Source organism: Pseudophryne corroboree, chromosome 4 (assembly GCF_028390025.1).
Source record: "Pseudophryne corroboree isolate aPseCor3 chromosome 4, aPseCor3.hap2, whole genome shotgun sequence".
In the NCBI taxonomy this organism is placed as follows: domain Eukaryota; kingdom Metazoa; phylum Chordata; class Amphibia; order Anura; family Myobatrachidae; genus Pseudophryne; species Pseudophryne corroboree.
This window is the reverse complement of record NC_086447.1, coordinates 394,206,714-394,495,071: the sequence shown is the minus strand read 5'-3', so window position 1 is coordinate 394,495,071 and position 288,358 is coordinate 394,206,714. Positions and strand designations below refer to the sequence as shown.

The 288,358-nt window shown below is 42.6% G+C and overlaps 2 protein-coding genes and 2 pseudogenes across 4 annotated transcripts in view; 2 read left to right on the top strand and 2 right to left on the bottom strand.

Moving 5' to 3' along the window:
- Positions 1 to 58,542, top strand: part of HMGCLL1 (3-hydroxy-3-methylglutaryl-CoA lyase like 1) — a 241,844-nt gene extending 183,302 nt beyond the window's left edge. For all 3 annotated transcript variants that reach the window (XM_063916724.1, XM_063916723.1, XM_063916725.1), the window contains one exon: positions 56,995 to 58,542. In XM_063916724.1, coding sequence (XP_063772794.1) covers positions 56,995 to 57,096 — 102 coding nt within the window. In that variant the 3' untranslated portion in view covers positions 57,097 to 58,542. The remainder of the gene's footprint in view (positions 1 to 56,994) is intronic.
- A 36,824-nt stretch (positions 58,543 to 95,366) lies between these two features.
- Positions 95,367 to 216,959, bottom strand: GFRAL (GDNF family receptor alpha like). Its single transcript, XM_063919654.1, has 10 exons — positions 216,887 to 216,959; positions 202,818 to 202,952; positions 172,699 to 172,851; positions 155,628 to 156,047; positions 143,561 to 143,617; positions 135,623 to 135,953; positions 133,971 to 134,221; positions 120,290 to 120,379; positions 107,795 to 107,876; positions 95,367 to 97,021 (listed from the first exon to the last, which is right to left on the bottom strand). The coding sequence occupies exons 1-10, from the start codon at positions 216,906 to 216,908 to the stop codon at positions 96,952 to 96,954; spliced, it is 1,611 nt and encodes a 536-aa protein (XP_063775724.1). The 5' UTR covers positions 216,909 to 216,959; the 3' UTR covers positions 95,367 to 96,951.
- Positions 216,960 to 255,117: 38,158 nt separating this feature from the next.
- LOC134913815 (5S ribosomal RNA) lies at positions 255,118 to 255,236 on the bottom strand (annotated as a pseudogene).
- Positions 255,237 to 256,723: 1,487 nt separating this feature from the next.
- On the top strand, positions 256,724 to 256,842 carry LOC134912418 (5S ribosomal RNA; annotated as a pseudogene).
- The last annotated feature ends 31,516 nt before the right edge of the window (positions 256,843 to 288,358 follow it).

The window sequence follows — 288,358 nt, the reverse complement described above, 5'->3', positions numbered from 1 at the left end:
TAGCCTGACGACAAGCTCACAGAAATCTGGAGATCAGAACAAAATGCCCTCCAGAATTTGGCCACAAACTGGGATCCACGGTCAGAGACCACATCAAGTGGCAACCCGTGGAGGCGCACAACATGCTGCATAAATAACTCAGACAGGCGTCATGCCGATGGCAACCCAACCAGTGGAACGAAATGCGCCATCTTCGAAAACCTGTCAACGACAACCCAAATGGCTGTCATCCCCGAGGATTTGGGCAAGTCCACCACAAAATCCATGGAAATGTGGGTCCATGGCTTAGACGGAATAGAGAGTGGATGTAATGGGCCGACAGGAACCCCTCTAGGAGTTTTATTTTGGGCACAAACGTCACATGCCCGAACCCACTGATCCACATCCCTAGCCACCGAGGGCCACCACACCGCCCTAGACAGCAACTCCCGAGTTCTGGCAATACCCGGATGCCCTGCCGACCTCTTGGCATGGAATTCCAGGAACACTCGCTGTCTTAACCTAGGAGGCACAAACAAGAGACCTACCGGAAGGCCTGGAGGAGCCTGCTCCTGTGCTCTAAGGACTAATGACAAGAGGTCCTGGGTAATGCCCACTTTAATACATGATGGGGACACAATGGGCAATGGCTCCTCGGTGGTCTCTTGAACTGGAGCAAAACTCCGCGAGAGCGCATCAGCCTTGATGTTTTTTGACCCAGGGCGATATGTTATCAAAAAATTAAAGCGAGCAAAAAACAAAGCCCATCGTGCCTGCCTGGCATTGAGCCGCTTCGCTGACTCTAAATATGCCAGATTCTTATGGTCGGTGAGAATTGAGACAACAAACTTAGCCTCCTCAAGCCAGTGTCTCCACTCCCCGAGTGCATCCTTTATAGCCAACAATTCCCGGTTACCCACATCATAATTAATCTCGGCAGACTAAAATTTATGGGAAAAGTAAGCACAGGGATGAAGGCGATTATCAGACACCCCCATCTGAGAGAGCAATGCCCCAATACCTATCTCAGAGGCATCCACTTCTACCACAAAAGGACGCTCTGGATCTGGGTGTCGCAGTACCTTGGCCGAGACAAATGCCCTTTTGAGACGGGCAAAGGCCGCTTTGGCCTCACAAGACCAGTGAGCAACATCTGCCCCTTTCTTAGTGAGTGCCACCAAGGGGGCCACTATAGACGAAAATCCAGCGATAAACCGTCTATAAAAATTCGCAAAGCCCAGAAAACGCTGAAGCGCCTTCAAACTAGTGGGCTGCACCCAATCCAGGACTGCCTGTACCTTAGAACCCTCCATTTGGAAACCTTCTGAGGAGATAATATACCCTAGAAATGCGATTTGCTGGACTTCAAACTCACACTTCTCCAGCTTCGCCCCAAGCTGGTGGTCTCTGAGTTTCTGGAGGACTAAGCGTACATGCTTCCGATGTTCCTCCAGGGAATGAGAGAATAATAGGATGTCATCTAGATAAACAACTAAGAATCTATCCAAATATTCCCTGAGCACATCGTTCATTAATTCCTGAAAGACTGCCGGGGCATTAGAGAACCCAAAAGGCATCACCAAATATTCATAATGCCCTGAGTGGGTATTAAAGGCAGTCTTCCATTCATCCCCCTCTCTTATTCGGATTAGATTGTAAGCACTGTGTAGGTCAATCTTAGAAAAAATGGTGGCAGTACGAAGCTGGTCAAACAAAACCGAAATGAGAGGCAGTGGGTACGAGTTTTTAATCGTGATACGGTTCAATTCCCTGAAGTCGATGCAGGGTCGCAACGAACCGTCCTTTTTACCCACGAAAAAGAACCCCGACCCAACTGGGGACTGTAAGTGTCTGATAAATCCCTTAGCCAAGTTCTCCTGAATGTACTCTGCCATAGCCTGAGTCTCAGGACGTGACAGGGAGTACAACCTGCTCTTGGGAAGCTTAGCATCTGGCAACAAATCAATGGCACAGTCATAGGGGCGATGGGGAGGTAGTACCTCCGCAACTTTTTTGGAGAACACATCCGCAAAATCTGCATAACATCCTGGCAATCCTGGGAAACTTAGCTGCGAGAGCCTGACTGGTAGGCTCAAGCAACTCCTGAAACAATCACTACCCCAACTAAGAATCTCCCCAGAGACCCAGTCAAATTGAGGGTTATGGGCCCTTAACCAGGGTAACCCCAAAACCAATGGGGCAAAAGAACAGACAGTCACATAAAAAGACAATTTTTCAGAGTGTGTGGCTCCAATAAACAAAGGAATTTGGCTGGTGCAGGAGGTAATTTTACCCTCGGACAATGGTTCCCCGTTTAACCCACAGATCTCAATCTCTGATGCCAAAGGTATTGAGGGAACAGAGTGTTCCAGGGCGAATTGACGGTCCATGAAAACCCCATCGGCCCCACTGTCAACAAAGGCCTCAGTCTTGACAGTTTGACCGAGGATCTCCAAAGTCACCGGAATGAGAAAAGTCTTTTTGGGAAATTCTGACTTCTGGCCTGACAGGATATTTCCTATCACCCTCAAGCCCTGAAGTTTTCTGGTTTTTCTGGGCATGATACTACAACATGACCTTTATTCCCACAGTACAAACACAAACCCTGCTGTCTCCTCCGCATCTTCTCACGCGAGGAGAGGCGGGTAGCCCCAATCTGCATAGGCTCCTCTGAATATTCCTCAGAGTCTGAGGTTCCCTTGGGAAAAAAGGAAACTGCGGTCTCCCTTTCAAGCCTTCGCTCTCTCAGCCGTCTATCCACCCGGATGGATAACTGCATGAGCTGATCTAAGCTATCAGGCGAGGGATATTGTACCAGTTGGTCCTTTATCTGGTCAGAAAGGCCCCTTCGGTACTGGTTTCTCAGGGCTGGGTCATTCCACTGGGTATCATGAGCCAACCTCCGAAACTCCGTACTATAGACCTCAGCTTGCCGTCGCCCTTGCTTAAGAACCGTAATCTGAGCCTCGGCTGAAGCCATCTTGTCAGGGTCATCATACAAAATGCCCAGTGCCGTAAAAAAAGCATCAACACTTTTAAGCGACGGACAGTCAGGCTGTAACCCATATGCCCAGACCTGTGGGTCTCCTTGTAGCAAGGAAATCACCATGCCCACCCGCTGAATCTCCGACCCAGAAGACTGGGGCCTAAGCCTGAAATATAGCTTACAGCTCTCCTTGAAACAAAAGAACTGCGAGCGATCTCCAGAAAAACGATCCGGGAGATTTACTTTCGGCTCCTTAACCCCTGAACTTGCCGCTGCTGCTGCGGGAGCTCCGCTAGCGGCCTGCGGGGTGTTCATATTAATGGACATCTCATTAAATTGTCGAGTCAGGACCTGCACCTGATCGACCACCTGTTGCAAAGTATTTTGAGGGGTATGCTCCATATTCCCACAAAATTTCAACAGGAGAAAGGCTGCTGAATATGTTACGCACACCAGTGCTAACAGGAGTATACTGGTGTATGAACAGAGAGGGAAGCGAAGCAAACGAACTCACAGACAGTATAACATAACACACACAGGAGGTGATGGAATAACTAATAAACACAAAGTGAACGGAGAAGCCCAAAGGCTCAGGAATTGGGTGTCTCCCTAGTGTCAGGAATGCTCAGATGGAATAGAGCGGACAATGAAGCGATGTGTAGTGATTTAACATGTGGAGCACCTGAAATGATGTTGCTAAGAGCAACAGAAAAAACCCCAAAGGGTTACCAACGGGTGTGGGAATAAACTCCTTGGTCAGAGATAGAAATATAGACACAAGGAGAGTATCCACAATCCTAACCCCCACTTGCAGGGCACAGGTTCAGCTTACTGCCACTAAACTGACACCTGGACGCCCTGCACAGTGAGGGAGGATTAAGCAAGCAGGTCTGAGAGTACAGCCGCAAACCTGCTGGGTTCACAGAATAGCAAAAGAACCCCAGCAGGTCAAACAACTGACTCCAGTCTTACTGCTAGGTCCGGATTGGCAGAATGAAGTACCGAATCCCAAGGCCTATTCGCAGTAAGCAACAAGTAAATACAAAGTCACACAGTACTAGCTAACTCTCTGGAACTGACTAACAAACAAAGATTCAGCAGCATTTGCCTAGCCTGAGAGGATGGTTTATATAGCAGGTGCTGTCCACGCCCCACTCAGACCTCACAGACTGTGAGCACAAAACCAGCGCCGGATTCCCTGCCGTGCACAGAGCCTGTAATCACTACACAGTAAAAACCCGGACCGGAGTATCAGCTGCGCTCAGGTTACTTCGCTAACACTTGCCTCCCGGTTGCCATGGCGACGTGGCAGCACAGAGCAGGAGATCCTAACATCATGTGATTACATGGCTTGTATAATCTCCCAGGACATGCCTTCTCAATCCAACCCCAGGACTACAAATTCCATGATGCACTGGGGTGGTATTAGCAGTGAAAATACATGTGAATAGAAGAACATTGCTGTTATTATTATTTGTATTATTTCCCTTATTATATTAGTTTATTATTTTAGATGTGATGTGGCACAGATTTAGGCTAAACACTATGCTAAAATCCTAGGGAGATGTCTCTCAATTATTACTACATTCCCCATGATATTTTGTATTACTATCACACTTGCTTAGTGTGTGATAGGATGATTTCTGTGCCTGTTATGTTTTTGCTCTTTGATTGGCTGCTTCTGGATATGATGCAGTCAGAGCTCCGATCATGTGACCTTCAGTCACATGATCGAAGCCCCGGACAATTTGAAACTTATATTGTTTGTTTAATCACCTGGGAGATGTTTTCTTTATCTAACCCCAGGACTATAAATTCCATGATACATTGGAGCAGCATTGGCGGTGAAAATATTTGTGAACACAAGAACGCCATTACCTGTATTACTTTCCCTTATTATATCAGTTAGGACTACATTTCCCATGATGCTTTGCAATAGCATCACACATGTTTAGTGTGTGATAGGAATATCTGTATGCTTGTAATATCTCTATCTTCCGATTGGCTGCCCCTGTGTATAATGCAGCCTTAGCTCCGATCATGTGACCTTATTAGTCACATGATCAGAGCAACGGGAAATTTCGAAATAAGATTATCATCGTTTTTATTATAATGACTGATCATTTTTTATTAATTAATAAATAACATACTATGTTTGGGACCGAATAAGATTCTCTCAGATATGAAATTTCAGTGTTTTGATGAACGGCTTGTATATATATTTTGATTACCTTAATTGACCTAGACAGGTGAAATGAATTTGAACACCCAATAGGGTATAAAAGGAGACCTTGATGGTCATTTGATATCTGCTCCTGAGGAAGCTGGTCACACTATACCGGTGAAATGCGTTGAGCCTACCCACCACTGTGCCCTGCCATCTGGATCTCCTACTTGTAAGCTGGCAATATTTGGGCCCTCTTTTTTTTTTCATACTGGGATTTCAAGCACCTTTTTCTAGACATTATTAGTGTAAACCACTAGTGGGCTTATCACTAAAAGAAAGGCTTAGTGTGTGGCGCACTCTTTTGAAATATTGATACAGTATTAAAACATAACTTTTATTCAATCTTTTAAAATAAATCTCTATAACCAGGCAAAGCAAATCATCTGATAGCCTGAGAGTGCAGAATAATGAAATTATTGCCCTGAAATCCGAATACCAAGATGAAATATGATTCTACAATATGGTTAGGGCAAGAGAAATAAGAAAATACAAATATAAAAAAAAATAAAAAAAAATAAAAAAAGTAATAGAAAAAACAAAAAAAAATTTGTTTAAGCTAAGTGCATTATTACTTCAAAACTATTGTTGCTGTTAGGCTATTAATTCAAGGAAATTTTATTAAGGAGACTTAGTACATTAGTAGTCTTTATGATTCTTAGGACACTAATTGCTCTCAAACGGGGCTTGCGCAACTATGTATCATCAACCCTCAGTATACATATAGGGTAACAATTTTAATAAGATTTTACTTACTGGTAAATCTATTTCTCGTAGTCCGTAGTGGATGCTGGGGACTCCGTAAGGACCATGGGGAATAGACGGGCTCCGCAGGAGACATGGGCACTTTAAGAAATAATTTAGATTCTGGTGTGCTCTGGCTCCTCCCTCTATGTACCTCCTCCAGACTTCAGTTAGAGAAACTGTGCCCGGAAGAGCTAACAGTACAAGGAAAGGATTTTGGGAATCCAGGGTAAGACTCATACCAGCGACACCAATCACACCGTATAACTTGTAATAACTTTACCCAGTTAACAGTATGAACAATCACAGAGCATCAGATAAACTCTGATGCAACTATAACATAACCCTTATTTAAGCAATAACTATATACAAGCATTGCAGAAGAAGTCCGCACTTGGGACGGGCGCCCAGCATCCACTACGGACTACGAGAAATAGATTTACCGGTAAGTAAAATCTTATTTTCTCTAACGTCCTAGTGGATGCTGGGGACTCCGTAAGGACCATGGGGATTATACCAAAGCTCCCAAACAGGCGGGAGAGTGCGGATGACTCTGCAGCACCGAATGAGCAAACACAAAGTCCTCCTCAGCCAGGGTATCAAACTTGTAGAACTTTGCAAAGGTGTTTGAACCTGACCAAGTAGCCGCTCGGCAAAGCTGTAATGCCGAGACCCCTCGGGCAGCCGCCCAAGAAGAGCCCACCTTCCTTGTGGAATGGGCCTTAACTGATTTAGGCAGCGGCAACCCAGCCGCAGAATGAGCCTGCTTAATCGTGCTACAGATCCAGCGAGCAATAGTTTGCTTTGAATCAGGCGCCCCAAGCTTGTTGGAAGCATACAGGATAAACAAAGATTCTGTTTTCCTGACCTTAGCCGTTCTGGCTACATAAACCTTCAAAGCCCCGACTACATCCAGTGACTCGGAATCCTGACCACAATAGGTTGGTTTATATGAAAGGATGAAACCACTTTCGGCAGAAATTGTGGGCGGGTCTGCAATTCTGCTCTATCCGCATGGAAAACCAGATAAGGGCTTTTATGTGACAAAGCCGCCAATTCTGACACACGCCTAGCAGAAGCCAAGGCTAATAGCATGACCACCTTCCACGTGAGATATTTTACTTCCACCGTTTTGAGTGGTTCAAACCAGTGTGATTTCAGGAAACTCAACACCACGTTAAGATCCCAAGGTGCCACTGGAGGCACAAAAGGGGGCTGAATATGCAGCACTCCCTTTACAAACGTCTGAACTTCAGGCAGAGAAGCCAGTTCTTTTTGAAAGAAAATGGATAAGGCCGAAATCTGAACCGTAATGGAACCCAATTTAAGGCCCAAAGTCACTCCCGACTGTAGGAAGTGAAGAAAACGGCCCAGCCGGAATTCCTCCGTAGGGGCATTCCTGGCCTCACACCAAGCCACATATTTTCGCCATATACGGTGATAATGTTGAGCCGTCACATCCTTCCTAGCCTCTATCAGCGTAGGAATGACCTCATCCGGAATTCCTTTTTCTGCTAGGATCCGGCATTCAACCGCCATGCCGTCAAACGCAGCTGCGGTAAGTCTTGGAACAGACAGGGCCCCTGTTGCACAAGTCCTGTCTTAGAGGCAGAGGCCACGGGTCCTCTGTGAGCATTTCTTGCAGATCTGGATACCAAGTCCTTCTTGGCCAATCCGGAACAATGAGTATTGTTCTCACTCCTCTTTTTCTTATGATTCTCAGCACCTTGGGTATGAGAGGAAGAGGAGGAAATACATAGACCGACTGGAACACCCACTGTGCCACCAGTGCGTCCACAGCTATCGCCTGAGGGTCTCTTGACCTGGCGCAATATCTCTGCAGCTTTTTGTTGAGGCGGGATGCCATCATGTCCACCTGTGGCAGTTCCCACCAACTTGCAATCTGCGTGAAGACTTCTTGATGAAGTCCCCACTCTCCCGGGTGGAGGTCGTGCCTGCTGAGGAAGTCTGCTTCCCAGTTGTCCACTCCCGGAATGAACACTGCTGACAGTGCGCTTACGTGATTCTCCGCCCAGCGAAGAATTCTGGTGGCTTCTACCATCGCCACCCTGCTCCTTGTGCCGCCTTGGCGGTTTACATGAGCCACTGCGGTGATGTTGTCTGACTGAATCAGAACCGGTTGGTCGCGAAGCAGGGACTCCGCTTGATGTAGGACGTTGTATATGGCCCTTAGTTCCAGGATGTTGATGTGAAGGCAAGTCTCCTGACTTGACCACAACCCTTGGAAATTTCTTCCCTGTGTGACTGCCCCCCATCCTCGGAGGCTTGCATCCGTGGTCACCAGGACCCAGTCCTGAATGCCGAATCTGCGACCTTCGAGAAGGTGAGCACTCTGCAGCCACCACAGGAGAGACACCCTGGCCCTGGGGGATAGGGTGATTAACCGATGCATCTGAAGATGTGATCCAGACCACTTGTCCAGTAAGTCCCATTGGAAGGTCCTCGGTATGATGCCACCCTCCTTCCCAGGACTCGAGTGCAGTGATGCACTGACACCTGTTTTGGTTTTATTAGATTCCTGACCAGTGTCATGAGCTCCTGAGCTCTCTCTATCGGGAGATAAACCCTTTTCTGGTCTGTGTCTAGGATCATGCCTAGGAGAGGCAGATGAGCTGTAGGAACCAACTGCGACTTCGGAATATATAGAATCCAGCCGTGTTGCCGTTACACTTCCAGAGAAAGTGATACGCTGTTCAGCAACTGCTCTCTTGATCTCGCTTTTATGAGGAGATCGTCCAAGTACGGGATAATAGTGACACCTTGCTTCCGCAGGAGCACCATCATTTCCGCCATTACCTTGGTGAATATTCTCGGGGCCGTGGAGAGACCAAACGGCAGCGTCTGAAATTGGTAATGACAATCCCGTACCGCAATTCTGAGGTACGCCTGATGAGGTGGATAAATGGGGACATGAAGGTATGCATCCTTTATGTCCAGAATCACCATAAAATCTCCCCCTTTCAGGCTTGCAATGACCGCTCTTAGCGATTCCATCTTGAACTTGAACCTTTTCAGGTATATGTTCAGGGATTTTAAATTCAATATGGGTTTGACCGAACCGTCCGGTTTCGGGACTACAACATGGTCGAATAATAACCCCCTCCTTGTTGAAGGAGGGGAACCTTGACCACCACCTGTTGAAGATACAATTTGTGAATTGCAGTTAACACTGTTTCCCTCTCGTGGGGGGAAGCCAGCAGGGCCGTCGGTGAGGGGGCATCTCCTCAAAGTCCAGCCTGTGTCCCTGAGACACAATATCTATTGCCCAGGGATCTAACAGGGAGTGAACCCACTTGTGGCTGAACTTACGAAGGCGTGCCCCCACCGAGCCTAGCTCCGCCTGTGGAGCCCCAGCGACATGCGGTGGATTTTGTAGAGGCCGGGGAGGACTTCTGTTCCTGGGAACTAGCTGTGTTGTGCAGCTTCTTTCCTCTGCCTCTGGCAAGAAAGGACGCACCTCGGACTTTCTTGTTTCTTTGTTCGAAAGGCTGCATTTGATAATGTCGTGCTTTCCTAGGCTGTGCAGGAATATAAGGCAAACTATCAGAATTACCAGCTATAGCTGTGGAGACCAGGTCCGAGAACCCTTCTCCACACAATCCTCAGCCTTCCATATGCCTCTTAAGCCGGCATCATCTGTCCATTGCATATTCTACAGGACACGTCAAGCAGAAATCGACATAGCTTTGACTCTAGGACCCAGTAGACTCATGTCTCTTTGGGCATGTTTTATATATATATATCTCTTAAGACAGCATCTTTAATATATATATATCTCTATATATACATATATATATATATATATACATACTAGGGTCTCAATATCTGCTGATAAGGTACCTGTCCACGCTGCCACAGCGCTATAAACCCATGCCGACACAATCGCCGGTCTGAGTAGTGTACCAGAATGTGCACGCTATCTGCAGGATCCCTGAGGATAGCTGTTACGTCAGGGCTACCTTTTTGGCAAACGTGACACCCTAGGGGAAGATTCCCATCGTATCCAGGCCCTAGTAGGGAAAGGATACTCCCTGAGAATTCTATGTGGGAAACTGCAGTCTCTTGTCTGGAGATTCCCGCTCTTTTTCATCATGAGAGGAGGGAAATTTATCTCCGCTTTCTTCCCCTTAAACATGTGTACCCTTGTGTCAGGGACAGATGAGTCATCAGTGATATGCAAATCATCTTTTATTACAATAATCGTATATTGAATACTTTTCTGCCATTTTGGCTGTAACTTTGCATTATCGTAGTCGACACTGGAGTCAGAGTCCGTGTCGATATCAGTGTTTATTATTTTGGATAGTGATCATTGAGAGACTCTGAAGGTCTCTGCGACATAGGGACAGACATGGGTAGATTCCCTGTCTGTTCTCTAATCTTTTGTGCAATAAATTCACCTTGGCACTTAATTACACATATCCAAACAGGTGTCGGCGTTGTCGATGGAGACACCCTCTCACACACATATTTGCTCCATCTCCTCCTTAGGGGAGCCTTTTACCTCAGACATGTCGACACACACGTACCGACACACTACACACTCAGGGAATGCTCATCTGAAGACAATTCCCCCATAAGGCCCTTTGGAGAGACAGAGAGAGAGTATGCCAGCACACACCCCAGCGCTATTAACCCAGGAATAACACAGTAACTTAATGTTAACCCAGTAGCTGCTGTTTATATTTATTTTTGCGCCTAATTATGTGCCCCCCTCTCTTTTTACCCTCTTCTACCGTGTAACTGCAGGGGAGAGGCTGGGGAGCTTCCTCTCAGCGGTGCTGTGGAGAAAAAACATGGCGCAGGTGAGTGCTGAGGAAGAAGCCCCGCCCCCTCGATGGCGAGCTTCTGTCCCGCTTTCATGTACAATTTTTGGCGGGGGCTCATACATATATACAGTGCCCAACTGTATACATGCAAACTTTTGCCAAAGAGGTCTCTAATTGCTGCCCATGGTGCCCCCCCCCCTGCGCCCTGCACCCTTACAGTGACCGGAGTATGTGGGTGTAGTGTGGGAGCAATGGCGCACAGCTGCAGTGCTGTGCGCTACCTCAGTGAAGACTGGAGTCTTCTGCCGCCGATTTCGAAGTCTTCTTGCTTCTTTCACCCAGCTTCTGTCTTCCGGCTCTGTGAGGGGGACGGCGGCGCGGCTCCGGGATCGGACGACGAGGATGAGATCCTGTGTACGATCCCTCTGGAGCTAATGGTGTCCAGTAGCCTAAGAAGCAGGACCTATCTGCAGAGAGTAGGGCTGCTTCTCTCCCCTCAGTCCCACGATGCAGGGAGTCTGTTGCCCGCAGAGCTCCCTGAAAATAAAAAAACCTAACAAAATACTTTCTCACAGCAAGCTCAGGAGAGCTCACTAAACAGCACCCAGCTCGTCCGGGCACAGATTCAAACTGAGGTCTGGAGGAGGGACATAGAGGGAGGAGCCAGAGCACACCAGAATCTAAATTCTTTCTTAAAGTGCCCATGTCTCCTGCGGAGCCCGTCTATTCCCCATGGTCCTTACGGAGTCCCCAGCATCCACTAGGACGTTAGAGAAAACATAGTTTCAAAACATTGAGGGAGAAAAGGAAAAAAATGGGAAAAAACCCTGCTAATTAGGTAATGTTCTTGGTCCTAGATTGTACCTAAGAGGATAGTGTGAAAGTATTGTAACATAAAGCCATCTTTTACACCAGTCTACTGTTCAAGACTGCAGTAACAGTGCAGATGTAAGTTGATACAAAGTTATGTCGACCAACTCGCAACAAATATATGGCTGACACAATAATTCATACAAGAGATCAGATAATAGATACACTGTCTCTTGTGATTACATTCATGAAAACTGTAAGTGAGAGAAAATTGCGGACGAAATAATAATAATTTCAAATAGTTATTACTGCTGTAAACCATGTATACAGAATCACAAATAGAATTAATTTATTGGGTATAGGTGGACACAGTTGACTGATCTCACTCCTCTAAAAAGGAGGAATCGATATATGCTTAATTAGTAAGCGAAAGATAACTGATACTCCACTCCGTAATGATTAAATTTCTACAACATTTGAGTTAGAAACTTATCTCATAAAAATACATTGTGTATAAACATAGGTACAAATAACCCCAGTGCATAAGATAACCATAGATTATCAAGACATACATAGACCTCTTTTGTTGTCCTAAAAACCAGAACTATTCGACACAGATACACCCAAGGAAGGTATGGCCAATCAAATTTCCAAGAAGATATAATTAGACCCCTGTCAGGCTATCAGATCCCCACATTTATAGCCACTCTATGGGCTGGATTCATTTATGTGGTGATATATGATATTAATCAATAGCTATACAATTGTGATTTTCTTGTAGCTAACTCATATAATTATTACAGCTGACTGTTATAAATTTCATCTGACACATAAAAATTAATAACATTTTGGAAATGCACCAGATGGGAGATAGAGAGTAAAAAGAGTCCCTGGTGTGTGGAAACAGATTCCCTTTCTACTGTTGCCCCATATGCCACGGTGGGTATTGATGGGTACAATGAGAGCGGGGAAGAGCCGTCCACCAAGGACTGAAAGGACAGAGTAGTGCGAGCTGCTTCTTCTTTCCACGTTCTATGTCCCCCCTCCCCTGTTGCATATGGGCATAGCAGGGGGGCCGCAGACAAAAAAACAATGGATGAGAGGGCTGCTCTGAGTACCTTACTGATATCCCGCCTGGTGTGTCTGTGAGAGAGCAAGGTGAGATCTCCGTTAGTTATATATAGCTGCTGCAGTGATGGAGTGCCAGGTTGGATATAACTCTCCGTCGGTTTAAGGAAAGCCACTGCAGTGATAGCACGCCGGATCGGGTGTAATTCCCCGTCAGTTGTAGAGAGCCGCTGCCGTGACAGAGCGTCGGGTCGGGTTTAATTTCCACACCCCGTATACTGAGTGCGCCCTGCGCCCAGAGCAGACACAGGTCTCTATCCTTGCAGGGAGCCGACAGGTCTCCGTCCTTGCAGGGAGCCGTTACGGGAGACGGACGCCGGGTCGGGTATAATTCCCGCACCTCCGTGAGCAGTACACGCCCACGTCCCGCTGATGACGTACGTTTCACAAGTAGCTTGTTCACATCAGTGACGCTATGAGGGCAAAGGCCGTATTTAAAGCACACTGATTGAACGGCCATTGATTCATACCATTTAGACAATTAATGTTATAATAGTTGCTATAAATCGGAAGGCACATTTTATACCATCATCATAGATGTAATTAATTCCTGCTAGCATTTTAGGGGTGAGAGGTAGTTATTAAATAACAGATGAGCTCCTAATTTTTATCTTTGACGGTTAAGCCTAAGAGATGGATCTGAATGGAACAATTTCGTTGAGAAAATGGGCTGCAACCTGATCTCTATTGATCTAATTATATGTGTCTAATAATTGGTACAGAAACATAATGAGATAACATAATGAGTTCAAAAAGATTTTTTTATAAAAGAAAAAAATATAATTTTTCACAAGTCAAATGACTAATATATGTGCCCAAAAAGTTTTTCAACTTATTTAATATAAATAAAAAATATATAGAATGGAGGTTATAGTAGATGCAGTGGGAATCGGTGCCTCAAAATCATGACACTAAATAACATTATTAATTACTTAGATACATCCATGTACTGGGTTCATATTATATGTAAGCAATGATGATCCTGAAACAGAAGGAAACATAAATTGTGCTCCAGCAGATATGTTCCATATAAAGAGAGCCTTAATCTGAGATATCACAATATAGTAATGGTAGGCTGCTATAACTTGTATATATATGCTGTAGTTTGGCATATGTTATATATATAAAAAGGGAAGCTGGTGGTGATATGAGAGGCATAAAAAAAGTGATGTGATATGTGATAGTGTAATATATGAGAACAATAATGCATACGTGCCCAGATATTGAGAGTATTGGTTAATTACGTGTTAATAAAGCAAAATGTGAAAGAATTATTATTAAATGTGATCAAAAAGATATAAATATAACTAGATTTATATGGTTACCAAATATGACTAGTGATGTAGTATGAAGCGCAATGACATACAAGTAGAAAATTATAATAATTGTAGTGCAACGTTGGTGTAGATTAGAAGTTATTAAAACAAGTGTATAATGAAAGGTAGGGAATATGTGATTGATAATAAAATGTATGAAAATATTGTGGTATATATTGTACTTACACGAACATAGGTCCAAACATAGACCGAAATGCGTCAACAGGAGGAGTGTGGACAGCCAATTTTTCCACCTTTACCTTTTATGGACTTTGTATAAGGTACAAACTTTGTTTTTAATTTTTTATGTTTTTTATTCAGAAGATTTTGGCCCCTTTTGGGCTTTTTATGTACTTTGTTGGTCTTTTTGAACATTGTCGTTTGGCCCACTTTCATGTGGAGAGTGGTGTGAAATAAAATACAAGTATTTTTTATCTTATCATGGATTTCTCAAATTTATGGAACTATACATGCATGATTGGAGGTTATCCAGAGGAGCTTTATGACAGAGGATAAAAAGAAACCTTGATGCGCATGGCTAGAACCAGCTAGATTGTGAGTGGGGTACGCTTGTTGGAATACTTCCATTTTCACTTTATACAAAGAAACTGCTATGTGTACATTACTTCACCTACTTTGTGTAAGTAGGGTACGTCCATTCTAATCCAATCTCAGTTTATACACTGGGTCTATTCTCAAAGCCATATATCACATATATATATATATATATATATATATATAAATAGGGTACGTTCCTATACTGTGGGATATATCATATTTACACACACCTTTATAACGGGATATTTTTTATTAATAATTAAACCCCTTTTCACAATACATTCCTCTCAAACATTTGGTGAGAGGCTTTCACATATATATATATATATATATATATATATTTTGCACTTATTTATTAGTCCAGTCTACACATTGGTTTTTTAATTTTTTTCACATATCTGGACCTGAATCCTTGGGGGAGACCGAGAGGAAAATTCAAGCCACCCTTACCAGGAAAACCAAGGAAAAAAGAAACCTTGATACACATGTGATTACTTTCAACCCTGTAAGTAGGGTACGCATTTGGATATATTATTGAAGATAAAGATACCTTTATGAGCTTTCTCCTCTCTACAAATTAGTGAGTGGGGTACGCCAATCTAAACACAGTACAATTGGTGGTCTGGTGGTGGCAAAAAGATACCTTTATATACATAGCTTCACGTTGAATTGTGTGAGTCGGTGTACGCCCATATCACGTTTCATTTATTCATCTGAAGGATACTGTATGGTGCTTAAAAAAGAGACTTTCTTGAGAAATTGAGACTGTTCTACACATATATTATTTTTATTTTTTGCATATGATTCATATCACTGGGATATAACACTGGATGAACATTGAAAGAAGAAAATAAATCACTTGGGGATCCATTCAGAGGAACGTATTGTGTAAAGTTTAATATATGTGTACATGTAAAGTGTTGAATATCGCGATATAGCGCCGAGAGCCATATCCTTTCCATTCTTTTGTCTGTATTGTTTACTCAAGATGCTCCATAGTTGGGAAGCACTGCAGGGAAAATCTTGGAGGAGGGAGGGATCGGTGTAATCTGAGGGGTGGTGCAGTATACCTGTAGGTCAGAGGCAAACTAGGAAGGTTAAGCTGTGGTACATTTTGTGATGAGGTCTGCATAGCAAGAATGCAGAGTTTCAGGTGCGGGCTTTATAGGTGAGGGTGAGCTGCTTAATTAAATTATGGAAGCAATTGTTAACAAGAGTACTCATTTTCAGAGCGGAGTAGTAAATAAGTGACAACAGAAAATAAAGATTAATTTTACTGTTGCATTCAGGATGATTTATAGAGGCTGATTTTTGGAATATGACCACTTTCTCTATAGAGGTGTATTTATGTAATTGAAGATCCGATACATTATCTTAACCAATAGGGAAACAGCCCCCAACCCATGGTGCATTATATGGTAATATAAAAGACATATATATGGGAGTCATTATATACAAATACGTACGCAATACATAAAACAAATACACAGTAAGGCACAAGGTTTTAATTATCACTTTATTTCACATCACTTTTTGTATGTATGTTTTACTTCACAAATTTTTTAACCAAATGTAATAAAAGTTATATTCCATACATCTTCTCTAGTGCACCAGCAAAAAAGACAACTCTTTACTTACTGTTTGCTTGCTATTGTGAGTTGTATGTTGTCTTGGGCACTACCCCTGTTATAATATAACAGACAGACTATAATAAGTCTATATAAATAATTGGGGTTACCTAAACAGATAAGAAAAAAATACTTACTGGTGAAAATAAATTTCCCCATCCCCAATACCTTTTGTTTTTTATCTTGATTTATAGAGGGGAGAGATAGGTGAGGGCCATGCCAGATACGTATAGGGTGCAGTAATAAAGATGGGAGATAATGAAAAAAAGTTCAAGGGCTTTGGTTATGTCATGGATTAGAAAAGAATAGGGTATATCATACCCAGCGCCATAGAGAACTGGGTCAAGCCCCAGTACTTTTTGGAGGTGTGGCCTAATTTTAGGAAGCATGGCAATGCCTCCTTTGGGGAAAAAATGAAAAAAAAAGTATTTTCAATGCCAGCACACTGAACAGGGTGGGCGACATGAGCCTCTCAGGGGCTAATCTGGAGGGAAGGCAATTCACATGATCACTCCCCCCCCCCACCACACACACACACACACACACACACACACAAACAGGCAGAGGAGACTACTTTTGACAGCGGACTCAGACCCCTCCAACAAGACCATGCCCGGATAATTAGTACTCCCCCCCTTTGGCAGCCCTGGTTATACCAATGTTTGTTGTAAAGGACTTTTGATGTGTGGAGTGAAGTTAAGGGCGAGTTAATGATGGCTTTAAAGGGGTAAATGCAGAATTGATACTAGTTAGTTCTGCAGATGAATCTTGCATGTTTCCACACTGCACATTCTCTAAAGCTGAGTGTTACATAAACTATACAGTAGGTGAGGCTCAATTCTAAGCAATTCAGTTATATCACCACTTGTAGTTAAAGGGGTGTAGCTGGGTTTTAATGGGGTGTTCCACATGTAGGCTATGTGTAGCGAGGGTTTGCCAAGAGCATGTCTTTGGAGTTTCAGTCTATGCAGAGTGGTGCTTATGTGAAGTTATGCTTGTTTTCAGATGAAGAATCTCTTGCACCAGTGATAGCACCAGTGCAAGTATGCACTGATAATGATAATGTCTACGAAAGCAAGCATATGAATAGGGTTGGTGCTGTTGTAAGTCTGCAGCCATAGCTGCCAAATCCTTATACAGATGTTGCCACGCTCATCATTGCTGCGATGCGTACGCATGGACATACATATTGCGGCAAGGTGTGTACGTGCCACACTGTGACTAAGTGCATCTGGCGATCGCACCATAGAAGTCTGGGACATGTGCATGCCTACACACACTCGCATAATAGACATAGACGCAGGAGCACTAATCATGCCTTCGCTGCCACAAAACTCAACTATGAGTGTGGCTACATCTGTATTTTGGAAGTAGTTTGATGTAGTAGGATAACTGTCAGGTGCAAGAAGTTGGACTCACTAGAGTTACATCTATACAGAGACACAGCTCAGGACACTATCTTGAGTACACTGATTGATAAGGCTACAGGTAGTTGCATATGGAAACTGTCCGGGATAGCTGGAACCACTCCCTGTAGTATATTTTACAGGTGAAGGTTCTGCTTGAAATCATTTAGACATCCTATGCTTTATTAAAAGACTAATTTTCGTCTGACTTACTGTAGAGTAGACTTCATACTGTAACTCACACTGCCATTCTGTACAGGGTCAAACCATGCTTCTTTTTTCCACTGTCAGTTTACTCTGCGCATTTTAACAGAACATCAAGGACCAAACCACCATTCATCTCAAAATGCCATCCTATTCTTCACAATTTCATTTCTAAAGAACAATTGTAGTTATCGGTAAGCAATACTAAATCCTTAGCTTAAAGGGGCAATTTCTTGATGTGTGGCAACTGTGGGCCTCCTTCACTACCATTTGCAAATGTCAGATTGCATGCACTGATCGATTATCGGCAGACTGTGCATGCGCAGCAAACATATTTTGCGTGCACAAAGGGCAAAATGCGATCACCTTGTGTATGCAACCTAATTGTAAAGAGAACGCATTTTGATTGACAGGAAGTGACCGTTTGTGGGTGGTAACATGACGTTTGTGGGGAGTAGTTGGGAAAACGCAGGCGTGTCATTGCTGTTTTCAGGGTGTGTATCTGACGCCATCTGTGATCGTTGAGTTCAAAAACATGGCGCCTGGTGCAACTGCATTCTCATTGATTTGAGTATGCTGGAGTCAGCCGCATGCCGATGGTGCTCATTTTTTGGCATATTGCGATTCTACTAATGCATACACAGATTTGTGAATGCATCGGTGGGCGTCTTTTATCCTTTCTGGGCAGCTCTTCACATGTGACTTTTAGCAGTAGCAGATTTGTGAACATCTCTTTTTCAGCCTCAATAGCGATCCATAGAGAATTAGGCCCAGTGAAATGACCGATAATTACAGCAGAGCAGCATCCTTTTCCTGGTCCACCCTATATTGGTTTGAAATAAAAGGAGCAATGTTGTGCTGTTACATAGATCTCTGCACTATGATGACTACCTCTTGAATTTAGTCTATTAACTGTCTTCCCTGCAATGTCCATTTCAGTTGTGATTATAATTTCAGGTGATAAGCAGTACAAGTTGTATATTGTCCTTGGAAACCTAGTACTTTATGTGCAGGACAATTTAAGCGTGAAATGCATCAAGTCTGGAAGTGCCTGTTCATGCCTGATTATGCATGCTATCTAAGTTTATCTGTACTATATAAAATATACATCCTATAGTGTATTTGATGATTTTCCCTGAGAGTAATAGTCATTCTGCTCAAAACTCATCTGACCAATTTACATATTTGTTTTGCAATTATAAGCGTAGCTCTCTCTCCACCTGGTAATGTGCAGTGAGTAAATAGCACTTATCTATCTTGTCCAATGTTCACTATAGCTTATGCTCCCTGGTCACAAAATAAATATTATGAACTGCTGGGTACAGCACGTGCTCTGCAATCTGGTAAGAATTAATCTATAAAAATATCAGAATTTAATCTCAAAAGAAGATCACATTACTGTATACCAGTTGCCTAGCATTGCTTATAACACTTACATATTGAGTGGTCTCATTTGGTATATATGCCATTCTGATTAAGAGATACATAAGAATGCATATTTTCAATTAATTTGTGTATTATTATCAAGTTTCCTCTCAGATAGCGAATGGAGAATTTATCCATGATAATATAAAATGAAATTAGGTGTTTGCTGCAAAGACTGAAAATATGCAAGGCAGTAAAAACCTGTTAGTTTTCATCTTTTTTGTGGTAAAAAAATTTTTTTAAATTGAAAATAATAATGAAAAAGTGGAATTATGGCTTTTTCAGATAGAGGTTCATTTTATAACACAGTCATCCTTAACAGCGTGCTAAGGAATTGTACACTACAATATGCCGGTGCTCGGAATCCCGGCGCCCAGCATACCAGTGCCGGGATCCCGACCACCAGTATATCGCTGCACTTGCCACGCTGTGGGCATGGTGGCGCGCTACGCGCACCACGCTATTTATTCTCCCTTCAAGGGTGTCATGGACACCCCAAGAGGGAGAATTGTTGTTGGTATCCCGGCAGACGGGATCCAGACAGCCGCGATATCGAGTGCCTCCTGGAATTTACATCAGTATTCTAGGCTTTTGGTAATGTTAGACACTTACATTGTATATGTACTCTCCCGTATCACTTCAAACTTGCCTTAAAAACATAGGTGGTCATTCCGAGTTGATCGCTCGTTATTTTTTTTCCGCAACGGAGCGATTAGTCGCTAATGCGCATGCGCAATGTCTGCAGTCAGAGCCGGATTAAGACCATGGGGGGCCCGGGGCACTTAAGAGAGTGGGGCCCCTAATAGAGAAGGCAGAATATATATATATATATATATATATATATATTTGCCTCCCCAAGCAGCACACGGCGGACCTCCTGCCCTGCACTCCTGTCCCCTCTGCAGCAGCGGGCGCACAGACAGGACAGCTGAGCTGAGCGACGGCTCAGCTGTCCAATAAAGTATGAATGAAGCAGCCTGCTGCTCAGTCATTGGCTGGGCACGCAGGCTGTTTCATTGATACATTATTGGACAGCTGAGCCAGGGGCAAACGCAGGATTTTTGCAGGGGGGTTTCCAAAATAATAATACATTTTTTTTATATATATATATATATATATATATATATATATATATATATATAAATATATATAATGTGTGTGTGTACCCTGAAGAAGGGTGTTAATCGATGGATGATTCACAGACAGAGGAGTGCCATCATTGATTTTTTATATACAGTATATATATATATATATATATATATATATATATATATATATATAAAATACATGGGGGTATATGGGTCGCAAATACAGCTATATAGATATGGCACACATGTATGTCTGACACACACGCATACAGCTGTATATTTAGCACACATGTATGTTATAAACACACACACAGCAATATATGGCACAAATGTATGTCACACACACACACACACACACACACACACACCACAGTTACAGTATATAGCACACATGTATGACACACACACAACGCAGTTACAGTATATAGCACACATGTATGTCAAACACACACACCACAGTCACAGTATATAGCACACATGCATGTCTCACACACACACACACACACACACACACACACACACACACACACACACTATATAGCACACATGCATGTCTCACTCACACTCACAAACACACACACACACACACACACACACACACACACACACACAGTTACAGTATATAGCACATTTACACTGTCAGACACACACCTTTTTCACAATAAAATAAAACAGCCATGTAAAGCAAGAAAATAGTAAATAAGCACCCATTATTTATAAAAGCCCCCCCCCATATACCCAGGAATGCGAGTCAGAGTCAGACACACTCCTGCAGATGGGATTACTGAGTACTGACCCAGCCAACATCAAAGTCACCCACACATCACTCTCCCAGCCTGGCTCCCCCGAAAGAGACACAAACCTTTTGGCTTCTGCAGTCCGTGCCACTCCGTGGAGCCTCACATCCGTACATCCTAACCAGCTCTCCCCAAGGGAACTTCCTGAGAGGACCTCCCTCTACTGGTCATTCAGGCAGCCTCCAGCGCTCAGAAAATATGTGGACACAGCTGCCGCGTTCTACACACACCCTGCGGAGCTCCTCCATCTCCATAAAAAACAAACAAATGTATCGGTAAGTTGTGCGATAGATCGGTGGGCTGGGGGGGTTCCAGGTATTCTGAAACCCCCTCTGCGTGCACGTATGAGCTGAGCCGTCGCTCAGCTCAGCTGTCCTGTCTGTGCGCAGCTGCTGCAGTGAGGACGGGAGCCGGGGAGCATAGCACCGCAGATCGGATCGGAAGAGAGATCTGATCTGCGGTGTGGCAGGGGGCCCTTTTGGAAAGGGGGGCCCGGGTACGTATCCCCCGGGCCCCCCCTTTAATCCGGCTCTGTCTGCAGTGGGACTGCGCCAAGTAAATTTGCTATGCAGTTAGGTATTTTACTCACGGCATTTCGAGGTTTTTTCTGCGTTCTGGTGATCGTAATGTGATTGACAGGAAGTGGGTGTTTCTGGGCGGAAACTGGCCGTTTTATGGGAGTGTGTGAAAAAACGCTACTGTTTCTGGGAAAAACGCAGGAGTGGCTGGAGAAACGGGGGAGTGTCTGGGCGAACGCTGGGTGTGTTTGTGACGTCAAACCAGGAACGACAAGCACTGAACTGATCGCACTGGAAGAGTAAGTCTCGAGCTACTCAGAAACTGCACAGAGAATCTTTCGTTCGCAATTTTGCTAAGCTAAGATTCACTCCCAGTAGGCGGCGGCTTAGCGTGTGCAATGCTGCTAAAAGCAGCTTGCGAGCGAACAACTCGGAATGAGGGCCATAGTTGCTTAACCTCCCACATTCTGCTGGAGACTCCCTGAAATAGTAGCAATCTCCCTCAGTCCCTGAATAGACCAGCAATCTACCTGATTGCACCTTACCCCCATTATGTAGCTTTTACATTCTTGGGGATAAAAAAAGAAATCAGAGATACATACATTCAAATGGGATCATCAGTGCCATTTCCCTGTATTGATTACAGTGGCGGATTTAGCTGGGGGTGATTAGGGTGAACGCCCCCCGTACACATACCGGCGCCGGGATGGACGGCCGGGTCCCGCCGCGCAGATTATCTGCGCAGCTGCAGCCAGGCAGCACATCCGGTCGTACAGTACTTCCACCCAGCGCCCGGCCCGACGATCAGCTGCGGCAGCCGCAGCCAGCACTGTGGTGAAGCCTGGCTGCAGCTAGCCGGCTACTGCAGGTCTGCAGATGACCAGGACCCAGCGTCACCCCCTCACCCTGGACATCCCGGCGCGGACCGCGCACCATGAACATCACCAGGTGCTGTGGGCCTTCAAGCTGGCTGCGGCCAAGTGGCTGGTGTGGCCGGAAGAGAAGAGCATGGCTGGCTCTCAGGATGGCGGGGAAAGCCAAGGCCCAACCTTCTAGCAGCACAGAGATGCCCGTGACACACTCTCCCCCATCTCACCCATTGTTGCTGGGTGACTGATCCGTGTCTGCCCCCCTCCTCATTCTAGCTCCTCATCATCACCTCTTCCAGAAACGACATTCCAGCTATAAGGAGCACCCTTTCCCCGCTGCAGCCTCATCCATCACAGGATGGGGAAGGACCAAGAGCTGCTCCAGGCTGCGGACCTCAGCATTTTTTTAAGTGGGAGGGGCATAAATAAGTGGGAAGAGTAAGAGTAGAGAGGGTAGGAGTCAGTATTCATTTTTAATCTGCCCCCCCCCAAAAAAAAAAAAAACGAAAGTCTAGATCCACCACTGATTGATTATAAGGCACAATGATCTCTATGGCTAATAGGCTACATGCATTTTAAATAAGGTTTATCGTGGCCACTTACAGTATATGGAACCTCTTATAAAACACAATACACTAACAAATCCTTAAAAATATCAGTGTCTTTTCTTCAACAAGTAGACCTTACTAACTCTGGGGCTCATTTACATTTGGATGTAAGTCATTTTTATGACACGCCTCTCAGATGTAGCAGCACATGTCCACACTGATAGGTGTTACTTTCACAATCTCCCTGAAATGCTTTTTCAAAAGTAGGCAAGTATACTTAAAATGGATATTGAGGAATAGGCTGACAGTATGTGCTGCTGTTGTCATTCTCTGTTGGCTTCATATTATAAAGAATAACAAACATTGCTCAGTCACTAGAAAAATGATATGTCTAATCAAAAAATATATATATTGCACATTTCTTAGACACTGAGAGCTTTTCAGGCAAGTTTCAAATCAGGATTCTATTCGGCAGAAATAATGAAAGAACAAAACCAGTATCTTTATCATCTGTATATTGTATATACAATTGTCAATCATATAGACATAAAAGTGTAATTTTCTTAAAAACACTAAAATTGCATATGTTTATAAATGATCCCTGTTATATAATGTGTGTGGGTGTACGGTGGATGGAGGTGAGTGGGTTGCGGTGGGGGGTTTGGGAAAAGTGTCCTGTTTTTGCAATAAAAGCTATAATCATCTGTCGGTAACGAAATCAGAAAAATATAAGTCTTCAAGGGTCATTTATTTTGCTTGATTAAAAGTTCTAGGTAACATGGAAATAGCTAGTATTACCAACTTCTGCTGCTTTATTAGTACAGTGTGGGGTTATGATGTATAACACAAATCAAAGTTACATTAGTTACAGCTAATTTGAGTGTAATTAATATACTGTAAGGTATGTTGTGTAGCATTCACCCAAATTAGGCCTACAATTGCACAATATGCCTTCATCACTGCTTTACTGAACTAAACAAAACAAAAAAATCAGAAATTTAAAACTGCATGTTCAGTGAATAAAATACATTTAATTTAATATTAACTATGTTGTTTTACGTCCAGTGAAATCGGCAGCCGTGCATGACATACCTTATACTGCATTCCCCAATATGAGACATTTACAATAAATGGGCAATATGCTTACTGTCTCCAACACTACATTACTGAACTTGCTAATAATTATCTGGACTGTATCTACAGCAAATAAAATATATTACATTTAGTATTAGTTTATTTTTGTTTTTATGTTTTAAGAATAATCTAAAAATGGAAAAACTGTATGATCGGAATATATTTTATTTCCCCAAAATGTATCTTATTTCCAGAAGAGAGAAAATATATTTTCAATGTATTTTAAATAAAGGGTTATTCGTATACAGTACCTTCCTCTGATCAGAGTACTGTGCATTAAATTCCCTCATTTAGTCAGTAATGCAGGCACTTAGGACAGATGGTATCTGTAACTTTCGGAACAAGATTGACACTTTTATTCATGAGATTCAAAAGTTCTCTCAGCCCTGATTTAAGTGCGTTGCTTTCTCCGGCCTGTACAACCTCTTACTGTATGTACTATGTAACACTGGCAATGAGGATGAAGTGAGCATCACTCCTCATCACATACTATAACCTATCTGTGTGATTCGACATTGCTGTAGCTTGTTTTAATTCTTAATTTCCTCTTAAATCCATTCTTGTTGAGTCGAGAAGCCATCATGTCTATCTGTGGGCAGCCCCACTGGTCGATGATCTGCTGAAACACCTGATGGTGAAGCCCTCACTCTCCCGGGCAGAGATTGTGATGACTCAGGAAGTCCAATTCCCAGTTGTCCACTCCCGGAATGAAGATTGCTGACATTGCTCTTGCATTTCTTTCTGCCCAGAGGAGTATTTTTGACACCTCTCGCATGCAGGCCATGCTTTTTGTCCCTCCTTGCTGATTTATGTATGCCACTGCTGTGGCGTCGTCCGACTGTACCTGGATCGCGTGATCCCTGAGTAGAGCAGAGGCCTTTGTAGATTGTAGAAGCAGAGCATTGTAGATCACCCCAAGTTCCAGAATGTTGAGCCCCTTGGGTGACAGCTCCCCATCCTCTCAGACTCGCATCTGTCGTGAGGAGGATCCAATCCGGAATTTCAAAACTATGGCATTCCAGGAGATTGGAAGACTGCAGCCGCCACAGGAGGGAAATCCTGGCCTGAGGTGACAGCGGTATCATCTGGTGCATCTGAAGATGTGATCTGGACCACTTGCTCAGGAGATACAATTGAAATGTTCTGGCATCAAACCTCCCATATTTGATTGCCTCATATGAGGCAACCATCTTCTGTAACAATATTATGCAAAGATGGATGGATATTTGAGCAGCTCGGAGAGCTATGTGGATCATCTCCTGAAGTGTTCTTGCCTTGTCCTCTGGGAGGAACACCTTCTGGGCCACAGTATCCAGAAACATCCCCAGGAACAGGAGCCACTGAGGTGGCTCCAGGTGTGATTTCTGTAAATGGAGAATCCACCCATGGTGTGACAGAAGTTGGATAGTGTGATCGATATGGAGCAATAAAAGCTCCCTGGATCTTGCTTTTATCAGAAGATCATCCAGGTAAAGGACAACATTGAACCCCTGGACCCGGAGCTGGAACATCATCTCCACCATTACCTTCATGAACTTCCCCAGAGCTGTGGACATGCTGAAGGGCAGTGCCTGGAACTGGTAGTGATCATCCAGTAGGGCAAGCCTCAGATAAGCCTGATGAGGTGGCCAAATTGGAATATGAAGAGAGGCATCCTGGGCGTCCTTGACATCCAGGGAGACCATGAATTCCTGTTCTTCCTGGCCCAGAATCACTGCTCTCAAGGATTCCATTTTGAAATTGAAAACCTTTAGGTAAAGGTTCAAGGATTTTAGATTCAAAATGGGCCTTCCCGAACTGTACGGCTTCAGTACCACAAACAGGTTGGAGTAGTAACCCTTTCCCTGTTGTTGCAGTGGCAGTGGAACAATGACATGGGACTGGACCAATTTTAGGATGGCCTGTTGTAGCATAACACAAGTATCCTCCAAATCTGGTAAGTTTGATTTGAAAAATCATTGGGGAGGAGCACCGTCAAAATTCAGCTTGTAGCCCTGAGAAATGAGGTCCTTGACCCAGGTATCCTGGAAGGAACTTTCCCAGATGTGGCTAAAGTGACACAGCCAAGCTCCCACCTTGAGATTCCTTCGGGGATCAGCAGGCACTATCATGCTGAGGACTTAGCGGAAGCAGAACTGGTGCTCTGTTCCTGAGAACCAGTGTTTGTAGGTTTTCTGGTCTTATCTCTGGTGCCTCTAGCTGCATTGGAGGCACCTCTGGCCCTAGATCGAAATCTGTTAGACTGAAAAGACTGAACAGACAGCCCTGGGTTGGAACACCTAGCCGGTGAGGACCTAAAAGGGAGAAACAGGGATTTCCCCGCAGTAACCTTAGAAATCCACATATCCAACTCAACCCTGAAGAGCCGTTCCCAAGAAAATGGGAGAGATTCCACACTGTGCTTGGACTCAGCATCCGATATCCATTGATGCAACCACAAGGCCCTGCGTGCCGACACTGCCATGACAGAGTACCTAGCATTAATATTGCCCATCTCCTTGAACGAGTCACACAGGATGCGTGCAGTGTCCTGAATGTGCTTCAGGAAAGTACTGTAGTGACCAGAGGCATATCCCCAGAGAGGCCCTCCTGAATTTGAGTAGCCCATGTATGAATGGCATGGGTCATCCAGCAACCCACTATGACCGGCCTTTGCGATACTCCTGCTGCTGTGTATATAGACTTTAGTGTAGTCTCTATTTTACTGTCCCCACTGTCCTTTATGGTAAAGAATCCCGGGGTCGGCAGCACCGCCTTTTTAGACAGTCGAGAGACTGATACGTCAACCCCCGGGGGTTCTTCCCAGAATTTCCTACCTTCAGGAGCAAATGGGAAAGTGTGCAAAAATCTTTTTGACAATTGGTATTTTTTGTCTGGATTTTTCAAGGCTAACTTAAATAGGTCATCTAACTCTGCAGAATCAGGGAAAGTGACATTAGGCTTGTTATGTGTAAAGAAAAATGACTGCTGTGACGCATTGTCCTCTAGAGTTATTTTTAACATCCCGTATAGCCAGAATGAGGGGATCAATACCCTGAGCAGAAGTGGAATCCCCACTAACAGAGTCCAAATCATCTCCATCCTCCTGTATTTCTTCATCTGAATCAGAGAGTAAGGCAGGTAAACCACACTTTTGTGGTCCTGAGTGATAGAGGGGGGGCTGTGTAACATCTGCCCTGGCAGCTAAGTCTGCAACAGCCTGTTCTAGTAGCTGAGTTTTCTGAACATTAGCAGTGAGTTGTGATGACATATCAGACATCATATTCTTAAGGGCCCCTAGCCGGGAAGGCTCTTGACCCTCTCCCCCAGCCCCCTCACTGAAATGTGAAGATTGGCTGCATTGTTCACATGAAACAGAATTAGATGATAAGGGAGAGAATGTGGTGTGGCATACACTGCATAGTTTGTGTTTAGCCATGTTCACAGTAAATCACAAGGACATACAAATAGACAGTAATACTTATCAAGCCTCCCCTTACTGTATCTGAGAGGAGATACAGAAAGAGGAGACAAGCTTATTATATCACAGTGAAACACCTATGATTTCTGTCCTGTATAGGACACAGATTGTGTACATTAGCGGCTCTCCCCCTTTGCTACACCCTGTATAAGTTTTCCAGCATGTCTTGAGTGTCAGGAGGAGCTGTGTGAGACTGCTGCTGCAGTAAGCAGAGGAAGGCGCCAAAATGCCGCTGGTCCCCTACCAATGGTGCCGGAGCTACAGAGATTTTTATACTGGCATTGTCTCCTAAAGTGCTTAAAAACATCACACAAGTGCTAGTTTAAGCTACCACTAGCCAGTTCACACTGGGTGCTCTAGCGGGTCCCCCCCAGGAGGGTCTTATATGCCGCACCCGCATTCTGCCACACCATGTACCGGGGGACCTCCCTAGCAGAGCCCCTGGTTTGTACTCACCACTGTCATCACCTTCAGGCATCTGTTAGGTCATCTAACTCTGCAGAATCAGGGAAAGTGACATTAGGCTTGTTATGTGTAAAGAAAAATGACTGCTGTGACGCATTGTCCTCTAGAGTTATTTTTAACATCCCGTATAGCCAGAATGAGGGGATCAATACCTGAGCAGAAGTGGAATCCCCACTAACAGAGTCCAAATCCTCTCCATCCTCCTGTATTTCTTCATCTGAATCAGAGAGTAAGGCAGGTAAACCACACTTTTGTGGTCCTGAGTGAGAGAGGGGGGGCTGTGTAACATCTGCCCTGGCATTCTGCCACAACATGTACCTGGGAGCCCCTGGTTTGTACTCACCACTGTCATCACCTTCGGGCATCTGTTAGGGGTGTGTGGCGTGCTGCGATTGTGACAGCTAAAGTGCAGTGCCCCGCTGAAACAACAACCTCTCAGGACGGTGGTCCGGCAGTGGGGAAGTGGCTCTAACACCTCGCAAGGCTGGTGATTGCCGCCCCTTCCCCTAACTCCCACGGTGCAGGTATGCTGTTGATCAAACAGCATACCAAAAATAACAAAGATTTAAAATAAACTGAAGAAAACTCTCTGGAGCTGCAGAGTTGTGCATCCTCTCCTGATGGCACTTTTTTCTAAACTGTCTGTCGGAGAGGGCATAGAGGGTAGGAGCCAGCACACCCAGAGAAGAAATTTAAAGTGCACCGGCTCCTTTATGGATGCTAGAGAAATAATCTTTAACATGTAGTGCAACAAAGTTGTTTATTTTCAAAGAGCATAATTCTAGTCAGAATAAATACGTTCAATCTCTGGTTAATGTGAATATTAATTATCTTTGTTACTAAAGTGCCATAAATTAAAATTAAAATTATGTACATGGAATTCTGGGACAAAATTTCTATTATACAGTTTAATACAATTGTATAATAAAAATATTTTTGTAGTATTTTATGTATTTTGCTTTTTTGTGACACTTTAGTAACAAATATAATAATTATTCATATTAACCAGAGATTGAATTTTAGTATTCTCAATAGAATTATCCTATCTGTCTGAAAATAACACAGTTCTGTTTCATTACATGCTACTGTTTAAGTCTTTATACCATTGGTATGGTGCACCTACAGAGTAACTACAATCAACATCACCATAACTCGCAAACTAGTGGTAAATTGCAGGCACCTAAACACATGCAGGAATTAAAACAGTGTCATAGGCACAACAAAACAATAATGAAGAAGAGATGTCTTCAAAAGCAACACAGTTGGTGTAATGGAAAGGGGAGGGAGTAGGAAATTAGAGAGGGTGATGTGGGTAGATTATACCTAATATTGCAAGCAGCAACATCTTATAGTGGTTGGAGTTCAACAAAACAGTAGGAGAGAATACATAAGGCAACTCTTGTGCATCAGTTATCAGCATAGCATACTGAGTGGTACTACTGTATGCTGAGTCTTAAAATCCAGCCACTTGAACCAACCCTCAAAATACTCCTAGAACCTGTGGGCTGAGGACATAATGAGATCAACCATATTGATCAACCATGTTGTAGAAAGTCTAATATAGCATACAATTTGGACTGTGGAGACCTCTGGTGAATTGTTATCACAGCCAATGCTTCACTAAGAAGGTACCTGCATTGCATCTATGAAATTTAGGTACATTTTTGGTTGAAGGCCGAGTTACTAGTATCCAGTACTATTTTTCCTGGAAAAATAGGTTCAGGAACTACAGTCTGAGAGTGGAGCTATTAAAAAAGAGATAGTTGATAGTTTTTGAAAAGTAGGTACTTCAAATGCACTTTAAAATAAAACTTATATTATGGAAAATACATTTGGCCCATGGACATGTTCAAGATCCAGTTTCTGATTATGTCTTATTAAATAAGAGGTATGGGCACTGAGTTCCTGTTGGTTCCTGCTGAAAAACAGCACTGCCAGTTTCACTGGGGCAGAACCTAATAGTGGCTTTCAACTACTTACCAACTCAGGGAACAAGCTAGTGTGATTCTGATCAGTCATCCTCCCCAAACTGCTCTCTCAATTTTTTTCTCAATACTTTGTATAATTAGAAAAAGTGGGGAATAGATTTTCTACCAGATGTTTGTATATAGCAAATGGAGAGGGCAGGATGCACCAATGCACATGGTTTCAAGAGTGTGGGAGTAAGTCTAGTTGCCTCTTAGATATCACATTCTGAGACCATCTTTGTGGTCTGCATCCCACATCATCAGCTAATGTGCCTGGGTGCTGCCTTGCCATTCTATTCACCTATAGAGAGTTTTACAGCTGAATGTTCCTTTACAATGTCATTACCAATTACTGGTTGCGACCAGAGAGACCCCCAGCCACACATGTAATGGCAGCCACGGCACTGAAGGGGTTAAGCCTCAGCTGCCAGGTGCCATTTGCACAATGGCCACTGGGTGCCATTTTAAAAAGGAACACTTGGCTTTAGGCACCATGCACTATACATGACTAAATGTATGTTTTATAATGTGTCTTAATATGTTATATTGCTGCGCTGTGCGTAGTTGGGGAATTATGGACTGCACAGTTATAGAACTACGTGGACAGAGCACTTATGAGAAAAGTACAAGTTATTTTTTGTTATTTTGTCCTTGACAATTGTTCTTGAGACACCTTTGCGTAGGAAGTCGTATGTTAATTGTCCTAGCTAAAGCAGGGTGTCAATTAGCAGGCCTTTTGGTGGGAAAACATTCTCTTTCAGGTACAAACTAAGGTTTAGAAAGAAGACTGTGCTTTCAGCATCCCCTGTGGTGTGATAAGTCAAAACTGGTTTTGCATGGAGACACAAGTGGCTGCTAAATCAGATTGTGCTTTACGAATGCAAACTACTGGGTTTCGTTTAACAACAGTTTGATGGAACATTTCTTAGACTGCATTATCTTGGATGCAGATTCATGTTTAACTTATAAGAATGTTGTCTATGTGTGAGAGGATGAATGCAGTTGAGATTCAAGTTATATTTACATTTGTGAAAGAGACAGGAACATGTTAATCAGATTGTGTTTGGGAAAGCACACTGGTTTAGTTATATATGAAAAGGAGCAGATCATTGCTTTATCTAATTCTTAACTTTTGAAATAACTTGTATTTATTTATATTTTGTGTGATAACCCGATTGGTTGGAGAAGACAGGGAGGGCTTACCCCCCTGTGGTACTGTGTGTAGAATTGAGATAAAAAGAGGAAGCCTGTGAGCCTCCAGTGTATTATACCATTTTCATTCTGCTGTAACATCTTGCTGTATTGCTGTTGCCCCTAGCAATAGGGAAGAGTCTTTCTTAAGACTATTTGGACAAATAAAAATCTTCTGCCTAAAGACGACCGCTTCATCTTGTGACCTGCAGGGCTAGACAAAACCTAGCTCCGTTCACCGGCTGTCCAGGGTGTAACCAGCATCCCCAAGCTCTGCCTTCGGCCTGCTACCGTGCTGTGCTTGGGCAAGAAATGTTTGGGGATTTGGCAACACCACACAGGTGTGGTAAGGTGGTGTGTCGACGCATGCAGAGCAGAACCATGGTTCCAGACGCCACAGCAGGTTAGGAGTCTGGTGGTGGCAGCGTAAACCCACCCACTGCGCAGTGGGTGGAGTCAGAAACAGGCGGTAACTGATGGTAAGCGGGAATCCCTTATGAGGCCAGGTCCCATGTGACCTAAACATCCATTCTGTGTACTGTAGAGGGGACGTGAAAGCGGTGAGGCTTTCGTACGGGACCGTCCGGTCACCCTGGTGAACTCTCTTGTGCAGTATTTTACCTTTGTAAAGCTGCTCCCTCAACACTCCTCAAAGAGATTGCCATTCTCAGTCTTCTTTTATTCAGTCTACAAATAGGCAATTTTTCACAGGATTCCCCTGTTTGTCATCATGAGCATATGTTGGAATGTGATTGCTGACCTACCAACTGTGATCATATTATTTTACAGCCATATATACTGTTATACTCTTATATCACTACTCATAATGTAGAGTTGAACTTTTATTGAGTGACATACTTTGCTTTACTCCAATTAGCTGCATTACTTTTGTCTTTTCTTTCTTTTTTTAACAACCAAAATATTTCTATTACCTCATTATGAATTGTGATGGGAAAATCATCTCAACCTCTCACTTCCACTCCAACTAAATTTCAGTGCCCTAAATTGGATAGGCTTAGAGGAGAACAATTGGCTGACCACACAGATACAATCAAAGCCACTAAAATGAACTGTGAATGTACTAATACTCTTGCACCACTCACACCTTCTGCAACAATGGACTCACCACCTTCTCCACTTAGCTTCAATGGGGTTGTTTGAGCAATTAAAGTAAAAATAACCGTGTAGCCCATTATGCAAACCCAGACATTGCAATATACAGTACCTTAAAAACCGATATCTCAGTCTTCATGGAAGTTGTTACTAACCAACATAGAATTTTAACATTCAAGAGCTCTCAACTAACTTGAAATTAGATAAGAAACAAACTTGATGACCTGGAGAAAGGATCAAAGTGTAATAATTTACATCTTGTAATGCTACCTGATAGTATCATAGGTCCTTCTCTTATTATTTTTCTCACATTGGATCTTCCCATGGTGTTCGGTGTTTCTAGTGAACTTTCTAACTTTGAAATAGGTTATTCCGCGACGATTAGGTCAAGGAAGGAATGGCATGGCAACCAGACTGAGTGTTGTGATCTTTAAAATATTGTGATAATTTGGTCTGCAGATAAACAGATTGGCTGAAAAACATGGATTGACAACAGTTTTATACTGTTCCAAGATTACTTTACTCTGCCAAAGTTTCCAGGGTACATAAAGAATATCTTCAGTCTCCACTAAATTGGCCTGTTTCTATGGTAATGAGAGAGGTTTATTTTTGAAAGGTTAAGGGTATTATTTTCTCTTATTAAGAGAATAAAGAATCCTTACTAATTTACTTAAGGTAAAATCAGATGTTTCCTCATTACAAGAAACATGTTTGTCTGATACTGAACATGTACATTATAACTAAATATGCCACATCAAATGCATATTATTTCTGTAATTCAAAATCCAGAGGTGTATCTGTTTAAGCCTGCAGTTTGTTCCACATCAAATCAACACAGAGTTTCAAACTGACCATTTCAGATTTTAATGAAATTTGGTATATTAATTGTTGCCTTGGGTGTGAAGATAACTTCAAAAGCTTAGGCTAATATGAACAGAACACTGGTTTTGAAGTTATATGCCTTTAAAGCTGCTATTTTTTAAATGAAAATTAGCTAATACCAGTTTTTTAAATTGTATTTGCAGCTCACCTAATTTAGCTAGAGAGTTAGATAAGGTATTTTAAAAATCTGTTTATGGGCTTTCATATGATATATAAAAGAGCAGTATGTTATAATAAAAATGATTTTTTTTTTTAGATTTTCTCAATAAGCTATATTTTTTTAAATATCGAAAAAAATCTCAATAATTGTTCATACTGTTGCTAATAAATCCCCAAAATTTTATTTAGGGATTATGATTGTATCATCTGCTACAAGAGGTTTCACTTTGGATTTTTTGTTAACATAATCAATATGAGAACTATCTAGGCCTGTTCATTACTTTTAATTTATCTCCTTAAATAATCCATTTGATGTATATTATGTACTGTACAATGATACAGTATGTTAATGCAGGTTGAGTATCCCATATCCAAATATTCCGAAATACAGAATTTTTTTGACTGAGATAGTGAAACCTTTGTTTTATGATGTACACAAACTTTGTTTAATTGTATTAAATGGCCTGTGTGTATAAGGTGTATATGAAACATAAATGAATTGTGTGTTTGTACACAAATTTCCAAAAGAAATACAAACTTAAGAAAAGTAGCAGTTAGATAGATATGAAGAGTACTGGGAAAGTACATTACATTACATGCCAAGTAAATTATATGACAGTACACCTTATAAAAAAAAAAAGTGTCATACAGTTAATAGTTATTCCTCTTGCAAAACGAGTGGTGGTGGGAGGGGGTGAAACTGTCCATGTTTTCAATAGCAGTTGTACTCATCTGTCAGTATGGTAATTAGAAGAAATAAGTATTCAGTGGTAATTTATTTTGCTTGATAAAAAGTTCTATGTAACTAGAGATGTGCAGGTTTGGATTTACCAGAATTTACCCAGATTCTCAAATACTGTATCAAAACGGTATCTATTGGCTATCCGGATGTCCAGTGTTTTGGATAGCCAATATGAAAAATCCAGATAAATCCGAATTTGCGCTAATTTGGCATCCAGAACTGAGTAAATCTGAACCCGCACATCTCTACAGGTACAGTACCAGAAATAACCAGTATTATAAATCCCTTCTGATTTAAGGTAACAGTATGGGGTTTTGCTGTATAAACTCAAATCAAGGGTAAATTCAGTGCTGGATTAACTACAGGGCAGCCAGGGGCCCACACACACACAAGGAGCCCTCACAACAATCTACTATATTTCACCAGTGAGGAGGGAAGGGGGGCGCACTATGGCATATGTGGTCTGAAGTTTTTATTGTGGCGTTATGTGAATTTCGGGCACTTCAGTGTGTTTAACACATTTTGTAGTACTGGGAGTATTAACAAGTTATATTTTTTAATAACATTTCTCTAGCATCCATAAGGGATATTGGGGACACATTAGTACGATGGGTATAGACGGGTTCCAAAGGAACCAGTGCACTTTAAATTTCTTCCACTGGGTGTGCTGGCTCCTCCCCTCTATGCCCCCTCTTACAGGCAGTTTTTTTTTTAAAGTGCCCTCGGGAGTGGTTGCACACTATGCTAGCTCTAGAGTTTTTCTTCATTTTATTTTAAACTTTTGTTCATTTCGGTATGCTGTTTGGACAACAGCATACCTGCACCGTGGGAGTTAGAGGAGGGGACGGTCACCAGCCTCGTGAGGTGCAGAGCCGCTTCCCTGCTGCAGGACCACCATCCTGAGGAGTTTTTTGTTCAGCGGGACACTGCGCCTTAGCTGTCGCAACCGTGGCAATCCGCACACCCCTAACACTGCATGAAGGTGATCGTCAGTGGTGAGTACACACCGGGGACCCCGCCAAGGGGTTCCCCCGGTTCTTGGTGTGGCGGAAGTGCAGGTGAGGCATACGGGTCCCTCCTGGGGTGGACCCGCTATAGCCCCTGCGTGAGACTGGCTAGTGATGGCTGTACCAAACATTCTTGTAAGGCTACAGCATAGTTATGAGACAGGGCCAGTATAAATATAACTATGTAACTCTGGCGCCATTACAGGGGGTGACGCTATATCAGAGCAGTCTTAGCGGCATTTTGGTGCCTTCCTCTGCATAAGCAGCAGCAACCTCACACAGCTCCTCCAGACTGTCACACGCTGGATCACTGGCACAGGGTGTTAATTAGGGGGAGAGTCGCTAATTGTGCACAGATATTATTCCTCTGAGGGAATTACATTGTATAATCAGTTCTCACTGTTATGTACAAATGCTGATAGCCTCACTGGGGCTCTGAAGCGTTGGGTGTGCTGGGTCCTCTCTTCCTCTGCATCTCCTCTCATATGCAATAGGGCAAGCTTGCATTGTAATCAGTCTGTGTTGTATGTGGGTTGTGTTTTCATAATGGTAAAACAAAAGTTATGCAGTGTATGTAATACCAGATTCTCCCCTCTTTCATCTGGTTCCGTATCATGTGAGCAGTGTAGTCAGTCCTCACAAAAAAAAGAAAAAACACACTAAGTGTGTCCTGACACTTATCAGGAAAAAAGCTCAGTAATTTAAATATTTATTTATTTAATTAATTAGTAATCTGCCTGCTGCACTCTATCAACAAATGGACCACTCAATCCTTCACATCTAAATACTATCCAAACAGAATACAGATAGCGCTGGCATTCTAATTAAAATAAATCCTTTTATTTTTATTTACAGTTTATTTTAACACTGGTTTACTCTAAAAGATAAAATTAGTATCTCTCTATAACATAGCTTGTTTTCACATAGACATGAAACAATTAGTTCCCCAATAGCACAATAATAAATACAATTAATATACACACATTAGCACAGATAAACAGACTTTTCTCAATAGATTAAACGGCACACTGCAGTTATGCTTAATTATATACTTTGTATCCACTTAAATAGGTAGCAGATGTTGATACTATAACAAATGATTGCCACAGAGTTTCCTGTAACAAATATTCAATACTTTGTTGGTACACAGAAGTCTGCATCCAGCTAGCACTATACTTCAGCAGCTGTGTTGTTGCTTTATTTTGCAGAAGTTAAATAGATTTTTTTCTGCCAAGCATCAAGGGGTTAACAGTTATAAAGAGCTCACAGCAGTTTTTTGGGGGAAACTTCTCTCTAGGAGATGCAAATACTGTGTAACATGGCAATGTTAATAGGTATAGATATATTACCATATCCTCTCTCTAGGTTTTAAAAGCGATTCCTTGTCTCCCGGCTCTGGTGCTTCAAACCTTACACTGCGTGTGTATTCAATCAGTGACTTCTTCAGTCAGTCTGACTGAGGAAGCCGCTGATTGAATACACAGGCAGTGAAATGCGTCTTTTATATAGTATCCTACTAGACCTAGCTGGTGAGCTACATAATAAAGACCTGCCTAACTACTGGGATCATTCACTAAACCTCCGGATAAGGCTCGCTTTAAGGTTCGAAGCACGCAGAGCCATATGGTTGCGTCAGTTGGATAGCAAACTGACTCCAAACGTAATGTTGAATCTCTTCCCTTTACAGGTGAATGGCTCGCATGGACCTCCAAAACTACTGCTGGGAAATCTGCGTATCTTCACTCGGGGCTCCCCCCACTAGACGTACCTACCCGGGATATGCTACTCAGTCCTTTCGGGCTACCAGATTTCGATCTAGGGCCAGAGGTGCATCAAATGCAGCTAGAGGCACCAGGAGTACACCTAATAAACCAGGCGTTGCTGGATCTCAACAACAGAGCACTAGATCAGCTTCCGCAAAGACATCAGCATGACGGTGCCCACCCACCTCGGGAGTGACGTCACTTCAGCCACATTTGAGAAAGTTCCTGCCAGGACGCCTGGGTAAGGGACCTTATTTCTCAGGGTTACAAGCTGGAGTTCGACGGTGCTCCTCCCCAATGATTTTTCAAATTAAGCTTACCAGCTATGGAAAATATGCATGTTACACTACTACAGGCCATCACAAAGTTGGTCCAGTCCCAAGTCATTGTTCCATTATCCCTGCAACAGCAAGGACAAGGCTATTACTCCAGTCTGTTCATTGTGCCAAAACCGGATGGGTCTGTGAGGCCAATTTTGAATCTGAAGTCCTTGAATCCTTACCTAAAGGTTTTCAAATTCAAGATGGAATCTTTGTGAGCAGTGATCGCAGGCCTGGAACACAAGGAATTCCTCGTGTCCCGGGATATCAAGGACGGCTACCTCCATATCCTAATTTGTCCTCCTCATCAGGCCTATCTGAGGTTCGCCCTGCTGAACGATCACTACCAGTTCCAGCATTACCCTTTGGCCTATCTACAGCTCTGAGGGTATTTATGAAGGTGATGGTGGAAATGATGTTCCAGCTCAGGGTCCAGGGGGTCAACGTGGTACCCTACCTGGATGATCTCCTGATAAAAGTGAGTTACATGGAGCTCCTACTGATCCATATAGATCACACTATACACCTTGTGTCACACCATGGGTTGATCCTCAATTTACAGAAGTCCCACCTGGAGCCATCTCAGCGACTCCTGTTTCTGGGAATGCTACTGGATACTGTAGTGCAAAAAGTATTCCTCCCAGAGGACAAAGTGAGAACTCTCCAGGAAATGGTTTGCATGGTTCTCCGACCGACTCGAGTTTCCATTCATCTTTGCATAAGATTGTTGGGAAAGATGGTAGCCTTGTTCGAGGCCATCCAGTATTGACGGTTCCATGCCAGACCCTTTCAACTGGACATCCTGAACAAGTGGACCTGTTCCCATCTTCAAATGCACCGGATGATGCAACTGTCACCCCGGGCCAGGATTTCACTCCTGTGGTGGCTGCAGTCTTCCAATCTCCAGGAAGATCGACGCTTCGGAATTCAGGATCGGATTCTTCTCACGAAGGATGCAAGTCTGAGAGGATGACGGGCTGTCACCCAAGGTATGCAGTTCCAGGGCAGGTGATCTGCCCAAGAGGCCCTACTTCCGATCAACATCCTGGAACTTTGGGCTATCTACAATGCTCTGATTCAGGCCTCACTTCTGCTCCGGGATCAAGCAATCCAGGTACAGTCAGACAACGCCACGGCTATGGTGTATATCAGTCGACAAGGAGGGACAAAAAGCATAGCCTGCATGTGAGAAGTATCAAGAATACTCCTCTGGGTGGAAATAAATGCACTAGCACTGTCTGCAATCTTCATTCTGGGAGTGGACAATTGGGAAGCAGACTTCCTGAGTCGCCACGATCTCCACCCCGGGGAGTGGGGACTACATCCTCAACTGTTTCAACAAATCATCGACCGTTGGGGTTGCCCCCAGATCGACATGATGGAATCTCGCCTCAACAAGAAACTTTGCTCCTATTGCTCATGAACCAGAGACCCTCAGGCGTGCGCAGTGGATTCACTGACGTCACCTTGGCCTTACCAGCTAGTCTACATATTTCCTCCAATTCCGTTGATCCCAAAGGTGCTCAAGAGGATCCGGCATCAAGTAGTACAAGCAATTCTGCTTGCCCGATATTGGCATCGGAGAGCGTGGCACACAGATCTTCTGGACATGTCCGTTGAAGACCCTTGGCCTCTACCACTCAGAAGGGATCTTCTTCAACAAGGCCTGTTCGTCTACCCGGACTTTTTTTTCCTGGAACACTGGGCGGACTTCTCAGTCAGGCGCCATCTCTTATGTCGTGATGGATTGCACCTGACTGAGGAGGGGGCAGCGGTGCTGGGGGGAAGGATGGTTAGAAGGTTGGAGGAGATTTTAAACTAGGAGCCTGGGGGGAGGGTTTAGCTAGAAACTACGGGTCATGCAGTGAGAATAGTGGGGATGGCGGTAGTAAACGAAATGGGGGAGAAGTTGGGGGGAGGGTAAGAGCAGGCGGTAAGGTTGCAAACATGGGTACTAAAAGAGATTTTACCAAAGCACTAACCAATGACGATTACAGGTCATCATTGCTACATAAGGTGAAAGGGAAAATACTTATCTTAGTTGTATGTATGTAAACGCCAGAAGCATTACTGGTAAAAAGGGTAAACTAAAAATACTTGCAGCAAGCAAACAGTATGATATTATAGGCATTACTGAAACTTGGTGGGATGAATCTCATGATTGGACAGTCAATCTAGAGGGCTATGCTCTGTATAGGAGAGACAGACTAAATAAAAAGGGTGGAGGGGTGTGTCTTTACGTAAAGCCGTTTTTAAAACCTGATATAAGGGAAGATATTCAGGAGGGGACTGTAGACACTGTCGAGACATTATGGGTAGAAATTGCATGCGGGGAAAAAGGAATAAAAATAAAAAAGTTAGTATTGGGTGTATGCTATAGGCCGCCTGGTATCAACGCATCTGATGAGGAATTGTTACTAAAGCAAATTGAAAGAGCAGCAGGAGTAGGAGACATAGTAGTGATGGGAGATTTTAACTATCCAGAGATAAACTGGAAAAAACGATTCATGTGATACTGCTAGGGGCAATATGTTTTTAAACACACTTAATAATAACTACTTAGTCCAACTAATTGAGGAACCAACTAGGTACAATGCAATCTTAGACCTGGTATTAACAAACAATGGGGATTTGGTATCAGGTATTATAGTAGGGGAACCCATAGGAAACAGTGACCACAATATGGTCACATTCAATATCAGTTTCCATAAACAGCCCTATACTGGCTCAACTAGGACTCTAAACTTTAGCAAAGCAAATTTTGAAAAGATGAGGGTATTTTTCAGGGATATTGAATGGGAAGGTTTGTTTTTAGGAAAAAAAAACTACGGAGAAATGGGAGGTACTAAAATTCCTGCTAGCTAAAAATACACTCAAATGTATTCCTATTAGCAGCAAAAAAAAGGAATAAAAATCATAAACCGATGTGGATTAACAAAAAGATTAAGGAACTTATGGGCAAGAAAAGGCGAGCATTTAAAAAATACAAATCTGACGGGGAAGCAGAGTCATTTCAGCACTATAAGGAATGTAACAAAATTTGCAAAAAGGAAATAAGAGCGGCTAAAGTAGAAACTGAAAAACTAGTAGCAAAGGAAAGCAAAGCGAATCCCCAAAAAATCTTTAAATACATTAATAGCAAGAGATTAAAGAAGGAGAGTATAGGCCCTTTAAAAGACAAGTTGGGAGTCTTAAGCAAAAATGATAATGACATAGCGGACACACTAAATGAGTTTTTTTCAACAGTATTCACTAGAGAGGACCCAATTCAGGGACTGACACACAATCTCAATAATGAGAATATCCCACTGATAGGTACTTATTTAAGCGAGGAAGTAGTCTGTGACCGATTAAAACATTTAAAGATTAATAAATCACCAGGGCCTGATGGTATTCACCCAAGGGTTCTAATGGAGCTTCTCTCTGAACTGGCAAAACCGCTATCTTTGATCTTTAAGGATTCAGTTATATCAGGTATGGTTCCCAAAGACTGGCGTATAGCGGAAGTAGTGCCTATATTCAAAAAGGGAAGTAAAGCTGAACCAGGTAATTATAGACCAGTTAGTCTTACATCTATAGTGGGGAAAGTATTGGAAGGTATTCTAAGAGATAGTATTCAGAAGTTCCTTGAAGTCAATAAGGTCATTAAAAGGAATCAACATGGGTTTATGAAGGACAGATCCTGTCAAACCAACTTACTTGGCTTTTATGAAACAGTAAGCGCAAACCTAGATCAGGGTAAAGACGTGGATGTAATCTTTTTAGACTTTGCCAAAGCATTCGATACTGTACCACACATGAGACTTATCTACAAGCTACAAGAATCAGGGCTAGGAAGCACAATATGCACTTGGGTCAAAAACTGGTTAGATAATAGGGAGCAGCGCGTAGTGGTTAATGGATCTTTTTCAACTTGGACTGAAGTGCTAAGTGGTGTGCCGCAAGGCTCAGTATTAGGACCGCTATTGTTCAATATTTTCATTAACGACCTAACAGAAGGTCTAGAGAGCATGGTGTCAATTTTTGCAGATGATACCAAATTGAGTAAGGCTATAAATACAGAGGAGGATGCCGAGTCTCTTCAGAACGACTTAGTTAAATTAGAAGCATGGGCAGCCAAATGGAGAATGCGCTTCAACACAGACAAGTGTAAGGTAATGCACTGTGGTAACAAGAACATTAATAACACCTACCTACTAAATGGGGTAAAATTAGGGGATTCTGTACTGGAAAAGGACTTAGGTGTCCTCATAGATAGCAAGCTAAGCAGTAGTACCCAAAGTAGGACTGCAGCAAAGAAGGCTAAAAAGATATTATCATGCATAAAACAATTATCATGCATATGCATTGATGCTAGGGACGAGAGTATTATACTCCCGTTATATAAATCACTAGTGAGGCCACACCTTGAATACTGTGTACAATTCTGGGCACTGTACTACAAAAAGGATATCCTGGAGCTAGAAAAGGTACAGAGGAGGGCGACCAAACTAATTAAGGGCATGGAGACAATGGAATACAAGGAAAGGCTTGAAAGACTAGGCATGTTTACATTGGAAAAGCGGAGACTAAGAGGGGATATGATCAACATCTACAAATATATAAGGGGACAATACACAGAGCTTGCGCGGGACCTGTTTTTGGTTAGATCAACACAGAGGACTCGTGGACACTCACTCAGGTTAGAGGAGAGGAGATTCCGCACAATACGGCGTAAAGGCTTTTTCACGGTAAGGACAATACGTGTTTGGAATTCCCTGCCCGAGGGAGTTGTAATGGCAGAATCTGTCAACACCTTTAAGAATGGGTTAGATAAATTCCTAATGGATAAGGATATCCAGGGGTATGGTGCATAGTCATGCATTATAGTTACTATAAACAGGGATAAAATGCAATGGCTGACAGCAGCATCAGTCAGAAATTTTAGTCAAATCATCATGCATAGGAGACCACAAATAGGTTGAACTCGATGGACAATTGTCTTTTTTCAACCTCAGATACTATGTTACTATGTTACTTACGGTGGCTTCGTTTGATGGCATGGAAGTTGAGCGGAACATCCTAGCTCACAAGGGACTTTCCAAAAAGGTCATTACCACTATGGTGAATGCCAGAAAACCTGTGACATCAAAATACTATCATAATATCTGAGGTTCAAATTTTGGCTCTTTCAATCTTCTTCCTAAAGAAGTTGGCTATACTGACTGCAGTTCAGGCCTTCTTGCAAGGGGTGCTTCACAACCAAACTCCGTTTGTGGCGCCTACGGCTCCTTGGGATTTGGATTTGGTATTATGATTTCTACAGTCCTCCTGGTTTGAACCTCTGATGATGGTAGAAGACATGTACCTCACGTGGAAGAGAACACCCAGTTGGGCAAGCAGTGCTGCAGAAGTCTCCACACGTTCCCGCACGTTCTGGAAGCTTTGAGACATCATAATCGTACTAATCAGTCCCCAATAACCCTTATGGATGCTAGAGAAAAAAGGATTTTGAATACCTACTGGTAAATCCTTTTCTCAAAGTCCATAAGGCATGACTTTCTGCAGGTTCTCTGTTAGATGTTACCTTTTCAGCCGTTGCAGTTTATGTTGCCAGATGTTGCTGTCCAGCTATGTTATGGTGTGCTGGTTTATAAATCTCACCACACTTCTCGTTGTTATGTTCCTTCTCTCAAGTATGTCAGTACTCCTTTGGGCACTGTTTTACCTATAACTGCCTGTAGGAGGGGCAAGGAGGGGAGGAGCCAGCACACCCAATGGAAGAAATTTAAAGTGCACTGGCTCCTTTGGACCCCATATATACCCATCGTACTAATGTTTCCACAATATCCCTTATGGACTACGAGAAAAGGATTTACCGGTAGGTATTTAAAATCCTATTTTCCAGAATATTATATTTACAATTTAATTGTTGGAGGCACCCACAAGTTACAGTAGCTGCCCTGGGGCTGCCACAAGCCTTTATTCGGCCCTGGTCACATTAGTTAGTTATTTTCCTAGTTGCATACAGGGGCAGATTGGCCATAGGGCGTACTGGGAAGATTCCTGGTAGGCTGATATGTCGGTGGGGCCTGTTTTGTGTGTTGTCATTTGGCCCAATCCCCCATGACAGGCACCCCACCGCACTCAGTACACTGCATTGTCCCCATTCACTGTTATTCCATCTTGGCAGTACAGCAACTCTGCCATCCAGTGATGCTACCATGGCTACATGGCATGTTATACCTCTTGTGCTGCCCATGTCGGACCACTTCAACATTTTACAGGGCCACTTATTATTCCCATTCCACCCCTGGTCTCAGAAACAACAAACATCTGGAGCAAAGATGCAAGGAAGGCCGCAATTGCTTACAATCAGGCCCTATGAGGAGAGCTCTGCCCCCTGAACAGGCCTCACCCCCTCATCAGACCGCACCCCCATTGCGGTTGCTGTCATAAATTTCCTGGGCTGGTTTATCACCCCAGTCCGACACTGGTTGCATGACATACCTTATATTACATGCAGTGCCGCACTGGTCCACAGGGGTGCAGGGAAAACCTCCGGTGGTCCCCACCTTCCCCTCTAGGAATCAGAATCCAGACTGTGCACTTGAATTATGCATTATAGATATGGTACCTTATACTGTACATGATTATAGTGTATTTTCTATAGTGCATTCCTGTTATTAATCTGGTACATTATCATGCATGCGCTAGCAGTATTTACTATATAAATTGATCAAGGGGCCAAGCCCATGCACTCTCTAATGGTTAGCCAAGTCTCCCTGGAGAGTGGCCACACCCCTAAACATAGGCCTCTGCTACTGCATTCCCCCGGTGGGCCTTTCATGCCCCAGGCCGGCACTGACTGCATTCCCCAATATGAGCATTTTAATTGGACAATATGCTTAGTTCCTCTAACACTACATTACTAAAATTACTAATAATTATAAGGCCTTTGAACTGTGTGTACAGTGAATGAAAATTATTACATTCAGAATGAGCTTACAGTATTTTCAGAAAAATATAAAAATGTAAAATACTGTATGATCAGAATGAATTTTATTTCCCCAAAATGTATCTTAAAAGTATAGAAAAGAGAAAATATATTTTCATTGTATTTTAAGTAAATGTATATGCATATACCTTTCCTCTCATTACACTGCATTCAGTTCCCTCCTTCACTGAGTATTTCAGACACTTAGGACTGATGATGCCTCTTACTTTAAAGACTGACAATATCATTCATGAGATTCATAAGTTCTCTCAGCACTGATTGCAGTGCCTTGCTGTCTGCGGCCTGTACAACCTCTTACTGTAAAATTCGCATAGAGCATCTCTTGAACTATGCACTAATTTTCTGATTCAGTATTTTTTTATATTTTTTTTTATTAAAAGACACATAAGTCTAGAACAGTAGAACAGTGTCAAGACAAAAATGAAGACAATATCAAAATATGGACAAATTGTATCCAATATTTACAGAATGAACAACTACAAAACAAATTAATGCAGGCACATACAGGAGGAGCAATGGAGAGGAAAGAAGGAATGGTAGTGGTGGGGTGGGAAGGGAGGGGATTTGTAGACCTCCAACAGACAGAACACACTTAAGATGAAGTACACTGAGAAGAAAAAGAAAGGCGTCTTAAAGCTTTAGGTACTTATATTTAACAGACTCTTTAAATTCTAAGCACTAAAACCAAGTGGCAGTGAATGTACTGTGGCCAGGTAGTCTGTTGTTGACAATTCAATCTCTTCCATAACTATCTACATGTCTTATCTGAGAAACCAGTTAGATCTCCATTTGTCTGATATAACCGTCTTAATGGCATTATTCATGTGTCTCATAAGTGCCGTTTTGTATTTAGAAATGGACTAGGAGATCATATAAAAGATCCAAAATTCCAGACTATATGGTACCCCTCCCCCACAGTTTTGTTGGCCTACTGAATACTTTGGTTGTACGTTACCATTTATCTGTGTATTCTCATTCTCCTGTATACCTTATCATTCTTAAACATACCTTAGTTCAGTCTGCCCACCTACTCTTACAGTTATATGCTTCCACTCTTATCTCTGTATACACTCAACTAACTTCTTTATCATGCTCATGGCTACATTTTTTACTTCTATTGATAAACTGCTGTAGAACAGCTGTGTGTCAGATTTGAGGCAACTAGCTCATAAGACTATTGTCTGAGGAGCTTTTGTGAGGCATGTGAGATTGTCAGATGGTTGGAGGTGTGGTTTAATGGCTTTTAGGAGGTTGAATAGAAAATCATTTAAATATTTATATATTAATAGCAGAATGACGACTTTTATGAGTGACATTCCTATGATGACAGTGTCTGAGCAGAGCTCATCATATACCAAATTGAAGATCTTGGTCAGTAGAATTGCAGAAACATATTGTCATTGTAATTGGTTGCTTCATTCCTGTGTAATATGACAAAACGTCAACTGTCATTTACAATGAATCACCATGGTGCTCTGGAAAATGTTACAGCTGGAGAACAGTCCCTGTGCACCTGCTGGATGACCTGGAATTTGTGACCCACTGGGTGGTCTAGAAACTGTGGGGGACATGTACTAAGCAGTGATAAAAGTGGAGAAGTGAGCCAGTGGAGAAGTTGCCCATGACAACCAATCAGCTGCTCGTATACTTTTATAGTATGCAAATTATAAATGTTACGTCAGTGCTGATTGGTTGCCATGGGCAACTTCCCCACTTGCTCACTTCTCCACTTTTGTCACTGCTTAGGACATGTGCCCTGTGTCAGTTACTGAAATCTCCCTGTTAACCTACTGGGTGATCTGGAACATGCTACCTGCTAGGTGGTTTGAAAACTGACAGTTATTTGCAGCCACATATATCAGTGCATCTTGCAGGGACCTCAATCACCGACTGCTGTGTTATTTCATTATTCACTAAAACTTAGGTGGATACCGCTGTGTTTCACTAGTCACATATTATAATATAAGTATTACTTGTACTGTAATTTAAGTCAGTGGTGTGTGGCAGTCACTTGGATACTCTATATACTGAATGGTGGTCACTGAAGCTCTGTATAATGTATGCCACTCACTGGGATGCTCTATGTATTGTATAGGCAGTCACTACAATGCTCTGTATACTGTATGTTGGTCACTTGGCTGTTCTGTGTTCTTTATACAGTCACTGGAATGCTCTCTGTAATGTATGATGGTCCCTGGAATAACTTGTTTATTCTATGGCAGCCACTGAGTTTTGTGTTGTTCTAAAATACTTTTTTAATTTAAGCAATCTGCGAAATATACAGCATGTTTTGTAGCTTAATATGAATGAATTGCAAAGTTTATGGTAAAAATCATCACTGTAGCAGAATCTTAAATTTATATTGTGGCACAAAAGGAGAACTAGGAATACTAGAGGGCTGATTCAGACCTGGACACTGCTGCGGCAGCATTCGCAGGCTGAAGCATGGTGAAGTGTGCACATGTGCACACACAGTGAGATGCGATGGCATCTCACTTGTGCGATCGCCCCCTGATCGACAGGCAGAGGTGTTAGCGGGGTGGGAGGGGGCGTCGCAGCAGTGTTAAAGGGGCATCGACTTGGCATGGGGGCGCGTTCCGGACAATGCAGGTGTGTCCGGACCGTTTGCGGGGCGGGATGAGGTGGCTATGTGACTTCACATGCAGCCACTGTAACCCAAAACATGGCGCGTAGGCATTTGCCTTAGCAGCTAGGCTGCGTAGGTAGAGGGCTACTCAAAACATGCAAAAGCATCGCCGCCGTGCAATCTTTTGCATGTCTGCAGGGGGTTTGTATCCGGCATGCGGGGAAGAATTGCCCTGTGCTGGGCTTCTCCCTGCATGTCTAAGAATTTGATCGTAGAAGTGCGTTTTTCATGCATTTACGATCAGGTCTGAATTACTCCCTAGGTTAGGAACAAGAGACGGTCACAGTAATCAATATAGAAAACATGGGCGTGCATTAATAGTTTAGTGGTTGAGTGTGAAAAACAGACAGCTTTGAATGTATCATTTAAATGAGAGGAAAATATGAAATATGGCAGCTAGACTGTGCTTTGGAAACTGACTCAGAATAGAGATTGCTGTTCTGTAAGAACATCAGAGTCACGGTGGGGGGAGAATATCAAAACTTGTTTTTGTTTGTTCAAGCTGCAGACATCAGAGAGCTATCTACAATATATTCCTGATAGACAGTTGATTTATTATTTGAACTTGTTCTAAACAGTCAAATTTAAGTTGATAAAAGAGATACAACATGAAAAGAACACAATATAAAGTAGCAATTATAGCATTATAAAGAGATCTAAAAAAATAAGCTGGCTTAGATGATAAATTAATGAAGAACCTGTAAGTAGAGGGAGTGATCAATCATGTAAACTAGAGATGAGCGGGTTCGGTTTCTCTGAATCCGAACCCGCCAGAACTTCATGTTTTTTTTCACGGGTCCGAGCGACTCGGATCTTCCCGCCTTGCTCGGTTAACCCGAGCGCGCCCGAACGTCATCATGACGCTGTCGGATTCTCGCGAGGCTCGGATTCTATCGCGAGACTCGGATTCTATATAAGGAGCCGCGCGTCGCCGCCATTTTCACACGTGCATTGAGATTGATAGGGAGAGGACGTGGCTGGCGTCCTCTCCGTTTAGAATAGATTAGAGAGACACTTGATTTACTAATTTTGGGGAGCATTAGGAGTACTCAGTACAGTGCAGAGTTTTGCTGATAGTGACCACCAGTTTTATTTATAATCCGTTCTCTGCCTGAAAAAAGCGATACACAGCACACAGTGACTCAGTCACATACCATATCTGTGTGCACTGCTCAGGCTCAGGCCAGTGTGCTGCATCATCTATTATCTATATATAATATTATATATATCTGTCTGACTGCTCAGCTCACACAGCTTATAATTGTGGGGGAGACTGGGGAGCACTACTGCAGTGCCAGTTATAGGTTATAGCAGGAGCCAGGAGTACATAATATATTATATAGTGAGTGACCACCAGACACACAGTGCAGTTTATTTAATATATCCGTTCTCTGCCTGAAAAAAGCGATACACACAGTGACTCAGTCAGTCACATACCATATCTGTGTGCACTGCTCAGGCTCAGGCCAGTGTGCTGCATCATCTATATATATTATATATCTGTCTGACTGCTCAGCTCACACAGCTTATAATTGTGGGGGAGACTGGGGAGCACTACTGCAGTGCCAGTTATAGGTTATAGCAGGAGCCAGGAGTACATAATATTATATTAAAATTAAACAGTGCACACTTTTGCTGCAGGAGTGCCACTGCCAGTGTGACTAGTGACCAGTGACCTGACCACCAGTATATATAATATTAGTAGTATACTATCTCTTTATCAACCAGTCTATATTAGCAGCAGACACAGTACAGTGCGGTAGTTCACGGCTGTGGCTACCTCTGTGTCGGCACTCGGCAGCCCGTCCATAATTGTATATACCACCTAACCGTGGTTTTTTTTTCTTTCTTTATACATACATACTAGTTACGAGTATACTATCTCTTTATCAACCAGTCTATATATTAGCAGCAGACACAGTACAGTGCGGTAGTTCACGGCTGTGGCTACCTCTGTGTCGGCACTCGGCAGCCCGTCCATAATTGTATATACCACCTAACCGTGGTTTTTTTTTCTTTCTTTATACATACATACTAGTTACGAGTATACTATCTCTTTATCAACCAGTCTATATATTAGCAGCAGACACAGTACAGTGTGGTAGTTCACGGTTGTGGCTACCTCTGTGTCGGCACTCGGCAGCCCGTCCATAATTGTATATACCACCTAACCGTGGTTTTTTTTTCTTTCTTTATACATACATACTAGTTACGAGTATACTATCTCTTTATCAACCAGTCTATATATTAGCAGCAGACACAGTACAGTGCGGTAGTTCACGGCTGTGGCTACCTCTGTGTCGGCACTCGGCAGCCCGTCCATAATTGTATATACCACCTAACCGTGGTTTTTTTTTCTTTCTTTATACATACATACTAGTTACGAGTATACTATCTCTTTATCAACCAGTCTATATATTGGCAGCAGACACAGTACAGTGCGGTAGTTCACGGCTGTGGCTACCTCTGTGTCGGCACTCGGCAGCCCGTCCATAATTGTATATACCACCTAACCGTGGTTTTTTTTTCTTTCTTTATACATACATACTAGTTACGAGTATACTATCTCTTTATCAACCAGTCTATATTAGCAGCAGACACAGTACAGTGCGGTAGTTCACGGCTGTGGCTACCTCTGTGTCGGCACTCGGCAGCCCGTCCATAATTGTATATACCACCTAACCGTGGTTTTTTTTTCTTTCTTTATACATACATACTAGTTACGAGTATACTATCTCTTTATCAACCAGTCTATATATTAGCAGCAGACACAGTACAGTGCGGTAGTTCACGGCTGTGGCTACCTCTGTGTCGGCACTCGGCAGCCCGTCCATAATTGTATATACCACCTAACCGTGGTTTTTTTTTCTTTCTTTATACATACATACTAGTTACGAGTATACTATCTCTTTATCAACCAGTCTATATATTAGCAGCAGACACAGTACAGTGCGGTAGTTCACGGCTGTGGCTACCTCTGTGTCGGCACTCGGCAGCCCGTCCATAATTGTATACTAGTATCCAATCCATCCATCTCCATTGTTTACCTGAGGTGCCTTTTAGTTGTGCCTATTAAAATATGGAGAACAAAAATGTTGAGGTTCCAAAATTAGGGAAAGATCAAGATCCACTTCCACCTCGTGCTGAAGCTGCTGCCACTAGTCATGGCCGAGACGATGAAATGCCAGCAACGTCGTCTGCCAAGGCCGATGCCCAATGTCATAGTACAGAGCATGTCAAATCCAAAACACCAAATATCAGTAAAAAAAGGACTCCAAAACCTAAAATAAAATTGTCGGAGGAGAAGCGTAAACTTGCCAATATGCCATTTACCACACGGAGTGGCAAGGAACGGCGGAGGCCCTGGCCTATGTTCATGGCTAGTGGTTCAGCTTCACATGAGGATGGAAGCACTCAGCCTCTCGCTAGAAAAATGAAAAGACTCAAGCTGGCAAAAGCAGCACAGCAAAGAACTGTGCATTCTTCAAAATCCCAAATCCACAAGGAGAGTCCAATTGTGTCGGTTGCGATGCCTGACCTTCCCAACACTGGACGTGAAGAGCATGCGCCTTCCACCATTTGCACGCCCCCTGCAAGTGCTGGAAGGAGCACCCGCAGTCCAGTTCCTGATAGATTGAAGATGTCAGTGTTGAAGTACACCAGGATGAGGAGGATATGGGTGTTGCTGGCGCTGGGGAGGAAATTGACCAGGAGGATTCTGATGGTGAGGTGGTTTGTTTAAGTCAGGCACCCGGGGAGACACCTGTTGTCCGTGGGAGGAATATGGCCGTTGACATGCCAGGTGAAAATACCAAAAAAATCAGCTCTTCGGTGTGGAGGTATTTCACCAGAAATGCGGACAACAGGTGTCAAGCCGTGTGTTCCCTTTGTCAAGCTGTAATAAGTAGGGGTAAGGACGTTAACCACCTCGGAACATCCTCCCTTATACGTCACCTGCAGCGCATTCATAATAAGTCAGTGACAAGTTCAAAAACTTTGGGTGACAGCGGAAGCAGTCCACTGACCAGTAAATCCCTTCCTCTTGTAACCAAGCTCACGCAAACCACCCCACCAACTCCCTCAGTGTCAATTTCCTCCTTCCCCAGGAATGCCAATAGTCCTGCAGGCCATGTCACTGGCAATTCTGACGAGTCCTCTCCTGCCTGGGATTCCTCCGATGCATCCTTGCGTGTAACGCCTACTGCTGCTGGCGCTGCTGTTGTTGCCGCTGGGAGTCGATGGTCATCCCAGAGGGGAAGTCGTAAGCCCACTTGTACTACTTCCAGTAAGCAATTGACTGTTCAACAGTCCTTTGCGAGGAAGATGAAATATCACAGCAGTCATCCTACTGCAAAGCGGATAACTGAGGCCTTGGCATCCTGGGTGGTGAGAAACGTGGTTCCGGTATCCATCATTACTGCAGAGCCAACTAGAGACTTGTTGGAGGTACTGTGTCCCCGGTACCAAATACCATCTAGGTTCCATTTCTCTAGGCAGGCGATACCGAAAATGTACACAGACCTCAGAAAAAGAGTCACCAGTGTCCTAAAAAATGCAGCTGTACCCAATGTCCACTTAACCACGGACATGTGGACAAGTGGAGCAGGGCAGGGTCAGGACTATATGACTGTGACAGCCCACTGGGTAGATGTATGGACTCCCGCCGCAAGAACAGCAGCGGCGGCACCAGTAGCAGCATCTCGCAAACGCCAACTCTTTCCTAGGCAGGCTACGCTTTGTATCACCGCTTTCCAGAATACGCACACAGCTGAAAACCTCTTACGGCAACTGAGGAAGATCATCGCGGAATGGCTTACCCCAATTGGACTCTCCTGTGGATTTGTGGCATCGGACAACGCCAGCAATATTGTGTGTGCATTAAATATGGGCAAATTCCAGCACGTCCCATGTTTTGCACATACCTTGAATTTGGTGGTGCAGAATTTTTTAAAAAATGACAGGGGCGTGCAAGAGATGCTGTCGGTGGCCAGAAAAATTGCGGGACACTTTCGGCGTACAGGCACCACGTACAGAAGACTGGAGCACCACCAAAAACTACTGAACCTGCCCTGCCATCATCTGAAGCAAGAAGTGGTAACGAGGTGGAATTCAACCCTCTATATGCTTCAGAGGTTGGAGGAGCAGCAAAAGGCCATTCAAGCCTATACAATTGAGCACGATATAGTAGGTGGAATGCACCTGTCTCAAGTGCAGTGGAGAATGATTTCAACGTTGTGCAAGGTTCTGATGCCCTTTGAACTTGCCACACGTGAAGTCAGTTCAGACACTGCCAGCCTGAGTCAGGTCATTCCCCTCATCAGGCTTTTGCAGAAGAAGCTGGAGGCATTGAAGAAGGAGCTAAAAGGGAGCGATTCCGCTAGGCATGTGGGACTTGTGGATGGAGCCCTTAATTCGCTTAACAAGGATTCACGGGTGGTCAATCTGTTGAAATCAGAGCACTACATTTTGGCCACCGTGCTCGATCCTAGATTTAAAGCCTACCTTGGATCTCTCTTTCCGGCAGACACAGGTCTGCTGGGGTTGAAAGACCTGCTGGTGACAAAATTGTCAAGTCAAGCGGAACGCGACCTGTCAACATCTCCTCCTTCACATTCTCCCGCAACTGGGGGTGCGAGGAAAAGGCTCAGAATTCCGAGCCCACCCGCTGGCGGTGATGCAGGGCAGTCTGGAGCGACTGCTGATGCTGACATCTGGTCCGGACTGAAGGACCTGACAACGATTACGGACATGTCGTCTACTGTCACTGCATATGATTCTCTCAACATTGATAGAATGGTGGAGGATTATATGAGTGACCGCATCCAAGTAGGCACGTCACACAGTCCGTACTTATACTGGCAGGAAAAAGAGGCAATTTGGAGGCCCTTGCACAAACTGGCTTTATTCTACCTAAGTTGCCCTCCCACAAGTGTGTACTCCGAAAGAGTGTTTAGTGCCGCCGCTCACCTTGTCAGCAATCGGCGTACGAGGTTACATCCAGAAAATGTGGAGAAGATGATGTTCATTAAAATGAATTATAATCAATTCCTCCGCGGAGACATTGACCAGCAGCAATTGCCTCCACAAAGTACACAGGGAGCTGAGATGGTGGATTCCAGTGGGGACGAATTGATAATCTGTGAGGAGGGGGATGTACACGGTGATATATCGGAGGGTGAAGATGAGGTGGACATCTTGCCTCTGTAGAGCCAGTTTGTGCAAGGAGAGATTAATTGCTTCTTTTTTGGGGGGGGTCCAAACCAACCCGTCATATCAGTCACAGTCGTGTGGCAGACCCTGTCACTGAAATGATGGGTTGGTTAAAGTGTGCATGTCCTGTTTTGTTTATACAACATAAGGGTGGGTGGGAGGGCCCAAGGACAATTCCATCTTGCACCTCTTTTTTCTTTTCTTTTTCTTTGCATCATGTGCTGATTGGGGAGGGTTTTTTGGAAGGGACATCCTGCGTGACACTGCAGTGCCACTCCTAGATGGGCCCGGTGTTTGTGTCGGCCACTAGGGTCGCTAATCTTACTCACACAGTCAGCTACCTCATTGCGCCTCTTTTTTTCTTTGCGTCATGTGCTGTTTGGGGAGGGTTTTTTGGAAGGGACATCCTGCGTGACACTGCAGTGCCACTCCTAGATGGGCCCGGTGTTTGTGTCGGCCACTAGGGTCGCTAATCTTACTCACACAGCTACCTCATTGCGCCTCTTTTTTTCTTTGCGTCATGTGCTGTTTGGGGAGGGTTTTTTGGAAGGGACATCCTGCGTGACACTGCAGTGCCACTCCTAGATGGGCCCGGTGTTTGTGTCGGCCACTAGGGTCGCTTATCTTACTCACACAGCTACCTCGGTGCAAATTTTAGGACTAAAAATAATATTGTGAGGTGTGAGGTATTCAGAATAGACTGAAAATGAGTGTAAATTATGGTTTTTGAGGTTAATAATACTTTGGGATCAAAATGACCCCCAAATTCTATGATTTAAGCTGTTTTTTAGTGTTTTTTGAAAAAAACACCCGAATCCAAAACACACCCGAATCCGACAAAAAAAATTCGGTGAGGTTTTGCCAAAACGCGTTCGAACCCAAAACACGGCCGCGGAACCGAACCCAAAACCAAAACACAAAACCCGAAAAATTTCAGGCGCTCATCTCTAATGTAAACTACTGGCAAATCTAAGATAATAACTAAATAACTATGGAAAATTCATATGGATTTAGATGTCTGCAGAATATTTGCAAAAATAGTTTTAATTGGGTGTTTTGTGTGAAATCCAGCTTGATAAGTATTATTCTCGTTATATGAACAGTGTGGATAGATAAACTAGTACCTATATATCAAAAGAAAATAGAAAATTGCAGACATTACTTAACTACAATAGTCCAGGGCACTATTATTATTAATCAGCTTTCATGAAAGTATGAGGCAGCAAACAGTACCAAAGAGAGAGCTACTGTCTGTTCAAGATTTTATAAAGGATAGAGTATGGTTTTATGTTGGCAGTAGATTATGTAGAGCAGTGGTTCATAACCTCAACCCTCAAGTTTTTCAAACACAGGCGTGATAATTACTTCCAGCAAAATAGAATAACACACCTGTGTATAATTAAAGACATCCACAAAACATTGCCTGGTGTTGGTAATTAAGGACTGGTGTTGAAAACCACTGATTTACTGGATAAAAACAACAGAAGTTGGTTATAGACTATGATATTCAATAGCTAGCTTACCCAGGGCCATAACTAGGGTGGTGTGGCCAGTGTGCCCACACTGAGCAAGGTGCCCTGGAGTGGAACCCACCACAATTCTCAACACAGCCACCGCAATCCCTGCGGGTGCCTGGTGTGATGCATGTTACACTAGCGGTGCACCCGGCTCTGTTTTTGTGTGAGAAAGCAGAGAGTGAGGAAGCAGATGAGGGGAGCGGCCAGCAGGAAGCGCTCTCTGCTACCCAACAGTGAGTCCCCGGATGAGGTCCCTGAGGGAAGATTGCACCGTTGCTCAGCAGCGATCAGTGTCCTCAGGCTCCCTCCCTATTTAACATTGTGCTTAATTGAACTGCCACCAATTAATCTTCATCTATTCTTCATTTGTTACAGTAACATCCACAGTTGTGAATTGGGATAGGTAGAAAAACTTGTAGTCAGTTTAATCAAATGAATATTCCCACCATCACAGATTGTTTTATAAAATGAATATGCTGATCTTGTGAGAGACATTGACTTCTCCCCTCAAATGGTTATGTTAGTGAAGATGTGATTGCATGCATATTTTCCTACTTTCCAATGAATGTCTGCGTGATTCCAGAATTATGCTGACTTCTTCTGCGCTCCCAGGTGAGTAGAGCAGTTTCCCAGATCCCATCCAATTTACTTGCATCGAATTAGATAATCATACATCACTCTCATCGCAGAGGAAATTGCAGCATTGCACAGTGTGCAGCAGACTAAGATGATCCAATTTACAATTCTTCCAACTTCTAAGATCCTCTAAGTTCTCATGTGTAGAACATTTTAAAATAAGGAAGTATGGTCGCATGTGACAAGGGTAGTGGCAGTATGTGTGGAGGGGACTGGAATGAAAACTGATTGCCAAATATTAAAGAGTTGAGTTGTGGATGTAGTTGAAGGAGCACTGAAGTGTCCTGAGCAGCATTGAGTAGTGACATAAGGTTCTTGTCATACTGGTGCAGGTAGCTTGTAGTGTCAAATCATCTATATACGTACAAACTGAAATCAAACTTATAGGAATCAAAATCCCACTTATTCATAAAGTACGCTTGCAGTTAGTCTCTGTTTTCAGTTTTTGATCAATTTTCCCTAAATATTAACCATTGTTTACAATGTTCAGCATTTTCTACACCTAATAAGATATATATAGTATGATGTTATTGTGGGGCAGACGTATTAAGCCTGGAGAAGTCATAAAGAAGTGATAAACCAGTGATAAGTGCAAGGTGATAAACTCATCAGTCAATCAGCTCCTAACTGTTAAGTTACATATTGGAGCTGATTGGCTGGGGCTTTTATCACCTTGTACTTATCACTGGTTTATCACTGCCTTATGCCTTCTCCAGGTTAATACATCTGCCCAAATATTTGATAAGTACACCATTTGCAAATATGAATTTCCATAAATGGGGCAATTATGGCGGTTTATATTTTGAGGAGCCTATTACCGCGGTCACTGTTCTATAATGAATTCAAGACTTCCATAACATAAATACATGGGACTGATACTGGGTTGGGCACATGCAAATCTGTACTGTACTTACCCATGAAAACGTGTACACCTAATGTATGTACTGTAGATATGGCACTTTCACCTCCTTATACTATACTTTGAGAGGTAAAGTGGGGCAGGGAGGGAGTGACCAATCACATTCTGAGTACAGTAAGGGGGTGATCACATAATTGCCACTGAAGCATTCACCCACAGAGATGCAGATCCACCTGTCAGTAGCCATATCACTTGTGAGTTCCTGACAGCTATTGCAAATAAACATAGATGATGATGATGATGATTGTTTCGATCTCTGCAGATTGAGAATTGACCACTGAGGCTGATAGCGTTTTCTTCATTGCTTGTGCCTATATTATATAATTTTGTGGGCATATTTTTGAATTAATTATTTCTACTTTCACTCATACAGTACATGAGACTCAAGATTATGGATGGGATGTAATGCCATACGAATTTGCTGGAGGTGCAGGATTTTGGCCAAACTGCCTTTTTTTAAAGCGGCAGTCATTTACATAGCATGGTTTTGCCTTGTAATGACTGCTGCTTTAAAAAAATGTTCAAGTTCAGCTGGAATCTCCCACCTCCAGCAAACTCAGATGACATTATATCCCACCTGATTTTGTCGGTATTATGTTGCGTTTAGAGCAGCAGCTCCATGTTGTCTTCACCTTTCATTACTCAAGGATTTCATGAGTTTTCCATGAGTAGTTTAAGCTACTATTTTGCAGTCTACTGTATAAATGTTTATGTACTGTATGTATGATATACTGTGCTATGATAGGGAACAGTTCAAATGTGTAATTTTTTATATCTGATTAAACAGCATGAATTAATGTGATATTTTTGTGTGGCTGAAATAACTTGACTTTTTTTTTCTCCATAGGGTGTTAATCTGTACAATGTCATGGAAGCTGGACATTTTATTTGCACTGCCTTAAATAAGAAGACAAATTCAAAAGTGGCCCTAGCAACATATTCTCCATAATGTATTTATTCTAAATAATAATAATAATTATTATTATTATTATTATTATTATTATTTTATCTAACGGTGTCTTATATGTAATTACTGTACATGCATTACATGAAAAGGCTGCTGTTTGATCTGCATCTTTAAAGTACAGTATTATAGAATACAGTGCTCTGCAATCACATTGTGCCATATTAATACAATACATTTACTCTGATTTGGTTGAATGTCTGGAAGTGGAACAGGACCAGCTGCACTATCGGAAGGCACAGTAGACTGGGGGAGGCCAAAGGATGTCAGAGAAAACTGCAGCCAGTGGCGAATTTCCCATTAGGCACATGAGGCATGTGCCCAGGGGTGGCACTTGGATTCTTGTGTTGGTAATGCCAGCTTAAAAAGTACCAGGAACTGCAAAATATTTCCACTGTGCTGTTCCATATGCCATCTTGAATGGAGTGTAAATTGGTAGGACATGCACATACTGCCCATGTTAGCTGTCCAACTTAGTAAATATGTATACATAATTAAAAATAAAAAAATGTCACAGGCTTTTTCTTTATTATTCTATTAAATTGGCTATCAGTAAATGAGGACTTATATCCAGCCAATAAAAATAATAAAATTAGAAAGACGGGGGCGGACGTTACTGTTGTGCCTAGAGGTGCCCTCACCCCTAAATCTGCCCCTGACTGCAGCAATACTACATGCAACTCCTCTGATAGATTTCTCATCTCAACTAGCTACTGTCTCTCCTTCAGGGTCTTTCCAAAACACAAACAATACCCTTTCAACTATACTATTATTGTGTGATTGTTATATATACAATTTAATATAATCTGCATATAACACAAATAGTGATTCTATCTTGAGCACTGGTAATCATGGAGATAATTAATAGATATCAGCAAGGGGCACTGCTACTGAATGGCCCATCTTTTCGTCTGCCAATTAAGTGCTACCAATAAATATTTTCATCTTTCAAACAAGCTGATATTTGCCTGTTGGGCATGAAAAAATAAGTAAACCAGGACCTCCACAGGACACAGAGTACACTCTCTGTAAGTTTTACTAAGCCTTCAAGTTGTGAAACAAATGCAAGGCATTTCTGACTGCTCACAAACTCAACAAGAGAGAGGTGCTGTAATGAGACATAAACATTTACCCAAGATGATATGGTCATGCTCTCTGGGCGCACTTTGTGAAGAGAACTCCAATGGGGTGTGACCAGGCCTCCACATCATCTCGGAGCCTTACCAAACTCCAGCCCTAAATGCTCTCATAGTGTTGCAAACAAGAGACCTCTGTGTTGTTGTGATCTGCAGTATCTTCATACGCCCCCACTTTCTCTAGAATGACAAATCTATTCTATGTTGACTAAGGCTGGAAAAATGAATGGCATTTTGATGACTGCTAGAGACAGTATAGCAAACAAGTTTTGAATAAATGATAGCTTACTTACAATGGCTCATTATTTTTGTTTGCACCGGACACTAAATAACCTTATTACAGGAAAGTGGATCATCTTACTAAAGGGTTATGGAGATTTTCAGCAGTGTTTTGTATAAGAGGACTGTTACAGAGAAGGTGGGATTAACAACACACAACATTGTCTTTGCTTATCTGATTTTGGATTAATTGTAAACCAATTCTTAATGTTGGTTACTGCAGCTATCATGAGGAGTAGACTACTAAAATAAAAATACCATAGGAATATTTGCAGTTATTCTGTTCCTGGCAGGATTACTATATGGCATCCTTCTACGATATATTTCATACTGTACCTCTTAACATGTGCTTTTAGCCAATCTCTTTGAGCCATCCAGTCAGGACCGAAGGGTTAATAGTGGAAACATAAACTGGAACTTGGAAGGAACTTTTCACATTCATCTTTTAGACTTTTCTTGCAACTTTATAAGTGGAAGATTAGCACATATTAGATCTGAATGAAAGAAAAATCAGGATTCACTTGCACATGCATGTCAGTACATACATATATGATAAAAACTGAGGCGTGCAATATGGAGACTGCAGGGAGGGCAGTTTAGTGTATTTATTGGGATATACCATACGATAAACATATTTTTTAATCTTTAATATTTTGTTTTCACTTTGTACAGTACAAAGGACTGAATATAAAAAAACACAGATATATACTATTGCATGTCTACAAAAAGTAAAGGTCATAATGACAATGAAAGCATATAAAAATAAAAATAAATATTGTCCTACTACTTACACATTTCCTACATTAAATATTTTGTCTTTGTTTTGTTTGTAAACAAAAAACACAAGGACAGTGTTATATATTATAGGCTTTTACATTTGATGATATCATTTCATCAGGATTTCCTATAGTGAACACAATATAACAATCAATCAAAATATATTCTCCTAATCAATTGACAAGTATTATAGACTGTGCAAAGGTTAAATGTGAGAGTTTTCCGTCATCCCTTGCTTGTCATAGAAGCCTCCAGCCTATAAGTGAAAGTCATAAGTGTTTCTACATTTTAACTTTACATTTTTCATCAGTCTCATATAGAGTGGTATTACTACTACAGTACTATAGCTGTGCTATATTATCTGTATTGTACTTCCACACACAGCAGTAACATTAAGGACAGTAGTGAGAAAACTGTAGGTAGCATGCCTTGTTATTAGCTTATGTCTATGTTGTATCATTTATTGCAAGCAATAGAGGTAACCCTTTGCAGTCTTCCCATAGTCATCAAGTCTACACAGATTGAAAAAATAATAATTTCCATCAAAACTTGGTATCTTTATATTTATAAGAACCAGATAACATAATTTTTCTTACATTATTCTACAATATTGCTATAAATGTAATTTTAGTATTGATACCTTTTTTACATTGCAATATGTCCTAGATTGATATATTTATTTGAACTTTAACTTCTGGTTGACAGGTACTTTAGTTCTTGCACATTATTAGGGCGTTTATTTATCAATTATTGGGTTTTAGACCTGATAACTGTCATTTCTTATTGCCCCTATTCGCGACAATAAGATATTAAGTTTCTCATGGATGTATAAAAAGTTACCCACAGGGACAGGGGCTCCTAAAGAAGCCTGTCCCTGCCTTCTGTTCTGAGTGAAGTGACCGTATCAGTGGTTTCCTCACTCCTCCACTGGGACTCCTGTGTCTTACTGTGCATTTGTAGTCTACTGACCATGCATGTGCAGCATCCGTTGACTACAGAACCCTGTCCATGTAAATTTTGGAAAATATAGAATTAGATAGCATTACCTAATGGGGCTAAACTTCAGAATGCTTTTTATTCTAGGGCTTTATAGCCCCCATAGAAACGGGTGTGGTATGGTTTGCCGGCGGTCGGGGTCCCGGCGACCAGCATAACGGCGCCGGAATCCCGACCGCCAGCATACCGACAGCTGGGTGAGTGCAAATGAGCCCGCTCGCTGCTCTCGCCACGCTATCTATTCTCCCTCCAAGGGGGGTCGTGGACTCCCAAGAGGGAGAAAAGATGTCGGTATGCCGGCGGTCGGGATTCTGGCGCCGGTATGTTGGTCTCCGGGAGGCCGGCTGCCGGTAACCTGAAGACCACCCAATAGAAACTTATGGGGACTGTTGCTGCTGTCAGAAATGGAGGGACCTCCGCAAATATTGGAGAAATGTGCTGCAGTCAATCCATAGTACAGTCGTGGAATATTTTTTATTAGCATATATGCCCTACAAATGGGTATCTCCAGTAAATGTCCCACAAATATATATTTTATAAAAAGCTCCTTAGTCCCTTAAACATGGGCATCATAATCTGTTATTTTACTAGTATTATACAATAGTTAAAAGATGTAAATGAGTATGATAATGGAAGGCCTTGGTTCCAGTGACACCATGCATTTGCATCACATCTGCTCCATTAACTTGCATGTGAACACATTGGAGTCAGTGGAGTGTTCCCACCCAACCTCGGGTGCGAACATCATCCACTGAGTGTCAGACACTATTAGATTTGACATGTTTTATCACTGTGTGTGTAATACAATGTCAGTGTGTAATGACCGTTAAGATCATAAATTGTCTTCAGAGAAAAGTAGCAGCCTTTCAATGATAAACCTATAACATTTTTTATTTATAATAACTTATTTACACATAACTTATTTTCCTAAAAATGTATACTTGTAAATGCTGCAATGTTGTAATAGTCCATCTGTTATTTTAAATATTTAGCAAAACCTATTGAATTAAAATATATTATCCAAATAAATAATGTGTCCTTCATTTTATTATGGCTATTGATACCTCAAAAAATGTTTCAAAGATGTAAGGCAACAATTTTCCTTTAAAAAGTAAGATCTGACAGTGCTGGACTCTTAACCCCTGATTTCAGTTTCATTAACATCCAGAACCTGTGTGTCACAAAGTCACATATTAAAAATAGCAGTTTGGTATAATTGCAGTGAAACAAATTGTGCAGAACCTTAATTTGCACTAAAACACATTCATATGAAAAGAAGCTGCAGGTTAAACATTACAAACAATCTGTATAATCAGGAAGTTCAGCTGACTGGATGACATTAGGAGATGTCACTTCTGTGCACTGCTATCTTATTGACATAGTAGAAAATGAGTCACTTTAAAAGCTTATTGTGTGCTTCTTATTCCTCCTTTATACCAGCAATTACAGTGTGCTGTTATTTAAAATGATTTTATTGTGACTCACCTCTAACTGGTCACTGTAGAAACATATGTTTCTGTCCATTAGTCCATTATTACACTAGTCTTTCTCGGATCAAACAAAATTTCATTTTACAACAACTAAAGCTGCTTCAAAATGTATTTTTACCTACAGTATGAGATCATGCAATAAGAAAAAAATATATTTAAGTAAAATATTCACTTTGGCATATGAAACAATCTGAAATGGATTAAAAAAGAGATATGCGCCAATCCACGTGTTCTAGGTTGGTTTTGCCCAAACCACCCTCTGTGTTTTGTTTTTATTTTCTGGTTTCAGCAAAACCACCCTCACATGTTTTGGTTTTGCTATTATATCTATATTTTTTTAAAGGATACAAAAAGCTAAAATTATGTAATGTGGGCCTATTTTATTTCTACAATTTTATATATATATATATATATATATATATAGTGTACATTCGGCGGCACTCCGGTACAAAGAAGCATACAAGCAGGTTGATAGAAAACAACGTTTCGAAGTTTTTATTAACTTCGTCCTCAGGTTATAACACATACAATAACCACATACCTTTATATACCCTTGCCCATGTGCAGGTGAGCTCCGGCGTGGGTCCGGCGTTCAGACGCCCACGAGTGACGTCATCCTGCCGTCCCGCCCACCGGAGGCATCACCCTGTAAACCAAAATACAAATACAGAAAACAATCAAAAGTGCACAAAAAGCATACAAATAAAACACAATATTAAAACAAGCACAGATACAGTACACGCAAATGTCAATAGACCCTTAATATTGTAATGGTTCCCGCTGAGAGATCAATACCACGGATCAAAATCACCAGTCTAACACGTTGACCCCGGACACAAGTATGCTATAAAAAGCAATGCAGTCCCAATGTCTCATTGAGACCCCTTGGTGCCAGCGTCTGTAATTCATGTATCCATTTAGATTCCTTTTGTAACAACATTAAAGATCTGTTGCCCCCTCTCACTTTGACTGGTACATGATCAATGATAATATATTTTAAACACGCCACACTATGTTTAGCGACTGCGAAATGCCGAGCTACCGGCTGATCGCTGGTCCCACTCAGGATAGCTTTTCTGATGGCTAATTTATGATTCGCCATCCGTTCCCTGAGTGTGCAGTCAGTTTTACCCACATAGTGCAAACCACAGGGGCAACTAATCAAATAAATGATAAACTTAGTCGTACATGTGAGTCTAAATTTGATGGTATATTTTTTCCCACTAAAGGGATGATGGAAAATACTACCTGTCAGCAGGGATCTACAGGTCGTACAATTTAAACACCTGAAACAACCTTTACGAAGGGCAAGAAAGGTATTCTGTTCACTTTGTCTGGCAGCCAAATCAGTGACGTCAGTCTTAACTAGCCAGTCCCTGAGATTTCTTCCCCTGGTATACGTGGGCATGATACTAGTCTCAGTCATGTTTAAATCACCATCTGACTTGATCATTGGCCAAAGTGATTTAGCCACCTTAGAAATGACTCCACTCTTGGTGTTAAAATGATTAACCCAAGGTAACCTTGATCTGGTAGATGGTTTTACTTGTTGTGTCAGCAAGGATTGTCTATTGATACTGAGGGCTTTCTCTTTAGCCTGCAACAATCTATCCAGAGGGTATCCCCTCTGACTAAACTTTACAATCATCTCATCAATCCTGGCAATGGCATTTTCTCGTACACTACAAATCCTCACAGCTCGTAAGAACTGTGAGTATGGTAACCCATATTTAGATGGAAGGGGATGAAAACTAGAAAAATGTAGCACAGTATTACGATCAGTGCTTTTCTGATATAAGTCAGTCGACAAAATTCCATCCCTGCACTGAACCAATACATCCAAAAAATTAACACTGTCGCTACTCATATTGAAGGTGAACTTAATTGGATGATTAGATTGATTGTGTGTGCTGATGAAATTCTGTAGTATCTCCTCCGATTTAGACCAGATGACGAACACGTCATCAATATATCTGAGATACAACACAATGGCCTCAGAAATACCAACATTGTCAAAAAAGATTTCCTGCTCAGCTACAAACATATATGAGTTAGCATACGACGGGGCCACAGGGGACCCCATCGCACACCCAGATGTCTGCAGGTAAAACCTGCCATCAAAAATAAAATAATTATGAGTCAAGATCATTTCTAACAACTCAATCACAAAATCTACATCTGGCCCAGTGTATAGAGGATTCCCCTCAATGAGTCTACGCACTGCTAGTAACCCTGCATTGTTGGGAATGACTGTATACAGACTAGAAATGTCTATACTGCACAAAATACTGTTAGCTGGAATCTTCCCCAATTTTTGCAAGTGGGAGTGCTGCCGAAGGAATTGTATATATATATATACAAATCCAAATAAAGAATGGCACTCGGGAGACTTATAAATAGTCAGGACCTCACCAGCATACCTGATGAAGGGGTGGTGACCCTGAAAACGTTTGACTCCGCATCTTGGAATACACCTTTTTCGACTATTTATAAGTCTCCCGAGTGCTATTCTTTATTTGGATTTGTACATGTTGCTGATTTGAGCACCTGGAGCTGCTGCATTGAGGTGATTGAGTGCCGACTGCCATTAGATTTATATATATATATATATATATATATATATAAAATTTACCTCAATAGCATTAGTCTTCAGTCAGTTCCAGTCAATTTTGACCACCTAACAGTTCACAATATTAATCACCAATATTGTGTAAAGTCTGGCTGGCTAAGCAGAGCAGCGGAACAAACACATGGCAGTTTAAACAATTAACTATTAAACATTGCCACACAGCAGTGGCAGACTTAAACTATACAACTACATAGGAACTGGTTGGTTGGTTGGTTGATTGATTGATTAATTTAACTCATGAAGAAAATTTAAGATGATTTTTTAATTTATTCATTCATTTTAATGATTTATTGATTACAAAAATTTAAGTCAGGCTGAATAGCTCTTCAACAACTACTCATTTTTCTGGCTTCTCTTTCAACTCTTGTCAGGATGGAATCCATGTTTATTAACAATGTATTATTTTATCATAAAGAAAACGCATGATTTCAGATCTTGTTGCAAGGTAGGTGGGTGTATCCTTGCAACAGGATCTGAAATCATGCATTTCTTTATGATGAGAGAGCACTTTTGAGCTTCAGTAAAAAGAGAGATAAATGCCAGTGAGATAGCTGTGTGCTGTACGGGACGGAGACAAACGCCTGGCGGGAGGCGCAACCGTTGACTTTATCAGTGAGATACAGCTGTACTTACAACTTCTATTACAGCCTGAATGACTAGTAAACTATAGCTGTGGAGCACACTATTAAATTCACTATTGTAACAGGAGCCCAACTGCATACGCTAGCAAAAATTTGGATGGCGACGCCCGTTAGAAACTTCCAATCGATCCGGTTTGAGCATTCCTGGTTAGGAGTCCAACTGGCTGTCAAGCTGGTATTGCTCCAATTATAACTACAGCGGGCCCAATTTTCAGTAATACTGATAATAATATAAAATTACATCATTGTCCCAGCGGGAGGATTTGAGCAATTCCCGGATAAATAACAAAGAATGTGGTAATCCAATTTCCTCTTGATATGCTTGGGACTGTGAAGCGAATGTAATTTAATTATTCTACAGGAGGTTGTTCTAGAAAAGTGAGGGGCAGAAAGTGCCTTATTAATACTATTGTGGAGAAATATATATTTTATTATTGATACAATTTTTACATTTGGAATAGAGTGTGTCTATCTGATTGAAATTGTATCCACTGTGCACAGCTGTGTTACAACTAGGCATTACCAAAACAGATATAGTTTTGGAAATACTATGATGTCCACTTGCCATAGATAGATTTCTTATATAGAGATTTGTAGGAATTGATATTAAATGTGAATTTTATGTGATTTTGATGATCTTAATGTTTTAATAAAATACTCTACTATTGGACAGCGCTTTCAACTATTGTTTATTGTTCTACTAAATTATATTGGGACTCAACACCCCAATTATTTGAAGGCAGCAGTCCATATTTTGGAGTGGTGAAATATTGGTAATGTTTTTTGGGAGATAAATAACTGACACATATTTTAGCTTAGCGCTTTCTTATATTTGAGTTTGAACATGTTAAAACACTTGTGTATGCAGACGCAACTAAAGATTGTGTATGCAGATGCAACTAATGTGTGAAAGGAACAGTGTAGCTCATTGAATTTAAAGTATGTACAGTGCACTAAATACTGTGCTTTTGAAATATGAGCATCCGAGTCCCCCAAGGCATAAACCAACACCAATGGGAAGGAATCGCTCTTTGCAGTACTTTTACACATGAACTTGTGAATATTTCATGAAGTGTTGTGGGCTAGCGATGAAGGCTCCCACCTCCCACGCTGAGAGTCCCGGGTTCGATTCCCAAAGTGCCAACCTTTTTTTTTGTGTTCCTGTGACATTCACTTTATTATTATTTTTTTTCTTTGTAATACATTCAATGGAAGGGTGCACACAGGTTTCACATAAATCAGAGTAAATCTGCAGGAGCGACTCATTCCGCTATATACAATACACAGCGGTAATGAGCACCCATTGACATACAGTACCAGTAAATATAAATGAGTGTATTCTGATGCAACTAACTGTTCGAGCAACACAGTACTGTAGATCATTGGCTTTTGTGTATTGTACATGACCTGAACTCCCTCCCTGTCTACTGCATGAACTGTGCAGGCTCCCAGGTGGGAAGGGTGATGGGGGCAGGGGGAGGCGGTGGAAAATACCATTCCTTTGAAATACATGTATGAGCATCCGAGTCCCCTAAGGCATAAACCAACACCAATGGGAAGGAATCGCTCTTTGCAGTACTTTTACACATGAACTTGTGAATATTTCATGAAGTGTCGTGGGCTAGTGATGAGGGCTCCCACCTCCCACGCTGAGAGTCCTGGGTTCGATTCCCAAAAAGCTAACCTTTTTTTTGTGTGTTCCTGTGACATTCACTTTATTATTATTTTTTTCTTTGTAATACATTCAATGGAAGGGTGCACACAGGTTTCACATAAGTGACTCATTCCGCTATATACAATACACAGAGGTAATGAGCACCCATTGACATACAGTACCAGTAAATATAGATTAGTGTATTCTGACGCAACTAACTGTTCGAGCAACACAGTACTGTAGATCGTCGGCATTAGAGAATCTGTGTTGTGAGAATCTGTGTTGTACTTAATAAGAAGGAATCACTGCTACTGTACCATTTACACATCTACACAGTATCAACATGACTGCAATTCTCTATGTGATTTTCCTACACAGTATACTGTAGCGCATGTCTTGTAACCTGATCTGAACTCCCTCCCTGTCTACTCCATGAACTGTGCAGGATCCCAGGGGGAAGGGGAAAGTGGGATGGGGGTAGGGCAAGGCAGTGGAAAATACCATGTTCAAAGAAAAAGCAGAATCAAAACCAAGAACACACAGAATATAGGCATGCTGCCTATCATTTTAATCAGCAGAAGCTGCTTGTGCCCAATTTGCCTAGTTTGCCTATCCAGCTCTGTATATTACAATAGAAAAAAAATAGTGTCAGGGAAAAAAACACCGCATGACAGATACACAAGCTCATGTCTACATGTACAGTAAGCAGTGATCCCTTGCCATTGGTTTTAGATTAAACCCTAATGGCTAGGGGACTTGGCCACTCACTGTACTGTAATGTATCCCTGACTTCAATAGACCGCACTGTTGCTTAAACTCCTTGTTTTGTGTCTGTATACTGTACACTATACAGTATTCATTAATTCATCATTCTACGGGACCTCATTACCCCTGTGTATTTTAGCTAGGGGATTGTGACGCTCCCTCAGCATTGGCTCATAGCCTGCAAAACCTATGCCGTCACTCGCTCCATAGCTGAGTGCTGCCACGAGGCGGGGGTTCACAGGTCTCAGACATTTTGTCCCTTTGCTATGCGATCGAGTCTGGTGTATCGTTATGTGCATAGACCTCACTATCCCTATTGCCCCTATGTATTTTAGCTAGGGAATTGGGATGCTTCTTCAGCATCTGCCCATAGCCTGCAAAACCTGTGCTGTTACTTGCTCCGTAGCCGAGTGCCTCCATGGGGCAAGGAGTCACAGATGGTAGCCATTTCAATTGAGTCTGCCCTGCTACAGAATTGTATGTGTACCGTATGGTGCATAGAACCTTAACAGTAGAAACGCTCCTGCAGCTTTGCCCTGCTTTATGTAAAACTTGTGTGCACACTTGTATTGAATGTGAAAGTATACTACAGTATGATAGATATAAAAATAAAATAATAATAAAGTGTCTGGAAGAAATTAACATGCATTCCTACTTTAGGAATCGAACCCGGGACTCTAAGCATGGGAAGCGGAACACTTCACCACTTCGCTGCAGACAGATTCATAAATCCATTGGTTTTGATTATGCCGTAATGGCTACAGGATTAACACGCTAACATTCAATATCCCTAACATCAATAGGCAACAATGTGCATGTAACACGTCTGTTTGCATCTGTGTACACTACTGGTTTTATGTTGATTTATCTGACTTGGATGCTCACATATTCCTAAAGTACTGTAAATGGACCATACTGTGGCTTTATCATGTTTGTTTGCATCTGCATATACATAGTAACATAGTATCTAAGGTTAAAAAAAGACAATTGTCCATCGAGTTCAACCTATTTGTGGTCTCCTATGCAGGATGATTTTGTATAAAATTTTGACTGATGTTGATGACTGCTGTTACGTTTTACCCCTCTTTTTTATAATAACCATCGTGAGTGACTATACCCCGTAACCCTGGATATCCTTATCCATTAGGAATTTATCTAACCCATTCTTAAAAGTGTTGACTGAGTGACCATTACAACTATTTCAGGAAGGGAATTCCAAACATGTATCGTCCTTACCGTAAAAAAGCCTTTACGCCGTATTGTGCAGAATCTCCTCTCCCCTAACCTGAGTGAGTGTCCACGAGTTCTGTGTTGATCTAACCAAAAACAGGTCCTGCGCAAGATAAGTATATCGTCCCTTTATATATTTGTAGATGTTGATCATGTCCCCTCTTAATCTCCTCTTTTCCAGTGTAAACATGCCTAGCCTTGCAAGCCTTTCCTCGTATTCCAGTGTCTCCATACCATTAATTAGTTTGGTCGCCCGCCTCTGAACCTTTTTTAGCTCCAGGATATTCTTTTTGTAGTATGGTGCCCAGAATTGTACACAGTATTCAAGGTGTGGCCTCACAAGTGATTTATATAACGGGAGTATAATACTTTCGTCCCTAGCATCAATTCCCCATTTTATGCATGCTAATATCTTATTAGCCTTCTTTGCTGCAGTCCTACTTTGGGTACTACTGCTTAGTTTGCTATATATGAGGACACCTAAGTCCTTTTCCAGTACAGAATCCCCTAATTTTACCCCACTTAGTAGGTAGGTGTTATTTTTGTTCTTGTTACCACAGTGCATTACCTTACACTTGTCTGTATTGAAGCGCATTCTCGATTTCGCTGCCCAAGCTTCTAATTTAACTAAATCATTCTGAAGCGACTCAGCATCCCCCTCCGCATTTATAACTTTACACAATTTGGTATCATCTGCAAAAATTGACACCATGCTCTCTAGACCTTCTGTTAGGTCATTAATGAAAATATTGAACAATAGCGGTCCTAATACTGAGCCTTACGGCACACCACTTAGCACTTCAGTCTAATTTGAAAAAGAACCATTAACCACAATGCACTGCTCCCTATTATCTAACCAGTTTTTGATCCAAGTGCATATTGTGCTTCCTAGCCCTGTTTCTTGTAGCTTGTAGATAAGCCTCATGTGTGGTACAGTGTCGAATGCTTTGGCAAAATCTAAAAAGATTGCATCCACCTCTTTACCCTGATCTAGGTTTGCGCTTACTGTTTCATAAAAGCCAAGTAAGTTGGTTTGACAGGATCTCTCCTTCATGTTGATTCCTTTTAATGACCTTATTGACTTCAAAGAACTTTTGAATACTATTTCTTAGAATACCTTCCAATACTTTCCCCACTATAGATGTAAGACTAACTGGTCTATAATTACCTGGTTCAGCTTTACTTCCCTTTTTGAATATAGGCACTACTTCTGCTATACGCCAGTCTTTGGGAACCATACCTGATATTACTGAATCCTTAAAGATCAAATATAGCGGTTTTGAAAGTTCAGACTGAAGCTCCATTAGAACCCTTGGGTGAATACCATCGGGACCTGGTGACTTATTAATCTTTAAATGTTTTAATCGGTCACAGACTACTTCCTCGCTTAAATAAGTACCTATCAGTGGGATATTCTCATTATTTAGATTATGTGTTAGTCCCTGAATTGGGTCCTCTCTAGTAAATACTGGTGAAAAAAACTAATTTAGTGTGTCTGCTATGTCATTATCTTTTTTGCTTAGGACTTCCAACTTGTCTTTTAAAGGGCCTATGCTCTCCTTCTTTAATCTCTTGCTATTAATGTATTTAAAGAATTTTTGTGGATTCGCTTTGCTTTCCTTTGCTACTAGTTTTTAATTTCTACTTTAGCCGCTCTTATTTCCTTTTTGCATATTTTGTTACATTCCTTATAGTGCTGAAATGACTCTGCTTCCCCGTCAGATTTGTATTTTTTAAATGCTCGCCTTTTCTTGCCCATAAGTTCCTTTATCTTTTTGTTAAGCCACATTGGTTTATGATTTTTATTCCTTTTTTTGCTGCTCATAGGAATAAATTTGAGAGTATTTTTAGCTAGCAGGAATTTTAGTACCTCCCATTTCTCCGTAGTATTTTTTCCTATTTGCGCCTGTACTGTATATACTGTTATATACTTTATGAAATAATGTAGTGTAATGAGACACACTAGTAAAGTAGTTCTTACTATGTATTTCAGTTTTGTATTTTACGGGAGACCACATGCATGCACAGTGGTGATTGTAAAAAGCGACATCTGGTGGATGATTGCAGGTATTACACTTAAAGTTAACGACAAACGCTCTGTGCGCCTCCCTGCGACTAGGCGCGCCTCTCTGCGACTAGGCGTGCCTACCTGTACCCCGGTACGCTGCATATGCCAGATCGTGACTAATGCCTCAGCCAGCCAAGATAACGGAGGACCCATCTGTATAAAGCTATACAAGCTACAGTATGATGAATCTTTCAAAGATGAATATAGAAATTATTATATTTTATAAAAGATCAGAATAATAGACTTTTGGATCTAGTGATCAAATATTGTGCTGTAAGTCCAGTTGGTAAAATAACCCGAGGCCTTTAGATAAAGGCATTGTTTTTTTTTTTAGAAGTGGAGATGTTGCCCATAGCAACCAATCTAGCTATTATCCTCTAGAAGCAACTAGATCAGTGATGGCTAATGTTGACACTCCAGCTGTTGTTGAATTACACATCCCAGCATGCCCTGCATCAGTTTTAGCATGCCAAATAGCAAAAGTGTAGCAGGGCATGCTGGGATGTGTAGTTCAACAACAGCTGGAGTGTCAAGGTTAGCCATCACTGAACTAGATAAATGTTAAGTGGAATCTGATTGGTTGTTACAAGCTATATGACACTGAGTCATGACCAGTGCTGCAAGTGTGGCAGTACGGGATGGTACTGCATACTGGTAAGAAATTCCCAGCTGGTACGCAGTACCACCAGGCTGCCACCTTGCAGACACTGTGTTGGAGTGAGGAGAGCGCAGCATGTGCCTCTACTCTCCTGTTCCTCTCCTGCCTGCCCAGTCAGTCCAGTCTCCAGTGACTGGTGGTCTCTCCTCCTCCTAAGTCCGGTGTTGGTGTGTAAACACCGGTTCTTGGGCCATTTAGAGCTTGCGGACTAGCAGACAAACAGGAGCCGCCAACTCTGAGTGATCGAATTTAGGGTTATAAAACCCCGATTAAAATCCATATCACTAGTAGTGAGGAGTTATCTCCCCATTTGAATGTGCAATTTTATCCAACAGTATTACACGAGGATTTGTGTTTTTTTGTTCTCTTTTATGTCATACATCATTTAAAGAGACAAGTGGAACATCCCAAAGAACTACACGAATCAGGGGAGTACATACCCTTTTCTCTTATTAATTTTCTTTAGTTTAAGCGCACTTATATACCAGAGATAATTGGTCTTTTTTCTGAAACTACAAGTCCTGTACGATGCCCTTAAAGGCACAGTATAACAAGGATCTCTCTGCCTGACAGAAGAACAGGAAGAAATGTTCAATGTTTTAAACAGGACATACTTAATGCTCCAGCATTAGCTCTTCTGAATTACTAAAAGCCTTTTATGCTGTTTTACCATGAATCTTCTTCTTTTGCACAAGGTGTCCTAATACAGCCATATGCCGGAAAATAAAAGCCACTAGCTTACTATTCAATACAACTTGATCCAGTAATATGTGTGGCCCCCACCTGCATACGATCAGTTGCAGCAGCAGTTCTGATACTTGAGAAAAGTACTGATATTGGGCCTAATTCAGATCTGATCGCTCGCTTGCTAGTTTTTGCAGCACTGCGATCAGATAGTCGCCGCCTATAGGGGAGTGTATTTTAGCTGTGCAAGAGTGCAATCGCATGTGCAGCAGCCCTGTACAAAAACAGTTTGTGCAGTTTCTGTGTAGCTCTGACTTTACTCAGCCGCTGCGATCACTTCAGCCTATTCGAGCCCAGAATTGACGTCAGACACCCACTCTGCAAACGCTTTGACACGCCTGTATTTTTCCAACCACTCCTAGAAAACGGTCAGTTGCCACCCCTCTTCCTGTCAATCTCCTTGCGAACGTCTGTGCGAATGGTTTCTTCGCTAGAGCCAGTGCACAACAACGATCCCCTTTGTAACCGTATGGCGAGCCTGCGCATTGCGGTGCATACGCATGCGCAGTAGTTGCCTGATCGCTGCGCAGCGAAAAATGCTAGCGAGTGAACAGATCTGAATTAGGCCCTTTGTCCTGGGACACCCATTAACACTGTTGGTCCCACATGCAGTCACTGAGATACTTAATCAAGTACAAACCAAACAACTCTTAGCTGCAAACCTAACCAAATATGAAGTAGCACATTTATCAATCCTGAATCCCGCTTCATTACTTCCGCTAGAAGCAGAAGAGGTGAAGGTAGACAAACACCACTATCACAGAAGTAATGACAGTGATAGTGGAGAGGCAGCAGGCACTGAAAATACACAAACTTTTTTTGAACATGAACATGACTGCATTGAGCTTATGTGTTTCTCACATCACTGATATTCCATTGCCTGATGTTAATTTAAATCTTTATGTTGATGGTTCTAGGTATTATGTGAATGGTACCCCATACACAGAATGTGCTGTAACCACTGACATGGAGGTGTTAATTCAACAGCCATTAGCTAGTCACATGTCTACACAAGAAGCTGAACTGAAAGCTCTCACACGGGCCTGCATATACCACGAAAGCCAGAAAGTAAACATTTACACAGATTGCAGATATGCTTATGGAATTGCTATATATTATTTCCTGATCTGGAAAAGCAGAGACTTCCTGGGTTCATCAGGTGAACCAGTTAAACAAACAGATCACATCAAGGTTTTGTTCACAGCATTTAAGCTACCCTCCAGGCTAGCAGTGGTCAAGATCAAGGCACACATTAGAGACACCACCCATGAAGCAGAGGACAATAGATTGGTAGACCAGGCTGGCAGAGAGGGTGCCTTAATTCCACTACCCCAGGGTGAGCCCACTTATGTGGTAACCTAATTTCATAAGTTTGACAAAACCACACTACACCAGCTCCAGAAGCAGGCACCAGATAAAGAAAGAAGGGCCTGGCTTAAACAGGGAGCGCAGGACATACAAGAAAAGTGGTGCAAAGGTCAACATTTGTGTCTACCAAAAGCACTTTACCCTATTATTGCCCAAATATAACATGGGAAGGTGCACATATCAAAGGATGCTATGGTGGCAGCAACAAATAAACACTGGATTGCACCGGGGTTTGCACAAGCACTAATATCAGGCTGCATAGTCTGTGCTTTGAATAACCCGGGTAAGACAGTCCCAACTCCACAGAAAAGCACACCTCAAACTCAGTATCCTTTCTCTTACGTCCTAGAGGATGCTGGGGACTCCGTAAGGACCATGGGGTATAGAGGGCTCCACAGGAGACATGGGCACTATAAAGAACTTTAGAATGGGTGTGCACTGGCTCCTCCCTCTATGCCCCTCCTCCAGACCTCCGTTAGATCCTGTGCCCAGAGGAGACTGGGTGCATTACAGGGGAGCTCTCCTGAGTTTCTCTGAAAAAGAATTTTGTTAAGTTTTTTATTTTCAGGGAGCACTGCTGGCAACAGGCTACCTGCATCGTGGGACTGAGGAGAGAGAAGCAGACCTACTTAAATGATAGGCTCTGCTTCTTAGGCTACTGGACACCATTAGCTCCAGAGGGAGTCGGAACGCAGGTCTCACCCTCGCTGTTCGTCCCGGAGCTGCGCCGCCGTCCTCCTCACAGAGCCAGAAGATAGAAGCCGGGTGAGTATAAGAAGAAAGAAGATTTCAAAGGCGGCAGAAGACTTCAGATCTTCTATGAGGTAACGCGCAGCGGTAACGCTGCGCGCCATTGCTCCCACACACTACACACACTGCAGGCACTGATGGGTGCAGGGCGCAGGGGGGGCACCCTGGGTAGCAGTAAACCTTTAGGACTGGCTCATATGAATATATAGGTTGCGGAGGCAGTATATTTTATAATCCCCCGCCAGTATAAATAAATTTGAGCGGGACCGAAGCCCGCTGCTGAGGGGGCGGAGCTTGATCTCACAGCACTAACCAGCACCATTTTCTCCACAGCACACTGCAGAAGCTGGCTCCCCGGACTCTCCCCTGCTGAACACGGTGACAGAGGGCAAAAAAGAGGGGGGGGGGCACTTGTAAGGCGCAGTGAGTGTATAGATTTATCTATATGATTATATAAAAGCGCTGTTTATCTGGGAATTTTTTTCCAGTGTTATTGGCGCTGGGTGTGTGCTGGCATACTCTCTCTCTGTCTCTCCAAAGGGCCTTATTTGGGGAACTGTCTCCATGTATATATATATACAATCCCTGTGTGTGTGGGGGGTGTCGGTATGCCTGTGTCGGCATGTCTGAGGCGGAAGGCTCTTCTAGAGAGGAGGTGGAGCAGATGATTGTGGTGTCTCCATCGGCAACGCCGACACCTGATTGTTTGGACATGTGGAATGTTTTAAATGCAAATGTGACCTTGTTACAAAAGAGATTGGACAAAGCAGAGTCCAGGGATAATACAGGGAGTCAGTCAATGGCTTTGACGGTGTCACAGGGCCCTTCAGGGTCTCAAAAACGTCCCCTATCCCAAATAGCAGACACTGATACCGACACGGATTCTGACTCCAGTGTCGACTACGATGATGCAAGGCTACACCCAAGGGTGGCCAAAAGTATTCATTATATGATTATTGCTATGAAAGATGTTTTGCATATCACAGATGACCCCTCTGTCCCTGACACGAGGGTACACATGTTTAAGGAAAAGAAACCTGAGGTAACATTTTCCCCATCTCATGAGATGAACGCGTTATTTTAAAAAGCTTGGGAAACTCCAGACAAAAAACTGCAGATTCCCAAAAGAGTTCTTATGGCGTATCCTTTCCCGGCACAGGACAGGGTACGGTGGGAATCCTCGCCCAGGGTGGACAAAACTTTGACACGCTTATCCAAAAAGGTGGCGCTACCGTCCCCAGACACGGCAGCTCTCAAAGATCCTGCTGATCGCAGACAGGAAATGACTTTAAAATCAATTTATACACATACTGGTGCTTTACTCAGACCGGCTATAGCATCGGCTTGGATCTGTAGCGCAGTAGCAGCTTGGACAGATACCTTGTCAGCTGATACTGATACCCTAGATAGGGATACCATTTTGTTGACCTTAGGTCACATCAAAGATGCAGTTTTATATATGAGAGACGCTCAGAGAGACATTGGACTACTAGGTTCAAGGGCCAACGCGATGGCGGTCTCGGCTAGGCGAGCACTGTGGACCCGCCAATGGACGGGTGATGCCGACTCAAAGAGGCATATGGAAGTTTTACCTTACAAGGGTGAGGTTTTATTTGGGGAAGGTCTCGCGGACCTAGTTTTCACAGCTACCGCGGGTAAATCTACCTTTTTGCCTTATGTTCCCCCACAGCAAAAGAAAACTCCACAGTATCAGATGCAGTCCTTTCTGTCGCACAAGTCCAGAAGAGGTCGGGGCTCCTCCTTCCTTGCCAGAGGTAAGGGTAGAGGGAAAAGAATTCCTGCTACGGCCAGTTCCCAGGAACAGAAGTCCTCCCCAGCTTCTACTAAATCCACCGCATGACGCTGGGGCTCCACTGAGGGAGGACTCAGCAGTGGGAGCACGTCTACGACTCTTCAGCCACGTCTGGGTTCAGTCGGACGTGGATCCTTGGGCGATGGAAATTGTATCCCAGGGCTACAAGCTGGAATTCGAAGACATGCCTCCTCGTCGATTCTTCAAATCGGCTTTACCAGCTTCTACCCCAGAGAGGGAGATAATTTTAGCTGCAATTCAAAAGCTGTGTCAACAGCAAGTGATTATCAAGGTTCCCCTAACACAACAGGGGAAAGGGTACTATTCAACCCTATTTGTGTTCCCGAAAACAGATGGCTCGGTCAGACCCATTCTAAATCTAAAATCCCTGAACCTGTTCTTAAAAAGGTTCAAGTTCAAGATGGAATCACTCAGGGTAGTCATCTCCAGCCTGGAAGGGGGGGATTTTATGATGTCATTAGACATAAAGGATGCATACCTTCACGTCCCCATATATCCTCCTCATCAGGCATACCTGAGATTCGCTGTATAGGACTGTCATTACCAGTTTCAGACATTGCCGTTTGGGCTTTCCACGCCCCCGAGGGTATTCACCAAGGTAATGGCGGAAATGATGGTGCTCCTACGCAGGCAAGGAGTCACAATTATCCCGTACTTGGACAATCTCCTGATAAAAGCGAGTTCAAAGGAACAGTTGCAGAAAAGCGTGTCGCTCTCCCTGGGAGTGCTACAGCAACATGGATGGATTCTAAATCTACCAAAGTCGCAGTTGGTTCCAACGTCTCGGCTGTCTTTCTTAGGCATGATTCTGGACACAGAACAAAAGAGGGTTTTTCTCCCGAGGGAAAAAGCCCAGGAACTCCAGAACATGGCAAGAGACCTGTTAAAACCGAAAAGAGTGTCAGTCCATCAATGCACTCGAGTACTGGGGAAAATGGTGGCGACCTACGAGGCCATCCCCTTCGGCAGGTTTCATGCGAGGACATTTCAGTGGGATCTTCTGGACAAGTGGTCCGGGTCCCACCTTCAAATACATCAGAAAATAACTCTGTCCCCCAGGGCCAGGGTGTCTCTCCTGTGGTGGCTCCGGAGTGCTCACCTTCTAGAGGGTCGCAGGTTCGGCATTCAGGACTGGGTTCTGGTGACCACAGACGCGAGCCTCCGAGGATGGGGAGCAGTCACACAAGGAAGGAATTTTTAGGGACTGTGGTCAAGCCAGGAGGCTTGTCTACACATCAACATACTGGAATTGAGGGCCATATACAACGGCCTATGACAAGCGGAGAATATTCTTCGCGACCTACCGGTTCTGATTCAATCAGACAACGTCACAGCCACCAAGGCGGGACAAGGAGCAGAGTGGCAATGGCGGAAGCCACCAGGATTCTGCGCTGGGCAGAAAATCACGTAAGCGCTCTGTCAGCAGTATTCATTCCGGGAGTGGACAACTGGGAAGCAGACTTCCTCAGCAGACACGATCTCTATCCAGGAGAGTGGGGACTTCATCAAGAAGTTTTTGCAGAGATAACAAGTCTTTGGGGACTTCCTCAAATTGACATGATGGTGTCATGCCTCAACAAGATGCTTCGGAGGTATTATGCCAGGTCAAGGGACCCTCAGGCAGTAGCGGTGGACGCTCTCGTCACACTATGGGTGTTTCAGTCGGTCTATGTGTTCCCTCCTCTTCCTCTCATCTCAAAGATACTGAGGATCATAAGGCGAAAAAGAGTGCAGACAATACACATTGTTCCAGATTGGCCTCGAAGGGCCTGGTATTCAGATCTTCAGGAGCTGCTCACAGAAGATCCATGGCCTCTTCCTCTCAGGGAGGACCTGTTACAGCAGGGGCCCTGCGTGTTCCAAGACTTACCGCGGTTGCGTTTAACGGCATGGCGGTTGAACACCAAATCCTAGCTGGGAAGGGTATTCCGGAAGAAGTCATCCCTACTCTGATAAAGGCTAGGAAGGAGGTGATGGCGAAACATTATCACCGTATCTGGAGGAAGTATGTTTCTTGGTGTGAAGCCAAGAATGCTCCTACGGAAGACTTCCACTTAGGCCGGTTTCTCCACTTTCTACAGACTGGAGTGGATATGGGCCTAAAGTTAGGCTCCATTAAGGTACAGATTTCGGCCCTTTCTATATTCTTCCAGAAAGAATTGGCTTCTCTCCCAGAAGTCCAGACTTTTGTAAAGGGAGTGCTGCACATCCTGCCTCCTTTTGTGCCCCCAGTGGCATCATGGGACCTTAACGTGGTGTTACGGTTCCTAAAATCTCACTGGTTTGAGCCTCTTCAAACTGTTGAGTTAAAAATTCTCAATTGGAAAGTGGTCATGTTGTCGGCCTTGTGTTACAATCCTGAGCACTCATGTTTTGTTATTGTTATAATTACCTTTGCTTCAGTTTGTGGAACTACAGGTCACAGCTAGCTCCTGCATAGTTGTCTCCCAGTGCCTTTGCTCCTGCACTCAGCAACTGACTTCACAGGTGTCTGGATTCTGTAATTACAGCTCGTTACCTGAAAACTACTATTCAGCTTGTCAGCCTGCTCAGTCTGCACTGCAGCTGCATGTTATATCAATTACTGGGGGCCTGTCTGGTGCTCACAACTGATTGGTCCAGCCTGTTCTTTTAAGCCTCTCAATCCCAAGAAGCTTTGCCAGTTATAGCTACTCCATGTGGTGTTCTGCTCTCTGGTTCCTCTCTGGTCTCAGTTCATCTGTCCAGTGGGTATTGCCTTATTCCAGTATTGAATTCCAGCTTCAACATCTTGCTGATGACTTTAATCTGCCGACTGCCGTTACCCTGTCTCCAAGTGTCTGCACCCCAGTCCGTCCGTGTGCCGCTACCTCCTGTGTCACCCCTGGAGTGCCTGCTGCTGTTCCATCTCCACAGCCCCAGCGTACCATCTGGCCGTGTGCACCCTGCCACCTTCTCCAGTTCCTGTTTGTTCCTGTGTATCCCTGCGGCTGATCATATACAACACCTCTACCATAACTCTAGTCCAGTTCAGGTATCAAGTGACCCAGACAGGGGGCCGTGACCTGCACGTCGGAAGCTTCGAAGCCCATATCCCCTTGCGGGGTTCCCTGGTGAAAACCTTCCGGCTTGTTAGACTCCGCGCCTCTGTTCTGGGTAACGTCAACCACGTGGTACCTGATCCCGAATTCCGGATTCTGCACCAGTTCCTGACATTATAACTGGCCACCCACTTCCTGGGCATGGACCCGTTACAGCAAAATCCGGCTCAAATCTTGGCTGGTCAAATACAAAACTTGACGCAGCAACTGCAAGATCTAAAGCTCCGACTTTCCACCCAGGAAGAAACTAGTAGGTCATTGGTTGTAACCAGAGCTCCTGGGCCTGAACCAAAGCTGCATCTTCCAGATCGGTTTACAGGTGACCGGAAACAGTTCCAGAATTTCCGTGATAGCTGCAAGCTATATTTCAGACTCCGGCCATTATCGTCTGGTTCTGAGGCTCAGCAAGTAGGTATCATCATCTCCCTCCTGCAGGGGGAACCCCAGTCCTGGGCGTTCGGATTGAAAACGGAGAATCCCGCCTTGCACACAGTGGATGCCTTTTTTAGCGCCCTAGGAATTCTTTATGAAGACCCGGACCGAGCAGCTTCTGCAGAGGCTCACTTTCGAGCCCTGAGACAAGGGAAAAACACGGCCGAGGTATACTGCACTGAGTTTCGCAGATGGGCAGGTGATAGTGGTTAGAATGACCCAGCCCTCCGAAGTCAGTTCCGCTTAGGCCTCACTGAGCAAATTAAAGACTATCTTGTCCAGTATCCTACTTCTGAAACCCTGGACAAGCTCATGCAGTTAGCAATTCGAGTAGATCGTCGGATCAGGGAACGGAGGATGGAGAAAGGTGGAGGGTCATCTTCTCCCTCAGCAGTGGCCTTGGAAGAAGCCGAAGATTCCAGTGAACCCATGCAGATTGGGGCCTTTCATCTTTCTGCTCAGGAAAAATCTCGTAGGCGATCGATGGACCTATGCTTATATTGTGGAGCAAAGGGTCATTTTGCTAATGTTTGCACCCTGAAGTCGGGAAAAGACAAGACCCAGGGGTAAAAGGGGAGTTACTCCTGGGTCTGGCTGGAATCTCTCCAAAAAATTCAGTCTTGCTTCCAGTTCAAATTAGTCTACCTACTCAGCAAGTTGCAGTCAAGGCTTTTGTTGATTGTGGTGCAGCTGCCAACTTTATGGATATCTCTTTCGCCCGGTCCTGGAACATTCCTATACTAAAGATGAAGCCTTCTGTGACTATTTGTGGCCTTGACGGTAACCCCCTCCTCAGTGGGCAAGTGTCTCAGCAAACTCCTCCTGTTCATTTAACTGCTGGTCTTCTGCATTCGGAGAAGATTATTTTCCTCCTTGTCAATTGCCCCATGGCCTCCATAGTCCTAGGGCTTCCATGGTTGAAATCCCATAATCCATCCATCTGCTGAAAGACAGGAGAACTCTTACAGTGGGGAACAGAATGTACAGGAAGATGTCTGTCCTTGCCAGTGCGATGCTCTCAAGTTATACCAGAGGGGCTACCGACTCCATATCATTCATTTGCGGATGTCTTCTCCAAGAAAGAGGCGGATACTCTTCCCCCCCATCGACCTTACGACTGTGCCATCAGTCTGGTATCCGAAGATAAATTACCTAAGGGTAGATTATATGCTCTTTCTTTGCCAGAAACTAAAGCCATGGAAGACTATATTCAGGAGAACCTAAGCAAAGGGTTTATTCGTCCCTCAAAATCACCAGTAGGAGCAGGATTCTTCTTTGTGGCAAAAAAGGACGGCTCCTTACGTCCATGCATTGATTATAGAGGACTCAACAAAATCACTGTTAAGAATTCTTATCCTTTGCCTTTGATTTCCGTGTTGTTTGATCAACTCCGGATGGCGGAAATCTTCTCTAAAATTGATCTTCGGGGGGCACATAACCTCATACGAATTAAGGCTGGTGACGAGTGGAAGACGGCCTTCAACACTCATTCTGGGCATTATGAATACCTTGTTATGCCATTTGGATTGTCAAATGCTCCTGCCGTCTTCCAAGATTTTATCAATGATGTGCTCCGAGAATTCCTGGGAAAATTTGTTGTGGTCTACTTGGATGACATCCTGATATATTCACGGTCACTGGAGCAGCATCGAGTCCATGTCCAGATGGTGTTGCAAAAGCTCCGGGAGCACCATCTATATGCCAAGTTAGAAAAATGTGAATTCGAAGTGAAGGAAGTCGCTTTCTTAGGATACATCATCTCTCCCAAGGGGTTCTCCATGGATCCCAGTAAGCTTCAAGCAATTCAAGATTGGGCACAACCTACTAACCTTAAAGCTATACAACGCTTTCTTGGGTTCGCTAATTATTACAGGAGATTTATTCGTTCATTTTCAGACATTGTTGCACCTATTGTTGCTTTGACCAAGAAAGGTGCGGATCCGTCACATTGGTCACCTTCAGCTCTACAAGCTTTTCTCAAGTTAAAAAAAGCCTTTATATCTGCACCTGTTCTTAGTCATCCAAACCCTGACCTGCCTTTTGTTATGGAAGTGGATGCTTCTGAAGTGGGAGTGGGAGCAGTCCTATCACAGAAAGATCCAGTGGATTCTAAACTTCACCCGTGCTATTTTCTGTCCAGAAAGTTCTCTTCTGCCGAAGCCAACTATGTTGTTGGAAATCATGAACTGCTTGCTATCAAGTGGGCTCTAGAAGAATGGAGGCACTGGTTGGAAGGGGCGAGACACGTGATTACAATCCTCACTGACCATAAAAACTTATCCTATATTGAGTCAGCCAAGAGACTGAATCCAAGACAGGCACGATGGGCATTATTCTTCACTAGATTTAACTATGTGATCTCCTATCGGCCAGGATCGAAGAATCTTAAAGCAGATGCCTTGTCACGAAGCTTCCTTCCAATTCAAAATTCATCCTGCTCTTCTGAACCAAATTATTCCTGTTTCCAATATCCATGCTGGTCTTGCTCAAGATTTAGTCTCCCAGATTCAAGCCAAACAGTCTCTTGCACCCATGGGGACTCCCTCAGGACTCCTCTTTGTCCCTAAAGAGTACAGGAAAGCAGTTTTATCTGAATTTCATGTAAAAAGAATTGTCTCACTCAGTTTGGTGGCCTTCAATGTATCAAGATGTTAGAGAGTTCATTCTTGCTTGTGAGATCTGTGCTCAACATAAAACTCCTCGTAAAGCTCCCATGGGACATCTTACGCCTCTTACGGTTCCCTCAAGACCTTGGTCCCATATTTCTATGGACTTTGTGGTTGATCTTCCCAAGTCATCGGGGTACAATACCATTTGGGTTGTGGTAGACCGGTTCAGTAAGATGGCTCACTTTGTTCCTCTTCGCAAGCTCCCCAGTGCCAGGGAATTGGCAACCTTGTTTATCCAACATATCTTTAAATTACATGGATTACCACAGGACATCGTCTCCAAAAGAGGAACTCAGTTTATTGCTCAATTCTGGCGAGCTTTCTGTTCAGCCTTGGATATTAATCTTAGTCTGTCCTCTGGTTATCATCCGCAATCCAATGGACAGACTGAGCGAGTGAACCAGTCTCTTGAACAGTATCTCCGTTGTTATGTTTCCAAGTACCATAACGATTGGGTGGACCATCTGGAATTTGCTGAATTTGCATATAATAATTCCAGTCACTCTTCTTCATCCATGTCACCCTTCTTTTGTCTCTCTGGGTTCCATCCTAGGTCTAACGCTTTTGACATCCTGCAGCAACAGACTTCTTCCCTTGATCCTGTAGCTCGTCTGAGGAAAATTTGGAGGAGAGTACGTCTGGCACTCAACCAAGTCTCTGTTCGTTCTAAACAATTTGCTGACAGACGACGAAGACCTTGTACTTTTAAAGTGGGTGACATGGTGTAGCTGTCCACTCGAAATATCAAGTTACGCCAGCCCTCTCAAAAATTTGGGCCTAGGTTCATTGGTCCATTCCGGATTATTAGACAGATTAATCCAGTAGCCTTTCGACTCCTTTTACCAAAATCACTTAAGATCAATAACACTTTCCACTGTTCCTTGTTGAAACCAGCATTTGTGTCCCAGAGATTTAGAAGATCTCCTTCCAGAAGGCCTGCCACTGTGTTAGTCCAAGGTCACAAGGAGTTTGTTGTGGAAAAAATTCTGGATTCCAAGTTCAGGAGGGGTCAAGTTCATTTCCTCGTGCATTGGAAGGGTTACGGTCCGGAAGAGAGAACCTGGGTACCAGAGCGGTTTCTTCATGCACCCAGACTTAAGAGGTCTTTCTTCTGTGAATTTCCGGATAAGCCTGGTTCTAGGGGTTCTTAACCCCTCTTCATGGGGGGGGGTACTGTTACAGTCCTGAGCACTCATGTTTTGTTATTGTTATAATTACCTTTGCTTCAGTTTGTGGAACTACAGGTCACAGCTAGCTCCTGCATAGTTGTCTCCCAGTGCCTTTGCATATAATAATTCCAGTCACTCTTCTTCATCCATGTCACCCTTCTTTTGTCTCTCTGGGTTCCATCCTAGGTCTAACGCTTTTGACATCCTGCAGCAACAGACTTCTTCCCTTGATCCTGTAGCTCGTCTGAGGAAAATTTGGAGGAGAGTACGTCTGGCACTCAACCAAGTCTCTGTTCGTTCTAAACAATTTGCTGACAGACGACGAAGACCTTGTACTTTTAAAGTGGGTGACATGGTGTAGCTGTCCACTCGAAATATCAAGTTACGCCAGCCCTCTCAAAAATTTGGGCCTAGGTTCATTGGTCCATTCCGGATTATTAGACAGATTAATCCAGTAGCCTTTCGACTCCTTTTACCAAAATCACTTAAGATCAATAACACTTTCCACTGTTCCTTGTTGAAACCAGCATTTGTGTCCCAGAGATTTAGAAGATCTCCTTCCAGAAGGCCTGCCACTGTGTTAGTCCAAGGTCACAAGGAGTTTGTTGTGGAAAAAATTCTGGATTCCAAGTTCAGGAGGGGTCAAGTTCATTTCCTCGTGCATTGGAAGGGTTACGGTCCGGAAGAGAGAACCTGGGTACCAGAGCGGTTTCTTCATGCACCCAGACTTAAGAGGTCTTTCTTCTGTGAATTTCCGGATAAGCCTGGTTCTAGGGGTTCTTAACCCCTCTTCATGGGGGGGGGGGGTACTGTTACAGTCCTGAGCACTCATGTTTTGTTATTGTTATAATTACCTTTGCTTCAGTTTGTGGAACTACAGGTCACAGCTAGCTCCTGCATAGTTGTCTCCCAGTGCCTTTGCATATAATAATTCCAGTCACTCTTCTTCATCCATGTCACCCTTCTTTTGTCTCTCTGGGATCCATCCTAGGTCTAACGCTTTTGACATCCTGCAGCAACAGACTTCTTCCCTTGATCCTGTAGCTCGTCTGAGGAAAATTTGGAGGAGAGTACGTCTGGCACTCAACCAAGTCTCTGTTCGTTCCAAACAATTTGCTGACAGACGACGAAGACCTTGTACTTTTAAAGTGGGTGACATGATGTAGCTGTCCACTCGAAATATCAAGTTACGCCAGCCCTCTCAATAATTTGGGCCTAGGTTCATTGGTCCTTTCCGGATTATTAGACAGATTAATCCAGTAGCCTTTCGACTCCTTTTACCAAAATCACTTAAGATCAATAACACTTTCCACTGTTCCTTGTTGAAACCAGCATTTGTGTCCCAGAGATTTAGAAGATCTCCTTCCAGAAGGCCTGCCACTGTGTTAGTCCAAGGTCACAAGGAGTTTGTTGTGGAAAAAATTCTGAATTCCAAGTTCAGGAGGGGTCAAGTTCATTTCCTCGTGCATTGGAAGGGTTACGGTCCGGAAGAGAGAACCTGGGTACCAGAGCGGTTTCTTCATGCACCCAGACTTAAGAGGTCTTTCTTCTGTGAATTTCCGGATAAGCCTGGTTCTAGGGGTTCTTAACCCCTCTTCATGGGGGGGGTACTGTTACAGTCCTGAGCATTCATGTTTTGTTATTGTTATAATTACCTTTGCTTCAGTTTGTGGAACTACAGGTCACAGCTAGCTCCTGCATAGTTGTCTCCCAGTGCCTTTGCTCCTGCACTCAGCAACTGACTTCACAGGTGTCTGGATTCTGTAATTACAGCTCGTTACCTGAAAACTACTATTCAGCTTGTCAGCCTGCTCAGTCTGCACTGCAGCTGCATGTTATATCAGTTACTGGGGGCCTGTCTGGTGCTCACAACTGATTGGTCCAGCCTGTTCTTTTAAGCCTCTCAATCCCAAGAAGCTTTGCCAGTTATAGCTACTCCATGTGGTGTTCTGCTCTCTGTTTCCTCTCTGGTCTCAGTTCATCTGTCCAGTGGGTATTGCCTTGTTCCAGTATTGAATTCCAGCTTCAACATCTTGCTGACGACTTTAGTCTGCCGACTGCCGTTACCCTGTCTCCAAGTGTCTGCACCCCAGTCCGTCCGTGTGCCGCTACCTCGTGTGTCACCCCTGGAGTGCCTGCTGCTTTTCCATCTCCACAGCCCCAGCGTACCATCTGGCCGTGTGCACCCTGCCACCTTCTCCAGTTCCTGTTTGTTCCTGTGTATCCCTGCGGCTGATCATATACAACACCTCTACCATAACTCTAGTCCAGTTCAGGTATCAAGTGACCCAGACAGGGGGCCGCGACCTGCACGTCGGAAGCCGCGAAGCCCATATCCCCTTGCGGGGTTCCCTGGTGAAAACCTTCCGGCGTGTTAGACTCCGCGCCTCTGTTCTGGGTAACGTCAACCACTTGGTACCTGATCCCGAATTCCGGATTCTGCACCAGTTCCTGACACCTTGGCATCTGCAAGGCGGGTGTCCGAATTGGCGGCCTTGTCTCATAAGAGCCCCTATCTCATTTTCCATGTGAATAGAGCAGAGTTGAGGACTCGTCCTCAATTTTTGCCTAAGGTGGTGTCTTCGTTTCATATGAACCAACCTATTGTGGTGCCTGTGGCTAGGGGAGATTCCAAATCCCTTGATGTAGTCAGGGCCTTAAAAATTTACGTAGCCAGGACGGCTCGAATTAGGAAAACAGAAGCTCTGTTTGTCCTGTATGCAGCCAACAAGGTTGGGGCTCCTGCTTCTAAGCAGACTATTGCTCGCTGGATCTGTAACACGATTCAGCAGGCTCATTCTACGGCTGGATTGCTGGTACCAAATTCGGTACAGGCCCATTCCACTAGGAAAGTGGGCTCATCCTGGTCGGCTGCCCGAGGCGTCTCGGCTTTACAGCTTTGCCGAGCAGCTACTTGGTCGGGTTCAAACACTTTTGCTAAATTCTACAAGTTTGATACCCTGGCTGATGAGGACCTCATGTTTGCTCATCCGCACTCTCCCGCCCGGTTTGGAGCTTTGGTATAATCCCCATGGTCCTTACGGAGTCCCCAGCATCCTCTAGGACGTAAGAGAAAATAAGATTTTAAACCTACCGGTAAATCTTTTTCTCCTAGTCCGTAGACGATGCTGGGCGCCCGTCCCAGTGCGGACATATTTCTGCATGACTTGTATATAGTTCTTGCTTACATAAGGGTTATGTTACAGTTAAGATCAGTCGTTGACTGATACTGTTTGTTCATACTGTTAACTGGTTGCGTATATTCCAGGTTATATGGTGTGGATGGTGTGGGCTGGTATGAATCTTGCTCTTAGATTACCAAAATCCTTTCCTCGTACTGTCCATCTCCTCTGGGCACAGTTTCTCTAACTGAGGTCTGGAGGAGGGGCATAGAGGTAGGAGCCAGTGCACACCCATTCTAAAGTTATTTATAGTGCCCATGTCTCCTGCGGAGCCCGTATATACCCCATGGTCCTTACGGAGTCCCCAGCATCCTCTACAGACTAGGAGAAAAAGATTTACCGGTAGGTTTAAAATCTTATTTTTCAGAGGATTCAAATAGATTTCATACAACAGCCCAACTGTTCTGGGTTTGGCCACACCTTGGTTTGTACTGACCTGTTTAACCACTGGCCAGAGGCTTGGCCTTGTAGGCTTGCAAATACCAAAACAGTAGCAAAGAAAATAATGTCAGAAGAGATCTGCAGGTTCGGTGTACCAAAGGTGATAGAAAGTGATGGGGGACACACTTTACAGTGAAAATATTTCAGGCCATACTAAAAGACCTGAGCATATTGTCAGCTCTGCACACCCCCTATAGGCCAGAAAGCTCAGGGTGCATTGAGAGACTTAATGGCACCCTAAAATTCAAGAAACAAAAGATAATGGCAGAGACTAATTTGCCCTGGGTGTCATGCCTACCAATAGCACTACACTCAGTCAGAAACACACCAAGAAAGGAGACAGGTCTAACCCCCTATGAAATACTGTTTGGATCTGCACACAGGCTGGGATGCTACTTCCTTCAGCAGTTGCAGCATCTGCATGGTGATTTGTTGGGATATGTGAAACAGTTACAAAAATAACTGAGATACATGGTCAATTGTTTTCTTCTATTGCAGATCCTAATTGTGATACAGGTACCCACAGATTGCAACCAGGAGACTGGGTGGTTGTAAAGAAACACATCAGGAGATCCTTAGAGCCACGCTTTGAATGTCTATATCTTGTCCTGCTGACCACACCCACCGTTGTAAAACTCAAGATATTCACACAAGGGGAATTAGATTCTGAAATCTAATTATGTATAATCTCATGGGTCCCAGCCCTGGAATACCACAATGGGGAGTCATACTGGGATCTTCACTTGTGACTGTGGCAATCATATTTACAGTCTATACATCTGTTAATTGGGAAGGAAGGAAGAGTAATACAAAAGTTCCCTGTCATAACTAATCTAACTGCATAGAACATACACAAACACACAAAGGGAGCATGAATGACAGTAAAGTAAAAATAAGGATGACAAGGGAACTGCATGAAACACTGACAGATAAATGGGAAAACAAGTTGGTGAAAATGCATCAACTCATGGCCCAAATTGGAAATCACACTGATTGCTGGATTTGTACACACTCCCCCATTTCCTCCCAAACTATGCTCTATGTAGCCTATCTGGTTACCTGGAAGGAAATGAAATAATTTACTAAGCAATATTTTAGAACTAGAATCAGTAAGGAAGCCACCCTTAACATGACAAGTGCTTGTCTAGATGAAAGCAACTTACACCTGACAATAGTTGGGTGGGTTAAATCACCATGGTGGGAAGCCATCAGACCTCAACCTGCAGGAATTTGGACAAAGGTCCCCACTGTAGTCTCAGTTTTTGTAAATGGGACTAAACAAAATGTAAATACATATATATATATATAAAGGCCCCCTAGGGTACATAAATGTACCAACAAATATCACCTTTTATGAGACTAATGATCCTAGAATAAACACTGCCTTAAACTACACAGGAATCGGATGGAATGCTGATAAACACTGGAGTAGTTATTTGAATGGCTCAGATAACATAACTGAGTGTGATAACAGTGGAAATTGTAATTGTATTAACAACAGTCTCATTTCTTACCATCATTATAACACATGTATACCTAAGGACTCACGATTTCTTATGTACATTGCTACATATGTAGGTAGTGATCCTAGGTCAGCTGTTATTGCCTCCAAATGTATTGTACGTTATGTTTGTGGACATAATGTATATAAGTTTCTACCCTTTGGAGGACATGGTTTTTGTTCCCTAGCAAGGATCACACCATCTACCTGGGTGACCAATGGCATCCCACGTAAGGCTATTCCTCAGCACACCATGAGTAGTCCCTGGGAAAGGACAAATAGGGAATCAAAGGACAGTTCAGCAACAAATCTTATACAGCTTGGTGGATGGTTTTATAAACTCACCATGGGTGCCACTGAATTGTCATATGTAATAGAAGATTTTGCAAAACTTTTTGATAATGTCACTTATGAGCTATACCAGGTTATAGATATAGTCTCAAGATAGATGCCATTTCAGAATAAGGTTTTACAGCAGTTCAAGATGATGATGGACTACTTAACAGCATCACAAGGGGATATGTGTCAAATAATGGGGCCAGCATGTTGTAATTTTATATCAGATAATTTCACTGACCCCACACATGGCCATATGAAAAAAATTGAAGACTTAAAGGAAGAATTTAGAAAGGAGCATAATATTGATCACTGGGAGGGGTCAAATGAGGGATGGTTTTCCTGGTTGAATCCAGCCAACTGGTTTCAAGGCTTTGGTGGGTGGATGTCTGGTATACTGTCAAAGATTGCTAAAGGCTTATCATTGCTTGTAATCATTTTTATTTTTGTAAAAATTGCTATTTTGCTGATTAAGAGATTACTTACACTTGATTGTTGTTCCTCTACGGAAACTGAACCTAAGTAGCTTATGTTTGCTGGCACATGCATGATATTGGAGAACAGCTCACCTACTACCAACCAGCGGATGATTTCTATGAGACATGCAGTATTTGTGGAAGAAACTTTGCACAAGGAGATAGAAGAACATGTGGACAATGCAGAACAATTGTTGACTCCCTTAGTTATGAAAATATCTTTTCACAGGCAGACTAGATAAGTGGAGGGTTGGGCCCTTACAGGTACGGTGGATAGGTCATGCCAGAGGAGTCATACGTATATGCAGCAGTACAATGGACAACATGAAGACCCAGCCCTAGATAGGCAGTAGAGGAAATAGATAGGGTAATAAATCAAAAGAAGGTAGTTGAGAAAGTCAACTTTATGTTCTTCATTTTTAATTGCCATTTTGTAACACTAGCGGCCATTTTCTTATACTTATAGTGTATGTTATTAATGAACCCATCTGCTTAACTACATGATGGCGAAGGACAAGACAGAAAAGAAACTTCTGTCTCCTTTCCCTTGAAACAGTTTCAAGGATGATATGTTGACATTCCTTTACCAATATGTACCAAAACAAGGAACAGCTAGTAGATGCAGTTTTTTATCTGAGTGCTAGGCAGAATATCCAATGGGAGGGCTTGTTGGGGGATGTAATGGAACCAATGTAATCCTATGTAACTCAAAGCCAATATAACTGTAACTGTATCTGATGCACTAAAGAGAATAATCTGAGACCACTCCATTGCATGTGTGATTATTCTCTCACGATCGATTGATGACTTCTGATTCCTGACACATATATTTGAGCTCAAGCTGGGCCAGTCCAGGTCCAGCAAGAACCAGATACAACAGCAATTAATTCTTACATCGGTGCAAAATGTACAGGCATGGTTGGCCAGCGTTTTGGTCCTCGCCAGGACCTTTATCAAGACTCAGTACAGCTGCACACACATACAGAACAGCACAAAATCCCCTAGCAGGTGCATATGGGCCCCTAACCACTCCTTTATGGCTCCATATTGCTAACCATGTGTATTACCCCGACCTCAACAACCCTCCTCACTCTCTGCCCTTGACTTTGTCACACACTTCAGATCAAAATTATCTCCATACATCAGACCCTCAAAAACCTTCCCCCTCCTTTCACTGACCACCCCATCTTTTCCCCTGTATATGGAGATAAAGTAATGACATTCATCCTGCCCCTCCCCTTCATCTCCCCTCTTGACCTTTTCCCCACCCACCCTGCTACCTTCTGCTTGTTCCCATCTTGCCCACCTTCTCAATCTCTCTCTCATCAGGCACTATCCCATCTGCATTCAAGCATGCTCTTGTCTCTCCTACTCTTAAAAAACCCTACCATCGACCCTAAGACTCTCTCCAACTACCAAATCATCTCTCCCCTCCCTTTTGTATCCAAACTCTTAAAGTGTATTGTCTACAACCACCTTACTGCCTTCCTTTCCTCCCACTCCCTCCATGACCCACTTTAGTTTGGCTTCTGTTCTATCTTCTCCACTGAAACTACACTCACAAAAGTCTGCGATGACCTCCTTGCTGCCAAATCCAAGGGCAACAACTCTTGTTTTGTTTCTTCTTGACCTTTCTGCCGCTTTTGACACTGTGGACCACCCTCTCCTCCTACAAACCATTCACTCCTTGGGTCTGTGTGATACTGCCACCTCATGGCTATCCACCTACCTCTTTGACCATTCTTCTCTCTGTCTCCTCCAATGACTCAACATCTGCCCTACGTACACTAACAGTAGTTGTCCCCCAAGGTTCTGTTCTTGGACCTCTCCTATTCTCTCTATATACATCCTCTTTAGGTAAACTCATTAGCTCTTTTGGCTTAGATTATCATCTTGATGCTGATGATACTCAAATCGGGATGTAGTTTCGTGACTGGCTGGGGCAGCAGAGCCAGACATGCGGGGCAGACTAGCTCTGTGCTGGGCGTTCCCCCGCATTTCTGAGAAACTGATCGTAGATGTGCTAAATTTAGCACATCGACAATCAGACCTGAATTACCCCCAATATATACACTCTTTGCTGAATTATAAAATAAACCATGGCTTTTCAGAAACATTAACAGGATTTGAAACAAGTTGCCTTTTAATAAACCTGTTTCAGGATTTTCATTTCTGGCCTTGCTAAATAGTTAGCCATTGTAACAAAATCTATGGGCCTTATTCAGACCTGATTGCAGCAGCAAATTTGTTCTCTAATGGGCAAAACCATGTGCACAGCAGGTGGGGCAGATATAAAATGTGCAGGGAGAGTTAGATTTGGGTGGGGAGTGTTCAAACTGAAATCTAAATTGCAGTGTAAAAATAAAGCAGCCAGTATTTACCCTGCACAGAAACAATATAACCCGCCCAACTCTAATTCTCTCTGCACATGTTATATCTGCCCCCCCCCCCCCCCCGCAGTGCACATGGTTTTGCCCATTAGAGAACAAATTTACTGCTGCGATCAGGTCTGAAATAGGCCCTATACAAGATAAACAAGGTGCCTGGGATACATAAGAAGAGACAATAGGTCACATAAGAGATACAGTGAAAAAATTGGATGAAAGTGAAGTGAACCTATGGCAATAAAATGAGCTCTGAGATATTGAGTACTGGGGATGATTATAATTAGTTTAAAGGGACAACACAGAATTGTTTGTTACTCATTACTACATGCACGTTGACAAACCCAGTAGGTGGTTACAGAGGCGTCACCGGGTGTGGTGACACCCGGTGCACAACCTTCATATCCCAGCGCGCCGGGGAGCGCGTTCGCATCAAGGGGGCATGGCCTCGTGGGGACATCACTCCGGGGGCGTGCCCAGCATCTCCGGAGATGCTGGGCTGTTCTGGGCTGTCCTGGGAGACTGTCTCCCTGCGCTGTCGGCTCCTCTGCTAAGATAGGAGCCGGGTGCTGTAGCAGAATTTCACACTACAGCGCTTGGATCCTGTCATTGCAGAGGAGCCCACAGTGTGGTGTCACCCCTTCTAGGCGTCACACCTGGGTGCGGGCCGCACCCCCACGCACCCGGCTTGTGACGCCACTGGGTGGTTATATTATAAGACATGAGCTATGGATCCCAAGAAATTTCAAACCTAGTTGTTTTATATTTGCCTGAGTATCCATAACAGTGTTTCAGTCTCTCTTTCAATGTCCTTGTACACACTAAAGCAGGCATTCCCAACCACGGTCCTCAAGGCACACCAACAGTGCAGGCTTTAGTGATATCCAGGCTGCAGCACAGATGGTTAAAAAATAACTGAGCTACTAATTAAGTCACCTGTGCTGAAGCCTGGATATCACTAAAACCTGCACTGTTAGTGTGCCTTGAGGACCGTGGTTGGGAATTCCTGCACTAGAGTGACCAGCAGTTGTTCTGACTTTACTGACAATTTTCTTTGAGCTCACAACAAACGAGGTAAAGCGTACACACACTGCAATATTGCTAATGACCATGCAATGTTTTTTATTGTATAGTCGCTAGCGCCTTTCGTTGCTCCTGTACACACTAGAGCAACCATCGGTTAGGTTCTCTTGATATTTGAATAATGGGCTGTACAGTGGACTGTGGCTGTACAGTGGGCTGTGTTGTAGAAAGGAGAAATCACCATTATCACTTTGTGTAGCTGTGAGGCTACTTGCTTGATGCTTTACATAGCTGTACAGGTCAGCTTTCTTTTTACAAAGTGCTCTGTGACATGGATGCTAATCACTGCCAAGCTGTGGCTGTCTATTCCATTGTTTTGGCTACGCTCCCTGTTACTCAGAAAGCTCACAAGAGGAGAAGAGCTGAGAGGGCCTGCTGGATCAAGGAGACTGCTTCAAAGAGATTCCATGTCTCACATGCCTTTGCTTCTTGAGATCCAGGACTTGTGGTAACCCTTCGCTTCCTGGCTACTGGCAGGTCCCTTGTTGATCTCAAATTTGGCTCCCAAGTTTCTCCACAAGCTTTGGGGATCATCATACTTGAGATGTGCAAAGCCATCATATGTGCAAGGTTTAACTATGCACAGGCCCCACAGCTTACACACAGCAAGGTTTAAATATACACAGGCCCCACAGCGTACACACAGCAAGGTTTAAATATGCACAGGCCCCACAGCTTAAAACATACTGTATACAATACAGCAGACTTTTGTTCTGCTTCTGGTGATTCTCCAGATCAGCATCCAGCACAGAAGAGAAATGGAGGGGGGACCGGGCGTGGCAAGGAAGTGACATCACATCATTCCAAAATATCCTTTCTCGTCCGGTTCTCAGTGCACACTGCATGATAGGCAAAAAACGCTAGCGACAATGCTTGATTTTATGTGCAGCACATACAACAAAGTGTCTATCGCTAGCGGCAACGGGAGCATGTGATCATGCATACACACTGAGCTATGTAGGCAAAATGTTGTTACAAAATGGCATCTCGTTCCGACATCACTCTAGTGTGTACCCAGCTTAAGAGTGACAGTGGCCAGTTGTAGGAAACTCAAATAATTACCTAACCATCATCAGGACTTCAGTGTTTGGGAAGAACCTGTCTGCTTATCAAAGCTAGAGCTGCTTGCAATGTGGGAACCCAACAAGTTTCTACCTAAAACGATCATCCCCACTTTGTAAATTCTTTCAACAGTTATAGCCTTTCCAAATTAACCCTGCAAAGGCAGGATTTCCTATTATGAAAAGGAGGGGACAGAATAAAATTATGGAATCCAACATGTTTTACAAATTATCAACTCTAAATATTTTTTACTATCTGGAAACCTATATATTGTAGCATAACGATATTTCTGAAAACTGTAATAATTAGCCGCCACGTCAGCATTGGTAAATTCAATGATTTTATTTGGTATATATTAAGAAATGTGTACAAGAAAAGATGTACTATATGTCTTTTACAGTTGTAGGTAACATACTTACATTCATCACATAATATTATATTGTAATATACATAACAATTTATTGAATAAGGTATTATCCATCAACAAATCACAATAACGTCAATAAAATCAATTAAAAGATTATTACTGTATACTGATTAAATATTCTCTATTGAACAATTTATATTAGAACATAGCAGTCCCCTAGCCCAATCCCCTAGCCCAAAGTATGGACAGTAGGTCTCAGACTGTGTATTTTACAATAACTAGCAATATCATCTCTGCAACTTCATAGGGATCTAGAGCAAGCTCCTCACCCAAAGGAAATATTTATACCACATACAGTATTAAGAAAACCAGACTCCCCCAAAGCTATGGAACAACTACTACCTATCAAAATGCTCCTATTATAATTCACCAATGGCTTTCATACAATGAGGCATATTCAATTACCTGCACGATTTTGCCAGTACAAAATTAAAAAAAATCTTGCAACCAAATTTGAATTACCACAGTATGTGTGCTCTCGATACACAAACAGTATTCATTAAAAAAATATATTTGAGTGATTTTTGCCTTAAAAAAACTGCGGTGTGAAATAAAATGTGGCCACGGAACACTGGATACTTACCAGTATGTTCCAGTGCTCCTCTGGTCTCTTCAGGCTTCTTGGTGGAAGAGAAATGCAGATGCACACTCCTAGCACTAAGAACACTGATAGTAAGAATAATTTAAATAAACTCTAACAATTAACATGGAGTATAAGTGAAGTTCTTAGCACACATTTGAGCAAATATGCGGGCCCATGTGTTTTAAATAGCTAGGTTCCTGCATTTCAGATTATACATTGATAAGAGCACTATTTAAAGGTAAGACCTGGATGAATTTATGTAATGTGAAAGTATTAGGAATGTTAGGGACCCATGTGATGAAGTCACCTAGTCGCGGTACATGGGCCCGCATATTTGCGCAAATGTGTGCTAAGAACTTCACTTATACTCTATGCTAATTGTTCGAGTTTATTTAAATTATTCTTACTATCAGTGGCCCTCATTCCGAGTTGTTCGCTCGCAAGCTGCTTTTAGCAGCTTTACACACGCTAAGCCGCCGCCTACTGGGAGTGAATCTTAGCTTCTTAAAATTGCGAACGAAAGATTTGCAATATAGCGAAAAGACATCTCTGTGCAGTTTCTGAGTAGCTCGAGACTTACTCGGCATCTGCGATCAGTTCAGTGCTTGTTGTTCCTGGTTTGACGTCATAAACACACCCAGCGTTCGCCCAGACACTCCTCCGTTTCTCCAGCCATTCCCGCATTTTTCCCAGAAACGGTAGCGTTTTTTCGCACACACCCATAAAACGGCCAGTTTCCGCCCAGAAACACCCACTTCCTGTCAATCACATTACGATCACCAGAACGAAGAAAAAACCGTGAGTAAAAAACCTAACTGCATAGCAAATTTACTTTGCGCAGTCGCACTGCGGACATTGCGCATGCGCACTAAGCGGAAAATCGCTGCGATGCGGAAAAATTTACCGAGCGAACAACTCGGAATGACCCCCAGTGTTCTTAGTGCTAGGAGTGCACATCTGCATTTCTCTTCCTCCAGCATAGTATAAGAAGCCTCAGCATGATAGCACCTCTTAATATCTTTAGTAATAGGGTGTGCAGTTGAGCCCTGCCCCCTTTTTTTCCTCTTCAGGCTTCTTGTCAGCTCCCCTCCATGCTGAGTTGTCCTTCCAGGATGCATGCTGGGAGAAGAGGAAGCTATTGGAAAGGGAGGAGGATTATGGGAGATGTAGTTCTTCCTGCTGATGACACCGGACACTCACGGGGCTCTCACACACACACACACACACACACACACACACACACACACACACACACACACACACACACATACTAGGGGCTACACACACCTGACAGGGGGTCACAGGGTCTTACACACACACTCACACATTCTCACACACACTGCTGCTGCAAAAGACCAGCTTGTTGGGATGCGGAGAACTAAGTCATCACAGCAGAGGGTGAGTACTTAAGGACTAATTAAGCTAACTGGAATATTCCGATTGCTTAATTAGTCATTAAAGGGAGGTGGGGCTGTCCTCAGGGTTCCAAAGCATGTCCTGACAATTTTTCTTTAAACTATCGATTTAAGGAAAATTGATCTTGCCCTGGGACTGTGAGAAAACAGACGTGGTGATATCAAAAGAAATCACCATGGCTCGTTTGCTCTCCTTCAATTGAATAGGAAAAACCCAGCAGCCACGGTGAGTTATTTTTTTATCCTAGGGTTTTTCTGAAATACACAAAACTGAATAAGCCTGAATGATTTTATATTTATTTAAAACTGAATACTTCCTTTTGTGTGCTAAATTATTTAATTTGGATATGTTAAGAGTTCCAGTTTGTAAACGTATGTGTTGTGAGTTGAAAATGTTGCAGATTTTGACACACATTGGTAAAAAACTTGGGTGACAGTGAAGCCCTCCACATTTCTTGTACATACCTAGTTCAGTATGACATCACAGCACTATGCTAATCTACAAGCTCACAACCAAAAACATTTATTTCACTTAAAAACATACTATACATAATACAGAAGTATGCTAGTTTTCAAACTGATTAGGAAGTCATTAAGCTTTCAGAAGCATTTCCTTTTGGAACAGGACTTTTTTGTTGTGATCGGCAGGCTCTGAAAGAAATAATAAACTGTGTCAGCGCATCTGTATACAAAATGTTAGTACAGAGCGCGGAATAGATTTTCTAAAGGATCAATGACACTTTAAACTAATATAAAATGCATAATGATTAAAGACAACATAAAAAAGAGTAATGTACGATACAAATAATAATGATATATGAATTTTTAACACTGGACACAGTACACATAGGATATCCTACACATAGGATATTCTAAAGTTTTAGGTTATATATTAACAGAACAGCATATATAAATGTATTGTTAATAAAAATAATTGTTCCAAAGTGATTCCATTTATATTAATAAAAAACAATATTATTAAGGCTATAAAACCTATAGAAGCAGGTCACCAACAGTAATAATGCACATTGCAAACATTTTTAGACAAGGGTTTATGCAGTAGGGTCTGCGTTCTGTGTGGGAAATTCAGAATTGATCGCAGCAGCAAATTTGTTAGCAGTTGGGCAAAACCATGTGTACTGCAGGTGTGGCAGATATAACAATTGCAGAGGGAGTTAGATTTGGGTGGGTTATTTTGTTTCTGTGCAGGATAAATACTGGCTGCTTTATTTTTACACTACAATTCAGATTTCAGTTTGAACACACCACACCCAAATCTGCTAACAAATTTGCTGCTGCGATCAACTCTGAATTAGGCCCTGTGTAGCTGCATCATTCCATTGATTCTGATTTCACATTTAAAGCAGCAATAATTTGAAAGGCAAAACCAAGTGGGACCAGATCTAATTGTTTTGTAGGAAGGGGCACCATATAAAAGGTTTAAGTAAAAAGGGTGCACAGAAAAAGAAACATTTACACACAACCAGGGGCTCCGGAATTGGGCCCATATTACTCAATACTACTTTACTAAGGGGGTAATTCTGAGTTTATCGCAGCAGCAAATTTGTTAGCAGATTTGGGTGTGGTGTGTTCAAACTGAAATCTGAATTGTAGTGTAAAAATAAAGCAGTTTGTTAGCAATTGGGCAAAACCATGTGCACTACAGGATGGGGGGCAGATATAACATTTGCAGAGAGAGTTAGATTTGGGTGGGTTATTTCGTTTCTGTGCAGGGTAAATACTGGCTGCTTTATTTTTACACTGAAATTTATATTTCAGTTTGAACACACCCCACCCAAATCTAACTCTCTCTGCACATGTTATATCTGTCCCCCCTGCAGTGCACATGGTTTTGCCCAACTGCTAACAAATTTACTGCTGCGATCAACTCAGAATTGGGCCCTAAATCATCAATATGTTGAGCTAATCTGCTGGTGATTTAGGAGTTTCAAACCTAGCCAGTGTATTGCTTGTTAACCGTGTAAACTGTTGACCATTAATTCTAATGGTTTGGATCCAAAATCATTGGCAATCTGCCATGTTTTGTACTTTCCTCAAAAATAGCTTTTAATTCCATTTCCCCCTGAATCCGTGTATCTCAGGGCAGAAAGAAAACAGCGTAGACAAAATGTTTCACTGTTTCACAACTTGTTTTTACAGTACATATATCCACCATAAATTCTTGGGGAGTAAACACTTCAATTTAATAACAATTACAGGACAGTAATCATAAATACAATACATCAATACTAAAAAGTTAAAACAAAGCTATGGGGGATTTATTATTATTGGTCCAGGAACAATATCTGCAAAGAAACACAGCAAAATGTTTTCAGCACTTAGGCTTTGGGGCACATAAGCACATAGTTTGAAATTACATTTGGCAGAGAACTTTATTAACTTTGACTTGATGACCAACCCGGGCTCCATCTGCACCAAGAGGATGACTTTTTGATGTGCTGTTTTCAGTTGTATTTCTGGTAGAAATACATCTTCACTGTTTACTGGATTTTAACATTGATTTGTATTCTTGAGTGTCGGTAACATTTATGGTTTAATAAATTGTATTAATCTACTACACTATGAAGAGTTTCTTTTTATATATTTTATGACTCCCATTAATTTGAAAGGGATATACAGAAATTCAGACAGTCCATTAAAGAAAGTGCTGCGTGTCACAAGCATTCCACCCTGAGGGGTTAGTTTAATGGGACCCAGTCCTTTCTCTTGAAATGTTTTTTTTTTGTGAGGTGTGGGCATAACATTTAGTCTTACAGATTGTACAGTATATACAGTGTATACTTTTGTTTTGTAGCCATATTGCTTTTCCTTTGTTTAGTTGGTTATTTTAGGAAAGAAAACCCATTTTTATTTATTTTTCTTTTTTCTTAACTAGTTACCTTTTGAGCTATTTTTTAATTAGTCATCATCATTTTTTTGAAGCTGTAAACATTTATAAGGCTAAACCAGGTTAGTTTTGCCTTGTAATGCCACTGCATTACATCCAGCCTAATATGTCTATACTACATATGAAAAAAAATTTGCACTGCTGAATTATACTAGGAGTGGTCATCCCAATGTGACTGCATGCGCAGAGCGCAGAATGCTCAACAGAGATTAACAATAATCCTAGAATATCAACTAAAGATATACAGTAGTGTCTGCAACTTGTAAACATATCTGTACACAAATCTAAAATAAGTGAAACACTGATAAAGAATGCTGTTCATGGGAGGACACCATTGAAGAATACAGTGCTGTACATCAGCACTTCACTAAAGTACATCTGATGTATGTACTACATACAGTAACAACCACAGCAGCAAAATGTTCTGTGGGCAAATTAAATTAAATTTGAGTTGTTTGGAAGGAACCTCATTCCACATTATTTATTTATTAACAGTTAATAAAAAAATATATTATTTTATCAACAGTGATAAAACAAACTGGTTGATAACAGACAGTCATAGAGGTAGGAAGGATCTGCTCATAAGCTTACAATCTATAGGAAAATGGGCATTGATACACAAGGATAGGTGTAATCTACTGCATAATGATCCACCAGATGGCAAAGGTTTTTGGTGGGCTGTATGATATGGTCACACAGCAATGTTGGTCTGGAGCCAGGAGGAAGGGAAAGTGAAGAAAGAAAAAATATATGAGAATATGTGTGGACTGTACAGTGGGGATGTTCAGTAATTGAATAGTAATGGTTAAGAAGTTTATGTGGGCAGTTCTGGAATTTGATAAGCTTGCCTGAAGAAGTGAGTTTTCACGGAACGCTTGAAGGTTTGGAGACTAGAGGAGAGTCTTATTGTTAGTGGGAGGACATTCCACAGAGGGGTGTAGCCTGAAGAAAGTCCTGCAATCGTAAATGGGCATGAATAATAAGTGTATATGAGAGACGTAGATCTTGTGAAGAATTGGGAGATATTTTGAAATAAGTGAAGAGATGTACGTTGGTGTGGTTTGGTTAATGGCCTTGTGTGTGAGTAAAGTATTTTATATTGAATACGGTAGAATACATGTAACCACTGGAGGGACTGACAGAGTGGATCCAATAGATGATGAATGCCTAGCAAGGAAGATTAGCCTTGCAGCTGTATTCAAAATAGATTGTAGTGGTGAGAATCTCTTTTTTTGTGAGACCAGTAAGAAGACTATTGCAAATAATCAATGTGGGATATAACGAGAGCATGGATTACAGTTCTTGTAGTCTTATGTAAGGTATGGTCATACTTTGGATATGTTTTTTAGACACATGTAGCATGATAGTTCAGAGTCAAGGATGATACCTAGGCAGCAAACTTGTGGGATTGATTGCTGAGTTCTCAACAGGGATATAGATAGCAGGTTGGCAACTGCTATTTGTCGGTGGAAATATAATTAATTCTGTTTTGGAAATATCAAATTTGACGTGGCGAGATGACATCCAAGATGAAATGACAGAAAGGCATTCAGTGACATGGATCAATACAGATGGTGACAGTATATTGAGGATATGTAGATTTGAGTATCATCCACATATAGATTGTACTCAAATCCAAAAGAGATGATTAGTTTGAGAAGAGATGTGGTAATGATTGAGAAAAGCAGAGGACCTAAGACTGAGCCTTGCGTTACTCCAACTAATAGAGGTAGTGAACATAGGCCCTCATTCCGAGTCGTTCGCTCGGTATTTTTCTTCGCATCGCAATGAAAATCCGCTTAGTATGCATGCGCAATATTCGCACTGCGACTGCGCCAAGTAATTTAACAATGAAGATAGTATTTTTACTCATGGCTTTTTCATCGCTCCGGCGATCGTAATGTGATTGACAGGAAATGGGTGTTACTCGGCGGAAACACGGCGTTTTATGGGCGTGTGGATGAAAACGCTACCATTTCCGGAAAAAACGCAGGAGTGGCTGGAGAAACGGGGGAGTGTCTGAGTGAACGCTGGGTGTGTTTGTGACGTCAAACCAGGAACGACAAGCACTGAACTGATCGCACAGGCAGAGTAAGGTTGAAGTTACTCAGAAACTGCAAAGTAGTTTGTAATCGCAATATTGCGAATACATCGGTCGCAATTTTAAGAAGCTAAGATTCACTCCCAGTAGGCGTAGGCTTAGCATGTGTAACTCTGCTAAATTCGCCTTGCGACCGATCAACTCGGAATGAGGGCCATAGTAACATAGTAACATAGTATCTAAGGTTGAAAAAAGACAATTGTCCATCGGGTTCAACCTATTTGTGGTCTCCTATGAATGATTATTTTGTATAAAATTTTGACTTAAGTTGCTGACTGCCGTTCCGATTAACCCCTCTTTTTTATAATAACCATAGTGCGTGACTATGCCCCGTAACCCTGGATATCCTTATCCATTAGGAATTTATCTAACCCATTGTTAAAGGTGTTGACTGAGTTGGCCTATACAACTCCCTCAGGCAGGGAATTCCAAACACGTATCGTCCTTACAGCAAAAAAGCCTTTACGCCGTATTGTGTGGAATCTCCTCTCCTCTAACCTGAGCGAGTATCCACGAGTTCTCTGTGTTGATCTAACCAAAAACAGGTCCTGCCAAGATCTGTATATTGTCCCCTTATATATTTGTAAATGTTGATCATGTCCCCTCTTAATCTCCTCTTTTCCAGTGTAAACATGCCTAGTCTTGCAAGCCTTTCCTCGTATTCCAGCGTCTCCATACCCTAATTAGTTTGGTTGCACGCCTTTGAACCTTTTCTAGCTCCAGGATATCCTTTTTGTAGTAAGGTGCCCAGAATTGTACACAGTATTCAAGGTGTGGCCTCACAAGTGATTTATATAACGGGAGTATAATACTCTCGTCCCTAGCATCAATTCCCCGTTTTATGCATGCTAATATCTTATAAGCCTTCTTTGCTGCAGTCCTACTTTGGGTACTACTGCTTAGCTTGCTATCTATGAGGACACCTAAGTCCTTTTTCAGTATAGAATCCCCTAATTTTACCCCATTTAGTAGGTAGGTTTAATTTATGTTCTTGTTATCACAGTGCATTACCTTACACTTGTCTGTGTTGAAGCGCATTCTCCATTTGGCTGCCCATGCTTCTAATTTAACTAAGTCATTCTGAAGAGACTCGGCATCCTCCTCTGTATTTATAGCCTTACACAATTTGGTATCATCTGCAAAAATTGACACCATGCTCTCTAGACCTTCTGTTAGGTCGTTAATGAAAATATTGAACAATAGCGGTCCTAATACTGAGCCTTGCGGCACACCACTTAGCACTTCAGTCCAAGTTGAAAAAGATCCATTAACCACAAAGCGCTGCTTCCTATTATCTAACCAGTTTTTGACCCAAGTGCAGATTGTGCTTCCTAGCCCTGTTTCTTGTAGCTTGTAGATAAGTCTCATGTGTGGTACAGTATCGAATGCTTTGGCAAAGTCTAAAAAGATTACATCCACGTCTTTACCCTGATCTTGGTTTGCGCTTACTGTTTCATAAAAGCCAAGTAAGTTGGTTTGACAGGATCTGTCCTTCATAAACCCATGTTGATTCCTTTTAATGACCTTATTGGTTTCAAGGAACTTCTGAATACTATCTCTTAGAATACCTTCCAATACTTTCCCCACTATAGATGTAAGACTAACTGGTCTATAATTACCTGGTTCAGCTTTACTTCCCTTTTTGAATATAGGCACTACTTCCGCTATACACCAGTCTTTGGGAACCATACCTGATATAACTGAATCCTTAAAGATCAAAGATAGCGGTTTTGCCAGTTCAGAGTGAAGCTCCATTAGAACCCTTGGATGAATACCATCGGGCCCTGGTGATTTATTAATCTTTAAATGTTTTAATCGGTCACATACTACTTCCTCGCTTAAATAAGTACCTATCAGTGTGATATTCTCATTATTGAGATTGTGCGTTAGTCCCTGAATTGGGTCCTCACGAGTGAATACTGTTGAAAAAAACTCATTAGTGTGTCCGCTATGTCATTATCATTTTTGCTTAAGACTCCCAACTTGTCTTTTAAAGGGCCTATACTCTCCTTCTTTAATCTCATGCTATTAATGTATTTAAATTATTTTTTGGGATTCGCTTTGCTTTCCTTTGCTACTAGTTTTTCAGTTTCTACTTTAGCCGCTTCTACTTAATTAGTTAAACTAAGTAGTTATCATTAAGTGTGTTTAAAAACATATTTCCCCTAGCATATTTCCTCAATTAGTTGAACTTAGTAGTTATCATTAAGTGTGTTTAAAAACATATTTCCCCTAGCAGTATCACATGAATCGTTTTTCCAGTTTATCTCTGGATAGTTAAAATCTCCCATCACTACTATGTCTTCTACTCCTGCTGCTCTTTCAATTTGCTTTAGTAACAATTCCTCATCAGATGCGTTGATACCAGGCGGCCTATAGCATACACCCAATACTAACTTTTTTATTCCTTTTTCCCCGCATGCAATTTCTACCCATAATGTCTCGACAGTGTCTACGGTCCCCTCCTGAATATCTTCCCGTATATCAGGTTTTAAAGAGTAGGTGGATTTAGTGAAGCAGACACTGAAACAGTGATTAGATAGGTAGGATAAGAATCAAGAAAGGATTGTGTCCTGAAGACCTAGGGATTGTAGTGTTTGTATGAGAAGATAGTGGTTAACGGTGCCAAAGGCATCAGTGAGATCTAGAAGAATAACAAGTGAGTAATGGCATTTAGACTTTCAGTGACCAGATCATTCATTACTTTAGTCAATGCTGTCTCTGGAGTGTTGGGAACAAAGTCTGACTGAAGTGGGTCCAATAAGTTGTGTCAGTTAGGAAAGTGTGTGAGGCGAGTCCCTCAAGTAGCTTGGAGTGTCATAGGAGCTGAGAGATGGTACGGTAGTTTGAGAGAGAGTTTGGGTCAGAATTTTGCTTTTTTCAGAATGGGAGTAATCACTGCATGCTTGAACAGTGAAGGAAAGATACCAATATAAAGAAAGAGAGAACAAACTTTAGTCAATGTTGGGATGCGCTCAGGAGACAGAGCTTTACTTACTTGTAGGGGTTTAGGATCAAAAGTATAGGTAGTATAGTAGGAGGATGAGAAGAGTGTTGATACTTCATATTTATTTGTGGGCTTAAATGAAGAAAAGGTGTCAGTGGGTTCATGTAGTAAATTGAGCAGATCAGTGACTGAGTAAAAGCATGCCATTAATAGTGGCTGGTGGGTTGGGTGAGGGAGGGTTTAAGAAGTAATTGAAACGTATTAAAAAGTATCTTGGGGATAGAGGCTTGAGCATAGATGAGAGTTTAGAAATATGTTTATTTGACAGTGTTCAGGGCATTACATAGGAGTGATAGATTGTCTTATAATTGAGGAAGTTGCTTGGAGTATGAGATTTACTCCACTGATGTTCAGCTTTGCATGACAGTTTTTGCTGGTGTCTTGTTAATTTAGAGTGCCACAGTTGACATCTAGGCCTATGTGAAGTGTGATATGCAGGTAGCTGGAGCCATTTAATTGAGGGCTATTTCTAAAGTCTGGTTCAGGTGTGATACAGCCTTTCAGGAATGGAGAAATACTGTAGGTGAGAGCAGTTGTTGCAGAGAGGTGGGAAGTTATTGAAAATTAATTGTCTTGATATTTCTGTGGATTTGATGAGAATTGGAGGACTTCAGTGACAATGATTTTGAAGTAATAGAGGAGAGAATGCAGGTGATAAGGTTGTGATCTGAGAGAGGGAAAGGAGTGTTAATGAATTTAGAAACTGAACATAGTCTGGTGAATATAAGACCAATGCCATGGCCCTCCTGATGAGTAGAGGAGTGAGAGCATTGGGAGAGATCAGGAGAGGAGGTTAGAGAGAGTAGTTTGCAGTCATGAGAAATAGATTTCAGACTATCAATAGTGATACTGAAATTACCTATTATCATAGTGGAGATATCAGAGGATAGGAAGTGAGGGGGCCTGGCAGAAAAAAATCTTGCAGAAATTGATTGGGTATCCCAAGTGTGAGATATATAGCTGCAACATGCAGAGAGTAAGGAGTGTAAATCCAGATAGAATGTACTTCAAATGATGTGAATGGGAGTGGTAGAACCTGTGGTACAGCTGTGTATGTGAAAGATTGGGATAGTAATATTCCAACCCCACCTTTACTGTTACCAGGCCTGGAGGTATGTGTAATGGAGTCCACTGTGTGACAGTGCTGCAGAGGAGGTGGTGTCTGCTTGTGGGTTTTTGTTATAGCCAGCAGGTTCAAGTTGTTAGAAAAGAAGATGTCATAGATGGATGTTAATTTATTATAAACGGAGCGTGCATTCAATAAGGCACATTTTAGTGATTTGGAGGGTGATGGGAGAAGTGATGTTTATGAGGTTAGCTGGATTCATATATTGTTGTGAATCAGGTGAATGTGAGTGGGGCATGTGATTGGGGTCTGGATTTGGTGAAATGTCACAAGCAAATAGAAGCAAGATGTAAGGTAGGGAGGCAGAAAATGAGAAGGACTCTAAAACACTAAACTGTATAACTCCAGGCAGCAATGCACACAAATAAGTGAGCATAAGTAAGGTGCGGAAGGGACTGTGGTCGGCGTCTGTGCAGAGGTGTAGTAGGTGGTGGCAGAGGATCCCATGGGCAGCGGCGGTGAGAAGGAGACCTTTGGTGCGGTGGCAGTGAGGTCCCTCTGACCACTGCCATTTGTGGTCAGTGGCAGTGAGCGGTCAGCGGTGGGCGGTGGGTGGTGAGCGGCTGCGAGCAGCGGGCGCTGTGAGCAGCAGAGAGCCTAGAGCCTCACAGGTCCGGCGCTCTACACAGCCGCCTAGTCGGCGTGAGTGCCGGGCAGGGACGGGAGCAGCATCCTTAGTGCAGCATGCTAGCCACTTCCCTCACCTCCTGCGGCACACTCTTTAATTTAATTTTAAAAAAAGACTTCTGGGTTCAGTGGAAAGAAGTGCCAGTGTGCCATACCGCCGCATACAGGCCCACTTAGATCACTGTGTGCGTGTATATATATATATATATATATATATATATCATAAATATAAATATATATATCATAAATATATATATGTATATATATATATATATATATATATATATATATATATAGTTTCTGAGGTTGAAAAATCTATATATTTAAACAGAAAATTCAGCACTCACCATAGCAAGCTCACTTAACCTCACCACATCAATAAATAAATTATGGGGATTTAGTTAGTGAATTGGCAATAAGGTATTTGGCAGGTGCACATTAAACCAAGTAGGCATATTTGCAGTTATATTATGTGTGAAACAGTTGCCAGGTTTTAAGACTCTGATAGTGTAGGACCTGCAAGAAGGTGGGGTGCCTTGGCGATTGGTTTGCAGGCTTCTGTGTATTGGCCAATTCACTAACCAAATCCCCATCATTTACAGTATTTATTGATGTGGTGAGGATAAGTGAGCTTGCTATGGTGAGTGCTGAATTTTCTATTTGTATTTATTTAAGTATGTGGTCATGGGCTACATGCACCCCACCCTATGAGTGGTAGGTGCAGTCATGTGCCCCGCTTCTGGGGTGGCGAGTGCTGTGGTGTTATATCTCTTTGTGTATGCATATATATATATATATATATATATATACATACAGTACATGTTTCTCAGAAAACCTAATTTTACAGTGTCCATCTGCATTATACTATAAGCCTACCATGAAGTTGGACTATAATCTAGATCCTTTCTAGCAGAAAACTGCAAGCCAGAAAGCAACATTCTCTATTTATAACACTGGCAACTGTACAGACTCTTTGAAGCATTGGTAAAACTGCTTGGTCATTAGGTATTATTGACTATTTAAACACTATATTCTGTGAACAAGTCATTTATTGCCATGCTGGTTAGCAATATTGGCGGTAGGTAACATAATAATTTATCTCATTGCAATTTATTCAGAAATGTTATGCTGTTTCTAATGTGCAATACATACTGACTGTAATGGCTTGGGAGCAAATTACTTGGTAAAATGTTCTATTTTATAACAGGAAGAATATTAAGGTTTAATGACAATACTGCAGCTTTTGCATCCAGGTGGATGTTAATGGGAAAGCAGAATTGTATGTGCAGATACTGTAAGTACAAGTTCAAAATAAAAATCTTGGTTCTTGGAAAAAAAGCCATTCATGTACTTTTTTGATGTGTTTTTAGAGATAAAGTCTAGGGGAAATAAATAGGAAATCTATAAAAAATAGTTATAGTCAAAACCTAAACAGAGATTTTATTGCCTTGTTGTCAGGCACATTCAGTCATGGACCAAAAATCTGCTAAATGTCATGCAAAGGTCAACTCAGACAAACTATGCTCAAGACAAATTGCAGATTGTACTCCTTTGTGTGCTGTGATATAAACCAAAAATATCAGTTAATCTTAAACGTTGTACTGCTTACTCACTTTTCTCTCTTGCTCTTTTACATGACCCACAAAGATGCTTACCGTGTCTGAAGTAAAGTCAAAAGAATAATTCCAGAAATCAGTATTATCCCAGAAGTATATGCAATGATATAGACCAGAGCATCTGAAATACATATAATGGATTATGAAAATTTAAATTGAGAAGAATTACTGCTGTTTTCATAAAGTAGTATCATTCATAATTTTCCAATAATACTTAGTAGCAGAGGCGTAACTCCTAGAAGCAATGGAGACACCTGTCTCCAGGCTCCAAGCTGTGAAGGGGCACCAGCATGTACAGCAGAAACTATGTGGTTTACAGCAGAATCCAAGTGTGACCGCTGCTCTTCCAATGGAGCTCTGCGGCTCAACTGCTGCTGCTGCATAGTTAATTGGCTTTATGCCAGAAACCCTGCTAACACCTGTAATAGGAGACAGAATGGCTCTCACCTAGTATTGCACAGCGTGCGCTGCAGCAAGCAACAGTGCACCCACCACTACTGCTGGACTGTGAGATGGGACCCACCAGTGAACGCTGATTCTGCAAGCTAGTGAGTCTGATCTTGACCCACCTACTGTTGTCACACAGTGTGGCTGGAGCTGTGCCAAATCACTATGTGCTTGGGTCCCTGTAGACTGGCACTCCGAGCGACTGGGCTGAACCTACACCCCTGCTTAGTAGATGCTTCAGATTGAGGTAAGAAATGTAGGCACGTGATGGGGGAGATATATTAAGCCTTGGAGAGGGATAAAGGAAGCTGTTTGGTTACATCTTTTCTCTATCTATCACCAAGGATTGATACATCTCCCCCAGAGATATATTAGCTAGTATTTGACAGGTTATATTTTTCTTATTTTTTAAGTTAACAAGGTTTGTAGCTATGTTCACTGGGACTATACAAATTGTTGAGCTATTTTTGCATAAGACCTGTGAGGTTTCAGAAGCATACATTTACACAATGCACTGAACACAAAGTTCTCTATTCCCCATAATTAGGGAGAGAGAATAACTATATTCAAGCAGCATGCACTCTCTGAGATGTGAAGAGGTGGAAACATTTCCAGAGGAACACCGTCCAATGTGTAAACTTGAAATGCTTGAACTGTGTGTGTTTTGATATGAAATTGGTTTGACAAATCAGTTATAAAATTCCCAGGAACTTTTAGAAATTTTACCACTATAAACATAATTGGAGAATAATAACAAAGCTCAACAATGTTTTATCAGTTCAATCATGTTCATGTCTGTTCAGCAGGGTTTGAGCCTGTTTGCACATGTGCAAGTTGGTTTTTGGTAGAGATGAGCGGGTTCGGTTCCCCGAGATCCGAACCACCCCAAACTTCACCTATTTTACACGGTTCTGAGGCAGCCTCGGATCTTCCCGCCTTGCTCGGTTAACCCGAACACGCCCGAACGTCATCATCCCACTGTCGGATTCTCTCGAGATTCGTATTCTATATAAAGAGCCGTGCGTTGCCGCCATTTTCACTTGTGCATTGGAGATTGCATGGAGAGGACGTGGCTGCATTCTCTCCCTGAAAAGCTCCGTAATCTGTGCTCAGTGTGCTGCAAATATCTGTGCTCAGTGTGCTGCAAATATCTGTGCTCAGTGTGCTGAAAATATCTACGTTCTCTGCCTGAAAACGCTCCATATCTGTGCTCAGTGTGCTGCAAATATCTGTGCTCATTGTGCTTTATTGTGGGGACCGCCAGTATAATAGTAGTACAGTAGAGTAGGCCATTGCTGTGTCTTGCAGTTCTGTGTCACTGCAAGTATCCATTCCATATCTATGCCGCATTTTTGTGAGCAGTATATATAGTATTACAGTGCAGCATTTTGGTGACCAACAGTATATAGTTGTACAGTAGGCCATTGCTGTATCTTGCATCTCTGTGTCACTGCAAGTATTCATTCCATATCTGTGCTGCATTATTGTGAGCAGTATATAGTAGGACAGTGCAGCATTTTGGTGACCAACAGTATATAGTTGTACAGTACATTAGGCCATTGCTGTAGTATCTTGCAGCTCTGTGTCACTGCAAGTATCCATTCCATATCTGTGCTGCATTATTGTGAGCAGTATATAGTAGGACAGTGCAGCATTTTGGTGACCAACAGTATATAGTTGTACAGTACAGTAGTCCATTGCTGTATCTTGCAGCCCTGTGTCACTGCAAGTATCAATTCCATATCTGTGCTGCATTTTTGTGAGCAGTATATAAAGTATTACAGTGCAGCATTTTGGTGACCAACAGTATATAGTTGTACAGTACAGTAGGCCATTGCTGTATCTTGCAGCTCTGTGTCACTTCTAGTATCCTGATCAGTGCTCAATATCTGCTGCATTGTTGTGACCAGTATGTATACTGTACTGTGCGACGTGTTTTATACACCTGGTGATTATACATCCTGTAATCTGTACTGAGCGATGTGTGAGATACACCTGGGGCTTATATACCCTATATACTGTACTGTGTGATGTGTGAAATACACCTGGAGATTATACACCCTATATTATTATTATTATAATTATTATTATTATCATCCTTTATTTATATGGCGCCACAAGGGTTCTGCAGCACCCAATTACAGAGTACATAATGTCACGAACCGGTCTCTCACCTTTGCGGGTTCTGGGGTTCATCCGTTGCCAGTGCGGTTGCTCGCGGTGCTGTGCGCCCGTGTGGGGACACGGCGTGATCAATGGCACAGGTAATGCAGAGTCTGGGAACTGTGAGTGCGGGGACCAAATGGCCTAAGGCACTGCGGTGTGTCTGCTGTATAGGAGGTGGCCATGTTGGAGACCAAATAGCTAATACTGAGCACTTGTGAAAACACCTGTGGGCAGGTGTAAGCCAATCCCGTGCTTGTGCTGCCTTTAAGTAGGCTGGGATTATGTTACTCTGGGCCAGTGCTTTGTTGTATCAAAGCTGTGCTCTAGCTCTGAGCTCTCTCCGTGCATTCCTGTGTGATTCCCGTGGTCCAGATATCGCCTCCGTTCCCAGAGGTCCGTCTGCAGCCTTCACTGCTGAAAGATCCACCGGCTCTCCGCTGTGCTGTCAGTTAATTGCACTCCTATTGGAAATAGTTGGATTCCCAGTGTCCTGCATGAGGTTACCTTGTCAGTCTGCCTATCATTCAAAGTCTGGAGGATTCTGTTTCTCTCAGCTGTTCGTTTGTTCAACTCTGCATTTAACCCATTCATCACCTTGTCTTCTACTACAGTTTCACAGTGATCTCCGGAACCCGCAAGTAACCCAATTCAGTACTTTTTATTTGTTATGTTGTCATTACAAGGATAATTCATCACAGTTTCTCAGTTAACCCTCAAAACTCCATTGCAAATTCTTACAGTTAATTCACCATGTCTGCATTAACCAGTTAAACACAATCTGCAGTTCAGCATCAAAGCTTGTTTATATTTGGACAATTCAACATTTATTCTTCAGCTTGTTTTTGCATATGTTTCCATGAACATTTCTTTTATTTATTTTTGAGTTTTCTCTTGCATATTATTTCTGCCATTCTTGCAATATTTCAGTATAATGATGATTAACAACTAGTCATTTAACTCCTTACTGAATTGTTATTTAATAAATATATGAAGCGGAACTTTCTTCGTCCTCCCTGCTTTCTTCATACCCCAGCACCTACACCTGTGGTTGGTTCCGGGTTAACGGATTCACAAAAACACCCGGGCCTGACAGTAAGCACTGGCCACATGGATCCGTCAAGTGACCAATTCGCAGGAGGCGGTGCTACGTCAGATATCCTTTCCCGTCTGGAAAACCAGGAGTCTATACAGACACAAATAGTGCAGTTTATGCAAACTATGGCAGACCGTTTAGAGACTCTTCATACAGCTATTAAAACGTCTCAAGTTCAGATTCCAACTCCGGTTGTCCCAGTTACCACTACAGCTTCTCCTGTGATGCTGCCTACGTCCCGCTTGCAGTTACCCTCTCCAAGTAAGTTTGACGGGACTCCAAAACTTTGCAGAGGATTCCTGAATCAATGCGAGATCCAGTTCGAACTGATGTCCGCCAGTTTCCCATCAGCTCGTTCTAAGGTCGCATATATTATTGCCCTCCTCTCTGGTCAGGCTCTGGAGTGGGCATCACCATTATGGGAGAGAGGTGATCCTATCCTCTCTAATTACAAAGAGTTTGTATCTTCCTTCCGGAGAATCTTTGACGAACCAGGCAGGACCACCTCAGCATCCTTGGAGATTCTCCGTCTACGTCAAGGTTTACGTCCTGTCAGTCAATATATTATTCAGTTTCGCACGTTGTCTTCAGAGTTAAACTGGAATGAGGAGGCCCTGATCGCCGCGTTTTGGAATGGACTTTCAGAGAGAATCAAGGATGATTTAACTATCCGGGACGTGCCAACTAAACTGGATGAATTGATTTCTCTCTGTAACAAACTTGACCTACGCTACAGGGAGCGATGTTTAGAGAAATCCAGGGCAGAGCGATCCAGTCCGCGTTATCATCCTAGGCCTCGACAAGACTCTTCTTCACAGTCTCCGGTAACGACAGAAGAACCTATGCTGATTGGGCGCTCTCGCCTCACAGAAGAGGAACGACTTCGTCGTCGACAGGGTAACCTCTGCATGTACTGTGGGTCCTCCAAACACTTAGTTAAATTCTGCAAACTCCGACCGGGAAACTCTCGCTCCTAGCTTATTCAAGAGAGGTTAAGCTAGGAATTACTCTAGAATCACGTTCTGGGAAAGAGCCGACCTTGTCTATTCAATTAGAAGTTCCAAGTTCTACAGTGAAAGTTTCAGCTCTCCTAGATTCCGGGGCAGCCGAGAACTTCATCTCCTCAGCCTTTGTCATGCGGTCTAAAGTTCAAACCATGCCTCTGGAAGCAGCAGTTGCCGTTACAGCAGTGGATGGAAGTCGAATTCCAGATGGTATAATTACTCATCGAACCGTATGTCTCAAGATGAAAGTTGGTGTGCTCCATTCCGAATACCTCTCCTTCTACGTGATTCCCAAAGCCTCTCAAGATGTGATACTTGGTTTACCTTGGCTGCAGAAACATAATCCTCAACTCAATTGGCAAACCATGGAAGTCCTTTCGTGGGGTAAATCTTGTACCAAGGACTGTTTAGCCTCTATTGTACCTCTCCGGTCAATTAGCCTTCCCGACCTACCTCCGGTGTATCAATCTTTTGCAGATGTTTTCAGTAAACAAGCAGCAGACTCTCTACCTCCTCACCGCGAATGGGACTGCCCAATCGTCCTGGTTCCAGGCAAAACCCCTCCTAGGGGACGAATTTATCCGCTATCCATCCCAGAGACGCAAGCTATGTCTGACTATATACAGGAAAATCTAATCAAAGGATTTATCAGACCATCTTCTTCACCTGCAGTAGCCGGATTCTTTTTCGTTAAGAAGAAGGGCGGTGGGTTACGACCATGCATAGATTACCGTGGACTCAATGAGATCACTGTGAAAAACAAGTATCCATTACCCTTAATTCCAGAATTATTTGACCGGGTAAAGGGAGCTACTGTGTTTACAAAACTGGATCTCCGAGGGGCCTACAATTTAATCCGCATCCGTGCAGGGGACGAGTGGAAGACTGCTTTTAATACCCGGGATGGGCATTACGAATACCTCGTAATGCCCTTTGGTCTTTGTAATGCACCTGCAGTTTTTCAAAGCTATGTGAATGAACTTTTTCGTGATCTTCTCTACAAGTGTCTAGTAGTGTACCTGGATGATATCCTAATATTCTCTAAGGATCTAAAGTCTCACCGTCACCAAGTTAAAGAGGTACTGACACGTCTGAGGAAAAATCAACTTTATTGTAAGCTAGAGAAGTGCACTTTTGAAGTATCTTCCATACCGTTCCTTGGTTACATCATTTCGGGATCAGAGCTATGTATGGATCCAGGTAAGGTACAAGCTATCCGAGATTGGTCCACTCCTTCAACTCTCAAGGGGATTCAGCGATTTCTTGGCTTTGCGAATTTCTATAGGAGATTCATCAAGAATTATTCTACGTTAGCTGCTCCCATCACAGCCTTAACTCGCAAGGGAGCAAATCCTATGAACTGGTCTTCTGAAGCAATCAAAGCCTTCTCTGATTTAAAGCAAGCCTTTGTGTCAGCCCCCATTCTTCGACAGCCTGATTTGAATTGTCCCTTTCTACTAGAGGTGGATGCATCTACAGAAGCAGTAGGAGCTGTGTTGTCACAAGTCTTTGAAGATAAAAAGGTCCATCCCTGTGGATATTTCTCCCGTAAGTTCCTCCCGGCAGAACGTAATTATGCAATCGGTGAGCAAGAGTTACTTGCCATCAAGTTGGCATTTGAGGAGTGGAGATACTTTCTAGAAGGAGCACAACATCGCATTACAGTTTATACTGATCATAAGAATCTTCTGTATCTGCAGTCAGCTCAGTGTTTGAATCCACGACAAGCTCGATGGGCGCTTTTCTTCTCACGATTTGATTTCAAACTCACCTATCGTCCAGGGTCTCAGAACAAAAAGGCAGATGCCCTTTCCCGGTCCTTTGCTTCTTCTGAATTAAATGATGCTACCACGAATCAAGCCATTGTGAATCCTACGTCCTTTTTAATGACTCGAACCTCTCCAGTTCCTCCGCTTGGCAAGACCTTTGTCGCCACAAGTCTTCGAAAACGGCTGCTTACCTGGGCTCACTCCTCTTCCTTCATGGGTCATCCTGGGGTTCTAAAGACTCTCAAATTTATTCAACAGTCTTATTGGTGGCCACGTCTCAAAGCCGATGTCCAAGAGTTTATAGCAGCATGTCCTAAATGTGCCCAACATAAGAGTCCAAGAAGTTCTCCACCAGGTCTATTACATCCACTATCCATACCCAAACAACCATGGACTCATATCTCAATGGATTTCGTGACCGATCTACCTCCATCAAAAGGGCGAAATACCATTTGGGTGATAGTGGATCGATTTTCGAAAATGGCACATTTCATTCCATTAACTGGGTTACCATCAGCCCCTTTACTAGCCAGATTGTTCATCTCTGAAATCTTCAAGTTGCATGGCCTTCCTCGAGAAATTATCTCTGATCGGGGAACACAGTTTGTGGCCAAGTTTTGGAGGTCGCTTTGTTCATCTTTAAATGTCAAGTTGAACTTTTCTTCTGCATATCATCCTCAGACAGATGGACAAACTGAGAGAGTCAACCAAGACCTTGAAACATTTCTCCGGCTATATATATCGTCCTCACAGGATGACTGGGTAGACTACCTTCCATTGGCAGAATTTGCTCATAATAATCTCTTCCATTCATCTTCAGAATCTACGCCCTTTTATATTAACTTCTGCTTTCATCCTCGTGTGCCAGAGTTTCATCCATTGCCAGCCCTAGAGGTTCCAGCGGCAGATCAAGAGCTTCAACGTCTATCTAGCATCTGGAGTTGTGTACGTAAGTCCTTGGTCAAAACTTCCGCTCGTTATAAATCTTTTGCAGATAGAAAACGTAAAGCTGTACCGAATTACAAAGTGGGAGACCAAGTTTGGATTTCTACGCGCAATCTCAAGTTCAAAGTTCCTTCCAAGAAATTTGCTCCCAGGTTTTTTGGTCCATTTCCCATTGTAAAGGTACTCAACCCTGTGTCATACAAAGTCAAGTTGCCACCATCTTTGAGAATTCCTAACGCCTTTCATACATCTTTACTGAAGCCTTTGATTCTCAATAAGTTCCGTACTACCCAGTCCAAACCTCCTAAAGTTCACTCTTTGCAGAATGAGGAATTTGAAGTTAAAGAGATTGTGGACTCACGTTCCCGACATGGACGTTTACAGTTTCTGGTCGACTGGAAGGGTTACGGTCCGGAGGAGAGATCCTGGGTTTTCTCTGAAGATGTTCATGCTCCAAGACTGGTACAGAAATACTTCTCCAAAAATCCTGACAAGGTTCAAAGGTGTTCGGAGACCACCCGTAGAAGAGGGGGTACTGTCACGAACCGGTCTCTCACCTTTGCGGGTTCTGGGGTTCATCCGTTGCCAGTGCGGTTGCTCGCGGTGCTGTGCGCCCGTGTGGGGACACGGCGTGATCAATGGCACAGGTAATGCAGAGTCTGGGAACTGTGAGTGCGGGGACCAAATGGCCTAAGGCACTGCGGTGTGTCTGCTGTATAGGAGGTGGCCATGTTGGAGACCAAATAGCTAATACTGAGCACTTGTGAAAACACCTGTGGGCAGGTGTAAGCCAATCCCGTGCTTGTGCTGCCTTTAAGTAGGCTGGGATTATGTTACTCTGGGCCAGTGCTTTGTTGTATCAAAGCTGTGCTCTAGCTCTGAGCTCTCTCCGTGCATTCCTGTGTGATTCCCGTGGTCCAGATATCGCCTCCGTTCCCAGAGGTCCGTCTGCAGCCTTCACTGCTGAAAGATCCACCGGCTCTCCGCTGTGCTGTCAGTTAATTGCACTCCTATTGGAAATAGTTGGATTCCCAGTGTCCTGCATGAGGTTACCTTGTCAGTCTGCCTATCATTCAAAGTCTGGAGGATTCTGTTTCTCTCAGCTGTTCGTTTGTTCAACTCTGCATTTAACCCATTCATCACCTTGTCTTCTACTACAGTTTCACAGTGATCTCCGGAACCCGCAAGTAACCCAATTCAGTACTTTTTATTTGTTATGTTGTCATTACAAGGATAATTCATCACAGTTTCTCAGTTAACCCTCAAAACTCCATTGCAAATTCTTACAGTTAATTCACCATGTCTGCATTAACCAGTTAAACACAATCTGCAGTTCAGCATCAAAGCTTGTTTATATTTGGACAATTCAACATTTATTCTTCAGCTTGTTTTTGCATATGTTTCCATGAACATTTCTTTTATTTATTTTTGAGTTTTCTCTTGCATATTATTTCTGCCATTCTTGCAATATTTCAGTATAATGATGATTAACAACTAGTCATTTAACTCCTTACTGAATTGTTATTTAATAAATATATGAAGCGGAACTTTCTTCGTCCTCCCTGCTTTCTTCATACCCCAGCACCTACACCTGTGGTTGGTTCCGGGTTAACGGATTCACAAAAACACCCGGGCCTGACACATAAATAATCAAACAGGAAAACAGCAACTTACAGTTGATGACAGTATAGGACAAGTACAGGGTAAATACACATAGTTACATCAGCAGATGACACTGAAATAAGTATCAGGTGGCAGAAGACTACTGGATGTGGTACAGTTGAAGATTATTAAAGTAAGACAAAGGATAAGCACATGAGGGAAGAGGGCCCTGCTCGTGAGAGCTTACAATCTAAAGGGGAGGGGTAGACAGACATGGGTGACACAGATGGGGTACATAGAGAGCATGGAACAGAGGGTTAGGATGAGATTTGTCTAGGTTTGGTGAAGAAGTGGACCCCCAGAAGGCACAAGTCAATACTTAACATTGCAACATTTTACTGGGCTATGCAGGAGAAAATTAAAAATAGAAAAAAAAAAAAAAAGAATCGATAACTTCTACCGCTTTCAAAAAGGTCAATGGAAGCTGAAATAATGGACAACTACCTCATGGAAGCCAGATACAGTATACCAAATAGTACTTAGCCGAGTTAGGAATGAGTGCTTATGAAATACAGTAACATTTTGTCATAATATTTCAGACACTGCATGGCTGGTCTCTTGCACTCTTTTGCTCTAATACACCACCTGCTTTAGGATTTATATTCAAAAACATTATGTCTCCATAATCCCAAAAACGTCAGTCTTCTTGGATTGTTCCTTTGTAAGGGAAAGAGAATAAACGTTTTCAAACAACGGTTTTTCAATTTCTTTTTCCTCTGGGAAGGGATTGTGGATTCGCAGGAATATCTGAGCATTTCTGTAATCAGAAAGCAGCGACTTTCTACAAATGTTTCTGAATAATTCCAGTGATTTTGTCATTTTCTTCCAGTGATTTGGACCAATAATACCATTGATTAGAACGAATAATTCCAGTGATTTTGTCATTTTCTTCCAGTGATTTGGACCAATAATTAGTGATGAGCGGATTCGGTTTTACTCGGTTTTACTCGGTTCTAAAAACTGAATCTTATTGGCTATCCAAAACACGTGACATCAGTGAGCCAATAAGATTCGGTTTTGAGAACCGAGTAAAACCGAGTAAAACCGAATCCGCTCATCACTACCAATAATACCATTTCTTAGAACAAATAATTCCAGTGATTTTGTCATTTTCTTCCAGTGATTTGGACCAATAATACCATTGATTAGAACAAATAATTCCTGTGATATTGAGGTGTTTGTGTCGCTTAGCTTAGCCGTCCAGCAACCACAGTGCACCTCTTTTTCTCTTTTCTTTGCATCATGTGCTGTTTGGGGCCAATTTTTTGAAGTGCCATCCTGTCTGACACTGCAGTGCCACTTCTAGATGGGCCAGGTGTTTGTCCTGCCCTCTTGGGTCGCTTTGCTTAGTTATCCAGTGACCTCGGTGCAAATTTTAGGACTAAAAATAGTATTGTGAGGTGTGAGGTGTTCAGAATAGACTGGAAATGAGTGTAAATTGTGGTTATTGAGGTTAATAATACTATAGGATCAAAATTACCCCCAAATTCTATTATTTAAGCTGTTTTTGAGGGGTTTTTGAAAAAAAACACCCGAATCCAAAACACACCCGAATCTGACAAAAAAATTTCAGGGAGGTTTTGCCAAAACGCGTCCGAATCCAAAACACGGCCGCGGAACCGAATCCAAAACCAAAACACAAAACCCGAAAAATTTCCGGTGCACATCTCTAGTTTTTGGGTGTTTGGTCTACCCATACCATATCTGAGTTTACTTTAAATGATTCTGTGTTTAAATGTTTTTGTTTTTTTTACTGAAATTTGTGAATTTCAAGCACTGAGTGTTCACTTCAACTGAACACTTTGACAATTTGGCAAAATTGAATAAGTTTAAATATTTTTTCATTACAGTATGTTAATAATATTATTTAAATGTCATTAATTTGGAAATCACAGTTCTAATAGTGGTCTATTGAGATATATACTGTAAATATGTATTGGGCATCTAAACCAGAGAAAATTTGCTGAATATTAAGATTATAGATTTCACTCACATTGAAGTTCCATCCACTATACTACCAGTACCAATTCTGTGCGTGTGAAACTTGTATTACTTTGCTTGGTACATCTTAATATACATAACAGCAGTGATGTGGACACCTAAAGACCACCAGCTCCGAGTTGATGCAAAATACAGGTCTTTTTCTATAGCCTGACAAGGGCGGTTCCTAGAGACATGCCTCTCCTGTTTTTACCTCATAAGATAAAATAATATTTGAAAGTGAACCTCCTTTGAAGAAATTTGTAATTATAGGTCCTTTAAAAATGAAATAAGATTTTGGCTTCTTAATAGCATTTTTATCAGCATATTTGGAAAGAGCTCTTGTGTTTCTTTCTGGGTAATGACAAATTGGCCTCTCAGTTTCTAAATGTTAAGTAAGTAGTTATACCCTTTTTGGACCTAATCCCTGGCAAATACACAGGTACTGTATGCCACCCTGGCATTTTCAACATGGGTCTAACCTGGGTGCCAGCTCAGAGAACCCTTCCACACTACACCATAGACCTGGGTTTTTCCCAGGTCAACCCCTTTAAATCCATTGTCTACCCTGGCATTCTACAAGCATTGGCTGCCAGGCTGCTCTCATGTCACACCTATGAGTGGTGCCCACACCATCACGGGGAGTGCACTACTGGATGGCTGCAAGGCAGTGGGACCACCACTGAATGAGATAAACTTTTGTGGGTGAGGTACCAGCACTGCTGGAGACTGACCCCATTTTTTGCAGAATGAAGTACAGATAGATGGGAAGAGCATAAGTTACACCTTCCTGTCTGCCCCATACAGCTGCTACAGCCACTCTCACCTGTACTCAGATAGCTACTGACTGCCTGTCAATCTCTGCAGTCTGGCCCACAAAACAGCTGACCAGCAGTTACCAGAGATTGCCCGGCTCCTCAGCCCAGCTCACTCGCCTTCACCAGCTGCAGCAGCAGTCATTCCCACTGCCAGTCAGATGCCTATCAAAGAACCTGCCAGATAAGTCAGCACTTACAGAGGGAGAGCAGGGAGGTGGCCCTCTGATTAGCTGAGGCTCTGACAGCTATTGTATGGAGGAAGACCCACCCCCTCCAGGCCAATCAGCTCATTATTGGTGCAAACCGGCTCTAAGTAACCAGGTCACATGATTCAGACATAAGCCTGGGTTGCAAGTTCTGGGAATAACCATGTTCAGTTGGTGGCAGTGGCGGTTCTAGGGGTGGGTAAGCAGGGCCCCTCCAAATATGATCACAGTAAATTGAAAAGTCGAGCTTATTTTGTAGGTTCATACAGTACCTATGTAACGCTATACAAGGTTTTGAAGCTTACTTACAGTATAAATTAATGCAATTACTGCATGGGTATTCACTATTAGAGGGGCTGTTATTCCAATAAGTGAGAAAATATTTAATCTTCCAAACTGCAGAAAAAATGGTACTCATGTAAGTATATCTTTCCTCACACTTACCACTTTGAGACGTATGTGAGTCAGTCGTTATGCGTTGCTTTCCTTGTGTATCACTGTAAGATGCATGAATGTTTCTTACAGTAAGTCTGTCTAAATAAAAGATTCAGATTTAACAGTGGGTAAATTACATCTTTCTATTTTGAAAAGAATGCAGTAAAATAGTGCAATATATGTTACTGGCCACAGTCATACAGTATAAACATATTTTTACATTTTCTTTCATAGCCCCACAAAAATAAAGATTTCAAGTCATTGGTGCAACTATTGAGGACATAAGCACTCTTGTCCCCTGCAGCACATATTTGGGAGTGTCGCTAGTCTGGTGATATGGGGGGGTCATTCCGAGTTGATCGCTTGCTAGCAGTGTTTAGCAGCCATGCAAACGCATAGTTGCCGCCCACGGGGGAGTGTATTTTTGCTTTTCAGGAGTGCGAACGCCTGTGCAGCAGAGCGGCTGCGAACACATTTTGTGCAAAACAAGACCATCCCTGTAGTTACTTATCCTGTGCGATGATTGCTGTGACGAGTAACATGGTAATGACGTCCGATACTCGCCCAGCAAACGCCCGACCACACCTGCGTTTTTCCAAACACTCACAGAAAGCGGTCAGTTGACACCCATAAACGCCCTCTTTCTGTTAATCTCCTTGTGTTCAGCTGTGCAATTGGAATCGTCGGTAGAACCAGTGCAAAACCACAATGGACTTCGTACCCGTACGACGCGCGTGCGCATTGCGCTGCATATGCATGGGCAGATTAGCCTTTTTTTCACTGATCGCTACTCAGCGAACAACGGCAGCTAGCCATCATCTCGGAATGACCCCCATGAGACAAACAAGTATATGTACTGTCTGAGTCTATTAGATACAGATGCTGCATGTGAGCTTACTACCACTATATTACTGCTGTATATATGTTACTGCACCACTGTTACACATACTTGCATAAAGCAGTCATCATAAAATTCCCTGGAACTTTTGTGGTCTAACATCCACATTCACTACTGACCTTAAAATATTATGGGCCCAGACACAGGCAAAGGAAGAAGAAAGTGATCCAAACAGTAGTGCTAGAGAGTGAAGCAGACCCGGATTAAGGGGGTGGCACAGGAGATGAGTACCCATAAGCCTCTCTCTTAGAAGCCTCTCCAAGGCTAGAGCTGCTCCAACCCAGCTCTGTCACTGCTATACAATGATTTTCCTAGTCTCCAGTCTCCACCATTCTACCCAATCAGCTACTTTCTAAAGCTCTGCTATGAACCAATCAGAATTCAATAAGTGACCAATAGGGCAGTGAAAGGGTGGGTGTAAGGACCTATGGGAAGGGTTATGCAGGGAGGTGGGTGATAGAGAAGAGGCATGAAGCAGAAGATGGAGAGGGTGTAAGACAGTGACTTGCCGCACCGCTGCTTCTACTGCTGGGGAGCTGCTCAGTGAGCACAGCCATGTATGCAGAGCAGACAATGGGATGGGGGAGGGGGGCAATCTTAAGTGCCCCTGCAGTGAAGAGAAGAAAACTGTGATTGCAGAAAGTTCTGTATTGATGTGCTGTATAAAGAATGCACAGTGCAAGCATGAGTTTTGACAAACTTGCAGGCTCAGTAGAGATACAATTTAAGTGGGAAAAGCTATGGAAAGTCACAAACAATCCTGGCGATAATCCAAATGCAAATTATGTTGATAGAGCAATGGGAACCATTGGTTTTGCTGTACAACAGCATGTTTATAATCCATGGGAAAACAGCAGATTAATTGTGGATTGCTTTGCATATGGCTAATGAGGCATACATGAAGTACACTTTGTGCAGAACAAAACTAAGTGTGGGTAAGGCCATAAATAAATTTATGGAGAATGCTGTCAATACCCCAGGAAGTGATTTTAACAGAAATCCCAGTGATGATGAGGAGGTTGCTATGGCAATGCTGCAAAATTTGACAGCAAAAATATGATTTTCTAGTACAGTAGTTGCTTTGGACTCCTGTACTGCCAAAAGTATGATAGAAATTGATCGATCCAAGCTGCTGCAATTCCAAGAATATATAGCTGTGGAGACAGCTGATGAAAGTTCTGCTTTATTATTTATTATTTATTACATTTTATTTATAAGGCGCCCCAAGTGTTTTGAAGCGCCGTACAAAGGACAGTACCGGGAGACAAAACTTAGCATTACAGTAAATAAATAACATAACTAGAGTACAGGTAACACAGAGCAACACAATTCTCAAGACATAATACAGCTAAGATGTAAGTAGCAGTGATGTGCGGTGGGGTGAGGCAGGTGAGGCAGAGCCTTTCCTGTCATACTAACAGTTGTGCTGGAGTTTTGACTGTATAAAGTATATGAAAAATACAAAGAATATGTTTGAAATATCTTCTTTGCATTATTCTAATAATTTTTATAGCCAAAACTCTGGAGTAAAAAGTCTATGGCAGGTGAGGTAAGTGCCTCACCTGGCTAACTTTTCTGCACATCTCTGATAAAAACTCACCAAATTTCCAGGAGTTTATACGGCTTCTACTGTGTATAATTTCCAGATGTACGCTTTGGCTCATATATTGCATGTAAATCTGGCTCTGGTGCTAGTCAGTGCCTCCTGAGCTATTTAGCTCACCGCACGCCCCTGGTAAGTAGTGAGGGTGTGATCATCATACTACTAGGGGCTGGTGGCCATAGATGGAGATGAGCCTTTACCAGCAGGAGAAAAAGCAGGTAAAGATGGTTGCTGAGTAGGGGAGAGCTGCGAGTAAAATGTGTCAAGAAGTGGGCTTAGGTAACAAGAGGGAAGAGGGCCCTGCTCTGAAGAGCTAACAATCTAGTGGGAAGGGTCGACAGACAGATGACATGAGGTACAAGCAAGCGGGAGGTAGCCTGGTGGCAGTATGTAAGCAAAGCTGAGATTTTCAGGGCATGAGGCTGGAGCGGCCTCAGGACTAGGTTATGCATTGGGAGGGTATGCGTTAATGAATAGGTGGGTTTTTAGCAGTGGCGTGCGGTGAGGTCATTGGCTGGTGAGGCACTGCAGCCATAATGATCCGCAAAGTCCGGCATCGCCACTTGTGATGTCATGGAAGTAGGCTGACAGTGCCTTTCTACTTCTATTTTTCCATTTAAACATTTATATATTTTTTGAAAATATGTGTTTTAGGTAGCCATTGAGTTGAAATAGTTGGGGGATTTGGGATCAGAGTTAGGTACCCCTTTTTACACATTACGGCAGACAGCGTCTCCTTTTTACACATTACGGCAGACAGCATCCCCTTTTTACACATTACGGCAGACAGTCCCCCTTTTTTTAGACATTACGGCAGACAGCGTCCCCCTCTTTTACTCATGACGGCAGACAGTCCCCCTTTTTTTACACATTACGGCAGACAGCGTCCCCTTTTTTGCACATTACGGCAGACAGCGTCCCCCTTTTTACACATTACGGCAGACAGTCCCCCTTTTTTAGACATTGCGGCAGACAGCGTCCCCTTTTTTGCACATTACGGCAGACAGCATCCCCCTTTTTACACATTACGGCAGACAGTCCCCCTTTTTTAGACATTACGGCAGACAGTTCCCCTTTTATAGACATTACGGCAGACAGTCCCCCTTTTTTAGACATTACGGCAGACAGTCCCCCTTTTTTTACACATTACGGCAGACAGCATGCCCTATTTTACACAATACGGCAGACAGCGTCCCCCTTTTTACACATTATGGCAGACAGTCCCCCTATTTTACCCATAACGGCAGACAGTCCCCCTTTTTTACGCATAACGGCAGACAGTCCCACTTTTTTTTTACACATAACGGCAGACAGTCCCCCTTTTTTTTTTACACATAACGGCAGACAGTCCCACTTTTTTACACATAACGGCAGGCAGTCCCCCTTTTTTTACTCGCCTTGGGGGGCCTCGGTCCAGACACTCTCCTCGGCTGCGCGACGATGGTCTCAGGCGCTGAGTAGGGGCGGCGGGACTCGGGGACGATGGCAGCGGCGGGACAAGGGGAAGGCACGCCTCACACTCCTTCCACCGGCGGGACAGAGGCTTAGGCTCCGGGACAGATCTCCTCCGCTCTGCTGACTCCGGCCTGACAGGGCCAGCCGCCAGCCGTCCGCTCCACCGCTGCTGCTCACTCTTAGCTACAGGGGCGTGCTATGGGTTGAAAGCACGCCCCTGACACTCCTCTGTCAAAGCGGCACTTCCACAAAGTGCCGATTCACATGTATTTTTCATGGGCTTTTACTGCCCAATTCTTAGTACCGCCTACCCGCTTCCTGCTTGCTGCGATGACAGCGGGAGGCACCGACAGCGGTGCCTCCTAAACTGACTTAAAATGATTATTTTAAACTAAAAGAATCATTGAAATAATATAAAGCCTAATTCATATACTTATGACACAGTATATGTGTCATAAGTATTTTCTTTATATTATTTTAATGATTATGACAGGGGAGGCACTGCCTCCCCTGCCTCCCCTGACTGCACGTCCCTGGTTTTTAGTGCCCGTTTGAAGCTTTGCAAGGTTGAGGAGAGTCTAATGGAGCGGGGGAGTGCATTCCACTGAAGGGGTGCAGCACAGGCATAGTCTTGATCTCGAGCATGGGAAGCAGTTACCAGGGCAGTAGAGAGGCGATGGTCATTGGTCGACCGTAGGGGGCGGGAGGAAGAATGAAGGGAGAGGAGGTTGGAGATGTAGGGAGCAGTGGAATTAGAGATGGCCTTGTATGTGAGGGTGAGGAGTTTGAAGAGAAATTCTGTAGGGGAATGGGAGCCAGTGTAGATTTTGTTGAAGGGGAGTGGCAGATGTGGAGTGGCGGGAGAGGAAGATAAGCCTAGCTGCGGAGTTCAGGACAGATTGGAGGGGAGCAAGATGGGAGCAAGCAAGGCCAGTGAGGAGAACATTGCAGTAGTCAAGTTGTGAGATGACCAGTGAGTGGATGATAAGTTTAGTTGCACTCTGGAGAGAAATGGCCTGATGCAAGCAATGTTGCATAGCTGGAACTGACAGGTGCAAAGGAGAGGGAGGAGTCAAGAGTGACGACCAAGCAGTGGAGTTGGGGAACGGGGGAGATGATGGCGTTGTCAACAGTGAAAGAGATATTGGTAGGGGGTGTTGCTCTGGATGGGGAAAGCTGATGAGTTCCGTTTTGTCCATGTTGAGCTTCAGAGAGTGCTCAGACATCTAGGAGGAGATTGTGGAGAGGCAGTTGGAAACCTGGGAGAGGACAGATCAGGAGATCAGGAGGGGGACAGATCAGATCAGATCAGGAGGGGGACAGATCAGGAGAGGAGAGGTAGAGTTGTGTGTCATCAGCATAGAGGTGGTATTGAAGGCCAAAGGAGTTAATGAGCACACACAGGGAAGAGATGTACAGGGAGAACAGAAGGGGGCCTAGGACAGAACCCTGAGGGACACCAACAGGAAGGATGGAAGGGTGTGAGGTGGTGCCCGGAGGCAGACACAGAGAAGGAGCGGTTAGTGAGGTAAGAGGAAAACCAGTGTAGGACAGTGCTAGAGAGGCCAACGTTTTGGAGTGTGCGGAGGAGGAAAGGATGATCCACGGTATCAAAGGCAGCAGAGAGGTCCAGAAGGATGAGCAGCGAGAAGTGCCCCCTGGATTTGTCCGTAAGCAGGTAATTGGTGACTTTCACCAATGCAGTCTCAGTGGGGTGGAGTGGGCGAAAGCCAGATTGTAGTGGATCAAGGATGGAGTTGTCAGAGAGGTAGCTTGTGAGATGGTTGTCGACCAGTCGTTCAAGTAGTTTGGAGGCAAAAAGGAGAAGAGAGATGGGGCGGTAATTAGGGAGTGATGAAGGGTCGAGGTTTGTTTTTTTGAGTTTAGGTGAGACCAGAACATCTTTGAATGGTGAGGGGAAGATGCCGGTAAAGAGCGATAGGTTAAAGAGGTGAGCAAGGTGGAAGCAGGCAGTGGGGGAGAGGGAACAGTGAAGATGGGAGGGAAGGGGGTCCATGGGGCAGGTGGAGGGGGGGAAGGATAAGATGAGGGAGTGGACTTCTTTGTTTGAAGTGCTCCAGAAGAAGGACAGGGTGGGATAGATAGAGGGGACAGATGATGGGGGCAGCAGAGGGGTGATGGGAGGAGATGTCATTTCAGATATCCTCAATTTTTGAGGTGAAGAAGGAGGCAAAGTCAGTGGCAGTGAGGGAGGATGGGAGGGGAGGAGGAGGGGGACGAAGGAGAATGTTGAAAGTTTCAAAGAGACAGCATGGACTGGAGGACTGGGAAGAGATGAGTACTTGGAAAAAGGATTGCTTGGAAAGAGAAAGAGCAGAGCTGTAGGGGGAGATTAGTGGAAGCAGCATTAGTGATGTCAATGGGGATGTTAAAGTCACCGAGGATGACAGAGGGGAGGTCGGAGGAGAGAAAGTGGGGAAGCCAGGCAGCAAAGTTGTCAAGGAAAGGTAATAAAATACTGTATACAAAGCCCAAGAAACCAGAGTTTAACTGTTTCTGTTTCAAATGTAACAAAATGAGACACAAGGCCTCAGAGTGCAGGATAAGTGGACTAAATACTAATTCATGGTACTGTGACAAAAACCTGGTCATCCCTAATTGTAGCTGACAGCCATAGCATGACCTGTCAGTACATGGATTTGGGGGCCATGAGACACTTCAGCTGCAACAAAGGCTGGGTTAAATCTTTAAAAGCAGGACATCCTGTAACAGAAGTAATAGCAAATAATATCCTTAACATCACAGAAGTTATTACAGTTACTGTCTATTTAAAAGAATCTGAAGCAAAACTGTAGTCACCGATATTGATGACTAGATGTTGGGAAAGAAAATATTAACATCTAGTTTGCAAAAGGATAATGTGCAAAACATAAGAAAGTCTGTTACACTGTAGTTACTGCAACCACCCAATACCAAGAACTGTATGTCTTAGACCAAGAGGTATGTTTTGTCAACGGCAGCTTATGTCCTAGACCAAGAGATATTTTTTTGTCAATGGCAGCATCTGATTCAAATCAGTCTATGGAATTATGGCACAGAATATTAGGTCATTTGGGATAAGATAATGTCCAAAAATTGCTAGATGGCATAGTGACAGGAATGTCAATAAAGATTTTGAAAGGCCACCATGTGAGGACTGCCCATTGTAAAGGTCAGCAAACAGAGATGAGCAATCCCAGGTACTAGTGGATCCAGTAGTTTGAGAGCCAATGGAAGTATGATTTTCAACACTTTTAGCATTTGCTTATACTACTGCAAAAAACAGCGTCAGCAAGATAGCCCCTAGATGTGCCGTCAACAATGCTTAGTGATGCAAGTTTAAACAAAAACTTCTGGGCAGGGGTAGTTTAAAACACTGTTTACCTTAAACATCACACACCTGTGGTGGCAGAAAGTGGAAAAACACCCAGGAAGGTGATGAGGTCCAAGGTAAAACCAATTGTATTCAAATACATGAAGTGGGATCCGTACAGGCTCAAAACATAGCTTTTTTATGAAAATCGGTTCCCAGAATTAGGTACTGTATAAGTAATTAATGACTCAAATTGCATATTTAAAACATGGCTTTTATTATTTTACCTCTAAAAACCATGGCGATATATAGTCTACATAAAAAAGTATTAAACCATAATGGTGTCTTCGTTTTCTTTCTTATGGGTTATAAGCGAGTGTAATTCCTCCTCTTATAACAAACAATGGGGGTCATTCCGAGTTGATCGTAGCTGTGCTAAATTTAGCACAGCTACGATCAGGCACTCAGACATGCGGGGTGACGCCCAGCGCAGGGCTAGTCCGCCCTGCATGTCAGTGCTGCCCCCCCCTTCCGCAGAAATGCAAAAGCATTGCACAGCGACTATGCTTTTGCATCTCAGGAGTTACTCTCAGGAACCTCTTCACTGCCCTGGGTCACAGCAGCTGCGTGTGACATCACGCAGCCGCCACGGCCCGCCACCCCCAACGGTCCGGCCACGCCTGCGTTGGCCGGAATGTGCCTCCTAAACGGCGGCTTAACGCCGCCGTCCATCCCCCTCCCACCCAGCGACCGCCTCTGCTTCAGAGGCGATCGATAGGTAACGACGGCTGGCATGCGCCGGCGCACTGCAATGCCGGCACATGCGCAGTTCTGACCCGCGATAAACTGCAGTGTGCGATCGGGTTGAAATAACCCTCTCTGTAAATACCATACCTCCCAACATGACCTATTTATGAGCAGCGGTGCAAGTGGGCGGGTACGGGTGGGTATGGCGTACCCTTAAGAATTTAGCCATGGGTACGCCGTATCCACCGCCGATGGGCAACCGCTCCTCGCTGCTCCCTCCCTCCCTCCGCTGCTCACCACCACTGCTGTTGTGAGGGGAGGAGAGCACTGCGTTCGCCTCTCCTGCCCCTCAGTGTCTTCCTTCAATTCAGCGCCGGCCCGTGAGCCAATCAGAGCTCGCGGACCGGCAGCCAAGGCTGCCAGACCGCAAGCTTTGATTGGCTCACGGATCGGCGCTGAATTGAAGGAAGACACACGCACCGCCACCGGAGCCTGAGGGGCAGGAGAGGTGCAGGCTGCACTTTCCTCCCCTCACACACACACAGGACAGCAGCAGCGGTAAGCAGCAGGGGAAGGGGGGGGGGGCATGTATACCTGGCACTGGGGGCATATCTGGCACTGGAAGCATATCTGGCACTGGGGGGACATGTGTATCTGGCACTGGGGGCATATCTGGCACTGGGTGGACTGTGGCACTGTGGGCATATCTGGCACTGTGGGGGACATGTGTATCTGGCACTGGGGGCATATCTGACACTGAGGGCATATCTGGCACTGAGGGCATATCAGGCACTAGGGGACATGTGTATTTGGCACTGGTGGCATATCTGGCACTTGGGGGACATGTGTATCTGGCACTGGGGGCATATCTGGCACTGGGTATATCTGGCACTGAGGAGACATGTGTATCTGGCACTGTGGCCATATCTGGCACTGCGGGGACATGTGTATCTTGCACTGGGGGCATATCTGACACTGAGGGCATATCTGGTACTGGGAGGACATGTGTATCTGGCACTGGGGGCATTTCTGTATCTGGCTCTGGGGGCATATCTGGCACCGGGGGAATATCTGGCACTGTGGGGGCATTTCTGTATCTGGCACTGTGAGGCAATGTATATCTGGCACTCTGGGGGCATTTGTGTATCTGTCACTGTGGGGCAATGTGTATCTGGCACTGTGAGGCAATGTGTATCTGGCACTCTGAGGGCATTTGTGTATCTGGCACAGAGAGGCAATGTGTATCTCTCACTGTGGGGCAATGTATATCTGGCACTGTGGGGCAATGTATATCTGGCACTGTGGGGCAACGTGTATCTGGCACTATTGGGGTCATATGTGTATCTGCCCCTCCCCCCATATGTGTATCACGCTCCCATTTTCATTGACCACGCCCCATGTGGCATTTGGCCACACCCATTTTTGGGCACGCACGGATTTGGACATTTTTTATACTTGCACCACTGTCTATGAGGAACACAATGCTCTGTTCCAGGACTTCCTTTTTAATTTAAAATTGCCCTCACCTGTATTGAAACACCTTTGTTATCAATTAACCTGTTTAAAGCAGGTGAGGGCAATCCTAAATTAAGAGGGAAGTCCAGGAACAGAGCACTATGACCCTCCTGGAAAAGGTCATGCTGAGAGGTATGAAATAGTATGTCTTCAGCTAAATGTTTACTTGCACTTTAAGAGTAAATTTGATCCTCTTATCTCATAGCATAAATTGGCCCTCTTCTGAAGAAAGCGGGTACAGCTACAATTCTCAAAACTGCAAGACACAGGTATTGGCAACATAAATATATATATATATATATATATATATATATATACTGTATATCCATACCTCCCACCATGACCCTCTCCAGGAGTGACAGAATGCTCTGATTCTGGACTTTTCTCTTAATGTATGATTGCTGGAACCTTTGTTGAACAGGTTAATGGCTAAGAAAGGTGTTTTACCACATGTGATGGAAATCATAAATTAAGAGGGAAGTCCAGGAGCAGAGGATTCTGTTCCTCCTGGAGAGGGTCACGTTGGGAGGTATGTATACATGCAGTTACAATTGTATATACTGTAAACTTATTTTCATCATGGCTGCATTTGGAAATCATAACCAATTAGTGAATAGTGCAAAAATATTTATACTTTAACGTACAAAATTAATTATGGATTAAATTAATCCATGCTTCAGGATTCACAGAATGATTAATGAAAAAAATGTGTGTCGACTTAATAATGTAGAAACCTTAATTTGCATATTAAAATTAAACAGATGGTGACTAAGTGATAAAAGTCATATGTGCAATTTTAACTCTGAAAAGCATAACTCTGTCCTTCCGGGAGAGATCAGATGTACATCCTGCACACTCAAATTGTAGGTAAATGGAAATTAAGATTGAAATAAAAGAATTAATCATTTCAATTAGAACATGTTTACATGTTATTCTTCATAGGACGGTACTGACCTTGGATTGACACTTCTCATTAAGTCACAAGTAACAAACAGTTCTGTGTTAGCATTAGATGAAAGCGTAAATACATCGCACAATGATTGACAGCGGCAGCCGTCGGAGAGACATCACCATAGCGTTTGTTGGGTGTGGTCTGGACAACGTAGGTTTGTCCAGATAATTTTCGGATGGGCTGCGTGATGTCAAACGCAGCCACTCCGAGAAAAATAATGGCACGGGACCACCTGCAAGCGCAGCTGGGTTGCGAGGGAAGGATTTGACTGCAAATGATATTGCGAACGCATCACAGGATGGTGCAACACAAATCCTGGGTGGCCTTGCCCTGTGCTAGGTGTCCCCAGATGGATGCAGATCTTTCTGCGGAAGCAAGATCTATGTCCATCTCTGAATAACCCCTTTTATAATGTACATCTGATTTATGTTCATGTCTGTTTGAGGCCATTAATTTTTTTCCACAGATGAAAATATAGTATATTATGCCTGATTCTGAGTTGACCGCTTTTTTTTCTAGCTGCTCATGCATCTAAGTTAAACCCTGCATGCATCCCAATTGTGTTCATATGGAGTTGCAGTAGTGATTTCGGCCACACGCATGCAGATGTGTATTTAAAATGTATTGGTTAATCCTGGGTGGTGATAGGGAAGTGGCTATTCAGATGCACAGTGAGGGTCTGTACTATGGGAGTGCTTCAGGAGTGTTGCCGACATGTTACTGAAAGTGGTTGCATAGACACTTAATTGCTCACATTGGGAGAGTACTCTAAAAGAGCTCAAGGTGGGTGTCTCATTCCTTACACATTCACACCAGGTAAGGGCTTTTTAGCGGTATTTGCATAAAGTCGCAGACATGCAACCAGCAAACGATACACACGCAGATGCCGCTGCATCCAACCCAGAATTAGGCCCATTGTGTGAAGCATATTTTCACATGTGCTCATTCACCATGTCTGTCAGTATCCAAATAAGAAATACTGAGTAGGGATCGGAGAAAAAGGTTCTGTGGGCCTCATTCAGAGGTGCAGGCAAGTCTAGTAAACCCTAACTGTGCATGCGCAAACCAAAGTGTGCAATGGCATAAGCAGTTACATATGAGATTGCTATTAATTGAGACGGCTTCTGCAATCCATGGGCATTTGGAGTGGAGACTGAGAGGTGACCTAAAGTCTTCGCAAAAGAGAAAGTATCATGGACGTGTTTCAGCAAGTGGCTGCAATCTAGTTTACAGCACCGCAGCAACAATGGCCATATCTTAAGAAGGTTGTCAGGGAGACTCTGCCCCAGGCAGGGGATGATTCAGGAGTCAATATTGTGTTGGATCCAAGAGCACACTTGTACATTTCTCAATAATGCAAAGTGGGCATCACAGAGCTTGCAAAGTCCATTGCACACTAGTGCAGAAGGAGAATGCTCAAACGCCATTTACAGATTTTCCCATTTGAGAATCTGAGTAATTGCAGTCATGAAAGATTTGCCTGCACCTCTGACTCAGGCTCTGTGTGCTCACCACATATCACATTTGTATACAATTTTGTGTGTAAGACATGTGAAATACACAACACATTACTCCTCAATAAAAAACGAATTCAGCATACAGGGCATTGGAAGAGAGTGCAAAAATATAAAAATGATACAGAGAACAGCACACCATCGACAAAGTTACAAGCTGGTGTACTGTATATATGGAAAGGAAAATAGAACTAAGTTAGTACATAAAAGTGAAGGAAAAGGGAATAAAGAGGCGGGGGAAGGAATGGGGGATCTCCACTGATGGAGCAACCTAACAATGGTGCTACAGATACTGGAAACCACATGAGCAACAGGAAGAGCCTGGTGATATTAGAGCAAAATATCCAACAGTTCCGGGGAAGAGGTTGAGCGGGTGAAGCAGTTATGAAAAGAATACCATGGAACCCAAACCCATCTGCATCACTGAGTTAGTAAAGAGGTAAGCCCAACCCCAAAATAACAAAACTAGATACCACTACCTGCAGACACTGGAAAAAGTTATAGCCAAAGAAGTAGGGCTAAACTAACAACAGCTTCCAAAAACTGCCTGATAGATGTCTATATGAGTGAATTATTTCTACCTACATCCAGCTAAAGTTCCAGAGAAGATAACATAAAATAGATTTTGATGGAGTTTGGAGTAAAGGAGAGTTGAATATGAGGTCCTATGACTGCATAGTAGTATATGTTACCCAGAAAAAGCAAAACAAAGTAGAATTACTTGTAAGATTGCCAGATAGTGTTGAAGTTCCCTGGTGACAGATTGCATTTACAAATATCTATGTTTGGTTATATTTAATGGAATTATTTTGCTTTGATTTTGCCTTTGCCTCAGTTGTATCTTAACCAGAGAATGATTAATATATGCTACAGTACGACCTTTAGTTTTTATTCTACCAAGCTACAGTGATAAAGCTATTTTACATCTTCAGCAACCATCCTAGGCAACCATGTTAAACACCTGCATAATTGAGTTAAACTGTTGTTAGGTCTTCCATAATATATCTTTAATCCAGGACACCTATGAGTTACAGTTTTTGTGGCTGAGTAAAACCAGTTGAAACACAGACTGGATTTAATCAGACACAGAACTGTGTAAATAATTTTTGTAATGGAATAAAGGGATATTATGGCATATCTAGTTAATAGTCATCAATAAACATATTATGCTGACTATAATATATGTGCTTGGTTCCATGATATAATCATGCTACAGATGGGTCCATGGTTACCTTGAGTAGTTTTCTGCGCCTAGGCACAACATGACTTATTAGCATAAACCCTTCATCTATTGTTCTCAACTGCAATACAATACAGAGAACAATACAGCAGGGGATTAAGTGATTACAGCAGGGGATTAAGTCCGACTAGCCAGTCATAGTTAATCCTATTAAAGGTCAAGATAAATGTGGACCCATCTGTAACTTACTTTTAGAAAAAGAGATCCAAATGGGGCAATCACGTCCAAGGTATGGGGAAGTGTGATCTTGTAGGCATAGCACTATCCAAATCTGCAATTTACATAATTTTACTACTCATCATCAAACTGTCTTGCCACCCACTTTACTCAGAAAGTAGACACAATGTGGGACACACTGGTACACTTTTTTGGGACTCCAGGCCAACCCTCCAAAATTTCCATGGAGTTGGAAAGAAGGGATATAAATTATGATAAATTAAAGTTTTTACTCACTTAAACAGGATTTTCCATGCAGTATGTGGGAAAATAAGTCACATAAATATTGATTGTCATAGTCAAGTCCGGCAGAACATGTACATGGAGTATGAAGCTTTGTTCCAAGAGTTCCAATATATGCAGCACGGCATTCATCACTTCCAGAGCAAGTCAGATCTTTTTTATTTAAAGCAAACAAACAATCCTTATTATTGTGACACCTGTTAGCATGTTCCCAGCATTTTGATTGATATGTTCGAAATCTTTCTCTGTAGAGAAATAATAATTTTAAAGATGTGCTAATTTTGCAGGATGATAGCTGTAATCAGATATGTGCATTATCTGAGTGGTTCTCATACTACAGTCAGCAAAGGTTGTTTACAACGCAAATTTTATAACACTTCAGTGATTCATATTATCAGGTATTTATTGTCTCCAGAGCTAAGTCATGTGGTGACATGGATAAAAGGCTGCCATAAATATGCACAAATAAATAATATAACATAACAGTGGATGGCACAATGACCAGCATTATTATTACTGACCATGGGGGTTATTCAGGTTTGTTAGCAAACCAAGAGTTAGCAATTGGGCCCAAACCATGTTGCACTGCAGGTGGGGCAGATGTAAAATGTGCAAAGATTTGGGTGGGTTACATTATTTCTGTGCAGGGTAAATACTGGCTGCTTAATTTCGACACTGCAATTTAGATTTCAGTTTGAACACACCCCACCCAAATCTATATCTCTCTGCACATGTTACATTTACCCCACCTGCAGTGCAACATGGTTTTGCCCAATTACTACACATGTACAGTAAGAAAACATAATCTGATTTGTTTACAATAGCAGCTTTGTGACCGCATCTGAATTAGGCCCCCTGACTTTGTTTATGTGGAGTTTGTATGTTCTCTTTATGTTTGCATAAATACACCAGTTTCATCCCACAATCCAAAAACACACTGGTAGGTAAACTGGATTCTGACAAAACAAATTAACTCTGTGGCTGTGTTAGGAAATACAGAATGTACGCTTTACTAGGGCAGGGCATGATGGGAATGACTAAATAATATTCTCTGTAAAGTGCTATATAATATGTGCATTATAAATAAGTAAATAAACAATAGTGTACAATATTCCTTTTGGAAAACACCTCTATCACCACACATTAGGAGATAGGTGTTTTAGCAAAGTATTCCTAAATTTTTTTTGCAGATTACAGTATACATCTATCTTTATCAAGCAAAGAAATGTCTCCCTACTATTGGCTATACTGTATATACGAGTATGTAGGGACCATTGTATAAAATAGATATACCACTCTTGGGTGTGTGGGTGCGCTTTGATATACGTATGGCTTGGGTGGTTGAATGCACCAAGACACGAGAAGAGTGATATTTCCATTATTTTGGAGCCTACAAGTAACCATGCATAGCATTGTATACATGTAATACTTGTACAACTATAATACAGTTTGAGTTATTAATCTAAGAAAAGAAAAAAAAAATTTTGGAAGAAGATAGAGGCTCTACTTATATGATGTAAGTTGCCCATGGTTACATTTAAATGTGTTAAAGAGCCATTTACTGTATTTCTAAACTATGTTATTAAATGTGTGTAGTAACATTTCAATACATAACATTATTTTTTAATAAAATCTTTTTTACTAACCTGCATAGCTCATTTTCAAGGCAACTAGAGACCACCCGAAGGCAGGACATGGGTGCATCTGTATGAACGGTGCATGATTTGCTATGTAGCACGTCTCCAGCCCGTTGGCAGTCTTCATGAGATTGAGGACAATCACAAAATGCCAGCATTTGAGAGACATTGAAGGGCATGGTTTCATAGAATGATTGTATCGTTCTCTGGCAATCCTTCACGTTACACACATTTCCAATAATGGTGCAAGCCTTCATAAGTGCTGCTAAGTGCCTGTTGCACACAGAATCTCCAATGCAAAGCGTTGCAACATCTAAGCAAGATATTGGACCTCCATTTGCTATAGGTGAGAAAATCATATATAACAGGTATATAATATCCAATTTCAGATGTCAAATATTGAAAATAATGACGATCTGATATCATTTGAAAAATGTAATAACCAGAAAATGCAAATATTCTGTAATAATGTTTTTTTTTCTATTTTTAAGTATGCATTCAAGTAAACTAAGCAAGTCATGTTTTAGAAGTACCATAATGTACTGTAAACATCAGATTGGGAAAACTAAGGTATTCACTGTAGTATACAAATTATATATTCATTGACACGCATTCACTGATTTACTAATTGCATCCACTGTGCTTGGTTGTGAAGGCATATTCTCACACAATTTACTGTACATATTTACATGTTTACTAACAAATAATATGAATATTCTGATATAGTATCTAGCCTAGCCATATGCTGTGGATGAATGAGTGTTGTGCATTTATCAACCATCAACCAGGCTTATTTTATTACAAAGTTGACTTGATGACCTGCTCTAGGAGAAAATCTCATATTTATTATGTGGCATCAGTGTTCCATAAAAAATACTTTCTCATTAAATTCACTACTCGTATGTAGAAATATAATAGGCTGTGACTTGCAGGCATCCTCAAGATCCAGGCAACCATTTCAAAGACAAATCAGGGTTAATTTTGCCTTTTAAATGATTGCGACTTTAAAACATCTGTCAGAATTGTTAAAATCTTGCTGATTCCTGCAAGTCGCAGGCTATTATATTGTGTTCACTATGATTTCCCGGCGGCTGGGATGTCGGCGGTCAGTATACCAACAACCACATCCCAACCGCCAGTATGCCAGCAATGGGTCCAGCACAAAGAGTCCCCTTGCGGGCTTGCTGCGCTCACCATGCTGTAGGCTCGGTGGCTCGCTGTGCTTGTCATAGTTCTATTCCCCCTCTATGGGTGTCGTGGACACCCATGAGTGGGAATAGACCCTGAGTGATTGGATTTTGGCTGTCGGCATTGCCAGCTGTCGGGATTCCGGTGTCTGTATCCTGACCGCCGGGATCCTGACAGCCGGCAAATTAACTGCACCCCATTATATTTCCCCTAGAATCTCTTTCTCAGAATTTCTCTGGAGGGGGATCCAGTATGGCTGTCAGTCACACTGCCAGATCTCAGCATGGCATTTGAAGCAGGAGGGAGGAGAGGAATGATTTTACAGTGCAGAGGGGTGTACCTAAAACTCTCTGCTCAGCACATCATGAGCCATGTGAATGTTGTTGCCATGGTAGTCACATGATACTGGAAACTCTGCAGTGTCAGGTCTCTAGGTTTGTCTGTCCCCGGCGGGGGCGCTAGTGGGTCAGTGTTGGTCTGATAGATAAAACGTGGAGGCAATATAATAGTCCTGCGCATAGGCGCTGATGTTTTATTGTTACTGAGCAGATCGGATAACACGGTATAAACAGAAAACCGGTAATGGAATGACAATGGTTGATAACTGGATTTAAATAGCTGAGGTCTCTTGCAAATGAAATGTGAAACAACAAAACTGAAGGCAGATGATATAACTAAAGTCCAATAGTACTTGATAGCACACAGTCTCAGTATAACGTAAGATAAAGTAACTTGAAAGGCAGAACTCCGGTATGTATAAAAAAAACACTCAGTCTCTATAAAGCACACAAGTCCAGAAAGCTTTACTAGGCTCAAGCAGGAAACAGTCTCTAAGCCATCAATAGTAATACTGCTGAAATGCACAGATGGAATACAGATAGCCAGTGTACAAGTGAGATGGTAATACGAACACCTGAGGAGAGTCTCTGCTGCTGGTGATTGTGGCTGGATGGAATTGGAGTCCGGAGTTAACAGGAAAGTTGTGAGAATGAAGACTGGAACAAATGGAAGTAACCACGGGGATCGCTGGAAACAGGAACCAGAAGAACTAATGCACATGGTGTGTGACTTGTTGTCCGAGGCAATGTGAGAGAGCCACAAGCTGGAAGTTATACCTCCTGCCCAGCAGTGATTGGACACAAACTGCAGGCGGAGATACAAGCTGGATTGAACATCAGAATCAGCTGCGTGCAGGTGTCATGGTAACGTCCACACAGGCTGGACATCGGCACGCCACAAAACCCACACAGGTCCAGACTCAGGAGTACTCAGCAATGTGAAATAGAACGCTCGCTGTTACTACACCCATGCAGCCGCAACTGGGGACAAGACTTCCGGAGGCCCGCACACCAGCGCGCTGGTAAGTGAGACGTAGCAGAGCGCCGATTCCTGACAGTACCCCCTCCTTTATGGGTGGGCACCGAACACCCACGAGGCTTGTCAGGGAAGAGTCTGTGGAAGGCTTGGACCAGATGTGGAGCATGTACATCTGTGGCATCAACCCAACTCCTCTCTTCAGGACCATATCCAGACCAGTCAATGAGATATTGCAGATGACCATAACGATGTTGATAGTCTAATATATTTTCCACCTCGTATTCCACGCCCCGATGAGTTCGTACCTTTGGAGCTGCTGGAAGCGTTCTCTGGAAACTATTGAGAATTAGTGGTCTGAGGAGAGAAATATGGAATGAGTTGGGTATTTTCAAAAAAGCAGGCAGTTTCAATTTATAAACCACCAGATTAATAACACTTTCTACTGGAATTGTCCTATAAACCGTGGAGCAAACTTCATTGAGGGGACTCTGAGCCAGAGATTACGGGTAGATAACCAGACCTTATCGCACGGTTTCAAACTAGGAACTGCTCGCCTCTTCCGATCAGCGAACATTTTGTACCGTTGAGAAACCTTTTTAAGAGATGAATGGATCTCTTTCCAAATTTGAGCGAACCGCTGGAGAGCAGAAGCAGCCGCAGGCATGTCTATGGCAGATAATTCTTGGAAATCCGGTACTCTAGGATGCTGGCCATAAATTGCGAAAAAAGGAGTTGTGTCAGTTGAAGTATGATAACGGAAATTATGAGCAAACTCCGCCCATGGCAACAATTCTACCCAGTCATCCTGCGAAGAAGAGATATACAGTCTCAAACAGGTCTCAAGTTCTTGATTTACCCTCTCTGTCTGCCCATTTGTTTGAGGATGATAGGCCGTAGAGAACTTCAGTTTTACCTGTAGTGCTGAACACAGAGCCCTCCAAAACTTGGCCACAAATTGTACTCATCGGTCAGATATGATTTCTGTTGGAAGTCCATGTAACCTGAATATTTCACAAAGAAACAACTGAGCCAACTTTGGAGCAGAGGGTAATCCCATGAGTGGAATGAAGTGTGCCATTTTTGAAAACCTATCGACTACTACCCAGATGGTGTCATACCCTTTGGATGGAGGGAGATCAGAAATAAAGTCCATCGACACATGAGACCAGGGGCGCTTAGGAATGGAATTTGGAATCAATTGGCCTGCCGGAGCCTGACGAGAATTTTTATGCTGAGCACATTTGGGACATGAAGCTCTGAACTCTTGAATATCTACCTTCATACGAGGCCACCAATACGTTTGAGACAGAAACTTAAAAGTCTTTAGAACCCCAGGGTGACCAGTAAACTTGGACATATGAGACCAAGACAGAAGGTTTGGACGAAGCTCCGGAGAGACAAACATCTTGCCTGGAGGCGGGACTTGCGACATCCCTGTAGCTGCGAAAACCACTGGATTTAATACTGGTCGAGCAGCCTGTTCTGCAGATTCCTCGTTTGAGCTCATGGAGCGAGACAAAGTATCCGCTTTGACATTTTGTGAGCCCGGTCTAAACATCAACTTAAAATCAAAGCGAGAAAAGAATAGAGCCCACCTTGCTTGCCGAGGATTCAGACACTGCGCGGCTTTCAAGTAGAGAACGTTCTTGTGATCCGTGTAGATGGTAATGGGAAATCTCGTACCCTCCAGCAGATACCTCCATTCTTCCAGGGCCAATTTGATTGCTAACAACTCCTGGTCGCCGATGGTATAGTTCATTTCTGCAGATGAGAACCTACGAGAAAAAAACCCACAGGGGTGAGTCTTACCATCACTGCCAACCTGGGACAGGACTGCGCCCACGCCAACCGTTGAAGCATCCACTTCCAAGATGAAGGCTTTACTGACATCCGGCTGCTGTAACACAGGAGCTGAAATAAAAGCTTGTTTTATTTTGTGAAAAGCGGACAGTGCGTCATCCGACCAATGGGAAGGACTTCCCCCTTTCCGGGTAAGGCAGGTAATTGGAGCTATTAGCGTGGAAAAGCCTTTAATAAACTTTCTGTAGTAATTGGCGAAGCCAATGAAGCGTTGAACTGACTTGAGTGTTGTTGGAAGAGACCAGTTTTCTATAGCTTCCAGTTTAGCTGGATCCATTTGAAGATCTGTTCCGGAAATGATGTATCCTAAGAAAGATATTGAAGAAGCTTCAAATGTGCATTTGGACAATTTGCCATACAGATGATTCCGTCGAAGATGTTGCAGAACCTCCTTCACCTGCTGGCGATGAGAGACTAAATCACGGGAGAATATCAAGATGTCATCGAGGTAAACCACCACACATTTATACAAGAGATCTCTAAACACTTCGTTGACAAAGTTTTGAAACACGGCAGGGGCATTACTTAAACCGAAGGGCATCACTAGATATTCATAGTGGCCGCCATGGGTATTGAAAGCGGTTTTCCACTCATCACCACTTTGAATCCTGATAAGGTTGAATGCCCCGCGAAGATCCAGTTTCGTGAAGATGGATGCCCCTCTAACTCTGTCAAACAGCTCTGTGATAAGAGGTAACGGGTAGCTATTTTTTATGTCATTTAAACCCCGATAATCGATACAGGGGCGAAGTCCTCCATCTTTCTTCTTGACGAAGAAGAATCCAGCACCAGCTGGGGAAGTGGATGGACGGATGAAACCTTTCTGTAAATTTTCCTTTATGTATTCACTCATGGCTTGAGTTTCTGGGACTGAAAGAGGGTATGTACGCCCTCTAGGCGGCTTGCTCCCTGGAACCAGATCGATGGGACAATCCCACTCTCGATGGGGAGGCAAGACATCCGCTGCTTTCTCACTGAAGACGTCAGTGAATTCCTGATAGGCCTCCGGGAGGCCAGGCTGAGACTTTACACCAGAAGACTTTATTGGAAACACTTGAGCCAGACAAGACTGACGACAGGAGGAACTCCATGATGTTAACTGCAATGTGGACCAGTCAAATTGCGTATTGTGCAGTTGGAGCCAAGGCATACCCAGTACTATCTCATAGCCCGCTTTGGGTATAACCAGGAACTCAATGAGCTCAGAATGCAGGAAGCCTACTCCTAGAACTACCGGCTTGGTTTGCTGAAAGATGGAACCTTCAGAAATATGGCTTCCGTCCACGGCCGTGAGATAAACTGGACGACACAGCTTAGTCACTGGTAGATGAAGTCTATCCACTGCAGCTTGCGTGATAACATTCCAAGCAGCACCACAATCCACTAAGGCAGACAAAGATTGGAGTCCCTCAGACCTTTCCAAGGTGACATGTAATATAAGATCCTGAGATGAAGGAGCTTTATTCAAAAGCCCTAACTTGACTCCTCCTCTACAAGTTAGGACCTGGCGTTTCCCGGCCGAGCAGGGCAGGAACCAATCAGATGACCAGCAGCAGCACAATAGAGACACAGTCTTTCCTTTAATCTTCTGGACCGCTCCTCAGGTGTTAAACGAGATTTGTTTACCTGCATGGTTTCATCAGTAATAATAGGTAGAGACTGTACAGGAGGCATAGCTTGGTGCTTGCGAAGATCACCTCGAGAGCGTTCACAGGTCCGCTCGCGTAGACGTAGATCCAATTTGACACATAGGGAGATTAGAGCTTCCAGTTGCTCTGGTAAATCTCGAGTAGTCAGTTCATCCTTGATGCGGTCAGACAGACCATGCCAGAAGGCGGCAACCAATGCCTGGTTGTTCCACTTCACCTCCGATGCCAATGTCTGGAACTGGATAACATACTGACCCACAGTACGTGTTCCCTGGCGGATCCGAAGGAGGTCAGAAGAAGCAGAGGTCGTACGCCCAGGTTCGTCAAAGATGCGTCGGAATGCGGCAACAAATTCAGTATAGTTGTTCAATATTGCATCTGCTCGCTCCAACAGCAGAGAGACCCAGTTCAAAGCAGAGCAAGCTAGAAGAGAAACAATATAAGCCACCTCTTTTCTAGGTGTTGGAAAGTTCTGTGGCTGCAATTCAAACTGAACTTCGCATTGATTTAGAAACCCACGACACATCTTAGAATTACCATCAAATTTACTCGGGGTAGGAAGATGGATGCGAGACATTGGAACAGGAGCAACTGGAGAGCTGGAAACTGAGGAACCTGGAGCAGGAACTGTAACTGAAGAGGACACTGGGGAAACTGGAATTGGAAGTGATTGTTGCAAAGTATCTAATCGTAAAGACATTCCTTGCAGGAATTGCATAACCTTCTGCTGCGCAGCCTCTTGACCATCCAGTCGTGACACTAGGTCTTGGAGTGTCCCTGACCCCACACTCTGACCACCGTCCGGGTCCATGGGCCTCGGACAAAATGTCAGGTCTCTAGGTTTGTCTGTCCCTGGCGGGGGCGCTAGTGGGTCAGTGTTGGTCTGATAGATAAAACGTGGAGGCAATATAATAGTCCTGCACATAGGCGCTGATGTTTTCTTGTTACTGAGCAGATCGGATAACACGGTATAAACAGAAAACCGGTAATGGAATGACAATGGTTGATAACTGGATTTAAATAGCTGAGGTCTCTTGCAAATGAAATGTGAAACAACAAAACTGAAGGCAGATGATATAACTAAAGTCCAATAGTACTTGATAGAACACAGTCCCAGCATAACGTAAGATAAAGTAACTTGAAAGGCAGAACTCCGGTATGTATAATTAACACTCAGTCTCTATAAAGCACACAAGTCCAGATAGCTTTACTAGGCTCAAGCAGGAAACAGGAGTACTCAGCAATGTGAAATAGAACGCTCGCGGTTACTACACCCATGCAGCCGCAACTGGGGACAAGACCTCTGGAGGCCCGCACACCAGCGCGCTGGTAAGTGAGACATAGCAGAGCGCCGATTCCTGACATGCAGATTTATAAATGAATAGCAACCTGAAGATATACCATTTATTGCAGCCTGCCATAATGATGTGTATTATAAAATCAATAAAAAATAAGATCAAACACCTCATTTTTGCATAGGTATTGCTGCTTTAGATTAACATATGTCAAGATAGCTACTTCCATAACAATATATATGAAAATAGAGCTATTGCAGTGTTATGAATACAGTTGTAAATGGTACCATTTTCAACATTTTATTAACTGTAGACATTGAATATTTAGTGGTTATGTTAATTTTTCATGATGTGGGATTTTAACTAAAGTAAATAGAATATATAATTACGCAATGCTTATTCAGTGTCACATGTAGATGCCCTGCTAAGCCTTATCATGCCACAGACTCTTGTCAATCATCTTTTTCTCAGAAATTGATTTGACGTGTACTTTAGACATTTTGTTAAATATTTATTACAATGTTAAGTCAACATTCTTTGCAGGATTTGTGAACTTAAAATGTATTTCAGCAATTTACAGTATAGTCTTTATGTATATTTGCTGTCTAAAATATTATTTTGGAAAAACAAAATCTTACCTATATTCCTTAATGAGCTTGTATCCCATTCTGAATTGATAGTCACTTGAGAAGAATCTAAGAAATAAAATCCTGCGTTCAGTGCAGGCTCTCAGGTAATTGCATCACTTGCAGGAGTTTAATGTATTGTGTTCTGACAATACACCAAGTATAGCTTTTGGCAACATTTATTTTGGTATCATATTTAAATAAATGTCTGTTTTTTGTTTAGGGTCATCCAATATAATGAGAGTGTGCAATGGTAACTAATGAAAGATGAAAATAACATTACTTAAAATACTATCAATGTTTATGCATCAGCTTATTCAGTAACAGTAAAAAAAATATGTTTATCCTGTATCAATGTAAGCTTATTTTAACATTGTGTAAGCACAGTATGCACAGTAAACTGAGAGAGTATTGATTATCTTAATAACATGTAAATGTTTTAATATATTCTTTGAAAAGTTTAGTGTTTTGTGGAGTATTCATAAAATAATAAAGGGGAATCCGCGGCTGCAATGCGTTCCTCTGCAGCCAGGCAGAAACCGGCAGTGATGTCCAGTGGATGCGACTGCAATGATGTCTGGGAGGTGGGGGGAGGAGGTTTTGGCATGGCTGCAGAGCAGAGTGGTTCAGCAATTAGATTCCGGGGTGGGGGAGAGGGGAGGGGGAGGGAGGAATTGCGGCTACAGGGTGACCTCTGCCTCCGGAGAGGCCCGGCAATAAGGTGCCGGCTGGGGAGGTGAGGGGGTGCGGCTGCAGTGCTCCATTCCGCAGCTGGGCAGCCACACGGGAAAATTATCACTTCCTGAAAAACTGACTTTGCAAAAAGTTCCAGTTTTTCGGAAGTGATAATTTTATGATGGGGTCATGATGAATCCTTAAAAAATATTAGCGAATGCAATGAGAATTGCATTCTCATTGCACATTTTTCACGATGAACATGCCCCTAAATATGGTAACTGATAGCTGTATAAACTGGAAGGGAGTTTAAAATTCTTTGGCCTGTGTTTTTGGAACTGGTTCACATTACCTGTTTGTGATAGGGTTAATGGGAGTGGTTTTGGGTCAGTTCACTGAAGTTGGAGATTGCCAGTTAGGTAGCCTATTTGTTCTGGAATTTTCATAGAGTACCTAATACATTTTTAGATTCTGACTGAATTATGCTAATAATGTTATTTTTTTATTGTCTTTACCATGCTTGCCTTCATTCACTGTTTTCCACTGTGCTTTTTGTCTTTCCCTATCCATTTTTTATTTTGCTATCACATCTGACCCTTTTACTTTTTCCAGTTAAACATATCCTGCACTCAGCATTTCTCCACCCTCACTGCCCACCTCACTGAATTTATCACTCCTCATTTGCATTCAGAACTGGCCCGAGCAAAGTCATGTTATGGGTGCTTTGGGGGCTTATTCATCCTGGTCCAGTGTGCAGACACTTTCCAGCTCTGGTCCTTCCCAAGAGTGTCCTAGTGCATGGTGTCCCTTGCTTACTTCAGTATTTCAGATACGCATTGGTGTGTTCATTATCATAGATGAGTGGTGGGCATTCACTGCCTGCTTTAGTTTCTACCGTTCCAATTTTCTGTGATGCATCCCAGACCACCGGTTCTGTCAGGTGGTCTGAGCTGCATCTCCATTGATCTCACAATGCTCTCCTGTCCTATGGAGATTACCAGTTTTAGACAGATTGCTTTGAGGCAATCAAGGTAGGTGACCGGCTGTTGTTCTTTGTGAGCATGAACGGGCTCAAGTTTACAAACCATGAACATAAACTTGAGCTAGCCATTTTGGGTCTTCAGTTGCAAGCATTAAGTACCCTACCCATGAAGGCACTAGGTGAGGAAGCCTTTACTGGGTGGAATAGGCAATGCTTGACTGAGATGACACATAAGAAAGAGCTACAAAATACTATATATACAATCCTTAGAAAATCATCAGTTCCATGTTTTGTTAATTCTACACATAAGGTGAGGCTGACATCTTGGTTGTACTATGTAGGTTACAATGTGCAAGATTAGCTATACATGGAAATAATACATATAAGGGTAAAATGAAAAGCAGTTAACATGAGACCCATTGCATTTATAGTTCCATGTGTTGTTCATCCTGCCCATGAAAGTACCAGTCAAGACAACCATCTGAGTTGCATTACGTAGGTAACAGCAGGCAAAATGAGAAATTTGCAGAAATGTGTACCAGTCAAGACAGCTATCTGAGGTGCATTACATACAGTAGTTTACAGTGGATAGAATGAGAAATTTGCAGAAATGTAATATACAGTCACAAATTTAATATACAGTGTGGAACTATGGCATAGAAAGTAAAAAGTAAATAAAACCAACATATCAAATTATAAAATCATAAAACGGAGGCACCGAGGAGGGAACAGGAAGTGATGGGATGAAAGGGGTTGGAAGTGGTATCTATGATGGGGTAGCACACAGATATATTGAAAGTAGCTGGTATATTGCAGGTAGGAGCACATGTTAGCCACATATTAGTAACAGAGAAAACATACTGCAAAAAGAGGAAGAACATAATGCAATAAAAGTCGTAGTAATGGAATACAATATTATTCAGTAAGGGGTAGAATTACCAAATAAAGTTGCAGATCCATACACATGACCCTTTTTATGCCATATGCTCACATGTTACTTTATATGGAATCAGAGCCCATTCATACCCCTTTTATAGTGTTCATCATATCTCCACATGTCCTTATATCCTTTATATGCACTAATTTTGCTCCACACGCCCCTTTAAATGACAGAGCCGCCTCATACCCCTTATATGTATGAAGGGGGCTAAGGTTTGCCATTACCCCCATTAAACACTATGCCAATAGTAAGGTAGTGTTACCATGTTTTAATTTTCAGTTTACTGGGCAAGGGATGTGAAAGGAGGCATTGCCAAAACTGTTGTAGGAATACAACATGTTTATTTGTCTTATTACAGGCCTCCATATAGTCCATAGCATACTTGCCTACTTTTGAAAAAGCATTTCAGGGAGATTGTGAAATTAACACCTATAAGCGCGGATGTGTACTGCTACAAAACGTAAATGAGCCCCAAAGTTAGTATACTGTATACACACATACTGTAAGTGGCCATGAGAAACCTTATTTAAAATGAATGTAGCCATAGGGATCATTGTGCTTTATAACCAACACAGGGAAATGGCGCTGATGATCCCATTTGAATGTATATATCTCTAATTTATCTTTTCCCCAAGAATATAACAGCTGTATAATGGGGGTAAGGTAAAATCAGGGAGATTGCTGGTCTATTCAGGGAGTCAGGGAGATTACTGCTGTTTCAGGGAGTCTCCTGCAGAATGAGGGAGGGTAGGCAACTCTGGTCCATAGTTATATACAGTCAGAGCCCCTACGTGCCCTTTTGAATACCATAAGAGCCCCCTCATGCACTTTATATAATAAAATAAAATATATTTATGGTATACAGCAGTTTTCTCCAAAAGGACTCATGCAAAATAATAAACCCAATACAGAGGTACAAGGTGAGTCAGCTATCTTGAGTGCACTACATAGATTGAAATGTGCAAGATAAACATGGAAATAGGACATGTTGCTCATCCTGGCAATGAAAGCACCAGACAATACAGCCACCTGGGGAGTACTGCATAGTTTACAGTGGCTAGGATGAGCTTTGTAGAAGTATAGTATACAGTGTGGTATAATAAAGTGAAAAGAAAAATATAACTAAAACCAACATGTCAACCAATGAAAAAAAGGGAAAGCACACAGATGGGGACAAGGAGGCATGGTAAAGAGAAAGGGGGGTGGCACCCAAGAATGAAGATATATTGAAAGCAGTTAGTGCATTGGCGGCAGAAGTACATGGTAGAAACAGGTTAATAACATACTGCAAAAAAAGAGAGGACAAAATGCAATAATAGTAGTAGTAGTAGTAGTAGTAGTAGTAGTAGTAGTAGTAATAATAATAGTCTTATTAATAATAATAATAATAATAATAATAACAACATAACACAATGTTATACAATTATACAATAAAGGGTACAATTACCAAGAAAAGTTTTGAACCCCTACACACAACCCTTTATATGCCATCTGCTCCACATGCCCCTTTATATGAATCACTCTCCACATGTCATATTACAGTATATGCAAGAGTCCCCTTAAGCCCCTTCTATGCATCACCTCTCCTTCACATGCCCCTTTAAAGGTTCAGAGCCCCCCCATGCCTCGTATATGCATCACCTCTTTTTACATGCCTCCTTTTATGCTAGAGCTACCTCGTGGTTCTATTTATGCCAGAGACCCTTAGTACCAGCCCAGAACCTCCTCTAGTCATGCCAAGTTGTCTAGTTGCAGGGCCGAAACTACAATTTTCGTCACCCGGGGCAAGGCAATAGTTTGACCCCACCCCCCACCCCAAAAAAAATAAAAATAACAACAACAACAACAGTAAAACAAACTCTGTCAGACTAAAATATCAGATTGCCAGGAAATTTGAAAAAAGGAGATACTATTGGACAATATTCCCCTATGTGCATCAAATGCCCTACAGCATGCGTCACATGCCCTGCCAGCGTGTTCAACTACCTGATCCACTGTGTGTCTCCATACATTGCACTATATCATAACACTTCGTCACTGCACTACATTTTCCTACCCACTGCACTACATCACTATTCTACATCCCCTACACGCTGAACTACATCACTACACTACATGCCCCTATGCTCTGCACTACATACCCTATATGCTACACTACATCACTACACTACATCCCCTTATATGCTACACCACATCAGTGTACTACATGCCCCTATGTACTGCAATACATTACTACACTACATACCCTATATGGTACACTACATCACTACACTACATCCCCTTATATGCTACACCACATCAGTGTACTACATGCCCCTATATACTGCAATACATTGCTACACTACATACCCTATATGGTACACTACATCACTACACTACATCCCCTTATATGCTACACCACATCAGTGTACTACATGCCCCAATATGCTGCAATACATTACTACACTACATACCCTATATGGTACACTACATCACTACACTACATCCCCCTATAAGCTACACCAAATCCCCCCATCTGGGAGGCAAAGCGGAGCTTGATACTGCTAACTGAGAGCACAGTGCGCTTCTATAGCTTGTACAGTGCACTGCACGCTAGTCACAGCACTGCGTGGCAAAGAAGAGAGTTTAAGACAGTAGCCGGCATAGAAGAGATCACAGGTACTGGAGTTCACCTGCGCAGCATTGGAGCCAGCTGTGGGCAGACAGGTGGGTCAGAGACATTGCCAAGGGTGCTGTCTGGTGCCTCACTGGAGCAGCACAGCCGGTAAAAAAAAAACCTACAAAAAAAACCCTGTTCCTCTGTAACTTCTTGGTGCCCCCTCAAATTCTGCACCCGGGGCGCATGCCCCCTTAGCCCCCTTCTAGTTACGTCCCTGCTAGTTGGACTGATTATTAAGAGGCATTGCAAATACCTTTAACACCTTTGGGCACTTTTAACCTGCTAAGTCTCCAGCCAAACAAGTAGAGTCTTCTGATCGCTCATTTCTCATAGGGCTCATGCTCATGGTAGTATATCTCCATCAGGTTCCCATGAGGTTCCTGATGAAGTGCCACATGTGTCTCATGCTTGTCGGACAGTGCCGGTTGTCACCATTATCAACTTGTTTCATTCACTATCCTTCAAAATACAGTAACCATTCACTTTGCCACCAAATGTATCTGTTTCCTCACTCCTCCCCCCCATTTCACATAATTTATATAAATGCCTTTTTCCGCTTTTCACAGTAGTCAGGGTCCTCTGTGGCATCCAACTCACCTCTCTGTCTCAATCCTTGCCTTCACCCTTTTATCATGGTTAGTATTTTCCCCAGTTTCCATTTCCTCTGGCTACCTCAGCACCCAAATTTCCTCTGGCACTGCTCCCTCTTTGGTATTGTTCCCAGCTGGGGGCCCCATGCAAGTGATTGCTTCACAGTCTGCTCATGATCCTGATTCTTCTGTTATGTCAGGTTGCTAGCATTCAGTTTTGGATTCTGTTACAGGTTGATTGATTGAGAGTGGCTGATGAGATTCTGAAGCAGTCTGTGTTTGTCAGGGGTCTCTCTTTTTTTGAGACTTCTATCAAATATTCTGACAATGACAGACCAGCCAAAATTGTTAAGATTATTGAAAATCATTTTGGGGTATGGATTTGAATGTTTGTCTTGCTACTGTTCTTTGTCTGGTAGTACCAGCTGACCAATCCAAAGTGTAGGGCAAAATAAGGAAAGGCAGGTTTGTTGACAGGTTCTCCAAGATTGAATATGTCTAAATGACTTTAAGTGAAGCCAAGGTTATGGTTTGGATGTCTACAAGATGAACATAAACTGGTCATCAATTATGAATATCTTTTCTGCATGGTATTTAGAGACACGGCCCCATGAGTCCTTAAATACTTACATGTTATACACAGAATATACTGTATGTTAAGACTAAGGGTTGCACTTGGAGAGCTTACAGTAATAATTATAATAATAATTTTTATTTATATAGCGCTCTTTCTCCAACAGGACTCAAGGCGCTTTACAGACATCAAAAACAATGCACATAATACAGAGGATTTGAGTAATACAACAATAGACAAGCAACACAGACATAAAAGAAAACCTTAAGCCCACAGAAAGCATAACGCAGGATTGGTGCAGGCATTTTGGGTAATAACTTCCAAGGGTTGTGTATTCCACCCTTATAGGTACCAAGTGCAGCAGCCGTCTTGGGCGCTAAGCGTAGGATTACCCAGGGTGGAATAGTCCACCCCTAGAAGAGATGACACAAAATGGGGGTGATTTCAGAGTCCTACAGTTTAGAGTAGGGTTCCAACAAAACCACAAGGTCCATGTATTTTTCATCCCATCCACAAGTGTACCATATGGGGCAGCCATGTTGGGCGCACTTTGAAGGTTACACTGTGGGAGGTGAGCCATACAAGGGCCAAGTTCATATATGGGAAAACTGATGCTTATGTAGTAGTATGATGTACCCTGCATGTAGGGCACAATGGCAAAGTGTGCAATCAGTGGAGGTAAACATTACAGGAAAAACACATGGTGGGGTGAAGCGAGCAATGGAAAGAAAAAAAAACATAGATAGCAGGTAACTAGTGGCAGAAGTAGGAGTGGGATAACATTTTGATCAGATCTTAGTTCGGGTGGGTAGGAGAATGAGGGGGAGAATGAGGGGGAGGTAAGGAGTTTATGGTTTAATTTTATTTACAGTAGGTGTAAGGAAGTTGAGGTACAGTATCATTAGAAGTGAGGCAGCCTTGTACTAATTTCTTCAATCCTCACAAATGTATCTGGCTCTAGGATCAGGTGGTGCTGCTCTGCGAAAATGGCCAAAGGTTAATGCCTTGCATTCAACTATGGTCAGTGAATAAAAGCAGGACACTCCAGAATGTACATTCAGCCATGTAACGATATGTGTCTTCAGAGGCCAAGGTGGATCTAGCTTTAATGGTAAATAAAGCCACCATATCCACTGATGTGGATTTTTCATATTTGCAGAATCTAATCTTGAAGTTCCAGAAAGAGGTCTGTTTGGGGAAGATGTCTGGCACTTTTCCAGCTCCTCCTTTGCCTTTCCTTGACTTAGATATCCTTACTACAATTGTGCCTAAAAAAATATCTGGATCATTTTGTTTTATTCAGCACATTCTCACATGCCACAGGGGTAATCAGCCATTCCTGATTATTTATTCAAGGAGGTGTAACAATCTTTTAACAACTTAACTGACAATTTTTTTAAGCCACAAAACCACTCAGAAATTGTATTTTTTTATTATTTAATAAAGTTTAAAAAGTATTTTAAAAATATATCCAAATATTTTACCCCCCTACCCCTGTGGGCATATACCCCTCCCCCACATGCAGAGTGCATTGGAGTGTGTGAAAGTCCCCAATGCTGCAGCTGATCTCTGCACTTGCAGAGATCTGACAAATTGTGCTGTGATTCATGCAGCATGCGCTTCAGAATGCTGATCGCACAGCATTCTTGGGCGCGTTTCTGACAGTGATGTTGGTGGTCATAGACCACTGCGTCACTGCAGCAAGTCCAGGGATCCAAAGGGGATCCATTTTGACCTTCTGCAGAATGGATCCCCTAATCTAAAAGCCGAGTACACAACAGGGCAGTGTGTCGCATGTGATGCGACCTAACCAGGCAAGTGGTTAACGACACTTCAAATTTAATTAAGCGTAAAAAGGACTCTAAAGGGCAACAATATAATAGAGTTAGACTTTTGCCTCCATCCTCTGCGCCCAGACTAGTTTAAATGTATAGATTTGTGATTGTGCAATGGGTTCTAAAGGGGTTTTTCAGGTCGCATCGCAATGCAACACAATGCGACTGCAATGTCCCCCATTCTCTACACTAATGTGCACACGCAGGTCACGTCTTGCACGTGTGCGGCCCACCAATGCCAATCACATTGCATTGGCTGCGAACGCCTCTGCCTCATTGACAGGGAGACGCATTCACGGGGTGAGCGGGGGTGGTGACGGACCATTGCTGGGGTGGTGCAGTGAAAATGGGGGTGGGTCGGCGCCATTTTCAGGGTGGTTGCGTGAAAATGTCACATGCAGTTGCCCCAATGGAAAAAATGGCAGTGTGCTACTGCTTACAATCGCATGTTGGGGGCCACCCAGCACAGGGCAAGGTCGCCCAGCATGTTTACCACCGGCCAGCTATGTGATTACATCACCAAAATAGGCAATTAGTGGTAGCCCCCTGCATACGCAGCCCAGCTGTGAATGCAGGCGCATCGGGCAATGTTTCCTGTTGCAGGAAACACAGGCAATGTCATGACATGGGGTCTCCCCGCCAAAGCATAACAAGCCCTGGGTTCTTTGAATTAGTCCTGGTTAAAAAAAATACAGGGAAATAAAAACATAGGGTCCCCCATATTTTAAGAACCAGTACTGGGCTCCACTAGCAGGAGAGAAATGCCAAAGCCAGGGGACACACTTGAAGGGTCCTGTGGCTGAAGCATTAACCTCCCTAACTAGTCAGCACAGATTGACCTCTAATAACCATGCGGTTCCCATTACTGACTACATTGTATCAGTTCTCACCATTGAAGTCAATGTAGAGGTTCTCACCACTGACTTAAATGGAGGAAGTTATGATTGACAGTCTGGGTTTTTTCACAGCCAATAAGCAGGGCTCCTCAGTCTGTTGGTTTGGGTGTTTGGTCTGCTATTTTTTAACCCCCTGGGTGCATACTGAAGAGGACGTTATCTACTCAAGAAATAGGTGAGTATGGATTTTCTTTTTACAGCTACCATGGATTCTTCTGAACAAGCAGACTGAACACACCAGGGATAGGTAAATATGTGTGTGAGTGCATGTGTCTTTTTTTTAATAGATTTTTATTTACAGGGGGACCTTAGGAACTAGTGGGCCCTTCAATGCCCTGAATGCTGGTACCAGCATGCAGGGAAGGTTTGCTGGTACCTGTAGACCTCCTGTAAAAAAACAATATTATTTTACAAAACACAAATGTAAATACTATAAGCTGGGCCCCGACAGCTCAGGGGTGCCAGGGTTAGCCCTGGGCTTCAGTCCAGGCCTTGGATGCCTGGAGGAGGGGACCCTTTTATTTGGGGGGGGCTACTTCCCCAGGAAACACCAGCCTGGGCTAACTAGTTAGGGTGGTTAATCCTTAGGCCACAGAACACCGCCAAGTGTGTCCCCTGACTGTGGCATTACCTCCTTGCTAGTGGAGCATGGCACTGGTTATAAAAAAATGGGGAGCATCTACAGATGGAGCCGCACTCATCCTAGGCGTGTCCATTGCACACGAGCACTCTCGGCATGACTACGCGATCCAACCGCCTAGTCACTCTGGGAGCGAAATGAGATGCTCCCATTCTAGTGAATGGGACGAGCGCACGCCCCGGACCCGGCGATAGGTGCGCCCCCAGGCACAGACGGAGCCATGATTAGCGTGGCCCCATTTGTATGTCTTATTTCCCTCATTTCTTTGAGAACCATGACCAGTCCAAGAGCCTGGGGCTGGTTATGCTTTGGGCTGGATCCCACTTTTTTTCTTCTTAATTTTAACTATTTCCTAATGTTTATGCTGATCTGTACATGCTTCTGTCAAACGTGACTGTAAAAAGCTGATCTATTTATAGGCAAGTTTTTGGAAAGGTTTTAGGTGTGAGTTTAAAACTTGCTTCATATTACATTGGCTGATTTCTATGATTTCCATCTGAATGAAGTTTGGTCATTGCTCATTGTGGGACTGTGGGAAACTACCATTCTAACTAAGCATTCTATTAAGTTGTGCCAGTTCTAGAAAAGTGCAAGTTTAGCAGTAAACTCTCTTTTTTTAAAACTCAGACCCTATTACATTTAGCCAATAGTCACAAATTGCAAATATTCACAGATGCTGCTGTCTCAAAAGGGTTCATAGAATATATTGAAAGTGACTGGTGTTCAGCAGTATGGCCGAATGAATGGGTTGTTGATGGTTTGACTCATTACTTTGTACTGCTGGAACCCATTGTAGAATTGTGGGGGAGTGGTTGCAGAATAGGATTGTTAAAGTATATTTTAGTGTGATAATTTGGGTATGGTTCAGGCTACCAACAACCAAGTAATTCTGGCTTACCTGCTATTAGACTGTTATTTGGATTTGTTTTGCCTGAGATTCATTGTTGTATTTTGGACTAGACACGTACTGTAGCACTGTTGTTTTTCACTGGGCTAAGATCAGAAAAGGGTGCCTCGAAGTACAGTACAGTATGTCATGTCATTTTCATGTTTAGCAGATTGTCTAGCTGGTGTAAATGGTAAGGCTGGGATGTCCCTCACTCTATCAACATTGTGAAACTCAGCGTGGAGTAAGGGGATCAAGGGATTACAAGGCATAGTAGAAAGGGGCTTCAGCAGGTGATGCTTACATGTATACTTTAGTGTTATAGTGCTTCTGAATGAAAAGTCTTAATGGCTAAGACCATTACTGGGATTTCAATTTTCTATTTCCTATTTCCTTGAAAGGATGGGTGAGGGTTTGTTCAACTGTTGATGACTCCCATCACACTATTAGCCTAGAATAGATCTGTGGCATCCTTTAATACTCATAGTTGCAGATATTCCCTCCAATGGTTGTGAATTTGTTTTATTCTGTTTAGCATTTTGAATGCCCTTTTTTGTGGCATTTTGTATCTATAAACTCACAGGCACTTCTAATTTCTATATGAGTTATGGGTATACTTTAATGTTACCGTACATATGTGGTAGAGGCCAGTTGTTAAATTTTGGGCATTAAGCAGAGGAGATGGAAATCCAGTCCATAAAAAATGAGGCCAATACAGGGTTGTAAAGTTGTGCTTCTTGTGAGTTCAACTGCAGGTATAGAGTAGGTACAGTATATACTGATAGCCGCTTTCCACATTGGGGACCCAAAGAGATTTTACCTGTTTTACACTTTACTTCCATTTTTGTTGTAACTAAGACTATAAAGTGGCTGGGGGTTGGGGTTCTTGTTTAGAAAGATTTTAGAGGGCTGTTTATGTAACCAATTCAGAAATGTGGTGTGCCTAGTCATATTGTTATCTATCTGGGGGGGTATAATTTTACATGTGCAAAAGCGTGATAGTCACACTGGGATTACAGATTCTAATTTGGAGGTCTGTCCCTATTGTGTAGGGTTTATTGAAAGCCATTTAAGCGGGTGATACCCTTGGACCCAAATGATACACATGAGATGTGAGGATGCTGGTTTTTGTTATGGTTGAAAGGTTCCAAAGTAGCATCATTGTAAGGAATAGCACATATGGAATATTTTTGTTATTTCCACTGCCAACTTTTTATATAAATGTATCATATTACTTAAGATATGGATGCATGCTTAGAATTTCAAGTAGGTACTCTAACTTACAGTATGTCTCATTTATTTATTTTTTATTTATCCTAAATGTACATGACATGAATATGTTACTTTTATTAATTTTATTAAATAAGCTGTTTTTGCTATTGTGTACTGTATTAATACTCACACGAACTCATGTCCAAAACACTGGAATCCCTTTTTCCTCCGGAATTTGGGGAAATTTGTCTTTCTTTTGCATGTTGTAAACAAGTATTATTATAAATGCTATTCCAAATTTTTAGACATTTTCTCTTTGTTGAGTTTAGACAAACGCAGTTTCCCATTACAGTTTTTCTGAATTCGCTATAAGCTGTCAAGCAACTTTGTACTGCATCATTGACAATGCATTCTTGTGGTTGAATGCACTGACTTTTAAAGTTCTCATATAAAGAAAAGCAATTATGGTTTTCTTTGCATAATTGTTTTGCTAAAATGCAGTCATTTGCCTTTCCTGATGATGTAGCATCAATTATTTTTGGATGGTGCATGAAGCCTTTATGAATAATGGAGCTTTCTTGTAGCATGGTTCCTTCAGGGGCAGCATGTTCTGTATGCAAAAAGAAAGATATGGTTGAAATATTATATGATACACAATAAATATTATACTGATATAAATCCTATAACAAAGTGTGATTATAGAAATAGGTTGCATGTGGACTGTAGCAATAGATATAAATAATGACAGCTTTCATTGAGATGTCGCTATCGGATCAAATACTGGCAATGCCTATTTATATCTTTCTTTCCAAACATTTTTCCCAAATGAAGTATATTATTATTATGACAAATGTATTTTTTACACTGCCAAATAAACTTGTAAACAGGTATTCCTTATAATACTGTAAAAATGTCTTTCTCTGAACTATGTGTCTTCAAAGATACACTGTAATTTTGATATTTCAAACCTCCTCTGTTTTAACTGTAGGTACCCATGAGTTTATTGAAGCCAACATGGGCGACAATTTATTATTTGATATTTTGTCTCATGTATAATTGACATAATATTTGTATAGTATAGTAGGACTGCTTTTTATCTATATACATTTATAGTTGTGAATATACACACACACATATATATATATATATATATATATGGCTGTTAGAAGAGTGATAATTGGCGCAAAATAACCTTCCTCTAAAAGTTCATACAGTTTAGAATAGTTCTTAATTTGTCCAGAGCACTTCCCCTATATTTTCTGGGGTGGCGGCTTATTCTCCAAACGACCCGCTGTTCCGGCAGATCTTCAATAAATTCTAAAAAACAAATGGATTGGTCTTAGTTGATCCACAAAAGCCTGTGTGGGATCATTAGCCAATTTTCGGTAGGAGGTGGTATCTCCTAATAAACGGAATGCTTCAGCTTCATAATCCTTGCGATTGATGACCACTAGTCCACCTCTTTTATCCGCTTGGCGTATTACTATTTCTTTGTTATCTTTTAAGTTTTTGAGGGCTTTCTTCTCAAAATTAGTCAGATTTTTCCCGGATCTGGGTTCTAGGTGTTCCAGATCTTTTCTCACAAGTTCATAGAAGAGATCTATTTGACTACTCTTAGATTCAAGGGGATAAAACTTTGAAGGGGGTTTCAGTCCTGATTTTGAAATATTTTGTCCATTTTCGTTTTGTCCCATGGTTTTTTTCTGGAAGTGCCTTTTCAAAGTGAGTTTCCTCACATACTTATTTACACTATGGTTCGTTCTACTTTTCATCCTTTGCACTACACGGTTTGAGACCATAGATACCGGTGTGACCATTACATCCAGGAGTCCACTGCCAGAAGCGGGGAACGTTCGGATTTCTAAAAACGTTGTTTGAAAGTGGTTCTGAGACCACTTAATACTAGAGATGAGCGCCTGAAATTTTTCGGGTTTTGTGTTTTGGTTTTGGGTTCGGTTCCGCGGCCGTGTTTTGGGTTCGAACGCGTTTTGGCAAAACCTCACCGAATTTTTTTTGTCGGATTCGGGTGTGTTTTGGATTCGGGTGTTTTTTTCAAAAAACACTAAAAAACAGCTTAAATCATAGAATTTGGGGGTCATTTTGATCCCAAAGTATTATTAACCTCAAAAAACATAATTTACACTCATTTTCAGTCTATTCTGAATACCTCACACCTCACAATATTATTTTTAGTCCTAAAATTTGCACCGAGGTCGCTGTGTGAGTAAGATAAGCGACCCTAGTGGCCGACACAAACACCGGGCCCATCTAGGAGTGGCACTGCAGTGTCACGCAGGATGTCCCTTCCAAAAAACCCTCCCCAAACAGCACATGACGCAAAGAAAAAAAGAGGCGCAATGAGGTAGCTGTGTGAGTAAGATTAGCGACCCTAGTGGCCGACACAAACACCGGGCCCATCTAGGAGTGGCACTGCAGTGTCACGCAGGATGGCCCTTCCAAAAAACCCTCCCCAAACAGCACATGACGCAAAGAAAAAAAGAGGCGCAATGAGGTAGCTGTGTGAGTAAGATTAGCGACCCTAGTGGCCGACACAAACACCGGGCCCATCTAGGAGTGGCACTGCAGTGTCACGCAGGATGTCCCTTCCAAAAAACCCTCCCCAAACAGCACATGACGCAAAGAAAAAAAGAGGCGCAATGAGGTAGCTGTGTGAGTAAGATTAGCGACCCTAGTGGCCGACACAAACACCGGGCCCATCTAGGAGTGGCACTGCAGTGTCACGCAGGATGTCCCTTCCAAAAAACCCTCCCCAAACAGCACATGACGCAAAGAAAAAAAGAGGCGCAATGAGGTAGCTGACTGTGTGAGTAAGATTAGCGACCCTAGTGGCCGACACAAACACCGGGCCCATCTAGGAGTGGCACTTCAGTGTCACGCAGGATGTCCCTTCCAAAAAACCCTCCCCAATCAGCACATGATGCAAAGAAAAAGAAAAGAAAAAAGAGGTGCAAGATGGAATTGTCCTTGGGCCCTCCCACCCACCCTTATGTTGTATAAACAAAACAGGACATGCACACTTTAACCAACCCATCATTTCAGTGACAGGGTCTGCCACACGACTGTGACTGATATGACGGGTTGGTTTGGACCCCCCCCAAAAAAGAAGCAATTAATCTCTCCTTGCACAAACTGGCTCTACAGAGGCAAGATGTCCACCTCATCTTCACCCTCCGATATATCACCGTGTACATCCCCCTCCTCACAGATTATCAATTCGTCCCCACTGGAATCCACCATCTCAGCTCCCTGTGTACTTTGTGGAGGCAATTGCTGCTGGTCAATGTCTCCGCGGAGGAATTGATTATAATTCATTTTAATGAACATCATCTTCTCCACATTTTCTGGATGTAACCTCGTACGCCGATTGCTGACAAGGTGAGCGGCGGCACTAAACACTCTTTCGGAGTACACACTTGTGGGAGGGCAACTTAGGTAGAATAAAGCCAGTTTGTGCAAGGGCCTCCAAATTGCCTCTTTTTCCTGCCAGTATAAGTACGGACTGTGTGACGTGCCTACTTGGATGCGGTCACTCATATAATCCTCCACCATTCTATCAATGTTGAGAGAATCATATGCAGTGACAGTAGACGACATGTCCGTAATCGTTGTCAGGTCCTTCAGTCCGGACCAGATGTCAGCATCAGCAGTCGCTCCAGACTGCCCTGCATCACCGCCAGCGGGTGGGCTCGGAATTCTGAGCCTTTTCCTCGCACCCCCAGTTGCGGGAGAATGTGAAGGAGGAGATGTTGACAGGTCGCGTTCCGCTTGACTTGACAATTTTGTCACCAGCAGGTCTTTCAACCCCAGCAGACCTGTGTCTGCCGGAAAGAGAGATCCAAGGTAGGCTTTAAATCTAGGATCGAGCACGGTGGCCAAAATGTAGTGCTCTGATTTCAACAGATTGACCACCCGTGAATCCTTGTTAAGCGAATTAAGGGCTGCATCCACAAGTCCCACATGCCTAGCGGAATCGCTCCCTTTTAGCTCCTTCTTCAATGCCTCCAGCTTCTTCTGCAAAAGCCTGATGAGGGGAATGACCTGACTCAGGCTGGCAGTGTCTGAACTGACTTCACGTGTGGCAAGTTCAAAGGGCATCAGAACCTTGCACAACGTTGAAATCATTCTCCACTGCACTTGAGACAGGTGCATTCCACCTACTATATCGTGCTCAATTGTATAGGCTTGAATGGCCTTTTGCTGCTCCTCCAACCTCTGAAGCATATAGAGGGTTGAATTCCACCTCGTTACCACTTCTTGCTTCAGATGATGGCAGGGCAGGTTCAGTAGTTTTTGGTGGTGCTCCAGTCTTCTGTACGTGGTGCCTGTACGCCGAAAGTGTCCCGCAATTTTTCTGGCCACCGACAGCATCTCTTGCACGCCCCTGTCGTTTTTTAAAAAATTCTGCACCACCAAATTCAAGGTATGTGCAAAACATGGGACGTGCTGGAATTTGCCCATATTTAATGCACACACAATATTGCTGGCGTTGTCCGATGCCACAAATCCACTGGAGAGTCCAATTGGGGTAAGCCATTCCGCGATGATCTTCCTCAGTTGCCGTAAGAGGTTTTCAGCTGTGTGCGTATTCTGGAAAGCGGTGATACAAAGCGTAGCCTGCCTAGGAAAGAGTTGGCGTTTGCGAGATGCTGCTACTGGTGCCGCCGCTGCTGTTCTTGCGGCGGGAGTCCATACATCTACCCAGTGGGCTGTCACAGTCATATAGTCCTGACCCTGCCCTGCTCCACTTGTCCACATGTCCGTGGTTAAGTGGACATTGGGTACAACTGCATTTTTTAGGACACTGGTGAGTCTTTTTCTGACGTCCGTGTACATTCTCGGTATCGCCTGCCTAGAGAAGTGGAACCTAGATGGTATTTGGTAACGGGGGCACACTGCCTCAATAAATTGTCTAGTTCCCTGTGAACTAACGGCGGATACCGGACGCACGTCTAACACCAACATAGTTGTCAAGGACTCAGTTATCCGCTTTGCAGTAGGATGACTGCTGTGATATTTCATCTTCCTCGCAAAGGACTGTTGAACAGTCAATTGCTTACTGGAAGTAGTACAAGTGGGCTTACGACTTCCCCTCTGGGATGACCATCGACTCCCAGCGGCAACAACAGCAGCGCCAGCAGCAGTAGGCGTTACACGCAAGGATGCATCGGAGGAATCCCAGGCAGGAGAGGACTCGTCAGAATTGCCAGTGACATGGCCTGCAGGACTATTGGCATTCCTGGGGAAGGAGGAAATTGACACTGAGGGAGTTGGTGGGGTGGTTTGCGTGAGCTTGGTTACAAGAGGAAGGGATTTACTGGTCAGTGGACTGCTTCCGCTGTCACCCAAAGTTTTTGAACTTGTCACTGACTTATTATGAATGCGCTGCAGGTGACGTATAAGGGAGGATGTTCCGAGGTGGTTAACGTCCTTACCCCTACTTATTACAGCTTGACAAAGGGAACACACGGCTTGACACCTGTTGTCCGCATTTCTGGTGAAATACCTCCACACCGAAGAGCTGATTTTTTTGGTATTTTCACCTGGCATGTCAACGGCCATATTCCTCCCACGGACAACAGGTGTCTCCCCGGGTGCCTGACTTAAACAAACCACCCCACCATCAGAATCCTCCTGGTCAATTTCCTCCCCAGCGCCAGCAACACCCATATCCTCCTCATCCTGGTGTACTTCAACACTGACATCTTCAATCTGACTATCAGGAACTGGACTGCGGGTGCTCCTTCCAGCACTTGCAGGGGGCGTGCAAATGGTGGAAGGCGCATGCTCTTCACGTCCAGTGTTGGGAAGGTCAGGCATCGCAACCGACACAATTGGACTCTCCTTGAGGATTTGGGATTTCGAAGAATGCACAGTTCTTTGCTGTGCTGCTTTTGCCAGCTTGTGTCTTTTCATTTTTCTAGCGAGAGGCTGAGTGCTTCCATCCTCATGTGAAGCTGAACCACTAGCCATGAACATAGGCCAGGGCCTCAGCCGTTCCTTGCCACTCCGTGTGGTAAATGGCATATTGGCAAGTTTACGCTTCTCCTCCGACAATTTTATTTTAGGTTTTGGAGTCCTTTTTTTACTGATATTTGGTGTTTTGGATTTGACATGCTCTGTACTATGACATTGGGCATCGGCCTTGGCAGACGACGTTGCTGGCATTTCATTGTCTCGGCCATGACTAGTGGCAGCAGCTTCAGCACGAGGTGGAAGTGGATCTTGATCTTTCCCTAATTTTGGAACCTCAACATTTTTGTTCTCCATATTTTAATAGGCACAACTAAAAGGCACCTCAGGTAAACAATGGAGATGGATGGATTGGATACTAGTATACAATTATGGACGGGCTGCCGAGTGCCGACACAGAGGTAGCCACAGCCGTGAACTACCGCACTGTACTGTGTCTGCTGCTAATATATAGACTGGTTGATAAAGAGATAGTATACTCGTAACTAGTATGTATGTATAAAGAAAGAAAAAAAAACCACGGTTAGGTGGTATATACAATTATGGACGGGCTGCCGAGTGCCGACACAGAGGTAGCCACAGCCGTGAACTACCGCACTGTACTGTGTCTGCTGCTAATATATAGACTGGTTGATAAAGAGATAGTATACTCGTAACTAGTATGTATGTATAAAGAAAGAAAAAAAAACCACGGTTAGGTGGTATATACAATTATGGACGGGCTGCCGAGTGCCGACACAGAGGTAGCCACAGCCGTGAACTACCGCACTGTACTGTGTCTGCTGCTAATATAGACTGGTTGATAAAGAGATAGTATACTCGTAACTAGTATGTATGTATAAAGAAAGAAAAAAAAACCACGGTTAGGTGGTATATACAATTATGGACGGGCTGCCGAGTGCCGACACAGAGGTAGCCACAGCCGTGAACTACCGCACTGTACTGTGTCTGCTGCTAATATATAGACTGGTTGATAAAGAGATAGTATACTCGTAACTAGTATGTATGTATAAAGAAAGAAAAAAAAACCACGGTTAGGTGGTATATACAATTATGGACGGGCTGCCGAGTGCCGACACAGAGGTAGCCACAGCCGTGAACTACCGCACTGTACTGTGTCTGCTGCTAATATATAGACTGGTTGATAAAGAGATAGTATACTCGTAACTAGTATGTATGTATAAAGAAAGAAAAAAAAAACCACGGTTAGGTGGTATATACAATTATGGACGGGCTGCCGAGTGCCGACACAGAGGTAGCCACAGCCGTGAACTACCGCACTGTACTGTGTCTGCTGCTAATATATAGACTGGTTGATAAAGAGATAGTATACTCGTAACTAGTATGTATGTATAAAGAAAGAAAAAAAAACCACGGTTAGGTGGTATATACAATTATGGACGGGCTGCCGAGTGCCGACACAGAGGTAGCCACAGCCGTGAACTACCGCACTGTACTGTGTCTGCTGCTAATATATAGACTGGTTGATAAAGAGATAGTATACTCGTAACTAGTATGTATGTATAAAGAAAGAAAAAAAAACCACGGTTAGGTGGTATATACAATTATGGACGGGCTGCCGAGTGCCGACACAGAGGTAGCCACAGCCGTGAACTACCGCACTGTACTGTGTCTGCTGCTAATATATAGACTGGTTGATAAAGAGATAGTATACTCGTAACTAGTATGTATGTATAAAGAAAGAAAAAAAAACCACGGTTAGGTGGTATATACAATTATGGACGGGCTGCCGAGTGCCGACACAGAGGTAGCCACAGCCGTGAACTACCGCACTGTACTGTGTCTGCTGCTAATATATAGACTGGTTGATAAAGAGATAGTATACTCGTAACTAGTATGTATGTATAAAGAAAGAAAAAAAAACCACGGTTAGGTGGTATATACAATTATGGATGGGCTGCCGAGTGCCGACACAGAGGTAGCCACAGCCGTGAACTACCGCACTGTACTGTGTCTGCTGCTAATATATAGACTGGTTGATAAAGAGATAGTATACTCGTAACTAGTATGTATGTATAAAGAAAGAAAAAAAAACCACGGTTAGGTGGTATATACAATTATGGACGGGCTGCCGAGTGCCGACACAGAGGTAGCCACAGCCGTGAACTACCGCACTGTACTGTGTCTGCTGCTAATATATAGACTGGTTGATAAAGAGATAGTATACTCGTAACTAGTATGTATGTATAAAGAAAGAAAAAAAAACCACGGTTAGGTGGTATATACAATTATGGACGGGCTGCCGAGTGCCGACACAGAGGTAGCCACAGCCGTGAACTACCGCACTGTACTGTGTCTGCTGCTAATATAGACTGGTTGATAAAGAGATAGTATACTACTAATATTATATATACTGGTGGTCAGGTCACTGGTCACTAGTCACACTGGCAGTGGCACTCCTGCAGCAAAAGTGTGCACTGTTTAATTTTAATATAATATTATGTACTCCTGGCTCCTGCTATAACCTATAACTGGCACTGCAGTAGTGCTCCCCAGTCTCCCCCACAATTATAAGCTGTGTGAGCTGAGCAGTCAGACAGATATATAATATATATAGATGATGCAGCACACTGGCCTGAGCCTGAGCAGTGCACACAGATATGGTATGTGACTGACTGAGTCACTGTGTGTATCGCTTTTTTCAGGCAGAGAACGGATATATTAAATAAACTGCACTGTGTGTCTGGTGGTCACTCACTATATAATATATTATGTACTCCTGGCTCCTGCTATAACCTATAACTGGCACTGCAGTAGTGCTCCCCAGTCTCCCCAACAATTATAAGCTGTGTGAGCTGAGCAGTCAGACAGATATATATAATATTATATATAGATAATAGATGATGCAGCACACTGGCCTGAGCCTGAGCAGTGCACACAGATATGGTATGTGACTGAGTCACTGTGTGCTGTGTATCGCTTTTTTCAGGCAGAGAACGGATTATAAATAAAACTGGTGGTCACTGGTCACTATCAGCAAAACTCTGCACTGTACTGAGTACTCCTAATGCTCCCCAAAATTAGTAAATCAAGTGTCTCTCTAATCTATTCTAAACGGAGAGGACGCCAGCCACGTCCTCTCCCTATCAATCTCAATGCACGTGTGAAAATGGCGGCGACGCGCGGCTCCTTATATAGAATCCGAGTCTCGCGATAGAATCCGAGCCTCGCGAGAATCCGACAGCGTCATGATGACGTTCGGGCGCGCTCGGGTTAACCGAGCAAGGCGGGAAGATCCGAGTCGCTCGGACCCGTGAAAAAAAACATGAAGTTCTGGCGGGTTCGGATTCAGAGAAACCGAACCCGCTCATCTCTACTTAATACGGTACACCTCCGATTTTAGGGTGTTCTTTGTGGAGGTATACTACATTGTCTATATTGCACTAGGGGCGCCTCTCTCATTTGTTTTTTAGAGTAAATATATATATATATATATATATATATATATATATATATATAGAAAGACAGCATAAAGGGGCACTCACCAGAATTTTGCACGTAAAAAGCATTGAAAATTTTATTTATACTTATCAAGGTAATTTCACAAGGAGAGTTCTTTCAACGTTTCGATCGATATAGATTAGAGATGAGCGGGTTCGGTTTTACTCGGTTTTGCTCCGATTTACTCTGCTCTCAAAACGGCATCTTATTGGCTCACAGATGTCACGTGTTTTGGATAGCCAATAGGAAAAATTCAGAGAAAACCGAACTGGCGTTAATTCTGGCATTAAATCCGATCCCACTCATCTCTAATATATATATATATATGTATGTATGTATATATATATATATATATATATATATATATATACATAATCCGGCACTCCTTACTTACATACAACATACAAATTGTCAGACTGCACGGGAATGTACGCTTTCAGATTATCCACACAGGGATCATTAAATTATATCTACTAGCCCATATTGCCACATAGATGCACAATATTAAATTATTACTGAAAATTTAAGATATATAAAACCTACTCATTAAGTACTACCCTCTGCAGGCTGACAAACCATTTACAAAGTTTATACATCACTTAGACATGGATATTTTTACTATCTACATACTTAATAAACAGTTTTTACAACCCTACATCTATCTATAGTTATATAAGCCATATTTTCCTTTTTAATAGGTATTACCTGCCTTATCCTCTCAAATGATACATATATGGCAACAGTATCTCTATAGTACTTGAATGTCTAAATGCTAGCAGTACTGTGTGGATAATCTGAATCAGTTCAATGTTTTCTTTGTGTGTAAATGGTTGAATTATGTGATTGACCACCATGCAGTTGAAATATGTGCAGTGACGTCATAAAGCCCAGCCCTCTGATGAAGTCTATGACGAAACGCATTAGGATGTCATTTTCCCCAGCGTATGTGTGTTCCCATGTCAGCGGCACCAGTGATCCGGCCCGTGGCGCTCCCCAGGGGTGGTAAGCGGCAGGTGGTGAGAGTCCAGGGTACCCTGCATTGGAGATCCAGACATTGCCACAAGGTGTTACTTTTCTGCCATGTGATAACCATATCACACTGGTTACATTGAGGTACAGGGCATTTACATCTAATGCTGTACCCCATATTGTGTTTTTAATACATTAAATCGTTGGTTTCACGCTATGAGGTGCCCTCTGTCTTTGCTTGTTTGACATATATATATGTATATTCATCTAGAAGCATTGGTGCTCTTCTCTCTACGTTAGTTACATCGGGGTATATTTACTAAGAATCTAATTTCTGCCAGTTTCAGCCGAGATCAGTGTGAGATTGCAACTTTTTGAGAAAAAACACAGTAATTTACTAAAATACAGTGTTTTTTCAATTTGAATACACCAATGTTGGTGTAATTCATATTGCCAGCAGTGTTTTATGGGAGAAAATAGTAAAACACTGCCGGACTTAACACAATGAAACCCTGCCGGATCAATGAGATCCATGCAGGGCTTCATTGTGTACAGTATGTGAAATAGTAAATATTAAATAAATTGCGTTGGGTCCCCCCCTCCTAAGCATAACCAGCCTTGGGCTCTTTGAGCCGATCCTGGTTGTTAAAATACCGGGAAAAAATTGCACAGGGGTTCCCCAGTATTTAGACAAACAGCACTGGGCTCTTGGGCCGGTTCTGATTAAAAAAATACCAGGGACAAAAGACGTAGGGGTCTCCCGTATTTTTTAAATCAGTACCGGGATTCTCCTGGCCTGTCAATCAGGTGGAGTGCACCAGCTATAATGGAGGATCTGCTAATGGATGAGAGCAAATAACAATTGACCATTTGCTCCAAAACACTGGAAAACAGACAAAAACTAGTCAGACAAATTGGTTAAATCCACATCTGTTTTTGTCAGTTTCGTGGCATTTAGGGCAAATAGCCAACTGTCATTTGCGCTCATCCATTACAAGGTTTTCATTCCAACCGTCCAGATCTGACAATAAATATTTAGGTGTATGGGCAGCATTAGGTGGGAAAATTGAGGTCTGCGGCTAACCGTGAGGTTAATTGAGGGCACCCACAAGAGTGACCTCAAATAACCTTGCGTTTTGCCGCAGACCACAATTTTCCCACCATAGACTATAATGGAGGACCGCGATCCTCCACTCTAGCTGGTGTGATCTGCCTGATTGGCAGGAGAGGAGCGCACAGCCAATCAGGAGAGCGCTATGACATGGCACTCCCTGAATGGCTGCTGGGTCCTCTAGTGACAGCAGTCATGGGGGGTCCTGGCATTAGGGGAATGGTGATTCATTTGTATACATAGATCTCGTTTAGTTTGTTGGTTCGGGTTATTCGTTTGTTTGTTTTTTAACCCCTGGGATGCCTACAGAGAAAGAAGAGGACAGATCTACACTGGATTTTTTGTAAGTATATATATTGTTTTTACAGGTACCCTATTGGATTCTACTGGAGAAGGGGATGTGAACGGCGGAGTGGGATGTAGGTAAGTATGTATGAGTGTGTAAGTGTGCTTTATAAAAATGTTACTCTCACGGTGTCCTGTGTTTTTATTTGGGTATTCTTTAGTTGTGGAACTGCAGGTACCAGCGGGCCTGTTATTTCCCTGCATGCTGGTACTTGTGGTTCTCCAAGTACCAGCAAGCAGGGGAGGCTTGCTGGGACTTGTAGTCCCACAGCAAAAGACAATATTCATTGTTTTTTTTACACAATTTTGGCTATCAACCCGGCACCCACAGCCCTGGGGTGCTGGAGACAGCCTCGGGCTTCACCCCTGACCCTTGGCTGCCTGGAGGGGGGAAACCCCTTTAATTAAGGGGTCCCTACTCTCCCAGGGAACCCCGGCCAGGGGTGACTAGTTGGGAGGGTACGGCCGCAGGGACCTACATAAATTTGTCCCCTGGCTGTGGTATTATGGCCCTGGCTAGTGGAACCCGGTGCTGGATTAAAAAATATGGGGGACCCCTACGTCTTTTGTCACCTGTATTTTTGAAACCAGGACCGACCCTAGAGCCCGGTGGTGGTTGTCTAAATACTAGGGAACTCCTGTGTAATTTTCCCCCGGTAATTTAACAACCAGCACCGGCTCAAAGAGCCTGAGGCTGGTTATGCTTAGGAGGGGGGACTCCACGCAATTTTTTTTAAAACACTTTTAGACACTTTTACACAGAGAAGCATGCACGGAGCTCACTGATTCGTGCATGACTATCAAAACACACCAGCAAAAGCAGGTCTTTTTGAAAGCTCAATTTCTGTACGAATTTTATGCTTTCCCAGCAGTGTTTGGCAATTGTCGGCAGTGATTGAGAATACAAATTCTTAGTAAATTCCCGTGTTGTATAAAATAACAGCCGTGTTTGATCGATGGTCTATTGATTCATATTTAAGTGGACGGCTGTGTATCTCAATCCCAATATCCCCAACACTGCCATGATTTGTGTTTAGTAAAATATCGAGATAACACGGGAGCTTAGTAAATTTCCACCATGGTCGCAAGATATTTCAGAATTAGGTCATATTACATTATTTAAAAGTGTCCTTATTTATGGATTACATTTTACTCACTATCACAAGGTCATTGGTTTCACTACCAAATGTATTTTCTCTCATCTCAGAGCTGCGGCAATGCATGCAAACTCAATAACCTTTTTTCTGTAGCTAGAGAACGTTGAGTTCTGATTTTTTTTCTCTTTTGCAAAGTGCTCTGTCAACATCATAGTCAAGGAAAACAGCTGTGTCGGAGCATCAACAGAAGCTATTGGAACTAAATGTAGCCTTTAAAAGGGAGTAGCAATGTGTGATAAATGATAATATTAATCTTTATTTACCTCTCAGAATCAAATTAATGGTCCCAGTACTGTGAGACAAAAATGTTAACTATTGTGCCACAATGCTGCCCAGCAGATTACTCTTTACAAATAGATGACAAAGTAATTTATAAAAGTTTAACCCTTTCACAGTGGAACCTATTTTGACAATTTTTGGTTTTAGCACATTCAAACGTCAATCAGTATTTACTGAGGGGTGTGAAATTAGTTTCCAGATGCACAAATAGTATTTTATCTACAAAGTGGACATTCAATTTTTTTTTTTCATTTTCACCAGAGGTGTCTATGCAAAGTTGCATGTGCTCAAACCACTTGGTAAAGCAGCTGGACCAGCCCAAAGCAGGTATGTCTGCTACATGCTCCACTGCAACTCTAGTGCTCCACAGCAGCTTCTAATGACTCAGAATGACTCTCACGCTTGTTGTGCTTGATTTATGGGAACATGAAGAAGTCGCAGAGGACAGGTCTGGACTGTACAGTGGACGACCTGTTCCTGGATGCGTTCATTGGCCATGAAATCCATAACTTTCCTGGATGTGTGGGTAAGTGATTTGATATGATGGAGAAGGGCCCCATGAGCACAAGTTCTTGGTTGGCACCTGGAAATGGCTTCAAGCATTTGTGGCAGGCATTGGATGGCTTACCTTTACCCAATGATGGTGTACTGCTGCAGAAGTGGTGCAGTAGCTACTAGAGATGTGCTCCGAACCCTGTGTTTTAGTTTTGGATCTCTATTCATTTTATGTTTTGGCTTTGGTTCTGTATTTAAAAAACTCCTGTTAAAAATGGCTACATTCGTGTCATTTGGTCCTGTTTTTGTTCCTAGTTTTATTAAGCTCAATAACATTAATTTCTAGTCAATATTAACCACATCACAGCTCATAATATTGTTTTAACTAATAATGGCCAAAGGCTGCAGCGACCTGGCTGATTACTAAGCAAAAAATCTGCGGCACAAACACATAGCAATTTATAGCACATCTATGAATCATTGCCACACAGCCATGGCAGAAAAAAAATGCACTGCAAGATGGAACTGTCCTCCCACCGACCCTTATGTTGGATATTAAACAGGGCAGGTACAGTTTAACAAACCAAGCATATATGCGACAGGGACTGCCACTTTTGTGGCTGAAGTGCTTGGTTTGTTTGGGCCCCCACAAAACAAGCTACCAATGGGCGTAAGGCAGCTAACAGTGTTGTTGTTGTTTTTTTACTACAGTGGGAGGGTGTTGTCATTATCATCCTCATCAGTTTTAACATCACCATCATACAGTATTAACTCATCCTGCTGGAATTGGGCATTCATAAACCTTGCTCAGGCCAAGCTTTTCATGGCGTATCAAGTGGATAGATGCTGATGAGATGGCTATATCCTTCTCTAACGGGGCCACACTCACCCTGGCATCCACCTCAACTATGACTCACATGGCAGTAATGTTGTCTTCTGAGATGCAGACACAGGACAGCTGCAGCTCTCCTGCTCTTCCAGGGACCATCTCCCATGTTGAAATTATGCATACCACTCAAACATAGTGGTTTAGGATGGTGCTTCCACCTCAAAAGCAGCTCGCAGATGGTCAAAACTCTTCTGCTGTCACAGACCACTCTTGTATTAGTAGAAGATCTTGGAACTGCAGTGGCTTTTGTTGAGCTCCATAATGAGTTTGTGAAGGAAATGAACATGCTGTCTTTTTTTGGTGTGCAGTGCTGCTTATATACAGTGCTGTGCCATGACATTTCAGAGATTACACTTTACAAACAGGCAGTTAGATTGTGTCTACTATACTTATGCACTACACATTCATAAACATATTACATACCCCTTGTATATATGCAGAACCTATGCAAAGTATACCATGTGTTTTCAGAATACGTTGAATTGCAAAAGACAGCATTCATTTCTTATTTCTCTAGACATGGAAAAATTTAAATAGCAAGAAAATGAACATAAACCATGAGGTATATCCATACGTCTCAGGACTTCATAATGTTTTCTGCAATGCAGGGATGTTCTCTGTGGATCACATCTTCTCAGGGGTCACATGATTTGAAAGAAGGGAGTCCCCTTGATAAACCAACTATCGCAGTGGATTTTATCATGAGTTTCCTGCACCATTTGAACTCCTCCAGTGCTTAGAATGAATTCTACTTAGCAGCAAATGGGTTAAGCACCATCTAACAGAGTGATAAGACCACAAACACTTCCAGCAGTAACTGGTATTTTCAACTCAGTTAAATTTATAGTTGGTACTACAGGGATATAATGATGACTGTTTCCATTCTATCAAGAAATCAACAGATCTTTTCAATCATAGATTACCTTTGTTGTGTGCAATGGCACAATTCAGCAAATTTAAAATACTGTTTAACACAGGCAAGTTTATCCACCTTTTACTTTATTTATACAAAAATCCATGTCCAAATAAGGCTTGCAATGGATTCCTGGGGCATGACTGTTTTCTATATTGGTCTGTGTTCCATCTCGCAGAAGTTTGTAGAGAGACTTGAAACACAAAGATTCAGAAATTGAATCTCTCTTTATGCCAGTCAGTCTTTGCGTTTACATGCAACAGTGCCAGAAATTTAATCCAAAGATAAAAATCAATTAATAATGATAGATAAAATTTAAATGTATTGGATGAGCAGACAAGTGGGAATTTTTGATTGGACTACTGCTTTCCAAGGCTGGAAGAACAACATTATGAAGGGAATATAACATCCAGGACTTTACACCTTATTATTGATAGGTCAACAACCCTGTTGATTTAATATTGATGACATACTGTATCTTCTAATTCATAAAAAAGTCATACCTTTTAACTAAACTAGTCTCAAGTGCACCTGCAAGATTACTTTCTTTTTATCTTGTGTTGGTGTATGAATGCCCACAATTGCATTTCTCGTATGGGTACACATATTTAAATCTTCATAAATTAAATGATGTACCAACTATTTAGATATTCTATGTAGTCTGTGATAAAGCATTTAATTTCTTATGTTTTTAATTATTTTATCTATAGAAAAGACTGACATTAGATTCTTTTTGTTATTAGCAGACATTTGAAATGTGCATTTTACACAAAATCAACAATAAACTAACAGCTTATTTTCATGGGTTGCACCCATTATAGGGGTCAATTCAGAGTTAATCGCAGCAGCAAATTTGCTAGCAGTGGGGCTAAACCATATGCACTGCAGGTGTGGCAGATATAACATTTGCAGAGAGAGTTAGATTTGGGTGGGTTATTTTGTTTCTGTGCAGAGTAAATACTGGCTGCTTTATTTTTACACTGCAATTTAGATTTCAGTTTGAACACACCCCACCCAAATCTAACTCTCTCTGCACATGTTATATCTGCCCCCCTCCCCCCCTCCCCCCCTCCCTGCAGTGCACATGGGGGGTAATTCTGAGTTGATCACAGCAGCAAGTTTGTTAGAAATTGGGCAAAACCATGTGCATTGCAGGGGGGGGGGGCAGATATAACATTTGCAGAGAGAGTTAGATTTGGGTGGGTTATTTCGTTTCTGTGCAGGGAAATACTGGCTGGTTTATTTTTACGCTGCAATTTAGATTTCAGTTTGAATACACCCCACCCAAATCTAACTCTCTCTGCACATGTTATTTCTGTCCCCCCTGCAGAGCACATGGTTTTGCCCAACTGCTAACAAATTTGCTGCTGCGATCAACTCAGAATTAGTCCCATGGTTTTGCCCAACTGCTAACAAATTTGCTGCTGCAATGAACTCTGAATTAGGCCCATTGACCAATGTGCTTCCTGCCTAGTGAGCTTGCGCCCTATGTTTTTTCTGTGGTGCCATCTTTCTAGTGATGTATACAGAGAGATCGCAAAGCATCTGACACTGTGTGGAGGGGCCCATTTGTAGAAGGGGCCTACTGCACATGGTCTCAGTTCTTAATATGCCCCTGCACCAAATATACAGTAACATAAGGTTACTTACCATTTTTGGGGTTACAGTCCTTTCCCAGTAGCTTTTTAACAGTGCAGTAAATATCTTTAGCACAGGTGCATGCTTTAAACTCAGGGTATTTCTCAGTGAAATAATATATGGTTAAATTGCAGTTCACTACATTTTTCAGTTGGCAGTTCACACCTACAATAAAAACAAACATTATTTGTCAATATTGAAGTAAGCTGAAGCACAACATTTTTTTACATGCTAACATTTTTGTTAGAATTAAAAATTCTTTTGAGCAATATTTACACAATAATAAAAAAAAAATCCTGTCAGCATTTCAATATTTTTATATTAATAAATAAATACATAAATAAATAAATAAATAAATAAATAAGTTAATATATTTAAATGAAGGCACCAATAAAATGTTTAGCAAAATGCAGTAAAATTACTTGTTGCTTCAGTAGACTGTATGTAATGTGTAGAATTATCTTGGAGAATAGAGAGAAATTACACAATAATGTAATAACATACACCTACAGTAAGTGCTGAAGTGAAAAAAGTGTCCTGTTCCAATAGATAATATGAGATTGCATCACCTATAGTTTTCTACACAATAAATCCCAGATATCAAATCAGATTCCACATGTGGGTGTAATGTGTACCCTTATACTTTTAATATGTTTGTATATCAGCTATAGTTCATAAGATCTAAGCTGTGTTTGATGTGTTTTTATTCATAGGACTCCAGATGGCAGTCGATCTATTCATCTGTAAGAGTCGTGTCCAATAAGTTTCCAGATGCACATGCATTTTATTTGCAAACAAAGTGAACAATTACATTTTAAAAATACTCGCCAGAGGAATCTATGCAAAGGTGCATGTGACCAAACCACTTGGTAAATCAGCTGGACAAGTCCGAGTGAGGTATGTCTTATACTGTATATACTGAATGAAAGAGTCCACTGTGTTCCCACAACTCAAAATTAATCTTACGCTTGATTTGTGGGAACACAAAGAAGCCACAGGGGGCCAGGTCGGGACTGCATGGTGGATGACCAAGATCCTGGATGTGGTCATTGACCAGAAAATCCACCACTTTCTTGGACTAGTGGGCAGGTGCATTGTTGTGATGGAAAAGGGCACCAGGAGCGTGAGATCTTGGCCATTGCCTGGAAATGGCTTCCAGACCTTGTGGCAGGCATTTCTTGTCCCCAGTGATGGTGTGTTGCTGCACGAGTGGTACAGTAACTACATAATTAGTCACTGGGCAGTCTATTGTTTGGTCTTGGGGTCAAAATTGTAGATCCAGGATTCATCACCACTAATGATTTCTCTTTTCATGGAGTATCAGATGGATGGATTCTGATGAGATGACTATATCCTTCTCTAACTGGACCATGGTCACCAATGTCATTCACCTCAACTATGGCCCGCATAGCAGCAACGTTTTCCTCGGTGATGCCAGACAAAGGTTGGCTGCAGTGCTCCTCATCTACCAGGGACCGTCTTCCATGCTGAAATTATGCAAACCACTCAAACACAGTTGCTTAGGACAGTACTTCCTCCTCAAAAGCAGCTCACAGTTGGCCAAAACTCTCCTGCTGCTGCAGACCTCTCTTGTAGTCATAGAAGATAATGGCTTTCCAGTGGCCTCTATTGAGCTCCAGAACGAGTTTGTGAAGGAAATGAACATGGTGACTTCTTCGGTGTGCAGTGCAGCTTATTATTGGTTCTGTGCCTTGACATTTCACTGGAACTTTAGTCAAAGATTTTAGTTCACAACCAGACAGTCAGATCGTGTCTACTCTACCTATGCATTGCACATCTGGAAACTTATTGGATGCCCCTAATATTTAGGATTGTAATTATGTGTTATATGCTGTTATTTTATATTTATTTTGTAACTGCAATTTACTACACTGTAGTTTAAAAGTATTCTTTTTGATATGCTATTGCATTAGATTTTTTTATTATTTTCCTTCCTCCTTGCTGCCTGGGAGAAGTATATTTATATGAAGCAGAACACCACATAAGGTAGAAATGTACATCGACCCTGGTGCTTTGATTTTGGTTCTGGATCTGTTTTAACTTTGGGTTTTGGTTTTGGCAAAGCTGCCATCAAATGTTTTGGATTTGGTTTTGGGTTAGTCTTTTTTCTTAAAAACTTTATAAAAATGTATAAAATAACAATATATTTGGGACTTTTTTATTTTTTATTCAATATTCTTCATTAATACTGGCTAAAGGCATGTATATCTGTTTAAAAATGTGTTGCAATTTAGTAATGCAAAGATTGTCCCAAATGCCCCCAAAATACAGCTAATTATAAAAATAAAACTGGTGCAAAATAGAATTGTCTTTGGGCCCTTCCACCCACTTTTATAAAGTACATGCACAGTTTAACAAAGCAAGCACTTCAGCAACAGGGACTACTAATTTTGTGGTCGAAGTGTTTGGTTTGTTTGGGCCTCCACAAACCAATTTTTTGGAAGGACTACCTCTGATCACTAATGAGGAGGTTCATGATAAGGGTGTTAATCACATAATAATCTTGTAAAATAAATTGCATGATCTTGCCGCAAATGATGTAACATGGAGGAGGTGCCTAGATGGTTAATGTCCCTACATCTAATAAATTTGGCCTCACAAATGGAGCAGATGCCTTCACAAACATTTTCAGGATTTGAGTAAAAATAATCCCACACCCAAAAGGGTGAATTTTTTGGTCTTATGTACAGGCATCAAAATCACTTTCTTTATATCAGGGGCAAGAACAGCAGCCACTGGTGGCTGACTTACACATACAACATAATCAACATTCACATCCTCCTCATTAGTGTTAGATAGTAGTAGTACACAATTTCCTTCCTCATCCCATTCCACTTCCACACAAACATCCTTAATTTGTATTATGTCCTCATTACTATCTTTATCTGTACTGCTCCCCACATGTGCAGATGATGCAGAAATGGTGGAAGGAGGTAAAAAAGACTTCTCTATGAGGACAGTGTGAGAAATGTCAGATATACACATAGCTTATGAGGACACCCCTAGACTCTCCTGAGGTATATGTGAACACACAGTTTAAGCCTTAGTGTTCTTTTTTTGGGCACTGGTTTGTCACTTTTTAAGGTGACACCTCTACAACATGTTTTAACATTCTGAAATATTTTCATTTCAGGTGTTCTTTCCTAAACTTTCTGCCCCCTGGACCACCTTTGGTAGATGTTGTACTATCATGACTTGCAGCAGCTGCTGAGCTAGAATTAGGATGCTGCTCTTTCTCTTATAAGTTGTACAAAAACACCTACAGCTTAATAGTATGATTACTTGAACTTTTTTTTTGAATCAACACTCACTGCAGAGTCACAGTATTGCAGAACCAGTGTGACACTCTGAGACTATAGATGTATCTAAGTTCCTGCACTTAATAAACAATGACTTACTAACTGCCTTTACTATAATCTAGCCTGGGCAGCCTGAGGGGTCTGGAGTGGACAGATATATCAGCAGCACTGGTGAGGATGGGCACTGGAAAGTGGATGGACACTGGACAGATATGTTAACAGCACTCAAGTGGATGGTAACTGGAAAGTGGACGGACATGTACATGGATATGTCAGCAGCACTGGAGTGGATGGACACTGGCAGATACGTCAGCAGCACTGCAGTGGATGGACACTGGACAGATATGTCAGCAGCACTGGAGTGGATGGACACTGGCAGATACGTCAGCAGCACTGCAGTGGATGGACACTGGACAGATATGTCAGCAGCACTGGAGTGGATGAACGCTGGGCAGATACGTCAGCAGCACTGCAGTGGATGGACACTGGAAAGTGGATGGGAAAGTAGATAGACACTGGACAGATATGTCAGCAGCACTTGAGTGGATGGACACTGGGCAGATACGTCAGCAGCGCTGCAGTGGATGGACACTGGAAAGCGGATGGGAAAGTGGATGGACACTGGACATATATGTCAGCAGCACTGGAGTGGATGGACAATGGAAAGTGGACGGACACTGGACAGATATGTCAGCAGCACTGGAGTGGATGGACACTGGGCAGATACGTCAGCAGCGCTGCAGTGGATGGACACTGGAAAGTGAATGGACACTGGACATATATGTCAGCAGCACTGGAGTGGATGGACACTGGAAAGTGGATGGACACTGGACAGATATGTCAGCAGCACTGGAGTGGATGGACACTGGACAGATTGGCCAGATCAGCTCAGTTCAACCACAGCATCCAAAAGTTACGAGAATCCAACACAAGGATGACGGCATTTTGCCTTGATTTGGAATCCGAGTAAAGCAGGAAAACCTAATCCAATTGGATTTGCAATGGTAATACGGCACAAAGGACAAAGCTGCTCATTTTGTCAGCGAAAGGCGATGCATGCTTTTGTGTATCTGTGTAGTATATGCAGCATGATATTTACACTTCACTTTCAAGCTGCAGTCCGAGACATATACTAATCTAATCAGGAACTGACGACAAACAAATTATCTCTTTGCAGACATTTTGTAATAAACTGTAGGATTATATATTTGCACAGATCATAGGATGAAAAGTATATAAAATTGTAGAAATTGAAAAATAATTAGTAATTTGCACACATTATTTCAGGCAAAAGACCAATTGTATGCTATTGTTGTCATATTTACTAAATATTCAACCAGATCTGCTTTCATACAGCCTCAGTGAGACAAATAAAATAATATCAGGGGATTAACATCAATAGTGTTCTCTAGAGACAGCTGAATAAATATTAAAAGCAAACACTAAATATTGATAAACTAAGGGATTGATGCTTGTGCTGAAGCATAAAATCAACAGACTGGCCAGTGCAGGTACCTTCATTCATTTACAGGTATATTACAATATATACTGTACAACATTGTTTTTACACAACATTTAAAAAAAATGAGAATGAAGTTACAGAATTCATGATACACATCAGGCTTAAAAGGCCATTAGTTAATGTTGTTAAAAATAGCTTTTTATAATGTGGTTTAAAAAAAATGTAAATAACACTATATAATGTTTTCTGCAATTTGGTATGTTTTCCTCTTAAACGTTATGTTGGTCAGCTGCTGTGTGACATTAGGAAATCATTAACCACTGGTACTTATCTCTGAAGATCATTTGGTTGGTTGGAAAACTTGTAGTAATGGCACACATCAGAATTAAAAAATGAAAAGTGTAACAGAAATCTTTTAGTATAGCAAGTGTTGTCAATATATGTATTAACTTAAAAACATATTTTTTTAGAATAGCTCTGTAGGGGATGTAGTCACGTTACCGGAGGTCGGGATCCTGGTGGTCAGTATACCAACACCGGGATCCCGACCGCCTGAAATGCCGACCGCCGGAATGCCGACACACATGGACTCTTCCCACTCATGGGTGTCCATGACACCGATAGAGTGGGAATAGAACTTTTGATGAGCACAGAAAGCCACCGAGCCCACAGCGTGGCGAGCACAGCATGGCAAGCGCAGCCTAACGACTGCAGTTAGTGCGCAAGCGGTTTCATTGTGCTTGCGCCCCCTAATGGCATTATAGAGGCCGGGATCCTGGCATTGGGATGCTGACCACCAGGATCCCGGCCACCGGTCATGCGATCCCAACCCCTCTATAAAGCTTTTCCTTTGCCATTGAACTCTGAAAAGTTTCATTTTAGTCATAATTAGAGTTGCATAAACCTCTACAAGTTTTGTGCTCTGTGATTTATCCAAGTTTCAGATCAAGTTTGGGAATATCCTTGAAGTTCTTGATTTAAACAATAATAATAATAATAATAATAATAATAATTATTATTGTTATTATTGTTATTATTATATTTATATAGTGCTCTTTCTCCAATAGTACTCAAGACACTTAACAGACTTAACATAATTTATTACAGAAATAATGAAGAACAGAAAAGCTTTTCATAAAATACAGAGAGCATGTAGATATTAATGGGACAATTATGGATATGCTTGAGTAAACAGGAAAGTCTTGAGGTCATTTTTGACATACAGTATTCAAGAGTGCTTTGAAAGTCAGCAAGCCAATCTTGAAGACGATTTGCCTTTTTACTGGCAGCCAGTGAAGTGAGTAGAGAATAGCTGTTATGTGGCTGGAGCAGGGCTGGTTGTTTAACAGCCTCGCAGCTGCATTTTACACCAGCTGTAAGCGGTGCAATTCTTTTGCTGGGAGCCAAAGTGGAGGGCATTGCAGTAGTCCAATCAAAATTATACAAATGCATGTCTGACTTTAGGCAGATCTTCAGAGGGAATTAAGTACTCAATTCTGTCTATATTCCTTAGCTGAAAGAATGAGGATTTGATTGTGGCTGATATCTGATGTTTAAGTGTCAAGCCACCATCCAGGACAAGGCCAAGATTCAGCACGTGAGCAGTGGTTTGTAATTCTGAATCCCGAAGCGTAAGTCCAGTTGACTGGCTATGCTGCAGTCTTGTCCTTTGATGTCATGGTCTTATCATAAGGACCTCTGTTTTATCACGATTCAGTTGCAGCCAACTGGCACTTATCCACTCCTGGAGCTCAGCTAGACAGCCATTTAAGGTTGTTATTTGGTTCTCAGTACATGAAACAAAGGACAGGTACAGTTGTGTACCATCTGCATAGCAGTGGTAGATCAGGCGTTGGCATCTGATTATTTCACCGAGTGGTAGCATGTATACTGCAAATAGCATTGGGGATAGTATAGAAACTTGTGGGACACCACATGGCAGTGGCACTGGTGATGAGTGGACTCCAGATGAAACTCTCTATAACCTGCCAGTGAAAAATTATTTGAACCAGCTAAGGACTGTGCTGTCCAGTCCACAGAAATTTTGTAGGTGCTCTTCTGAATCTCATGGCCCACGGTATCAAATGCTGCAGAGAGATTCAGAATGATTGGAACGGTCACCTCTGTCTCTTGCCATCAGAAGATCATTTAACACACATACCAGTGCTGTTTCAGTGATATGTCTTCTCCTGAATCCTGATTAGAAAGGATCTGAAATTTCATGGGTTGTCAGGTGGGTATCCATTTGATTTTGCAACCACTTTCTCAATAAACTTTCGTAGAAAAGGAAGGGTTGATACCTGTCTGTAGTTAAGGGTTCAGAAAAAATTCCAGTCTACAGAGAGCATTGAACTATTTTTGCAAATACAGGGCCAATTTTGTCCATACACCCTATTAGGAGCTTAGTTGAGACCGGGCCCAGAACACAGGTAGTGGGACGTAATGTTTGGGCAAATTCAGCAATACCTTTTACCTCCATTGGGTCAAAGCTGGTCCAGTATAACAGGTGGCTTATAGTGGCAGGCTTGGTAGTTTGGCCATCCTATGATGACACTGTGGAGATTTTAGCCCAGATGTTGGATACTTTATTTGCAAAGAAGTTTGCAAATTAATTGCATCTTGCCTTGGAGAGGGTTTCATTGGGCTGTAGGCATGCTGACTTGCAAAGCATCTCCACTGTATGGAAAAGCTGAGCTGGCCTATTGTTTGCTGCTGTGATCTCATGTGACAGTAATTCTGATTTCTTACGGATGATTGTGGACTGATAGTCATAGCAATGCTTTTTTTTAGTTTTCTCTTATCCTCTACCAGGTTAGACTTCCTCCATCATCTTTCAAGTCTACGTCCCCTTTTCTTGAGCTCATTTACACTGTTGTCAAATGAAGGTGCTTGACAGTGTGGTTTGCATGACTGTATACTAGTGATGTGCACCGGACATTTTTCGGATTTTGTGTTTTGGTTTTGGATTCGGTTCCGCGGTCGTGTTTTGGATTTGGACGCGTTTTGGCAAAACCTCACCGAAATTTTTTTGTCTGATTCGGTTGTGTTTTGGATTCGGGTGTTTTTTTTAAAAAATAGCTTAAATCATAGAATTTGGGGGTCATTTTGATCCCATAGTATTATTAACCTCAATAACCATAATTTCCACTCATTTCCAGTCTATTCTGAACACCTCACACCTCACAATATTATTTTTAGTCCTAAAATTTGCACCGAGGTCGCTGTATGGCTAAGCTAAGCGACACAAGTGGCCGACACAAACACCTGGCCCATCTAGGAGTGGCACTGCAGTGTCAGACAGGATGGCACTTCAAAAAAATTGTCCCCAAACAGCACATGATGCAGAGAAAAAAAGAGGTGCAATGAGGTAGCTGTGTGACTAAGCTAAGCGACCCAAGTGACCGACAAAAACACCTGGCCCAACTAGGAGTGGCACTGCAGTGTCAGACAGGATGGCACTTCAAAAAAATTGTCCCCAAACAGCACATGATGCAAAGACAAAAAGAGGCGCACCAAGGTCGCTGTGTGACTAAGCTAAGCGACACAAGTGGCCGACACAAAAACCTGGCCCATCTAGGAGTGGCACTGCAGTGTCAGACAGGATGGCACTTCAAAAAAATTGTCCCCAAACAGCACATGATGCAGAGAAAAAAAGAGGCGCAATGAGGTAGCTGTGTGACTAAGCTAAGCGACCCAAGTGGCCAACACAAACACCTGGCCCATCTAGGAGTGGCACTGCAGTGTCAGACAGGATGGCACTTCAAAAAAATTGTCCCCAAACAGCACATGATGCAAAGAAAAAAAGAGGAGCACCAAGGTCGCTGTGTGACTAAGCTAAGCGACACAAGTGGCCGACACAAACACCTGGCCCATCTAGGAGTGGCACTGCAGTGTCAGACAGGATGGCACTTCAAAAAATTGTTCCCAAACAGCACATGATGCAAAGAAAAAAAGAGGCGCACCAAGGTCGCTGTGTGACTAAGCTAAGCGACACAAGTGGCCGACAGAAACACCTAGCCCATCTAGGAGTGGCACTGCAGTGTCAGACAGGATGGCACTTCAAAAAAATTGTCTCCAAACAGCACATGATGCAGAGAAAAAAAGAGGTGCAATGAGGTAGCTGTGTGACTAAGCTAAGCGACCCAAGTGGCCGACAAAAACACCTGGCCCAACTAGGAGTGGCACTGCAGTGTCAGACAGGATGGCACTTCAAAAAATTGTCCCCAAACAGCACATGATGCAAAGAAAAAAAGAGGCGCACCAAGGTCGCTGTGTGACTAAGCTAAGCGACACAAGTGGCTGACAGAAACACCTGGCCCATCTAGGAGTGGCACTGCAGTGTCAGACAGGATGGCACTTCAAAAAAATTGTCCCCAAACAGCACATGATGCAAAGAAAAAAAGAGGCGCACCAAGGTCGCTGTGTGACTAAGCTAAGCGGCACAAGTGGCCAACACAAACACCTGGCCCCTCTAGGAGTGGCACTGCAGTGTCAGACAGGATGGCACTTCAAAAAAATTGTCCCCAAACAGCACATGATGCAAACAAAAATGAAAGAAAAAAGAGGTGCAAGATGGAATTGTCCTTGGGCCCTCCCACCCACCCTTATGTTGTATAAACAGGACATGCACACTTTAACGAACCCATCATTTCAGCGACAGGGTCTGCCACACAACTGTGACTGAAATGACTGGTTGGTTTGGGCCCCTACCAAAAAAGAAGCAATCAATCTCTCCTTGCACAAACTGGCTCTACAGAGGCAAGATGTCCTCCTCATCGTCATCCTCCAATTCCTCACCCCTTTCACTGTGTACATCCCCCTCCTCACAGATTTTTAATTCGTCCTCACTGGAATCCACCATCTCAGATCCCTGTGTACTTTCTGGAGGAAATTGCTGGTGAATGTCTCCACGGAGGAATTGATTATAATTCATTTTGATGAACATCATCTTCTCCACATTTTCTGGAAGTAACCTCGTACGCCGATTGCTGACAAGGTGAGCGGCTGCACTAAACACTCTTTCGGAGTACACACTGGAGGGAGGGCAACTTAGGTAGAATAAAGCCAGTTTGAGCAAGGGCCTCCAAATCGCCTCTTTTTCCTGCCAGTATACGTACAGACTGTCTGACGTGCCTACTTGGATGTGGTCACTCATATAATCCTCCACCATTCTTTCAATGGTGAGAGAATCATATGCAGTGACAGTAGACGACATGTCAGTAATCGTTGGCAGGTCCTTCAGTCCGGACCAGATGTCAGCACTCGCTCCAAACTGCCCTGCATCACCGCCAGCGGGTGGGCTCGGAATTCTTAGCCTTTTCCTCGCACCCCCAGTTGCGGGAGAATGTGAATGAGGAGATGTTGACGGGTCACGTTCCGCTTGACTTGACAATTTTCTCACCAGCAGGTCTTTGAACCTCTGCAGACTTGTGTCTGCCGGAAAGAGAGATACAACGTAGGTTTTAAATCTAGGATCGAGCACGGTGGCCAAAATGTAGTGCTCTGATTTCAACAGATTGATCACCCGTGAATCCTGGTTAAGCGAATTAAGGGCTCCGTCCACAAGTCCCACATGCCTAGCGGAATCGCTCTGTTTTAGCTCCTCCTTCAATGTCTCCAGCTTCTTCTGCAAAAGCCTGATGAGGGGAATGACCTGACTCAGGCTGGCAGTGTCTGAACTGACTTCACGTGTGGCAAGTTCAAAGGGTTGCAGAACCTTGCACAACGTTGAAATCATTCTCCACTGCGCTTGAGTCAGGTGCATTCCCCCTCATTTGCCTATATCGTGGGCAGATGTATAGGCTTGAATGGCCTTTTGCTGCTCCTCCATCCTCTGAAGCATATAGAGGGTTGAATTCCACCTCGTTACCACCTTTTGCTTCAGATGATGGCAGGGCAGGTTCAGGACTGTTTGGTAGTGCTCCAGTCTTCTGTACGCGGTGGCTGAATGCCGAATGTGGCCCGCAATTCTTCGGGCCACCGATAGCATCTCTTGCACGCCCCTGTCGTTTTTTAAATAATTCTGCACCACCAAATTCAATGTATGTGCAAAACATGGGACGTGCTGGAATTTGCCCAGATGTAATGCACGCACAATATTGCTGGCGTTGTCCAATGTCACAAATCCCCAGGAGAGTCCAATTGGGGTAAGCCATTCTGCGATGATCTTCCTCAGTTTCCGTAAGAGGTTGTCAGCTGTGTACCTCTTCTGGAAAGCGGTGATACAAAGCGTAGCCTGCCTAGGAACGAGTTGGCGTTTGCGAGATGCTGCTACTGGTGCCGCCGCTGCTGTTCTTGCTGCGGGAGGCAATACATCTACCCAGTGGGCTGTCACAGTCATAAAGTCCTGAGTCTGCCCTGCTCAACTTGTCCACATGTCCGTGGTTAAGTGGACATTGGGTACAACTGCATTTTTTAGGACACTGGTGACTCTTTTTCTGAGGTCTGTGTACATTTTCGGTATCGCGTGCCTAGAGAAATGGAACCTAGATGGTATTTGGTACCGGGGACACAGTACCTCAATCAAGTCTCTAGTTGCCTCTGAATTAACAGGGGATACCGGAACCACGTTTCTCACCGCCCAGGCTGCCAAGGCCTGAGTTATCTGCTTTGCAGCAGGATGACTGCTGTGATATTTCATATTCCTCGCAAAGGACTGTTGGACAGTCAATTGCTTACTGGAAGTAGTACAAGTGGTCTTCCGACTTCCCCTCTGGGATGACGATCGACTCCCAGCAGCTACAATAGCAGCGCCAGTAGCAGTAGGAGTTACACTCAAGGATGCATCGGAGGAATCCCAGGCAGGAGAGGACTCGTCAGACTTGCCAGTGACATGGCCTGCAGGACTATTGGCTTTCCTGGGTAAGGAGGAAATTGACACTGAGGGAGTTGGTGGTGTGGTTTGCAGCCGCTTGGTTACAAGAGGATGGGATTTAGTGGTCAGAGGACTGCTTCCGCTGTCACCCAAAGTTTTTGAACTTGTCACTGACTTATGATGAATGCGCTGCAGGTGACATATAAGTGTTAGGCGCCGAGGGTCCGCCCGTCAGTGCTGCACGGCGCCTAGCAACTAGGGACGCCGCAGGCAGACAGCCGCCGGCTCCCTAGCAACGCTAGACGCCGGGCGCACGGAGCCGCTTAGACCATAGCAACGGGGACGCCACTGTCGGACCGCGTTCCCCGTTACTAGGTCTAATTAATCAGGTCAAATTGTATCCTGGCCGTGCAGCATGCAGCTGCACGGCATTATTATGATTACCCTGTCTGGATCCGGATTGGAGGGTTTCCTAATAAAAGCACTCTCAGGACTTCTCACAGACGCCGGTGTTAGCTTCCTGTTGGCTGTGTCAGTTACAGAGAGTTTCCAGTCCTGCTCAATTCGGTTGTTCCTGTCCTCAGTGATCCAGTACTCGGAATTTGTCATCTATTCCTGGAGTCCTACCGAGCACCTTTAACATCCTGTGGTGTTCGTGAGTCGCGGCGTAGCCGTGTGTTGCGGCTTGACCGCTTACTATTTATTATTTAGTTTTATTGTGTTCCGGAGCTTTTGCGGAGGATTCCGCTCCCACAAGTCCACTCTGGTATCCAGCGGTGCTGGATAGGAGTAACGGATCAGTGGATCTTTGGTTGTCCTTTTCCCTGGCGGTTTGTCCGCACATACTTTTGGTTAAGTTAGATAGCTTGTAACCCCTGGCCTGGTTGCTTAGTCAGAGGGCCCCTTGTTATCACCCTGTCTCGGATTTCCCTTTGTCTCCCATTAAGACCTGAGGGGGCATCGGGGTTGGGCAGACATAATCCGCCCTTCGAACGCGGCTGCCATGGGCTCAAGCAACCATAGTCTCGCAGGGGATTTCTGATAACACGGGCGAGACAACGGAGTTAGGGCGCCAGGGGTTACTAGGCTTCCCTGTTCCCGTAACCAGCATATCTTTCCAGTACTCAGACCTCTGCCATAAGATCTCATCTGGTCTGGAGTACGGGAATCATAACATTAACACCGGCCATACTAAAATTTAAAATTAACAGGAGTTAATTTTTTCCCTTATTCAGTTGGGAGATTTGTCAGCCTCATGAATCCCACCGGTGTTGGGCCAAATCCGGGCCAGCTTTTAGTTAGCCAGATTCAAGAGCTTACTCAGATGGTTCAGGATCTGTCCCTTCGGGTGAGGTCACAGGAAGATCTGTTACGGACTTCCCCGAGGGTCATTCCTGAACCAAAAATGCATCTGCCTGACCGTTTTTCTGGGGATAGAAAGCAGTTTTTTAATTTTAAAGAGTCTTGTAAACTGTATTTTCGTTTAAGACCAGTCTCCTCAGGTACGGAATCTCAGCGGGTAGGAATTATTATTTCTCTGCTACAGGGGGATCCTCAGACCTGGGCTTTTGGTTTAAAGACAGACGATCCAGCTTTATTGTCTGTAGACGCCTTTCTGGGGTCCTTAGGGCTTTTGTATGACGACCCTGATAGAGAGGCATCCGCCGAGAGTCAGTTGCGTGCTCTCAGACAGGGTAGGAATCCCGCAGAGATTTATTGTACGGAGTTTCGCCGTTGGTCGAACGACTGTGGATGGAATGACCCAGCCCTGCGCAGTCAGTTTCGCCTCGGCTTATCTGAGTCTATAAAAGACAGTCTCCTTCAGTATCCCGCTCCTGAGACTCTCGAAAAACTCATGGAGCTCTCTATTAAGATTGATCGTTGTCTCAGGGAGCGGAGGGCTGAAAAAGGAGCATCTGTCGGGTCTACTCCTTGTGTTTTTTCCATTCCTGTGGACATTGAGGAGCCCATGCAGATAGGCCTCTCCAAACTGTCTCCTGAAGAAAGAACCAGAAGGCAAAATTCTGGTCTTTGTTTATACTGTGGGGGTAAGGGACATTTTGCCCGTAGTTGTCCGAACAAGTCGGGAAACGCCTCGACCAAGTGAGTTGTGAGGGGGTTCACTTTGGTTTACAGCTTATCTCCTCAAATAATTCACTGTTAGTTCCAGCTAAAGTTTCCTTTGGCAGCCTCTGTTCCTCGGTCTCGGCTTTTGTGGACAGTGGAGCTGCAGGGAACTTTATGGATTTAACATGGGCCAAGGCCTTAGGTATTCCTCAGTTAGCCTTGGGTAGGTGTATCACCATGCATGGTTTAGATGGGAGTCCCTTGTCCAATGGGGTTATTTCTCTCTGTACACCTTCTGTTCTTCTTTCGGTAGGAGCTCTGCATTCTGAAAAGATTGAGTTTTTCCTTACCCATTGCCCAGCAGTTCCTGTGGTTCTGGGTCACCCTTGGCTGGCCTTTCATAATCCCATCATTGATTGGCAGTTGGGGGAGATCTTACAATGGGGTACCATCTGTAATAAAGAATGTATTACGCTTCCCATCAGAATTGCTGCTGTCATTCCCGCACCCATTCCTGTGGAATACCAGGATTTTGTTGATGTATTTTCCAAGGGCAATGCGGATATTCTGCCTCCCCATAGGCCTTATGATTGTGCTATTGAGTTAATTCCTGGTGCCACTTTGCCTAAGGGAAGGTTATATGCATTGTCCGGACCTGAAACTGTGGCCATGAATGAGTATGTTAAAGAAAGCCTAGGGAAAGGATTTATCAGGCCATCTAAATCCCCTTTAAGTGCAGGCTTCTTCTTCGTGGAGAAGAAGGATGGATCACTCAGACCTTGCATTGACTTTAGAGCCTTGAATAAAATCTCAGTAAAGAATACTTACCCTTTGACGCTGATTTCTGTCCTCTTTGATCAGCTACGTTCGGCTGTGATTTTTTCTAAGATTGACCTAAGAGGAGCTTATAACCTCATCTGAATCAAGTCAGGGGATGAGTGGAAAACGGCATTCAGTACTCAGTCAGGCCACTATGAGTATCTGGTTATGCCATTCGGCCTGTCCAACGCTCCGGCAGTTTTCCAGGATCTCATTAACGATGTGCTCCGTGAATTTCTTGGAAGATTCGTTGTAGTCTACTTAGACGATATTTTGATATATTCTGACTCTATAGAACAACATGTTACCCAGGTGCGTCAGGTTCTAAAAAAATTACGTGAAAATCACCTATATGCCAAGCTGGAGAAGTGTGAATTTCATGTCACGGAGGTATCCTTTTTAGGGTACATTATTTCCCCTCGGGGATTCTGTATGGAACCAAAGAAGCTCCAAGCCATCCTTAGTTGGGCGCAACCCACCAATATAAAAGCAATTCAGCGCTTTTTAGGGTTTGCGAATTACTATAGAAGATTTATTCACTCTTTCTCTGACCTAGTTGCTCCCATTGTGGCACTGACTAAAAAGGGAGCAGATCCTACCAACTGGTCACGTGAAGCGGAGTTGTCTTTTCAGGCCTTGAAACAAGCCTTTGTCTCAGCCCCTGTCCTCAGACATCCCAACCCAGAATTGCCTTTCATTGTTGAGGTCGATGCCTCGGAGGTTGGAGTAGGGGCTATCCTGTCTCAGAAGGATCCGGATTCCCTGGAATTACATCCTTGTGCCTTTATGTCCAGGAAATTCTCATCTGCTGAATCCAACTACGATGTTGGTAACCGGGAATTACTGGCTATTAAATGGGCTTTCGAGGAGTGGAGACATTGGCTTGAAGGAGCCACTCATACCATTTCGGTTTTGACTGATCACAAAAATCTTCAATACATTGAATCAGCTAAACGGCTGAATGCCCGGCAAGCTCGTTGGGCTTTATTTTTTACTCGTTTCAAGTTCATTATCACCTTCAGGCCAGGTTCCAAGAATACCAAGGCAGATGCCCTGTCACGCAGTTTTCTTCCAGTTCAAGACAACAGTCCTGTTACTCCCATACTTCCGTCTTCAGTCATTCGGGCAGGCCTCACACAGGATTTATTTACCCAGTTGAAGCAGCTTCAACATCAAGCTCCTGGTAATACTCCTGCTGGTCGTCTTTTTGTCCCCGAGTTTTTGAGAGCAACGGTTTTGACGGAGTTTCACGATAGCAAAGTTGCCGGGCATCCGGGGATCGCTAAAACTTTTGAATTAGTTTCCCGCTCGGTATGGTGGCCTGGTCTTTCCTAAGACATTAAGGAATTTGTTTTTTCTTGTCAGGTCTGTGCACAGCATAAGGTTCCCCGTTCCTTGCCTATCGGTCAACTTTTGCCCTTGAATGTTCCTCTTAGGCCATGGTCTCATATTTCCATGGATTTTGTGGTGGACCTTCCTCTGTCAGCCGGATGCCGAGTCATATGGGTGGTAGTGGACCGTTTTAGCAAAATGGCCCATTTTATTGCTCTTCCCCGATTGCCATCTGCCCAGGGATTGGCAGTCTTGTTCCTCCGCCATGTTTTCAGACTCCATGGGTTACCCACTGATATTGTTTCTGATCGGGGTCCACAATTCATTGCACAATTTTGGAAGTCTTTTTGTGCCTCATTGAAGATGAAATTATCTTTAACGTCTGGCTACCATCCCCAATCCAACGGGCAGACTGAGCGAGTCAATCAATCATTAAAACAATATTTGCGTTTGTACTCGGCCAAACTCCAAAATGACTGGTCTGAGTTTCTTCCGTTAGCAGAGTTTGCTTACAACAATGCCTGTCATTCCTCCACCAATGTATCTCCATTTTTTACAGTTTTTGGTTTTCACCCCAGAGCTAATTCCTTTTTTCAACATTCCTCTGTCTCCTCACTGACCTTGACCTCTCATCTCAAACTCATTTGGAGAAAAGTGCACCTGGCTCTCAGAAAAGCGGCATTTCGGGAGAAAAAATTTTCTGACAGGCTCCGGCGGCCGTGCACTTTTAAAGTTGGAGATAGGGTATGGTTGTCGACTTGCAACATTAAACTTCGACAAACCTCAGCCAGATTGGGTCCTAAATTTATTGGACCATTTCATATTATCAAAAAAGTCAATCCAGTGGCTTTCCGGTTACGGTTACCAAAAACTTTGCGGATCGGAAATACCTTCCATTGCTCCTTGTTAAAACCATATGTTTCGTCCAGTAAATTTCCTCGCAAGATCTCTCAGGGGAAATCACCAATAGACGTACAGGGTCAGCAGGAGTTCTTAGTGGAGAAGGTTCTCGATTCCAAGTTGTCCCGGGGTCGGCTTTATTTTTTGGTACATTGGAGAGGTTATGGTCCAGAAGAAAGGTCTTGGGTCCTGGACGAGGATCTCCATGCCCCGAGGCTCAAAAGGGCATTTTTTCGAGAATTTCCTCAAAAACCTGGCCTTAGGGGTTCCTTGACCCCTCCTCAAGGGGGGGGTACTGTTAGGCGCCGAGGGTCCGCCCGTCAGTGCGGCCCGGCGCCTAGCAACTAGGGACGCCGCAGGCAGACAGCCGCCGGCTCCCTAGCAACGCTAGACGCCGGGCGCACGGAGCCGCTTAGACCATAGCAACGGGGACGCCACTGTCGGACCGCGTTCCCCGTTGCTAGGTCTAATTAATCAGGTCAAATTGTATCCTGGCCGTGCAGCATGCAGCTGCACGGCATAATTATGATTACCCTGTCTGGATCCGGATTGGAGGGTTTCCTAATAAAAGCACTCTCAGGACTTCTCACAGACGCCGGTGTTAGCTTCCTGTTGGCTGTGTCAGTTACAGAGAGTTTCCAGTCCTGCTCAATTCGGTTGTTCCTGTCCTCAGTGATCCAGTACTCGGAATTTGTCATCTATTCCTGGAGTCCTACCGAGCACCTTTAACATCCTGTGGTGTTCGTGAGTCGCGGCGTAGCCGTGTGTTGCGGCTTGACCGCTTACTATTTATTATTTAGTTTTATTGTGTTCCGGAGCTTTTGCGGAGGATTCCGCTCCCACAAGTCCACTCTGGTATCCAGCGGTGCTGGATAGGAGTAACGGATCAGTGGATCTTTGGTTGTCCTTTTCCCTGGCGGTTTGTCCGCACATACTTTTGGTTAAGTTAGATAGCTTGTAACCCCTGGCCTGGTTGCTTAGTCAGAGGGCCCCTTGTTATCACCCTGTCTCGGATTTCCCTTTGTCTCCCATTAAGACCTGAGGGGGCATCGGGGTTGGGCAGACATAATCCGCCCTTCGAACGCGGCTGCCATGGGCTCAAGCAACCATAGTCTCGCAGGGGATTTCTGATAACACGGGCGAGACAACGGAGTTAGGGCGCCAGGGGTTACTAGGCTTCCCTGTTCCCGTAACCAGCATATCTTTCCAGTACTCAGACCTCTGCCATAAGATCTCATCTGGTCTGGAGTACGGGAATCATAACAATAAGGGAAGATGTTCCGAGGTGGTTAACGTCCTTACCCCTACTTATTACAGCTTGACAAAGGCAACACACGGCTTGACACCTGTTGTCCGCATTTGTGTTGAAATAATTCCACACCGAAGAGCTGATTTTTTTTGTATTTTGACCAGGCATGTCAATGGCCATATTCGTCCCACGGACAACAGGTGTCTCCCCGGGTGCCTGACTTAAACAAACCACCTCACCATCAGAATCCTCCTACTCAATTTCCTCCCCAGCGCCAGCAACACCAATATCCTCATCCTGGTGTACTTCAACAGTGACATCTTCAATTTGACTATCAGGAACTGGACTGCGGGTGCTCCTTCCAGCACTTGCAGGGGGCGTGCAAATGGTGGAAGGCGCAAGCTCTTCCCGTCCAGTGTTGGGAAGTTCAGGTATCGCAACCGACACAATTGGACTCTCCTTGGGTATTTGTGATTTAGAAGAACGCACAGTTCTTTGCTGTGCTTTTGCCAGCTTAAGTCTTTTCATTTTTATAGCGAGAGGATGAGTGCTTCCATCCTCATGTGAATCTGAACCACTAGCCATGAACATTGACCAGGGCCTCAGCCGTTCCTTGCCACTCCGTGTCGTAAATGGCATATTGGCAAGTTTACGCTTCTCATCAGATGCTTTCAATTTTGATTTTTGGGTCATTTTACTGAACTTTTGTTTTTTGGATTTTACATGCTCTCTACTATGACATTGGGCATCGGCCTTGGCAGACGACGTTGATGGCATTTCATCATCTCGGCCATGACTAGTGGCAGCAGCTTCAGCACGAGGTGGAAGTGGATCTTGATCTTTCCCTATTTTAACCTCCACATTTTTGTTCTCCATTTTTTAATGTGTGGAATTATATGCCAGTATCAATAGCAATGGCCTACTACTATATATACTGCGCACAACTGAAATGCACCACAGGTATGGATGGATAGTATACTTGACGACACAGAGGTAGGTAGAGCAGTGGCCTTCCGTACCGTACTGCTATATATACTGGTGGTCACTGCCAGCAAACTGCAAAACTAAAATGCACCACAGGTCTAGAATCTAGATGGATAGTATACTTGACGACACAGAGGTAGGTACAGCAGTGGCCTTCCGTACCGTACTGCTATATATACTGGTGGTCACTGTCAGCAAACTGCAAAACTAAAATGCACCACAGGTATAGAATCTAGATGGATAGTATACTTAATGACGACACAGAGGTAGGTAGAGCAGTGGCCTTCCGTACCGTACTGCTATATATACTGGTGGTCACTGTCAGCAAACTGCAAAACTAAAATGCACCACAGGTACAGAATCTAGATGGATAGTATACTTGACGACACAGAGGTAGGTAGAGCAGTGGCCTTCCGTACCGTACTGCTATATATACTGGTGGTCACTGTCAGCAAACTGCAAAACTAAAATGCACCACAGGTATAGAATCTAGATGGATAGTATACTTAATGACGACACAGAGGTAGGTAGAGCAGTGGCCTTCCGTACCGTACTGCTATATATACTGGTGGTCACTGTCAGCAAACTGCAAAACTAAAATGCACCACAGGTATAGAATCTAGATGGATAGTATACTTAATGACGACACAGAGGTAGGTAGAGCAGTGGCCTTCCGTACCGTACTGCTATATATACTGGTGGTCACTGTCAGCAAACTGCAAAACTAAAATGCACCACAGGTATAGAATGTAGATGGATAGTATACTTAATGACGACACAGAGGTAGGTACAGCAGTGGCCTTCCGTACCGTACTGCTATAAATAGTATACTGGTGGTCACTGTGTCAGCAAACTGCAAAACTAAAATGCACCACAGGTATAGAATGTAGATGGATAGTATACTTAATGACGACACAGAGGTAGGTACAGCAGTGGCCTTCCGTACCGTACTGCTATATATAGTATACTGGTGGTCACTTTGTCAGCAAACTGCAAAACTAAAATGCACCACAGGTGTAGAATGTAGATAGATTGTATACTTAATGACGACACAGAGGTAGGTACAGCAGTGGCCTTCCGTACCGTACTGCTATATATAGTATACTGGTGGTCACTGTGTCAGAAAACTGCAAAACTAAAATGCACCACAGGTATAGAATGTAGATGGATAGTATACTTAATGACGACACAGAGGTAGGTACAGCAGTGGCCTACCATACCGTACTGCTATATATAGTATACTGGTGGTCACTGTGTCAGCAAACGGCAAAACTAAAATGCACCACAGGTATAGAATGTAGATGGATAGTATACTTAATGATGACACAGAGGTAGGTACAGCAGTGGCCTTCCGTACCGTACTGCTATATATAGTATACTGGTGGTCACTGTGTCAGCAAACTGCAAAACTAAAATGCACCACAGGTATAGAATGTAGATGGATAGTATACTTAATGACGACACAGAGGTAGGTACAGCAGTGGCCTTCCGTACCGTACTGCTATACATAGTATACTGGTGGTCACTGTGTCAGCAAACTGCAAAACTAAAATGCACCACAGGTATAGAATCTAGATGGATAGTATACTTAATGACGACACAGAGGTAGGTACAGCAGTGGCCTACTGTACCGTAATGCTATATATTATTCACTGGTGGTCACTGGTCAGCAAAACTCTGCACTTTACTCCTACTATATAATATTATACTGGTGGTCCCCAGTCCCCACAATAAAGCAGCACACTGAGCACAGATATGGAGTGTTTTTCAGGCAGACAACGTATACTGGTGGTCACTGTCAGCAAAACTCTGCACTGTACTCCTGCTATATAATACAGCTGCTCCCCAGTCCCCACAATTAAGCAGTGTGAGCACAGATATATGCAGCTCACTGAGCACAGATATAGAGCATTTTTTTCAGGCAGAGAACGGATAACTGGTGGTCACTGATCAGCAAAACTCTGCACTGTACTCCTCCTATATTATACAGCTGCTCCCCAGCCCTCCCCACAATTAAGCAATAATGCACAATCAAGTTCAACAATAACGGAGAGGACACCAGCCACGTCCTCTCCCTAACATTTCCAATGCACGAGTGAAAATGGCGGCGACGCGCGGCTGCTTATATAGAATCCGGATCTCGCGAGAATCCGACAGCGGGATGATGACGTTCGGGCGCGCTCGGGTTAACCGAGGCATACGGGAGAATCCGAGTATGCCTCGGACCCGTGTAAAAAGGGTGAAGTTCGGGGGGGTTCGGTTTCCGAGAAACCGAACCCGCTCATCACTACTGTATACGCACATGGGCTATAATATCCATTGCAGCTGTCACATCCCTATTAAAGTTTTAGACCCAATATCGCAGAGAGATCCAGATTTGCTGCAAGAGCCTGGGGAGTCATGTGAGCAGCTATGATTTAGTTTGTCAAGTTACTATTTGCAATCTACATTCTCTACGGGAGCAGTTTAAAACACACCAGTGAGCAAACAATAGGGAAGGAGAATTACATGTTTTAAATTATTGTGATTTTTTTATATTGTTTATAAAGCTGATATAGATTTATTTATTTCATAAATAATAGTCACAAGATATTTGGGGGTAAGTTTACTAAAGGTAAATTTGTAAACCGACCAAAATCATCCGACATTGATGTTGGATGTCTGTCAGTTTTAGGTGTCATGTGTATACCAACATCAATGTTGATCGATTTTGGTGTTCTAAACTTCATCAGTTTTCACTTAAAAACGACATAAACTGAGCACTGTTTTCCTATTGGCCAAAACATGTTATTTTTACATCTCAGGACTTTAGAAAGATTCACCAAACAGACAATTAGCACCTCAGATGGAGCCAATTAATATAACACTATAGTATATTTTTGGATTGTGGTAGGAAAATGGAATTCCTGGAGGAAACACACACAAGCACCTGGAGAATATACAAGCTGCAAACAGTTAGGGCCATTCTGGGACAAAGCAGGATAGCCAGTTAACACACACACATTTTTTGTTTTGCATTACACACCACCTGCACATTCATGGAATAAAGGTGGTGCCTATTTCTAGGTGGTCTCAGCCTACTGTATGTTGTATGTGTTTGCAGTTTATAGTTCCCAGGACATTAGGTGTACCTGTAATACTATAGAAGGGTACCATCAGTTCATGCCACTGTGACTCCTTGCTGGGAAAGCAGATGCAGGTCTTACAGAGTTAAATAAGGACTCCCATGTCCTGTGTGAGGTGCCTGCTAAAAGTAGCCCCTGATATGTCTAGCACTTTACCAGCCTGTTGCAAAAAATGCAGGGTATGTAGTAGCTTGTGCAGTTCTATAAAAATGCATAGCACACAGGACCTTGTGCAGACATGACCAGAGATGTGTGGCGGGCACTTTTCGTATTTTGTGTTTTGGATCTGGATCCCCACTCATGTTTTGGATCTGGATTGGCTTTGCCAAAACCACCCTTTCGGGTTTTGGTTTTGGATCTGAATGATTTTTGAAAAAAAAACATAAAAAAAAACTAAAATCACAGAATTTGGGGGTAATTTTGATCCTACTGTATTATTAACCTCAATAACATTCATTTCCACTCATTTCCAGTCTATTCTGAACACCTCACAATATTGTTTTTAGGCCAAAAAGTTGCACCGAGGTGGTTGGATGACTTTGCTAAGCGACACAAGTGGGCGGCACAAACACCTGACCCATCTAGGAGTGGCACTGCAGTGGCAGACAGGATGGCACTTTTAAAAACTAGGCCCCAAACAGCTCATCATGCAAAGAAGAAAAAGAGGTGAATGAGGTAGCTGGATGGCTAAGCTAAGCGACACAAATGTGCAGCACAAACACCTGGCCCATCTAGGAGTGGCACTGCAGTGTCAGACAGGATGGCAGATTTAAAAAATAGGCCCCAAACAGCACATCATGCAAAGAAGAAAAATAGGTGCAATGAGGTAGCTGGATGACTTTGCTAAGTGACACAAGTGTGCTGGAATTTGCCCAGATGTAATGCATGCAAAATATTGGTGGACTTATTCGGCAGTACCCATGAACTAATACGGTAATACCCCTGGACTTACACGGCAGTACCCCATGACTTATACGGCTGCACCACTGGCATGGACTTATACGGCAGTACCCCTGAACTTATATGGCTACACCACTGGACTGGACTTATACAGTAGTACCACTGGACTTATACGTCAGTACCCCTGGACTTATACGGCAATTCCCCTGAACCTATATGGCAGTACCCCTGGACGAATACGGCAGTACCCCTGAACTTTTATGGTTGCACCACTGGACTAGAATTATACGGCAGTACCACTGGACTTATTCGGCAGTACCCCTGGACTTTTACAGCAGTACCCCATATCATATATGGCAATACCCCTGGAATTATGCTGCTGCACCACTGGACTGGACTTATACGGCAGTACCACTGCACTTATACGGCTGCACCACTGGACTGGACTTATATGACAGTACACCTGAACTTATATGGCAGTACCCCTGGACCTGTATGGCAGTACCCCTAGACTTATATGGCAGTACCCTTGGACTTATACGGCTGCACCACTGGACTGGACTTATACGGCAGTAGCCCTGGACTTATACGGCAGTACCACTGGACTTATACGGCTGCACCACTGGACTGGACTTATATGTAAGTACCCCTGAACTTATACGACAGTATCCCTGGAGTTATAAAGCTGCACTACTGGACTGGACTTATACGGCAGTACCCCTGGACTTAAACAGCAGTACCCCTGAACTTATACAGCAGTACTTCTGGACTTACACGGCAGCAACACTGGACTTATACGGTAGTACCCCTGGACTTAAACGGCAGTACCCCTGGACTTATACAGCAGTACTTCTGGACTTACACGGCAGTAACCCTGGACTTATACGGTAGTACCCCTGAACTTATACGGCAGTACCCCTGGACTTATACGGCAGTACCCATGAACTTATACAGCTGCACCACTGGACTGGACTTTTACAGCAGTACCCCTGGACTTATACAGCTGCACCACTGGACTTATACGGCAGTACCCCTGTACTTATACGGCAGTACCCCTGAACTTATATGGCTGCACCACTGGTCTGGGCTTATATGACAGTACCCCTGGACTTATACAGAAGCACCACTGGACTTATAGCAGCACAGGACACCAACACTGGACTGATGCAGCACAACACAGCACCACTGCACTGGACTTATACAGCAGCACCACTGGACTTATGTCAGCACAGGACACCACCACTGGACTTATGGCAGCACAGGACACCACCACTGGACTGATGCAGCACAACACAGCACAGGACTTATACGGTAGTACCCCTGGACTTAAACGGCAGTTCCCCTGGACTTATACAGCAGTACTTCTGGACTTACACGGCAGTAACCCTGGACTTATACGGTAGTACCCCTGAACTTATACGGCAGTACCCCTGGACTTATACGGCAGTACCCCATAACTTATACAGCTGCACGACTGTACTGTACTTTTACAGCAGTACCCCAGGACTTATACAGCAGTACCCCTGGACTTATACAGCTGCACCACTGGACTTATACGGCAGTACCCCTGTACTTATACGGCAGTACCCCTGAACTTATACGGCTGCACCACTGGTCTGGGCTTATACGACAGTACCCCATGACTTATACAGCAGCACCACTGGACTTATAGCAGCACAGGACACCACCACTGGACTGATGCAGCACAACACAGCACCACTGCACTGGACTTATACAGCAGCACCACTGGACTTATGTCAGCACAGGACACCACCACTGGACTTATGGCAGCACAGGACACCACCACTGGACTGATGCAGCACAACACAGCACCACTGCACTGGACTTATACAGAAGCAGCACTGGACTTATGGCAGCACAGGACACCACCACTGGACTTATGGTAGCACAGGACACCACCACTGGACTAATGCAGCACAACACAGCACCACTGCACTAGACCAGACTTATACAGCAGCACTGAACTTATGGCAACACAGGACACCACCACTGTGACTGGACTGATGCAGCACAAGACACCACCACTGGATGGATGCAGCAAAAGACAGCACTTGAATGACACATAAGAGCAGATTGCCACCCCACATGCAAAAACCACTTTTCCACACAGACACTGAGGAGACACATCCTCTCGCTGCACTCTCCAGGACTGGAATGAAAATGGTAGCGATGCGCGGCTACTTATATGGAATCCAAAACCTGCGAGAATCCGACAGCGGGATGATGACGTTTTGCCTTGTTCTGGTTTCTGAGTCTGGCGGGATAACCCGAGCCAGACTCGGATCCTGGCTCGGGACATGATGTTTGGTAGGGTTCAGATCTCAGAGAACCAAACCCGCTCATCTCTACACATGACCATGCAGTGTCTGGCTTAAGCTGAGTCTTGCCAAGGTCATACAACTTTATTATGTTGGAACGATAGAGGCAGACCATCTGCATGACCTTGCCTGCAGACAATGCATTTAGATTTAACCACGCACAGAAGAAACTTACCTAGGCCAGCATAGGCTCTGTGGTACCTCAATAAGCTACTGCTGTTCCTCTGATTTAGGCTCCTGGGTCCACTCAGTCAGGTGGTTATGTGCATATCCAGGGCTGTATCTAGGAGTCTGAGGGCCCCTTGCAAAGTACAGTAAGAGACTGGTGCCCTCAATATTTTAAACAGGGAACCACTTTCAAAAGAGGGTATGGTCTCAAAGGAAAGGAGTTCCCCAGTCCAAATTATGCCACACAGTAGTGCCCCTTATTCATGTTACACCACACAGTAGACTCCCTTATTCACATTATACCACACAGTAGTGTCACTTCCTCACATTACACTACAAAGTACCCTTATTGACATTACACTATACGGTAATGTCCCTTATACACATTATGCCACACAGTAGTGCCCCTTATACACATTACACCACACAGTAGTACCCCTTATATATATTATGCCACACAGTAGTGCCCCTTACACATCATGCCCACACAGCAGCAGTACCTGTTTGACCAATGGAATGGCTTCTCAGTAGGGCACTGTGGACAGGAGTCTTGATTCTGGAGAGACATCATGACATATCTCCCTGCAGACACTGTGGGAGCTAGGGGAGGTGGAGTACAGTTCAGTCACTGCCTGCTGCAATGTATATTAGTAGCATTGAGCCTGGAAAAGAAGGAGCCAGGCACACCACTACTAATATGTATGCAGCTAGGCAATTACAGATCATGGCAATGGGCAGTTTCTCCCAAAAGGCACCTGCACTCTGTGCATTGGTACCAGCTGCACCACCCTTGTTACAGCCCTCTGCATATATTACATTTATTCAACAAATCACACTATAGCACATAAACACTTGAAAGCCAGAAATATGAAAACATAAGGTAGAAAATATATGTGCAGATAACTTATATACAATTAAAATATAAAAAGATTGCCAGATTGGATGTTAGCATTGTCCAGTAGATACATAGAAAAGGGATGTAAATGTTTCCACTTTGCAATGATTCTGCAGAAAAAGTATCTATAGCAAATTATGAGAAAGGCAACACAAACATAGGAGCATATCTGAGATAAATGGGAGCCTCAGCAGATATAAAAAGTGAAAGAAATTACAAAAAGTGGTATGAAAAACAGCCAATTATTGATACAATCTTAATTTTACTGGCACTCGGATGGTCCCTTGGCTCTCCTGAGGCACAAGTACAGAGATGCTTTTGATATTACACCACACCAGTGTATAGCCAGGTGTAGAAGCCGTAGGGTTCCCTACTGATATGGAAGTGCTGGGCCAGTGCGTGTTGCTAACGGCGGTTAAATGCCAGCTCATTCTGGCAGTAGTGCAATTGTGTTTCCTGGCTGAGTTAGAGACAGGGTAATTCTGAGTGTCCTCAGGTGGATGCTGCGATTCTGCTGTGAGTTCAGATTACAGCACATGTAGCTCTTTGTACCCAATGCAAATGTGGTAAGTCTGCAGGAAGCACTGCCGGGTGGCACCCCCCTTCCTCCTCAGCTGGTGCCCCTAGTGAGTGCCATCCCATCAAAGGGGTAGATATCCCTATGTACATTTCTCAGAAAATTGCAAAGCATACCATACATTTCTCAGAAAATTGCAAAGCATTCTAATACATTTTTTTTTCAACTATTTTTATTATAATCTCACACCGTACAAAGTAGAGATGCAACATTTCGAGACATAGAATATACAGTTAGCATTGTATAACATAATATGCAATATATAGAGTCATCCTGACAAGAGACAGGAAGTCACAGATTATTCAGTCTCATATCATATCAGGTAGAGTCTAATACATTTTTTACTAAAGCCAGAGTGCACAACATGATTGTGTCCCTTTTTATAGGCATCATTTTGAAGTTTGGTTAAATAGAAACTAGTTTAGAAATCAAATACAAACATTTGCATGAACCCCAGTGTTGTAGTTTTGGTTTGGTTTTGTAAAAAACACCCTCAAGTTTTTTGGTTCAATGTTGGCTTTGTTTTTGGATTTGGTCTTGGATTTCTTTAAAATTGATAAAACCATGTAATTTGTGGACCTGTTGTTCCTGTAGAATTATTAACATCAATAATATTAATTTCCACTATTTTACAGTGTGAAATTGCACCTTAGATCACTAGGGAGGGAATAAAATGCCATCAAAAACATATGAGATTTGGTTATTAGATCTGAGATCCAACCCCAAAGTGTCCTGAGCTGGGACTTGGTTTGACTCAAACCCCCAAAGTCCTGGTGTGCTCAGTTTTCAAGAAAACCAGATTGCTTATTTCTAGTTTCTATAGAGGCCTATAAATAAATATCGATTGCTGGTCCAATGTTCTAACTTGATCTAAAGTATTTTTTTTGTCAATTTTGTAAAAGCACTGAAAAATAGACAAAACAATGGACCAAAAAATATAGACCTTTAGTAAATTTACCGCTTAATGTCTTGAGTTTATATAAGCCATCAGTTCCCAAATTGCCACAGATTTAGACTTTTGGCTCATACAATCTGCCACTAGAAGGAGATTACTGTGAAATTAGTTTGCTCTATACAAATGTTATTAGTTGTAGTGTCTGTCTAAGAACAATCATCATCCCCATCAATATCAGCAGGGACTACATTTCTTGATGTATAGTATATATAACATGCTTATTTTTTTATTTTTTTACATAATAAACTGTGGTCATTTTCATAATGTAGGATTAAAAGATGAAAATCAAAGTTTGATTCCCTGATGACCTGATTAGAACCAATGAGATCATGCTGTGGACTTACCTAGTGCAATGTCATCCATGTCACACTGAAAACATTTCTAAACCAGTAATTTTCACAATGCAATAGTGACTTGGTTTTACATATTATTTTTTCAATTATGAACTTTCTTGGCACTTGTTTGTAACGCATGCTTATGATGGAGGACTCTATGCTTTTTACCCATTTGTTGAATGCTGGTATCTAGTTGTGTGACTGCTTAATCTTCAGTATCACTAATGTATACAACTTCATAAGCAGCTTCTGAAAACACATTCAGCTATTCAGATTGCTATGCATTGTGAACAGTTGACATTTGTTTGCCCCATTACATTTCTTTTAAATTTAATAACAATGAAGAAGAGTCAGCATAGCCTCATTCTTTTTTACTGCGTGTACCGGTATTGATTATATTTACATCCTCATCTATCGTATTATCTTGGGTCATGAAAGACAATGAATGTTCTAACTCAGTGGTTCACAACCACAGTCCTCATGTACCCCCAACAGTTCATATGTTCCAGGTCTCCTCGCAGGATTGCAAGTGAAATAATTAGCTCCACCTGTGGGTCTTTTATAATGTGTCAGTGAGTAATGATTACACCTGTTCAACTGCTAGGTGACCTGGAAAACATGAACTGTTGGGGGTACTTGAGGACCAAGGTTGGGAACCACTGTTCTAACCAATCATCCTACTAAGGATGGGACATTATCACTGTCTCATCTTGCTCATCTTCAAGCTTCTAAGAATAATCACTGGCACCACACTGTAATTCCAGATAAAGGTTTTCTTTGTCTAGATATATAACATTTGAAGAATATTTATAGTAGCTACTAGCTACTTGATATCCTTTTTATGATAAAGTATATAATAAGGTGTGACTAAATAAGGAAAGCATTGTGTCATGATTTGATACAGAAACAGAGACGGTGATAGAGAATGACAAAAGTGGCCTATGCAGTCTATAAATGTATGTGTTTGGCTCGTAAAAGAAAAACAACATAAAAAAACCCAATAGCTTTGGCCTGAGGGAGTTTTCAGAAAGTCACATTCCTTCATGCAAGTGCTACAGTATGAAATAAGTGTGAAAAGAACAGAAGTGCTAACAGAAATAAGAATAATCACAAACCATGCCATTGATAAGTCACATGTCAAAATATGTCTTACACTTAGGGGGTCATTCTGACCTGATTGTAGCTGTGCTAAATTTAGCTATGATCACTTACACTGGCATGCGGGGGGATGCCCAGCACAGGGCTAGTCCGCCCCGCATGTCAGGCCGCCCCCCCCCCCCCCCGCGCACAAGTACAAAAGCATTGCACAGCATTGATGCTTTTGTTCTTGAAAAGTAACTCCCGGCCAGTGCAGCTCCTGCAGCTGGCCAGGAGTTACTCGTCACTGCCCTGGGTCGTAGCGGCTGTGTGTGACATCATGCAGCCGCTGCAGCCTGCCCCCCGCACGGTCCAGCCACGCCTGCGTTGGCTGACTGCCCCCACAAAATGGTGGACAAATGCCGCCATGCTGCCCCTTCGCGCCCAGCGACCGCCTCTGCCTGTCAATCAGGCAGATGCAAACGCTAGGCAACGACAGCCAATGGTTGTCAGCTATATGCCGGCACACTGCAGCGCCAGTGCATGCGCAGTTCTGACCTGAACGCTGCACTGCGAAGAACTGCAGCGAGCGATCAGGTGAGAATGACCCCCTTATTCCCTTAAAAGTATAAGTAGGCACAAAAAATTTAATTATTGTAATGTATAAACATGAAGAAAGACATAAAAGTATTAAATGTGACAACATTTTGTTAATAGAAATTAGCCAATATTGTGTAATCATATGAAAATTATTCCTAATTTGTTATGAACTATTTATCTTAAAAGAATGATTTTAATATATGTCTTTGTTACCTGAATAATCACACATTCTTTCTGTTGCATTCCAGAGTCCTCCACATTCATCTTGAGAGATTCTACATTCTTCTCTCAATTTATGACAATGTAAAGGCTGAGAGGCAGGGAAGTTCAAAAGTACAAACCAAAAAGCTGTAAAATATATAATAAAATATATAATAAAATCAATCAATATTGTGTGTGTGTATTTTTATAAACTACCAGTCAAAGGTTTTAGAACACCACAATTTTTCAATTTTTTATTGAAGTATAAGTACAGCAAATAAACTGAAAGGAAGCGATAAACTGTTAGATCTTAAACAAGAGATTAGGTAAGGGAAAACTGAAAAATAATGTCAGTTTCAGGGTTATTAAATAATAACTTTTTTAAGAAACAAGTAATGGGTTAAGAACATATCACTGTTCTACAGGGAAAATAGGATTGCTTGGCCATGAAGCATGGCAGTGGACTGCTGAAGAATAAAATAAGGTCTTATAGACCAATAAATCAGAATTTTAAATCTGAATTATGGAACGGAAGGTTCCTCTGTGTGTCAGGTTAATTTACTAAGCAGCAGCTTCCAAGAGTGCCTAAGCCCAAAATAAAAGAGGGTGATTCTTTATTAGCAAAACAATACATGTTTTGCTAGTAAAAGCATTGCTGTTTTTTTTAAATATCAGTCCCTTATATTTATCCTACAGCAAGGTAACAATACAAAAATAATTTAAGTGCATTTCAAAACTACATTTAAGGAATACAAATACAGTAAGTTTGAAATCATTGACTGACCAGCACAGCCTCCAGACATAGGTGGACAAGTACTAAACAGTGATAAAAATGGAGAAGTGAGCTAGCAGAGAAGTTGTCCATGGCAACCAATCAGCTGCTCTGTATACGTTTATAGTATGCAAATTAAAAATGTTACGTCAATGCTGATTGGTTGCCATGGGCATCTTCTCCACTGGTTCACTTCTCCACTTTTATCACCAATCAACCAGCTCCTAACTGTCATTTTTAAAACACAGCCTCTGTAACATGACAGTTATGAGCTGATTGTCCGGTACTTTATCTCTCTAAGGCTTAGTTTAGGATGAACTGGACAGAATGGTGAAAGTAAAATAACTATTAAGTACACACATTTGTAACAATGTTAGGAAGAACTTTCTGAACATTATTTGATTTCCATTGTGGTAAGCATTACACAAGTTCAGCTATTATATCTGCACAGGGTGTCTACTTTGATGAGTCAAAATGATGGTAAAATTTTGAGAAACAATATTATTCTATTATTTCTTTATTTGTGCTGTGATTTAAGTACATTGAGACATTAAACGGTGTAAATTTCAATAAAAACTAGAGAAATTGGGTATTCTAAAGCTTTCTATACCCAAACTGATAACTAGATCAACAACAGATCAATGAAGAGAGAACAATTTTCTCACTATATAAACAATAAATAATGTATAATGAATTTAATTTATACAGATTTGTCCAGTAGATCTTATCGAGCTGTATAATTCTATACTCACTAATTATACTATTTATTTTCAGCTAAATCTCTAACAGCAATAACAAAAAAAGCCCACATATATGACTTGACATAAAATACAGTTTTTCTAAGATGATAACTGGATGATAGATTTACACTGTGTCAATTGGCGACAATGCATTAGGTTGACAGCCTCAGGTGCAAACTTTCAACAGGTACAAAAAGTCAACAGAAGAAAGCTCAACAGTGCTTAAGATTGACAGGTACTAACGGTAGACAGGTTCAAAAGGTCAAAATGACAATGGTCGACACACACATGATCGACACATTATTTGGGTTTTTCACATGTTCTCCCAACATTTGCATGATTTACTATCCACATGAACTACAAATTGTGAATAGTAACCTGTGGCAAGTGAAGCCAGACACCTTGTCCGAAGCACGGTGAGTGAAGTGAGCCCGCCAGGGTCTACATTTTTACTGATGCTGGTCACAGAACATGAAATATACAAGTTTTGGCCAAAAAAATCATAGACCATTTTTGTGTTGACCATTGTCATGTCGACCAAGAACATGTCAACCTTTTGTACATGTCAACTTTTGTACCTGTTGACCTTTTGTACCTGTCGACTTAATGCATGTTGACCTATTTACTGTCTACCTAGACATTGTAGATCTATTATACTACACCCTCCAGGATTGCCTGCAGCCGCCCTTACTGTTTAAAACACTTTCTAAGTACACTTGTCTGCAATCTTTTCTGAGAGAGACATGATAATCTGCCTTCTGAAGCTGACCTAATGAAAATAAAGCAATAGTAGGACAGAGATTGTACATTTTCAGCTGGTCATCTAGTTCTTGGTGGCTATAGAGAGCAGCCATCAGGGCATTTATTAAAAGAACATGTTGATCTTTAAAAATACGACATCCTATTGACACTACTTGAGCCCAAATATTAGTGTGAACTCTACTTCATGACACCATACAGTATAATAGCTCTTGTTCTCATATTTTAAATGTTTATTTTGTACTCATCTATACTCTTTTACACAGACTTTCATCTTAGCACATACACCTGATATAAATAATTGCAAATGTGAAGTATACAAGACAAAAGAGCATTTATAAAAAATTATTCATTGAAACTTTGAAGATGTCAGTAAGAGACTCGAAGATCCTTAACCAAAGACATCAAAAAGATGAGAGCTGTGTTAAAGACAGAAGGCACTGGATGCACCTGGATGTATATGTTGGCTATTAAATATGTAGGGGCTAATGCAGAGATTAACATACACCTGTCTGCAGAGCATAGCTTACATTAATTTGTACTGCACTGAGCGCACATGCAATTACGGGCAAAGCAGAGTTGTATGGATTGTGATTAGATGCAGAGGCACCGATGGATGGGGTGGGGGATGTGATCCCACTGATTGAGCCCCCCATGGATCTGTCCCTTACTAAGGAGCAAATGGTGCCCCTCCATGCAGGGCGCTACACCGCAAAGTAAGTATTATTTTTTAAGGCTTTTTTAAAAGGGGCACAGCCACAGCTCCCTTTGATTAGACCATGTCCTCCTTGCATTACCAGGGCCCGGCCTCCCTCTTTATGCCCCTGATTGCTTGTACACATGCCAGATGCCCACTGTTACAGTAGGCAAGGTTCAGTAGGTGGTGTTGAAACAACTGAGGCATATGCAGACTGGGACAAAAATACAGATTTTCCTGCACCTAGGATAGGTTATTTGCAACTGCACATTGATGATGATAACTACAGTATTTGCTAACCAGACACACATACGGAGCAAGTCACATAGCAAGATGACTACATTTCCGCTTATGGACAAATATACAATTTTTTTGCATGCACAGGTATTTGGAGCAAAATACACCCAATTTCCTTGCAACTTTGCATCAGACCCTATTTGGTGACATTGCTGTGATAACATATCGGATTCCAGTTAAACCAAAACATATAGGTTCCAACTTCCAGTGCTGTGCATATGCAAATTCTATGTAATCTAGGGATGGCCATCGGCGGGTTATCCATCGATGGGTACAATCGATGGATAACATAGATGGTGGGAAACTATCTGTGAGGGAACCACAGGTGGTTTTGACCATCGATGGTCTCCATTACTTTAGTGTTGAGCTAGCCGCAGGCCAATCAATACCCGGGGGCATGGCTTTGCGGGTGTCAGGTGTGGAGCTATGCTCCATGACTAGTGATGTGCACCGGACATTTTTCGGGTTTTGTGTTTTGGTTTTAGATTCGGTTCCGCGGCCGTGTTTTGGATTCGGACGCGTTTAGGCAAAACCTCCCTGAAATGTTTTTGTCGGATTCGGGTGTGTTTTGGATTCAGGTGTTTTTTTACAAAAGCCCCTCAAAAACAGCTTAAATCATAGAATTTGGGGGTCATTTTGATCCCATAGTATTATTAACCTCAATAACCATAATTTCCACTAATTTTCAGTCTATTCTGAACACCTCACACATCACAATATTATTTTTAGTCCTAAAATTTGCACCGGGGTCGCTGGATGACTAAGCTAAGCGACCCAAGTGGCCGACACAAACACCTAGCCCATCTAGGAGTGGCACTGCAGTGTCAGACAGGATGGCACTTCACAAAAATAGTCCCCAAACAGCACATGATGCAAAGAAAAAAGAGGCGCAATGAGGTAGCTGTGTGACTAAGCTAAGCGACCCAAGTGGCCGATACAAACACCTGGCCCATCTATGAGTGGCACTGCAGTGTCAGACAGGATGGCACTTCAAAAAAATAGTCCCCAAACAGCACATGATGCAAAGAAAAAAAGAGGCGCAATGAGGTAGCTGTGTGACTAAGCTAAGCGACCCAAGTGGCCGACACAAACACCTGGCCCATCTAGGAGTGGCACTGCAGTGTCAGACAGGATGGCACTTCAAAAAAATAGTCCCAAAACAGCACATGATGCAAAGAAAAAAAGAGGTGCACCAAGGTCGCTGGATGGCTAAGCTAAGCGACAGAAGTGGCCGACACAAACACCTGGCCCATCTAGGAGTGGCACTGCAGTGTCAGGCAGGATGGCACTTCAAAAAAATAGTCCCCAAACAGCACATGATGCAAAGAAAAATGAAAGAAAAAAGAGGTGCAAGATGGAATTGTCCTTGGGCCCTCCCACCCACCCTTATGTTGTATAAACAGTACATTCACACTTTAACAAACTCATCATTTCAGCGACAGAGTCTGCCACACAACTGTGACTGAAATGACTGGATGGTTTGGGCCCCCACCAAAAAAGAAGCAATCAATCTCTCCTTGCACAAACTGGCTCTATAGAGGCAAGATGTCCACCTCCTCCTCATCGTCCGATTCCTCACCCCTTTCACTGTGTACATCCCCCTCCTCACAGATTATTAATTCGTCCCCACTGGAATCCACCATCTCAGGTCCCTGTGTACTTTCTGGAGACAATTGCTGGTGATTGTCTCCACGGAGGAATTGATTATAATTCATTTTGATGAACATCATCTTCTCCACATTTTCTGGAAGTAACCTCGTACGCCGATTGCTGACAAGGTGAGCGGCTGCACTAAACACTCTTTCGGAGTACACACTGGAGGGTGGGCAACTTAGATAAAATAAAGCCAGTTTCTGCAAGGGCCTCCAAATTGCCTCTTTTTCCTGCCAGTATACGTACGGACTGTCTGACGTGCCTACATGGATGCTGTCACTCATATAATCCTCCACCATTCTTTCAATGGTGAGAGAATCATATGCAGTGACAGTAGACGACATGTCAGTAATCATTGGCAGGTCCTTCAGTCCGGACCAGATGTCAGCACTCGCTCCAGACTGCCCTGCATCACCGCCAGCGTGTGGGCTCGGAATTCTTAGCCTTTTCCTCGCACCCCCAGTTGCGGGAGAATGTGAAGGAGGAGCTGTTGACGGGTCATGTTCCGCTTGACTTGACAATTTTCTCACCAGCAGGTCTTTGAACCTCTGCAGACTTGTGTCTGCTGTAAAGAGAGATCCAACGTAGGTTTTAAATCTAGGATCGAGCACGGTGGCCAAAATGTAGTGCTCTGATTTCAACAGATTGACCACCCGTGAATCCTGGTTAAGCGAATTAAGGGCTCCATCCACAAGTCCCACATGCCTAGCGGAATCGCTCTGTTTTAGCTCCTCCTTCAATGTCTCCAGCTTCTTCTGCTAAATCCTGATATGGGGAATGGCCTGACTCAGGCTGGCAGTGTCTGAACTGACTTCACATGTGGCAAGTTCAAAGGGTTGCAGAACCTTGCACAATGTTGAAATCATTCTCCACTGTGCTTGAGTCAGGTGCATTCCCCCTCCTTTGCCTATATCGTAGGCAAATGTATAGGCTTGAATGGCCTTTTGCTGCTCCTCCATCCTCTGAAGCATATAGAGGGTTGAATTCCACCTGGTTACCACCTCTTGCTTCAGATGATGGCAGGGCAGGTTCAGGACTGTTTGCTGGTGCTCCAGTCTTCGGCACGCGGTGGCTGAATGCCGAAAGTGGCCCACAATTCTTCGGGTCACCGACAGCATCTCTTGCATGCCCCTGTCGTTTTTTAAATAATTCTGCACCACCAAATACAATGTATGTGCAAAACATGGGACGTGCTGGAATTTGCCCAGATGTAATGCACGCACAATATTGCTGGCGTTGTCCGATGTCACAAATCACCAGGAGAGTCCATTTGGGGTAAGCCATTCTGCGATGTTGTTCCTCAGTTTCCGTAAGAGGTTGTCAGCTGTGTGCCTCTTCTGGAAAGCGGTGATACAAAGCGTACCCTGCCTAGGAACGAGTTGGCGTTTGCGAGATGCTGCTACTGGTGCCGCCGCTGCTGTTCTTGCTGCGGGAGGCAATACATCTACCCAGTGGGCTGTCACAGTCATATAGTCCTGAGTCTGCCCTGCTCCACTTGTCCACATGTCCGTGGTTAAGTGGACATTGGGTACAACTGCATTTTTTAGGACACTGGTGAGTCTTTTTCTGAGGTCTGTGTACATTTTTGGTATCGCCTGCCTAGAGAAATGGAACCTAGATGGTATTTGGTACCGGGGACACAGTACCTCAATCAAGTCTGTAGTTGCCTGTGATTTAACGGTGGATACCGGAACCACGTTTCTCACCGCCCAGGCTGCCAAGGCCTGAGTTATCCGCTTTGCAGCAGGATGACTGCTGTGATATTTCATCTTCCTCGCAAAGGACTGTTGGACAGTCAATTGCTTACTGGAAGTAGTACAAGTGGTCTTCCGGCTTCCCCTCTGGGATGACGATCAACTCCTAGCAGCAACAACAGTTAGCCAGGAGCAGTAGGCGTTACACTAAAGGATCCATCGGAAGAATCCCAGTCAGGAGAGGACTCGTAAGACTTTCCAGTGACATGGCCTGCAGGACTATTGGCGTTCCTGTCTAAGTAGGAAATTGACACTGAGGGAGTTGGTGGTGTGGTTTGCAGGAGCTTGGTTACAAGAGGAAGGGATTTAGTGGTCAGTGGACTGCTTCCGCTGTCATCCAAAGTTTTTGAACTTGTCACTGACTTATGATGAATGCGCTGCAGGTGACGTATAAGGGAGGATGTTCCGAGGTGGTTAACGTCCTTACCCCTACTTATTACAGCTTGACAAAGGCAACACACGGCTTGACACCTGTTGTCCGCATTTGTGTTAAAATAATTCCACACCGAAGAGGTGATTTTTTTATGTAATTTGACCAGGCATGTCAAAGGCCATATTCGTCCCACGGACAACAGGTGTCTCCCCGGGTGCCTGACTTAAACAAACCACCTCACCATCAGAATCCTCCTTGTTAAATTCCTCCTCAGCGCCAGCAACCCCCATATCCTCATCCTGGTGTACTTCAACAGTGACATCTTCAATTTGACTATCAGGAACTGGACTGCGGGTGCTCCTTCCAGCACTTGCAGTGGGCGTGCAAATGGTGGAAGGCGCCACCTCTTCCCGTCCAGTGTTGGGAAGGTCAGGCATCGCAGCCGACACAATTGGACTCTTCTTGGGGATTTGTGATTTAGAAGAACGCTCAGTTCTTTGCTGTGCTTTTGCCAGCTTAAGTCTTTTCATTTTTCTATCCTCATGTGAAACTGAACCACTAGCCATGAACATAGGCCAGGGCTTCAGCCGTTCCTTGCCACTCCGTGTCGTAAATGGCATATTGGCAAGTTTACGCTTCTCCTCAGACGCTTTTAATTTTGATTTTTGGGTCATTTTACTGAACTTTTGTATTTTGTATTTTACATGCTCTCTACTATGACATTGGGCATCGGCCTTGGCAGACGACGTTGATGGCATTTCATCGTCTCGGCCATGACTAGTGGCAGCAGCTTCAGCATGAGGTGGAAGTGGATCTTGATCTTTCCCTATTTTACCCTCCACATTTTTGTTCTCCATTTTTTAATGTGTGGAATTATATGCCAGTATCAATAGCAATGGCCTACTACTATATATACTGCGCACAACTGAAATGCACCACAGGTATGGATGGATAGTATACTTGACGACACAGAGGTAGGTAGAGCAGTGGCCTACTGTACCGTACTGCTATATATTATATACTGGTGGTCAGCAAACTGTGCAAAACTGAAATGCACCACAGGTATGGATGGATAGTATACTTGACGACACAGAGGTAGGTAGAGCAGTTGCCTACTGTACCGTACTGCTATATATTATATACTGGTGGTCAGCAAACTGTGCAAAACTGAAATGCACCACAGGTATGGATGGATAGTATACTTGATGACACAGAGGTAGGTAGAGCAGTGGCCTACTGTACCGTACTGCTATATATTATATACTGGTGGTCAGCAAACTGTGCAAAACTGAAATGCACCACAGGTATGGATGGATAGTATACTTGACGACACAGAGGTAGGTAGAGCAGTTGCCTACTGTACCGTACTGCTATATATTATATACTGGTGGTCAGCAAACTGTGCAAAACTGAAATGCACCACAGGTATGGATGGATAGTATACTTGATGTCACAGAGGTAGGTAGAGCAGTGGCCTACTGTACCGTACTGCTATATATTATATACTGGTGGTCAGCAAACTGTGCAAAACTGAAATGCACCACAGGTATGGATGGATAGTATACTTGACGACACAGAGGTAGGTAGAGCAGTGGCCTACTGTACCGTACTGCTATATATTATATACTGGTGGTCAGCAAACTGTGCAAAACTGAAATGCACCACAGGTATGGATGGATAGTATACTTGACAACACAGACGTAGGTGAGCAGTGGTCTACTGTACCGTACTGCTAAATATTATATACTGGTGGTCAGCAAACTGTGCAAAACTGAAATGCACCACAGGTATGGATGGATAGTATACTTGACGACGCAGAGGTAGGTAGAGCAGTGGCCTACTGAACCGTACTGCTATATATTATATACTGGTGGTCAGTAAACTGTGCAAAACTGAAATGCACCACAGGTATGGATGGATAGTATACTTGACGACACAGAGGTAGGTAGAGCAGTGGCCTACTGTACCATACTGCTATATATTATATACTGGTGGTCAGCAAACTGTGCAAAACTGAAATGCACCACAGGTATGGATGGATAGTATACTTGACGACACAGAGGTAGGTAGAGCAGTGGCCTACTGTACCATACTGCTATATATTATATACTGGTGGTCAGCAAACTGTGCAAAACTGAAATGCACCACAGGTATGGATGGATAGTATACTTGACGACACAGACGTAGGTAGAGCAGTGGCCTACTGTACCGTACTGCTATATATTATATACTGGTGGTCAGCAAACTGTGCAAAACTGAAATGCACCACAGGTATGGATGGATAGTATACTTGACGACACAGAGGTAGGTAGAGCAGTGGCCTACTGTACCGTACTGCTATTTATTATATACTGGTGGTCAGCAAACTGTGTAAAACTGAAATGCACCTCAGGTATGGATGGATAGTATACTTGACGACACAGAGGTAGGTAGAGCAGTGGCCTACTGTACCGTACTGCTATATATTATATACTGGTGGTCAGCAAACTGTGCAAAACTGAAATGCACCACAGGTATGGATGGATAGTATACTTGACGACACAGAGGTAGGTAGAGCAGTGGCCTACTGTACCCTACTGCTATATATTATATACTGGTGGTCAGCAAACTGTGCAAAACTGAAATGTTCCACAGGTATGGATGGATAGTGTACTTGACGACACAGAGGTAGGTAGAGCAGTGGCCTTCTGTACCGTACTCCTATATATTATATACTGGTGGTCAGCAAAATTATGCACTGTACTCCTACTATATACTACAATGCAGCAAAGATATGGAGCGTTTTTCAGGCAGAGAACGTATAATACTGGTGGTCACTGGCTAGCAAAACTCTACACTGTACTCCTCCTTTATAATACTGCTAGTCCCCAGTCCCCACAATAAAGCAGTGTGAGCACAGATATATGCAGCACACTGAGCACAGATATGGAGCGTTTTTAAGGCAGAGAACGTATAATACTGGTGGTCACTGGTCAGCAAAACTCTGCACTGTTCTCCTCCTATATAATACTGCTGGTCCCCAGTCCCCACAATAAAGCAGTGTGAGCACAGATATATGCAGCACACTGAGCACAGATATGGAGCGTTTTTCAGGCAGAGAACGTATAATACTGGTGGTCACTGGTCTGCAAAACTCTGCACTGTACTCCTCCTATATAATACTGCTGGTCCCCAGTCCCCACAATAAAGCAGTGTGAGCACAGATATATGCAGCACACTGAGCACAGATATGGAGCGTTTTTCAGGCAGAGAACGTATAATACTGGTGGTCCCTGGTCAGCAAAACTCTGCACTGTACTCCTCCTATAATACTGCTGGTCCCCAGAATAAAGATATTTGCAGGCCCCTGAAAGTTCTGAAACAAAGTGAGATGATGCCAGCCACATCCTCTCAGTATCATTTCCAATGCACGAGTGAAAAATGGCTGCGACGCGCGGCTCCTTATATAGAATCCGAATCTCGCGAGAATCCGACAGCGGGATGATGACGTTCGGGCGCGCTCGGGTCAACCGAGCAATACTGGAGTATCCGAGTATGCCTCGGACCCGTGTAAAATCGGTGAAGTTCGGGGGGGTTTGGATTCCGAGGAACCGAACCCGCTCATCACTATCCGTGACCCTCACACCCTGGAGAAAACAAAATAAAAAATATTTGATAGCCCTTATCATCGATGTTGGGAAACCATCTGGTTCTCCCCCATCGATGGTAAAAGTAGTTACCATCGGTCATAGACCTTCAATGATTTATAATCGTTGATGGTCAATGGCCATCCCTAATGTAAGCCACACACAGCACTTGAATACGATTTTTCACAGTTTCATGCCAGTAGCACTTTTTCAGTTGATAAAGTAAAGAGAGCAGAAAAATTGGAGGAGGGTTACGGTAAAACAGATCTGCTTTCCACTCTGCATTATACTGTAAGGGCTCATGAAAGTGTTTTATTTACCCCTGATTATGCCAGCCATGCCATTTGTATGAAATAAATAGTAACTCTCAAATGATCTTTTTTTAATGATACTCTTCAATTAATGTTTTTCTGTTATAGTTATTAATCCAGATATGTCAAACTCTTTATATGCATCATAACTTATGACAAATTATTATCTACACAACCATCTGGGTTGTTCAAAATAAATGGACTGAAAGTCATAAAAAAGGTAATTTTTTTTATTTGTCATCATAAAAAAGAGGTCAGTAAAAATCAAACCCTCTTCTGACAGTGCAATATATGATCATAAAATCACATCAATGACTCAGAGAAAGATTTTCTGCCATTTGCTTCCAACCCAGAAAAACATTTTATTCACTACTTTCAGTATTCAACAAAATCTGATACACAGAATCAGTATAATACGTCTGTAAAATCTTTCCAAGGATTGAGATTGAGATGACTGTAAATATAAAATAAATCTGTTATTATTTGTGTGTGCAAATTGTAAAATACTTGCTGAGCAGAACTGAAAGTTTGCTAAAAAATGTACTGTCTACAACAGAAGCCTTAGGCGTGAATGGGTCCCTTCGTGCTCAACTGTAGTCATTCCTGAAATCTGTATTGAAATTGCCAAATTCCAAATAAGACTAAAAAGAAACCAATTCAGGCGCTAGTAAAACTATTATATTGTTTATACAATTAATTATTTCTCACTGTGATCAGAGCTGCAGACCAAGTCAAGCTGCGTCTGTGTTCACACAGCTAAATTAATTAATGAAGCTGAGAGACTGGCAATCTCTTACTTTAAAAATAGAGATAGACAAAGGAAAAAGTGACTGTTTACGCTATAGTATTGCAAGGTGCATATATGAATAAAAACACTTGTATAATAAACAACCATCTGGTTTTATTTCAATAATATCTATATCAAAATACCCATATAAAATATCATAAATACAAATTATATGTGAGCTCACTTTATATCTGTTTTAGATCCATATAAAGTTTATGTATACATGTCTTCCAACATTAATTCTATATTAGACGTCCAATGTTGTAAAAAAAAGTCCCGCGTTTTATACTACTGTGCATATGTAGGAAACTTTCAAACAGCTGTATATTGTTTCTCCGATTTGAACCACAGTCTCTTGTGTGGAAATAAAGGTGAATTTTAAAGCATTATCCCACAGTCTATGTGCTGCTCAATTAGCATGTAAATGCAGCTTACCGCTCCAGCCTTTTGGCAGACACTAGTGAAGTCCTTCGCTGTGCACAGCGGTGGGTGGTAACCATCTCTCACCCGTTCGTGTCAGCTCTGGCTGATGATCCCAAAGGCTCGGTGTGCTGGAGCCGCTTGTATATGGACGTTGTGCAGGAATGACTCTTACCGTCAGCTGGCTGGCCGCGTCCCGGTTAATGGAAGCCCAGCTGGAGGTGCAGGTGTGTAGAGTTGCGTCAGCCATCCTTAGCTCACAGCTTGTTCAGCGGATCTCTGTGTGGAATAAACCTTATAGAATGATCAGCAAATTCTCTGCTAACGCGTTTCACACCTGGGTGCTTTTTCAAAGAGTCTTTGGAACCTCTTGGAAAAAGCACCCAGGTGTGAAACACATTAGGAGAGAATTTGCTGATCATTCTGTAAGGTTTATTCCACACTGAGATCCACTCAACAAGCTGGGAGCTAAGGACGGCTGACGTGACTCTACACACCTGCACCACCAGCTGGGCTTCCATTAACCGGGATGCAGCCAGCCAGCTGATGGTAAGAGTCATTCCTGCAAAACCTCCATATACAAGCGGCTCCAGAACACCGAGCCTTTGGGATCATCAGCCGGAGCTGACACGAACGGGTGAGAGATGGTTACCACCCACCGCTATGCACAGCGAAGGACTTCACTAGTGTCTGCCAAAAGGCTGGAGCGGTAAGCTGCATTTACATGCTAATTGAGCAGCACATAGACTGTGGGATAATGCTTTAAAATCCACCTGTATTTCCACACAAGAGAATGTGGTTCAAATCGGAGAAACAATATACAGCTGTTTGAAAGTTTCCTACATATGCACAGTAGTATAAAACGCGAGACTTTTTTACAACATTGAATGTCTAATATAGAATTAATGTTGGAAGACATGTATGCATGAATTTTATATGGTTCTAACTTCTAAGACAGATATAAAGTGAGCTCACATGAAATTTGTATTTATGATATTTTATATGGGTATTTTGATGTGATATTATTGAAATAAAACCAGATTGTTTTTTTAATATACAAGTGTTTTTATTCATATATGCACCTTGTAATACTATAGCGAAAACAGTAACTTTTTCCTTTGCCGAATTCCAAATAAACAATATTAGAATTATTTAAGAAATCATGAGAAAAATATGTAATGCAGTTGTCAGTGATTAAAGGATTTTTAGTTTATATTTATCTTTTTTATGTCTTTGCAAACATTTACTGTTTCTTTAATGGCTGGGAAACGGCATTTACCATGGCTTGTAGTTACATAATAAAAGCCTTGTTGCAGGGACTTTATTTACATAGCTTAAAGTATCTTTGTTAGATGTTCTAAATATGTTCATTCAGTAATGGTTTATCAAATGGAGAAGAATACTAGTCAATGCACTCTGGAGCTCAAAGAGCACCTGTTAAGGTAAACGTCTCTGTTTTCATAAGGCACAAAAATAAATAGGAATTTAACCATGCATGAATTCTAAAAGCAAGCAGACACACCTGACATTCAAAAATAAAAAAAGCCATTTAAATCTCACTTCAGTAATACTGTGATGTAGCCTTCACAGTAGTTTATTCATGCTAAATAGAACAAAAGGTTAAATAAAATAAGAAGCAACAATAATAATTATTTTCTTAATAATGTTCAATCGACAACATTTAGATGATCAATCTGATACCCAGTAATATAATTAGTATACAGCACCTTTAATAATGGTACAGTATATATAGTAGCTTTTAAAATGGTTTATTTTGTTGTTGTTATTATTAATAATCTAAATAAATATATATATATATATATATATATATATTTTACACATCAGTACAGGGCAAGTTTCATACACAATAAAAAGTATATTGATTCGGTTACCTGTGCAGCAGATGTACTTCATCGCAGTTCAGAGTGTATCCAGTGTCACTGGTGAAGTGCATGTGTCTAATGATTTTGAGTAAATAGAGAACAGATAGGATTTCAGCACTGTTGTAACAGAACAGCTCCAGCCCACAGGACCTTTAGCTGAATGCCTGTCATTAGTCGTTCTTAATTTGTGGGCATGACACAAATACTAAACACAAACTGTAAAGATAGTAATGATTTATTTTTAAAATTATTGCTAAAAATTCAGAATAAAGGAATAAATATACATTTTTTTTAAAGCTTTTTTCTAAAACTAAATAAAAAGTTCCATAAATAGACACATTGGGGTAAATTTACTAAGGTGGGAGATTTTTAGAACTGGTGATGTTGCCAATAGCAACCAATAAGATTCTACTTACCATTTATCTAGCTGCTTCTAGCAGATAATAGATATAATCTGATTGGTTGCTATGGGCAACATCATCAGTTCTAAAAATCTCCCACCTTAGTAAATTTACCCCATTGAGCAAAATGTTTAAAAATCACAACATTTTTTTCTACAAGTGATAATAATTAGCAAACTACTGTAATGTTGGATAGCAGGTATAAAGTGCTATTCTTTGCTATTGTTATGCATTAAATATATACTTATTATTATTATTATTATTATTATTAATATTAACTATAGTCTATAAATTAAGAGACGGCACTAAGGGTCTTTCAACAGCGTGTCTATATTAGAGATGCGCGGGTTCGGTTTTACTCGGATTTACCCCAATCTCCTTATTGGCTCACGGACGTCACGTGTTTTGGTTAGGCAATAAGAAAAACCCAGAAAAAAAGAACTTGCGATAGTTCTGGCGTTAAGAACCGAGTCAATCCGAACCCGCTCATCTCTAGTCTATATTAAACACCACTTAAAGGCACAACATAAAAGCTGACATTTCAGTGTATGTAACACCAGCTTCAGGACAATAAAAAATCACAGAGGTGGAAAATGCAGCAAAGCTTAGGCTATAGGTTCAATCTCTGTGCATTTTTATTATCCTGAAGATGGTGTTACTATACATACAGTACACTGAAATGTTGACTTGCTGCTGTATCTGTAAGCAGTTTTTTAATAAAGACACACTGTTATTAAGGTGAGTGCAAACCCTCTGTTAACAATATGGTTACATACCATATTGCATACCATATCTAGGAATAGTGAGTGCAGTGAATCAATGCCATTTGTGTATATATATATATATATATATATATATATATATATATATATATAACATTAATCCATGGCTTGACAATATTCACTGAGTGAATGAAATGCTTTGCCAAGGTGACCTATAGTGTTTAAACATTCACATCCCACTGTATCATGCACCATTTTGTCTACAGTATTTTAATTTAAGGTAAATGCTAGACTATGAGATCTCTTTTTCAAGCAGCTGCATACCCACATTGGGTTGTTTGCACTGAGCCATGGTGGCTCCAGATGGGAAGTCAAGATGGCAGCTTTGTTTTTTTGTCTGAGAAACAACTAAAGACTTACTGCAATAAACCCCAGAACTGTAAATTACAATGCATTTTACTACAGGGTATCCAACCTGCAGGAAACCACAAGTTCCTGCATCAATTAGAGGTAATAGCTGTATAATTCAGGGCCACAACTCCACTGGAACTTGTTTTCCCTGACTGTTTTGTGTCCATTGAATTGGGATTCCTATCTCACTTGATATGGCCAGTACTTTATTAACCGCTGTCATCAAAAGGGTAATATGATTGGTCAACAGTTAACATATCGACATTCATAAACGACATAGCAGTCTTGTAAGATGCAGTTCCAGCGGTGAAGTCTGGGCAGCTTTATTCCAGTGAATATTCTACCCCCTATCCCTAATCCCTAACCCTCCCACTAGTGTCTAACCGTAACCCCCCCAATCCTAACCCTAACCTCCCAGCACCGCGTAACCCTAACCATTGGCATTCTGAGAATGTTGTCCTTATAAATGGTAACATCTCAGATGTCAACATTGTGACCCTGACAACATTCTGAGGATGTTGACATGGTGCCTGTTAACATGTTGAACCATGTTGACATTATAATGTCAACATTGTGGTGTCAACATTATGAATTTTGACCTGTTAACTGTTGACCATGTGACTGGATCCCCCATCAACTCTAATTAAGCAATACACAATTATGACTGTATTATTTTAAAATATATAATTCATATATTTCTTACAGCTTACATAGCAATACTGCCCAAAAGAGTTAATATTGTGATGTACAGTAGATTGCTCATAATGCCTTATTTATGTAACACTTATTAAGACACCTTGGGTGGTTGGCCTGTGCTGACTTGGAGTGTCCAGTGCCCTGGACTTGAACCTTAGTATTAGGCACCCGCCAGATGAGGATGGTGGGCCCATATATTTTGGCCAAAAGTTATGCTATGCACCTCCATTTTGCTCTATGTAGATTGCAGAGTATATTGTAATTATTCTGATCAGCAGTGCTTAGTACTTTAACATGTGAATCTGCATTTTTTTCTTTGTAAATGTTTAATTAAGCTTGTAGCTCAGTGTGATGGGGAATACTGTACAATATCTAATTCACAGCCAAGGTAACAATACAAATAAAGAAGACATTTCAGAGTTACATGTCCCCTGTTCTCTGTCTTCAAACCTTACTTGAATTCACTGCCGGCCCAGAACACTCTCACTTAGTGCTCCATGGGCCCTAGACAAGGTATTGACCCTACTCTCATCTTTGCAAAAATGCATGCCTTTTGTAGATAAACTTGCAAAATCTATTTGGATGCACATGTATATGTCTGCAACTTTACATAAGTGGTCTGTGGCATGTTCATTTGGTATTAGAGGACCTAATGTGCGCCAGGAAAAAACATGTTCCTCATCATTACACAACCATCAACCTGAGATATTGACACAGGAATGAATCCATGGATTTAAGTGGATTTATGTTCTTTATGAAAAATACTGAACCTACCAATGTAGTTGTATGTTGCAGAAAAAGCTGCATGTTGTAAGACCATATACTAATATTCAGATGTGCCAGCTTCATCCTGCATGTGAATAATCGCACCAGCAATTAGGCTTTAACAAGTAGCATGCCCAGAGATTGGCGCACATGTATAATAGAACCTGCGGCCATAAACAAGGTGCAGTGATGTAGGGGTAAATTTACTAAAGGTAATCTATTTAAATCACTATAAATCAATGCTGTGTTTCAGGGGTTAAAATGCACATTTACAGACAATTTTTTAATATTGATTTTTAATTGTTAGTTAATGTGTGAGATAGCCCCTAAAACACAAAATTTTAGATTGATTTTGAATTAATTAAAATTGACCTTTAGTAAATTTACCATGTCATCTCTGATCAGGTAGTAAAGCCATGCGGAAGAAAAGGTACTGTAGGTAGTATGGATGTAGTCTCCTTCATCTATCCTGCGATGCTTACGCACTCCTGGGTGTGAATAGACAATAAAACGTCTATGGGCTGTGATAATGGGCCAGATGCATCATCGCTTGGAAAGTGATAAAATGGAGAGTGAAAAAGTACCAGCCAATCAGCTCCTAACTGACATTTTTCAAACACAGCCTGTGACATGGCAGTTAGGAGCTGATTGGCTGGTACTTTTTCACTCTCCATTTTATCACTTTCTAAGCGATGATGCATCTAGCCCTATATGTCCGTATCTGTGTACGCTATGGACAACTTCTCCACTGGCTACCTTCCCCACTCTTTTCACTACTTCATACATCTCCCCCTGAGCGCATCACAAACTGATGAATCTTAAGACTAGGAAATCTGTTTTAGAACCTTGCTCTGTTACGGGATGCCGTCAAGATCCCGCCGGATGGGATCCCGGCAGTCAGAATACCGACACCGGGATCCTGACCGGCACAATCCTGACATATTCTCCCTCTGTGGGTGTCCACGACACCCACAGAGGGAGAATAAATTAGTGCCTGCAGTGTGGCGAGTGCAGCGAGCCCTCAAGGGGCTGTGTTGCGCTCACATCCCTGTCGGGATTGTGCTGGTTGGTATCCCGGTGTCGATATTCCGACCGGCGGGATCCCGGCCGGTGGGATCTCGTATTGATTCCTCTGTTACTAATTGGAAAAACATTACATATGTCAAATTCATTCTGTTTCATAGATAATGACTTAACTCATGGAGTTTGCACTGAAAATTATTTCAGAATTCAAAACAATTTTCTCTCTTAAAATGCTGGATCTTATCGTTACAGTGCTTGTAAAACCTATTTTAAACAACTATTTTTGTTGGAACCAATAAAAAAAATTCTGATTTGATTTTTGGAGGTAGAGATATGTAGATGACCCCCATAAAAAGAATAAAGGTGACAGCGAGAATGATGAACTCCACAGAGTAACAATGTTGTCAATGTTGGTAGCGATGATGAGGATTACCTCCACAAAAGTAACAATCTTTTACATTGTGTTTTCCACTGGCCATAGAACAATATAATAGATGTGGTTTTCTATGTCTCTATTTTATTATATAATAAAGACATCATTTTGAAATTAACTTTATTTGAATACAGATTTCAGCATCCATAAGTCTACTGTTTCTATAGTTTAAATTTAATAAATAAAAGTCATATTTGTTGATTGCATGTAAAAAAAATCCTCAGTATTGCTCATTACAGGGGCCCGAAAGTATGAATTACATTCATCATGAATGGCAAACAAATTAAATGAGGGCTTTTGAGAAGGAATAAGAACACTTAATAGGTCCCCATGTGTAAAAATGATTAAATAGGCATGATATAGCAAATATATCTTGCCATCTCACATCTGTCCTTAATCTACATATCATCTTCCTCCTCTGACTGTCACCTTCTCCCTGCACTTGTTTTCTCCTTCCACTCCCAGATCCAAGACTTCTCACGTGCTGCTCCCCTTCTCTCGAACTGTCATCTCCACAATATCAGAAGCTCTACCAGCCTGCATGGTTTCAAATGTCCCCTTAAAAAATGGTAATGGCTCATTAACACTTAAGAACTCTCCTCACATTCTTAACTCACACCATATGTGTGATATCCTGCCTGAACAAAGTATCATTATATAGCTAATAGAGATGAGCGCCGGAAATTTTTCGGGTTTTGTGTTTTGGTTTTGGGTTCGGTTCCGCGGCCGTGTTTTGGGTTCGACCGCGTTTTTGCAAAACCTCACCGAATTTTTTTTGTCGGATTCGGGTGTGTTTTGGATTCGGGTGTTTTTTTCAAAAAACCCTAAAAAACAGCTTAAATCATAGAATTTGGGGGTCATTTTGATCCCAAAGTATTATTAACCTCAAAAAACATAATTTACACTCATTTTCAGCCTATTCTGAACACATCACACCTCACAATATTATTTTTAGTCCTAAAATTTGCACCGAGGTCGCTGTGTGAGTAAGATAAGCGACCCTAGTGGCCGACACAAACACCGGGCCCATCTAGGAGTGGCACTGCAGTGTCACGCAGGATGGCCCTTCCAAAAAACCCTCCCCAAACAGCACATGACGCAAAGAAAAAAAGAGGCGCAATGAGGTAGCTGACTGTGTGAGTAAGATTAGCGACCCTAGTGGCCGACACAAACACCGGGCACATCTAGGAGTGGCACTGCAGTGTCACGCAGGATGTCCCTTCCAAAAAACCCTCCCCAAACAGCACATGACGCAAAGAAAAAAAGAGGCGCAATGAGGTAGCTGACTGTGTGAGTAAGATTAGCGACCCTAGTGGCCGACACAAACACCGGGCCCATCTAGGAGTGGCACTGCAGTGTCACGCAGGATGTCCCTTCCAAAAAACCCTCCCCAATCAGCACATGATGCAAAGAAAAAGAAAAGAAAAAAGAGGTGCAAGATGGAATTATCCTTGGGCCCTCCCACCCACCCTTATGTTGTATAAACAAAACAGGACATGCACACTTTAACCAACCCATCATTTCAGTGACAGGGTCTGCCACACGACTGTGACTGATATGACGGGTTGGTTTGGACCCCCCCCAAAAAAGAAGCAATTAATTTCTCCTTGCACAAACTGGCTCTACAGAGGCAAGATGTCCACCTCATCTTCACCCTCCGATATATCACCGTGTACATCCCCCTCCTCACAGATTATCAATTCGTCCCCACTGGAATCCACCATCTCAGCTCCCTGTGTACTTTGTGGAGGCAATTGCTGCTGGTCAATGTCTCCGCGGAGGAATTGATTATAATTCATTTTAATGAACATCATCTTCTCCACATTTTCTGGATGTAACCTCGTACGCCGATTGCTGACAAGGTGAGCGGCGGCACTAAACACTCTTTCGGAGTACACACTTGTGGGAGGGCAACTTAGGTAGAATAAAGCCAGTTTGTGCACATTCTGTTTGTGCCGTGAACTACCGCACTGTACACTGGTTGATAAAGAGATAGTAGTATACTCGTAACAACTAGTATGACACTATGACGACGGTATAAAGAATGAAAAAAAAACCACGGTTAGGTGGTATATATTATAATAATAATACAATTATGGATGGACGGACTGCCTGCCGACTGCCGACACAGAGGTAGCCACAGCCGTGAACTACCGCACTGTACACTGGTTGATAAAGAGATAGTAGTATACTCGTAACAATTAGGATGACACTATGACGGTATAAAGAATGAAAAAAAAACCACGGTTAGGTGGTAGGTATATAATAATAAATAATACAATTCTGGTCGGACGGACTGCCTGCCGTGTGCCGACACAGAGGTAGCCACAGCCGTGAACTACCGCACTGTACACTGGTTGATAAAGAGATAGTAGTATACTCGTAACAATTAGGATGACACTATGACGGTATAAAGAATGAAAAAAAAAACCACGGTTAGGTGGTAGGTATATAATAATAAATAATACAATTCTGGTCGGACGGACTGCCTGCCGTGTGCCGACACAGAGGTAGCCACAGCCGTGAACTACCACACTGTACACTGGTTGATAAAGAGATAGTAGTATACTCGTAACAATTAGGATGACACTATGACGGTATAAAGAATGAAAAAAAAAACCACGGTTAGGTGGTAGGTATATAATAATAAATAATACAATTCTGGTCGGACGGACTGCCTGCCGTGTGCCGACACAGAGGTAGCCACAGCCGTGAACTACCGCACTGTACACTGGTTGATAAAGAGATAGTAGTATACTCGTAACAATTAGGATGACACTATGACGGTATAAAGAATGAAAAAAAAACCACGGTTAGGTGGTAGGTATATAATAATAAATAATACAATTCTGGTCGGACGGACTGCCTGCCGTGTGCCGACACAGAGGTAGCCACAGCCGTGAACTACCGCACTGTACACTGGTTGATAAAGAGATAGTAGTATACTCGTAACAATTAGGATGACACTATGACGGTATAAAGAATGAAAAAAAAAACCACGGTTAGGTGGTAGGTATATAATAATAAATAATACAATTCTGGTCGGACGGACTGCCTGCCGTGTGCCGACACAGAGGTAGCCACAGCCGTGAACTACCGCACTGTACACTGGTTGATAAAGAGATAGTAGTATACTCGTAACAATTAGGATGACACTATGACGGTATAAAGAATGAAAAAAAAAACCACGGTTAGGTGGTAGGTATATAATAATAAATAATACAATTCTGGTCGGACGGACTGCCTGCCGTGTGCCGACACAGAGGTAGCCACAGCCGTGAACTACCGCACTGTACACTGGTTGATAAAGAGATAGTAGTATACTCGTAACAATTAGGATGACACTATGACGGTATAAAGAATGAAAAAAAAACCACGGTTAGGTGGTAGGTATATAATAATAAATAATACAATTCTGGTCGGACGGACTGCCTGCCGTGTGCCGACACAGAGGTAGCCACAGCCGTGAACTACCGCACTGTACACTGGTTGATAAAGAGATAGTAGTATACTCGTAACAATTAGGATGACACTATGACGGTATAAAGAATGAAAAAAAAAACCACGGTTAGGTGGTAGGTATATAATAATAAATAATACAATTCTGGTCGGACGGACTGCCTGCCGTGTGCCGACACAGAGGTAGCCACAGCCGTGAACTACCGCACTGTACACTGGTTGATAAAGAGATAGTAGTATACTCGTAACAATTAGGATGACACTATGACGGTATAAAGAATGAAAAAAAAACCACGGTTAGGTGGTAGGTATATAATAATAAATAATACAATTCTGGTCGGACGGACTGCCTGCCGTGTGCCGACACAGAGGTAGCCACAGCCGTGAACTACCGCACTGTACTGTGTCTGCTGCTAATATAGACTGGTTGATATTTAAAGAGATATTAGTAGTATACAACAATACTATACTGGTGGTCAGGCACTGGTCACCACTCCTGCAGCAAAAGTGTGCACTGTTAATTAATATAATTGTACTCCTGGCTCCTGCTAACAACCTGCAGTGCTCCCCAGTCTCCCCCACAATTAATTATAAGCTTTTAATTTATACATTGATGACTGTGCAGCACACTGGGCTGAGCTGAGTGCACACAGACTGAGTCACACTGTGTGACTGACTGTGCTGTGTATCGTTTTTTTTTTCAGGCAGAGAACGGATATAGCAGAGAGAAGTGAACGGATATATTATATTAAATAAAAGTTAACTAGCAACTGCACTGGTCACTGACTGTGGTAAACTAACTCTGTCTGCGACTCTGCACAATCTCTCTCTCTCTATCTAATCTATCTCTATTCTAATGGAGAGGACGCCAGACACGTCCTCTCCCTATCAATCTCAATGCACGAGTGAAAATGGCGGCGACGCGCGGCTCCTTATATAGAATCCGAGTCTCGCGATAGAATCCGAGCCTCGCGAGAATCCGACAGCGTCATGATGACGTTCGGGCGCGCTCGGGTTAACCGAGCAAGGCGGGAAGATCCGAGTCGCTCGGACCCGTGAAAAAAAACATGAAGTTCGGGCGGGTTCGGATTCCGAGGAACCGAACCCGCTCATCTCTAATAGCTAATTGGGGAAGAAAAATAACGCAATCTGATATGTCAAATCCGTACAATCTAATAGGTTATATAAAGTGACAGTTAAGCAGCAAAGTGATCTGCAGCATATAAAAGGAGGAGGAAAGTAACAGTCAAGCAGCTATTGAAAGTAGTATCTGAATGGAGGAGGGCTGCACAGGCGATGGGTCTGACAAGCTGCACAACCGCAGCATCAGGGAGCAGAACCAAGAGGCTAACATAGTGTTCAAGGAGAAACACAGAGAGGGGCTTCTGCAGTGACAGGCTGTAAGGTAAGCTGACTGACAGCGGCATCCACCAGTCAGAGCAGAGGTCTCAGTAACCCGCACCCTCTATGCAGGTGGTCTTCAATTACATCAGCTCAGCAGCCCACCCTAGTGAACATACGTTAGATGAAGTATTGGTTCCCAGCATAGCCATAACTAGACATTTTGGTGCTCTGGGCCAGAAAAAGCACTGGCACCTTACCCATATTTTTCAAACAGGCACATAAGGTGAGCCTTGCACCTAATGAAAGCACCTGCTATGATGTCCGCACCTAATATATACAGTATAGAAATGTATATATACAGTTGTGCTCATAAGTTTACATACCCTAGCAGAATTTGTGATTTTCTGGCCATTTGTCACAGACTATGAATGATAACTCACAAACTTTTCTTTCACTCATGGTTAGTGGTTGGGTGAAGGCATTTATTGTCAAACAACTGTGTTTACTCTTTTTAAATCATAATGACAACAGAAACTACCCTAATGACCCTGATCAAAAGTTTGCATACCCTGGAGATTTTGGCCTGATAACACAAACGGGTTTGAATGGCTACTAAAGCTAACCATCCTCACCTGTGATCTGTGTGCTTGTAATCAGTGTGTGTGTATAAAAGGTCAGTGAGTTTCCGGACTCCTGAAAGACCCTTGCATCTTTCATCCAGTGCTGATCTGACATGTCTGGATTCTGAGTCATGGGGAAAGCAAAATAATTGTCAAAGGATCTGCAGGAAAAGGTAATTGAACTGTATAAAACAGGAACGGGATTTAAAAAGATATCTAAGCAATTGAGAATGCCAATCAGCAGTGTTCAAACTCTAATTAAGATGTGGAAAATGAGGGATTCTGTGGAAACCAGATCATGGACAGGTAGACCCACACAAATTTCAGCCACAACTGCCAGGAAAACTGTTCAGGATGCAAAGAATATCCACAAATAACTTCATCTGAAATACAGGACTCTCTGATAAAAAGTGGTGTGGTTGTTTCAAGATGCACAATAAGGAGGCATTTGAAGAAAAATGGGCTGCATGGTCGAGTCGCCAGAAGAAAGCCATTACTACACAAATGCCACAAAGCATCCCACTTACAATACTCCAAACAGCACAAAGACAAGCCTCAAAACTTCTGGAACAAAGTCATTTGGAGTGATGAGACCAAAATGTAACTTTTTGGCCACAACTATAAACGTTACATTTGTAAAGGAGTCAACAAGGCCTATGATGAAAGGTACACTATTCCTACTGTGAAACACGGAGGTGGATCGCTAATGTTTTGGGAATGTGTGAGCTACAAAGGCACTGGAAACTTGGTCAAAATTGATGGCAAGATGAATGCAGCATGCTATCAGAAAATACTGGAGAAAAATTTGCACTCATCAGCCCGGAAGCTGCGCATGGGACGTACTTGGACGTTGCAAAATGACAATGATCCAAAACACAAGGCCAAGTCGACCTGTCATTGGCTACAGCAGAATAAAGTGAAGGTTCTGGAGTGGCCATCTAAGTCTCCTGACCTCAATATCATTGAGCCACTCTGGGGAGATCTCAAACGTGCAGGCTTTTTGCCAAGAAGAATGGGCAGCTTTACCATCTGAGAAAAAAAGAGCCTCATCCACAACTACCACAAAAGACTTCAAGTTATATTTAATGTTAATGGGGGCAATACATGGTAGTAAACTGGGGTATGTAAACTTTTGATCAGGGTCATTTGGGTAGTTTCTGTTGTCATTATGATTTAAAAAGAGTATAAAAGGCTTCACCCAACCACTAACCATGAGTGAAAGAAAAGTTTGTGAGTTATCATTCATATTCTCTAACAAATGGCCAGAAAATCACAAATTCTGCAAGGGTATGCAAACCTATGAGCACATAGAAGAAGGTTTTAATAAAGGATGTATTACGCGAGAGGAGATAAAATTTGTATCCAACCCCCATCCAAAAATAGCCATATTTTATTGGCTGCCGAAAATACATAATCGTCTTGATAAACCACCAGGACGTCCAATAATAGCTGGTATTGACTCGGCAACAGCAAGAATGTCCCAATATGTTGATATTTTTATTAAGAAATATGTACCTACATTAAAGTCGTTTGTTAAGGATTCCACGCATATATTGGATGTTTTAAGTAAATTGGAATGGGATCCAGGGTATAGCTGGTGTACAGTGGATGTGGAATCACTGTACACCAGCATACCACATAAAGAGGGTGTAGAAGCCATTGATTACTTTCTAAGAGGGGATAGTGAGATGGGAGAGTCTATGAGAGAATTTATTCTATCTTGTATTGATTATGTTTTAAAGAATAATTATTTTGTATTTGAGGGTCAGTTCTACAACCAACAACGTGGCTGTGCGATGGGTACTCCATATGCGCTGAGCTTCGCCAACTTTTATTTGGGCAAGTGGGAGTCTGAAGTTATTTATAAGGACAACCCGTTTTTGGAAAATATTGTTCAATACAATAGATTTATAGATGACATATTGGTAGTTTGGAAAGGAACTCAGGATGATTTTAATTCTTTTATGCAATATATTAATGTTAACCAATATAATCTTAAATTTACCTCAAACTTTCAAAGTAAGAAAATTGAATATTTAGATCTGGTGCTAGATACTAGTGATTGGACTCCAGGGAAGAATATTAATACATATACTTACATAAAAAAGGTGGATAGTAATAACTACATTCATTTTAATAGTTGTCACCTAAAAAATTGGGTTTCCAATATTCCTTATTCCCAGTTTTTGCGGATAAAAAGAAATTGTACGGATACGGCTATGTATGAAAAACAAGCAGAATTATATGTGGAGCGTTTTAAGGAAAAGAAATACCCTTTTAAAGTAATTAATAAATGCAAAGAGAAAGCAGATAAATTAGCAAGGAGCGATTTGTTACTGTATAAGGAGAGGGAAAAAAGTGACAAACCATTCATCCCATTCGTCACTGGTTATAATATCCAAAATAGACGAATAAAAGAAATTCTTAGTAAACACTGGGATGTTTTAGAACTTGACCCAATTTTTAAAGGGGCCCTTCCAAAAAAAATGCAAGTAATATTTAAACGAGCAAGAACCCTTAAAAATATTTTGGCACCGAGTAGTCTTCCTAATATTAAGGATGAATTGTGGTTGAAAAATACTAATGGATGTTTCCCATGTAATCACTGCAAAGTGTGTCCTTTTGTTAGCAAAGAGAGGAAGAAAGTTTGGAATCGGGATCGGACTAAACATTGGGATATTAAGGGGTTAATAAATTGCCAAACCACGTTTGTTATATACCTGCTTGAGTGTCAATGTGGGGCTAGGTATGTTGGCAAGACTAAACGCCAACTTAAAATAAGAACACTAGAACACATGAGGAGCATAACTAATAAATTGGTTAATCATTCTGTCCCTAGACACTTCGTTTCTTGCAATGGAGGGTTATTGCGTAATAATTTTAGTTTTAAAGCTATTGAACATATTATTCCAGATCCCAGAGGAGGTGATATTTTAAAAAGACTTAGTAGGAGAGAGACATATTGGATACACACGTTAAAGACACTTAGTCCAGATGGATTGAACGAAACATATGATATCATTCCTTTTTTGCATTAGACTGATGTAGGGATGGTTTACTTTGCAGGGCATTGATGTAGATCCATTGGATCCTTTGTTCTGCTTATTAGTGATCTGTCTCTGTATTAGTTCTTTGCAATATTTTTGATATCTCTATAAAGTATTTTATATGTAATGTATGCATCTCCTACTTGTGTCTTATTTTTGCCTGTTTTTCTTTTTTCCTTTTTTTTTTCTCTTTTAGGAATATATTATATATTCTTTATGATCTGTGTCACTGTAGAAAAATATTTTCTCTTTTTAAAATGTATTAAAATTACTTTTTCGGTTGTATAACGGGTATATAGAATTTTAAAGGTAAATGTAATAGTTTTTTTCCCCTGTATGTAGGGGTTATTGGTTTAATTGAGATATACGCCATCTGTGCCTAATTAAGGGCTTAATATATCTTATTGCATTCTAGTATAAATTACAAGAAAGTTATCCCTTTCGTTTTTAAACAAAATGTATCGATGTAGAATTGTGCAATACTTTGTAATAATATACTATGTATTATCTGAATTTTAAACTTCTTAGTATAAATTGTTTTATTGTTCATTGTATGTATGATGAATGGCTAATTAGTATCGTGTGTATAAATACGGGATTAGATCTTCAGTAGCCACACCCCCTGACGAAGACCTTGATGGTTGAAACGCGTTGGCGTGACAACGACAGAGTGGACGTGCTGACGTCCTGTATGCTGCCCTGACTGTGTAACGCATATACCGGAGAGCGGTGAGCCGGCGGGAGGTTTCCATATCGGATGTTATCCGGAGACACCGAGGGCGACTGACTGAGCCGTTTATATTAAACTGAGATGTATGTATCTATGTACTACAATTAAAATAACTGTTGAAGCACTTTACTTATACTCCGCGCCCCTCATTTGTTCTTTCTGCATGTAATTCCATTGAGCCCGTGGTACGGCTCTCATCTTGAGGAGGCTGCAGAGGATTGTTGTGTCCAGTGAGGATTCTTCAGGAGCATCCAATTAACCCTGATAAAGACTTGGACTGAGTGGATCAGCGCGTATACTTTTTTAATTATACCTTTTTATACCTTTTATATTGCTGCAGTATTCACTTTCCTTGTTTAAGAAATATTAATACTGATACTGTCGTTGCCCATTGGTGTGGCTATTGCTTATAATATAAGTTTATTATGGATAAAAGAAAAAGAAGGTATGAGGAATGCCATAAGATTTTTAATGAACAGGTTGGCTATGTAAAAAAAGATACTGATATTTCTAAAAATTCTGATTGTGATTTAGATTCTATTTGTGCTTTATCAGAAAAATTGCACATAAGAGAAATGAAAATTAGTTGGGAAATAACTACATTAGAAAATTATTTGGAGGCGCAACGGATCCCAAGAGGTTTACGTGTAAATAAAGCACCTACTTTTGGGAATGATAGGAAAACATTTATTGATATGTGGCACCAGATTTTAGATGATTGCTCTAATGATTTAATGCGATTAATTATTAAAGAGAGAAAAAGTGAGATGATAGAAATTGATCTAGAACTTAGTGAGCTTGAGAAAAAGATAGATCCTATTAAAGAAATACGAGAATTTATTGATATTAAAACAGTTAGTGATAAAAGGATTAAAAAACTAGAAATGGATATTATTGATACCAAGGTTAGAAAGTTTAAACGAGACCTTGAGGACTATAAGTCAGGTTCAATAAGAAATTGGAATAAAACGTATAAAAATGACTTCCAAGGAGATAGAAATATGACTGGGTATAGGAATAATGTGTACTATCAACGTAATGATAATCGAAATAATAATAATGGCTGGCAAAAGGTTCCATATAAATCACATAATAGAGGCTATAGAAGGGATAATAACTTTTATATCCCCACTAATAACAGATATAATGTTTTGGATACACCTAGGGGGGAGGGAGATGAAAGGGAGGTTTTTTTTCAGGCTGGAAGAAAATGGAGGGAACGGATAGATTGGAAAGAGAGGAAAGAAACGGACAGCCCAGGAATGGGTTTGAAAAGAAAAACCCGGGAAGACGTAAGAGAGGAAAAAGGGGAGGAAAGAAGAAACAAAATGAGGAGAGAACATCCAAATTGATCAGTGGTATTTTTAATTTATCAGATTATGACCTTAAATCTAATGAAATTAAATTACTTTCACGTGGGTTGTCATTTGCCCCTAATACAAATCCTTATGATTTCAATTTATTTATTGATGCAAATAAATTTGTTCGTACCTTGACATTAAAAAGACATTTTTTAAAATAGGAAAAAAGAGGTAATGGTAATAGTGGCATGCCAGTAACTACAGACAATAAATCAGGTTTAAAGGAGGGTTCATATTTCTATCCCTTGGAATCCAGAGGAAGTTATATTGAAACCTATTCTAAATTGATATTGAAAGATCTAGAGGATTTATGTAAAAATGATAAAATGTGTAAAGACAATATGAGAAGGGATGAGAGACGTGCTATTAAAGAATTGGAAACCAATCATAATGTGGTTATTAAGATGGCAGATAAGGGGGGGGGTATAGTTATTTTAAATAGGGTAGATTATTTGGAAGAGGCTTTTAGACTTCTTAGTGATGTGACTACTTATGAAAAACTCACCACTGATCCCAGTGAAAGAATAGTAGAAGAAATTATTGTTCTTTTAGAAGAAGGTTTTAATAAAGGATGTATTACGTGAGAGGAGATAAAATTTGTATCCAACCCCCATCCAAAAATAGCCATATTTTATTGGCTGCCGAAAATACATAAACGTCTTGATAAACCACCAGGACGTCCGATAATAGCTGGTATTGACTCGGCAACAGCAAGAATGTCCCAATATGTTGATATTTTTATTAAGAAATATGTACCTACATTAAAGTCGTTTGTTAAGGATTCCACGCATATATTGGATGTTTTAAGTAAATTGGAATGGGATCCAGGGTATAGCTGGTGTACAGTGGATGTGGAATCACTGTACACCAGCATACCGCATAAAGAGGGTGTAGAAGCCATTGATTACTTTCTAAGAGGGGATAGTGAGATGGGAGAGTCTATGAGAGAATTTATTCTATCTTGTATTGATTATGTTTTAAAGAATAATTATTTTGTATTTGAGGGTCAGTTCTACAACCAACAACATGGCTGTGCGATGGGTACTCCATATGCGCCGAGCTTCGCCAACTTGTATTTGGGCAAGTGGGAGTCTGAAGTTATTTATAAGGACAACCCGTTTTTGGAAAATATTGTTCAATACTATAGATTTATAGATGACATATTGGTAGTTTGGAAAGGAACTCAGGATGATCTTAATTCTTTTATGCAATATATTAATGTTAACCAATATAATCTTAAATTTACCTCAAACTTTCAAAGCAAGAAAATTGAATATTTAGATCTGGTGCTAGTAGATACTAGTGATTGGACTCCAGGGAAGAATATTAATACATATACTTACATAAAAAAGGTGGATAGTAATAACTACATTCATTTTAATAGTTGTCACCTAAAAAATTGGGTTTCCAATATTCCTTATTCCCAGTTTTTGCGGATAAAAAGAAATTGTACGGATACGGCTATGTATGAAAAACAAGCAGAATTATATGTGGAGCGTTTTAAGGAAAAGAAATACCCTTTTAAAGTAATTAATAAATGCAAAGAGAAATCAGATAAATTAGCAAGGAGCGATTTGTTACTGTATAAGGAGAGGGAAAAAAGTGACAAACCATTCATCCCATTCGTCACTGGTTATAATATCCAAAATAGACGAATAAAAGAAATTCTTAGTAAACACTGGGATGTTTTAGAACTTGACCCAATTTTTAAAGGGGCCCTTCCAAAAAAACCGCAAGTAATATTTAAACGAGCAAGAACCCTTAAAAATATTTTGGCACCGAGTAGTCTTCCTAATATTAAGGATGAATTGTGGTTGAAAAATACTAATGGATGTTTCCCATGTAATCACTGCAAAGTGTGTCCTTTTGTTAGCAAAGAGAGGAAGAAAGTTTGGAATCGGGATCGGACTAAACATTGGGATATTAAGGGGTTAATAAATTGCCAAATCACGTTTGTTATATACCTGCTTGAGTGTCAATGTGGGGCTAGGTATGTTGGCAAGACTAAACGCCAACTTAAAATAAGAATACTAGAACACATGAGGAGCATAACTAATAAATTGGTTAATCATTCTGTCCCTAGACACTTCGTTTCTTGCAATGGAGGGTTATTGCGTAATAATTTTAGTTTTAAAGCTATTGAACATATTATTCCAGATCCCAGAGGAGGTGATATTTTAAAAAGACTTAGTAGGAGAGAGACATATTGGATACACACGTTAAAGACACTTAGTCCAGATGGATTGAACGAAACATATGATATCATTCCTTTTTTGCATTAGACTGATGTAGGGATGGTTTACTTTGCAGGGCATTGATGTAGATCCATTGGATCCTTTGTTCTGCTTATTAGTGATCTGTCTCTGTATTAGTTCTTTGCAATATTTTTGATATCTCTATAAAGTATTTTATATGTAATGTATGCATCTCCTACTTGTGTCTTATTTTTGCCTGTTTTTCTTTTTTCCTTTTTTTTTTTTTCTCTTTTAGGAATATATTATATATTCTTTATGATCTGTGTCACTGTAGAAAAATATTTTCTCTTTTTAAAATGTATTAAAATTACTTTTTCGGTTGTATAACGGGTATATAGAATTTTAAAGGTAAATGTAATAGTTTTTTTCCCCTGTATATAGGGGTTATTGGTTTAATTGCGATATACGCCATCTGTGCCTAATTAAGGGCTTAATATATCTTATTGCATTCTAGTATAAATTACAAGAAAGTTATCCCTTTAGTTTTTAAACAAAATGTATCGATGTAGAATTGTGCAATACTTTGTAATAATATACTATGTATTATCTGAATTTTAAACTTCTTAGTATAAATTGTTTTATTGTTCATTGTATGTATGATGAACGGCTAATTAGTATCGTGTGTATAAATACGGGATTAGATCTTCAGTAGCCACACCCCCTGACGAAGACCTTGATGGTTGAAACGCGTTGGCGTGACAACGACAGAGTGGACGTGCTGACGTCCTGTATGCTGCCCTGACTGTGTAACGCATATACCGGAGAGCGGTGAGCCGGCGGGAGGTTTCCATATCGGATGTTATCCGGAGACACCGAGGGGGACTGACTGAGCCGTTTATATTAAACTGAGATGTATGTATCTATGTACTACAATTAAAATAACTGTTGAAGCACTTTACTTATACTCCGCGCCCCTCATTTGTTCTTTCTGCATGTAATTCCATTGAGCCCGTGGTACGGCTCTCATCTTGAGGAGGCTGCAGAGGATTGTTGTGTCCAGTGAGGATTCTTCAGGAGCATCCAATTAACCCTGATAAAGACTTGGACTGAGTGGATCAGCGCGTATACTTTTTTAATTATATATATATATATATATATCCACAATCTGCCGGCACTCAAAAAAGAAATTTCAGCTGCTCAGGTGCCACTCCAAAAACAAATAGCATATCCATTCCCACACAGAAGGCAATCCGAGACTGTCTTATAAGCAAACTGTCAATGTGTTGAATGTAACATCGGCAAACGCTTTCGAGGCCAAAGCCCTGTCCTCAGGCTGTAGAACTATATTGGCCTGAGGATGGGCCTTTGGCCTCGAAAACGTTTGCCGATGTTACATTCAATACATTGACAGTTTGCTTATAAGACAGTCTCGTATTGTCTTCTGTGTGGGAATGGATATATATATATATATATATATATATATATATATATATTGGGAATTAATATATATATATTTACATTTATAGAACACCTGTAATTACACAACACGCAAAGAAAATGGATTTGGGCATGTCCACTTATATCACCATTTATGCACTTAATTTGTCATTTAATTACATTATCCTTTACTTTAAATCACACATTTCTTATCAGTCAGACCCATGACCTTCAGTCACATCATCCTTTATATTTAAAGCACACATTTCAAAATACTGTCAATCCAAAGATTCAAACCCATGACCTTCCATACTGTAGTTAAACACCTTACTTATGGAGCTATTTGCACTTGTATGAGAAGTACAGTATGAGAGTATTTTGAAATGTATGCCTTAAATAAAGGTGTGTATGACTGAAGATGCTCAGGGACATGAGGGGAAGGTGCTGGGGATTAAAGAGGCAAAAGTTGCAAATGAGCTTGATTAAAACAAAAAATTTACAGGGGTGCAGAACAGCGCCCTTGCCGTGACCCATGTGGTGGCGCATGTTGCAGTACCCTAGTTACGCCCCTAGTTGCCAGATAGAGAGCAGCTAATTCAGCATTGGATAAATAAAATAGTATGCATATCCTCCTAAGGACCGCTACAGATCTAACATTACAGACAGTGCAAAGAGTATCTGCTCTCTTAAAATACTTGCAGGGAGATTATGCTGCTCAATTTACTGTTATTTCAGTAGGCAGCTACACAGTATGAGAAAAGATAGAGCAATACACAGGTAATAATTCTCACCCTAAAATAATTGACAGATTGAAAGAGTTATAGCCTTCCTAGAATTGCCTAGAGGTGACTTTATGCTAATGCCAGTAATACCCCTACCTCTGTTGTACAGTCATGCATCTAAAAGCACAAGAGCTTTGATGCCCACTTTTAGTGCCTGCAGTCGTAGCCAGCACCCATGCCTGCCCAGAAGATGGAGAGGAGGAGACAGTCAGACCATCAGCTGGGTCCCGGCACCTGCGCAATGGATATGTCAGGTGCCAGGCCAAATGCATACTCATCATCAGTAACCGGACTGCACTTGAGCAACCCCCCAACTGCTATGGACTGTATTGCAGCACATAGAAGCTGGCTACGACTGACGATCAGGCAGGGAGTGGTTTCCTACAGAAAGCCAGCTCTCTGCTAATCACATCCTGGTCTGACAGTCCCAGAGAGAGGAAACACCTTCCAATGGGAATGCCTGTAGTGTCTGTGACTGACAGGTAGGACTTCCAATAGGTAGGGACTGCCAGTCACAGTGAAGCCAGTGCAGTAACGTACTGCATCTGGCTTCACTGACACTGAACTGATGTGGCAGATTTTTCCTGGGGGGGAAAGGGGGGGGGGGGCTGCAGCCCATAGATAAAAATCGACAATGGTTGTAACTATCAATGAAAGCACCATCAGGACTTGCACCAGCCTCACACATTAAAGTAAGCCCCCCATGTACGCAAGTAAGTGTCTCTGTCCAAACCAACTTCTGGGATTCACAAGCAACACTCCAAGAACATACCCATAAGAATGAATATCTCAATGCATTTACATAGCCACCTTCCAGTCACCACCCAGGAATGTCCAATACATTACTGAATCCTTGTGGCTAAATTGGTGTTAACACTATTGGATGCATGCACTGTGCAACTATGTGAACATTGGGTTAGAATTCAACTCAGAATGCCCCCCATAATATTGTCTATATTTATTATTGTAATTTTCCCTATATGACATGACACAATAATGTTAAACTGAATCTACTAGATATGGTTTGAAAAATAAGCTAATGAAATACAGTATGCATTTGAAAAACATGATTTTAAAGCTTTTCCAATTCAATTATAAATAAGATACACTATTCTGAAATATCAAAGCCATGTCCAGATGTCTACTCCTGAATGCATTCTTTCTTGGTGTTTCATTTAATTGAATACAAACCAGTGAAGAATTACTTTGTGATTAATCAAATTGTTTGTAAAAGCTACTAAAAAGTGTATGCTTTAGGCAATGCAAGACATTTTCAATGTCACTGTTAACAGATCTAATTAATTTACACATGTAATGATTGCAAACCACAGTACAATTTTGCTATATGATGGATGTATTAACTAATAGGAATTTAATGGAAGCTGACTTTGACTTTCCTTAAAAAAGATTTTAAAAATGATTTATTTGTCCAGTATAAACAAGTTTTCTGTATCATAATTTATAATAGAAAATCATAGGAAAATGTAGATAGTTACTGTAGATAGACAGACAGCAGGTAGACAGATAGATAGACAGACAGACAGATCAATAGACTGACAGACAGATAGATAGATAGATAGATAGATAGATAGATAGATAGATAGACTGACTTATCTCAAGTAGACCTGCCTTCCTTGCCAGTTGATAAAATTCTACGCAGTCCTGTCACCTGAGGTGAGGTGACACGTGCCATAGGTGCACATCAGATGATGCAGATAACACTATCAATAAAAAAAAAGGTTACAGGGTCTCAGGTGCCCCCAGTTGGATGATAGATGCTTATCTGCTAATCTATATGTTCAAAAACACATTCTACTCCAACATAATGACACTACTACCGAGGCTCAATCACTGGCGGATCCAGGAGGGGCAAATAGGGTTATCGCCCCCACTCTCCCCGTAGCACAGCCCTTGATGACCTGAACAAGGGAAAAAACTACTGGAGCCTGCCGCAATGTATTGTCCAGAAGCCAGCAGCTGGAACATTGCCCCAGCATGCTATCTCTCAGGCAGCCCTGTAAGCTCATTTGCCGGACGCCCACTGAAATTCATAATGTGCTACCACCACCCCCACCTCTGGCCATCAACAACTCTTGCTCCTGCCTCTGTTGTCATCAACTCTCAGTCCCATATTGTCATCGGCTTCTGCTCCCACCTTCTGCCATCATCAGCTCCTGGTCCCGCACTCTGTTATCGGCTCCTGCTCCCGAACCTCCCTCCTCCTGCCATCATCGGTTCCTGCTCCCGCACTGTGTTGCAGGCAAGCCTATACAGTACTTAGGTGTATGCTGATATTACTCTGTGTAATTACATAGTGTACATACTGGATTGGTTACCTGTGACAGTTTACATTAGATGGATTTTGTTGTGAGTGGAGAGCTTAGAGTAATATAAGTGTTTAGGTGTGTAGGGGTATTATTATATTGGGGTGTAGTAGTATTATTGTAATATCTCCCATCAATCCCTTCCCTCTTTTCTCAGGTATATAGCTTAAGTAATTGGGCGCTGCAGTTCCCATGTGATCGCCATATAAATGAAAGGATAATATATGCTCTGAAAATGTGAGGAGTCAGGACTGGAATTTGGAGAAATGAGTAGTGAGAGGAGGAGTCAGAATTTTGAAACTGCTTCCCCTATAAGAGAAGTCACTATCCATCCCTGGGCTCTTTCTGGAAAACCAAGACTCCGAAGTTGGTCTCTCATTAATTCCAATGATCACAATTAGGGCTGTAATTAGCAGTGTGCCAGTGGTGCCTTAGGCCTTACACACAGTGCATGTGCACTGTAGATGCACCATCTGGCAGCACTCGCACAGCTGATCACCACCGCCACTGCCGCATGCCACCACTGCCATCTGACACCATTAGCTACAGCGCTGCCTGCTGTCCTGTATGTAGCAGTGTACTTGCCTCCTTCTCTGCCAAGTGCACCACTGTATACAATGTAGCGCACAGCGATGCAGCTTCTCCCTGGATGCTCCGCCCCCCTGCAGTGTCTCCAGAGTCCAGGGAGAGACCCACACAGTCTGCACAGCTACACTGACCCACAAGAGAGGGTAATTATTAACTGGCACGGGTGGTCTTCAGGTTGCCGGTTTACCTGTACTCTTTTCAGTAAATGGAAAATCAGTGGGTGAATACTGCAATAGCCACACACAGTGATCACACTGAACCATTTACTAATATATTGACAGCAGTGGCGTGCGGTGAGGTCAGTGGCTGGTGAGGCACTACAGCCATAATGTCCGCCGGATCCTGCCGATGACCACTACCGCCGCCAACCCATTGCCCACTACTGCCTCTGAGCCGATGCCCGCTGCCACCGCCAATGGCTTACAAACTTGCCCACCATTAACTGACCCAGCCCTACGCTACTAATTTGCATCTCAGTCCTATGCCGCCAATGCCCGCTGCCTGCCTGCTCATCATACTTGTGATATATTGTACATTTTTATAGAAAAAAAATAGTGTTTGGGACGGGGAAGGGAGTGGGAGAAGGACATGAGTGCAATTTTGTTGTCCATGGCTTCCATTAACTTAATGGAGAAGGGTCTGAATTGGATAAAAAAAAATAAAAAAAAATGCGTGAGGTTCCCCCCCCCCCCCAAAGTATAACCACCCTCAGGCTCTTTGAGCCGGTCCTGGTTGTTTAAATACTGGGAAAAAATTGGACAGGGGTTCCCCATATTTAGACAACCAGCAGCGGGCTCTTAGACCAGTCCTGGTTCCAAAAATACGGGGGACAAAAGATGTAGGGGTCCCCCATATTTTTAAAACCAGCACCAGGGTCCACTAGCCAGGGACATAATGCCACAGCCGGGGGACACATTTATGTAGGTCCCTGCGGCCGTGGCATTACCCCCCCAACTAGTCACCCCTAGCTAAGGTTCCCTGGAGGAGTGGGGACCCCTTAAATCAAAGGGGTACTCCCCTCCAGGCACCCAAGGGCCAGGGGTGAAGCCGGAGGCTGTCCCCAGCACCCCTGGGTGGTGGGTGCCGGGCTGATAGCCATGTATGTAAAAAAAAGAATATTGTTTTTTGTTGTGGAACTACAATGGCCAGCAAGCCTCCCCCCGCTTGCTGGTACTTGGAGAACCTCAAGTACCAGCATGCGGGGAAATAACTGGTCCGCTGGTATCTGTAGTTCTACAACAACAAAAATACCCAAATGAAAACACAACACACACACACACCGTGACAGTAAAAATTTATTATAACACACGTACACACTCACACATACTTACCTACATCCCACGCCGGTCACGTCCTCTTGTCCAGTAGAATCCAATAGGGGGACCTGTAAAAATGAGAGTGATTACTTACCTACATCCCACGTCAGTCACGTCCAGTAGAATCCAATACCTGGAAAATAAGTAAGTTACACATAAAATCGAGATGAGAGAGAGAGAGAGAGAGAGAGAGAGAGGGTGGGATGTACTAAAGGGAAAATGCGGTAAAACCCCGGTTTTCGGGGGTTTTACCGCATCTTCATATGTACTAAAACCCCACCGCTGGGTTTACGCCGATACCCCATAGAAGCCTATGGGCTTCTTATCGCCGCCGACCTGCGCCGCTCACGATGACCTCTCTACCCGCGGACCCCCTCCTCCTTCTCCCCCGCAGCACAGCCTTGTCTTCGCAGGGGGGAGAAGGAAGATCACGGGGACTCCCTGCACGTCACCTCCCGGGGCTGGGAGGTGACGGAAGCCGCCACAAACCTTGTCCTGCGGACCATCACTGATCGCAGGACACCCCTGGCATCGCTCTGTGATACTAATCGCATATGTTAGTACATATGCGATTAGCATCATTGCGTTGACCAGCGATGACCAGCGATCAGTGACAGTACATCCCGCCCAGAGAGAGAGAGAGAGAGAATAATAAATAAAAAAATTAATAAAAAAACACCTGCCTGCTGCTGTGTGCGGACAGAGCTGCTGGAGGAGGACAGGGGAGAGCCGCACAGCGGGAGGGCAGGACGGAGCCACCGGAGGAGGTCAGGGGAGAGCTGCACAGCGGGAGGGCAGGACGGAGCCGCCGGAGGAGGACAGGGGAGAGCTGCACAGCGGGAGGGCAGGATGGAGCCGCCAGAGGAGGACAGGGGAGAGCCACACAGTGGGAGGGCTGAACGGAGCCACCAGAGGAAGACAGGTGAAAGCCGTACAGTGGGAGGGGAGGACGGAGCCGCCGAACACTGCCAGGTGAGTGCACAAAGGGGACATGTCTGCTGCCTGTGAGCGGGAGGAGGGGACAGAGATGCGTCTGGTTGATTGGACAGCGGATCCAGTGCTGGATCCGCAGGCCAATCACATGTGCCTCGCTGACATGGGCACCACCCCCATGTCAGCGAGGCACTTTTTTCAGTGCCGCTTTCCCAATGGTTTTCAATGGGCTTTTACAGCCCAGTGCTAGGCTCTGACCCCCGCTCTCTCCCCGTTCCTATTATGTATGGAAGGCACTGCTATCAGTGCCTCCCAAAGTAATTTCACACCATAAAAAATATGTAATTACATCAAGAAGATACTTATGACATAGAATATGTGTCATAAGTATTTTCTATGTATTAATTTACTAATTAATCACAGGGGAGGCACCGCCTCCCCTGTCTCCCCTGACTGCACGTCCCTGCTTGACAGTGCTTACCAACACATGTACTATTACTGCTTGGCTTAATTGTGACTGCATTCTGACCAATGTAAACACTAGGATTAGCAACTATTTGAAAACAAAGTTGCTTTTTCCACTGGCCTCATCTAATGGACCTTGTTGAGAGTTTGTGGATATTCTAAACAGAGTTGATTTTATTCTTTTGTTTGTTGTAGCTATATATCCACATTGAAGAGTTTGTCTCTATAGGCTGCTAGTGTCATTTTATTTTGCTTATTTTCTATGTGGTCTTAATAAACTAAATTTTAGTGGAAAAGCACGAGTGTTCTTACTAATTATTAGAGAGCACGCCACAATTGGAATAATAATGTTTAATTGTTTGTGGACAGAAACACCAAGCGCAGTGACTATTTGAATTTTATAATTTTTGTGCTCATTGGGTTCTTACCAAACCCTTAATCACTTGCAGCTAAGTCGACTAATTAATTAACATACTCTAGACATCTACAAATCACATTATTAGCACCAGGAGTAGTAGTTTTGGCTCACTATAAATATATTTTCTTCCCTGCTGGTTTTGTCACCTTTAATCTAGCTCCTCTGTCCTGGTCCTGTCCCTGTCACATTTGTACTTATTCTGTTTATCTCCCCTCTGCCCTGGCCCTGTCTTTGTCATTTTTATTCTGTCTTTAACATATGTCATGTCAAAAGACTCTCTGAATGATTATAGCAGAGACAGATATACTGTACTATACTTCTGTGCAGTGTAATGTGATTAAAGGACACCTCTGTGCAGTGTAGTATGACTAGCGGACACTGCTGTGTGGTGTAGCGTAACTAGAGAACACTACTGTGCGGTGTAGTGTGACTAGTGGACACTGCTGTTTGGTGTACAGTAGCTTGACTAGCGGACACTACTGTGCGGTGTAGCATGACTAGCGGACACTACTGTGCGGTGTAGTATGACTTGTGGATACCACTGTGGGGTGGGTGTGAATTTGCTCTATTCTGTGGCCAAGCCCCTTACCCACAAAGTTCAGCCCCTTTATTTTAAGTTATTCATTTTATGCGGGGGGGGGGGGGGGGGGTAGGCACGATTGCCCGTTCCAACGTAAAAAATATATTCGTCTTGCTGAGGAAGCTAATTCGAATAAGATTGAAAACCATTTAAGGAATCAGGTGATGCAAAAGCGATGTGGAGAGGAATTAAATGCATTTCTGATGATAAAAGTTCAACTTCTGCTAGCTCAGGCGGTCCTTCGGCTGATGAGTTAAACCATTTTATGCACGCTTTGCAGAGGTTGAGCCTTTTATTGGTAATTCCTCTGGACTCGGCTCAGATAGTTTTTTTACTCTGACTGAAGCTGAGGTTAGGGATTGTTTCAGCAGAACGAACGCAAGGAAGGCTCCTGGCCCGGATTGTATTCCAGGCAGAGTATTATGGGCGTGTGCTGAGCAGTTGGCAGGCATTTTTACCGAGATTTTTAACTTTTCATTCAGTCAATGTACTGTTCCACTGTGTTTTAAAACTTAAAAAATTGTTCCAATTCCTAAGACTGCGTCGGTCATTGGTCTGAACGACTATAAGCTGATTGCTTTCACTTCATTGATTATGAAATGTTTTGAGAGAATTGTTCTGGTCCATCTAAAAAGTGTTATACCATTGGGACTTGACCCTAATCAGTTTGCCTATCGGTTGAACAGATCAACTGAAGATGCAGTTCTTATGGTGCTTCACAGGGTACTCTGTCATCTTGAAAATAGAGACTCCTATGCTAGATTGTTATTTGTGGATTATAGTTCCGCCTTTAACATGGTAGTGCCAGCGGTGTTGGTAAAAAAGCTTTTAGAGATCGGATATGATACTGCCATATGCAATTGGCTGTTGGATTTCCTGACAGATCATCCGCAGACAGTCAGACTGGGCTCTGACTTGTCTTCTGAACTGGTATTAAACGTAGGAGTTCCGCAGGGTTGTGTTTTAAGCCCCTTCTTATATTCCTTGTATACCTCCGACTGTGAGTCTAATTTGGAAACAATCTCTGTGATAAAGTTTGCAGATGATACCACTTTGGTGGGTTTGATAACTGGCGGAGATGAGAGTAATTATAGAGAGGAAGTGTGAAGACTCACTGAGTGCGGGGGAGGAAAAATAACCTGTTATTAAATGGTAAGAAAACTAAGGGGGTTCTGATAGCTTTTAGGAAATCTAAAAAAACTAGCATCTGCCCATTGATACTGAACGGTGAGGAGGTGGATAGGGTTACCGATGTGAAATTTTTGGGAATTAACTTTACAGAGGATTTTTCATGGTCCTTGCATATCACGCCAGTGGTTGGGAAGGCTCAGCAGCATCTTTTTTTCTTATGGAAGATCCGAGCAGGAGGTCTGCAGCGATCAACTCTTGTTAATTTCTACCGCTGCATGATTAAGAGCTTGCTGACTTATGCGATCATGGTGTGGTATGGTAATGCCAAGTGTTCTGATCTTGTTGCCCTGGAAAGAGTGATCAAATCTGCAGAGAGGATCATTGGCCAACCCTTGCCTAGGTTGGTGGATGTACTCACTGCAAGGAGTCTGTTGAAGGCAATTAAAATGATTGAAGATAGGGGTCACCCGTGTAATGTGTTTTTTCCCCTTTTGCCATCAGGGAGATGTTATAGGTGTTTAAGTATTTAGTATTTTTCTTCCAGGAGATTTCCTCGGAGGACTTCCCAGGGTAGATCTCCGCTGGATGTTCAGGGGCAACAAGAGTTCTTGGTGGAAAAGGTTTTAGATTCTAAGTTTTCTCGGGGTCGGCTCTATTTTTTGGTCCACTGGAAAGGTTATGGCCCTGAAGAAAGATCTTGGGTGTTGGATAAGGATTTACATGCTCCTAAGCTTAAGAGGATATTCTTTCCGGAGTTTCCTCAGAAACCTGGCTCTAGGGGTTCTTTAACCCCTCCTCAAGGGGGGGTACTGTTAGGCGCGGCAGTCTTCGGCCGTGCCCTGACTGAGCAGCCTCTCTCCTTCCCTGTCCCCCGCACGGCACCTAGCAACGCAAGGACGCCGTGCGTACGATAGCCGCCGGGTCCCTGGCAATGCAGGACGCCATGCGTGCAGGGCCGCCGGGTGCATAGCAACGGGGACGCCACAGGTGGACCGCGTTCCCCGTTTCTAAGAATAGTTAATTAGGTTGCTCGTGCAGCAGGGCAGCTGCACGGCTACTAGTAATTAGGGTCTGGGGGCTGGTCCTGCTGGCCCTCCTGTTATTGGCCAGCAGGGCCTTTTTATGTGAGCCAGCACACTGCAGCCCCGCCGGTGATAGCTTCTTGTATGCTGTTCCTGCCTTGCAGAACTCTGTTCCTGTCAGCCGTGTTTAGTGGATCTTGCTCCCTGCCCTCTGGTACTTTGGAGGTCCGAAGCCGGTCCTGTGAATCCTTCTAGTCCTTGCGAACCTGTTTCTGTAATCTGGGGTTCTCGCCCGGTTTCGTGAGTAGCGGCTTCTGCCGCGTGTTGCGGCCTATGCCGCTTAGTGTTTACTTCACTGTGAATTGGTGCATTTGCGGAGGTTTCCGCTTTCACTGTCCTCCCCGGAACTCGGCGGTGCCGTGTGGGGGAGTGGATAGTGGTTTCTTTGTAGTTCTTTTCCTTTGGCGGCGTGCCGCACATACGTTTAGTTTTTAGGTAGTTTATAGCCCCTAGCGTGGTTGTTTCAGTTAGAGGTCACCTTGTTATTACCGTGTCTCAGTTCACGCCTTGTCTCTCTTTAAGACCTGAGGGGGCATCGGAGTTGGGCAGACTTAATCCGCCCTTCAAACGCGGCTGCCATGGGCCCAAGAAACCATAGTCGTTCAGGCATGAATTGATAACACGGGTAAGACAACGGAGGTAGGGTGCTAGGGGCTATTTCCTTCCCATTTCCCAATCCCAGCATTCCGTCTTGGTGCTCAGGACTCACTACATAAGATCTCCCCTGTCCTGAGCATCAGGATCGTAACATTATCCCCGGCCCACATAAAAAAAAAGGGGTTTAATTTTTTCCGTTGTATTGGTGGGCCTAGAAATTCTGCCTCATGAATCCGGCAGGTTTAGGGCCAAACCCCAGTCAGCTTTTGGTTAACCAAATACAGGAATTAACTCAGATGGTTCAGGACCTTACTCTTCGGGTGAGATCGCAGTAAGATCTTTTGCTAGCCTCCCCGAGTATGGTTACAGAACCAAAGATGCCTTTACCTGACCGTTTTTCGGGTAACCGAAAGGATTTTTTTAATTTTAAGGAAGCTTGTAAGCTTTATTTTCGTTTAAGGCCCCGTTCCTCTGGTACTGAGTCTCAGCGGGTCGGGATTGTGATGTCTCTACTTCAGGGTGATCCACAGACCTGGGCGTTTGGGCTAAGAGCGGATGATGCTGCTTTGTTATCAGAAGACGCCTTTTTTAAATCCTTAGGCCTCTTATATGATGACCCAGATAGAGAAGCATCAGCTGAGAGTCACCTGCGTGCCCTTAAGCAAGGCAAAAATCCAGCAGAGGTGTATTGTATCGAATTTCGCCGTTGGTCGAACGACTGTGGCTGGAATGACCCGGCCCTGCGCAGTCAGTTTCGCCTCGGTTTGTCGGAAGTTATTAAAGACAGTCTCCTTCAGTACCCCGCTCCTGAGACTCTAGACAAACTCATGGAGCTCGCTATTAAAATTGATCGTCATCTCCGAGAGCGGAGGGCTGAAAGAGGAACAACTTTTAGGCCTAATCTATGTGTGTATACTTTTCCTGAGGACGTCGAGGAGCCCATGCAAATGGGTCTCTCCCAGCTGTCCCCAGAGGAAAAAGCCAGAAGGTTAAGTTCTGGTCTTTGTTTGTATTGTGGTGGTAAAGGACATATCGCACGTAACTGCCCGAACAAGCCGGGAAACGCTCTGACCAAGTGAATTGTGAGGGGGTTCACTTGGGTCTGCAGTTAATCTCCTTTAATAATTCTCTATTAGTTCTGGTAAAGATTTCCTTTGGCAGCCTCAGTTCGTTGGTGTCGGCCTTCGTGGACAGTGGAGCTGCAGGAAATTTTATGGATTTAGCTTGGGCTAAGGCTTTAGGCGTTCCAAAGATACCCTTAGATAGACGTATCACCATGCACGGCTTGGATGGGGGTCCGCTTTCCAATGGGGTTATTACTCACCGCACACCTCCAGTATTGCTGACAGTGGGGGCCCTACATTCAGAAGAAATAGAATTTTACCTTACACATTGTCCGGCAGTTCCAGTAGTTTTGGGTCACCCCTGGCTTGCCTTTCATAATCCCACCATAGATTGGCTGTCTGGGGAGATTTCCCAATGGGGTCCTTTTTGTGTTAAGGAGTGTATTTCCCATCCAGTCCGGGTTGCGGCAGTTATCCCAGAATTTATTCCTTTGGAATATCAGGATTTTGCTGATGTGTTCTCCAAGGGTAATGCGGACGTTCTGCCTCCCCATCGGTCCTATGACTGCGCTATAGATTTAGTTCCCGAGGCCACTTTACCTAAAGGGAGATTATATGCCCTCTCCGGGCCAGAAACCACGGCTATGGATAATTATATCCAGGAAAGCCTGAAAAAGGCTTCATTAGGCCCTCGAAATCTCCTTTGAGTGCAGGATTCTTTTTTGTTGAGAAAAAAGATGGGTCGCTCAGACCATGTATTGATTTTCGGGCTCTGAATAAAATTTCTGTTAAAAACACCTACCCTTTGCCTTTGATTTCAGTACTTTTTGATCAGTTACGCTCTGCCGTTATCTTCTCAAAAATCGATCTTAGAGGAGCTTACAATCTCATCCGAATAAGATCTGGGGATGAGTGGAAGACGGCTTTCAGCACATAGTCGGGTCATTATGAATACCTGGTGATGCCCTTTGGGCTGTCAAATGCTCCTGCGGTATTTCAAGACCTCATCAATGATGTTCTTCATGACTTTGTTGGGTAGTTCGTTGTCGTTTATTTAGACGACATTTTGATTTATTCTGAGTCTATGGAACAACATATTACCCATGTGCGTCTGGTTCTTCAAAAACTACGGGAGAATCATTTATACGCAAAACTAGAGAAATGTGATTTTCACATCACGGAAGTGTCCTTCTTGGGGTATATTATTTCTCCCCAGGGATTTTTCATGGAACCGAAAAAACTCCGGGCCATCCTTAATTGGACGCAACCCACAAATTTAAAAGCAATTCAGCGCTTTTTAGGGTTTGCAAACTATTATAGGCGGTTCATTCATACCTTTTCTGATTTGGTCGCTCCTATAGTAGCATTGACTAAAAAAGAAGCGGACCCTTCCAATTGGTCGCCTGCAGCCAAGTCTGCCTTTCGGTCCATAAAGCAGGCCTTTGTCTCGGCTCCTGTTCTCAGGCACCCTAACCCAGAGCTCCCCTTTATAGTCGAGGTAGATGCCTCAGAGGTTGGAGTGCGGGCTATCCTATCTCAGGAAGATCCGGAGTCTCAGGAATTACACCCTTGTGCCTTTATGTCCAGGAAATTCTCCTCCGCAGAATCCAACTATGACATTGGTAATCAAGAATTGCTGGCAGTTAAATGGGCTTTCGAGGAGTGGAGGCATTGGCTGGAGGGAGCTAGGCATACCATTACAGTGTTTACTGACCATAAGAACCTGCAGTATATTGAGTCAGCTAAACGGCTTAATGCTCGGCAGGCACGTTGGGCATTGTTTTTTACTCGTTTCAGGTTTATTATCACCTTCAGGCCCGGTTCCAAAAATACTAAAGCTGATGCCCTGTCACGTTGTTTTCTTCCGGTTCACAATAACCATCCTGCTACTACCCCCATAGTTCCATCATCTGTCATCCGGGCAGGCCTCACACAGGATTTATTTACTCAGTTAGTCCAGCTTCAACAGCAGGCTCCTAAACTTACTCCTGCTGATCGTCTCTTTGTCCCTGAATTTCTGAGAGGCACTGTTTTAGCTGAGTTTCATGACAACAAAGTCTCTGGTCATCCAGGTATCACTAAGACCTTGGAGTTAGTCTCTCGCTCGGTGTGGTGGCCTAGTCTTTCTAAAGATGTAAGGGAATTTGTCCATTCCTGTCAGGTTTGTGCACGGCATAAGGTTCCTCGTTCATTGCCGATCGGGCAACTCGTACCTTTAGCCGTTCCTCTCAGGCCATGGTCACATATATCCATGGATTTCGTGGTGGACCTTCCTCTTTCAGCCGGATTTCGAGTCATTTGGGTGGTAGTAGATCGTTTTAGTAAGATGGCTCATTTCATTGCTCTTCCCCGATTACCCTCTGCTCAAGGGTTGGCAGTCTTGTTTCTCCGTCATGTGTTCAGGCTCCATGGCTTGCCCAGGGATATTGTCTCTGATCGGGGTCCGCAATTCATTGCTCGTTTCTGGAAACGTTTTTGTGCCTCATTAAATATGAAACTCTCTTTAACATCTGGGTACCATCCACAATCTAACGGACAAACCGAACGAGTTAACCAGTCATTAAAACAGTATTTACGGTTGTATTCGGCCAAACTCCAGAATAATTGGTCTGAATTTCTTCCTTTAGCCGAATTTGCTTATAATAACTCTTGTCATTCTTCCACAAAGGAGTCCCCATTCTTTTCGGTCTTTGGCTTTCATCCTAGAGCCAACTCTTCTTTTCCTCATTCTCCAGTTTCCTCGTTGACCTTAACCTCCCATCTCAGAACAATTTGGAGAAAAGTGCACCTTGCCTTGAGAAAAGCTGCCTTCCGAGAAAAGAAATTTTCTGATAGGCTCCGACGTCCTTGCACTTTTAAGGTGGGAGATAAGGTATGGTTGTCAACTCGCAACATCAAGCTCTGACAACCCTCGGCTAGATTGGGACCCAAATTTATTGGACCATTCCTTATCATTAAGAAGGTCAACCTAGTTGCTTTTCGGCTACGCTTGCCGAGATCTCTCAAAATTGGCAATACTTTTCACTGTTCTCTTTTGAAACAGTATTTTTCTTCCAGGAGATTTCCTCGGAGGACTTCCCAGGGTAGATCTCCGGTGGATGTTCAGGGGCAACAAGAGTTCTTGGTGGAGAAGGTTTTAGATTCTAAGCTTTCTCGGGGTCGGCTCTATTTTTTGGTCCACTGGAAAGGTTATGGCCCTGAAGAAAGATCTTGGGTGTTGGATAAGGATTTACATGCTCCTAAGCTTAAGAGGATATTCTTTCAGGAGTTTCCTCAGAAACCTGGCTCTAGGGGTTCTTTAACCCCTCCTCAAGGGGGGGTACTGTTAGGCGCGGCGGTCTTCGGCCGTGCCCTGACTGAGCAGCCTCTCTCCTTCCCTGTCCCCCGCACGGCACCTAGCAACGCAAGGACGCCGTGCGTACGATAGCCGCCGGGTCCCTGGCAATGCAGGACGCCATGCGTGCAGGGCCGCCGGGTGCATAGCAACGGGGACGCCACAGGTGGACCGCGTTCCCCGTTTCTAAGAATAGTTAATTAGGTTGCTCGTGCAGCAGGGCAGCTGCACGGCTACTAGTAATTAGGGTCTGGGGGCTGGTCCTGCTGGCCCTCCTGTTATTGGCCAGCAGGGCCTTTTTATGTGAGCCAGCACACTGCAGCCCCGCCGGTGATAGCTTCTTGTATGCTGTTCCTGCCTTGCAGAACTCTATTCCTGTCAGCCGTGTTTAGTGGATCTTGCTCCCTGTCCTCTGGTACTTTGGAGGTCCGAAGCCGGTCCTGGGAATCCTTCTAGTCCTTGCGAACCTGTTTCTGTAATCTGGGGTTCTCGGCCGGTTTCGTGAGTAGCGGCTTCTGCCGCGTGTCGCGGCCTATGCCGCTTAGTGTTTACTTCACTGTGAATTGGTGCATTTGCGGAGGTTTCCGCTTTCACTGTCCTCCCCGGAACTCGGCGGTGCCGTGTGGGGGAGTGGACAGTGGTGTCTTTGTAGTTCTTTTCCTTTGGCAGCATGCCGCACATACATTTAGTTTTTAGGTAGTTTATAGCCCCTAGCGTGGTTGTTTCAGTTAGAGGTCCCCTTGTTATTACCGTGTCTCAGTTCACGCCTTGTCTCTCTTTAAGACCTGAGGGGGCATCGGAGTTGGGCAGACTTAATCCGCCCTTCAAACGCGGCTGCCATGGGCCCAAGAAACCATAGTCGTTCAGGCGTGAATTGATAACATGGGTACGACAACGGAGGTAGGGTGCTAGGGGCTATTTCCTTCCCATTTCCCAATCCCAGCATTCCGTCTTGGTGCTCAGGACTCACTACATAAGATCTCCCCTGTCCTGAGCATCAGGATCGTAACAATAATGAGTATAGAAAGATTGAGAAACCTAAAAAATCGGTGATCCATTTCTCATAAGGTGATTATTGTCTACTTTGTGTAGACCACAACGTTGGGTACGAGGCTAATCTATATTTTAAAATGATCCTCTAATTTTAAATGTTTTTACAGTGTTACACTACGTTTGTATTTTTATGTTATTTATAAGGTTCAAGCTACCTCTCAAACAGTGGTAGAAAGTCTCCTTATGAATATCCCATGAAAAGCGCCTGTGATATGGTGTGTAGTAGCGTGGATTGGGTTTTCGGTTTATTTTTTTAAACAAATCCCTGTATTACATCGAGAAAGAAGAGGACAGATCTACACTGGATTGGTTGTAAGTATAATTTTATTTTTCCAGGTACCTCGTGGATGCTACTGGACAAGTGGATGTGAATCGCAGCGTTGGACATAGGTAAGTATGTGAGTGTGTAATTAAAATTTTACTTTCACGGTGTGTGTCTACTGTTTTTTGGGTGGTATTTTTTTGTAGTAGAACTACAGGTACCAGCGGGCCCATTCTTTCCCCACATGCTGGTACTTGTGGTTCTCCAAGTACCAGCTTGCGGGGGAGGCTTGCTGGGACTTGTAGTTCTCCTACAAAAAAACAATATTTTATTGTTTACACAAAGGCTACCAGCCTCCCATCCACCGCCCACAGATGAGGGGGACAGCCTCGGGCTTCACCCCTGGTCCTTGGGTGGCTGGAGGGGGGGGACCCCTTGATTTAAGGGGTCCCCACTCCTTCAGGGTACCCCGGCCAGGGTGACTAGTTGGGGGGGTAATGCCACGGCCGCAGGGACCTATATAAAAGTGTCCCCCGGCTGTGGCATTATCTCTCTGGCTAGTGGAGCCCGGTGCTGGTTTAAAAAATATGGGGGACCCCTACGTCTTTTGTACCCTGTATTTTTTGAACCAGGACCAGATGCAGAGCCTGATGCTGGTTGTATAAATATGGGGGGACCCTACGCAATTTTTATCCCTATATTTTTACAACCAGGATCGGCTCAAAGAGCCAGAGGCTGGTTATACATAGGAGTGGGGCCCCATGCAATTTTTTTCTTTGATTTTTAACACTTTCACACTACTCACTGATCCGGCTGGGCTTCATTGTGTTATGTCTGGCAGTGTTTTACTAATCACTAACGTAAAACACTGCCCGACAATACGAATCACATCGACATCGGAAAAAAACGAAAATAGAAAACTCAGCAGCTTAGTAAATTACTGTAGATGGATTCAAAAAGTTGCAGTAAAACCCGACCGATAAAATTCAAGATCAAACGCCCTAAAAATCGTCACAGACACGAATATTAGTAAATATACCCCCATGTTCCTCAATAAGTTTCATTGTCCGCAGCAGCTTTTTCAAATATTTCCACTTCTTGCGCCAATTTCTCAAATTGGGAGCTTAGTCCCTCCAAATCTACAGTTATTCCTCTTCTCATACTCTTGGTAACTTTAGCTAACAAATTCATAATAATTCACATGACTGTTCAGTCTTTGCGTTCACTAGCGGAGGTGAAGCAAAAAACTTCACAATCATGGTATTTTGACATACAATCGACCTTACCTGATGTTATTAAAAATGTTGACAAGTTTTACTAAAAGTGGGGTCTATATATTATCCAGCTAGATGAGCAATCACAGGAACAGATATTTAAAATCTTTGAGATGACAGATTGGTAATTAGGAAGCTATTTAGGTTGGATTGCAATTGGCGATCCAACTGCCCTGCAATAAATGCGAACGCCTCTGTCTGTCAATCAAGCAGAGGCATTTGTGTGGCAGGAAGGGGTGGCAATGCTCCATTTCCAAGGTGGAAATGGAGTATTGTGGGGGTGGCATCATGGAAATGGGGGTGGTGGCAGCCGAACGGGGGTCACGATGTGGGTGCGGTGGCTACGTGACATCATAAAAACATGGCAGTGGCCCTCCTGCCATCACAGTAAGGCTGTGCCGGCAGGAGGCTTCCTTACTTTCTGCATCTATCCTGAAATTGCGGTGCAACCGCAATTTCAGCGTGGTCGTAAGGGGGAGGCAGTGGGTAGCATTATAAGCGGCCTTGCCCTGCGATAGGTGGCCCCCAGCTTGTGAGCAAAAGGATTGCAAACTCTGCTAAAAGCAGAATTGGCAATCTTTACTGAATAGGGTCCTTACATCGATGTTTACTACTGGACTCTCGATGGGTCAGCTTGAGAGTACTTTCATCTTATGGTCCACGATCCTCACTTTTACCTATGAAATATAGTAGATTTAATTTATGTGATTATGGCTTTGTTTTACACTTATTCTTTTTGAGTGGTGTTCTCATTGATGACCCCAGCTTGACCCTTAATACCACCCCGCCCTGCCCCCATTTGTGCCCTCACCTATCTGTTCCTCTTGTTTTTTATGGTGGATGCATAGTTACGTGTAGTTGCTAACATTATCTTAATGTACTGTTATACCATGTGTGTCACCTAATCCAGATATGTAGGGTATTCTAGATTTCCTGGAAACAGGTTCACTTGTATTTGTATTTTTTTGGGCAATATACTCTGTCATGTTTAATTTGTATAATTGTAAGATTCAGTAAAATTGATTTTTTTTTAAAAACATACGCAAATACATACGGTAACATTCTCTCTTTAGGGCAGTGGCTCTCAAACTGTGTGCCTAGGCACCCTGGGGTGCCTCGGCATTCTTGCATGGGTGCCCTGGGTTGGTGGTACAGAGTCAATTAAAATTATTTATGGACAATGTAACAGACAAAACCAGTGCTGGTTGCTGACTATCATAAAATATGTGGACAAACAGAAGTGAATCCTGTCCCTCACCAAATACCTGAACTTAAGGATGACATATAAACACAATTTACTTTTTTTCCTGAATTTTTCAGTAAGAAACTTTTGGCCTAGGGATGCCATAAACAAAATACATTCTGATACTTTACGGCACTGTGACTCAAAAAAGTTTGGGAACCACTGCTTTAGGGAGTTGGATAATATCAATCAGCTGTATTTGAAAAGGCACTTCTGTAGGTGGCATGTGTAATGATTGCAGAAGGATTTGGTTTGGATCCGCACAGGAAAATTATAGAAATAATGAACATAGATTTATACAAAGATTGTAGAAAACTGTTCAAGAAACCAACAATAACGAGCTAAATGGTCCTTAATAGGGGTATCTCAAAATTATTAGGTGGTTGGTGGTGCTCCCAGAGTCGGTAATAGTCGTACAGGGGAAAGAACAAAGAAAGACTCTGTGTTGGGGCACGCTTTGAAATTTTACAATTAATTTATTAAGACTTCACTTTTAATACAATAAAGTATAGAATAAAGAGAGAATTTGATACCAGAAAATGTTCAAAAATACACAAAATATGCATATAATAGTAAACATAATAAATAGAATACACATACAAAAATAGGGTTGTACCAGTGAATTGGAAAAAGAATTCCTATATCGTTAGTTAACAAAGTCACTAATGAAAAATAGGTTACACTGATAAAGAGTATGGGGCACCTGTGGTGAAAAAATATGAGTAAAGAGCAAATAATATGCCTTAACTGATCTCAGAGATGAAGAGTACCATACAAGACCATACACATATAATCTCAGTGGTGATAATTAAGGGTAGGTACAGAATTAATGATCTAATGAATCCAAAATAATAGGCAAAAGAAAGAGTATAATTATTAATTGAAAAAGTCAATTAACAGAGGTATAACCCCTGGTAAGAACTCTGTTTGCTATAGAAAAGATCCTGGAGGAAAAAAGTAAAAGAAAAAAGAAATTTATTATATTAGCTAATTGGTATTCATGGCCAAATAGTTATCTTGCCTGAAAGAGTATCATAGAGTTGAATACAATTCTATATAATGTAGGGGATATGAATAAATAACACAAATGTGGGTATAGGAAGTTCAGAAATTGCTCTAACACTTCTACTGTTTGTAATCGAAGGTTCCTTTTTTACTGCACCTGATATTCCCAAATGGTCACCCAATAGGGTACTAATCAGGCTTACCAACGCTTAGCTTCCAAGATCGGATGAGATTGGGTGTTTCCGCTAGAATATGGCAGTAATTGAAATGATTGACACAAATCAGGGGGTGTAATTAGGGAGCAATAAGAGTACTTCTGTCCAGTTGGTAGCGCAGATTCTCTGTTGCTACAAGCATTGCAGAGAGTGGTCTCGCATCTGGATGAGAGGGTACTGAGAAATAGATGAGGTAGAAAAAGAATAGGGAGGGGGCCCCACCTTCTGCTGTCCACTGTCTTATAGAATTATAGCGGACAATGGATGAGAGAGGTAGGTAAGGCTCACCTTTTGAAAAGAAAAGAGAGAAAAAAGGGGGAGGTCACAGGTAAATTGAAAACCCAAAAGTATGATGGGCTGTGTACTCAACCACGGTTACCTAGCAACCCATGTAACACAACGAAGCAACTTCCGCCCAAGACGTCACTTTGACCCTGACGCGACTTCCGGCATAGTCGTGAACACGAGACTTCCGGCAACAAGACGGGACTTCCGGTCAGACGCGATCGTGTGACCGCTAATGTGAACTATCTGCATGTTTTCAAGGCTGGCTATCCCCAAGTGATTTTAGATACCGTTTGCTAAGTGTATGCTTTGGTTTTAAAAGCTGTTTACTGGCACAGTCCCTCTTATGCGATTAATGACGTCATCGAAGGTTTCCGGTCTTTGACCAATCCGATTTCGGTGTGACGTCCAGCCCCCTCAGACACCTCCCACTTTCCTTATTTTTCTTACTATATAAACGGCAGTATCTCCTCAGGCCCTGTCACAGTGAACAAGCCACCCTGGTGAAACGGTCCGTCTGTGTATAGTGATGCTGAACTTTCCATAGTTCAGATCACCTTGGTATCCCCTGGTATTGTATGTGCCCATTAGGGACATTCTATTATTGTGCTATTTAACCTGATATAGCTGTAATTTTTTGCTTTACTCTGTTTGAAATATTTTTTGATCCCTAAACTCCCCTTCCCTTTTTTCTGCTTTAAAACAATGGGTTTTTTCAGCATTTTTTATCCAGCATAACTGGACCTCCTATTACCTGCCCAAATTTTTTTTTTTTTTCCTTATGTTAGTCTGTACTTTATTTTATGAGTACCTGATTACTCTAGACATTCTGACACCTCTCAATGATTATGAGGCAGTCTATTTGACCTTTTTTTGTCTGTCAAAAAAAGAAAAGAAAAATGTCCTAGGTACATTAGTAACTTGACCTAAATTTCACTAGCCCATCATACTTTTGGGTTTTCAATTTACCTGTGACCTCCCCCTTCTTTCTCTCTTTTCTTTTCAATAGGTGAGCCTTACCTACCTCTCTCATCCATTGTCCGCTATAATTCTATAAGACAGTGGACAGCAGAAGGTGGGGCCCCCTCCCTATTCTTTTTCTACTTCATCTATTTCTCAGTACCCTCTCATCCAGATGCGAGACCACTCTCTGCAATGCTTGTAGCAACAGAGAATCTGCGCTACCAACTGGACAGCAAAAGTACTCTTATTGCTCCTTAATTACACCCCCTCATTTGTGTCAATCGTTTCAATTACTGTCATATTCCAGCGGAAACACCCAATCTCATCCGATCTTGGAAGCTAAGCGTTGGTAAGCCTGATTAGTACCCTATTGGGTGATCATTTGGGAATATCAGGTGCAGTAAAAAAGGAACCTTCGATTACAAACAGTAGAAGTGTTAGAGCAATTTCTGAACTTCCTATATCCACATTTGTGTTATTTATTCATATCCCCTACATTATATAGAATTGTATTCAACTCTATGATACTCTTTCAGGCAAGATAATTATTTGGCCATGAATACCTATTAGCTAATATAATAAATTTCTTTTTTCTTTTACTTTTTTCCTCCAGGATCTTTTCTATAGCAAACAGAGTTCTTACCAGGGGTTATACCTCTGTTAATTGACTTTTTCAATTAATAATTATACCATTTCTTTTGCCTATTATTTTGGTTTCATTAGATCATTAATTCTGTACCTACCCTTAATTATCACCACTGAGATTATATGTGTATGGTCTTGTATGGTACTCTTCATCTCTGAGATCAGTTAAGGCATATTATTTGCTCTTTACTCATATTTTTTCACCACAGGTGCCCCATACTCTTTATCAGTGTAACCTATTTTTCATTAGTGACTTTGTTAACTAACGATATAGGAATTCTTTTTCCAATTCACTGGTACAACCCTATTTTTGTATGTGTATTCTATTTATTATGTTTACTATTATATGCATATTTTGTGTATTTTTGAACATTTTCTGGTAACAAATTCTCTCTTTATTTTATACTTTATTGTATTAAAAGTGAAGTCTTAATAAATTCATTGTCAAATTCAAAGCGTGCCCCAACACAGAGTCTTTCTTTGTTCTTTCCCCATGTGTAAGGATTGAGCGGATCTTCCAGTATTAGACTTTAAACAAGTAAATATGCAGTACCAGGTCAAATCAATGGGTGTTTATTAAATTAATAGATACAGTACATGGGGTAAACCTGCTTGCACAGGTTAATAGAGACATTGACACTATTGGTTTGTCTTATTTACTGCGCCAAAGTCTTGGGTGTGTGCGGCACAGCATTCTTTTTGCCATTGTGTAATTTCTTGTGTAGAATGAACTGATTGCATATACATTAGTGCATGCTCATCAGGTATAGTAACAATGTTGAGAGATACAGGTTTATCACAAAGAGTTACATTCTTCCACCTGACATGCTGTGCCATGGAAGAAATTGCCTCTGGGTGTCAACAGTTAATTGGCACTGAGGACTTGTTCCTTCAATGGTCGGAATGCCAGTGGTCAGAATACCGACTGTGGCATCCCGATTGTGCAAATCCTGACAGGAGCTAGATAAGTATAACATGGCCAAATAACCCCCTTAACCCTAACTCTCCCTTTCTGCAGCCTAAATCGACCCCCCCCCCCGACAGCCTAATACTAACTCTCCCTTGTGGCGCCTAAACCTAAACCCCTATTCCAGTAGCCTAAAGCTAACCCTCCTCCCCCCCCACAGCCTAACCCTGAACCTTCCTCCCCACAGCCTAAATCTAATTTCCCTCCCCACAGCCTAATCCTATCCCTCTCCCGTGCAGCCTAAACCAAACATGCACACACCCAGCCATGCGCGGATGATCTCTCCGATGTCCCATTAATGCTCGTTCGGCATTCCAGCACTTAGGATTCTGGCACCAGGATCGTGATCCCGGAAACGCTGTTCCAAGCAGTGTTGGGATTCTGGCATTGGTATTTCGACTGCCAGGATCCTGAGTGCCGGGATCCTGAGCATAAGGATCCCCACTTCAGGTATGTGCATGATGATCTCAGCTCTCAGGCTCAGTCAGCTCCGCCTGCTCTCTCTCAACTTGCCTGCTCTCTCACAAGTTGTGAAATACTCATGATTTTTTAGACAGTCCCCCACACCCAAGGGAGTAGCCAGAACTGTGTGGGCCCCATAGCAACATTTTGAAGGGGCCCCTGTCTCAGTCCTATTTGAGAGACACCTCTCCACAGCAGGTGTTAATTTTATGCCCCATAATAGTGCCCTAGGTCAGTTTCTGAACCATAGTAGTGCCTTAGTTAGTATTATGTCACATTGTAGGGCTAGCAGTACATATTATGCAACAGTACCCCCAGTTCACATTATGACTTGCAGTGTCCCCAGTTCCTGTTATGTCACATTACAGTACCTCATATTGATATTAGGTAAAATTGCAATGCCCTCCAGGTCGTTGTATACCATATTACAATGAGCAGGTCCAGGGTCATAACTAGATGTATTGTCGGCTCCAAGGTAAAAGTTTGTAATGGCCCTTATGTATCACTCAATAGTGAAAAATGTATATAACACTTGGCAATTTGACAGGGAAGGTGTTCCTATCTCAGCTCTGGGCCCCATGGCAGCTGCACTCCCTGCACCTATGGAATCTACGCCATTGCCCGCACCCACTAAATTGTGGCTAAATCTACCACATCCCACCAGCTTCCTAGTGAAGCGGGGGAAATGAGGAGAGGGGGCGGAGCTAAATGATGCAAATGTCTGTCAGTCAAAACCACTCACTCCCCACTGATTTGCAAATCATGCCATTTGCAATGATGGGCCAGGGTTTAGCAACGAGACAGCCCTCTGACTGAAGTGTCCTGCAGTATCTCCTCTCCAGGAGTCTCCAAAAGTGGATCCCATAAAAGTAGGTATTGTAAGTATGCAGTAGTGACTACATTTAGTCTCGTGCAGAGGGTATGGATCGTTGAGTAGACACAACTTAGGTCGACAGTCGTTAGATTGACCATGGAAGGTCAACATGCATTAGGTCGACAGGAACAATAGGTCGACATGGTCATTAGGTCGATATGTACTAGGTCCACAGATCAACAGGTCTACATGTTTTTTAAAAACTATTTTGGCGTAGTTTTCTTCGTAAAGTGACGAGGAATACCAGTTAGCGTACCATGTCCCCTCGCATGGCGAGCAAAGCGAGCCATGCTTCGGGCAAGGTGCCTCGCTTCATTCGGCACAGGTAAGTTCCAATCGTAGTCTACATGGATCGTTAAGTATGAAAAAATAAAAAAAATAAAAAACTCATGTCGATCTTTTGACCTGTCAACCCAGTGCATGTTGACCTAATGACCATGTCGACCTAATGCATGTCGACATTCAGTGGTTGACCTAAGCTGTGTCGATCTAACGACCGTATCCCCATGCAGAACACTTCCTCTTTCTGCATTATGCCATGTGACTGTGATATCTTCTAGTCCTCCTGTAGCTGAGGGTGGGCTACTGCTTCTTCTGTTGTTCCAGGTCCAAGTCCATGTGGGAGAGTGCTGACAGAGCAATGCAGGAAAACCAGGTAGCCAGTCACAGCCCCGTATATCTAAGTCTAAACCGCTCCCAGCCCGGCAAATTTAAAGCTGTAGCTGGTACCAGTCCAGTAACTTCCAGCCTTAGCAGTACCACACTGGGTCTCCAGAAGCTATAGGGGTGATTCAGAGATGGACGCATCTGGAAGCAGCAGCCACGTCTGGTCTGCGCATGTGCACTGGCAATAGTGCGCGTGTGCAACTGTCACCGTGTGATCACATCCCATAAGGATGTGCGAACGTATTGAGGGGGCAGTGTCACACACATGCTGGGTGGCCTTGCACTTTGCTGGGTGCTCCCAGCAGGTACTGTAAGTAGATGGATGCAGATTTTTCTGGGAAGCAAGATCTGCGTCCATCTCGGAATAACCCCCTTAGTCAACCCCAGTTATTTACCTAGCATCTGCCAGTCAGTGTCAGTAACCGTAACTAGACATTTAAAGTCAGTGCCATAATGTCATTTGGTGCCATGCACCAGAAACAGAATTTAGAGCATGTGAGCGGAAAGGGGCATAGCCACATAATTTAACATTACACAGCACAGTAGTGTACATTATTCACATTACACTGCACAGTAGTGTCCATTATTCACATTACACCACACAGTAGTGTCCGTAAGTCACATTACACCGCACGGTAGTGGCCTGATAATCACATTACACTGCAAAATTGTGTCCTTTAGACATGATACACAACACAGTAGAGCCCCTTATATGCATTATGCCACACAGTAAAGCCCCTTACACATGTTATGCCACAGAAGAGTCCCTTATAAACATTATGCCATGGTAGTGCCCCGTACACACTTAATGCCAGGTACAGTGCATACGGAAAGTATTCACATTGCTTCACTTTTTCCACATTTTGTTATGTTACAGCCTTATTACAAACTAGAATAAATTCATTTTTTCCCTCAAAATTCTACACACAATACCCTATAATGACAATGTGAAAAAAGTTTTTTAGAGATTTTAAAAATAAAAAACTGAGAAATCACATGTACATAAGTATTCAGTGCCTTTACTCAATACTTTGTTGATGCACCTTTGGCAGCAATTACAGCATCAAATCTTTTTGAATATGATGCCACAAGCTTGGCACACCTATCTTTGGGTAGTTTTGCCCATTCTTCTTTGCAGCACCTCTCAAGTTCCATCAGGTTGGATGGGAAGTGTTGGTGCACAGACATTTTCAGATCCCTCCAGAGATGTTCAATCGGATTCAAGTCTGGTCTCTGGCTGGGCCACTCAAGGACATTCACAGAGTTGTCCTGAAGCCACTCCTCTGATATCTTGGCTGTGTGCTTAGAGTCGTTGTCCTGCTGAAAGCTGAACCAGCGCCCCAGTGTGAGTTCAAGAGCGCTCTGGAGCAGGTATTCTTCCAGGATGATTCTGTACATTGCTGCATTCATCTTCCCCTCTATCCTGACTAGTCTCCCAGTTCCTGTCACTGAAAAACATCCCCACAGCATGATGCTGCCACCACCATGCTTCACTGTTGGGATGGTATTGGCCTGGTGGAGAGTGGTGCCTGGTTTCCTCCAAACATGAAGCCTGGCATTAACGCCAAAGAGTTCAATATTTGTCTCATCAGACCAGAGAATTTTGTTTCTCGTGGTCTGAGAGTCCTTCAGGTGCATTTTGTCAAACTCCAGGTGGGCTGCCATGTGCTTTTTACTAAGGAGTGGTTTCCGTCTAATTGGCCTGATTGGTGGATTCCTGCAGAGATGCTTGTCCTTCTGGTAGGTTCTCTTCTCTCCGCAGAGGAATGCTGTAGCTCTGATAGAGTTACCATCAAGTTCTTGGTCACCTCCCTGACTAGGGCCTTTCTCCCCCGATCACTCAGTTTAGACGGTCAGCCAGATCTAGGAAGAGTCCTGGTGGTTCTGAATTTCTTCCATTTAAGGGTGATGGAGGCCACTATGCTCACTGGGACCTTCAAAGCAGCAGATATTTTTCTGTACCTATCCCCAGATTTGTGCCTCAAGACAATCCTGTCTCTGAGGTCTACAGTCAATTCCTTTGACTTCATGCATGGTTTGTGCTCAGACATGCACTGTCAAGTGTGGGACCTTATATAGACAGGTGTTTGCCTTGCCAAATTATGACCAATCAACCTCAGGTGGATACCAATTAAGCTGTAGGAACATCTCAAGGATGATCAGTGGAAACAGGATGCACCTGAGCTCAATTTTGAGCTTCATGGGAAAGGCTGTGAACACTTATGTACATTATGTAGTTTTTTATTTTTAATAAATATTGAAAAAATAACAGAAAACTTTTTTCATATTGTCATTATGCAGTATTTTGTTTAGAATTTTGAGGGAAAAATGAATGTATTCCATTTTGGAATAAGGCTGTAACATAACAAAATGTGGAAAAAGTGAAGCGCTGTGAATACCTTCCGAATGCACTGTACAATGCACTGATGTGAGTTTACACTTTTTTGTGTATCTCTGTCTTATCCTGCATCAGATGAAACTTGGTCAGATCTACCTTTCTGTGAAGTAGGGTGTTTTTGGACTGGGCGATGACTATGCAATCACATGTAACTACCCTGACTTGTGGGCATGTGATGGGACTGTTGTTGGCATGATGCTAAAGCTTTGTGTGAGCCATGGGTACAGGGAAGAAAGCCTTTGGCTGAAATATCTCTTGCACCTAGCATGAGGCTGGTGCAAGTGCCAATGCGAATTATGACAGTTGCCAGGCATAGCCAGTACTTTGTGGGCCCCATAATAACACTTTAAAAGGGCCCTGTCCTAATGTTTCTAAAGAGACAACTCTCCACAGCAGTTGTTAATTTCATGTCCCACAATCGTGCCCTAGTTCACATTATGTCACATTTTATGGCTGCCAGTACACAGTTACACAGTTACACAGTTACAATGTCGACATTCAGCTATTTGGTGTGGATGAAATGTCAACATTCAGGTTTTCTTCTCTATCTGTCCCTAACCCTAACAGTAAGCCTCCTGGAAATGTTGACGTTATGACAAAGTCAACATTTCCAGTGTTGAAATTCTGTCAGTGTTGACTTTTTGAGGGTGTTGACATTAATGATGTTGACATTTTAATCATGTCTACATCAACATGTAGACATCATATTGATGCTGACATTGCAAATGTCGACATGTTAACCACCAACATGGGGCCTAATTCAAACCTGATCGTAAATGTGCTAAATTTAGCACATCTATGATCAGTCATACAGACATGCGGGTAGACCCCCAGCACAGGGCTAGTACGCTCCACATGTCAGGCCTGATCCCCCTCACAAGTACAAAAGCATTGCACAGGTGCAATGCTTTTGTACCTTAAAAGTAGCTCCTTGCCAGTGCAGCTCCTGCGCGCTGGCAGGAGCTACTCGCCACTTCGAGGATCACAGCTGCTGCATGTGATGTCACGCAGCCGCCGCGGCCTGCCCCCCCCCCCCCCCCCCAATGGTCCGGGCATGCCTGCATTGCCCGGACCACGCCGCCAAACTGGCAGCCAAGCGCCGCCGGCCTGCCTCCTCCCACCCAGCGACCACCTATGCCTGTCAATCAGGCAGAGGTGATCGCAGGGCTGAGACAGCCTTCGGCGCCAGTGCATGCGCAGTTCAGGCCTGATCGGCTGCTGTGCAAAAATGCACAGCAGCGATCAGGTCTGAATTAGGCCCATAATGACTAGTTATCGTTCAAACACCAAAGTGTTTATTATGCATAAAGCTTAAGCATTTTTTTTTATTACGGGCACACTACCTACATTGAAATATTAGAACGCCCGTATGTTTTATTATCTATTTTATATAAACAAATACAGTATGTTGGAGCCAGACAGAGCAGTATAGAGGGGGCATATATAGTTATGTAGATACCCATCCAAGTAGAACTATGCTTACAAGACTAGGAGTGCACCTAATATTTGTGTGTGTGTGTGTGTGTGTGTGTGTGTGTGTGTGTGTGTGTGTATATATATACACACACAAAAAAATTAGGTGTAGTACTCCTAGTCTTCTAAGTGTAGATCTAGTTGGATGGGTATCTACATACTGTATCTATACATGCCCCCTCGATACTGCTCTGTCTGGCTCCAACATATTTGTTTATATAAAATAGATAATAAAACAGATGGGTGCTCTAATAATCCAATGTAAGTAGTGTGTCTGTAATAAAAAAAAAACCTGAAAAATGGTATGGCTCACACTACTAATATATATATATATATATATATATATATATATATATTAGTAGTGTGCGCCAGGCCATTTTTTGGGTTTGGGGTTCTGGTTTTGGATCTGTATCTCCTTTGTGTTTTGGATATGTATTGGTTTTGCCAAAACTGCCCTTGCAGGATTTGGTTTTGGATCTGGATTTTAAAAAAAAATCATAAATACAGCTAAAATAACAGAATTTGGGGGTGTTTTTATTCCTACTGTATTACTATCCGCAATAACATTAATTTCCACTAGTAACCAGTCTATTTTGAACACCTCACAGCTCATAATATTGTTTTCATCCTGTTTATGCCAAAAGGTTGCAACAAGGAAGCTGGATGACTAAGCTAAGCGACACAAGTGGGCGACACATGCACATGGTACATCTAGGAGTGGCACTGCAGTGGCAGTCAGGATATCAGTTTTATCAACTATGCCAAAAAAAATGCTCCAAAGAGCACATAAAGCAAAGAACAGAGGTGCAAGATGGAATTGTCCTTGGGCCCTCCCACCCACCCTTATGTTGTATATATTAAACAGGACATGGACAGTTTAACAAACCAATCATTTCAGTGACAGGGACTGTCACTTGTTGCTGAAATGATTGGTTTGTTCGGACTCCCACAAAACAAGCTGGCAATAGGCAGTGCACAAACTGGCTTTAGTACTTTAAATATGCACAATGTTGGCATCAGCATCTGATTCCTCACCCCCATCAGTGTGTACATCCTCTTCTTCACAGACTATTAATTTTTCCACTCTGGAATCCACCATCACAGGTCCCTCTGTACTTTTTGGAGGAAATTGCTGGTAAAAGTCTTCCTTGTGGAATTTGTAATTCATTTTTATGAAAATCATCTTTTCCACATTTTGGAGAAGTAACATCATATGCTGATCGCTGACAAGATTCTTGACTGCGCTAAAAACTCTTTCTGAGTACACACTGGAGGGTGGGCAACTTAAGTAAAACAAAGTCAGTTTGTGTAAGGGCCTCCAAATTGCCTCTTTTTCCTGCCAGTATTGAAATGGACTGTCTTGACATGCCTATTTGGATGCTATCACTGAAATAATCATCAACCATTCTTTCAATGGTGACCGCAGCATATGCAGTGACAATAGACATGTCAGTATTTGTAGGCAGCTCCTTCAGTCTGGACCAGATGTCAAAAGTCATGTTCATCATCACTAGTGGGTCTCTTTGGAAAATTCAGTTTTTTCCTCGCAGCCACAGTTGCCGGAGAAAATGAAGGAAGACCTGTTGCCATGTCACGTCCCGCTTGACAGACACAATGTACAGTATAACTTAAATCTAGGATTAAGTACAGTTGCCAATATATAGTAATCTAATTTTAAGAGATTGATGACCCTTGAATCCTGGCAAAGCGAATGAAGGGCTTGATCTATAAGTCTGACATACTTAGCAGAGTTGCTCCATTTCAGCTCCTCCTTCACAATCTCCAGCTGCATTTGCAAAAGCCTAATGAGGGGAATGACCTGACTCAAGCTGGCAGTGTCTGAACTAATTTTACATGTGGCAACTTTGAAGGGTTTGAGAACGTTGCACAAGACAGAAATATTTCTCCACTGCGCTTGAGGAGGAATTACATTTGCCCGCTCAGTTTTCTGCTCTCCAACTCCAGATCCAAAACAGGCTCAAGGTCTTTCCTAAATATAGATGTTCCTGAAAACCTGACACAAATGAGGTTTAGTTTACTTAATGTGTGACTTTTACTTCTTTAAATGGAACCTTTCTTGGTAATTATTTGTAGTGTGTTACATGAAGGAAAATTACAGTAGCAGGTACGGCATTGTCTGTTATTGGGTTCACTTAAAATATGATAACTGATGCTTGATTGGATCAATGTAATAAAAGTGGTAGCAATTCTTTTATACTGAATATGTACCTGCTGAATGGCAAAAGCTTCTAGTTGTGTTACTGTTTTCTTTTCATCATTAATGCTTGATGCAAGCAGTTTCTAAAAATATATTGTCGAATGCAATTTAACATTGTGAGGCTATGCCAAAATCTGCAAGTACATATTGATTTGCATTGTAGACAACTGAGAAATATATGCCACACATAAACATCTTTTTGTAATTCTAAATAAGATGGATGGGGATGCATTATGTCTGCTTGCTTCATTATCACTTGTGGTAGCATTGATTATTTGTTCAATGTGTTTATTAATGAGTCGTTGTCTAGACACATCTGCCTTTTATTTCTATGCCAGATTTAAGTTTTTCACTTGGTGAGAAGTTTTCAAACTCACTTGGCCATCTGCAAGTATGGGATAAGACTACATGTTAAAACTCATCACACTTTTTAGGCTGAGTATTGTATTTTCAGATTCATTTTGTTTTCATCACAGGAGGAACATAACATAATGAGGCTGACATAAAGATATACTTGCAGCTACTGTGTTTGAGGAGCGTAACTTGTGCATCCTTGACAAATGTCTCTCTCCACTCCAATCTATCCTTAATGCTGCAGCCTGGCTCATCTTCCTCACCAAACATACTATATCTACCTCCACTCTCTTACTAGCCTTTCACTGGCTCCCCTTGCCTTTTGGAATCCATTCAAGCTTCTCACAGTCACTTAGAAAGCCCTCACCAACTCATCTACCATTTACATCTCTGACCTTATCTCCATTTACTCTCCCACCCATCCTCTTCGATCTGCTAATGCACGCCGCCTCTCCAGCCTACTGAGTACTTCCTTCCACTCATACCTCCAAGATTTTGCATGTGCTGCTCCCTATTGTATCTCTGGAATTTTCTACCTCTCCGTATTAGACTCTCTACCTCTCTACTAATCTTTAAACAGGCTCTCAAGACACACTTGTTCATCAAACCCAGCCATCTCTCATCCTAAAGCTTAATACACACTATAATATTATGGGCCGGATGTAATGAAGTGCGAGTTGACAGGAAGTGCGGGCTCCCGGCTGAACTTTGACGTTTTTTAAAGAGGCAATAATTTAAAAGGCATGGTTCTGCCTGGTATATGATTGTCGCTTTAAAAAAAAAGTCAGTTTGGCTGGGAGCCCGCCCCTCTGGCCAACTCGGACTTCATTCCATCTGGCCCTATACTGTATGTCCAATCTTTCTGGTTGGAGTGAAAATCTGGTAATGTATGGGAGAAATGACAATCAATCATTTGCTCCCAAAAGCAAGAAAAAGGGCAACATGAATTTAACCAATTTGTCTGAACAACCATTTTTGTCTGTTTTCCAGTGTTTGGGAACAACTGGTCAATTGCCATTTGCTCTCATACTGTACATTACCAGATTTTCATTCCAACAAGAAAGATTGGACAGATAATCTTAGAATTTGTGTCCAGCTTTACCCTCTGTTCAAAGCTCACTGTCTACCCCATCTGTGTCATCCCGGTCTGTCTGCCCTCCCCTTTAGAATGTAAGCTCTCATGATCAGGGCTCTCCTTTATCATGTGCCTTTCCTTCTATTAATTAAACCATTTTCTACTCCATATTCCCTTTGACGGGATTAAATCTCTCAGCTTTCTGCTACTCTAATACTTATTTCAGAGTTGTCTGCTGATGCAGCTATGGTAATATACCCTGTACTTGTCCTATACTGTCTTGAACTGTAAGTCACTTTCGACTTGTTTTTCTTGTTTGTTTACGTACTCTGCAATTGGGCGCTGTGGATCCCTTGTGGTACCATATAAATAAAGAATAATCATCATCATCATCATCATCATCGTCATCATCATGTCTTTGAGGAGGTGTAGTTGGGCTGTAATGGTTTCTCTCATTATAAAGGTTCAGTGGCTGCTTATCAGTGAAACTAAGGGCTACACTACGCAGTGTTAGACAGATGATTAAATATTCATGTTTTCAGGCATACAAGTTAATTTGCATCAAGTATACTGTAGGCTGGTGCAAGTGCGCCTTTATGATAATGATGATCATTAAACAAATTGTATGGATAAGGAAAATCGGACTGCAAACATGTGTACATCATTGCATATAGGCAAATAAATGCATATATCTCCATGCACACAATGCTAGAGAATACACTGCAAAGGTAGTCACAAAGTTATAAATAATTGAAGAAAGCTTTGTGTCACAATTGGGTAAAGGAGATGATAGTGATCACAAGTTTCACTATCACCTGAACTGACAGCATAGAGTAGTCACACCATAATTTCATGTGTTTATGTGGGTTTAGTATGAAATACCTACAATCAAAATCCCAATGGTCAAAATTCCGACGACCATGGAAGCGATGGTCAAAATCCCGACAAGGTCAAAATCCTGACATGGTAAAAATACTGACATTTAAAATACAGACAAGGTCAAAATACTAACATTTAAAATGTTGACAGGTCAAAAAGTCGGCACAAGTTTTTAATTGTTTTGTGTGTATGTCGACATAGGTTGATATGGACACTGTATAAGTGTACCACATTCCTTCACATGGCTTCGGGCATGGTGCCTCACCACTGCGTTCAGCACGCTATTATTTCCCCCCTCCAGATCCACTGGGATGGTAAAGTATGAACAAGTCCAATTCCATGAAAAAATCATGAAAAAAACCATGTCGACTTTTTTGACCTGTCGACATTTTAAATGTCGGCATTTTGACCATGCCGGGATTTTGACCATCAGTCAGTGGTTGTCGGGATTTTGACCGTCTGGATTTTTATTTTAGGTAAATTGACCACATCCCGTTTGTGTGATTATTTGTCCTTCTCTGCTAGATATTTCTCCTCGCTTGCCAAAGAAGCTTCTGACACTTTTGGGCAGCATGAAGACAACGAGAGGGAAGTAGGTAGTGCAGAGTGATTGGAACCAGGGAGTTTAGGAGGGAGGTGTGGAGTGATTAGAACTGGGCAAGAGGAGGTGATGGTGTGAAGTGAAGAGAACCATGGAATAGGAAAAGGAGACCAGAATGAAGGGAATGAAGGGACCAGAATTAAGTGAGTAAGAGGAGAGAGGATACAGAGTGAAGAGTACCATTAAGGAGATGCTGTGACAGACAAAGGTTAATGTGAGAGAAATTCTGCTGAGTGGAGGGGCATGTGATGGGAAGAGCTAATGGGGTCATATTAGTGGAAAGCTGAGGGACAGACAGACATGTGAGTGAACAATTGGACTGCAGAATGGCATATAACGGGAAAGCTGGTGCATAGTCTGATATGTGAGGGTAAAGCTGTTGGGGAGCACGGGACATATGAGTGAAAAGCTGGTTGGCAGTATGGCATGTAAGGGAAATGCAGGGGCATGTGAGCAAGCCTAGTGTGCAGATGGTCTTGTGAGGGAAAAGCTGTTAGGCAGGAGGGCATGTAAGGGAAAGACTGATAGGCAAATGGACATGTGAAAGTGAAGTGAATTAAACAGCTGGTAATAATTTTTACGCTACCATTAACTTTTTTCCTCTGAAAAATGACAAAAAAATCTTGAAAAAGTGTTTATTGCTGGTTTATGGTGATAGCTTTTTTAATTATTTGTTCTGCTTTCCCACTAGAAATGCCTCATTTGTCTCTGAATGCTTCTGATTTAGAAAAATAATTACTGTTACCTTCTCCTGTCTAGTTCACTGCAAGACTGCAGTCTAGATTTTCTGGTGTCTGAAGCACCAGAGAGTCTAGACCAGTGGTCTCCAACCTTAATTGGGGTGTGAGCTACTTTCGGAAAATAAAACCTCTGAAGGAGCTACCCCCTCCCTCCAATGCACGTGCATTCCTGTGAAAGTGGGTGTGGCCTCACAAAAGTGGGTGTGACCCCACAACTGCAAGTAATGCCCCCCCGTGTAGTGCCAGATACACAAATAATGCCCCTCAGCAGTGCTAGATACACAAACAATGCCCATCAGCAGTGGCGCACCCAGGGGGGGTTTCCGAGCACCCCCTCCACTAAAAAAAAATAATAATACTTTTTTATTTTTTTATTTTTTTAGCTGCATGAGTATTATTAATGGCTGTCTAGCGTCCTCTGCAGCCTGCTGTCTTCCTGGTGGCACTTGTAAATGCAATAAAAGTTTACTTTATTTTAATTATAGTACATATATATCCATGTGCATACATACAAACACATGTATATACATACATACATATAAACACACACACACACACACATACACACATGATATATATACATGTGTATATATATGTGTACTGTATGTGTGTGTATATATATATATATATATATATATATATGTATTCATGTTTAATATACTATGTATATGTGTATATGCATGTGTGTGTGTGTGTGTGTGTAAATATATATATATATATATATATATACAGTATATATATGTGTATATATATATACACACACACACACAGACACACTAGTTTTACGGACCCAGCATATACTGGGTCACCTCAGTCCCCACCCCCGTGATTGGCTCCGCCCAGTTCTGGAAACCCCCCATGCAAATCCTGCTCAGCAGTGCTAGATATATAAACAATGCCCCCCAGCAGTGCCAGATACACAAATAATGCCCCCCAGCAGTGCCGGATACAATGCCCCCACCAGTGCCAGATACAATTCCCCCCACAGTGCCATTTAAAATGCCCCCCCCCCCCCGCAGTGTCCGATATAGTGCCCCACACAGTGCTAAACCTTGCTGGCTTCTTCTACTGCCTACTGCTCCTTCTGTATGAGGGACGGAAGGGGTAGAGAGCGCAGCACGCACCTCTCCTGTGAAGTCCGGTGAGTGGCTATGGTGAGGGTGACAGAGTCTCTGGTAGTGGAGGGCATTTAAAAATTAAGGGAGGAGGAGTGCCAGTGACTGCCCAAGCCCGTGCGCTGTGTGAGCTACCGAAAATACTGTGGAGAGCTACCGGTAGCTCGCGAGCTACTGGTTGGAGATCACTGGTCTAGCCTGTAGCCTTGCAGTGAACCAGACAGATGGAGGTAACAGTAATTATTTTATTTTACAAAAACAAAGAGATTGGGTAGTAGGTACTGTGGGGAGGAGAGTTGGTAGACTGAAGGTATGTCTAGGCTGCCTGCCTTGTTAATAAGTGCATTTAGCAATGAATAACCAAAATTGCAGTCAGCTTTCAAATAGAAGCAGGATATTTTACAGGGGTGGTCTTCAGTATGCCGCCAGCCGGGATCCCGGCGACCAGCATACCGGCGCCGGGATGCTGACACATATTCTTCCCCTTGGGGGTCCATGACCCCCCTGGAGGGAGAATAAATAGCTTGGCGAGCGCAGCGAGCCCTCAAGGGACTCATTAGCGCTTGCCCAGCTGTCGGTATGCTGGCGGTCGGGATACTGGCACCGGTATGTTGGCCCCCAGCCACTCATACAACAGCCATTTTACAGGACTCTTTAGGAGCATGTAAATGTATTGACAAGCACAGCTCCACAGGACAAAATATTGCAAATTTTATTACATAAGATGACACAGTGCACTTTGTGGAAACAAGCCTTTTTAAATGTAGAGACTGCTAGCAACTCCAAGCAGAGAAATCAGCAAGTACAGTAGGACAGTTGACAGCATATAATGAAAAGAATGGAGGGTAAGAAAAGTGGGGAGGGGGGGGGGTTAGTGAAGAGGACTTTATAAGGTGTGGGAAATAATGTCCAGGAAGAAGTAGGTGCATAGTGGAGAGAAACTGGGTGGATAGAGTGTAAAGTGGAGAGAAGCTGGGTGGATAGCGAGCATAGTGGAGAGGAGCTTGGTGGATAGAGTGTATAGTGGAGAGAAGCTGGGTGGATAGAGTGCATAGTGGAGAGAAGCTGGGTGGATAGAGTGCATAGTGGAGAGAAGCTGGGTGGATAGAGTGCATAGTGGAGAGAAGCTGGGTGGATAGAGTGCATAGTGGAGAGAAGCTGGGTGGATAGAGTGCATAGTGGAGAGAATCTGGGTGGATAGAGTGTATAGTGGAAAGAAGCTGGGTGGATAGAATGCATAGTGGAGATAATCTGGGTGGATAGAGTGCATAGTGTAGAGAAGCTGGGTGGATAGAGTGCATAGTGGAGAGAAGCTGGGTGGATAAAGTGCATAGTGGAAAGACGCTGGGTGGATAGAGTGCATAGTGGAGAGAAGCTGGGTGGATAGAGTACATAGTGGAGAGAAGCTGAGTGGATAGAGTGCATAGTGGAGAGAAGCTGGGTGGATAGAGTGAATAGTGGAGAGAAGCTGGGTGGATAGAGTGCATAGTGGAGAGAAGCTGGGTGGATAGAGTACATAGTGGAGAGAAACTGAGTGGATAGAGTGCATAGTGGAGAGAAGCTGGGTGGATAGAGTGCATAGTGGAGAGAAGCTGGGTGGATAGATTGTATAGTGGAGAGAAGTAGGAAGAGGCGGGCTTGTATTCTTTAAAATCCATGACAATATAATTTATATAGAAGATCATGGATACAAACATAAATCATGTGTATAGGTTTATTCTTAGGGCAGCATACCTATTTGTGCTGTTGTCTATGTCAATTTTGGTCCACAAGTATTTTGTCAATCCTGTGTATTATTTTATTTTTTATTATTCTGATGGTTTTTGAGATATACAATAATTTTCCATATAAACAGGAATACTAGTAACTATGATAATATGTGGGAAAAAGGTAAGAGCCAATGGGGTCATTTTGAGTTGTTCGCTCGTTGACGATTTTCCGCAACGGAGCGATTAAAGCGAAAATGCGCATGCGCATGCTACGCAGCGCATATGCGCTAAGTATTTTAGCACAAAACTTAGTAGATTTACTCACGTCCGAATGAAGAATTGTCATCATTGAAGTGATCGGAGTATGATTGACAGGAAGTGGGTGTTTCTGGGCGGAAACTGACCATTTATCTGGGAGTGTGCGGAAAAACGCAGGCGTGCCAGGATAAAACGTGGGAGTGTCTGGAGAAATGGGGGAGTGGCTGGCCGAACGCAGGGCGTGTTTGTGATGTCAAACCAGGAACGAAAGGGGCTGAGCTGATCGCAGTGTAGGAGTAAGTCTCCAGCTACTCAGAAACTGCTAAGAATTATTTATTCGCAATTCTGCTACTCTTTCGTTTGCAATTCTGCTATGCAAAGATACACTCCCAGATGGCGGCGGCGTAGTGTGTGCAATGCTGCTAAAAGCAGCTAGCGATCGAACAACTCGGAATGACCCCCAATGTTTCAGTCTGGAACGAGTGTTATCTGTAATCCTTCACTGATGCTGTCCGCTCAATAAAAAGGGGCAGCATCTTCATTTTAGGGAGGTTGAAACAACAAAGTTTTGGGCATGGATTTAATCATACTCAACTATAAGTGAGTGATCACCCAAGATACCACTACTGTGAGTAATTTAAATCAGACCATGTATAAAGTAATTTAATGCATTTTTTTGCCCAGTTATACAATGTGTCATTATTGCTGTATGATTTTGGTTGTTCTATTCAAATTTCACAAATCTTAATGCTGTAGTTGATGAAGAGAACCTGAACTACGAGATGGGTCTGGGAATTTGTATAGCTAAGAAGGGTGATGGAAGAAACATTACAGAATGTGGCTCTGGTTGTGTAGGGCTACTCATTAATAGTTAAAAATGAATTAATTGATGGGGCAGTTTATATGATGGTTGTCACGAATGAGCAAGTCTGTGATCCATATCGTGACCCTTGGGCTGTGATGATGTAGGTGTATGAGTGACGTGAGGAGGATGCAATATGGACATTCTCACGGTTTTACAGATTAGGCACACTAGTGGCACGTAGGAACCACGAACTGTTGATATGCAAGGATACTGAAATGGAACCAGAAGCCACCAGGTCACCGGGCGACCTCTCACTTAATGATCATAGAGACCAGTAGTATTTAGGTTACAGGTTGCGCTGGTTCATGTATGTTATAGATCAGACCCCCCGTTCTAATAATAGTTCTAAAAATTCTGAATTCAGATCAGGGGGGTGCTACCACAGGCAAATAAATATCAGCTTGGAACACTTGGGAAAGGGTAAGGGGAAAGGACTGATTGCCCTAAAGTGGTGCACAATAGTAAACATCATCAAACATAACTTTTAATGTATAGTGTATATCAAAAGCTAGCAAAATATAAATTAAAATCAAAAAGGTAAGTGTAAAGAAAAAGAAATGTGATTAAAATAAGAATGCTGCACACTGAGAGTCTCAGTGAATTCTAATTCTCACAATACATTTATATGAATTAGTGTATATGTCTCATTTATGGAAAATTTCTGTGATGGTCTATTGTTATCAACTATTCAACTCAAATCGATTCACTTGTGTGTTCCACTATAGAGTTAACAACACTGTGTGTGTATTAATTTGCTATATTAGTTTCAATTTGTTATTAGTTCCAAATAGTTTTCTTTTTATAAAGACATTGTGTCATCATTGTGTCTATCTCATTTAAGAATATTAATGCAGAGACAAGAATGTGCAAGAGATTCAATTATCCTGTATGATTTTTACACATGTAAATGTGTTCCATTAACAATGAACAGTTTCAGCCCTGTTCAAGTGTGTTCCTAAGATTTATTATTTACTATTTCAATGAGGCTTGTTAATGTTACCATAAGATTCAAAAAGTGTAACACTTACCTTTTTGATTTTAACTTATATTTTGCTAGCTTTAAAGATATACACTATACATTAAAAGTAATGTTTTATTGATGTTTACTATTGTGTACCACTTTAGGGCAATCAGTCCTTTCCCCTTACCCTTTCCCAAGTGTACCAAGCTGATCATAGAGACCAGTCAGGCCAGAGAACCACTCCAGAAACAAAGAAAATACCTGGAACTTAAAGCAGCATAGTACTGGCAGCATGGAACTGGAATCCAAATCAGGAATCAGGATCTTATGTAACCACGAAAGAGCTTGAGAAATATATATCCCTGCTACTGCTTTGACGCTAACCTGGTCCCGGAATCCGGATAAGGAACTCAGAACACTTAACAATCCATATAAAACGTCCGGCATGGCGGAGTAAGCAGCAGCTCCTGTGTGCTCCTCCACTGCTACAAGCCCCACCACTCACTGACGGACCGTCCTGACTCTCAGCTCCAGTCCTCGGCACAGGACGTCACCCGCTGCCTGCTCTCCCCCTCCCAGCCCGATACCCGCTCGTCCTGTGTGCGCTCGCATGGGGCGCTGCGGGTCGGGCCTGTACGGCGGCTGACGGCTGCGCTCTGAGGCCGGCGGCTGCGGACGGCGCTGGAAGCGGTGCTCGCTGCCCGCTCTCCTAAGCGCAAAAAGAGGCATCACTCCCTCGGAGCACTTCCGTCACCCAGACGCTAATAACAGTGACGCCCTGGGGTAATCAGTGCCCCATTACAGTGTCCAGTATCGAACTCCTGTCACAGGCCTCAACATCACCGGCCAGTTTAACATTTAATGTGATCCCTGCACACCATGGAAAAGTTCTTGGGCCCACCAGCAGCATCCAAGATTTCACCACCAGCACTGCCTCCTAGGCAGGAAAAGCGTTGTGCAGACCAGACACCCACGACCAGCTCTGATTCTAGCCCAGTGAAACCTGCAGCTAAGAAATCAGTCAAGGACACCTCTGATGCCTCACAACTACAGGTACATGATAATATTACCTCTCCCAGTGCCCCCTTAACTTATAAGGATATGGTAGCTGCCATCCATGATACGATGGCCCCTCTGCTGCAGAAAGCGGTTGGGGATATTACTTTACAACTGCAGCAACTCTCAAGCAGAGTATCTAACACCGAGATTAGCTTGGGGGTCACTATGGATGAGGTTGAAAATTTGAAATCCACTGTGGGGCGTCTGGAGAAGGACAATAAGCATCTTCTTGACAAAATGGATAATATAGAAAACTGCACGCGCAGGTGCAATTTACGTATAATTGGTTTACCCGAATCTTTTAAAGGACCAGGGCTGGAGCAATTTGTTCGGAATACCTTACCGAAAATGCTTAACGTTGAGGCTGAATGTGCTGACATGGTGATTGAGCGTGTACATAGAATGGGGGACCAGTCGCGTACAGGCTCTAATAGACCACGTGTGGTCATTTTCAAAACCCTGAACTTTCTTCATAAAGACGCCATTTGAAAAGCTTCTCGCAAAGTAGAGCTCCGGTGGGAGGGAGTCCCTCTGCGGATTTTTCAAGATTACTCTGCTGAACTTTCTCGCCTTCGTAAAGCTTTCAACCCTGTCTGTGCCTTCCTGGTTAAAAATAAACGGAAATTTGCTATGCTGTACCCAGCTCGACTCAGGATTTTCCAGGGATCCTCCTTCACTGACTTTTCTACCCCCGGTGATGCTGAAGCATATCTTAAAGAAGAAGCTGACTCGCTTGCACAGGATATCTCTGATGGCTCTGCTGGGTGACTCTTTCCTCGTATTTATTTTCAGGTTTCAGGCGTCCCATTTACAAATTTGACTACGTTGCTGATGTAAAGTTTTGGCACTGCGTACAGCTTTGCCTCATTCTATATGTTTTGGTGATCATTTAGTGAGCTTGACAAGTTGTTTTATTAATAATATTATATTCTAAAGTTGCTGGTGGCAGCGGAGAGGCCCCCGCCACCCTATTGGTTCTTTATGGTTATAACCACCATCTGTTTTTGTTTCACCCGAAGTCGGTTTACTACCATTTTCATTTCTTATGTAATGTCTACTTCATTACTCTTGCTTTTGCTGTCTGACTTTCTCTTTTTCAATATCTTTATGTTTGTCACTCCTGTCATGGTCTTCTTCCCTCATGTGTTCCCCCCCCCCCCCCCCCAACTCCCTCCAGCTTCTATAGGGATGCGATATTGTAACATGATTTACCCTTGCCAGATGTTAAATTTTTCTTTTTTGAGGTATGGCTACGGTTAAGATATGTACATTTAATGTCGGAGGCATAAACACACCTGCTAAGAGACGAAAGATACTATCCTATATGAATAAAAATCATATTGACATTGCATGTTTGCAGGAGACGCACCTGATTCTCAAGGAAACAAAAAAGTTACAGATGTTGAACTGGTCTTTATTAGGCGCTGCATCGCTTAATTCAAAATCCTGTGGAGTGGCAATTTTAGCGAGACGCTCTCTTCCCATCGAAGTAATGTCGGTGGATGCCGATCCAGAGGGTAGATACGTGCTTGTGCATTGCAAACTGGGTAATACATTTTACCACATATGTACCGTTTACGCCCCTAATACTTATAAAAAAAACTTTTTTTCCTCACTCATGGCTAAACTTTATACCTGTGACCTATCTTCCCTGATTCTCTGTGGTGATTTAAATTTAGTCTCCTCCCTGTATCTAGACAAATCCCAATATACAAGTCGGTCTCGACCTCTCCCCAAATTAGGCGTTCCTTGGCTTGCCAAGAGACTTAATTTAGTGGATACCTGGCGAGCTTTAAATCCTACAGAAAAAAAGTTTACATGCCTCTCAATGGTTCACAATACCTGGTCTCGTATAGACTACATCTTAGTTGCTTCTCTACTATTCCCTAATATTCGCCAAGCCACCATTGAACCGATTTCTATCTCAGATCATGGACTGGTATGGGTTGAACTGGCTTATACAATGGAAAAATCCTCTCCTCCTTTATGGAAATTTCCTTCACATCTAGCTAAATCAGATAGTTTTAAAAACAAGTGTGAGGATATCTGGGAGAATTTTCGATTGGATAACTTAATACATGAATCGGAGAACCCTTCCCTTTTTTGGCAAACCGCCAAAACAGTTCTGAGGGGTGAAGTGATCTCCTATAATTCGCATCTTAGGAAAACCCTTAATCAGACGTACATGGAAACTCAAAACATCCTATCAATGGCCTATCAGTCTTTTAAATTACGGCCCTCTCTGGAAAACAAAACAGCTTATATTTTGGCTAAAACTACTTATAATGATCTTTTGCACTTAGCAGGTGATAAATATCAGTTTAATGTAAGTTACAAGTTTCACCGCTTTGGGAACAGGGCGGGTAAACTTCTTACTTCATTATTACAGGGATCCAGGAAACCAATGGTAGTCCATCCCTTACAAAATCTAGATGGCTCCCTGTCCTCTTCTAATGCTCAGATTGCGGCCATTATGCGGGAATATTACGTATCCTTATATTTTTCTCCTGACCCGGGAGATGCCCTTACCCCTCATGATATATACCCCCACAGCCCCACTTCTGGGACAACCTTCCTTTACCCCAAGTGCCAGCTGAGATGATCCCCTCCCTAACTTCTCCCATTACCCTTTCTGAAATCCTAACAACTATAAAATGTCTTAAACCTTGCAAAACCCCAGGGCCAGATGGCTACACAAAAGAATTTTATAAGCTCATGTCCCCCAAGATAGGTTCGACTTTGCAGGCTGTCTTTAACAAAATTCTGACCGAGGGGATTCTTCCTGACAGATTCACAGACGCAGTGATCAAAGTACTACCCAAAGCAGGCAGAGACCTTTCCTTACCGGGCTCCTATAGGCCTATCTCACTATTAAATGTGGATTTTAAAATTTTCACTTCCATATTAGCGCAGAGACTGAAGCCAGTTCTGCCCTTACTTATTCATAAAGACCAAACAGGTCTCATAACTGGTTGACATTCTGTAGTGAATCTTAGACGGGTCCTCTCGGTCATTCAACATGCCAACTTGTCCTCCTCCCCCCCGGCACTTATCTTATCTATAGACGCGGAAAAGGCCTTCGACCTTTTATTATGGCCCTATCTTTTAAAAACCCTACACAGATTTGGCTTCCCTAATTCTTTCATTTCCATTATCCGCACATTATATTCTTCTCCTTCTTCTCTCGTCTGCCTTTATCTTGCAAAGGGGGACGAGACAAGGCTGTCCCCTTTCCCCACTCCTTTTTGATCTGTCGATCGAGCCTCTAGCTATAGCTGTTCGTAACTCACCACATATTCATGGTATTACCATTGAGTCGCAGGTTTTGAAAATTGCACTATTTGCTGACGATACACTTTTGTTTTTAACGAATCCAGAACAATCGCTACCGTCCTTATTACAAATGATTCATTCCTTTGGGAAAATAGCAGGTTATAGAATCAATGTTAATAAGTCGGAACTTTTGCTCCTGGGCAATTTATCACCTTCTATATTATCCCACCCCGATATTCCATCCTTTAAAGTGACCCATTCCCATTTCAAATATCTAGGTATTAATATTTGCTCTGATCTCCTTAATCTTTATAAAATTAACTATTCCCCTCTCATAGATAACTTAGCCCTCAAAATGAATTCCTGGAAAGACTTACCGTTGTCTCTTCTGGGGAGGTTAGAGGTGATTAAATGTATTATTTTCCCCAAGTTATTTTACTTTATGCAAATGCTTCCTATTTCATTGACACTTTCTGATACTCTTAGGCTCGAAGCACTTTTTTCTAAGTTTCTTTGGCAAGGCAAAAGACCACGCATAGCCAGGCAGAAACTAAAATCTCCTAAAGTGAAGGGTGGCTTTGCTGCTCCTGATATCCAGGCATACTCACTAGCAGTTCAGTTCTGCTATATTATTGACTGGCTCCATGCTACATCTCACTATGTTGATTATGAGTTAGATTTAGCGATTATCTCTCCATACGCTCCTAGTGCGCTAATATACTTGCACTCCACCCAGATACCCTCCCAATTAAAGAACCATATATTATTTAAAGATACTTTTAACGCTTGGTTAACCATCAATAAACATTGTCACCGTGATCCTCATTTTTCCAAATATATCCCGTTGTGGGGTAACCCAGCATTTCCACCCTCACTGCACAATGCTACGTACTCCCTCTGGAAGGAAAAGGGCCTCGACTCCTTCCACAAAGTGTTTGACCCTGGAGGAGTCCTTTACTCCTTTTCTGATCTATGCCAACAATTTAACTTGTCTCCACGCCACATGTATATGTATTTCCAGGTGCGTCACTTTGTACTTTCTCATGGTGCCTTGACTCAATTGAAAGATTCCCATAAGGCATACCCTGCTTCTCAGGCTATTGATGCTCTCCTGCATTCTTCCCAGGTGCGACCATTTAAGGTGAAATATGTCTATTCCATTTTGATATCTTGTCTACCCACCGTACAATGGGACAATTTGTTCCTGAAATGGAAGGCTGACATCCCTGCTTTAGTTAGCTGTTCAGATATTATACAACCCTGTGAAAGATCACTGAAATTTTTGTCATCAGCTCATATGTTACCCTCCGAATCTGGTGAATGTCTTAAATGTGGGAAGGCCTCAGCATCTTTTATACATTGTGTATGGGAATGTAGAAAAATTAGAAGATTTTGGTGTAAACTTTTTGCCTATATCAATAGACTATTCTCCTTGAATGTATCACCAGATCAGTTAGCTTGTCTTACCTTAAACTTTGCGAACTGGCGGACCACCCCAAGAAGTCTCTCTCTTCTCAGTGTAATCCTTACACTTGGCAAAAAATGTATCTTGATTAAGTGGGTTAAGCGCTCCGCTCCTTCCCTTGCGGAAGTCCAGCAAAAACTACTGCAGTTATTGTATTATGATAGAAAAACGGTTTTAACTTCACCTTTCTTTAGCACGCGAAAGTTTTGCCACAAATGGAGCCCTTTCATTGACACTTTGCCTCCGCATACCAAACAACATATCTTGAAAACCTTGGACTGCTCATTGTTGTCTTATGAATCATTTGCCAGAGTTTGAGCAATTTAACTGGTTTCTTTTTCAAACCGAGTATTTATCTATTCTTCCCTCTCTGGCGCTCTCATAAGTTATATTGAGTGTTATGGGCAGGCCCTAACACTCACCCTCATCCCGTCATATCTCCCCTCCTCATTTCTCTGCCTCCCTTTTGTGTTCTCCCCCCCCCCCCCCCCATACATACTTTTTTCTTTTCTTGCACTTTGTTTTCTACCTTCTGCTCTTTCTCTTTAACAAATTTTACTATGTGGAAGTACTGCTAAACTATACGACTAATTGTGGTCTACCGCCCCATAGCAGCCTGGAATAAACTCAGTTAAATCCCGGTAGAACCCGGTATTCTTTGTTGTGGGTATATATTTCTAGTTTCATTTTATTTACTGCGATTTATCCACTTTACTCAGATGTACCCTAGAATATCTCTGTATAGACACTTTACTTTGTATTTCCATGTTGTATGCTTTTTCATATTTACATGTGTATGATTGAAAAACCTTCAATAAACATATTTAAAAAAAAAACAAAAAACAAAAACAATTCATATAAAACAGTACTGGACACCATTTACCTGTAAATTATTTACTGGAAGAATTACTGCAGTTTTTAAAACCATTTTTTCAAAAGTTTGTGCAGTCTCTGCACAGCTCAGAACTTACTCAGCCACTGCGATGAACCGGCCAGGAGATGACGTCAGGAATCCTCCCTCCAAACGGCTGGGCATGCCTGTGTTTTTATGGACACTCCCTAGAAACGGTCAGTTAACACCAACAAATGGCCTCTTCCTGTCAATCTTTTTGTGATTGCCGCTGCGATCGCTTTATTCGTAAAATCCGTTGCTGTCCAGCGATGACCGTCGCTGGTGGTTGACTCACCTGCGCATTGCGGTGCATATGCATGCGCAGTTCAGACCTGATCACACTGCTGCAAAAAAAAGCTAGCGTGCGATCGCGTCTGAATGACCCCCACTGTAATTTTTCCAATAAAAACTCACATGAAATAAAAAAATGTGCAAATTAATCTGTACCCCCCAAAAATAAAAACAATATTAGGTAACAGTATAAATGTTAAGTATAGTCCACTGAAAAAATATCTTGAGCTTTATTTTTTTTAAATGTCTGATTTGTGAATTTTAAAAACATGATAAAATGATAAACATGATAAAATGATAAAAAGCTTTTTTTTTATTAAATTTGAATAAGTTGAACTAAAAAGTTTATTTTGTTTTAATTTGAGTCATCACACACAAAAAAACAAATGATAAATACCTTTTTTTATTTTAAATAAATACTTTTGTTGACTTTAAGGTGCATACCAAAAAGGTGATTTGGGGGTAATTTGAGGCCACTGTTTTCATTCCAATAATGGCATATAATGATTGCCCCAATTACGTTAAAAACACCATATTACCTATTAGTCATTAAAAGGGATGTCCCAGAGGTTCTGAAGCAATATCCCGTCAATTTTACCTTGATTGACTTTTTTTCCTGACTTTGCACATGACCATGAAGTGTGAGGGAAGAAAAAGCTGCTATAATTTCTTACAATTTCCGATAAAAAAAATTAACCCCTGCGCAAGTTCTTGCTCCAAATTGAAGATCAAAAACCCTCTGGCTGCCAAAATGTTTTGAGCACCATGGAAAAAAAGGTTAACAATTGCAAATAAATATACCCCTATATAGTTTACATTTAAGAAATAGCTGATAAAGTATTGTATGGTCAGAGATGCATGATTCAAGAGCCTGAATATGTTTTCACTTGGCCCTCCACACCGCAGAAGAAATATCAATAAATGTACCTATTATGGTGGTTTGAAGTGGAAGTGTTCACTATGTTCTCAGAACTCCCGGGTCTTCCAAAGTGAGTCTGTCCTAATTCCTTTCTTAATAAGATGGAATTCATACATGCTCCAGCATGAGCTTTGAGGAGAGAAAGCTGACAACCATAACTCCAATGATAGACCAGGACACAGGGAAGACCTCAGAGGACCAAAACTCCAGGACTATGGTGTGGCAAGTACAAACACATCAATGTGAGAAAATACATTATAACGAGTAGAAAAGTGTGTAAATGTCTGAGGGTACATTAAATGACTCTTCAAGTGCCATCTAAGTTGAAACACTTTAGAAGTTCTAGAATCTTACCATATTTTTAACTTGGGTCACAGTAGGCTTTGAGGGACATGTCTGTCAAAGAACAGGTCCATTGATAGAGCTCACTGGCCCACATGAGATTCATATGTATTAGAAATGGCAACATAATGGCCACTGATCTTTACTATCAGGAAAAGTAAGGGGTTTAGCTATGTAAGTATCCATATGGTGGTGGTAACTAAATAAACTAAGTAAGAAAGCAAAAGTATGTAAGCTAATAAAGATAGCAAAACCCTTACATTTATGACCAGCTGAAGCATAAAATGCATGACAGGAGATCTATTTATCAAGCATAAGTGTCTATTCAGGAACTGGGTTTCTTGTAATAATGCAAAATGTGCCTGCTGACATTTCAGATATTAGAGAGCAGTAGTGCACTTGTGTAAGCAGTTAGGGTCATTGACATTAAAGGAAAATATTTTCAAGGCCATGAAAGGGACTGAAGAGAAACTGAAAAGAAATATGGAGGAAGAGGACAAAATAAAAAAATCCCAGCAGAAGAAGTAAAAAGTGGAGCAAAGAAGCTGAAAGGGGATGTTAGTATAGTAGAAAGGTTTCTTTTTTTATGAAACTCTGTCCCTAAAATGTATTTCCATATACTATTTAAAAAGAGAAACAAGTTTCATCACTTTTACAGGAGAGCTGGAGCTCAGCCCACGCAAAGGAAGTAAAAGTCATCAAGTTTGTAAAACCTTGCAATTCAGTAGTGTCTCTCAAATATGCTTGCATTTCCTAATTATCCTCAGGTAGTATGAGAGACCTCAGGCTGTTGGCCAGGTTACTAGAAACCTAGGCCTGCCCTAGTTGAATATAGGCTCAATCCTTTCCCCACCAATCACTCCAGGGACCTTTAAAAGAAGCTTTGAAAGTTTAGAATGCTTTATACAACTACGATTACTATGGGAATAGGATGCAACAATTCAAAAGTGTGTAATAAAAATGCATGTTTTATTAATAATCATTTACATATTTAGAAACTGACATTTACATATCTTTTTATTTTTACACAGGAAAAACATATACACATTATGTGCATGCTTATCTACTTATCATGCAATGCATTGTATTATGTGTCCTTGAATCAAGTGTCATATAAATCAGTTACATGTTTCAATAACAGTGTTGCCACAACAAATATTAAATATGCAACAGTTCATATAAAATAGCTATATACATAAAGCTAAATGTAAGATTTTTTTGCATTTCTGATTACTAAAAAACAAGCTCATAGTTAAAATTCTTAAAAAAATATATCCAGAATAATGTTTTAATCCTTTTGCAACTAATACTTTTCTCGCCGCTGTACAAAGCCTATTGTGGCACTGTTGGGCTGGTCACAATCCCCAAATCAATATCAGCAATTTGTTATATAATATACACTCAAATGATACTGTACCTTTTTATTTTCAGAAGCCTGAAATTTTAGAATGTACTATTAGTTTGCTTATTCCGCCTCAGGCGGTAAATAAATATACTCAGATGGACGATAATTATTAATTTTAGTAGAATTGCAATAAAGTGAACTGAAAGCAAACATGTTTTCCTTGTAAAACATCACGTAATACTTTGCTATTTTTTCTTGCTGTTAATCTACCTTTGTGAAATTTTGGGTCTGGGACTCAGGGTCGACAGCACAAAGGTCGGCACACTTTAGGTCGACGTCAATTGGTCGACACACCTTAGGTCGACATGGACAAAAGTTCGACATGGACAAAAGGTCGACAGGAACAAGGTCAACATGGAAAAAGGTCGACATGAGTTTTTTATGTTTTTTTTTGTCGTTTTCTTCGTAGAGTGACCGGGAACCCCAATTAGTGTACCGCGTCCCCTCGCATGGCTCGCTTCGCTCGCCATGCTTCGGGCATGGTGCTTTCGCTCCGCTACCGCTTCGCTCGGCACACTTTACCGTTCCAATCGTAGTCCACGTGGATCGTTAAGTATGAAAAGGTTCAAAAAAGGAAAAAAATCATGAAAAACTCATGTCGACCTTTTTCCATGTCGACCTTGTTCCTGTTGACCTTTTGTCCATGTCGACCTTTTGTCCACGTCGACCTAAGGTGTGTCGACAAATTGGAGTCGACCTAAAGTGTGTCGACCTTTGTGCTGTCGACCTGGAGTCCGGATACCGAAATTTTACCTATCTCTAAATGTTAACTATTTTACTGAAAATAGTAAAAAACTGTTTTAATACATAGATTTTCATAATCTGCACTTGTAAATGATTTTCTATTGTTTTTGCTAGTTTGAATAAAACAAATCAAATGTTTAGGAATAATATGGTAGACCAGCAAGACATACCATTTTGAAAATAAGGAAATCTGCTGCACCCCTGAGTTTATTGAAGCCATGAATGGGCATTTTGGGTATTAGAAACCCCCATCACTGGATGTTATAATGCTTTGTGTATTGTAGGGTATAATTTGTCTAGTGATCACTGCTAATGGAGGACATAACTTGAGAGAATGGATGCCACTCTTTTTCCCAAATAAGGGTGCCCATGTGTTTCTATGTGTCTGAATGGGAGAAACTGGAAATTTTAGTACCCTCTCCTGATCTTCTGACTCTATTTTCTAATGCAGGGAGCTATTGAGTAATGGTTGACCATGCAATTACCACTAGTAGTCTACATCATTTTAAAGAGGAGCATCCCTCATTCAAATGAGGCTGCCAAAGTTTATTGAAGCCAGCATAAGGGAGATCCTTTGCCTGGACTTCATAATTGTTGTGAATCCTCTAGCATACAGCCACGCAAAATAGGACTAGTATAACAATAATGATGTTTAGGAAAAACACACACTTATGTTGATATACATCAAAGAGTAATAAACCTGCAAGCAGAAATTTAATACAGAAAACAATTGCTTCAGCACACAGGAGAAAATAATAATAATAATAATAATAATAATAATACATCTTATGTTGCACAGTATAAGTTGGTAATGATGACAATGATGCAAGCAGATAACAATGTCTTGTAACAAGTCTGGGTTTGAAGATGAGTATAAGACAGTATAACATAATCATAAACCAGAAAAATCCAAATGATAACTGTGCAAAAGTCTATGAAGAATGCCTTGGTGTTACAAAGTACTCACGGACTAGTGAAATAATGATGAAGTGTCACACCACAAGTAAATGACAATGGTACATAAAGCAGATGATGTAGGAAATATATAAGCAAGGCAAGAGTGCAGACAGATGGCAATTCTGAGGAATCACACATCAGACTGAAATTATGCCCAGCATACTCGTATTTGTATATGAGAAGGGACAAATAGTACAAGCACATATTCAGCAATTAAGGACTGGGAAGCGAGAGAGTAAAAACTTGGAAAAGGTCTAATATTTTGTGATGGACAAATAGAGGAACCTGATTGAATTGGAACTGATCCATACAACCACATGTCATCACCCCATTAGGATGTCCAAAACAATTTACATGTTCTGCAGGTATAATAGAAACTGAAATATATTGCAGAAATTGCCTGATCAGTGTCAATAAAGAGATCGGAGTTTGAGTTTAGGAATCTATTTCATTGTATTATAGCATTAGGAGAAAACTGACCAAAGTTTGCTACAACCTTTAATATATAAAATAGTTATGTTTCAGTTAGTGTTTCAAGTAAAAATGAATGAGTGATAATTATCAATTTCTTTATTTCTTTTACATTTTAATACTGGATGTTCTGCAAAATGTATTATGCTCATATGTAACTATGAAAGCTAATTGGATTATGGCCTTATTTTACATATCATATGTACCATTGTGCAATGCATTAATAATGTCCATATACAATATTCCAACAACTATAGAGGATCCTGTGCAAAACAGAAACAATGAGATGCTGCAGGATTAACGTATAAACTAAGAAATCAGTAAGAAACCTGTACAAACTGATTTGCTATTTTCAGTGATTTTAAGTCATTAACTAAAGTTACATTTAGTTGCACAATTAACAGTAAATCACAGCAATCAGACTCTTACTTTAATTGTCTAACTTGTAATATTCATGAAGCATAAAAGCTATTTACTTATTGGCTGATGTAAATGTAGAATCTAAGTGCTGGATCGGTATATTTGATCGGCAGTCACCATGTAAACATAAGAATGTCAATTTAGTCATGATATTGACAGAAATCATGTTGACATGTTCATCATGTCGACAGAGAACATCTTGACATGTCTGTTCTGTGAACCTTTACCATGTCAAGATTCGGCATTCACATTCAGCAGGTTGACACTGATGAGATCTTGACATGGTCACAATGTTGACACTCTAGTTCTGAGATACTATATGCTAGCATAACCCTAACCCCTAGCTCTAAGGCTAATGTCAACATTTTCATTATATTGACATGTTAGATTTCAGCATTTTACCCTTATAAACCATAGAAATGTCTACATGTTGCTAATAATTGAAAATATATAATATATAAGTATAAATATAAACTTGGTCACATCCAGATAATATCAAGGGAATGTCCCAGTTGTAAGGGATGGAGTTGTCCCACTTGTCCGAGCTGAGGCCCCTCCAAAGCCGTAGGATTTCTCGACAAAGAGTCCTCTGGATACAGTTACACATAAAGAAAGCTTGCAGCATTGTAGGGGCTTCTTGCACATAACCTACTGCTTAACTCTGTCCATCTTGGAGCCCCAGGTGGAGTGAAACACTGCCCTTGTGATGGCATTGCAGACTGTGATCAGTTGTGGCCAGGCATGTGCAATGTACTGCAGAATGGGGAGGATCTTGTTGCGCGCCACATGGTGTTTTCGCTTTGTGGATCGATCTCTGAGATTCCAGTCAAATTTTCCATTGAACAGTTGCCAGTCTCTATCACTTCAAGGCAGATCCCTCAACAACAAACCAGACTCCCAGTGTTTTCATGAAGTGAGACTTCATAGTGAAGTGGAATGTAGTGGAGGATGACAGATATCAGTGCCCGAAGAGTATCACCTCTGATGTCACATAGTTGACGATTGCCCCTGAAGCTCACCTGCAGTTATTGAAGGTCTGGATGAGTGCTGCCATGGAACACCCACGATCACAATACTGCCATTGATAATGGCAGGAGAATATCAAATAACTGGGTGGCCACCTGACATTCTGGGAAACATAGAATTAAAGCCAGAGTTGCTGGTAATATTACAGTGTTCCTTATCTAAATCCAAAGTGTATTCTGGGATTTGTGATTTTGCTGACATTCTGGCACACACAGCATATTGAACTCACAGTGCATTCTGCGACTTGATTTTTGGAAACCTGGATTTCTACAATGTACTGTGGCTTTCATTCATTAATTGGGACATTTTTTTACATATTTATTCAGGTGGTATTCATGTGACCGGAGGTCGGGAGACTGACAGTCACATGACCTCCTCCACCATCCCGACCCCTCACTA

Coding starts and splice junctions, on each gene's coding strand:
- GFRAL (XM_063919654.1), bottom strand. CDS start 216,908: ATGAAGTACATCTGCTGCACAG. Junction 202,953..216,886: donor GAAGTACATCTGCTGCACAG/GTAACCGAATCA, acceptor TATATTTTACAG/CTTTTTGGTTTGTACTTTTG. Junction 156,048..172,698: donor GGACTGTAACCCCAAAAATG/GTAAGTAACCTT, acceptor TTTTGCATACAG/AACATGCTGCCCCTGAAGGA.